At 44.1% G+C, this 277,618-nt stretch overlaps 21 protein-coding genes, 4 long non-coding RNA genes and 3 pseudogenes across 42 annotated transcripts in view; 5 read left to right on the top strand and 23 right to left on the bottom strand.

Moving 5' to 3' along the window:
- The window catches only part of slc5a11 (solute carrier family 5 member 11), a 6,349-nt gene extending 3,294 nt beyond the window's left edge, over window positions 1–3,055 (top strand). For both annotated transcript variants that reach the window (XM_084036184.1, XM_084036185.1), the window contains 6 exons: window positions 132–239; window positions 318–468; window positions 839–1,007; window positions 1,179–1,394; window positions 1,847–1,991; window positions 2,089–3,055. In XM_084036184.1, the coding sequence (XP_083892310.1) occupies window positions 132–239; window positions 318–468; window positions 839–1,007; window positions 1,179–1,394; window positions 1,847–1,991; window positions 2,089–2,312 (1,013 nt within the window). In that variant the 3' untranslated portion in view covers window positions 2,313–3,055. The remainder of the gene's footprint in view (window positions 1–131; window positions 240–317; window positions 469–838; window positions 1,008–1,178; window positions 1,395–1,846; window positions 1,992–2,088) is intronic.
- Window positions 2,701–28,268, bottom strand: arhgap17b (Rho GTPase activating protein 17b). 4 transcript variants are annotated; one of them, XM_084036180.1, is made up of 21 exons: window positions 27,918–28,267; window positions 24,539–24,578; window positions 12,314–12,418; window positions 11,846–11,922; window positions 11,213–11,324; window positions 10,837–10,913; window positions 10,607–10,709; window positions 10,207–10,275; window positions 9,988–10,069; window positions 9,332–9,459; window positions 8,785–8,896; window positions 8,623–8,704; window positions 8,451–8,531; window positions 7,978–8,091; window positions 7,784–7,875; window positions 7,528–7,666; window positions 6,526–6,810; window positions 5,843–5,964; window positions 5,350–5,763; window positions 4,545–4,590; window positions 3,841–4,019 (listed from the first exon to the last, which is right to left on the bottom strand). In XM_084036180.1, the coding sequence occupies exons 1-20, from the start codon at window positions 27,968–27,970 to the stop codon at window positions 4,583–4,585; spliced, it is 2,295 nt and encodes a 764-aa protein (XP_083892306.1). In that variant the 5' UTR covers window positions 27,971–28,267; the 3' UTR covers window positions 3,841–4,019; window positions 4,545–4,582. The 4 variants fall into 4 exon arrangements, with proteins under 4 accessions (XP_083892304.1, XP_083892307.1, XP_083892306.1 ...); XM_084036179.1 differs by having other exon boundaries at window positions 4,539–4,590; window positions 27,918–28,266; XM_084036178.1 differs by lacking the exon at window positions 4,545–4,590 and having other exon boundaries at window positions 2,701–4,019; window positions 27,918–28,268.
- Window positions 28,269–30,625: 2,357 nt separating this feature from the next.
- Window positions 30,626–32,101, top strand: aqp8b (aquaporin 8b). Its single transcript, XM_084037597.1, has 5 exons — window positions 30,626–30,935; window positions 31,147–31,273; window positions 31,430–31,644; window positions 31,763–31,897; window positions 31,999–32,101. The coding sequence occupies exons 1-5, from the start codon at window positions 30,676–30,678 to the stop codon at window positions 32,039–32,041; spliced, it is 780 nt and encodes a 259-aa protein (XP_083893723.1). The 5' UTR covers window positions 30,626–30,675; the 3' UTR covers window positions 32,042–32,101.
- Window positions 32,102–33,694: 1,593 nt separating this feature from the next.
- LOC311031120 (meteorin-like protein) lies at window positions 33,695–38,962 on the bottom strand. The gene is made up of 4 exons (XM_084037239.1): window positions 38,824–38,962; window positions 38,198–38,604; window positions 37,275–37,334; window positions 33,695–35,724 (listed from the first exon to the last, which is right to left on the bottom strand). Exons 1-4 carry the CDS (start codon window positions 38,904–38,906, stop codon window positions 35,393–35,395), a joined length of 882 nt encoding a protein of 293 aa, XP_083893365.1. The 5' UTR covers window positions 38,907–38,962; the 3' UTR covers window positions 33,695–35,392.
- Window positions 38,963–40,837: 1,875 nt separating this feature from the next.
- Window positions 40,838–43,595, bottom strand: cbx8a (chromobox homolog 8a (Pc class homolog, Drosophila)). Its single transcript, XM_084036738.1, has 5 exons — window positions 43,319–43,595; window positions 43,123–43,166; window positions 42,667–42,732; window positions 42,257–42,323; window positions 40,838–41,842 (listed from the first exon to the last, which is right to left on the bottom strand). Exons 1-5 carry the CDS (start codon window positions 43,385–43,387, stop codon window positions 41,003–41,005), a joined length of 1,086 nt encoding a protein of 361 aa, XP_083892864.1. The 5' UTR covers window positions 43,388–43,595; the 3' UTR covers window positions 40,838–41,002.
- Window positions 43,596–48,318: 4,723 nt separating this feature from the next.
- Window positions 48,319–55,357, bottom strand: cbx4 (chromobox homolog 4 (Pc class homolog, Drosophila)). The gene is made up of 5 exons (XM_084036500.1): window positions 55,019–55,357; window positions 54,874–54,917; window positions 54,168–54,233; window positions 52,131–52,197; window positions 48,319–51,072 (listed from the first exon to the last, which is right to left on the bottom strand). Exons 1-5 carry the CDS (start codon window positions 55,085–55,087, stop codon window positions 49,672–49,674), a joined length of 1,647 nt encoding a protein of 548 aa, XP_083892626.1. The 5' UTR covers window positions 55,088–55,357; the 3' UTR covers window positions 48,319–49,671.
- Window positions 55,358–82,159: 26,802 nt separating this feature from the next.
- On the bottom strand, window positions 82,160–103,243 carry tbc1d16 (TBC1 domain family, member 16). The gene is made up of 13 exons (XM_084037880.1): window positions 103,022–103,243; window positions 99,280–99,492; window positions 98,299–98,461; window positions 97,664–97,963; window positions 91,959–92,153; window positions 91,588–91,735; window positions 91,298–91,462; window positions 90,565–90,713; window positions 88,418–88,552; window positions 87,333–87,519; window positions 86,672–86,851; window positions 85,552–85,698; window positions 82,160–84,953 (listed from the first exon to the last, which is right to left on the bottom strand). The coding sequence occupies exons 2-13, from the start codon at window positions 99,458–99,460 to the stop codon at window positions 84,660–84,662; spliced, it is 2,244 nt and encodes a 747-aa protein (XP_083894006.1). The 5' UTR covers window positions 99,461–99,492; window positions 103,022–103,243; the 3' UTR covers window positions 82,160–84,659.
- A 263-nt stretch (window positions 103,244–103,506) lies between these two features.
- On the bottom strand, window positions 103,507–110,713 carry gaa (alpha glucosidase). The gene is made up of 19 exons (XM_084037879.1): window positions 109,888–110,713; window positions 109,449–109,600; window positions 108,653–108,818; window positions 108,465–108,561; window positions 108,255–108,374; window positions 108,036–108,154; window positions 107,761–107,892; window positions 107,471–107,581; window positions 107,272–107,385; window positions 107,047–107,131; window positions 106,776–106,893; window positions 106,503–106,636; window positions 106,198–106,349; window positions 105,809–105,957; window positions 105,557–105,698; window positions 105,356–105,454; window positions 104,821–104,985; window positions 104,509–104,661; window positions 103,507–104,377 (listed from the first exon to the last, which is right to left on the bottom strand). The coding sequence occupies exons 1-19, from the start codon at window positions 110,332–110,334 to the stop codon at window positions 104,312–104,314; spliced, it is 2,721 nt and encodes a 906-aa protein (XP_083894005.1). The 5' UTR covers window positions 110,335–110,713; the 3' UTR covers window positions 103,507–104,311.
- Window positions 110,714–111,403: 690 nt separating this feature from the next.
- On the bottom strand, window positions 111,404–122,119 carry LOC311031637 (sterile alpha motif domain-containing protein 9-like). Its single transcript, XM_084038032.1, has 3 exons — window positions 122,013–122,119; window positions 121,200–121,266; window positions 111,404–117,300 (listed from the first exon to the last, which is right to left on the bottom strand). The coding sequence occupies exons 2-3, from the start codon at window positions 121,201–121,203 to the stop codon at window positions 112,694–112,696; spliced, it is 4,611 nt and encodes a 1,536-aa protein (XP_083894158.1). The 5' UTR covers window positions 121,204–121,266; window positions 122,013–122,119; the 3' UTR covers window positions 111,404–112,693.
- A 608-nt stretch (window positions 122,120–122,727) lies between these two features.
- On the bottom strand, window positions 122,728–124,984 carry LOC311031440 (serine/threonine-protein kinase/endoribonuclease IRE2-like; the record flags this gene model as incomplete). The annotated part of the gene is made up of 4 exons (XM_084037752.1): window positions 122,728–124,137; window positions 124,223–124,290; window positions 124,580–124,703; window positions 124,907–124,984. 4 exons carry the CDS (start codon window positions 124,982–124,984, stop codon window positions 123,580–123,582), a joined length of 828 nt encoding a protein of 275 aa, XP_083893878.1. The 3' UTR covers window positions 122,728–123,579.
- Window positions 124,985–133,492: 8,508 nt separating this feature from the next.
- Window positions 133,493–134,576, top strand: LOC311031084. The gene is made up of 3 exons (XR_014599040.1): window positions 133,493–133,894; window positions 134,029–134,098; window positions 134,191–134,576. It is a non-coding gene; the product is annotated as an uncharacterized lncRNA (long non-coding RNA).
- Window positions 134,577–134,578: 2 nt separating this feature from the next.
- Window positions 134,579–139,304, bottom strand: LOC311031083 (uncharacterized protein). 2 transcript variants are annotated; one of them, XM_084037194.1, is made up of 11 exons: window positions 139,022–139,304; window positions 137,756–137,879; window positions 137,409–137,633; window positions 137,020–137,296; window positions 136,736–136,913; window positions 136,536–136,612; window positions 136,253–136,430; window positions 135,852–136,100; window positions 135,589–135,760; window positions 135,358–135,506; window positions 134,579–135,098 (listed from the first exon to the last, which is right to left on the bottom strand). In XM_084037194.1, exons 3-11 carry the CDS (start codon window positions 137,429–137,431, stop codon window positions 134,920–134,922), a joined length of 1,482 nt encoding a protein of 493 aa, XP_083893320.1. In that variant the 5' UTR covers window positions 137,432–137,633; window positions 137,756–137,879; window positions 139,022–139,304; the 3' UTR covers window positions 134,579–134,919. The 2 variants fall into 2 exon arrangements, with proteins under 2 accessions (XP_083893320.1, XP_083893321.1); XM_084037195.1 differs by lacking the exon at window positions 139,022–139,304 and having other exon boundaries at window positions 137,756–138,294.
- A 1,270-nt stretch (window positions 139,305–140,574) lies between these two features.
- On the bottom strand, window positions 140,575–161,385 carry LOC311031373 (sterile alpha motif domain-containing protein 9-like). Of its 4 annotated transcripts, none has more exons than XM_084037657.1 (7): window positions 161,258–161,385; window positions 160,306–160,488; window positions 159,336–159,518; window positions 158,407–158,589; window positions 154,942–155,124; window positions 149,148–149,214; window positions 140,575–145,807 (listed from the first exon to the last, which is right to left on the bottom strand). In XM_084037657.1, exons 6-7 carry the CDS (start codon window positions 149,152–149,154, stop codon window positions 141,198–141,200), a joined length of 4,617 nt encoding a protein of 1,538 aa, XP_083893783.1. In that variant the 5' UTR covers window positions 149,155–149,214; window positions 154,942–155,124; window positions 158,407–158,589; window positions 159,336–159,518; window positions 160,306–160,488; window positions 161,258–161,385; the 3' UTR covers window positions 140,575–141,197. The 4 variants fall into 4 exon arrangements, with proteins under 4 accessions (XP_083893783.1, XP_083893782.1, XP_083893785.1 ...); XM_084037656.1 differs by having other exon boundaries at window positions 160,306–160,560; window positions 161,258–161,315; XM_084037659.1 differs by having other exon boundaries at window positions 158,407–158,661; window positions 160,306–160,560; window positions 161,258–161,315.
- Window positions 161,386–162,270: 885 nt separating this feature from the next.
- LOC311030876 (serine/threonine-protein kinase/endoribonuclease IRE2-like) lies at window positions 162,271–164,289 on the bottom strand. Its single transcript, XM_084036908.1, has 4 exons — window positions 164,180–164,289; window positions 163,859–163,982; window positions 163,501–163,568; window positions 162,271–163,415 (listed from the first exon to the last, which is right to left on the bottom strand). Exons 1-4 carry the CDS (start codon window positions 164,255–164,257, stop codon window positions 162,858–162,860), a joined length of 828 nt encoding a protein of 275 aa, XP_083893034.1. The 5' UTR covers window positions 164,258–164,289; the 3' UTR covers window positions 162,271–162,857.
- A 2,159-nt stretch (window positions 164,290–166,448) lies between these two features.
- LOC311031407 (lysosomal alpha-glucosidase pseudogene) lies at window positions 166,449–168,842 on the bottom strand (annotated as a pseudogene). Its single transcript, XR_014599359.1, has 3 exons — window positions 167,761–168,842; window positions 167,321–167,472; window positions 166,449–166,695 (listed from the first exon to the last, which is right to left on the bottom strand). The product of XR_014599359.1 is annotated as a lysosomal alpha-glucosidase pseudogene (transcript).
- Window positions 168,843–173,688: 4,846 nt separating this feature from the next.
- Window positions 173,689–204,504, bottom strand: LOC311031242 (sterile alpha motif domain-containing protein 9-like). 2 transcript variants are annotated; one of them, XM_084037427.1, is made up of 3 exons: window positions 204,441–204,504; window positions 185,447–185,513; window positions 173,689–175,206 (listed from the first exon to the last, which is right to left on the bottom strand). In XM_084037427.1, exons 2-3 carry the CDS (start codon window positions 185,448–185,450, stop codon window positions 174,050–174,052), a joined length of 1,161 nt encoding a protein of 386 aa, XP_083893553.1. In that variant the 5' UTR covers window positions 185,451–185,513; window positions 204,441–204,504; the 3' UTR covers window positions 173,689–174,049. The 2 variants fall into 2 exon arrangements, with proteins under 2 accessions (XP_083893553.1, XP_083893552.1); XM_084037426.1 differs by lacking the exons at window positions 173,689–175,206; window positions 185,447–185,513 and adding exons at window positions 195,696–201,209; window positions 203,783–203,823 and having other exon boundaries at window positions 204,441–204,483.
- LOC311031408 (uncharacterized protein) lies at window positions 187,119–191,089 on the bottom strand (the record flags this gene model as incomplete). The annotated part of the gene is made up of 8 exons (XM_084037722.1): window positions 187,119–188,190; window positions 188,276–188,343; window positions 188,624–188,747; window positions 188,939–189,017; window positions 190,578–190,589; window positions 190,672–190,750; window positions 190,851–190,970; window positions 191,086–191,089. The coding sequence occupies 8 exons, from the start codon at window positions 191,087–191,089 to the stop codon at window positions 187,624–187,626; spliced, it is 1,053 nt and encodes a 350-aa protein (XP_083893848.1). The 3' UTR covers window positions 187,119–187,623.
- Window positions 193,404–195,223, bottom strand: LOC311031245 (sterile alpha motif domain-containing protein 9-like; annotated as a pseudogene). Its single transcript has one exon. The product of its transcript is annotated as a sterile alpha motif domain-containing protein 9-like (transcript).
- Window positions 204,505–205,577: 1,073 nt separating the features above from the next.
- On the bottom strand, window positions 205,578–207,522 carry LOC311030746 (serine/threonine-protein kinase/endoribonuclease IRE2-like). The gene is made up of 4 exons (XM_084036709.1): window positions 207,418–207,522; window positions 207,092–207,215; window positions 206,727–206,794; window positions 205,578–206,641 (listed from the first exon to the last, which is right to left on the bottom strand). The coding sequence occupies exons 1-4, from the start codon at window positions 207,493–207,495 to the stop codon at window positions 206,084–206,086; spliced, it is 828 nt and encodes a 275-aa protein (XP_083892835.1). The 5' UTR covers window positions 207,496–207,522; the 3' UTR covers window positions 205,578–206,083.
- Window positions 207,523–208,827: 1,305 nt separating this feature from the next.
- Window positions 208,828–211,144, bottom strand: LOC311031441 (lysosomal alpha-glucosidase-like; the record flags this gene model as incomplete). Its single annotated transcript, XM_084037753.1, has 6 exons — window positions 208,828–209,227; window positions 209,328–209,447; window positions 209,535–209,631; window positions 209,770–209,935; window positions 210,561–210,712; window positions 211,010–211,144. 6 exons carry the CDS (start codon window positions 211,142–211,144, stop codon window positions 209,115–209,117), a joined length of 783 nt encoding a protein of 260 aa, XP_083893879.1. The 3' UTR covers window positions 208,828–209,114.
- A 4,757-nt stretch (window positions 211,145–215,901) lies between these two features.
- On the bottom strand, window positions 215,902–223,093 carry LOC311031244 (sterile alpha motif domain-containing protein 9-like). Its single transcript, XM_084037430.1, has 3 exons — window positions 223,029–223,093; window positions 222,331–222,397; window positions 215,902–219,179 (listed from the first exon to the last, which is right to left on the bottom strand). The coding sequence occupies exons 2-3, from the start codon at window positions 222,332–222,334 to the stop codon at window positions 215,932–215,934; spliced, it is 3,252 nt and encodes a 1,083-aa protein (XP_083893556.1). The 5' UTR covers window positions 222,335–222,397; window positions 223,029–223,093; the 3' UTR covers window positions 215,902–215,931.
- Window positions 223,094–228,545: 5,452 nt separating this feature from the next.
- On the top strand, window positions 228,546–229,775 carry LOC311030669. Its single transcript, XR_014599007.1, has 2 exons — window positions 228,546–228,740; window positions 229,373–229,775. It is a non-coding gene; the product is annotated as an uncharacterized lncRNA (long non-coding RNA).
- Window positions 229,776–229,863: 88 nt separating this feature from the next.
- Window positions 229,864–230,363, bottom strand: LOC311030668. Its single transcript, XR_014599006.1, has 3 exons — window positions 230,263–230,363; window positions 230,056–230,175; window positions 229,864–229,955 (listed from the first exon to the last, which is right to left on the bottom strand). It is a non-coding gene; the product is annotated as an uncharacterized lncRNA (long non-coding RNA).
- An 85-nt stretch (window positions 230,364–230,448) lies between these two features.
- On the bottom strand, window positions 230,449–232,533 carry LOC311031442 (lysosomal alpha-glucosidase pseudogene; annotated as a pseudogene). Its single transcript, XR_014599360.1, has 3 exons — window positions 231,608–232,533; window positions 231,322–231,473; window positions 230,449–230,695 (listed from the first exon to the last, which is right to left on the bottom strand). The product of XR_014599360.1 is annotated as a lysosomal alpha-glucosidase pseudogene (transcript).
- A 553-nt stretch (window positions 232,534–233,086) lies between these two features.
- On the bottom strand, window positions 233,087–243,056 carry LOC311031240 (sterile alpha motif domain-containing protein 9-like). The gene is made up of 3 exons (XM_084037424.1): window positions 242,975–243,056; window positions 242,187–242,253; window positions 233,087–238,973 (listed from the first exon to the last, which is right to left on the bottom strand). Exons 2-3 carry the CDS (start codon window positions 242,188–242,190, stop codon window positions 234,364–234,366), a joined length of 4,614 nt encoding a protein of 1,537 aa, XP_083893550.1. The 5' UTR covers window positions 242,191–242,253; window positions 242,975–243,056; the 3' UTR covers window positions 233,087–234,363.
- Window positions 243,057–244,035: 979 nt separating this feature from the next.
- ern1 (endoplasmic reticulum to nucleus signaling 1) lies at window positions 244,036–259,984 on the bottom strand. Of its 2 annotated transcripts, none has more exons than XM_084037429.1 (22): window positions 259,752–259,984; window positions 254,556–254,676; window positions 252,316–252,349; window positions 252,064–252,136; window positions 251,779–251,851; window positions 250,731–250,853; window positions 250,090–250,191; window positions 249,739–250,000; window positions 249,168–249,246; window positions 248,889–249,048; window positions 248,214–248,329; window positions 247,915–248,106; window positions 247,523–247,787; window positions 247,334–247,424; window positions 247,051–247,240; window positions 246,687–246,786; window positions 246,366–246,565; window positions 246,089–246,236; window positions 245,768–245,895; window positions 245,478–245,601; window positions 245,174–245,241; window positions 244,036–245,088 (listed from the first exon to the last, which is right to left on the bottom strand). In XM_084037429.1, the coding sequence occupies exons 1-22, from the start codon at window positions 259,827–259,829 to the stop codon at window positions 244,531–244,533; spliced, it is 3,285 nt and encodes a 1,094-aa protein (XP_083893555.1). In that variant the 5' UTR covers window positions 259,830–259,984; the 3' UTR covers window positions 244,036–244,530. The 2 variants fall into 2 exon arrangements, with proteins under 2 accessions (XP_083893555.1, XP_083893554.1); XM_084037428.1 differs by having other exon boundaries at window positions 247,915–248,109.
- Window positions 259,985–260,155: 171 nt separating this feature from the next.
- On the top strand, window positions 260,156–261,047 carry LOC311030638. The gene is made up of 3 exons (XR_014599003.1): window positions 260,156–260,554; window positions 260,751–260,798; window positions 260,903–261,047. It is a non-coding gene; the product is annotated as an uncharacterized lncRNA (long non-coding RNA).
- A 397-nt stretch (window positions 261,048–261,444) lies between these two features.
- tex2 (testis expressed 2) overlaps window positions 261,445–277,618 on the bottom strand; it is a 22,002-nt gene continuing 5,828 nt past the window's right edge. For 3 of the 5 annotated variants that reach the window (XM_084037884.1, XM_084037881.1, XM_084037882.1), the window contains 11 exons: window positions 271,245–273,039; window positions 269,829–270,029; window positions 269,019–269,382; window positions 268,177–268,469; window positions 267,897–268,040; window positions 267,700–267,799; window positions 265,710–265,830; window positions 265,121–265,243; window positions 264,629–264,838; window positions 263,783–263,903; window positions 261,445–263,180 (listed from right to left, as the gene is read on the bottom strand). In XM_084037884.1, coding sequence (XP_083894010.1) covers window positions 263,031–263,180; window positions 263,783–263,903; window positions 264,629–264,838; window positions 265,121–265,243; window positions 265,710–265,830; window positions 267,700–267,799; window positions 267,897–268,040; window positions 268,177–268,469; window positions 269,019–269,382; window positions 269,829–270,029; window positions 271,245–273,014 — 3,597 coding nt within the window. In that variant the 5' untranslated portion in view covers window positions 273,015–273,039 and the 3' untranslated portion in view covers window positions 261,445–263,030. Of the gene's footprint in view, window positions 263,181–263,782; window positions 263,904–264,628; window positions 264,839–265,120; window positions 265,244–265,709; window positions 265,831–267,699; window positions 267,800–267,896; window positions 268,041–268,176; window positions 268,470–269,018; window positions 269,383–269,828; window positions 270,030–271,244; window positions 273,040–273,381; window positions 273,443–277,618 lie in introns of those variants that run through there. The other 2 variants (XM_084037883.1, XM_084037885.1) reach the window with 2 other exon arrangements.

Genomic DNA, 277,618 nt, shown 5'->3' on the forward strand with positions numbered 1-277,618 from the left:
TGATACCATTTAAGACACAAATGAACCATGATTGACCGCTCCAGAAGTCATGATCAAAAATTCCTTGCTACCTTAGGTTTTCCTCCGACAGGTTAAAATGGATTGTTTCCTGTTTTAACGATATCCTGTAGATGATGTGGCCTGCGTAGACCCCGAGCTGTGTGAGCAGATTTGTGGCAACCCAGTGGGCTGTTCAGACACGGCCTACGCCAGACTGGTCATGGGGCTGCTGCCTGCAGGTGAGATACCCCCCCTCCTGTGTTGCCTTTTTGCTTTCTATATACAGAGTTATATGCTAATGTGTGTGTTTGTTCCAGGGCTTCGAGGTCTGATGATGGCGGTGATGATCGCGGCCCTCATGTCCTCTCTCACCTCCATCTTCAACAGCGCCAGCACCATCTTCACCATGGATCTATGGACGACTTTCCGATCCCGTGCCTCAGAGTGGGAACTTATGATCGTGGGCCGGTATGTGACCTCCCAAACGTGGACGCATCTATACTGCAACACTGTTTACAACAATGACATATTTGTTTTCAACTGAGGTGTTTTTCGTTTTTAATTCCCACTTGGACCAGCTGAAATCAGTATAGTATAAATCATCCACCAAATATTAAATCTTCTTTTTACTTTCCACATATTCTTAATAATGACTTCACCAGATTTTCCTTCCCATCACACACCCTCACATCCGAAAGTACAGTGCTGTTCAGATACAGTTTTCCATCCCTCACAAGCCGTCCTATGATCAAAACCCTTAAGCAAGACATGTCTGTGCAGAACTGAATTATTTGGCGTTAAACAATCCCAGATCTTCTCTTTCACACGTGTGCTGCAGAGTGTTTGTGCTCGTGCTGGTGGTGGTGTCTGTGCTGTGGCTCCCTGTCATCCAGGCCAGTCAGGCTGGGCAGCTTTTCATCTACATCCAGTCCATCAGCACCTACCTGCAGCCCCCAGTCTCCATCATCTTCCTCGCCGGCTGCTTCTGGAAGAGGACCAATGAGAAGGTGAGCTTGTGTCCGTTTGATTGATCAAATAATTTATATCAAGAAGTAGCAATGTTTTGGCATATTCTCCACAGAAATAATGAGTTTATATTAATGTGGCAAAAATGAGAAACTGAGTGCTGATGTGATTGATTTGCCTTCGCATTTCCTCTCCCTCTCTCCTCACGACAGGGTGCATTCTGGGGCCTGGCCTTCGGACTGTTGCTGGGCTGCATCCGCATGCTGCTGGACTTCATTTACCCTGCACCTCTGTGCTATGAAGAGGACGACCGGCCCGGGGTGTTGAAACACGTCCATTACCTGTACTTCTCCACGTTGCTGTCCTTCATCACGCTGGTGGTGGTGGTTGTAGTCAGTCTGGCGACAGAAGAGCCCAAACCGGAGCAGGTGAAGCCCCTCGTTGTTGTTTTGCTCTCTTATTACTCTTGAGGAGGAAAGGAACAGCCTCTCCTTGTGCCATGGATTCACATGTAAAAATCATCTTTTTGGAGATTTAATTGGAAACAAATCAATTTGTCTTCTTCTCGTTTGCTGATCTATTGCTCTGGTCCATCAATGTCACTACACAAGATACAAATAATGCAAGGTTCTGCTCATTACATTGCTCTATAGCACCACTAGGGGTCAATAACACGGCAGGGTACCTTTTTAAGGAAAACTGATCACAGCAGCTGGGTCCTTCAGAAAAGCAGGTCTGCGTATTTTTGCTGTAAATCTCACCTGTTAAGAGTACAAACAGCTTTATGTGCCACAGCTTTAGGTGATACCCTCTGAAATGACTGCAGGAGAATACATCTGGACTCTGTAGGTTTACATCTTGTATGTCCTTCTTTGAGCAGATTAGTCGCCTCACCTGGTTCACCAGGTTCGACCCAGTGGAGCCCAAAGAGCAGGTCTTCTCGGTGGAGCGGAGCTCAGAGGTCATCGCTCCTCAGACGAATAAGACGGAGGTCACAGGAAGTGAGGAAAGCAGCAACAGGGAAGGTGGGTTTCACTAGTTTGACCATTCATCCAGTCTCGCCGGCGAACACGCCCTCTCAGCTATTCATCGTGTTCTCTTGTCCCCCCCTCAACTCTCCAGACTCCGGGTCCAGCATCCAGACCCAGTCCAGGCTAACATCTGCCCTCTACTGGCTGTGTGGGATGGAGAGAAGGAAGGTGGGGGATGATCATCCCGGGACGCTTCCTGCACCTGAACAGGCGATCTGTTCTCTGGAGGAAAAGCCGCGTCTGAGACTCATTGTTAACGTCAACCTCTTCATCTGCCTCTCTGTATCCGCCTTCATCATCGGCTACTGGGCTTGACAGGCAGGTTCTGAGGACACTCAATGGACACTGTGTGTGGGGGATGGGTAGTTTTTTTTTATTACAGACTGAGAAGAAATTCCACTTCCTTATTTTGATCCTAAAACGTACAATAAAATCTCCATAAAGTGATGCTATATTGAAAAATCACAGTTGCCTCCCTGTTTTTAATCATTTCATCTGTATAATTTTACATTGACGCTGAAAGAATCCATAAGTCACATATTTTGATAAAGCTCCTCTTGTACTTTTTTTGTAAATTAATTACAGCTGACTAATACAACTACAATGACTGATGTGGGTGTTTCTGTCAGGCTTTGCGTCCCCCTTTGGTTGAGGAACAAGTACATTTTGACAAATAACTGATGAGAAGAAGCTGACAACACTGTAAAATGTTGAATAACCTTTAATTATCAAGAGTAATTATGTACTGCATGACGCATTATGTGCAGAAAAGCCAACATAAAAATGCTGCGAAGAAATCAAATATATAAAAAAAAAAAAAACATAATCAAAGAGCTGAAAACACCCCAACAAGGTAAAGATTGTCAGCCGGAGTAAAAAATATACACAAAGATGAATTTGGCTGTATTTGGTCATAGCTTTGAGTTTACAGTTACAAGCTATGTGTAGAAAATACATTTATCACTATTAATTTGCTAGAAAAATCCCTTTTAATGATAAAGGCTGAGCTGTAAAGCTATTTGAAAATCAGGTAATTTAGAATCAAATAAAATTAAAAACTCTGGATTACTAGAAGGAAAACTGAAATACCAGAACTTACAGCATGTGTACTATGAAGAGGAAACCACTGGAAGACAACTGCATTTTATATTGCACAAAATATTTGGTCATTAACAACCATAATAGTATCATTTTAATTAAATTTCCTTTGGCCCATATATCTGTTTCTTTGGTCCTTTTACACTTGTGTGTTCAGTGTGCGATCATTGAAAGGCCCTTTAAGCTGAACATCGCATTTTGCCAGTTGTAACTGAAAATGATAAATACATAATCCGTGGCTCACTCAAATATCTCCACACAACTGAATTAAAAAAAAATACTAGTTGCCAGGTCCACGCTGTGCTAAGAGCAGATTCACAGATTTCCGTCTCCAGAAACATAGCGTTTAGTATCGATAGTAAGATTAAAAAAAATAAAATAAAAACAGACAAGTGAAAGCTTTGGAAGCTTAGCACTCTTTGGGTTCAGCTGCTATGTGTTCAGGTTATATATATTATGTATATTTATATATATAACCTGAACATTTGAGTCCTGGTAGCCTCGAGTCTAGCAAGGCTCTGCAGTCCAATCTTAAAATACCCAGCAGTATATAGAACAAAGGAAGTCTGATAGCTTGACAGGAGGTTTGAGGTTTCTGGTTGGAGTCTCAGCAAAACAGAAGAAAAGGCAGCCGTTTCCCCCCAGAAAGCAGTCTGGCATCGTGTGCACGGAGAGGGAGGAGCTGGGTTTGAGTTACCCGTCTAATATTTCATTCTTAGCATTCAAATCTGTTACTTGGACCAGCTGAGGGGAAGGAGGATCCCTCTTTTCTTCACAGAGCGGTGAACTCGGTCTGGGTCTCAGGGTCTAGCTGCGGGTCGGGGGCGGGGGCGGGCTCTTGACCAGCAGAGCTCTCCCCTTGTTGGTCCTCAATCACCTCGGGGATGAGGGCTCGTCCAATCCCCTTCAGCACTAGACCGCCGTCTGTACAGGACAGTTAGGGGGACGGATCAGCAACAAAAACACATTTTTAGACACGTCTTGAAGTTGATGTCAAGCAGCGAAACAAACGTATCATAGCAACACACACGCATGGTCTCAAACTGGGGGACGCAAACGCCATCTTTGTAAGACACCAAAGATCCATCTTTCCATCAAGTCCGGTCAATATTGCAAATATCGTGTCACAGGGGACGTTTTTAGAGATGAGGGCGGTTGTTGGAGAGTATCCCTGGTGTGTTAGTAGTTGAATGCCACACATGTTCTACAGATAGAGATCTGCACATGCACACATTCAGTTTAAAGGGTTTAGTACGTTAGTCATCACAGAAAACTGGTAGCAGACAAAAAGCCATCAGCATCCGTTAGTCTTGTTGGTTAAAATGCGGGACAAATGCATACTAATATACATAAATATATGTATACAGTACGTGCACAACAACACCAACACACATGCAGTGGACACAGAAGCGAGGCTAACACGTCAGCCAATCAGATCCTTACCATTACCTGCCTTGCAAAGCTCATCTTACAGGCAGACCAGCAGCTCAGACATCTGTAATATTCACACACGTCCTGTCATGCATCAGATCACCACAGATACATTTAGTGCGTGAAGCACTACGAGGCTGTGAAACCGAAAGCCGGAAAGCTAAATACAGCGATGCCCTGAGAGGAAGTATGAGCAGACGACCAGCGAGTGATTTCAGTAGTCGTACGTCTACGCAGAAGAAGGAATCAGGATAAAACAGCACTAAAGAGTCTGTAAGTTTCATGAAAACACTGCAAGTGTTACTCACTTCATTACCAGTACACTTATTTGTTCTTTGGCCGACTGAACTAGTGGAATGAAACCATGTACATTTAGAGTAGGTCCATTTTATGTCATTTGATTGTTCTACCTCCTAAAACTCAAGTAACATTAATGCATCAATAATTTATTATTATATAATCTATATATTACATTATTTACTTTTACTTCAGAAAAAATATAAATAAAGGACTTTTTTTCTTGCAAATATCGAACCTTTTTCTCCACTGAATGCATTTTAAAAATAAAGTAATTGGTTACATAGCAGATTATGTTTGTGCACCTTAAACATTCTAGAATAAAATCAATGGTATATAAATTAATTAATCAGCTGCACCGGGACCAGTTACAACATGAAAATGGCGCTTGCATAGTAAACGAATAAAAAACTTAAAGTAGCCTTTCACATAATGATTATTTTTACTTTTGAAGTGCATTTTATATTGGAACAGTTCCTTAAATGTATTAGCAGCTATCAAAATATTGAAAAACAAGACTGTTTACCTGTTATGATCTTGGAGGCGGAGCCACAGATGTCATTACCGTTGTCATTTGCTGCAGGTTGCGGGGGCGGCGGCATGCTGGGTCGGGGGCGTGGCTTGGGCGCCGGCCTGGAGGGGCGAGGGAGAGATCCGGAGTGGTAGAAAGACAGCGGGTGGGCGTGCGTGCCGTCATGGGGTGGAGTGTCAGGAGGGGTGGGAGTGCTGGGGGGAGAGGGCTCCGACTCCCCCTGGGCCGGGTGGGCTTGCGGGGGCTGTGGCGGGGGGTGGTTCGGGGCGTGGATCGGGCTCTCTTTGCTGGGGTGGCGTCGGGGGGTGATGGGTGGGTGATGAGGGGAGCCGGGTGTCTGGGTGGTACCGGGGTGGGAGGCGAAGGGGCTGAACACTTTGGGTGGGGCCGGGGCCTGCTTCTTGGTGCCTTCAGAGGAAAACATAGTTATTACACGATAATAACAATGTTGATAGTTTAAAATAATCAGAAATGTACGTCCTCTCACCTCTGCGAACCATGTGTGGACTCGGCCCTCTGGAGCCACCCTGAGAGTGGGGGGTTCCTACTGTGAGATGGACCGAACCATTCCTCTGAGGAGGGGGAGTGGACATGAGCTCCCGGGCAGGGCTGTGGGAATACAAGGAATCCAAATGTTAATCCATCGACACGTTGCCTGATCAGATTCTAACAAGGAAGTGCAGCAAGAACTCATGCAAGCGATGTAGGAGACAAATTACATTTGATTCAATTACATTAGATGACACAAAACAATATGCAGAGAAGATGATGCAAAATCAGTGTTCAGAAATGTGTTGCGTGCAAAATCAGACATAGAAGCCACAAAGAAGTCACTCAGACGGACTTGCAGGCAACGAGGAAGGGGAGTGGATCTTTGAAACATAGTCGGTCATTCGTCACAACAAGCAGGATGGAGAATAAAATAAAAAGAATGGTTTTGTAAAAAATGAAGTAAAACATGAAGTCAAATTAAAAGCTGAGGAACTGACAGACATTGTTATTCACGTGATTTTCTAATTTTAGGACGTCCGACATGGGAACTCAAAACGCGACGACCAATCAAACACATGACATGACAAGATAAAAGGGGCGAGTGAGCTCCGGATTGGCTGATTTGGCTGCGAGCAGGCGGCAGGAGTATTGTTGCTACCTCAGCTCGCTCCTCCTTACCTGCACTCCTCTGCGCTGAGCTGGGTTACAACCTGAGGTTGCACAGTGGCTACCTGGACCCCACCACCCAGACCACCACCACCCAGACCACCACCACTACTAGCACCACACAGGCCAGGCTGCTCAGCCTCCGTGGCCGGGGACGGGAGCGGAGGCTGGGGCTCGGGCTGGGCAGGACCCCAGGCTTCCAGCCGGGGCTGGAAGGTGGGTGAGGATAGCTGCGGATGCTTTCTATTTACAGCGCTGGCTCTACGTGGAGCGGGCTCCGGCTGTTTGTTAACAGTGCTAGGAGGGGGGGAGAGGGGAGAGAGTTCAGGAGGGCAAACCACACGCCATCAGACAGAAGGAAAAGAGCAAGAGACCGAGAGAGAGAGGGAGAGAGATGCCACTTCCTGTGTTAAATTAAACCAGTTCAGAGAGAAGAAACCAAAAGGAACAGGAAAAAACCCACATGACTGTGAGCTTTCTAAATAGAACTGCGACATCTCTGCGGGGACAGAAGGGACAAGATGCCACACCGTACGTACAAAATGCAACAGAGGAAGCCCACACAAAACATAAAACCAGCACCCTACAGTGTGACCTAAGCTTTAATTAGGAAACAAAAGAGACAACACAGGAGTACACAAGAGTAACACATGAGACATCATGGTATTCCAATGGAGGCTGAAAAAATGTTCAAAATGTGTTGACAACATAACTGATTGAGCTGAAATCACCTAAATAGAACAGAGCTGTGGTGCAATAATCACACAAAACATCACTGCCTTATTTTACTCATGGTTAACTGGATTCGGGGGAGCTACACTGGACTGCGGCGCAGCTTTGAAGTCTGGACAGGGCAGATCTTCAGTGGGCGTTTCTGTGACTGTGATGGACTCGCTGGCCACTACATAGAGGGCCGACACGACCGGGCCCCGAGACTCCTGCCTGCTCAGTGTCTTGGGACGGGACGGGAGGGCGAGGGGCAGGCTGAGGCTGAGGTTGGGGCGAGGCAGGTACCTGTCTTTACGGGGGGTGTGACTGTCCCCGTCCTGCCCCACCAGGCTGCCGGGGCGCCTCCTATCCAGGCCGGGGTCGGGGTCTGGCGTGACCGGGTGGGTGGGCATTGCGAACATGCCCGACACGTTGAAGTCCACCTCTGGGGGAAAAAAATAAGAGACGATGGACATTCAATAGTTGGTTATTTTATATTTGAGCCTCAATCTTATCGTTGTTTTCTGTGTGACAAGGAGAAGAAGTTCTGTCGATGTTCTACCTTCAGGGAAGAACCAGTCGGCGTGCTGGATGATGGGCTCAATGATGGCGACTACGTGGACAGATGTGGCGGCTGCCATCTCTGCCAGCGTCCTGAACACAAACGGAGACGAGGACAGGAGGAAGGAGCTTCGTCAGCCTCAGCTTCGCTTTGTGGTTGGACAGAGATATGAGGTAACAACACACCGTTCTTACCCTTCAGTCTTTGCCCAGAGCAGGTTGGGTCCAAGGACGATGGATATGTTGCTGGGCGTCATCTTATTCACATCACTGTCCTGAGCCAGTTTGGCCAGAAACTTCACCAGATACCTGAAAGAGAGACTCTAAATGCTTTAAAAGCCTCCAAGCTGCCGTCTTTTCTTCCAGGCTAGTTAGCAAACTGGTATTCTAAGTCAGCAAAGCATTCACTATTTTCTTCTTAAATTGTTCTTTGGCCTCGACAGAGACCTGTATTTGTAAAAGTGACACACATTTGACATTTGTGTGTGTGACAGGAATAAATGACCCTTTTCATTTCCTCTGTTTCTTTTGAGATGTCTCATCTACTAAGTTAAAATCTGCAGCATGGCTACATTCAGTTCTACTTTTAGAAAGGAAGCGTTCACCTCCGCTGTGCAAGAACGCGTTGCATCATGTGAACGGAATACGATCCAGCTCAAAATGCGTACCTGAGGTTTGCCTTGTGGTTTTTTGGTAAACGGTCACACGTCACCCACAAGGCCTGAAGCCTCTTGTCAGAGTCCGACACACTGAAACCACAAACCATTTGCTTGTTACACAATATCTAAAGCAAATTATTATTATTTTTTTTTAAAAAGCCACATTTGTGCATCTTCTTACTTGGAGGCCTGCGTCCACTCGTCGTACAGGCCAAACGTCATTAGAGGCTCCGGAAGTTCCCTGAGGTAGGACTTCAGGGCTCCTGTGTATGAAGAGAAGCAATGAGAAAATGATCCGGACCACATGGATTCACTTTTTGGGGATTTGTAGGAGAGGTTGTACCGGCGACGGCGTGGGGATCCGAGTAGAACTCCTCCAGCTGCGACGTGGAGCAGTCCAGCGCCGCTTTTAGCTTCTTCAGTTTCGACGCTCCGGCAGCGATTCTGAAGAGACCCTGCAAGCAGAAAAACACAAGAGTACCATCCAGTCAACGACGGAGGAAGTCGAATTGTTTTCCACACCAATAGAGATGTGGCTCTTTCGGGGCTGTGAGTTTAGTTTCCGTTCATAAAAACGTCCTCCTTGGGGAGTCTGTTGATATGGTTACACTTTAGGAGTGCACTGGTGAACATGCTAATGCGTAACAGATGTGTTCCCGTAGCCTTGATGCTAACTGACCACAACTTGGCTCCAGATGTTTCCAGACTGTTCGTGCCATCGTTTCTAGAAAGCAGTCCCCACAAGCCACATCTCCTTCCAGCTCCGACGGACCGGAGCAGAGAAGTTGTGTGTTTTTTACCCAAAATCTGGTTAAGTAACCCTCAATTTTCCCCTCCTTTACTGGACTTTCAGCCTTTCCCCACTGGTCTGCCGTCCCCGCAGCCGTTACCTCCTCCTTCATGCCGGTCTCCAGCAGCATCATGACGCAGGCCTCTATGGGCAGAGCGATCTCACGGTTGCTCCTCTTCAGGTGCTCTTCCAGAGCCGTGCCGAACGCCGGCTTCTCCATCCAGGAGTCTGGGAGACAGGTCAGTGTCTTTAGGATTAAAAGTGTGCTTAAACAAATGTCTGCTCTGCGTCCGTCAACTATTCTCCTGCAGTTCTTCTCTGCATATATGTTAAGAAGGAGAGAAACTGATTTTTGTTAAGTGCTCCACTTCATTATTAAGAGTCTGCTGTATGTCCACTTCTAAGCAGTTAGTAATGATTGTAGCATTAAACAATGTGAGACGGGCTAATTTCATCCCATCTTAGACACAATTAAGGTACAAATTACTGACTTGAAATTATAAAAAAAAATTAAAACAGAGAACAATGCTTTGCTTCCATTGAGCTGGCTCTGTTTTGATTTACTTTATTTGTCGCCTGGCAACCAGACAAGCCAAGACAAGCCGGTCTACATTTCTCAGCAGCAGCTTACGTCCTGCAAACTACATCAACTATGCTGCCAGCTCTAAAGCTAATATTGGGGGTTTCATGACGGATCCGTGCAGAGGTTATGTTGTTATGTCGTTAGCAGATGTAATTCATGTTCATGTTCATCACCTTGCTGGATTTGGATCGTCGGTATAGCTGCCTCCAGAGCTGCCAGAGACCTCCTGTGGTAGTCTGCCTGGGCCTCTAATAACTGATATGCAAACACAATCACAGGTTATATAAACAAACCTTTGGCGTAGAGCTTTCACATTGCATACTCAAATAACAGTTATAGTGAAGTGGACCACATTTGCATGATATTTCCATTCCGGTTTTTCGTGCACCCACCATGACATAGTAGCGTGCATAATCTCCCTCTTTGGAAGCAAAGTTGTACAAGTCTGCAGAGAGCTGGTCCTGTAGGATGAAAACAAATACATATATACATTCATGTGTTTTTATATTTTCCATGCATGGCAACCTTCTGCTTTACTTTTCACAGAAACTTTTCATTAAGATGCAGATTAACTCCAGATGACAAAGCAATGACCTTTAATTACGTGGACTTAATAATGCGCTTTGTTCCAGCGACAAGGCTTTCCTTTGTTCATAAGATGTGATGAAGAGGCCCTGACTGGAATGTACAGCCATTAGGTTCATAGTATCTTGATTAAATACTGTATACACGGCATACCTAACATTGTAATAAATCAGGAAACTGCTGATTGCAACTTAAAAGGAGACCTACCTTGCATATTTCTACTTTGTTGAGAGCCTCGTCCATCTCGTCTTTGAGGGAATCGGCCTTAGCCGCCATAGCCTGGTTGTTGGACTTTGTTGCCTGGTAACACCTGCAGGCCAAGACATCGTGTAGACATGTAGGGAGGGATTTGATTGAAAAAGTTTCCTTTCTTCTTCATATTTGCAATTGAAGTTAACATTTAGATCAAGTAATAGGGCCAAATGGAGCCGGCGTACCTCGTCTTGGCTGAGTCAAAGTCCAGAACCAGCTTGGCCAGTTGCTTCCTCTGTTTCAGTATGTTGGGAATCTCGATCTGTGAGAGAAACGGCGCGGAGCGTGAGTGCACATACACCTCATCGTCACCGCCGAGGATGCCACCTTTCTCGTGAGAACATTTTGTCAATATCAGTCAGAATGCCAAAGGCCATGTTGAATTTGGCAAAATCCAAGTTCAAACACACACACGGTGTTTGCAGATCCTGTACCGGCTTATCGAGTGTTTCAGTTCAGTCAACACTAATTTGTCTAAACATGCAAATGTAGAACTTTAATCCGGATACATGCAGATCATAAGTGATCGCTCCGCTATGAGAAGAGCAGGGGCGTTTTTACCTCAGCCAGTTGGTTGAGAGGATCCAGGATATCTCTCTCGATCTGGACTTCGTGCTGCATCAGCTCAGTCGCTAACCTGCTCTCAGCCTCCCCACACACATCCATCATCTTGCTACACACACACACACACACACACACACACACACACACACACACACACACACACACACACACACACACACACACACACACACACACACACACACACACACACACACACACACACACACACACACACACACAGGGCTGTTATCACTTATGTTCTCATAGGGGGAAAAAATTTAATTTCAAAGAAAACAGACACACAAAGAGGCCCCTTGTTAGACCCGTCATGTTCCCTTCCACTCAAATAATCACTTTTAATGTTGTATTTGAGTCAATTAGGATCAATTTGAGACAGACAGCCTTCAATTATGACATCATGCTACTTTTCCAGACACATGCTTGTGTTTTGGGTTTCTATGAGAACAAGTTTACATGTTTTTATGTTAAAAAAACAATTTTTTTTCTCATATTGTCCATTTGAATATACCTGAAACGCTACTTTTTACGTGCTTTATAACTCACTTTCTACAAAAAGTCAACTTTAAAAAGTGCTGAAACTGGTCTTGCGTCTTGCAGTTTGCATCTCACCCAATCAAGCTCTCGTCTCCCAGCTGACATCCTCCCTCCTGCATGGCCTGAGACAGCGTCGTCAAGGGAAGCTTTTTCTGCAAGCAGACCGGCAAACAGAGGTCAAATACACAAAAGGTAATCCAAGAGAAACAACACACACTAGTGATTCCCTGAGAGTTTTTTGTGTGCGACGAGGTCAGTCTGTTCATTAGTGATAGTGAAGCTGGCAGAAGGCCAGCACTGAATACTTTCCTCCTGAGTGTCTCAATGCGTTGCATAAGAGGAGATGCTATGTGTTGATAGCAACTCCTCTCCAAAACCGACAACGGCGTCACAGTGATTCACCCTGAGAGCAAAATGGAAACACTGACATACGGACCCTGACTATGTAGCATGTTGCTAACGAGCCGAGATGATAACCTGAGGTTATTTATGGCAGCCCTGTTTAAAACAAGGAAAGGTGAAGAGACACACAGTGCTTCTTACATGTCTCTTCTCCGTGTCTGTGCCCAGTTGACCCTGCAGACAGGACACCAGCCGCTTGTGTGTGTTGTGTGACACCAAACGCACCAACTCCAACCGCCTCTCGATCTGTGGGCACATAAGACATAAAAAAGTTAGAAGTACAGGATACGGACACCTTGGAAACCTTCCGTCCTGCTCTTGTTATTGGGAAAAATGACGCACGATGTCGTCGCCATTTGTTCAGCTCTGTTCTGTTAGGACAGGCAGCGCTGACGGACAGACGGGAGGAATCACAGACTGATGGATTTTGCAGCGAACAGAGAAAGTGTCTTTGTCCCGACATGTGAGGACTCCCTGCAGAGATGGCATCATTTCCTACTTTGCCAGTTCCTTTCACTTCCCTGGTCATTTCAAATACATGTCCCCACAAATCCACTCTCTGTGTAACGGCTACCCGACTACAGGAACTGGACGGAAAAAAAAACAAGACGATGCACACAATAGATTGCTGTGACCAAATGTAACTCATAGCAGAAGTCCTTTATACACAGAAACTGTATTCAATGTGAAGTGGTCACATCCTGGATGATTTGGATACAGCAGCTTCCTTCACAGAACTAATTCATTCATTGCATTGTCGTCACATGATAGCTGAAAACGTAACTTAATTAACTGTATAAAAAAATGCGTGCCAACCGTTTCAAAAGTTCATAAAAGTACATTTCTTGACTGATATAGTGGCTTTCCTATAAGTCATCATAGGAATGCAATGCAGGGGAATCAGCTGTGTGACACCTGCAGGCGCTCACTTCAGGTTCTATTTGCTGTTCCACAACGACTTTCTTGCATCCGGTTGCATCGTGAGAACGTGCTGGTGAACTATGGTGAACCACAGTTAGCGCTACCTGCAGACGCCATTATCACGGTGGGAAACCCGTTCACGCTCCTGGCATGCCTCACACCTCCTCACATCGTCGCGATGCAGGTGACTGCCATCCAGCGGACAAATAAATTGATAAAAACACAAAAAGGCAAACAAAGGGAGAAGTGGCTCTTCCAAATGTTAAATCTAAAAATCCAATATTGCTTTAGACAAGCTGTTAAAAGTTGCTTCATATAAAAAGAAATATGACCGCTGAAACACACTGTATCCAAGAGCTCAAAATAGGAACACATCTAAATGAAATGAACCAAGATTTACATGGTTTAATAACTGCGGTGTGTTTTGGACAGCAGTAATGTTAAGTTTATCGCTCAACACTAGTATGGTCTTTAAGTATCCACTTCCTCTTCCTGTTTCAGTGTAAACATTTGCCGTCGGATCTCCATCTACGTCCCGTTCTTCTTCCTTTACTTTCATCCTTGCTGATTCGCTGCTCTCTCTGCGGCTGAGCTCTCTGACGTCAGACACAATCGTCAAACTCACACACGCTTTTCCTCCTCCCTCTCCCTTCAGCCTCCTCTCTCTCTCTCTTTCCTGCAGCTGCCGCTCCGCGTCGTCCACAGCTGGACTTGGCTTCCTCGCCTGGAGCCGACTGATTCGCTAACCATTCAGCTGATCCCAGCTCTGATTAATGCGTGGACGTCTCGCTCTATCTGGTTACAGATGGATTGGATGCAGACCTCCGACACTCGGTGCCAAGAAGCGAAAGAGAAGCAGGCCTGGATGACTCCAGTGCGGGCGCAGGCTGGGTGATCGCATCGTCTCTGCTGAGTTTTCCGTCAGCGTAAAACAAAAGACCCTCCCAGACACCCAAAGAACAGAAAAAACATGTCTCTGATATTGAATTGCAGTCTCTTTTGCACCATTTTAAAGCTGAATGAATCTCGTCTTTGTTACTTTGACAAAGCGTTATGTTACTCCAATAACCTATTTCAACATCTTGACAACAAATCCGATGATCTTAACTTTCAACGCAGCTTCTCTGTGCGTAAAGGAGCGATCAGGCCTCAAGGGGAAACTCAATAATGGAAACACCATTCCACACACAGAAACACCCTGACGAACTGAAGTCATAGAGTGGAGGAGGAGGAGGGAGGGAAAAAAGCAGGAAAACTCCCTGATCATACGCAAAGACAAGCACACGCTCCCTTCCGCCCGCGTCTCCAGTTATGACGCTGTCCAAAGGTTTACGGGAGTCACCGCCAGATTTTTTTTTTCCAGCCTGCGATGAAAAAACATTGAGCGAGCTGGCGACCTCTGACCTGCCACAGCCAAAAAAGAAAAAGCAACAAAAAAAAAAAAAAAAAAGTGGAATGTGGAGTGAGTCACAGAGGAACCCGGGGAGGGTGGATCCAGTTTTGTTTTCCTGGCTTGGAGCTGCTTTGGTAGACTGGAGAGCTGGTGAACCGATTGGGCTGGCCGACCTATTTGGCAGGACGGCTAACCGTCTGGTTAGCTGATGACAGAGCAGAAACAGGATCTCTAAATAGTCCTGCTCGCTTCAAGGAATATAGTTCTGACATTTTAGGAAATACTAGTTGAGAGTTGGATGAGATGAAACTCAGGTTGTATATATATGACGCTACAGAGGGCAGCCAGTTAGCTTAGCTTAGCATAAAGACTGGAAACAGCAATTAGCACCCTATATCTCATTTGCTTTATCTGTTTAAAAAAGTGTAAAAACAAGATGTTAGACCGGCCTAACGAGTTATTGGGCCAAGAAATAGTCCAGCACATAACCTCCCTGTAAATCCGCAATGTGGCGTTTTTAATTCTTGTTTTTGTGCTGATTAAACAAGCAAGAACAGGCCTTTTTTTCCAAAAAAGACAAACTCTCACTTTAACAGAAAGAAAAGAATATAAAACTAACACAAGCCGATCAGCAGATACCTGCTTACACACACATCAGATGTGAATCTGAGTTGTTGTGATCGAACGCTGAGCTGGGACCAGTTGGAGCCTGACTCTCTACTGTATGAGAGCTTCACCGAGGCGGGACGTGTCCAAACAAGACAAAATGCCTCAACCAATGCAAAGGACTGTGGGAAAAATTGGAAAGACGACTACGACACCGTGGAAATCATAGTGTCACATTTCAAGTCGGACGGGTTGGAGAAGGGGGGTGAAACGACAAGTCCTTTTCCTACCGTTGTTTCCTTTTAGACACAGATTGTCCGACACACATTTCGTTTGAAGCACGCACAGAGAGTGTTGTCTTGATTTCTCATATTTATTTAAAACAATAATCTCCGGTTGACTTTCCAGGAAAAATAAGAAATAACAAAAGAAAAATGTCGCTATTTATGCGACCAAGATCACTTCTAACGTTACAAACGATGACTTAGTACCAGTTAAACAAAGCAGTCGATCTAGATGTGATAAATGTACTAAAATGCGGTCAGAAAACTGTTTGCTCTGTATCTCTCCTCACCTGAACAAAGGAACTATGCCTCCCTTATAAGGACATTAACTGGATCAGAGCAGGACCTGGACCGACACATAATTGGCTGGTGAAACACAGGTAACAATCACCACACAATAAATAATAGTCCAGAATCTAACTTAGGTACGTATTTCATTAATTTTATAATTCATAATTTTAGCCATAACTCGAAACAAAGTTACTTTAAAAGTAATATAAACCAAAATGCTCTAAATGGCTCCAACATACCGGCCCCTAATTGTGATGCTACAGCTAAACAATTACCTTCATTAAATTATATGGAGCCAGATTACAAGTTCAAATATAAACCAACAAAATATTCCGAAGTATATCGGATCAAAAATTGCTAACACATCATTTCCAATTATTCAATATGCAAATACATTCGTCCCACTTGAATCCCCCCCAGAGTTCATGCTGCAGAAGTCCTTTTTGTGGTACAATCACCACCTGCAGCCCTTAGGCAAGAACGATAGTCCAGTCAGTGTAGGGCTCATGTATGCAAAGGGGCAAAGGGCAAGGGGAAAAAGGGATAGTGTGTGCAGGGGCATGGCAAGATGGGCAAAAGGGATGGTGTGTGCAGGGGCATCACATTAAGCTCAGTTTTCCGCTTCAGAAAGCAAGCAGAGCTTATCGATGGGCCTTTGCAGGGTATTCGTCTTTGTTTTGACTAAAACACTCCGGACGAGACCTTTGGGCCCAGGCAGGGTCTTTACTACACGGCCAAGGGGCCATGAGTTCCTTGGTGCAGTTTCATCTACGATGACCACCACGTCATTGATGTTCAGGTTTCTTCTCGTGTTGGTCCACTTTTGCCGTTGCTGCATGAGTGGCAGATATTCTTCAATCCATCTTTGCCAGAACAGATCTGCAATGTACTGGACTTGTTTCCATCTCTTTCTACTGTAGATGTCGTCTTTGCAGAAGAGTGCAGTTGGCATGAGGGGTTTAGCTTTCAGTTGTAGTAGATGGTTCGGTGTAAGGGGTTCTAGATCGTTTGGATCAGTCGATACAGTCGTGATAGGCCTGTCATTGAGAATCGACTCGACTTCACATAAAGCCGTCTGGAGCATGTCGTCGTCCACTGATTGCTGTTTTAACACTGATGAAAGAACCTTTTTCACCAGTCTGATCAATCGTTCCCACACTCCTCCAAAGTGGGCTCCTGATGGAGGATTGAACAGCCACTTCACTCTACTGGTCAGCAGGGAATCTTGGATTTTTTGATGGTCCAGCTGTTTCAAAGCAGACTCCAGTTCCTTCTGAGCACCCACAAAGTTGGTGCCACAGTCTGTTCTGATGGTGAGTACTGTTCCTCTCCGACATAGAAACCGCCGAATGGCATTGATGCAGGAGGCGGTATCCAAGGTACTCGCCACTTCCAGGTGAACAGCTCGACTCACCAGACACGTAAATATGACTCCCCATCGTTTGACCTGTGATCGACCTCTTTTCACTTCAATAGGTCCGAAGTAATCAATGCCCACATGAGAGAATGGTGGAAGGTCTGGCTGAACACGATCCTCAGGTAAGTCCGCCATTTTCTGCTCACCAACTCTTGCTTGCATGCGTCTACAGAAAATACAAGACTTTATGATTTTCCTGGCAAGAGAGTTAGAAGAGGGTAACCAGAACTTCTGGCCTAGCCTGGAGAGCATGTGGTTCCTTCCTGCGTGTCCAACCTGCTGATGGATGTGACGCAGGATCAACTCAGAGATGTGTGAGTCTTTGGGAAGTATAATCGGGTTCTTTAAGCTTGTTGGTAAAGCTGATTTACTTATCCTTCCTCCAATCCTTATTATTCTGTCATCGAGAATCGGATCCAATTTCCGAATGGAACTATCAGTTTTGACAGGTTTGCCTTTCCTCAGGAGTGTGAGTTCTGAGGCGAAGTAGTGCTGCTGTTCGTAGCATATTATTGACTTCTCTGCTTCGTCCAAGTCATCAACAGATAGGCCCTTTTGTTCATCTGAAGGTTTGGTGTAAGTCACACACTCCTTTGCCCTTTGGCCTTGAAGTAGCAGGAGTCTTTTAAGTTTTAGCATCCAGCCAACAGCCCTCTGTAGTTTTGTCCAGGAGGAGAAATGTTCAATGAAGTTGCTGGTTGCACTTTTGCTTATACTTAAGCAACTCACGGAAATGTCCCCTTTTATTTCTGGATCGTCTGATGGAATGTGGCGAATATCCTCTGGCAATTTAGGCCATTCAGTTTCCCTTTGTGACAGGAAGTCAGGGCCCTTCAGCCATGTTGCTGAACTCAAAAACGGTTCTATCTTCAATCCCCGTGAAGCATAGTCTGCCGGATTGTCCTTTGAACTCACGTGCCTCCATTGACTTTCTTTGGACAAGTTGTGGATCGTGGCAACTCTGTTGGCAACGTAAGTATGAAAACGTTTTGTCTTGTTGTGAATGTATTTCAGGACAGATGTACTGTCTGTCCAAAAGGTAGAATCTTGTAATTCCATGTGGAGTTCCTTTTGTAGCATCCTGTCTACTTTCACAGCCAGTGAAGCAGCAGCCAGCTCCAGCCTAGGGATGGTGATCTGCTTCAGTGGAATAACCCTGGATTTTCCTAGTACAAATGTCACTTGAACATTTGCCTTGTCGTTTGTGAGACGAAGGTAGCTTGCTGTTCCATATCCTATCTCACTAGCATCGCAGAAGTGATGCAGCTCAGCAGTCCTTGTGAGTCCAAAACTTTCAGGCTTCATGCACCTGTCCACTTCAAATCTGCTCAACTGGTCAAGTTCCTTAATCCATTGTTTCCATGGTTTAGCAAGATGTTCTGGGATCACTTCGTCCCATCCGCAGTTGTCCATACACAGCTTCTGTAAAATTTGCTTGGCTTTGAGGATGAAGGGTGAGAGGAATCCAAGTGGGTCATATATAGAACTGACAATAGAGAGGATAGTTCTTCGTGTAGGAACTCTGTCTTGGATGTCAACCATGAAGCTAAATGTGTCTCTCTGGATGTTCCACTGGATACCTAGAACCCTTTCAAGAGGTGGCTTCTCTTTGTCTAGGTCAAGCTGCACAACCGCCTTGGCTCTATGACCTTCAGGGACAGTTGTAAGTACCTCGTAGTCGTTGCTTACCCATTTAGTAAGAGTAAACCCTCCTTTGGCACATGCTTCTGTAAGGTCCTTTATTAGCTTGATTGCATGATTAGCTGAGGCCACAGACTTAAGACAGTCATCGACATAGAAGCTGTTCTTGATGGTATCGAGAACCTCCTGGCTGTCTTGATTCGAGTGGTCTTTTCCAGTTTGCTTCAAGGCAAAGTTAGCAATACTTGGTGAAGATACAGCGCCGAAGAGATGCACCTTCATTCGGTATACTTCTAGTGATTTCCTGATGTCTCCCTCGGGCCACCACAGGAACCTGAGGAAGTCACGGTGATCTTCTTGTACTTTCACTTGGTAGTACATCGCCTCAATGTCAGCCATTATTGCGATCCTTTCCTGACGGAACCGAAGTAGGACGCCCAGAAGTGAGTTTGTAAGATCTGGACCCTGGAGCAGTTCTGTGTTTAGAGATTTCCCTTTGTAGGTTGAGGAGCAATCAAATACTACCCTGAGCTTCTTCTTCCTTTTATGGTAAACCCCATGGTGAGGTATATACCAAACTTTGCCGTCATTTCTTTGGACTTGTTCTTGTGGTACCTTTTCTGCGTAGCCTTTCAGCAGCACATTTTCCATGAAGACCTTGTATTCTTCGGCGTAGGTAGGATTTCTCTTAAATTTCCCAGCCAGGTTTAATATCCGCTGCAGTGCCATGTTATGATTGTTTGGCATGACTAACTCCTTGTCTCGGAAAGGCAGGGGCAAGATGTAATGTCCACTTTCAACCACCTTTGAACTTTGGGCCAGCTCCATAAATCTCCTATCCTCACATGACATCTCTTTCTTCTCCTCAGATTCCTTTTCTGGGAAGTCCTGGTTGTATTGCCTGAGTAGCAGGTCTTTCAGATTTTCCATTGAAATACGATTGACTGTTATTGATGTTCCACATTCATCCATTGCAGATGGAGACTTGAGGGGCCCATTCACCACCCATCCGAAAAGTGTCTTCACAGCATATGGTCCATTACTCTGGCTGTTGATTATCTGCCAGGGTTCCAGCGCTTTAGGAACATTCATTCCTATCAACATCCCAATATCAGCATCAATCTCTTCCACTTGGATTCCACAAAGGTAAGGCCATTTTCTCAGTTCTGATTGGGTAAGTAAGTTCTCCTTTGAAACAGGGATTTTAGCTTGTGTGTAAACTTCAGGTAAGTTAATAAATTTATCTCCATTTAGATTGCCGACTTCCAGTCCTGTGATCTCATAGCTCCTCACACGGTTTACCTGTCCCATTGTCTGCAGCATAATGTCAGTTTTGCGTCCTTTCACATTTAGTTGGTTCATGAGCTTTTCGGTACAAAATGTGGCCGAGCTCCCCGGATCAAGAAAAGCGTAAGTTTGAATATACTTGCTTCCTTTTGCAGCTTTAACTTGAACCGGGACAATAGCGAGAGCACATTCTTTTCCGGCCCCTGTTACAACATCAGCTGACACTTGAACACTGTTGATCGATGTTTGCTTTGGTGCTGCAGAATTGCGGTTTTGCAGGGGTTCCTTATTTGAGGTTCTTGCATCGATATGTAGCAGGGTTGGATGTTTCCTTTGACATGTCTGGCAGTCTAGTTTCTTATTACAGTCTTTGCTCATGTGACCCTTTTTTAAGCAACCAAAACAATATCCATTGATCTTCAAGAATTCAACCTTTTCATTGTGTAACTGTGATTTGAATTTGAAGCAGTCCTGTAATGCATGATTGCCTTCGCAGAAACAGCAGACAGCTGAAGCAGCAGTATTAAAGTTGTTGTGTTGTTGCCCTTTAAATGCATGCTGTTTAGTGTCTTGTTCTACAGGTGCTGCCACTGCTGTCACAAATGTACTTCTGCCTTTAGGTGCCCTTATTTCAGTGCTCTTGTTTTTGGGGAATATCCTTTGAGCAGGAGTTGGGTCTTTAATATCTCCAAACGCTGGGTGCAGTAAGATGTTGGACTGATTTTCAATGAATTCAACCAGATGTCTGAATTTGGCTCGAATGTTTCTTTTTTGAAATTCTTCATATGCCTTTGACCGCCATCTCTCTCTGAGCTTGTAAGGAAGCTTGGATACAATCAGTTTTAAGGTCGATGTAACATCCAGTTCATCCATGTACTCCAGGTCCTGCATGGCATTGTGGCATTCCCTCAAGTATAAAGCATATGCCTGAAGAGCTTTGCCATCATCTGATTTGATAGCTGTCCAGCTTAGTGCTTTTTCCAGGTAAGCATTTGCAATCTTCATCTCATCACCAAAATGTTTTTCCAATAGTTGCATTGCTTCGGGATATCCTCTTTGTGCATCCATGTACATACAGCTACGCACAAGGTCTTTGGCCTGACCTGAAGTAAACTGCTCAAGAAAGTAGAGCCTGTCCTGGGAACTGCTTGTCTTGTCTTCTATTAAGTATTTGAATGCATGCATGAAAGGTTGGTATGATAGTGGATCACCTTTAAACACTGGCACTTCTCTTTTAGGCAGTAGCGATAGATTTTGTTGCATTATCATGAGTTCTGTAATATCCTTTTGACTCTTTACCATTGTGCTGATGTTTGTCTGAGTGATATCACTGGTTGCAGTATTTTCTAGGTGCGGACTTTGAGCCCTTGTTGCCACTTTAGTGCTATTCTGAATGTCACCAACCGTCCTCTGTAATGGAGTTTTAGGCAGAGCACCTAACTGAATGAATTCCAGAGCAGATGTGTCATATGTTTCTTCCACATGTTCCTGTTTGCTTGTTTCCTCAAAATATTCATTCATAGCATCACCATAAGAATCTGTCACATTTGGACCTTGGAGTACTTTCATTTTTGCATCCGCTGCCGCAATTTGTGCATCCAGTTCAACTTTTTCCATTTTTGATTTAATGATGGTTTCCTGCAACTGCAAGGTGTGCTTCTCCTTTAATGCAGCTGATTTTGCCTCCAGGGCTGCCTTTTCTGCTGAAGCCATCCGAGCAGCAGAAGAAGTACTTGATGTAGTTGTCCTTTTTGAGACATTTGAAATACTGTCCAGTGGGTCAACCTTTAATTGTGCACTCTGTTCCTTTTTCCATGCCTTAACCTCCTTTGAAAAGTAACTGAAGTTCATCCCTCTTGGCTCATACCAGTCCACCAAGTCAATTTGTTTTTCCTCTTGTGTTAAGAGCTCTTGAACAGAATCGTGCACATTATTAAATTCATCCACAGCTTGTTTGAGCAGGTACATACATTTATCAACATCATCAACATTTCCACCTTCAGTCATCAGGGCTTTTGTTTCATTTATTCTCCTTGTGCACACTCCAAGTTTTCCTCTGCGTGTTGCAATTAGAGATTTTAAACGATCCTCCGCTTCCGCGGCCGTTTTAGGCTCAGTCATTGTCCCGTTTAGGTTGACGTTTTATTTATTGATTTGCTTTTATTAGATCGCGTCTCCTGTGTTCCTTTATTTTGCTCCGTTCGCCTTCACCGCGTCCGCGGGATGCGCGTAATTGTTTTGGCACAGAAGGCCTGTTACACCTTTCTTCAGTTATCACATCAGAACATCTTAACCAGACATTTCACAGAACGAAGCTTCAGACGCGGATCTCATCCGCACATCCATATCCACAAGCACGGCGGCTTATCCACTGTTTGGTTTACTCACTCAGGTATCCGAACGAGCCGAGCGCGCCCGTCCTCATTTCCTTTGTCCTCTCCAAAAGTTTGTCAGACTTGCGTAGTTTTCTGACGATGAAACGACAAGTCCTTTTCCTACCGTTGTTTCCTTTTAGACACAGATTGTCCGACACACATTTCGTTTGAAGCACGCACAGAGAGTGTTGTCTTGATTTCTCATATTTATTTAAAACAATAATCTCCGGTTGACTTTCCAGGAAAAATAAGAAATAACAAAAGAAAAATGTCGCTATTTATGCGACCAAGATCACTTCTAACGTTACAAACGATGACTTAGTACCAGTTAAACAAAGCAGTCGATCTAGATGTGATAAATGTACTAAAATGCGGTCAGAAAACTGTTTGCTCTGTATCTCTCCTCACCTGAACAAAGGAACTATGCCTCCCTTATAAGGACATTAACTGGATCAGAGCAGGACCTGGACCGACACATAATTGGCTGGTGAAACACAGGTAACAATCACCACACAATAAATAATAGTCCAGAATCTAACTTAGGTACGTATTTCATTAATTTTATAATTCATAATTTTAGCCATAACTCGAAACAAAGTTACTTTAAAAGTAATATAAACCAAAATGCTCTAAATGGCTCCAACAGGGGGAAACATTTCCCCGACCAGCAGGATTTCATTTAAAAGTCCGCGCTGAGTCGCTGGTCTGCAAACCCTCACATTTGTATCTACATGTCTTGCAGATCGGGGGTTGCAGTCTGCGACTCGGAGCTCAAGTCGTTCCAAGCCACTTCCACAAAACGCTGACCGCTTGACGGTCACATTCCTCCACCGAGAGCTGGAGCGACAGGAATGTCTAACGCAGCACAAAGCTGCCGTGGCTCGGGCCGAGGACCAAAGACGGGAGAAAGCATTCTCTGGAAGGGTTGGGTCGGCCTGCGCTCCTCGCTTCTGGGACAATGGTGTGTTTATGTGGCTGGATTTAGCTTTTAAATGCTAAACGCATGTGTGTTTCTGCTCCTTCAAAAAAAAATCACTCTGTCAAGTATTCGTGTCGTTATGCAAACCGCGTGGGACTCAAAGGTCACCGGCGCGTGTCGTAAAACTTCAGACTTCACCTTCACTTTTCCTCCAACAAAAGCTCCTTTCTACTGTAAGAGCTCCGTCTTTTTCAGCCTCTCTTGTTTCTCCACACACTTCCTAGCAGTGATCTCACAGTTTCACGAGCCAGAGTACTCCCATCCCCCAACACACACACACACACAAGATAACAGAACATTGCCAGGGTTCGCCTTGAGTGGAAAACCACACGGCACTTTTTTCCGGCGGTGCCAAACCCCCCGAGCCTGACGAGGCGTCGCCGAATGAAAGACTCCCCACTAACGCTTCGATGCCGGCAGTTGTACTCCGAGACTGCGGAGAGACTTGGCATCGGCACGGCTGCTCGGCCGTGATGGCTTTAACAGACAACCTCTAAGGTTTTTGTTCTTCCAGAAAACGACGTCTCCCAGAGGCGTTTTCACACAGATACAGTGGCTGAGGGGGGTCGGGGCGGTCGGCGGGGCCTAAAATCCTTCAGGTGACCAGATAGATACTGAATCACAGTTAGGTTGACCTGTAAACAAATACCTGCAGCTGCTGGTGCAACAATACAGTCAGCTCATGGTTCGGTTTCATACAGGTTTGATGCCCCTTTTCTTGCCAAGTGTACAAAACTTTTATTACATTTTTTTTTGTTTGTTTTACAAGCAGGTCCTTATTGGTGGGAAAATTTAACTGAAAAATGTCAGAAAATGGCTAAAAATTGCCGTTTTTCCCCACAGCTCGAGATGATGCGTTCAAATACATTCAGTTTACTATCAGACACGGTAAGGAAAGTTAAATCGTCATATCGGAGCACCGGCAAATGTTTGTCACTTTGCAACAAAATCAATTGTGAAAACTAGTTGCTGATTAATATTCTGTTGGTTGATTAATCAACAAATCTAATGGAGAATGTCATCAACATTTGTCTGCGCTTGTTAAATCAAAAAAGCACTTTTTCATTTCCAAAGTGCTGTTCATTCTCATGACGTTTAGACTCAATGATGCATCATCATGTTGTTACAGCGTCTGAAGCCCCCTGACAAAACATGAACACTTTCATATTCACCTGCAGGAGGTCATCACTCAGCACCTCGGTCTTCTCGGCCCTGTGGAGGCAAAATGTGAAGGTCAAAAGTCAAACGCTGACAACAAAAAGACAAGACAGGAAAAAGCAAGCATAAGACGGCAACACCTGAACAATATAATGCTATGTAGAAGATGTGTGTGTTTATGGAAATTAGTGTTTGAACCCGCTTTCTATCTCAACAAAACAGCTGACTGTGAAACCTCAGATGAACTTCAGCGAAAGAGACTAAAGTGGAAGAGTCCTTCCAGCCCAACCTGTCTGCACTTTGCGCCCGCAGCCCAGAATAAGATTAAATCCACAATAAAACGTCACATGATCGACCTCAGCCTGCACACATGTGAGCTACTGTGCAGCATCATGTTGGACATGCAGGCACACATACACGAGCCCATCGCCGGCCGCTTTTTCCGTGATTTGGATTCATCCACCCTGTCCGAACACACACACACGCTTCCTCATGTGTCATCCGCACCTTGTTTGTTATGGCAACAGGGGAAGGTGTGTGTGTGTGTGTGTGCATTGGCGTGGAGGAGGGTGTTGTCAAGGGGCTTGTTGACGTCTGAACACAGTGCACATTGTGGAGGAGTCTGCAGAAAACAGTGACATCACCTCAAAACATCTCAGAAAATGGAGAGAAAAATGCCCCAAATCGGCCCTGAAATCACATTTTGCTTCTTTACGTGGCCTCGAACTCTCGGAGCGGAGACGCGCTTCAGAATCTTGCTGAACTTGCGAGACCAGAGGACGAGCCCATCGCTCATCCTGTCGATACCCAACAAATACGCCGATGACACACACACACACACACACACACACACACACACACACACACACACACACACACACACACACACACACACACACACACACACACACACACACACACACACACACACACACACACACACACACACAGATCCCTGAAGACCTCTCCCCTTCCTCTACCGGAGCACGTTATGGATCTCACAGGGATCAATTAACCCTCTCTCCACACGAGAGTTATTACCTAATACTGCTGTAAGCTACACCCTGCAGATACAGGCTTACCTCACTTATTCCCAAAATACCCTCACCGTTATTTCCAAAACGCCGGCTGTCTCAGCTCGTATGATGAGACATTTTATTATTTCTCCGGTCAAAGATTCTGTTTTTTTATGGTTACTTTTTTTTTCATTATATGCGATCAACGATTTGCTGGCAATCGTTTTTTAGTGAGGATATATTGGGGTAAAGATGTTCTGGTTTAAGTCTACCAAATGTGAATATTGGCTGGTTTTCTTGCTTGTCTATGATAGTTAATAGAACGGATTTTGGTCCAAGACATTTTTAAGATTTCACATTGGATCCTGGGATCTTTTGATGGGCTTTTTTTTCCAGATCAAACCATTGAACATGAAAATCTATAAATGAATCTATAATGAAAATAATTGCTGGTTGCTGCCCTCGTTGGGATCAAATGTCAGCTCCGTTTGTTTTTTGTTTTACCAACGACGGCCTTCTATACATATATGATCTGCAGCCAGAATACCTGCACACGTGATCGCATTACACGCGGGCTTTAGTGGCTCCTTAATCTCTAGATGCCTATCAATATCAGCATCGATTTGACTGAAGTGCAGCTTGACTCAGAGTCTAAAAATAGACTCCCAGCATGCTCAGGCCCTCAAAGAAAACTTGGAGCAAAACAACACAGAAGGGCAGATGGAGTAGAAACAGTCAGTGTGTGTGATACACTAAACCAGAGAGGATATAACATACATGAATACAAACCAGAAGTATTTATCGTATGAGTTTTGGTCAAAGTGCTCCAGAGGTATGCAAGGATTCATAAACACCGCTACCCCCGTGAGCTCCGCATAAATCAAGCCGCTTCCTCTTTTAGAAAACACCCCCCCGCCCGGCTTTGTAACGTCCCCTTCACTGTGTCCCCGTCAACAACCGTGGAAATGCTTACTCCACAAAAACCCTCTGAGCCGAGCCCTTCCTGTGCCAAACAGAGAACCACATCATCACAAACTGTCATGGGGGACACAAATACACAAATAAATCCTACTGCGTCGAGGAGTTAAAGACGGTTTCCCAAGTGGTGGCGAGAATATAGATCCCTGTGTTGAGGCTTAATAATCAATCACAATAATATGATGATGTCGCTTTATACTTTTTCTTCAAGCGAGTATCAAACTGATGTGGAGCTGCAACTTTTACTTAGGTGATGAATGGGAAAATTTTATTTGATATTTAATTAATAAAAACATTTGCTGCTTCTCTTTGTCACATATAGTAAAGTGAATACCTTTGGGTTTGTGACTTTTGATCAGACATAAATAGAGGTTTGAAGACGTCAAATGGGCTTCTGGGAAGTCGTGATTGGCATTTTTTGTTCTACTTGAATGAAGAAAAGCGGAAGTTTTGGTCATTTGACTCACTGATTTGACCGAAGCCACTGCTCGTTGTAACCCCCGACTCTACAGTTTCACTTTAGCCACCGTTTTTATTAAACATGATGCCATAACGCCGTATTTCCCACTTTGCTGAAGTCGTGTGGAGACGATGGCACCCAAAGGATTTTCTGGTATTTCGGCAGTAATGCACGGTGGGCGTGTGCGTTTGCAAACTCTCGCTGAGCAAGCTGTCATCTGCTCAGTGGAGTTTTTACTGCTCTTATGCAACATATGGGGGGAAACGTATGTGAGGAATCTGAGGCCAGCGTCCAGGGCTTCATCTGCAGACACCACTGATACATTGAGGACTGGAGATGTGTCTCAGCTATTGTATTTGTGTGTGTGTGTTTGTGTACTAACTACCACAGAATATATGTGATTGTGTGCCTAAAACCAACTAAGAATAACTCTGAAGTGAAAGCTGGGGGCGTTACAGGGGCCCCAAAGTGGACGGGGCCACTGCTTTTCTCCTGCCAGCCCAGGTACACAACCAGGGAATTAAATTAATCTAATTAGAACTCAAACAATGAGTCATGTGACGACAAACTGCTCTGATAAACAATTCAGCGTTTTGTTATTCAACAAAAACTGTCCCCTTTTTGCTCCCATCCAAACTGAGAGCTGCTTTTCTCAGTCATGTGTCATTTTTTAAATTGATATTTGCTTTGAAAATGACATCTGGCTGACATGTTTCTACTTTCCATTCCTTGTATTGTTCCAAAGAAAATCAAAGTTTTTTTGTTGCTTTTTTTTTTTTACATTAACAACTGTAAACGGATGCTTTTCTTTCCTCAAACTTTAAACAACAAAAACATAACCAGGTATTTATAACGCCCAGCCCTTCCGATAAGACAACAATGGAAGAACAACAACGAATATTGACCAACCGTGATCACGTTGTTTAAAGTAACACTCACCTCCCGACAGTCTGGTTGGCAAGTTGCCTCATCCGATTAATATGTTTCTTCATGTTGGGGTTTTTTTTGTCTCTCGCGAGTTAAAAAAAAAAAAAAGTTAGCGGCACCTTGGAGCGCTGTGGATCATCCGAAAGTTGCGCTACGCCGCAGCCATCGCGGCAGAAAGGCGGCTGCGCTCCGACCACTTTAGCGTGTTTACTGGCGGCTCAACGCGGCGACGTTAAACAGAAACGTCGGTAAAACGGCCCCGACGAGCTGCTGGATCCCCCATCGCCACGAGAATCCGACTTCCTATTCAACCGCCTGGTTCGAGCGCAACCAGTGTGCTGGGAAGGAGGAAGTGCCTTTAACTTCCCTACTGTACGCTGCACGGCCCAATGGTGACATGTGATACCTATGCAAGAAAAAAAAAAAAAAAAAAAACTTGACTCAGCCATTGGTTTGTCATAGTGGATGCAAAGTCTCAGCCATTTACGTTTGACTTGACTATGGAAAGTCGTTTTCAATAGAAAATCACATCATAGTGTTGAATCTGGTTATTAAAATAATAAACCAGATGAAAAAGCTGACAGAAAGGCGTTTTTTTATTGGAAGTTGAAAGCACATTCAAATTCATATAAACAATACAATTAATGCTGGTGTAATCTTGAGAACATAGAAATAGAACAGAAAGGCGTCTAATCGACTGATCCAGGGTCATTCGGTGACGTCAGGGGGGCCATGTGACGCGTATCTCCGGATCGACTGAAGATGGTTAGTCAATAAACGCCGGATCGGAACTCTGCTGCCACCTTGCGGCTGCTGCTGTGTATATATATATATAAAATTATATATATTGTTAATTATATATATATATATAGAGAGAGAGAGAGAGAGAGAGAGAATTAACAATATATATTATACAATATATATATTATAATATAATATAATATAATACTATATATATATATATATATATATATATATATATATATATATATATATATATATATATATATATATAAATTGTTATTATATATATTGTTAATTATATATATATATATATATATATATATATATATATATATATATATATATATAATTAACAATATATATATATACAATATATATATTATAATATATATATTATAATATATATATATATATATATATATATAGATAGATAAAATTAACAATATATATTACAAAAGATAGTGGTGATTGTTCATCAGCTCAGTCTCGCTGCAGTATTGGTAGTTTGGATCTCATTGTAGAGTTTATGATATTGAGGTTATACAGTAGCTCAATATCCCGCCTTGTTTCAGACAAAGTGCACACCTCTTACTCCTACCTCATATTACAAGAGTCACTATTGTATTTGTTGTAACGCAATTCCTATCTGATCATTCCTAGTGGCAATGACACAGGACCTATGAACTGATTGTCGTGGGACTGATAATGTCTATATGATCCCAATAAATGGAGGTCAAATATGCACCATCTGTCCACGTGCATCGAGTGGAGAGATCACACAGCCGAAGGCACTTCAACCCTGATCTGTTGACGTTAAAGAATGACTAGCGACATAAATTCATTTGTCAACTCACCTGAGACCTCAGAGACAAAACAGCTGTAGGGGAGAATATACTCGCTTCTGTGGCGATACAATGAAACTTGATTTACTTCACTAAACGTCACTAAAAGTAGGTTTAGAATTAGAATTTTTAATTCGAATTTTGAAAGTTTGTGCTCTTGATTCCAGGCTTTAAAATAAAAGTGTATCAGGTGCGTTTTTTCCAAAGTCAACATCCCTTTTATAGAGTCAGAGAGAAAGTAGGTCAGCCCTTTGAAATGCAAAGAAAATCAATTTATTCCACTTGCACAAGTGATGCTGACGTCGGGACATTTTTTCACATTGTGACACTTCTATTTGCGTCTTAAGAGCCTCTCTTTCACTATCATTGTCAATGCACAGGTCACATAGTATTACACAAGTTTGTGTTCTGAGTTCATGTTACTAATCCAGTGGATGTTCACTGATCCTGAGAGCTTCATTGTCTAATATCTCCACCTACTGGAGGATCTCAACCACTATGGACAATTATACGTCTACATCCTGATCATATGTGCATTTAAATGAACTGTTTGCTTGTGTGTTTCCTGCAAGTGACCCACATATCCATGTGTATTACCAGAGCCTCTGTGCCTCCACCTCCAGGACTTTCATTTAATGTGTGATCATCTCTTGGACAATGATTCATTGGCGAGTGGAATTAATGATACAATTTAAGCTAATACCAGGTGACAGACTTTGCTCTGAGGAAAACCTTTATCACGTGTTCTGGCTCGCATCCTTTTCCAGGAGAATGTTTTTGTCCCACTTTTATCATTGTTAGGATTATAAGGATCTCTGCATCCACATGCCAGGGAAACACAAACATACATGCACTAGGAAGTCTTTGCATTTGTCTCCATGTCCCTGCTGTGTCCTGCTTTGACTCTGCAATGGAAAAGCATGCTTGTGTAACTTTGCGGTGGATTATTAGGTTCCAATCATTGACAAAAACTGGCTGATTTTTAAACAGTTTATGGCACAGTTCACCAACCGGTCAGCGAATGCATGAAATATTTACCTTCTTGCAGGACAGCGGAGGAGCTAGACTCTAACCTTCCAAGTCAAAGTCCGTGTGATTAGACATGGGGATATTTGTAGGCCCACCTCGGGTCAGCGCTCAGTCTTACATCCTCAGCTCTGGCGACCGGACCTCCCTGAAGAACCATGGCTGATGAGAAGATGGAGATGGGTGAAGTCGGGGCGTCTCTCGTGTCCTCAGAGTGTAAGACACCTCCGGCCAGACCTCCCAACAAGTTTGAGAGGCTGTTTCAGCCGTGTCTGGCGGAGCTGGTGGGGACTACTTTCTTCGTGTTTATCGGGTGTGTGTCGGTCATAGAGAATGTGGAGTCTGCAGGGAGGCTGCAGCCGGCCCTGGTGCACGGTCTGGCTGTAGCCGTCATGGTGGCTTGCATGGCTGAGATCAGGTGAGGACCGTCTTCATGATGCTGTTATGCCCCAGATAACGATTGCTTTCTTAGTTATTAGAAGCATTTCCTCTATGATGGATGGACAATATTTAATTACACATAAAATGTTTTTTTTTTTTCATCAGAATCATGATTACATAACATTTTAACATGGTGGATTTGAGTGTTGTCTTAATAACTGAATTTTCTTTTGTCCTGACTTTTGCAGCGGAGCCCATTTCAACCCGCCGTTCACGCTGGCCATCTATCTGTGTGGAGGGATGGAGCTGAACATGGTGGCCCCGTATCTCGCGTCTCAGTTGGTCGGAGGTGTCCTCGGAGCCGCCATGGCAAAGGTGAACTCTCTTGTTTTTGCGTGTGTGTGTTATTAAAACATCCATCTTAGCATAAGATCTCTTTTAGGGGTGCTTTATATTTTATAGATAAATGCAATATAAAAATCTTAGCCTCTCTTGTACGTGCATGGCCTGATTTTTCGCTGACGCCAACAGGTGATGACCTCGAGGGAGAACTTCGCCAAAGCCCACGGCGCCGCGTTCGCTCTGCTGCAGTCAGACAGTGAAATCGGAGGAGCTGTGTTCGGAGAGGTCGCCATGACCTGCCTGGTCACCATGGTGGTGCTGCTGGGGGCCGTCAACGCCAAGACCAGAAGCCCCCTGGTGCCGTTTATGGTGGGATGCACTGTTATCATCAACGTCTTGGCTGGGTGAGGAAAAGCTTGATTCGTTTCGTTGGCGAGTATGAAATATATATATATATATATATATATATATATATATATATATATAGACAGATATATAACTCAAACCTGTCTGCTTTATCAGCGGAGATGTATCTGGAACCTGTCTGAACCCAGCAAGAGCCTTTGGTCCAGCCATAGTGAGCAACTACTGGGTTTACCACTGGGTCTACTGGGTGGGACCCATCACAGGAGGCCTGGTAGCTGCCGTACTGGTTCGGTAGGTTCAACTCAACATGTGCACGTCGTACTTTAAAGCAGAAGTGTCAAAATAATTCTACTTTGAACAAACGTTTGAATTGTTTTCTGTTTTTTTTGCAGACTCCTCCTTGGAGACAGGAAGATTCGACTCTTTCTGAAATGAGCTCCTGTATGAACTTAAGTGGGATAAATCCTGATATGGCTTTGTCATCCACAGTTACTATATAACCTATTATTTTTGCTCCGCTGAGCTCTTTGTATATGATTATTCTCTCTTTGTGAAACAATAACATTTGACTTTTTCATTTTGTTGGGCCGTTTTATGTGTGCAACTCTTACATATTTTATAATATTATACTTTTTATGAAATATGAATATGAATGACTTTTTGTGCCTTTTTATGACATGCTATACATACTATAGTACACTACTACTACACTATTAGTACTTTTAATGACAGTGTATTATGACTTTTATGGCCTTTTCAATTAATTATTTATGATTTACTTACTTTTTTCTTTACTGGTATTTTTTTGAAGTACAAAACTATGAATTTTTCAACACGCTATGCTATGACTTTTCTTTCACATTCTATAAAATAACTTCTTAGTGACGTATTTGTCATACTATACTATGTATATTTTGTGATCTATTTTATGACATTCTATATGATAACTTTTTTCAATGAAAACTAAAAATTCTATGAAATACTATGCTATGTTGATTTTCTGACCTTTTTCAACATATTATACTCTGGTTTTATCGATCGACATTTTTTTGTCATATGACCTATTTACTTTTTTTATGTTGAAAAAAGACTTGACATGAGTTTTTTCAATATATTTTACTTTAGCGTTTTCAACAAACTATGATTTTTTTAAAATATACTCTATTATTAGTTTTTAACATTTTCTCATACTATACTATGACTTTTAAATTAATTTGTAACACACTACAACGTCGGTTTGAATTCCTTATTACTTTTTACATAACATACTATTTTTTATGGCATAATTTATTATGACTTTTTAATGAAATATAAAATAACTTTTTTGGTGATATACTAACAGACAGGGACATATAGCTTTAATCAGGCACATGACGGATGACATTCATATTAAGAGATAAAAAAAAAAGATTTACTACCATTTGAATTGAGAAGAACATTTACAAAAAGCTTGAACTTAAATTCGATTGCTTCAGATTTTCAACCACAAACGCTGCCCACCGTTAAAAGGAGACCAAGTGGCAACATTTGAAAGCCAAGAGACAAATCTGCTCCAGCTTTGTGTCCCCGGCTCCCTGACCCTGCTATAGCCAGAGCAGTGAATGCCTGTTCGGTACTGGAGGGCATCATGCTGTTTCCATATTGTACCCCTGGGCCTCCCCACAGCAGTGGCCCACATGGGAACGCAGGCCAGGCGGCAGGATAAACCAATTACCCCCCAAAGTCTGGGTGGACTCCTGCCGGTACACCACGCAGCAGGTCTGGGCCGAGCCCTCCTGGGCTCAAACCCCATGAGAGCCTGCTGGAATTCCCAGAGATGAGAATAGTAGGGTCTCAAAAGCCTGCAGAGAGCCTATATTTTGCTTGGAAATTTGACATGGGGGGCCCCCCTGGGACAATACTGAGACTTAAAACGGTCTCCTGCAGGATGAAAGAGGTTTATGGAAAGTTTCAGTTTTGGGCAGCATTTATCAAAATCTTGAACCAAGACTTATACATAGATCTGGGTGCACATATATTAAATGTTGTTTTCATATCATGTCATTATTTAAGCAAACTCAAAGACATGAGCGGCTTAGAAAGAGGAGCAGAAATGTATGAGAAATACAAAAATACTGAGTAGAAACACACACGATGGACAAATGTGGGCATAGAGGTATTAAAAGGGAGGGCTCACTCCTCAGGCTTCTCGGCTTCATGAGCCCTGATGTTTCTCGATGGCGGCAGCTGTGACAATGGTCATTATGTCTGCCAGAGGGCTTGTCACTGCAGGGCCATTGTGTGGTCACCATTCAGCACACAGTCATTTACACTTTCATTGGCAGCCATTTAGTCCTCATAAAAAGTTCAACACACCAATTTGTGAGCCCTGCTCGGCCAAGGAGAAGTGTGGAATAGGCAAAGAAAGCAGTTGCTTTAAAAGTCAATTAATTGTTCCCGTCTTGTGGGAGGGGCCGAGGGGGAGGGTCCCCAGGCTTCGGGGCCTCACATCTGTCCATTCTTCTTGGTCGTGCAGGGGCCACACAACTTAAAAAAAACACACCCAATTCAGTCGGCTCAGACTTTTCTCCATCTAAAAGAGATTTTGTATTTCAATCCTATTATCATAGGAATCTGATTACAGAGGGAAAGATGGGATGTAGATGAAAAGGGACAAAATAAGCTTGTAGGATACTTCAGCTCTGAATCCCGTTCTCCTCCAAAAGCAGAAATTATGCAGCATGTGATGGGAAATGGGGGTGTAAGTTCATTTCAGCCTTTAGCCAGTCTCTTAAGGGACCAGAGTATTCTTAGGCCTCATGAAATTTAGATTTGTATGCACTGTTCATGAGCTCTGTTCACTTCTAAACACATCGCACACACAGCTATATGAACTGACCAGACACTCTGTTCAAATTAAAAAGAAATCTGGAGTTTTCTTTATTGTGTTGCAAAATACAATACAAAATGTAGATTTGTATGTGATGATAAAAAAATAAAACACTGATCACCATGTTGTTAGGCAGATATCCACAGATGAAATGTTCATTTTTACATTGTTGCACAAGATAAATGGCTAAATCGAAATAGGGAGATGATGGATTTGATGAGTTTTCTTGTGAGAATTATAATTTTAATTCTACTTTTTCTTACTTGAATAAAGATGCATTTGTTACGTGAATTGAACAATGTATCAAATACAAATTTGATAACTAACAGTGTTTGCATTATAAACACAATAATCCTGAATTAGATGCAAAAACATTCACTTTAATTCAAAGTTAATGCATATAGTACACATAAATACACAAAACAAACAAACAAAAAGGTTTGAGACTTAAACATGAATGAATAAGTATAAAATTGACTCCACAATTATATATATATGTGCAAGCCTATTCACATGGGACAAAATGGCAATTTTGAATGACTGCTTCACTCTTCCCTCCCACCTCAATTGAGGGGGCAATTGTCACACAGAGCCGGCAAAGTGAACAACGGTTGATGTGGAGAGAAGCACAAAGAGAGAGAGCAACCCAACCCCTTCTCAGTCTCCCAGGACTGAGGGCAGCGATGGGAGGGAGACAAAGGCCTGCCCTCCCCGAGCCTGAGTGCGGGAGGCCCTGCTGTTTGCCCCTGCTCTGCTCCATCAAATGTGTTTTTTTTTTCCAGCAATTAAATTGCTTCATCCCTGCTGGTGATGTCATATGCCTCCTTGCTGGCGTATGACAACATTACAGGTATCCCACAGTGCCAAGGGTGAGGATAAAAACTGGCCAGGCTCAGTTGAGTACAGAAGCAACACCCTCAGTCTAAAGGGAAGTCACAGGAATTACGCCGCGCTGCCCAGGCCGCCTGGTAGACAGACAGGAAGTCTTTGTATCGCGGGGCACACCCTAACCAAGCTTCCCCAAAGTGTTCTGACCCTGTGAAGAGAAACTCTCCGTCCCCGGGCTTCACGTGACACTGCAGGAGTGTGTGGACGTGTCCACGCCAAGGCGCGCTGAGCGGATGAGAGCCAGAGGCTTGTTGCTCAAACACTCCACCACGCTGCCAGTACAGCCTCGCTGCCAACACCTCCACCAACGACGTCTGACGTTCAGGGTCATGGGAGACGTTCTCGATGTGGCCTCGGACCACTGCAGGAGAGAACAGACGTGTTTCTATACATTTCATGCTTTAGATGAGAAATCTGTGAAAAATAAATGGGATTTGGATGTAGAAATGTAAGGTGTTTTTTCCTTTTTCTCTCAATACAGGTATCACCAGGAATCACAGTACAGTATGTCAGAAAACGTTTTTTAAAGAGTTATATTATAGTATGTTTTTAAAAGTGATTAAAAAAAAGTCATAGTATATAGTATGTTGAAAAATGTTGTGAAAAAGGAAATATAAAATAAATATTTCGACATACATTAACATGACTTTTTTAAACGTACTATAATATTACTTTTTTCTTGACTTTCTTCGACGTACTATAATATTACTTTTTTTCTTGAATTTTTTTCAACATACTATAATATTGCTTTTTTTCTTGACTTTTTTCAACATACTATAATATTACTTTTTTTCTTGACTTTTTTCGACATACTATAATATTGCTTTTTTTCTTGACTTTTTTCAACATACTATAATATTGCTTTTTTTCTTGACTTTTTTCGACAAACTATATTACTTTTTTTCTTGACTTTTTCAACATACTATATTACTTTTTTCTTGACTTTTTTTGACATACTATATTACTTTTTTTCTTGACTTTTTTCAACATACTATGATATTGCTTTTTTTCTTGACTTTTTCGACGTACTATATTACTTTTTTTCTTGACTTTTTTCGACATACTATAATATTGCTTTTTTTCTTGACTTTTTTCAACATACTATAATATTACTTTTTTTCTTGACTTTTTTCGACATACTATAATATTGCTTTTTTTCTTGACTTTTTCGACATACTATATTACTTTTTTCTTGACTTTTTTCAACATACTATAATATTGCTTTTTTTCTTGACTTTTTTCAACATACTATAATATTACTTTTTTTCTTGACTTTTTTCGACATACTATAATATTGCTTTTTTTCTTGACTTTTTTCGACAAACTATATTACTTTTTTTCTTGACTTTTTCAACATACTATATTACTTTTTTCTTGACTTTTTTTGACATACTATATTACTTTTTTTCTTGACTTTTTTCAACATACTATGATATTGCTTTTTTTCTTGACTTTTTCGACGTACTATATTACTTTTTTTCTTGACTTTTTTCGACATACTATAGTATTACTTTTTTTCGACATACTATAATATTGCTTTTTTTCTTGACTTTTTCGACATACTATATTACTTTTTTCTTGACTTTTTTCAACATACTATAATATTACTTTTTTTCTTGACTTTTTCGACATACTATATTACTTTTTTTCTTGACTTTTTTCAACATACTATATTACTTTTTTTCTTGACTTTTTTCGACATGCTATACTCTGACTTTTTGTACTATACTAAGCCTTTTTTCATATTTTTTTTTAAACATGCTCTACTCATTCACTCAAATCTATTTCATTCTTTCTTTTTTTACATGCTTGCATTGCTCCATTAGTGTGAATGTAAAGGTCTTGTGTCAGTGTATTCATGTAGTAAAGTAACAGATTAGGGTGGGAGGATTAGGATCATTATGTACCCACCAAAGTCACTGTTGCAGACGGCCATAAGGAGTTGTGTATCATTGCAGGGTTGGCAGGAAGCTGTGAATACAGAAACTCCGTTGAGAAAATTACATTAAAATGATGAAAACATGCATCAAATATGTCAATTGCTCATTCATGACCCACAGCTCTGTGACTGAATTGAGTGCTGGGTGTCACTTCTCCTCCCTTCCACACCACTCAACTTAATTCCAGCCTACATGGCGACTTTATTCCTCTCTGTCCTCACATCAAAGACAGACGAAACCAGGGGTTAGACGAAGGAATGCCGCCTCCTGATCAAACACCCTCAAAAGTCTTGACCTCCCGTTTAACTCCACCTAATTGAATGACCCCGTTCCAATGCAGCAGACCGCAGGAGTCAAACGCTTCTGCCGGCCTGGCAATGCAGAAAAGATGAACCAGCAGCTGTCTATTATGGACATGGGATGACATCACCACATTGGGACCGGCCCGCACACATGGATAAATGCTAATTAAGAGGCACATACAATGAAGAGGCATTTGTGGAATCTGCAAAGTATTTGCAGTCTCGATTCAGGCCCCTTGGCCTGGTGCCCTTCAGCCGTCCTGTGGTCGGCTCTGTCCTCTCTGCTTTGTCCCCCCCAGATAGAAACCAGACAGCCAGACAAAACACACCACTGACCAGCAGCTGCTATGCTCCAGTCAGCAATTAAATGATCACTATTTCTCCTAGGAAACAAGACTGGTAGGTCCCTCACACTCCACGGCAGTTAATGCAATACATTACTGGCTTAATCCAATTCATAAATGATAAAGGATCTCAGCAGAAAAAGGGAATTTTCACAACCTGGCAACCCAAAACTTGGCCTCATCAAGACTTTAGTTAATTATTTATGAAGCATTTTGGGTGTGATCCTCATGAAAGAGGGTCGACTCACTCTGAACCCCGGTCTGGCCCACAGCGGGTGCAGCACTCCTGTTGGCCAGCAGCTCATATCTGAAGCCCATCGTGCGTCTGCTCCAGGCTCCAGCCCTCTGCGGGCTGGACTGGAGGTAGATGGCGGGTCTGTGCGGCCCATCTGCCCGGAAACAGAACACCCGGTGGTGGGGCCGCCCGCCCTCCGTCACCAGCAGCTCCAGCTCCCCGGCCCGTTCGATGAACACGCTGGCTCCGCGCAAGGAGGGCGACGCTTTGATGCAGACGGTGGAGCGCCTGGCTGAGGACAGGTTGGGCTCCAGGACCACACGGAGAGCCTGGCCCGGGTAGATCCACTTCACCGAGCCCTCTGTACAGCGCAGCTGCACCTGGAGGACAATCCTGGAGTCCACGCCAGCTGCAAAACCGCTGGATCAGCAGGGGGGGAACCGCGTAATGAATGAATCATCCAAATGACTGCTATGGATAACATCACTCCTAAAGTCTTCATCAGTGGCTAATAAATCATTTAGGAATGCTTTTTAGATTCTACTTATAAGCCACTAATAACAGGTTGTCACGTTGAAGAACATCCCAACTGTGATGTAAATGTTATTAAAACATGCAGTCACGGCACAAGTTGCTCACCTTCCAGTCCAGTTGCACAGATCAGCTCCACAGTTGCGCGACTGGAGACCCAGGACGAACATCAGCACGAGATTCGGCCACATCTCAGCCACACAGAGGGGGCGATCACGACGGGAGCGGACGGTGCAGCATGCTGGAGGGTCTGTCCGCGCGTTATGGGGAGTGCAAGCGCTCTGCTGCGATACTGTGACTCAGCCTCACTCTATGCCCCCCCCCCCCCCCCCTCCTCACTCTCTCTCTCTCTCTCTCTCTCTCTCTCTCTCTCCCTCTCTCTAATGAGGGCTGAGTGAGTGATACAACAATTAAGTAAAAATGGTAAAATTGAGTTATTATTGATTGTGCTATAAGAACATAATCTCTATTTTTTTATGCATATCATATAGGCCAGATGGAATAAGTCAAAATAAGGAAGGGGGGGATGCATTTCAGTGCTGGGGCCTCCCCTAGTGGCGGGATGATGTAGCGCACAGCGCCCTCACATCTGGAGAACAAACGTGCGCTGCAGGCTCTCAGCAGGAGGAGGCTGCAGCTCAACAACCGCTAATATCGTAGATGAGTACAAACGTTGCCAGCTTTCAGCAGAGATGCATCCACTCCGGATGAGCGCGTCCACGTCGTTTGTTCTCGCATGCGAACTTTAGTGCGGATATCATTTGGCCCCGTTTCAAGGTCTCGCTGGTGGCGACACCTTGTGGAGGTGGAGTCTGCGGCCCGTCACCGGGATATAGGCCGCTCCGAGTGCTGATGGCCTGAAGCCTTTTGCGTCGAGCTTAGGCTTCTCGGTGCCGATGACTTTGGGAAAATTACACTCGCATGGAGAATTTGACCAGATGTTGTCACAGCTGCAGGAGAAGCCTTCGCTGAGTCTCTAAACCTTAGAAGTTTGGGTCACAACTTTGAAAATACACGCTAATGAATGTGGTTGGACTATATGACACATAGACGTAGATGTATTTTGCATGATTTTGCGTCCAAATTAATTTCTATAAATTTACCACAACACCAAATTCAGATATGGGCCTATATAAGCAACATTTTAAAATGACCTCTGGTGAGACAGAGTCCAGACGGGCGGTTCTCACAGGAGTACCGGATGGTCAGATTGGGTCATGTGTCTCAGAGACACAAAGCAAACGCAGATGAATGGAGGCTTTGTGCGTGAAAGAAGTGGCCCTTTCCTGGTGTAAAAGCCTGGAGCATCAAGGTGATGCAAACCGTCAGAAAAAACACCCGTCATTGATTGGAAACGTGACCCTTTAAAAATGAACATGAAGAAAATGGAAAATCAAAAGCATCCGTTTGCTCGGGAGGGCACGTGGTTTGTTTGGGGAACTTCCTGCATGTGATCCAGTCTCAGATATCAGCTGGCTCTCTGACGTCAACGAGATCTATTAAAATCACCCAGGCCTTACAGTGGAAACCGTGTTTAAATGCTGCTCACATAAAAAGGAATGGAATTAAAATAAACAGAAATGAGAATTAATTCCAGGATGTATTCAAGTTGAGTTCAGGCCTCGGTGGATTGAACCTGTGGGGTCACAGACGCAACGGGATGATTTGATGTGACAAAAAGCTCATCATACAATAGAGGATTTTTGTTTAATAATCGTTTTTTATTTTCAATAAATCCAAATGAGGATTTTTTTTTTTGTGCTTTTGCGTGTTTTCAACTCTGTTCATTAGATTATTTCGGACAAACCAAAACTTGCACCAACAGTGAAACCTTCAGAAAAAAACTCTCATTTATTTACCTCTTATAAATAGATTTAATTCCCCCGCAATAAAATATAACTAAGCGAGTTCTATTATTTCGATTATTGGACGTCTCAGTGACACGTTTATAAATAAAAGACCCAAGGTTGACGTTTAAAAAAAAAAACAGGAAATTATCTTCAAAATCCAGACTCACTTTAGCAAAGTTAATATTGTGGCATTATCCTAAAATATGTTTATGATGACACAGTAAAAATAAATTAATAAATATACTGAGTGCAAAAACCATGAACTCACAATCACTTTCATTTATGTTTTTATTTTCTCAGCAGCGTATTAAATATTTGTATGTACACGTTTGAAAGTTACATAGAAAAAAATATAGTACTGCAGTAGGCGTGTTAGTTAGTAGCTTGTTAAACAATTATGTATTAGTCTCCTCTGACCTACATCCGACGGGGCCTGCTCAGCTTTTCTCCCGGAAAAACCCTTCCTCCGTGCTGCTCTCTCTCACGGTGACTGTCAGCAAGTTCATGGTGACGTCAGTCACGGTCACCGTGTCCAGGCTGGTGAAGCTGGGGGTCCAGCACGAGGCCGGGGGCGTGGACTGGTCGCGGGTGGCCTCGGGCTGCGCGTGCGTGACGGCCGGTTGGTCCCGGGGCAGACAGCGCTCCTTCCCGAGGTGTCTCCGGTGTTCCGCGGAGCCGCTGGGCCGAGGGACGGACGTCCCGCTCAAACATTTAGTCCTGTGTTCCCGCTGCTCGTGTTTACGCGCGTCCGGGTCGAACCTGCGGGACAAGCCCGCGTGTCTCTGCTCGCCGCCGTGCTTGGGCGTGATCGTGGTCTCCTCCTGAAACCTCCTGGTCAGCTGCATGAGGGTGCGATCGGACGTCTCCCCGCATTGGAGCAGGCGTCGGGGCACGTTGGACAAACCGTGTGACCCCGGGCCCTCCAGCGACCTGCTCCGTTTGGGGTCCGGCTCCACCGAGCCGCCTTCGTCGTCTTCATCGTAATGCAAATGCACCTTCGGTTTGCGCCCTCTCTTTTTGGGGAAGCGGAGGGCGTCTTGGGAGGTCAGATGAGTCGGCGGGCTCGGTCTGGGCCTCCGCTCTGCTTCCGGCGCTCGGACGTGCACGCTCTCCCCTCTGTTGACGGTGCTCGGGGGGAAGATGGTGGGGACCACGGTGCGTAAACCCTCCCGCGCCCTCGGCGTTATGACGGGCTCCGGGACTGGGTAGGAAACCTGGATCCCCCTGGGAACCTCTCTCCTAAATTCATACGTCCTTTCTTTGGCTTTAGCTTTGGCCTGAGGACAGAGAGGAGCGTGTGTGAGAGGAAGTTTCCCGGAAATTAACAGTTGAAGAGGAAATTTAAAGGTTTAAGAGAAGCAGCCATGGTTACATTGAGCGTCCAAGGCCTCTTAAAGCTGGGTTCCCTTTTTTAGTTTTTAAAGATTACATGTCAGATACAAACAACCCTCATATACTATATTAAGGATATAAAATGTAAGCAGCTTTACCTCCTGAGAAACACTGGCTAAATCAAGGCAGGGGGTTTCTGTTGGGTTGCAATTGCCAGTCTGCTAGTTTAGGAATCACAATCCAACAGTTTCAGAATGAATAAGGAGCCGTCATATCGTGGAAATGACTCATCGCACTGTAACTGAAACTGAAATGGACGAAAAGAAAATCGAGACATTCGCATGAAAAGATTCACCCACCTTCAGGAGAAACGTCTCAGGTTTGGGACCCCTCTTCTTCGGCCCGAACAGCTCCCTCTCTCGCTCCCTGACGAATGAAAAACATACACAAATAAATATTAATCACACATTTAAACATCGTGTCTTATAATTAAACCGGACAATTTAATTATCCAAGTAAGGAAACTCCATATACAGCCAATAAAGGTGTAAAAAAGGTGTATTTTTTAAATTAGAAATATTAAAATAAACAGAATAAAGTTGTGATAGGAAAATGGCACCACACATCACAACCATTCGATCACTCTATATCACTTCTTTAACGGGGGGTGACATTGACGGATTGTGGACTTGGATGTGTGATTTAGGCCAATAAAAGGAGACGTTGTGGCGCTGAATGCGGCCTACGTGCTGCGCTGTCACACACTCACCTCTCCTCGAAGGCGGCGAAGAGACGCGCGTCCAGGATGTTTTCCTCCGGCTCCCACGTGCTGTACCTGCGTCCCAACCACACAAACAGGGGGGGGGGGGCAGGTGTGTTACCGTGCACGCGCACACATGCGGAGGATGTTCTTTTTTAATCAAAGCGATCTGCGCTGTAATTACAGGCTACGTAAGCGGACAGTGACGCATGGTGAACCCAGCCATTGCTAAAGCTAGTGTGGACAAACAGTCCCGGTAGGGGCCGAGGCTCACGTGTACAACCGCCTAACTGGCACGCGCGCCACACAGCAGACACGCGCTTCATCAAACACAACAAGATGATACGACAAACGTCCAAAAAAATAATACTAATCATCCACACGCTGAATAAGGCGGTCGAGGTGGTTGCAGTTGCCCGAGCAGGCCAGGATGGAGCGCTGTCCTTCGCGGCTTACAATACTCACTTCTGAGACCAGCCCTTCCATTTCACGAGATATTCCCAGCGACCCTGCAAAACAGATCCGCAAACACATTGAGGTTAGCGGCAGGGTTTGGTCCCCAGCGGGCGGCGCGCACAAACAATACGGTTGCGTAATAGCATGTTGGAGACATAGCCTGTGGTGGTGAAAAAACAAGGAGAGGAAAAAGACCAGCGAATACCCGTCTGATCCGCCGTTTAATGATGGACTCGGCTGCGAAGACGCTCTCACCGACAGCCGAGAGCTCCATGATTCACCATGCGCCTCGTTTATTCCGGTCCCTTTTTATTATTTTGGCTTCCCCGCGTCCTCGTCGGGTTGTTTAATTCCGCACATCCCATAATACGCGATCTGGATGGGACGTCATCACGTCTTTTTTTTTTTCTTTTTTTTTTTTTTTTGCTGTTGCCAGGCACCGCGGTCGGTAGGACGGATCGCGGCGGAGCACATTGGCTCAGTTGTTGCTACGTGCTCCGGGTCTGTGAGCGGAGGGGGAGGAGTCCCGCTGCTCTGGCTGCTGTACAGGAATGTCTGGCACGGTGCGGGACAAGCGGAGTCAGAGGCTCCCGGAGCGGATCCACGGACCCCCCCTGAGGTCCCCGAGAGAGGGAGGTCCGTAGAGTCCAGAACCAGAAGAAAAAAATGTTTAATTTCACTTGCATTTAAAACAAATAGAGAGTCAGTGAGAGACAGGTTTCACCCTGACGCACATTTACATTTATCTGGAAATGTAAGTCAATATGTAAGGGCGTGGAAAATAGATCTAACAAAATAAATGACATTAATATCTTCACAAATACAAATCCCATATTTTTTTAATGTACCAAAGGGAAATAAACGGTCAGATATCTGCCCCATGTAATCCTCAGACACACTTTAATGTTGATGAGTCTAAAGGTTCCTGTTCCTGGTTATTTAAAATAATTTCTTCACTGCAATTTGAGACGATGTCGTTTCATTTGCAATTCCAGCTGTTCAGGTGCTGAATTTCTAAAGAAGAATGCAGCAACGTGCGTTATTGGACCCTTTTCGCTTTCAGATTTTACGCAAGCTGTGGGGTGAAAAATAAAAAAAATGACGCTCTGTTTTTAATGATCATCCCAGAGGCTAAATATGGTTGTTTAATGTTGCATTTAACAATAAGAGCCGTCGGTTTATTTAGATTTTCATTTGATTTCACGAGAAGAACCAAATAGGACATGGAAATAAAAATATGGTCCAAAACGACCCTATAAATGTTGATTCCTTCAAGCAAGTAATATTCACAGCCTTTATAATCATAACCGTTTTTATTCTGAGGGGGTTAATGACATCATTATAAATCCTACATGTTTGGAGAATGGAAAAGCTTTGAGTTAAAGTCTAACTTTATTTGGTTGACTGGATTCCATCCAACAGGACAGTGTGTGATTTACATACAAATGTTTAAATTATAATAAACCAGCTGAACCGTCGACAGTATATTGAGAGCCAATCGATCACAATATGCAATCAAAGGAATTACGTTTTGCACAGACGATACAGATGTCTTAGAAAATATAAAATTTAATCTTTTTTATAGGTTATATGGTCATGAGGGCCTGCTGTTTTTTAAGGTTTATTTTATTCCTCAGTGACGCCAGTGGTAATATTATTAACAAAACATTTTTTCATTATTATTTTATTATTATTATTATAGTGTTTTGTATTTTCTGGGATTATCTTAAAAATAAAACGAAGCCCTTATACTTGTTCAAACTAAATGTTTATATTTCTGTAGTGAGAAGCAAATTATTATTAATAATAATATTTTATTTTATTTAGCCAAGCAGCCAGTTTTTCTGGAAAACATTGAACGACTGATATAATGATGATGCATTCACGCGGAATCTCACAAATCTCAAACAAAAATGTGTGAAGTGCGAGCGTTCCTCTGTTTCCTGGAGGCCTTTTTCTGTGCTCTGCATTCATCAGACATCCACGTGGAATCAAACTAAATGAAGAAGATGGAGAATACATGTGGCCTATATCTTACATTTCGCCCAGAGAAACGTCAGAAATGCTCCAGCTCATCTACAGCACCCGTTCAGCTGAACTAAACGGAAGGTCAAATAGATTACACCTGGAAATGGAATGAAATTAACAGGCGCAATACTGGATCATATGCATTTTCACATTTTAACTTCGATTTCCTCCCTCTTTTCCAGCATGTCTATTAGAATAGTAATAGAATACGCAGCCTGCGCGGGCCTGTGAGGCTTTATTCATTAAATGAATAAAACAGGAATAGAGTCCTCGTCAGGTTTCTCGCACTGAAGCCGTTTTGTCGATGCTCTGGGTCGGATAATTATATTTTAAAAGCTCTCGCAGGAGGACGCGGCACGATTTATCTCCAATTATTAGCATTATTGAAATAACGTTGCACGCGAATGCCCTTTCTCTCTATTTCGTCAAAACCACGACATCCTGACGCTAATATTCACCGTAAACGACGCGCGCGGACGCAAACGCGCAGGCTTTTTCTTCTTTATGCGTCATCATTTGCGAGGTTAATTAGACGTGGGGTCGTTTACCGCAGATGTGTGAAATGAAATCGCAGCATGTGCACGAGGGGGTGGGGGGCGGGGGGTGTCCTCGCGCCTTCTCGTCCACGTCCACGATGCCGAATGATAGATTATTATATTTAAGAGATATCCGCCGCCGTCTGCGCCTTTTCTCCCCGCGGTGGAGCAGACAAAAGGCGGGCGCGCCGCAGACAAAAGATGCGTTTGTGGGCCGCCGTCGAAATATGAACCACCATTTTGATAGTCATAGCCTGTGTAGACCGACATTTCCTGTCGGTAGTATAATGGCTCGAGTCGTGCACGGGGTTTGTGTTGAAGGGGTAGAAAAAGGCGGCGAGCGCGTGCAGAGAGCGCGCGGGGCTGCTGCTGCTGCTGCTGCTGCGGTGATCTCCATATTTGGCTGCGAGTCGATGAGAAAGTGAGTCTGCGGGAGCCGCAATGGCGACACAGCCGCACATGAATAAACAGTGGCGGGCTGTGTGAGAACATTATTGGCTCTCTGGTTTCTGGGCAACTGCTGCGCACAGCTCGCTGTCGACTGTCCTACTTCACCGGGCGACATTTTTTTTTCCTGCTGTGAAGGTGGCTCGCACATGAAAAAAAAAAAAAAGCCAGAAACTGTGAAGCCGTATTTCAGCGCGTGCTTTGAATTAGAAAGCAGTCGGATAGAAAACAGCACCGCTTCTCATTTGTCGACACTTTTTTTGGGGGGGGGTTACATTAGCTTTTTCTAGATAAAAAATGAAATAAATAAAATATCCCATTGTTTTACGCTGAAAAAAACCCCCAGGAAGTCATCAGTAATTCCATAAATAATACACCCCTCTGTCATTTTCTCATTTTAAAATGTGATCAATTCATGATCAATTAAATCTGCTGAGCAACAGGTCACACGCGGGGAATTAAATGACCCAAACGAGCCTGCTGCTGACAGGATCCACCGGATCAAACCGACACTGTGCAGGCTGCTGCTGCTGCTGCTGCTGCTGGGTAGACGATGATAAAGGGGGAATGTGAAACATCACACTTGGTCTATAAATATGTCCCCCATGCTCAACGATGTTTCAGTTTCGGTCGGATGTATGACTGACTCATATAGCTGGTGGTACAAAGCCGTGGACGGCCTGTAGAGATCAGCCTTCAGGGAGAGATGCGAGCTGGGCGTTGAAATTCCCCTCATATCGACCGATATCGACTGAGAAAATGTGCTGTCATGCGTGTCTCTGGGTTGCCATAGATAGTCCCCCTGTGGGCCTGGTATGGATTGGTTGTCATTTTTATTGTGCCCTTGTTAGACTTCGGTATCACACAGGCCAAATAACAACGTTCTGATTTTAAAGTGACCCATGGCAGTCATTTATTGTTACTCTTATGTTATTATAATACTAATTCCTCCCAGGGAGGGAGAAGATGCATGCTTTTGTGAGTGAAAATGAGTTTATAGACTAACACAAGAGTCTTATACATATTACAGATCTTTAAAGCCTGGCTACTTTTAAGGGTTTATGCACTCGGGACCATAAAATAAAGGCTTTTCTGTGACGAATGATTACGTTCAGAGAGAAAGTTTCTGCTTTAAAAAAAGAAAATGGGTGGAAATGCTGGGAATCTATGGCATTCTTGGTCCAATCCATCTGATTGAAGTAGAATGGACATGTCTTAAACACACACACACACACACACACATACACACACATTCCTGGGCCTTTCTATCACTCACAACATTCAAGACTTAATCTCGTCACAGGCTTGAGATTCCAGCATGATACCAACATTTTCTGCTTACATGTTCAGATCAGAGTCATGGCTTCAGGCCTTTCAATGACCCCCCTTTAAGTCAGGTCATTTTTAATTACACAATCAACAAATATAATACTTAACAGGCCTTACCTTCGGCACAGCATACGACGCCCTCTGACCTCCACTTCGGAGGAGATAATCGATGAACAATCAACATAATAAAATGACAGTAGCCTATAAAACAGACATGAGGGTGTTATGAAAGGTCAGCTGTGCATAGATGCGTATACCTGAAACTTTGCGTGTGCATCCTTGTGTGTCTGAACTTGCCTTTTTTACTGTGAGATAATAATGCAGGGAGAATTGCTGTCATGGCGACGCAACCCTTTTTACGAGACAACACAGCACTTTATTGCAAAGTTACACAACGATCTGGAAATGCCTATTGCAGACGTGGTACAGGTGACTGGCACATGGCAGCGATGGCCAAATACTTGCCCTGCGGGACGCCCTTTCTCCTCGATAGAAGGGTTACATAAGAGCCCTCCCTCCGGTTGTGTTGCGTGTTTACATTCCTGCGTGGGGGGGTCAAGCCGCGGTAGAAAAATAATGCACGGCTAAAGTTTTAATAATACAAGTGGTCGTTGCAGTTACGCAATATAGAGGGCCCTTTGTGCAGAATGGTTTGTGATTATGCAATGGGATCTGTTTTTCTATTCATGGTTCACAACCGAGTTAGTGTGTCTAGTGTTTATTGTTCCATTCTTTCTCTGCATCAGCAGGAAAAGGTCCATAACAACCACATGGACACGAACAGTGACACGTCAATATCTCGCCCAACGCGAGACCCAGGGAAACGGCATGCCAACAAAGCACCAAACATCACCGCCACAACATGTGAGAGGTTCTTTCTCTTTCTTTATTGTGAAACAGACCATCAAGTAAGCTGTGCCGACGAAGTCCACCGTCTCCTGCAGTGGAACATGCTTTCTATCAATCATTTTGATTTTTTTGAAGCAAGTGCGAGAATGAACAAAACAAAGCAAACGGCAGAGATAAAAAAAAAAAGAAGAAGTAACAAACAGGCTCAAAATATCTTTTCAGCTGTTCAATGGAATCACTCGTCGCTTCCGATGCGGAGAGCATCTCCGTGACAACAAATCAAACATCAATAAATATGCTTTCTTTCTTTCTTTTTTTTATTATTATTATAGCATTTTTAGCATTCTTACTGGTTTGCATTAAATGTGCGTAGAAGGCAATTTCGACTCAAATGTAGGTTACATCCAACAGCTTTGACATTTGAATTTTTTTCAGCAGCATAATCAGAACAGCTCGCACTCATGGGGCTCGCGTGTAACAGTGTACAAAGGCAGCCTCCGCAACTCACATTTAAATCTGCGTAACACACTCGACCCTGGTAGCTTTTTCTTCTTCTTCTAAAGCAATAAGCAGATTTGTCAGATCATACAATGAGCTTCAGAAGCAAAATGAGATGAACGTCACTAATCTCTGTGACACGGGAGACTCCGACATGAGACTAGCGTTTATGTGTTTTTCTTAAAGTAAGTCTAGCAGTATGTGAGGTCAACAATAAGGTCATGATAGCGACATTTGAATCGATTGACGTCATCTTAACGGGACGCGTTTGATAAATGACACCGTTTTCTTAACGGGGAAACAAAAAATGTGTGACAAAAATATGCCAATTCAGTCTGTGGGTTAAAAACAGAGTAAAATGAAATAAGACATCAAGAGAACGGCCGCTTCTCTCTCTCGTAATGACACGAACCGACATGTGAAAATGCAATTAAGTGCTTTCAATTTGATCTTTGATCATCATGTACTCAACCACATCCTCTCTACTGTCTATCAGGACCAAAATAAGTGATATTATTCATACAAAATATGTATAAACCTTCATACATCGCAGGTTATAGGTTTGGTACAGGTATGAAACAACAGCAAAAGTATCCCATTACGCTCCATATGACAAAGAAAACAGGGTTTTTTTTAAAGTGGAACACATCCACCTGAATGCATTCGCTCAAATCTTTCGAGGGCACTTTCTTGGCTACGATGTCACAGAGGAAGTTACAGTATAAAACATTATAAGAAACATATTGATTTTTTTTGAATGATAAATTATAAATTTCCACAATATACAAAATTCTGACGTTTTTACACATGTACATATCGACAGGGTTCATCCAAAATCGCTGCTAGTCCCCGTTTTTCCCAAAGCGGCTCCTCAGAAAGAAACGTACTCCTTGAAGGTGACGGTGAGACTGTTCGTCGTGATGTCCGTGATTATGATATTCCCCATAAACGGTGAGATCTTTTTAAGAGGCGCTTCCTCCGATTGCTCGGGGGATTCCGGCGTGCCTTCAGTCGCGGGCGGTGCGTTTGCGACGGCAGGTTCGGCCTCCGGCTGCGTTTCCGGCTCCGCCTGCTTCCGAGTCTTTGGGCAGCTGAGATCCATCGGCTCCTCTTGGCTTCCGGAGTCCGCCACCTCGTATGCACACGTGCTGCTGCCGCGGCGGGGGCCGCTACAGTGGAGGTCCATGGGTTTGTCCTGAGGGGGCGTGACCACGGTGCTGGGGACGCTGAAGCTTCTGGAAGTCAGGTAGGCTTTGGAGACGCTTCTGTCCTCTGCGGGGTCTGATAGCTTTCGCTTGCGGTCGTTGGGGAAAGAGGGGATCCTGATCTGGTCCATGGACGTCGGGACGTTGGCGTCTACAGCCCACGACGTCAGCGGCGAGTTGGCGGTCAGCTGAAGGGGTAAGTCGTCTGGTAAATCGGCCTGACCGCGAGCCACCTCCGTGTTGTATTCCTCCGCCGTGCTCGGCGACGGTTTGGAGAAATGCCTGTCCTTCGGGGAACACTTTATCGGATGCTCCGCGGCGGGGAGGGAGCTGCCATCGCAGAGCTCCTTGGGGATACCGTTCTCCGGGTGCTCCGCCATTTTGGTTGTGCGTGCTGGATTGTTCTCCGACGGTTTGGTGCTTTGGGGCTTGGCCTCGCTCGACGGCTCCCCGTGTTTCCCCTTCGCCCCGTGCACCTTGTTGCCGTCCATGTATTTGCTCATGACGATGACGATACGTCCGTTCTTGTTTTTGTTCTTGATTATCTTCATTTTGCTACTGACGGCGCTAGGCAGCGTCGCGTCTTTAGGGTTGGCTTTCAGGGCGTGTTCGCTCTCAGCGTCTTTAACGGCCGGTTTCCTCGCCTCCACCGCCAGCTCTTTGACTTTGCTCAAGCAGCCCGTGTCTTTGTCTCGAACCCATTTCTGCTGCAGGGCCAGCGGTAAGTTCCATCCAGGGTTCGCCAGTTTGCTGGCCGGCTCCTGAACTTTGACCACCTCTTTGAGCCGGGAAGCCTGCGCGTCGTACATACTGGGGTCGGGCTCATAATGGTGGTGCTTCTTGCTGTTGAGCTGGTAGATGAACTTCTTCTTGCCGCTGGTCGGCTGGTCAGCGGGGACCTCCTCGCCGCCGGGCTGGTACTGATGGTGCTTCTTGCTGTTGAGCTGGTACTGCTGGGGCTGGGGCCGCTGGACCGGGACGGGGTCGGACTTGAGGCCGGCCTCCGCATCCCGAGGTGATTCTTCGAAGCCTGCGGGGATACAGGACCTCCTGGCGAACGAGGGCACCTGGAAGAAAGAGACAAGACAGCAGGTTTAACATTTCACCTGCCAAATAATGATAATGAGGATTGGAATTCTACGATATCTTTCAGAAGTACATTAAAATTAGGCCAATTTAGTATTGCACTTCAAAGACCATGGCCCCATTTTGTGAATCAGATCACCCTGACGACATCACTTTGACGTCATCAGGGTTATTTTATCCTCCTGGAGAGAAACAACTCTTAGCTGAGCATAACAAGGAAGCTGACTTGTCTGAGTAAAGTTGCTGCATCGGCCCTTTAAAAGGAGCTCTGACAGCAGCGACAATAAATCGGAAGGAAACTGAAATAAACCAATCAGGGCTGAGCCTTCAACCTCCTTCCCACCCTCTCACCCCCCTCCCCCTGTACAGGCTGACCCCTCCGGGCCGTCAAAGGGGCACTGCAGCGGAACGCTCAAGACGCTTTGGCTCTGACCTCAGGTCAGAGAAGTGCCACCAGACATGTCACGCTTTATCCCTGATTGCTGGCTACGTGTGACTCTGGCTGAGTGCTACGCCTCTTAAGGAGTGACACTGCATAGCAAACAGCTCTGAGGTCTCTCAAAACACATATAATCACGTTTGGCTCGAATACTGAGCCGAGGTAAGATAGCCAGAGCACGGCACAAGTGTTACTCTCCGCCGTCTATTCTTGCCTTTCGCAAAAATGAAAGGAAACATTCTCCTGATACAGATTCAACTTGGTCCAAAAAGAGCCGGCAGCTCTCTGTGAAACTGCGTTTTGCATTTAAAGCCATTTAGCATGAAAGCAATAATGAATAATGATTAAAAAAAAGGAGTGCACTCATGCGACGTAACCCGGGGCAGCTTACTCTGTTTCATGATGAGTGTGCAAATCCAGCTGTAGAAAGCCCTCCTCAATGTGCCGCTCACTCCCACTCTCTCAAAGAAATCTATTAATAACCCGCGACCGTGATGACTGTAGCCCCACAACACCTGACAGGCCCCGCCCACCATTTAATAAGAATAGCAGGACGTTTCCACAGAACTGTGATGACTCATGGACGGTGAAGATTATTACCTGGAGTAGAAGATGTTTTGGTTTCGGTCCCCGTTTGCGATACCCCATCAGCTGCTCCTGCCTCTCCCTGCGAAAAAACAACAAGATAATTAGATTTTCGTGCACTGTTTACCTTCCGTACAAAACATCTCATTTGACTGAAAGTGTTTCACCTTCACGCATGTCAAAATCTATTCATGGCCACACAGAAAAATACATTTGGAGTACGTTCATTTTCTTCTACCTACTCAAGGTCAAAAGCAGGAGTTTAAGATTTGGAGGACTAATGAATGCTCACGTGTGACCCGCTGCAATGCATTGTGGTCCGTATTTGCATAGCTCTCCATGGTAATCGGCCCATTCCATATTCTCATTATCCGGGAGAAATTCAATTAAGTGCTAAAGCAGGGGAAAATCTCTGCTTGTCTTTCAAACATCCTCCCTCCTGCAGCACGCCCTTCCTTCTACATTCAACCTCTAATTAGGGTCACCAGGGATGAAATGGGGATAAACGAAAGAAAAAAAAGCACTTCTGGGACGCACGCTGCTGTTGAGAACGCCTACACCCCATAAAAATGCAGGGTGATGAATATCTGACAAGTAGCAAACATCTCTGGGAGCTGTTTTTACAGAGGGAGGAGAGCGGGGAAACGTGTTGTTGTTGTACTGACGAGACCGAGCGCTCGGCTTGCGCGTGAAATATTGCTCCCCGATATAAACCTTGACTCATCATTGGCTCGTAAATAACCGGCGGTGGGTGAAGGCCGGGCCGCCGGGCTTCGTGGGTAAATCCAGCCTATTGTCGGGGCCTCTTCGCTGCAGATGTTCAAACTCCTCGGAGCTGCCAGGAAGAAATCGCCACAATAAACAGTCTACGTTTTTTTTTAACGCCATAATGTGTGCGATTTTCCAAACAGCGTCCAACGGGGTGACCCCTATTCACAGAAGATTTGGCAATTACAGCCTCCCTTGTCGGATCCCCATCCCCCATCCTCTGGGAGCAGAGAGGAATCCACACACACACACACACACACACACACACACACGGCGCAGAGGCAGCCCTCCATGACCATCAGCAAAGAGCCAGACACACACACACACACACACACACACACACACAGCCAGGCAGGCAGGCAGGCTGCGGGGGAATATGAGAGTGGTATACTGGAAACGCTGGAGAGCACTGTGTGTCAATTAGCCTTTTCAGAAACGCAAATTCCTTTCCCCAGCCATCGCGTCTTTAACCCCGTCCCACGAGCCGCCCGGCGGCCGACAGAGAGAGTATATCTGACCGGCCTTGTGGGTCCAGCTGTGCAGGCGAGCCAAAAAAAGAAGAAAAAAAGACAGGGCCATTTGTATTCATTAACAGCCTCTGATTGACGTTGATGCGTTTCTGATTATCTGTATTAAGCGCACTCTGGACCCGAGATTGAAAAGCAGGTTTGGTTGGTTTAAAGGTGAGATATCCTGTTTTCCAGAACATTCAAATAAAGCAAAAAAAAATAAAGGCAGCACTCGCAATGTGATTCATCACGTGAGCGTCTCAGGCTGGTATAGTGACGTGAATTCCCATCAGGCAGCAACTTGGCCTCCTCACATGAAACCACAACAAACTGCTCTCATGTCCTGCAGCTGCCGCTCCAGCACCTGTCCCCACTCAAGACGCGCAGTTGCACACTAGTGAAAATGTGATTATAAACACATATTTTGTAGGTTGCTTCATTATTTACCGGTCCATCGTGCACCTTCTGGCAAAATAAGGGGGCAGACCCACTTCCTGTGTGAAACTGGGTCACGGCGTGCGTTCAGCCACCCTGATTCCTGACACTAAATCGCATAATAACATGATCATGTGTTACCAGCATGCCTATTTCCGCATGTCCGATCTTCCCATTAGTGTGATTTAGGAATTCTCACTACCACATCCCCAGGCTTTCCCCCAGGAGACTGGAGGAGGAGGAGGAGGAGGGGGATCAGCGCCCCTCCTCCCATGCCCATATAAGGCCATGGCTGAAGTGGAGGCTGCGCAGGCCTCGTCCTAAGTCCACCACCTCTCACCTGTGCTGGAAGGCGACGAGGAGACGCGGGTCCAGGATGTTCTCCTCGGGCTCCCATGTGTTGTACCTGCGGAGAGGAGAGAGAGCGACTGTCAGCGAGCTGTCACGTGCCAACTTCATTTATGCAACTGTCACACACACGCCCCCCCCCCACCCCCTATCCTCCCCGTTATAACGTGCAGCCGGTGAGCAGGTAACCCCCCCCCCCCCCCAGCTCCACGTCAGAAGATGCTTTCGTGCATTATTCCAAACATCCTTCCATTTTGAACGTGCAACGACCGTAAAGTCGACCGCGAGGACGCGCGCCTGCAGAGCCGACATGCCGAGAGACGAACCGCGTATATGTGCTCTCCAAAGCTGGTCCTCCGGCACCGACGTACAGTCCGCCATTTTAGCACCACTGTCTCGTAAATTCGCTGGCAGAGCAGAAATAATTAAAACGGGATTACATGGCTGTGCCCCCCCCCACCTCCCCTCCCTCCTCCTTCCCTCGCATAAATTAGTGAAGGCATCCGCGGATACACTGAAACGCATACCGACCCCTAACACACGCGCGCGCGCGCTCGGTCACAAACTCCGCGCGCGCACGCCCTTGATGCAATTTAAAAAAAAAAAAAAAAGAAACATTTGATTTTGTTGCAAAATTGCGCATTTCCTTCCCTCCCTCCCTCCCTCCCGTTGCAGCGGGGATACCGTGAGACACTTACTTGGGAGACCAGCCTCGCCACTTGACCAGGTACTCGATCTTGCCCTGTGATGGTTGGGGAGAAGAGGGGAAATCTGGTGAGGTTCTCGCGGCAAAACGCAGCGTTCCGCCGCCCACGACGTGTGCAAAAAGCGCTTCTTCCTTACCTTGCGGATGCGCTTCTTCTCGATGCCCTCCACCGCAAAGACGTGCTCTCCGGCGGCCGGGAGCTCCATTCTCGGATTCTGAATCCGATCGCGAGGGGGACGTCGGTGGGAGGAGGGGAGGGGGGGATGTACGGGCTACGCACCGTCGATGTGCCTTCCGCTCGGTGCGTGCTGTGCGCGCTTGGTAGTTTTCCAGTTGTATCCAAATTCAACTGTGTTCCCTCCACCTCTCCTCCTCGCTCTCTCTCTCTCGCTCCCTCCCTCTCTTGCACAGTCCTCGCTATGAGCATACAGATATCCACAGTGCGGCTGCGAGCAGCTCTTTTCGTGCAATAGCCTCGGCTCGGTGCATGACGTCAGAGGGGAGGAGGGGGGGGGCTTGCACAGAGGTTGGGGTTGATCCTGCGCGTACTGGACTGCGGGAGGGAGATCTGGAAACTCGAACCTTACTGTTACAGCACTTGTGCGTAAAATCTACTTCTTTCGATGGCGAGTCTCGCGGGAAGCCCCCCTCCCAACAGCTGATAGACCATTCACGAGAGGAAAACATACTTTTGATGGATTTAGCACATATATGATGTGGGTGTTAATAAATACATGACTTTATAGCATAAATACATATATTTCATAAAAATGCACAAAACGGATCATGTGCAGATCAGTCAAATATGTTTTATCAGGAGAATTCATGAAGGTGAAAGTCACCAGAGCTCATTTTCTACTCGAAACTGATGAAAGACAAGTTCCCTTTTTTTGTTTTAACATTTCCAATCCCCTTAAAGCAGCACAGTATTAGATGTGCAGCTTCCAGTTGACAGCGCCCTGTAAATATAGGTCACACACACTCTCTGATCGTCAAACCAGTGCGATGTCCTCTGGGCTCAACTGCCATAAATGTGACACACAGCAGAGGGCTTGCCGTGGAGCCTCCAGCCTACCTGTGGCAACTTTCTAATGGTGCCAAGAGCTCTCAAATCAGCTTTTACAGCTTGTTACACTGGTTATCTATCCGCGCCTCGACAACTTAAATCCAAAACCATAAACCACATCACCGTGCGCTGTAAATGTCATCCGCGTTTAGTCACCAAATTTATGGGGGGACTTAATTGGAAACATTGGGGGAATCAAACGCGCGTCCACTTCGCCAAAAACGCGTGTTTTTGTGCGCGAATTGTGATCTGCGAGCGTGATTTCTGCCCCACCCCCCCTCAAAAAAAGCGCGATTCGTTTAAGAGTGTGGATCCTGTCGAAAGAGAATCAAATAAATAAAAAAAAACCCGATGCTTTTCTCGCTCCAAAAATAATTCAGCAACACAAGGGTTAAAACGAAGCCTCCAAGCAGAGCGGCAGCGGCCAGCCTATTAAATACAGGCACGCTATATCTCTGCCCTGCCATATAAGGCAATGGAGAAAAAGCGGCCAAATGTGGCGTTTTACACTCTTTAATTCCCGAGTTTCACTCGTGAAATGGATACAGGAGGGGGGTCAAGACTCGATCGTCGCAAACGCGCTCGATCAAAAGTCCCTCTTTTCGTCTTATTCGCGTTTTTTCCCTCCGTGCCCTTCAGCCGCGGCCAGGGAGCGCATACGCCCTGCTTCCCTAGCAACAGCATGAAAGGGGAGAGAGAGACGCCGAGAAACAGTGAGAGAGAGAGAGAGTGAGTGAGTGAGAGAGTGAGGGAGAATTTAAGTTAGTCACAAACAAACGAGCTCTTGATAAAATGGACACCAAGGACGTTTCCTCAAACATTAGTTTGTCTTTGAATCGATCTCATCGAATCGAAATGCATATTTAAAAAAAGAGGGAAAAAAAACTCCCAGCGCATTAAAAACACATTTTGGGGAGTCGCGAGCCCTATTTATCCACCAGGTACCCAAAATACTAATTATGTATCATTTTGTGTTTGCACTGGTTGGGGATGACGCCTCGAGTCTGCGTCAATGCAGATCATCATTTAGAAAAGATCCTCTGACTCAGGCTGTGGGATCTGATCACAGCTATGATAAATATATTTATTTAGTTTTACTTTAAAAAGAAAAATGAGATCACCTGGCAGGAGGAGAAGGTGAACCAGCGTCACCAACGAGCAGAACGACGTCTTCAACTCACAGCCCTCAGGTTGTCACGTCAGTGTGAAGGTGTGAGGAATTAGAAAGCGATTCGTTCTTAAAATATATTTTTTTTCGAAGATTTTGAAATGAGGTTTGCCGAGGAGTTGCGCGTGAGATCCTCAGTGATCGTCGGGGGAAGTTATGACAACTCAACCTCTGAAGGAGCTCGTCTTCTTTATTTATGACGCTATCATACTGCGTTGTCGACCCTCTCGGGGAGAATGCGCTCAGGTGAGCTCGTGTCCCCTGTCGCGCGCGTTCACCTGTGACATTTCCGACACAACGTGACGTTGATTTCTCTGAGAGGCTCGACGCTTAAAGAAAACAATGCATGCGGGGGAAATAAAGAGACGCATTTCCCCCATAAATCGCAGATCAGGTGGTTTGGGTTGATAAATACTCAATGCCAAATACAACGACCCCCAGCCCCCCCAAAAAAGAACAGCAAACAGGGATATTCAGACTATGTGGCTGCCCTTGTCTTCTCCTTTGTGGAATGCGTTTGTTTTTTTTAGATGCTCCATGAGGGAAGAAGAAGAAAAAGAAAGAAAAAAACTGTCCACGTTTATTTTGTCCTTGCTGCCCCGTCGAGGTCAAATGAGCTGTTATCTAAAACACGAAGATAAGTCAGGGTCAGCCCGTCTGTTGTTTTATTTTTATCTCCTGTTTGAAGGGACTTTGGTGTCCTTTTATTCCAGTTTGTGTCCGTGCTTCATACCGTTACACATTAGACAGAATGGATCTCCTTGAGGACAGACTTTTTTTTCTGGGAGTTTAAAGAAGAGTGTGACTTCTGCAGAGGAAAGGAGTGTGCATGTAAGAATGCTTGTGGAGTGTATTTATGTGGGTGTAGACGTGCCTGCAGGAGGGCCAAGGTCAGGTTAAGTCCTGATCTCTGGTCTGGTTCTCAGCAGGAACCACAGAAGAGCTCAGCCTTTTGACCTTTTCTTTCTTTCTCTTTTTTTTTTTGGTCATTGCGACGCCAATTTATTTCGTCACTCTCCCTCTTTCTGTCTTCCGTGCACAACACTCTGCAAACACACAGCTGGCTCGCATGAGAAGCAATCCACAAAATGGTGGAAGGAAGGGGAAAAGCCAGGAGGCCGCCCCTCCTTGGCACCCAACCACCCACAGTGCCAGGAGTGCCAACTGAGGGAATGGAGAGATGAGGAGGCGGAGGGAAGGGGGGGTCCCCTCTGCATCCAGGGTGATTGATGCAGAGGGAAAGGAGAAGGGAAAAAAAAGGTGTGGTGGGAAGGGGAAGAGAAGGACCAAAAAAAAAAAGGACACAGAAGAGAGGAAAGAAAGAAATACCTCTGTGTCGGCAATAGCCAAACATCCGATTCATTCCTCCACAGCGACGAGGAAAGAAAGGAGTTGATTGGTTTAAGGGAGTGCAAGGACAGGGTTTAGAGGAGGCGAGGAAGAGAAGGGGGGGGTATCACAAAAATGTTAAGAGGGCCCTACAGCCATTCTCACGGCGCTCAGCGGGCGGTCATTAAGCTCCACTATCAAACAGTCTGAAGTAGCGAGGACATCCAGATGAAACACGCAAACAAATGGCACAAAAACAGAGGAATCGAGGTTTCGCCCCGGAAAAAAAACAAGATGGAAACTCCCGCCGATCGAATTAGTGACACAGAAGCTCTTTAACGTAAATACGATCACAATATGCATTCAGGCTAATTACGCCGTAACAATGGCTAGCCCTCTCTCTGGCGGGCCGCATCCCATTCTGCTTCAGGTGCTAACACAGAAATCTCCCGTTCCCTTTGTCTGCCCCTGACATATGTTTAATTATGATAATTGTAACAAATGAAAGCTATTAGGAGGCCATTCATCTTGGCACTGCAGATTTTAATGCACTATGAAGATGAGGTGGGGAAGTGTGTGTGTGTGTGTGTGTGTGTGTGTGTGGGGGGGGGGGGGGGGGGGGGGGGGGGCAGCGGAAATTCCTCCTCCAGTGTCATTGTCACGGCCATTGTTGCACCGAGGCGACAGGTCTGCAGAGAGGGGTGCTCTTCTGCCGGGTGGGCTCTCCCCCCTCCGCCCCCCCTTCCCCTCTGCGCCCCACCGCCTGCTTGCCTGCAAGGCTGCCGTCGTGTGGGGTTCACCCCCACCACCACCTCCTCCACCACCACCGACATAAGCTTCCCCCATTGATCCCCCCTCTACCCAGGAGCCTGAGCAGGAGGTGGGGGGGTGCAGGGAGCCTGGGAGAGAGAGAGAGCAGAGGAAGAGGAGGGGGGGTTACACAGAACACCAGACTTCCAGGGTGGTGGTATAGGGGTGAGGGCCGAGATCACGGGCAGAGGAAGGAGGCGGTGCAGTGGAACTCTGGCAGAATGCGGCTGAATGCACGACTCGTCGATACGGTATCGAGCCGTTTGACTGGCGGGGAGAACCGTACCGCTGCCGTCTCCCTTTTCACGCAGTGTTGAAATTATTCATTCCCCATCATCAATGATAGATACTCGCTGGGTTTGGTGCAGAATTCACAGCAGCGAGCTCGTACGTGGAAAAACAATGGTATAGGCAAACAATGGGACGCCTCGGAGAACAATAGCCCAATAATCCACTGAATAATGGTGTGGATGTTTTGGTCTGATGTGAGGCAGGAGTGATTCCCTCTGCGTGGCGTGCGGGCGGCTATTTCCATCGACACGGAGACCTCGCAGTCCTCTAAATGTGCCCGTGACCCAGTGTTCAGATTTAGCTCCTTCAGTCTAATGCCATGCTAATGATGAGTGACGCAGGCCCTTATCCTGAGAGCCCTTTCTTCGCTTTTCCACCTCCCCCCCCACCTCCCCCATCTCCCGGGAACAGCTTATTTGCCTGTTTTTAATTGCGTTTTAATTTACATGTAAGCCTGGAAGCACCATGATGAGAAGCTGCTTTTCTGTTTCCCCTCCTTCTTCCTTTTCTTCCCCCGTTTCCTCACCACTGAGTAATGATGGACTGTAGCTTTCACAGGAGGGAGAAGAGGTTAGATTGAGCAATAAGAGCCTCATATGAACAAACCGGGGCAGGAAAAACCAGGCACAGGTTCCTCTTTACGGGGTCAACACGGGTTCAGAAACAATCAAGTGTCCGGGGGCAGATAGGAACACAGCGAGAGGGTTGGCAGGGGGGAGAGGGAGTTTTTGCAAGATGACGATGTCGATGAAGCAGCCATCTCTCCATCAAAATGTAATAAGAGGAAGGATTGGACAGCGAGCTCCCAGATAGACAACTTTAATGTGCTCGTCTATCTATATGGAAATTTGGCCACGCAGGCGTTCCCCCCCCACCCGCTGCTTCATAATTCACTTTTGGGTTTTTGATTGGCTGCATATGAGAGCCAAGAGAAGGCGCTTTCGGAGGAGGAGCCGAGAGATAAAGAGAGCTTTCTTAACTTGAGCAAAGAGCACAACAGGGATTTGAGATTTGTATTAAAATTTAGAGAGATAATCGCGGCCGCCTCCGAGCGCCCGCCATTTTTCCTGCGAGAAGGTGACAATCGCTCGGGAAAACCGCCGTCCTCAGCAGTTTGACATCACAATATAAACAAAGGCGTCGCAGCTCAATATTATCTATTGTTTTCTAGCTCCCGTCCTTAGTCCTTCTTTGAAGTTTCTCTCCTCTCCCGGGCTGTTTGCCCATCTTCTGTGCCTTCAGAGATACGCTGGAGGAAACTTTTCACTCAATAAGCCGTAATACCCACGCAGCTTTATAATCACCTCTGACTCCCACACGGATGATGGCCTGGGGCGAGCCCCGTCAGGACGCATACAGGCAGCCTGGAAGTGTGTGTGTGTGTGTCACTCATCAGCCTGCCACGTGCACCAGACATCACACACTCAACACAGGAAGTCGTCGTGCGTCGCAGGTACTGCAGCTCGCCTGACGGACGAGAACAGAGCCCTTCCTGAACACGACGGCACAGACGGCCCTTTGTCTACGGCATGTATCCTGGATCGTCCCCCTCCCGCCGCTGTCACCCAACGGAGTGCCATGCATGAGATAATGTGCTTACACTAATGCCACAAATACTTAAACGCGTAGATTTAGTGTGGAGGCAAGGCTCGGACACACGCATTTCTGCCAAAGTTAGTTTCAGTATATCTGAGAAGAGATTTCATTCTCAACATTTGACGAATTCTGACATTTTGGGAGGGTTGTTTGTATGGTTGTTTTCCAGCGTCAATCGAATCTGATTAAACCGTTTTTAGTTTTTATGTTAGACAAAGTTTAACATATATTGTGGCTTATTTAGTCATTAATATTTAATGTTAGAGAGACATACAATATGAAAGTTTTCAGGGTCTCTAATGTTCATCTGAGGGCTGAAAAAATGGGCCAAACGGTTGTCTGACTAAAGCCAAGGTTGTTTCTGTCTTTGCTATTGAAAAAGATTTAAATTAGGATATACAATATTTTACCCATCAACCCCTAGTGAGCATTGCCTCTGTGATTTGCATTCAAAAACATGTCTACGCTTGTTTTTAAGATGTCAACATCACATTTAACATTTCGTTAAATTAAAGGTTCACAGCTTTTAGAACAATACTCACACACACTTCCATACATTAAGAGAGCAATTAGTGGCTGTAATTGTTCCTCCTCTCCATAATGGCTCCTAAGAGATCGCTAACAAAACCGAAAAAATGGCACATTTTCTGGCATTTAGCCAGATCTAATGTGAAGCTTCAGCAGACTTTAACAATGAAGTGGGCATCTTCTTTTTAAAAAGAGAAGTGCACTTTCTGTTGAGAATATTTTGGTCAAACTACGATTTCCAAGGACAAGAAGAAACTTTAATGCCCAGTTGAATTAGACCCGATGTCTCCATACTTACTGAGCGATATGAATACATACAGATTTATTCGTGTGAGGAGGAATCCCTCCCAATAACAACAATACAAGATCAGAGTCTCCAAAAAAATCCAGATTCAGCAGAGCTTCACATAATTCACCAGCTTCGTCTTTGTCAGACACGAGGCACGCGGAGAAGATCGTCTCGCTTACACAGGGCGTCCCGTGCGCTCCGATTCGATATGGTTTCTCCGTGATATATCTCTCTTGTCTTGGTGTGATGGTTATTTAAAGGGAGAGCCATGGATTTTCTCCCACATGCAACATAATGGCAAATCAATAAGGCAGGCCATGCGGAGGGAGAGCGGGGCATTTTGTACCACGGCCTAAACGATGGGAGGCCAAATTGAAGCCGAGTTCTGGCAACAACAAAAAAAAAAGGAATGGATGGATTTTACAACTGCATTAAAGAAATAAACGTTTAATCATTCTTGCCATTGAGGGACTTTAGATGCAACATGTCTCAGCATCGTTATGTCACGCGACGTGAGATTTGCCTCCTGGAAGGATATTCGTTTAAAGGGGTTTTCCATCTTTGGTGCATGTGTTTAATAAAGCCGTGTATTTAGCGTGTGCTCACACACATGTGGAGCATGAGGACGGGTAATGCCGATGTGCCTGGAGGCCCCCGTGGTGTGAGCTCACACACTTAAACACACTTATGCGTGTTTTTCCCATGGCAAGACCTGTCAGCGAGCAGACGTCTGACATCATGCTCTAAGCGAGGAGGAGGTTTTCCACCGCCGTGTGTGTGTGTGTGTGTGTGTGTGTGTGTGTGTGTGTGTGTGTGTGTGTGTGGGAGGAGGAGGAAGATGGTTGTTATCATGACTTATGGATTGGACAGCAGTTTCCTACTGGGCAGAGGAGACAGGAATGGTTACGCTGAGGAATGCTGAGGGTTTTCTTTTTTTTTTTTCAGTGCAGAGGGGTTTGCACGAAAGAATGAGAGGATGACAAGAAAAAAAAAACCCACCAGCAAAGACAAAAAAAAGAAAGAAAACCCAGGGAGAGAAGAGACAGATGTCAAAAGACAAGCCGCCTGGAGGTCCTCTGTGTTTACACTTTCCATTCTGTCAGTCAGTGCCTCCTCCGTCGTCTTTATCTCTGACACGGCTGGCAATCCCTCAATGACTCACCACTCTCTGAAGTGCTGCGAACCTGGCTTCGCCGGAGGAGGAGGGGGAGGAGGATCGACAGGCAGATCCCGCTTAATCATTCCCGCCACTACCAGCGCCGCCGGCCTTTGGGTATAAAAGGATGTGGATGCTGCGGGTGGGAAATAAGGGGGTAGCGCTTCACATCCAGATATGGTGACAGCTGAAGTAACAGTTTGTGACCGTTCGGCTTTCCCCGTGCTCCCACACTGACAAAGGGGAGGTTGTCCTCCCTTGTGTCCCAAGTTGGAGAGCCGTCATCGGGGGCGAAGCTCTCGCCAAACTCCTTGGGTCAAGGCTAGTTTTCGAAAAAAAAAAAAAAAAAAGCCTCCTTTGTGTCGGTGCGGCTTGAGGAGAACGAATCACGGACGAGCTGTCAGTGGGATCCAGTTTCTTCTCAGCGTGAAACTCAGTCAGATCAAACCGGATGAGCCTCTTCATTCATGTCTTCATTGATCTGCGTGACTGGAAATGGCTTGAAACAAAAACATATCTGCACGAGGACAATGAGCTGGAAGTGGGACCTCGCCCTCCTCCAGGCACACACACACACGACACACACACACACACACATGGAAACTACACACACACACCACAGTGGCTGATGAAGAGCTGAAGTGTTATTTTGTTTGTGTCACTTTTCACACCCCGGCACAAACCGCACACATGTTCCCTGTATGTGTGTGTGTGTGCGTGTGTGTGTTATAACACAAAGCCAGACACACATACTTGCCGGTGCTTTGGCTGAATTAGGGAAGAGATCACAGTTTCATTGGCTTTTCCCTGGCACGCACACACACACACACCCACACACACACACACACACACACACACACACACACACACAGACAGACACACACACACAGTTTCTCTGCAGACGCCGTAGAGCCTGGGTTGAGTCTATCAGAGGCCTGGAGGAGGGCTGGGATGTGTGATGTTAATATAACACTTTGGAGATCGAGCGTGAGCGCGGTAGCTGAGCTCACACCTTTATATCTTTCCCAGCATGCACAAGGTCACGGGGATGTGGGGTGGGGGGGGGGGCGTTCTCAAACGTTTTAGTTGCTCTGGATGTCGTTAATTACAGAGATAGCAACATTTAAATGATGTCATGGAGGTAAAACATTACATACGGGGGAGACAAAAAAAGATAAGCTTCTTGAAGCAGCTCACTGATTGGATAGAGAGGGGTCTTGTGGGTAATGAGGAAAAAACTCTCCAGGGTCCAGAAAATCAAACTGAACTGCTCACACAACCAAGCAGGCTACAGAAAGACCATGTATTCCCCTGCAAACACAGCACAGACTCCTAAGCCTATCTTTCTGGTTAGCATGCATACAAGTGCAAACACAGACACACTCACTAAACACAGACACACACACACACACACACAACATCCTCTTCTGTCATTTTGTCATCTGCTCGCTCATATTTCTGCAGAACTGCCAGATCGTGTTGTTTATACACCACCATGAGTTATGAGCACATGTTCGAAGAGGAACAAGGCTGTTTTCCTGCCACATACACACACACGTCTGCTCATTTTTCTGCAGAAGTCAAACGTCAAAAGGCTTCCGATCACAAAAAACAATGGATGCTACACTTGAACGCGTTTTAAATATTTCCACTCTCAAGCCAAGTGTCAATATCGAAACGGAGCAGCCTCCTCGAGGCAATGCCAGCTCTGTAGACGTCTCCCTGAAGTCCCTTAACGTGGCTGCTTCAGAAGATGATACCGCTAAACAACACAAGATGGAAGGTGCACCTCTGGGAAAGAGATTAGAAAAAAAACTAGGGGAAATAGCAGCTGGGACAGAGGGATGCAAAAAAAATACAGGCTTCTTGGAAACAACATTTCTATGTGGAATATTTGACTAAAACTTAAGGCATATGCTGAACACATGAGATTCGAAAACAACTGGCTGCTGTTGCAATAGTCTGTATATTTGCATCATCTTTAACTTAAATAAAAGCTTTCAAGATGCTGTTTTGTCCGTTTATAGAATAAAATCTGTTCCCGCTTATCCTGCTAACACATGTTTGTTTTTTTGCCATTCTTTCACTAAAAATAAAATAAAGCACTGAATGAGTTTCCCTGCTTCCAAAGCTGCCAATGTTTGCAAATCAGCCCACAACAGAAAGTGCAGTCGCTACATAAAAACAGCTAATGAATGACCCATTTAACCAACAGATTGCTAATAAATTGCCGGATAGTAAAATGAGTGTAACGACGCATCCAGAGGTTCACTGCCATCGATTGAAACGGCCACATGAACGATAGCATCAGCCGGATTATTGATGGACACGTGGAGAAAGAGGGTGTAATTAAACAGTCCCCCGTGGGTGCTCCGGTCGCCCCGATGGCTATCAGCAATAAACACAAGACGGGCGGAGAGTTGGCTGAGATCAATGTCCGCGTCTCCGGTTTCAAAACGGGGGAACACGCGGCGCGTAGCATGAAATCATGGAGAGTTAAGGTCCACTGTGGCATTCCCCCCCCCCCCCCCCCCCTTCTTGGATGTTAATCTTAAAAGCCAACAAACGTACAACTTCATCAAACCAATCCGTCTTCATATGAGCTAATTCTCCGTCATGTTTTCATGTCACACATATGTCCAGACCCCCCCTCCCCCCCCCCCCCCAGGGCCCCTTTATGCAGTGACCTCTTCAATCATCCGCGGCGGAGAATGACTTTGATTCCCGTTTCGGCGCCTCATCCCATCCATCTCTCGTGGCTCTCCATTGTCTGAGGTTGCATTTGGATGACAGTGATGCATACGGCGCTTTGCAAAGACAAAAAAACGGTCGACGAGGCCCAGTTTTTACACGCATTAAAAACTGTGAAAAAGAAGAAGGAAAAAAAAAAAACGCCACAGCCATGTGTAAAAAAAAAATCATCACGGGATCTGGGGAATTTATGCCCCCCCCCTCTTTTAACGTGCAGCATCCGGAGACTTAGCCTGGCTGAGGTGTGCACGAGGATCCCATTAAAATGCACTACAGAAAATGAGATTTGGGGGAGCCCTGTGAAAAACCATGCATGTAATCATCTCTCTTCCCCTCTCAGTTTATCTGCGGAGGATTTGGAGGAGGCTTTGGTTCCCCGCCCTCTCTGCCCCCCCGTACCAAACATTAATATTCATAGAGAAGATTCTCTCCTTGCTCTCTGTTGCTTGTAGCCCACAGACTTGGCTTATTGGGAATCTAAAGTGTAGCCAGCAGTCTGCTGGGGAAGGCTATTGTGATTTGTATGGACAAGAGTATTTTCATGGAGAATATGAAGGCTAACGTGTTATGAATCCACCCAGCTGTGTTTGTCAATCTTTTAGTCGTGTAAAAGCATCAGACTTTATTTGGCTTAATTGGTCCGTTGTGAATTCGTTGCCCCCCCGACGCTGAGCGACGGCAGATTCACGGATCAGTGCTGCGACTCCACAGACTTGACCGGTCGATCCCGGCTTGTTTCGGTCGCGGCGGACTGAGTCAGGGCGAAAAAAAAAAGCTCCACCAAAAGGCGGTGACTCATGCCTCCCATGAACACCCTCGGTAATTACATGCACAGTCATTATGTCCACCTTTGCAGTTCGCACACACACAGTGACGAGGCCTACATGACAGCATTTCCTTCCCCTCTCAATTCGGTGGATTCTTTTCCTCAGAATTGGTCAAAAAACCCAACTCATTTCCAAGTTCTGGCTCCTTTTCGTTTCTCTCTTCCTCTCTGAGAGGATCAGGTGTGACAGGATGCCAGATGTTGGCCTACATGCAGTATGCAAAGCATCCACCTGTCTGACACCGACACACATGCAGCGCACACACAAAATGTATATTCATATTAGGAAGATCTGTATTAGGAAGATCTTTAACTTTAAGGATAAAGAAATGGTTCTTTTTATCATTGAATATTCCCATAATGCAAAGGAGTAAGATGTAAGAAACCTGTTGTTTATATGGCCACAAGGACACCCAGTCGTACCTGTTTTTTATGTATTTAACTGCATTAAAAGTCCATTTAAAAGTAAGTAAATCAGTAACTAGTGGACCACAAAACTGCAAGAAAGTCAATAACACACAGATTTACGTAAATGGCCAAAATGTTGGTCAAATCTTATGCAAACATTTGCCTGCGCCCCATCTGACCCTCTTCTCCAGAATACACTAAAGTGAGTAGAGTGCAGTAGAGTGTAGTCTCTCCCTCACTCTCTCTCTAACCACTCTCCTCTTTCACATGTAAATCAGTCTTTAATCTCTGCTGCTCTAATAGACAACCATGGCAACGGAGGCAGGCCTAATGAGGCGGAGGCGCAGGTTAAAATCCGCCTGTATGCCGCCACCACTCGCACGATCAACAGTTTAAATATGCACACGCAGACATGTACACACACACACACACACCCATGCATACATGAGACCTGCGTACATCCTCCTGCACACAGGATCAGTGCTGTGTAACTTAACACCTAGATGTTATAACTTATGCATTGAGAAATAAAAAAGGGCAATGCAGACAAACTGCAGTTCCAGGCCGCGTGTTTGTGACGCAAGTGTCTGAATAATTAGACGATCCGTCCAAACGAGGCGTGAAATCGTAGACTGAAGATAGAAGAAGAAGTCCATGCAATCTGGTTAAAACAAAGCATGAAATGTATGACGGAGAGGAAATCATAAGAGGGACTTGCCAAAGACGTAACTGAGCATAAGGTCAACGCGTAGATGCCGCACGCACGCACACACACACACACACACACACACACACACTGCTGATGAAGCTTTGAACACAGCGGTAAAAGGCACTCAAGTTGTCCTCGTTTCCATGTGAGTGGTCCTGATGCTCCGGCACTCAAGTCGACTGTAATTTACAACCATATTAAATCCATTACACCAACATGTGTTTTCAGAACAGTTCTACCCACAGACAAGCTTTGCAGCGAGTTGCAGTCGCAAACCTCAAACACACACAGACACACGCTCGACTATAGTCTGCGAGTAAAGAATGTGTGTGTGTGTGTGTGTGTGTGTGTGTGGGGTTTGATGTAGGAGACAGACAATACAACAGCCGTTGCAATTATTTCATAAGATCTGTTTGGTTCTTATCCTTTAAATCCTGTTTTACTGGTTACTTGTGGGGCATTGAGCTTTTCAAAATTCCTGACTGTCATAAACTGCCTCCCTCACACACACACACACACACACACACACACACACACACACACACACACACACACACACACACACACACACACACACACACACACACACACACACACACACACTTGAAGAACATTGAGAGTAAACAACGTCTGCAGCACAATGATCCATTTGTGCTGCAGGAGCATGAGATACACTGATAGCACAGCAAACACACTTTGGCCTTTATATCCGTTTCTATTTGTCCTTTTTTTTTTTAACTAATAAAATGCAGCGCTCACATGCCGGGGATGAGCGTTTACACAGATCTGCTCATGGGATTCCTCACGTTTCATGGGTTAAGCATGACCTTTAAAGCCCGACAAGTTAATACAAACAAAACCGTGAAGTCTAGATGTGTACAGGAATAATAAGAATAAAAAAAAGTCTATTCAGGTGTTTGTGTGCAAACGTCAGTGGAAAGGAAAGGAACCAAAGTTTCACGGAATGAAAATCTCCGTATCAGCTGCGCCGGAGCCGATGACCCGTGGAAATATTTGCACAAATACCGCCGCGCTGATAAGTACAACCTGTCACGTATGTGGGAGCTCCTCTCGGTTTTCACTTCCTACAGCCACGCGGGGAGCAGATGTTGACACGCTCCCACACCTTTCCGTTGTAATTATTCCGTGTACACCGACACAGTGCTATCACCTCACACAGGGGTCTGTTGCTACGCCGGCCTAATTAGCAATTAACAGTCATATAGTCATGAAAACACTGTCTGTTGGGGTTCACAGGGGGATATATGGCTGTAAATGAGAAAAGAAGGATACTTAAAACAAAAGGCTGGTATAAATACTTTTGACATAATGGTTGTAATATATAATGAGCAACGGCTTTTAACATTATAAAAGGAAATGCACTGTTATATTTGTAAAAGAATTTAGTCCTTTTGTTTTGGAAGAAAGGCGCAGGCTGCTGACAGACAACACTGTCTCTTCATCTTTGGTGCAATGTTATTTTTGCCCTGAGGCCCAACACAATTAACACCCACTGCCAACTGGTAGCGCGTGTGTGTGTGTTGTGCACAAATGCATGTGTGTGTTAGTGTATTAATTTGTCTGCTACAGATACATAAATCGGTTTAATTTGTTTTTTCATTCAGGCAAAAATCACAGTTATTTCCAGCAAAAATGTTTGCTTTGCCGTAATTACAAATGCACGTGTGCGTCCACGGACGTGTCGCGATGGGAAATTTCAGTTTGATTGATTTACATTTTCATCATATCCGGCTCATAAATTAATTGCTCTTCAGAAGTTAATTTCTCGGCAAATGTAAAATAAACACAATAAAGCGGTGTTTAATTTGAACATACAGCAACACACACACACACACACACACACACACACACACACACACACACACACACACACACACACACACACACACACACACACACACACACACACACACACACACACACACGCTTGCCATACAGCATCTGTTGGAAAAAGAACACAAATCTGCCCAGATTGATCACTCAAAAGCAAATCAATGGCATTTGGACACTTTGGAATGTAACAGTAAATTATCTCAACCCCCTGCAACAAGAAACAATAAACCTTTCTTCAGAGGTAATAAAAGGGTACACCCCATTCCATTAATTTATTGCGTCTTCCGTGTGTGTGTGTGTGTGTGTGTAAATGAAATATGAGTGGATAATCACAGGCCAGGAATTCTTCCAGGCGTCCAGCAGCCAGGTCAGTATGCCGCGCGGAGGAATGCGGAACTCGAAAAAGTCAAAACAATGTTCGGTAATGGAATGAGGGGAAAAGTGACGAAGGGGCGTGAGCAGCGTCCAGGAGGACAGGAGCGAGGGAGAGGAAAAAAGGAGTGGCCAAGAAGCAGAGGAGGAGGAAAGAGGAGGAATGAAGTGGGAAGGGTAAATCAGGCTGGAATGAAAATATTCCCAACCTTTTTGTGGCATCCAAATCTGTCAAAGCAGTGGGAGAGCCTTGAATGTAACCACACATTAAAAAGAAATCCACCTTGCCTCCAGTGAACATGCTTTTCAGGAACCAATATATGCATAAGCACTCTGTTTAGGTGTTCTGTTTATTATGAAGCTCCAAAAATCCCTCCATAAAGGGGGGGTTTACCACAATAATCACTCTTATTCTCCACCTTCTCCCTGCTTCAAACCTCATTTATAGCCTCCCATGCCCCCATCCAGAATCACTCCAAATCTGTGCAAACAAGGAAATGCTCCCATTTCGAAGAAAAGATGCATGAAAAGATGCGTGAGCCTCTGTGACACAATGCAATTCAGGAGGTGTGGAAATCTCCACTCCTTAATCCAGAAATCAGTGCTGTGGAAAGAGGGATTTGGGGCTGTCACTGCTAAGCTCCTTGTCCCTGATGTATTATTGGAGCCGTGGCATAGAGGGGGGGAACACTGGGAAGGAGGATGCGGCCGCTCGCTGCATTGTAAACACGTTTCAGCGTTGGAGAAAATAACGGGAGTATCCAGGAGCGGCGTAGGAAGAATGATGGCATCGACGGCGGCGGGACGCTTATCTCTGCGCCGCATCTGCAGCTCCGACTGCAAACGGAGGCGCGAATATACGGTGTACGCTGGTGTCTTGGTTCAGGGAAAGTGGGGAATGCAAATTTACAATAAAATGTAATAGTTTTGCATGTTTTATCATCTTTTCTACAGCACTAGAGGAGCAGAAACACCTCGACGTCTGCTGCTAATGAACTGAGAGGTTCACATTATTTGTGATACAGTGCCTTTAAACTGCAATCAGATGTTGAATACATTATATGAGATGTAAATCTGTAAAAATATTCTGGTATTCTTTTTGGAAAACTAGGTGTCACAGATGAGCTGCAGCCGGGTAACGGTTCGAAATAGGGCTTGAGGGATTCTGCACGCGGGAGCAATGCATAAGACATGAGCTATGTTAGGGGGGTGAGTGGGTCGCAGCTCCAACCCCGTTGCTATTCATAGACCCTGCCGATAACAGGTTGACTTCTCTGGGAAAAGCAGCAGGCAGGGGCGAGGCGGGAGGGAGGGAGGGGGGGGGAGGGTGTTAGACGAGAGACAAAGGAGGGAGGGCGCAGGAGAATTCACCTGTGGAAAGAAACCGAGATAGAAAGGAGGATGTTTTGGGGCTGAAACGTGAAGGAAAAGGAAGGATCTTCTTCGCTGCTCCTCCAGGAACCAAAATACACTTGAGATGAGGCGGACTCGAGGCCTCTTCTGCCGAGGCGGCCGCCATGTGGCCCGGCGTGACGAACTACAATCCGCGTCGTCCCTGCGACTGCACCCGTCCGTCTGCAAGCAGCAATTTCACACACGTTCTCACGCTCCGATCTCAGAGCTGAAGAAGTGATGGAGAAAAAAAAAAGAGAAAACAGGAAGTCTTTCCGTCTGTCCAGCATCGACAAGCCGAGCTGTCATTCCTCCTGTTGGTCGGTTTCTGATCAAATTTATGTCACTTTTGAATGCAATGCTGTTACTATATTTATATATATATATATATATATATATATTTAATGTGGTTGTCCTGGTAAATGATCCGAGTGCTTCTTCCACCTCCAGTGTGCCTCCATTACCAAACATGTAATCAGGAAGTGCTGGAGATTGGGACTTTGGCAATGCCAAGAACCTATTATCATTCTAACCAAACGACTGCTGATTTTGCCCAATGTTTTTTTTTTTTTTGGAGAGGGGGGGCTCCCCCAACTGCTTTACTTCAAAATCACAGTGTCCGCGTTCTCCCCAAACCGAGGAGCTCTGCCAACCTAGCCGAGCTCTCATGCCAAAGGAAATGGCTGCCTCTAATTTAGCTGAACCGGCCGCATTCCTCGCCTAAAACAAAGCCGTTGCTGTTCACCATATTAAGGCGATCTTGCAACAGATACCAGCTCCATGTTGAAATGGACTCTAATCCCTCTTTTCACGCTGGCCTCTTGGTCCTCATCCAGTCGCACCAGAAACTGACGACTTGAACTCCCCCGGGCGTACACGCTCTCAATTCTTTCCCCGGCCTTTCATAATAATAGCGATAATGCAATTTTATAAATAACACATGTTTCATTAAATACAAATCTCAAAAGGGGGACATTTGTGGAGAGAGCCACGCTGTAATTAAAAGCAGGTAAAAACAACAGGGGAAGGGGGCAACGATGTAAAGCAGCGGGATGAGAATTAGCGGTTAGCGACTTGGAAACACGGCGATAATTTATAAAGGAACGCTGAGGGATTTCTTTAAAGGAGTCCAGTGCCTGACGTGCCTTCAGGTGGTAGGGAAGTGCGTTCAATAGGAACAAAGCAGCTCTTCCGAAGGTCCGACCCCCCCTCCCCTGTGGTGCATGTGAGATCTAGAGGTCTGGAGGATTAGACCGGACGCTCAACCTGATGGTTTTAAGTTATTTTCCTCATGTTCACCTTCTCATTCGCACTCCTCATTTCCCTTCCCCTCTCCTCGCTCACCCTCTCCCTCTCTCTGCCTGAGCCTGCCCTGACCCAGACGTCTGTTCCCTGTCTGAGCTGCTGCCAGATTCCTGCAAGGGGAGGAATGCACAAGAGGGCCACGCCGAGCCACAATTAACATTTCGCCCGGTGCTGCGCCCACACCTATGCCGGGGCGCTTAACGATGGCATATTCATGAAAAGCAAATATTTGCACGGGGAAGCTGTCTCCCAGCGACCAGCGAGGAAGAAAAGGGAAGATAATTGAAAGGCGCTCGCGGCAAAAAAAAAAAAAAAAAAAAAAAGAGCGAGAATGAGAGATTAAAAAAAGAAAAAAAAAAGAAAAGGGAGCTGAGATAAATTGAGGGCCAGGCTTTAAAGAGACGTTAGTAGTGAGAGGATTCCCTGTGAGGAGTGTGTAGTGACAAGAGAAAACCCTCTCAGTGGGGGACGGCGGCGCATGCAGAGAGGGCACCAGCAACAGTCCTGGCAAATCAGAGTCGGAGAGGGGAGGGGAAGGAAGATGGTGTGTGTGTGTGTGTGTGTGTGTGTGTGTGTGTGTGTGTGTGGGTGACAGGTAGCGTGGAAAGAAAATTTGAGCAAAAAAAATAAGATACAATAAAACAGAGATAACTAAAAAAAGAGAATTTCACAGTTGACAAAGGATAGAGAGGAGGAGAGATGATACACTGACGGTTTTCCAATAGGAGCAGACTGCATACGTCCTCTATTTCCCCAAAGAACATCCCTCCCTACTGCTGCCCCCAGCTGGGAACGCACACACACATGCATGCATGCACACACACACACACACACACACACACACACACACACACACACACACACACACAGAGCAGGGCTGTTTGGTTGGGGGAGGGGAACGCCGAGATGCAGGGGAAACGGCGAGGGATGGTGATGGAGAGGGGAAAGAGAAGAGCAACATGAAGAGGAGGAAGGGGAAGAAACGACGGGATTGGAGGACGTGGAAGAGGAACAGAATGAGCGAAGGACAGAGGAGGTGGAATGAAAGAAGCAGGAAAATCCCCTAAAAAAAAAAGAATGAAGGAAAAAAAAAATATACGTGGCATGTCCGTGTGCACCTCCACCTGCACTGCATCGCTTACACTGTAAATCACCCACCTGACTCAGCATCTGTCAGCACACACACACACACACACACACACACACGCACACACACACACACACACACAATTCCAGCAAAATCCCCCAGCAGAGAAGTAATTCAGGAGTCAATAACGTGGTACACATGCACCCCCCCACACACACCATCCCCCTTCAAGTACTCTCTCTCACACACACACACACACACACACACACACACACACACACACACACACACACACACACAGTCCTAAACGAGACAGCTGGAGCTATCAAACCAAAGCCTGTGAGAGCCAGCTTTCTTCAGATGGATTTGAGATGTGGGCTTTACCGTATCATCTGCCAGCACGCTGCTGGGAATGAGACGTCACGTTCATAACAGCCTCCTGCCTGGCAATTATCTCTCTCTCTCTCTCTCTCTCTCTCTCTCTCTCTCTCTCTCTCTCTCTCTCTCTCTCTCTCTCTCTCTCCCTCGCTCTGTCTCCCCTTCAGTGGGGGGGGATGAGTGGTTTCAATTACGTGCAACAAAGACCAAATTAGGCACCTGGCAATTTCAATATGGCCTCTTTCTCCGTATTAAGTTGACAGGATGTGGTTTTGATGGGTAGGAAACGTGGTCGCTTGCACCTCGGTCTCATGGATGCTAACATGCATTTGGTTGCAGGTAATAAAAACATTGTTTTCGATTTGACGGACAAGCAAAAAAAAAATATATATATATATTAAAAAAAAGATCACATTTCTTAACCGTGCAGGAAAAATGGCCAACAATGAGCACAGGTTCAAAAAGAGTTGTTTTTTGGGTTCTTATCAAAGAAAAGCAAACACTGCACATTCCATTATGCCGGTCACACAAAGGCTCAGCAGCAGGCCGCGATCGATCCTCCCTCCGCAGCTTCGAGGGCACATTGAGACTCTACTCTCATTGACTACTTTGCAATCAATAGTAGCTGATTACCGGCTGCAGAATCTAGCTGGGGTATCTGACGCTGCCCTGCTTGGTTTCACACCACAGTGAACATGCAAATGCAACCAGTTGCTCTCGACCCCCCTGCAGAAATAGCTACAAATGTGTGAATGCAGGGTTTTTTTTTTTTTATGTCCTTTTTTCCTTCAAATTTAGTTGAGCACCGTCCACCCGTAGAGCTCGCCATTATCCCCCGACACCCTATTTGAACACAGCGAGTCAAGAATGGAAAAATCAACTCTTCATCGTGTATGAGTGTGCACTCAACCGTCCCCTTTTTTCCATCTCCATGTATGGTGCTGCAAGCGTAGCTGCGGAGGGGACCTTCCTCTCGGTCTCTGCACCTCGCAGGCAGCTCGCCGTCTGCACGCCTCTAATCCACTGAGCTGCTGAGGCAAGAGTGCTGACGGTGCCCTTTCCCAGCGACTATCTCCTAATCCAGCTGGCTGCGGGTCTGGGAGTATAATCCCGGATTAGGAACTCCTCCCCACGGAGCGACCATAGGGTCCCTCGTGGGGTGGGGGGCCCTCCCGTCACAGTCAGCTGTGCCTGAGGCGCAGCTGACTGTGCCTTTCACACCGCGAGAGAACAGAACGGCCGATCCCCTCCAAAAAACAGGCAAACAGTGTCTGATTAGGTTTGAATTGCATCAAACCTCGCCTTGTCGCCCTGAGGGGAGCCGTAGCGCTTATTGGAGATGAATAATGGCAAAGAGGGATAATAGTGGATGGGCCCTTGTGATGTTACAAGTGCTTTTCATTTGAGGTGACAAGGATTTTGGATTCAATAACGGGGGAAGAACTGAGCCCCCAATGAAGCACTTTGTCAGCACAGGATACACTCTAATTGGCGCATTGTTGGAGATGACAGCTATTGTCTTAATGAGGACCTGACACGTGTGTGTGTGTGTTCCCATTTTAACCTTCCTCAACACAAGTGTTCTCAACAGAAAAGAAGCCACGTACACAGCCACACAAACAAGGGTGAACGTGAGAAGATAGAAAGGTTGAACCGGCGCTCAATGGATCCACAGAGCCAGGAAGAACTCATCACTCAGGCGTGGTTATGAGACATTTCAGACATCGACATACTTCTGCCATGAGTTCAATAACAAACAACGTTGATGTTCCACAAATACATGAGGTTTGGAGACGCAGGGCGACTACAAACGCGACCAAACCGTCTACTGGGAAGCCACAAAGATTCTCCAGACAATAATAAGGGAATAAACAAGGGAGGCATCGTGATGTTCTGACCGAGGTGAGATGCGTCAGAGCCACAGACTCAAAGTAGAAAGAATAAGTCATCCACACCACGAGCAGCTGAGTTGAGATACATATTAAATAACAGCAGAGTTCCAATAGCCGTTTCCATCATCTCCCATGTTGAAATCGATGACCGGCTGCCAAGCAAGCACGTGGATGCAATTAAATACAAACAGACGATGCCGGTCAGGGGAAGAATTATCCGGCGGGTCAATAGAGAATTTGTATTTCAGTCGGCGTATTAAAAGATTGATCCGGAGGCCCGGGAGTCAGGATATGGAGCGTTATTATAAGCGCGGCCAGATGATCAGTAATCAACAGGCCACTTTCATCTGCACACGTGATGTCCTCCCTCGGCACACAATCACCGGCGTATTTACCTGCACGGACGCCCAGGAGACACTGGAGCTTGCGTCAGTGCACACGTCCCTCAATCCCAGCGAAGCACAACAGGGGACAGCAGGCTTAATGCACCGAGGGTGTGTGGCAACATCACTAATGGTTGTCATGGCGACTTTTACCTCCAGGCATTTGTCCACTTTTGTCTCAATACAAACTTCAATTCTCTTGTTCAGTTATCTTATTGTTATCTTATTGTCTCTTATTGTCATGAAGTTGAGTGAAAAGATGAAACCCAGAAACTTTGTCCACCTCACATTTCTTTCCTGATAGCCAATGTTCCTACTGAAGACACAAATGTCCCATAAATATATGGTTTTATTCTTTAAAGGGCATTTCCCAGTCTTAGTAAATGCTGCTGGAAAATTGTGCATTAGTTGGAGATGATTAGATGATGACGCTGACATTTTCTACATATTTGTTATTAACAAAGCTCATGAAAAGACCAAGTTTTCAGGGAACTACTTTCAGGAGTGGATTAATACATGCAGGACGGTGTGTGTGTGGGACTACACGTTAATCATGCCCAACATTGAGCTCTATAGCACAGAGGAACAAGATTGGATGAACAGAAAGTACTTGTTAGTGGATCGGTCCATTGTTTGTTTTAGTCTTTTGATAATCAGGAAAATATAGAACATCCCAGACACAAAAAAGCATCAAAAGTAAAGCTCCAGTAGAAATGAGGAGCACGGGGCGTTCCTGCAGTGTGTGATGGAAGCACTGTGTCGACAGCCTTTGCCTTCACACTGCTCAATTCCGTTAAATAAGGTAAGTCATTGTTGGGGATAATGGCTTTTTTGGCAGCAATATAAAAGGCCATGTAAAGAGAAATGAAATATCTTTCCCGAGAGGAGTTCAGAACGCAAAAAAGCACACTTTCAAATCTATGAATCATAGAGCTTTTATATTAGGAGAATAAATGCAAAGCTGTTCTTAGTCATTCACTTCCTCCCTTGTTCTGCCTCCAACAAAATATGCAAACACACACACACACACACACACACACACACACACACACACACACACACACACACACACACACACACACACACTACTCACACACACACATACACACGTTTCTCACACACACACACACACACACACACACACACACACACACACACACACACGTTACTCACACACACACACACACACACACAATGTTTCTCACACACACACACACACAATGTTTCTCTCTCACACACACACACAATGTTTCTCTCAAACACACACACACACACACACACACACACACACACACACACACACACACGCCCACAATGTTTCTCTCTCTAACACACACAAAATGTTTCTCACACACACACACACACAAAATGTTTCTCACACACACACACACACACACATTTCACACACACACGCCCACAATGTTTCTCTCTCTCACACACACACACAAACACACACACACGGTGTAAACCAATTGCAGAGTTAACAAGGTGCATACCGCGCTCCCCAATCCATCACAACACCTGTGACACATCTCAGAAGCATTCCGCGTGGCGACGACTCAAAACGAGCCGTGAGCGCTAAAAATACACAGAGAGTCAGAACATATATCTTCACCCCCGTCACCCTCAATCCTCCGACTACCAGCCCCCCCCCCCCCCCCCCAATCACCACCCTCCGGTGGCCTGCAGCTATTCTGAAAAAATGCAATGCTTCATTTTCATTTCAATCTTCCACATGATATAGAGCACGGCTGACTCCTTCACCTAAACGCCGCCGACAGTTGAATAGAGCGCACACGAGAGAGAGTGACTATTGTCATGGTAAGAGGCCGAGTCAATCTATTTGCATTCGAGGGTGAAAAGACAGATCTATTTCTGCGTCTCCTTACATGAATAGAAAGAGGGGAGGTGGAGGATAGAGACGTTGAGCACGGGAGCAGCGATCTGTGCGCGTCACACTTGATCACTTAGTACGTGTAAAGGTATCAGTACCTGCAAGCAGATTTACATTCTACATTCTTTCAGCATTTGTGAAGATGAAGATAAGCAAAGCAGCGTGGCAACAAGTCAGACAGCAGATTCATTCTCGTGGCCTCGAAGCGGTATCTCAGTACAGAAGAAGGCACGGCATTAAAGTGTTCTTCTATAAAGGCGGTGGACTTGCAAGAGGCAGATTCTCTTCATAATAGGGTCACGATCAGTGCGGTGCAGGTTGAGACTTCCTGACAAACCCATGTCGCCAAATGACAACATGGGTTTGTGGGTTTTTAATTTCCTCCTCTATTTTTTTTTTTTTACTTTACCTTGTTGTTGTTTGCCTCCACCAACCAGTCATGTTGCAGCACTATATCATTTCTGTGAAATTGTCATAATTAGCATATGAACATTGTGTTTTTTTAAAAAAGGTCCCAGTGATGTATAACCACTAAAGTTTGAGCTGAATTAGATGAAGTTACTTATTATTGCATTCGCCAGAATGGACCAGATAGGACAGTATATGTACCCATGGGTGTCTAATAGAACAAATTATTTATTGACATATTATTTATTAGAATTAGAATTCAACTGTTGAATGCTTTTAATTACGTTTTCAATGTGTGTTTTTTCTACATTTTTGTTTCATATGATGTCGCCGACACTATTTCCTATCAGCTGCAATGAAATGGCAATAAAGCATCACAAAATGTTCTGGTCAAGCTCAGGATGTCCAGTACCTTTTATGACTATTAAATTGACTTTAATGTGTAAAATTGGCCGAGTCCCCCTCTTAATGCATCTCTCCCTGATCTATACGTAACGCAATATACCGGAGCCCTTTTATTGGAATCTGATTCAATAAACTCTGAATCTCTAGAAATGAACGTCAAGAGGTAAAAAGGGTTTGCAGCTTTGAAACGGAACATAAAAGAAGTCAATTCTGGATATATAATGACAAATGATGACACGCATCCAAACTGGAAATAAGCATTAAAAATCAGACACTATCTGTACCCCAAAGAAAGCCCATTAACACCTCCAGAGGGTAGAGCCCAGCCCCCTCTATAAACAGCCCAGCCGGAGGTCCATCCTAATGGGCTAAGCTCATTCCCAGCCTGGCCTGCTCCAGGTGTAGAAGCAGAGCCCTGTAATTGATAATTAGGGGGCAATAACCCAGTGTTCAATGCAGGCCTCGCGACAGGAGAGTGGCCAGGCCCCACAGAATGGAGGTGGAGGGCTGCAATCCAAACAGGGGGAGGGTTGGTAGGGGGTTAGACTATAGAAAGAGCTGGTGTGTTGTAATAGGATGTGTGTGATGCACATGTAACTGATAGTGCTCATGCAGTATGCGGTTGCAACACGCCGAGGACAACAGGTCGGGCATTTCATTTCCATGCATTCATTTCTAAGTAACTGTTGGACCGCAGATCCAATCAATCATAAAGGATGACTCAAAATTATCTAATCTAACGGCGTGTAGAAATAAGCAAAGCGCCTTCAACGAGCCGTAGACTTTACAACAGGGCGATGTCGTTTTTTTTATGGCGTTCACTGAATCCACGTGTCCGTCGTCCACATGTTCCAGCCGTTTAGCTCCTCGTGTGGAAAAAAAAAAAAAACCCTCAGTCACTCACGACGTAAAGAGGCCAAAGATTTGAGCGATGAGAAGTGGCAATTTCATTCATTTATGCATTTATCGCCATTTCCACCCTTTATCTCGTTTTCTGCTATAGCGAGGCATTAGCCCTCAGCGAAGCCATCAATCAGGGGGCTAATGGGTCGTAATTGGAGGCAGGCAGACCTCAACATCAGAGGCAGCGGGGTCTCTGGATAGCAGCACCAGCACACGTACAGGAGAGAATTGCTTACAGTGGATTAGGTCCATTGTAAGCACATCTCTCTGGGCGATCTTAGGGGGTTCAGGTTAACATAATCCCCAACTCATTTTCCCACTGAAACCCATGATACTCATTCCGGCAAAGTCTTGCACTAATTAACAAGGTTAATATAGAGAGTATTAAACCGAGAGAAGAAAGAAATTAGTCTCACACACACACATCTGTTCAGTCTGGATTCCCAACAGATGCATGTTTTGGTCTTCCAGAGAAAAAAGGGTTCTATCTGTGTTTTTCTTGGAACCGGTCTGGTTCTGAGTGACTTAACCAGAATACCTGCGCTGCCAGACCCATTCCCCGAAGACGACTGTCAGCCCCGGGTCCTCCTTTCGCTTCCAAGGAGCCAGCCGCCCGACGACGGCGTCTGATGCTATCTTCACAGCTGTCTGTGACAGTCAGTTGATCGCTGTCAAAGGCCTCAGCCATCACACACACACACACACACACACACACACACACACACACACACACACACACACACACACACACAAACAGCCACAACAAGCAGCAGAGACTGATAAGACCGTGGGTTAAACTCTGGGAAACACACACGTCTGCTTTGGTGCATTTTCTCATGGGAAGACCTTATTGTTTGTCAGAAAACTGGAAATCTCCTGCGAGGCAGAATTCAAACCTCGTATTTGTCATAAATACATAAAGGAAGGCACGGTACAAACAACAGTTTCTTGTTTTATACTCGCTGCTTAGGAGACTTTAGATTGGAAGTAGCATGTTAAATGAAGGGTTCACCCGAGAATTGAATTTCCGACTCTCCTCATATGACGTCAGCAGCACGGGACAAATCCTGTGGCAGCTTCATTATTTACAACTTCCTGATCTGAGATGTTTGAGATATTAAAGGCAAAGTGTTTCAAACTGACATTCTGGGTGGACTGAAACCCGGCATACCCGGAGAAAACTTCTTTAGAAAGCTTTCTAAAGCTCCTAGCATCACACAGCGCCCGCTATTAGCAATGAAACACGGTCAAACTTTAAATAAAATAAATTACAACGGCGCAAAACTGTGTTCTCTAAAATTTCCACAAGGCTTGGAGACTTTATCGGTGGATTTTCGTTACTTACAGTTATGCAGCGAAGCTTGGGCCAACGTCAACGTGAAGCTAGCAGCCATCTTAGTCAAGTTTGACTGACCTGCAGCGCGGGAGCTCTTGCTGCTCATTGCCCCCTGGTGGATGTACAGAAGAACTGACACCAACAAGCATTATATCATTCGATTCAGTTTGCGAAATCTGTTGATGTCCCATAAACCACTGGGGGTCCTTCCATCCTCCGTGTATCTATCTGCCTTTATAACATGGAGCTTTTCAGTCATATATGAATATTGAGCAGTATGTGTTTATTATATTATTCATATTTGGGGTGATTTATGATATTTGTAACATGGCTAGTTGGAAATAGTGGTTTGAAGCAGAACTCCCAGTAAACACCATATAAACAGTGAAGATGGCCAAAACATGGAAACCGTTTGAGTATGTGTTCATGAACTGCATCATAAATTATGTATTTTAGTGTATTTTGTTAGTTGTAGTACAGAGAAGGAGAAGGCATTCAGTTGCATGGGATTTTGGTTATAATGGTGATATTACCTTATAAAAATTTAATAGGATAAAAAGCTTCTTATCTTTCAAAAGAGACTAGAAATATGAATATAAATCTTGCAGCTATTCCTGAATCCTTATATATTTTGATATTCCTTTGTTTTAATTGAGTTAGCTGGTTTCTCAAATAAAAAAGGTTTGGTAACTGTAGAAACAAATAGACAGTAAAACAGTAGAAAATATCTTTATGTCTGCAAAGTAGGGTGAATGTCCATGAATTATGGCATATATCATTGCATTTCATTTTTATTTCATAAATGATTGTGGTTATCTTCCAATATTCATCCTGATCTCCGTACGTTAACTTCATAAATTACAAAACAATACACAGAGAGTTCCCGCTATCACTTGAGCCATGTTTAATGATGAAAAATATTGGTGGCGCTTCTGTAAATGCAGCATCGTTTGACTTGTTATCAGATCACAATCAGAAGTCGTTTATTGTCAGAAAAGGCCTTTAGAAATCGCATGCTTGCTACATTTTGTTGTTCGGTCAAACATGTTCTAGAACCGTTTCCTGAAAGTACGCCGGTGTTTTTTAGTAATACCAAGAATAAGAAGAATAGGCTCTTTTTTTTCTCTGAGATGTGTACATTAATACATAAACATATCATAGAGATCAACAGCAACATCGTACATTCGGTGGTGACGGATCAAATCCCCTACAGGAGTAGTCATTGATTAGGCTCGTGACTTACGGTGCCTGTGTAGACAAAGTGATTTCAATGAGGATTTGAATAAAATTCATGAGCACGCACGCACACGCACACTTCGATTACATTCCCCATCATGCATCTGTGACTTTGCTCATTTCAACGCAGCCACCCAATCTTCCAAACTCTGCGGGCATTTCCAGCAAGCAGCTGCACATGATAACTAATAGGGAAAAGGAGCAGTTATGAATGTCATTTGCAGAGACTGCTCGCTGAGTGAGAGAGCAAGAGACCACAAGAGAGATGGAGCGAGGATGGGGGGGGGGGGGGGGGGGATGATTGAAGGTCTTAATGTTACATTTTAGCAGCAATTTGAAGATGTTTTCAGCCCCAAGAGTGTCACTCAGAAGCTCTCAAGGAAAAGCCTCAGAGTGGAGACCATCTTTACATCTGGGACGTTGCAAATCACAGAGGCGAGATCACTGCATATCCCTGTGGGAAGCTTAAATCCTCCCGTTCTCTTCATCTCTCCCGTATTTTCTTTTCTCTTAAGAGTTACTTTTCTTCCCTTTTTCTCCCCATGATGACTGCTATAATTAAAGAGACTGGACAGGGGAGGGGAGGGGAGGGGGGGGGGGGGGGGGTCTATGGCTGTTCTCCAACTCATTACCAGATGTTTAGAGGTCACTCCAGTTTACACACACACACACACACGCACACACACACACACACACACACACAACTGAGTGAGAATAAGCACACACACACAAAAAAACCCCAAAAAAACTGATACATTCATGTGGACTGATTCTTAGTGTTGATAGCGTGTCATTCATTTTTGGGTGAAAGTGGAGAGAACGCTGGACTGTGCAGACTATTTTTCACAACTCTGTCTAAACATGGTGCAACACAGGAGAAAAAAAACTTCAAGGAAAACAAGAAGCTGTCCATTTTTCTGTCAGGATAAAATAAAAAAAACACGATGGATGCTTGCTAATCTTTGGCAGACAGCGTATCTTACCAACGGTGAAGTGTAAATGGTTCTATTGCCCATCAGGTAATATGAACGTTTGTGTTTGACTTTTATCAGAAGGAAACATAAGCCTGGCTTCCTCCTGCCTGTCGGGAAACACCATTATAACGGAGGGAAATTAGGAAAATGTTCCTTTCCACAATCTGATGAGAAAATAAGCCGAGCCCTATCGTGAGGTGAGGGTTTGTCATGTAAACACATTCTCACTTCTGTTCCGGGCTTGAGTGTTTTTCCAACAAACAAGTCGTGCCCTCTATATGTCAAGAATCGCTCATGCAAGGTTATAGTATTGCTAAATATTTGTAACTGCTGATATAAACACAAACATTCACTTGTTTTTGAAAATTAAATTAAACAAAAAAGAAATGCATTATAATCACATTTGCAGCCTTCTTTGTTAGCACAGAGGGTTTCGGATGTCAAAAAAAAAAAGAAAAAAGTCCTGCTCAGACTTGAGATATGCACGCCATTTGATATTCACACAAATATTCCAATCGTGAGAACACAGCAACATTTTTTAAAAGTTCAAGTCTTTGTGAATGAATCTCCAGTTTCATTTGACCCCCGGTCAGAGTCTGCACGATTTCGGGCCGGTTGCCTCAGACCCTGATGTGACCCCTGTCCACAAAGCCCCTGGAAGCATGCCAAGCCAGCAGCAGACTCGACCTGAAGTAGCTCCAGACCAACAGAGCGCCTGGTGATTGCCCGCTCTGCCCCACGAGGAAAGCAGCCTCTTGACTTCTGGCCCGTCCAACAGCAAACCGTCCTCGCTGCGGCTTCATGTGATGCTGAATGTTGCAAAGAACATTCTTGTAAGGCAGTGTTCCACGTTGCACAGTTGTGGAAGGATCAAGTGACCAACATCCTCGTTAAGATAGGGAAGCAAGAAGCAGGGACTCTGGGGAGAGGAGTCAGAGGGCGGCAAATAGTTCAGGAATCCCAGCAGATGGATCCAGACCTTTACCGTACCAACGTGAGCCAAGACCAGCAAAGCTCCCCACAGCCTTCGCCTCAGGACTGTTTCCGGAAGGTGAAAATATCCCGGGCTTTGGAGCCTTTCTTGCCCTCCGGTGGAGGCGTGGGGGCGGGGTTTGGTGATGGTGTGGAGGACAGGGAGGGCGAGGAGGGCTGGGGGGTGGAGGTGCCGCCATAGGGGCAGCTCTGTGAGTCTGGGTGTTCACCCGAACACTCCACCGTGGGGATGTAGCGGCTGTCCCACATCCCCGGGCCACACAGTTTACAAAGGTCATGCAGGCTGCATGGGATTCTGGGTAGCAGGCGGAACTGGTAAAGAAGGCTCCGGGCCTGTAAGAGCAGGGCGAGAGTGGTAAGATGAACTATGTGAAAGATTGAAAGGGAATTCGGATTAACAATAAAACGGAAAAAGTCAGGAAAAGCAGTTGGTTGCAGATAGCAAACATAGCGCATTAAAAACATTTAAATTAATGAACACCCTTGACTTTGGTAGCAAAACAATGTCAAGGTCGGCATTGCGGCGTGAAAGCTCCACAGTCGGATGCAAAAATCTCAGGCAACAACAAAAAGGAGTTCATGCCAGCTGCATGCTAACGTGAACTCACTGCCTGTGGTTGCAGCAGTACGAACACAGCATCCATAAACATGAGGACGCAGTAGCAGGGATGCAGATCATAAATCGTCTGCATGGCACGGCATCCCGTTTAGCACCTCAAGGCCTCCGGGGGCAAAGCTACAGTCTGTCAGAGCCGTTTGCTGCAGCATCAGACAACAAGCCGACTTGAATTATATGCAACGCAGGAATTATTACGAGCGTGATGATAAACCACCGATTATTAAAATATTTAAAGATGAACGACAGCACTTTACTTTGGTGCGTGCGCAGGTGACGTAAAAAAGGCAAGGAAACCCTGAGAATTGACGGTACCTTGCGTAGCACCAGCTCTCCGTTCATGTGCATGGAGAGGTTGCTGAAGTGGAGCAACATTTGGTCCGTGGCGAGCTGCTGTTCCGTCACATCCTCCCCGTAGAGAACGATGATGGCCACACACAGGAACAGATGGAAGTAGTCGGTCTATGAAGAGAGGGAAACGGGTCAATATGGGAAAACAAATGCAAGAATATTCTTTTTTTTTTATTTTTATTTATGACAGCATGCAGTTAGATCTGCGTATTTAGTTGTGCCCTTGCTGCGGGGTACAGTGTGAAGGTTGCAACAGAACGAGGAGAGACAAAGAACAGACATGCACAAAATGCAAATTCACCGTGAAACCTGAATAGATGCAAATCATGAGGGTATATTATCTGGTGAGCTTAAAGCTAGGAGGGGAATTAAGCGCTTGTTCAAAAAAAGAAAGCATCGGTTGTCTTTCCGATGCAGTGGAGAATCTATTGCGACACAATACAACGTAACCTCTGCTTTTCGGAAAAATCAAATACTAATCAGGGATCGTTGCTTTTGACCCAGCTGGTGTGTGACATTCAACCGTCAAAACTGTGGTTTCATTCTGCTGCTATCTCCTCCATCGGCACCTGTAGCTGAAGATCAGATCATCTAGCAGGAGTCTGAACACATGACACGATGCAGGAAGACGTGCCTTTTTTGTTTTGTTTGATGGCTGCACTATCTTTGAAGCAGTGCACAAGAAAGGCCACATTACTGTTAACAGTTGTCTTCCTTTTTGCAACGTACATTTGTAAAGTTGTGATACATTAAAGAAGCATATAAAACATGTTTTTTTTTTGATGTGTTGAATCTCAGCTGAAAGGATCACTAATCACTGTTGACTTCAACCATGAAAACCTTCAAAACCAAGACGTAATGGGACATTTAGGAGGATTGCGACAGACTTTAAAGGGATAACACAGACTCTTTATTGCAGAATGTTAACGGAGCATTTCTGCACGCCTCCTGGAAAAATCTACAATGTGGTGCAGTGAAACAGAATACAACCAGGCGCGTCCGTGCACTCACTTATTCAAAGTTTTTCTAACAAAAAAAAAAAACCTTGTGTATGCAAAAGGAGGCGTTTGGACTTTGCCCTGACCTGGTAGTGTGCCCAGCAGGCCTCCCACATGCGCAGAGCCTCGGTGTCGGGGAACTCTCGCTTGAAGCAGAGCAAGATCCAGCGGTGGCAGAAGAGCAGCTGGAGGCCGTCCTCCCCCAGCCTGGTCAGGTGCTGGTGGAAGCGAGGCAGCATGAGACGCAGCAGCTCCCGCAGATACATCTGGGAGGCGGGTCAGAGAGGGCACACGCCGGCTCACAAATACAATCCAACAGTTTCCACTGAGATTTTTGGATTCTTAGGCGGGGATTGTGCTTCTCCAGGCTGCATGCAAATCAACGGGCTGGGCAGGTTATTGATATGGTGGCATGGGATAGATTTTGGATATTGTAATATATGTTTTTGCCCAGCCCTACGTACACAGGTGACATTTGGACATGTACGTATTTGGGGTGTAACATTTGTGTCCACTATGAAGCAGCATCTGGTTTAGGAAACCACATTGTTGAGAAAACAGAAGTCAGGAAATCAACTCTTCCCCCCGATGACGGTGTAAAATCTGTGTAACACACTTGATTTACACCAAAACTCTGAAGAGAAGACTTCCCACCAGGATGTTGGATCAACCACACTATGAGTTGTTGAGATTTGGACAGTGTGTGCATTGGATCATATCCCCCTGATATTTGCCTGCACATCTTACCAGCTGCCTCTCCATGTCTTCATCACGCGGTGAGCTGATGAAGATGGTGTTCTCCATGAGGCCGACGAAGCACCAGAAGGTGTCGCTTTCGTCCTGGATTTCGGTGAGCAGGGGGGCCACCAGGTCAGACATGCCCTGGCAGTAACCCATGTCGGGATTAAACACTGCATAGTTGAGCAGAATCCGCCTGGGTCAAGAACAGCCACGAAACACAAAACAGAACATCTAATACAATATAGCAACAGAGTGTCATGAACAGCCTTCTTTATTTATTTTTTTTGTTGGCGTTTCTTATATATAAATGTTCACGACCCTGCAGCCCAGCCAAACCACTAAAAAGTAGGGTCCCGCCCAAACACTGAATGATCCAACATGTGTTTCAGCATTGCCGGTAATGCCCAGAAAAACATGAGAAGCCCTGCTTAAGCGGTTGCTATGCCAACTCCTCTGGTAACCAGGGAGCTAATTAATGATCTTTCTTGTCTCCCCCCCCCCCCCCCTTTTTTTTTTTGCATATGGGTACCACTTTGAAGTAAACTTCCCTGGCACTCCTCATGCATTAGTAAGGACTGTAAAACAAAGGCAAAACCCTGAGGACCCCTTTTTTTTTATTGTTATCAGTGGAATAGCAACAGTAAAAATAGATGTCATTGGGGAAACTGTGAGGTTTTCGGGAAGCAGACATGCAGCACAATAGATGTGAGATGACCGAAGGAGCATGAGGATCGCATGTGGACCGCCCTGGTCCAGGTCATATAATACGTAGACAAACACCAGGAGCTTCGGTGAGAGTCACTAAACTAATATGCTATTTAAATCCTCCTGCTCCTCGTTTAGAAAGCCATTAGCTCTGAGTATGCATCAAAAGTGCTCGACGGCTTAGTCAGAGTCAATAAAGCATGAAACTCATTTGCGGCTCCCTCAGGGTTCAGAATATGAAATGAGTAGGTATGCCTCGGCCTGAGGATTGGGAATGATGAGCATGGATTGAGAGAAGGTGAGGGCGAACGAGACCGAGATAGAGATCTGGAGTGTGTGGGCGGGACAAAAAAATAAAAAAAAATAAAAGAAGAGAGTGGTCTGACCTCATGATCTCCACATTTGGGTTATTCTCTCCTCTGAAGAAGTGGTTGCTGCGGTCTGTTCTCACCACGTCTTTATCCACTGTGAATTGGACCTTTCTCCAGAACTCGCTGTGCTCCTCGGGGCTCATGGACAATCTGAAAAATACACACAGGTGACGAGAGGAAAGGGAAAATTGAGATACATGCAGAAAAAAAAAAAAGTTTTAGGATTCAATCACAACAGATTAAAAATGAAGAAAGTTAAGAAAGTTTCTTCTCCACAATCTCTAAGGAAATTAAGGGAAAATGTATCGTTATCAAATAATCTTTACCTCAAATGTTACTCTGGTGTAAAGCGCTAATGGTTAGCTGCAAATGAGTAAAAAAAAAAAAAGAGAAAAAAACGTGGGGGTGGGCAAGCAGTGGACTGAAAGGGTATTTCACCATCAAGTGCTCCACCGGGGATAATACCACGACCATAAACCCCCCCGTCTATGCCTCTAAATGGTAGGGACTATATTAGCAGTGTACTCTGTGCATGGCACTAATGTACCCAAGTCCTAACAAGCAGCGGGGATTTAATTAACACTGTTTGTTTTCGACGCGGGCCCACCAGGAATAGTGAGCGCACACCTGATGCAACGCCACGCAACTGTTTAGTTTCAGTGCGACTGTGTGTTTGGAGCCGGTCTCATCTCAACTCTCTCAACCACGCTACTCAGGGCTTCTACGTGTTTATGTGGCTGAAGCAAGAATATAGCTTAAATATTTAGAAGGAACATAAAGGTTTTAGACTTTACCACTACCCTGGGTTTATTTCTACTCATTTTATTTCATATAGCATATAGAGTTAGTTGAAATGTATTCCTCACTGAAAGATGTTTAAACCTGAGACAATTAAGCAATTAATCCACTCAAAACACTTCCTTTTTCGAGCTTCGCCGCCGTTTTGTACACAGAATATCCTAAGATTTGGCTAATTGGTCAGATGACATTTTGCAGATATCTCGTTTCTGCAAAAGTGGATTAATGAACAAAGAGAATGTTACTGCCAAGAGAGAAGTGATTGTTCTCTTCTCTGAATAAAAAAAATAAAAAAATAGGGTTCGTTAGAATTTTAGTCACTGGTGCACCAAAAAGGAAATATAAGCACTTCCTCTTCAAAGCAGCCAGAAAGGACACTTTCCTGCATTGAGCATGTAGTCACATGATAATTAAAAATGTATTACCAACAAAAAAAACTTGACTTGCACACTTGCAAGAAAGATTATCTAAGGGCCGAAAAATATGGATATTCTTCATGCATTACATGAAATAGAGCCCAACCAACTGCATACTTTGTGATTAAGAAAGCCAGCTTATGCACAACCGTATGAACTATATAGGGTTGTTTTTTATGTTCTCTGTGTGTGTATTTGTAGGTTTTATTTATCTTTTTCTGTTCTTAATTACAGTGGAACACTATGAATATTATATGAACTAAAGAATAAAAAGGTTCTCATCTAAAGGCAGCCATTCAGCAGCAGTTTTCCCACAATGACAATAAAATAAATAGCCTTCACTGTCACTTTTCCCCATGATGTCTGCAGTTGTTACAGCTGCGCTGCTTCCCCTCTGCAGCTGCTTCGTTATCACAGCCGAGGGAAGGAGGCGAGGGTAGGAGGCGAGGAACAAAACCACAGACATGTATCCTTGCTCCTAATGATCAACCGGTGGCCCCGGGGTGGGGGGTGGGGGCGCTCTAGTCAAAATGGTCTTTAAAGGAATCCATATCAGAACCAGAACAAGGGCTCTAATTACCTGACTTGGAAAAGACCTTCTGACGTACTCGAAATGTTAATAGGCCAAACCTGTCCAATTATCATATTCATTACACTCAGAGACGTAGAAGGTGTGGAGACAAATAAAGACTCAGGGATGGGTTTTTTGATCTGATAACCGCTGACATGTTTTCTCTCCAGAGACCTTTTATTTCACACCCGGCACCTCCCTTTAACACTTCCCTGATTGTGCCTATTGATTGCTCAGCGCCTGCGACGAGCAGAGACAACAGACTCGCGTATGCTTTAATGTTTGACCGGCTGCCGCACACGTGACAGTTTAAACCTTGAAATAACTTTTTCACCTTGCGGCCATGAAATCAAACACACATCTACGTCGTTCCCCACCTCCTCTGCTGGATGTCGTGATAGTGGGTGCGTTTCTGCAGCCTCCAGGCCTCCCTCTCCTGAGAGGCGGAGTCATAGCTGTAGTAGTGCAGCAGGAAGGGCCACACCTCGCCACGGATGGATGGGTCGATGCCGCCGAAGAAGATGGCCTGGCGGAGAGTGGGAGGTGAACACAAAACGGCAAAACGGGGGTTGGAAGGCGTGCAGTGAGGGATCGCTTTTATGGTGAGAACACATCAAACTGTGCAGCCAACGGTGCAGATGACACCATCTGCTTGCTGAACTACAGATGTGTTATTTCACGAGGGCTGCAAAACCGAAACTCCTAAAAAAAACAAAACCCACACAAACACTGTATACTCTGCACTTCCAGCAAAAACAGTGCTCTTCTGTTCCTGCATCTGTGTGTTTACAGAGGAAATGTTCTTGCACACATTCTAACTGCCACTGAGTCATTTCAGCAGGATGGTAAAACCCACAAGTGAGTCAATCTCAGAGAGCTCAGATGACTCTCAGGGGGGGGGGCAGTGGCCAAGACCTCCCCTCTCATTAGTTACAGTCTGTAGGTGCTGATTCACACTGAAAGTTATACACCGAGGACTTCACTTTCAAAATGATTGTCAGTATGTGTGACTGAGAGCCAAGAAAATGTGAGGCCTGACTGTGTAACAGCGGGTGGGACTTTTTTCAAAAGGATCCCACAGGGATCGTAAAAACATGCACATGCACATACCTTGCGCAGCTTGTACTCCTCCTCCACCTGCCCACTGTGGTTGAGGTGACGTAGCCAGGTGGTGACATCCAGCCGCCTATAGAGCTTCTCCTCTGGGTGGGACTCCGACGACGGCAGGGTGGGCCTCTGAATGGAAAACTGCATGCAGGATTTCTCATCTGACACCTGAAAGAAATGTGGGCACAGAATGAACATTTGATTAGAAAACTAGGAAAAGAAAAGCTGAAAAAATTCCTTCGTTTCTCAAATAAAAACAAGCTGCCAAACAGGATTCTGGATTGCAACCCGACCTGGTCTTTAAGCTGAGTTTCCCTGCAGCATTTCCACTGTTGGAAGACCTCGGACAGCTTATCCAGACCAGCATGATGGAAGTGGAGGATCTTATATTGGCTCTCTCGGCTGGCAATCACCAGCTGGCCACTGGTGCAAGCCTCATCGCTGCAACGGCGTAATAAAAGATGATGACGAGCATTAAGATTTGCGAAGGAAATTTGAAGGAATGTGTTTATTAAAGCAGGCGTAAACAATTTTCACTCACTTAACTTATTCCTAATCGTATCCACAACTCATTTCCCATTAATTACCATAAAACAAAAAGCTAAAGCACATGGTGAGGCACAGTACCACGACATGGTGACCTCCCAGTGACCTTTACGCTGACCTGAAGAAGAGTCTCAGCGACCTCATGTGACCCAGGTCCACCCTGAAAACGCCACACAGCTGCTCCAGAGCCAGCACCTTCTGTTGCTCCTCCCACCGCGCGCCGTGCGACTGGCCGCCACTCTCTGAGGGGGCGTGGCTGTCCAGGCTAGAGGCGGAGCTCGCAGAGTGGGTCATGGACTCCTCGCACAGCTCCCTGACAAAAAGAAGAAACGGAAGAAAAAAAGATTACGTTTTTTGTGAATGAATTTTTTTAGCTTGACTGTTCTAAAGGGCACTGAGTCATGTTTTCCATTGAATCAAAAGGAATGAGACTGATCCCTTCCACAGGAAGAAAAAACCTCTCCTTTCCTGCTCCTCTCATTCAGAAACGGAGCCATTCTTCTACGTGGAACATTAATAATAAATACCATGTACACAGCGGCCAGCAATGTTTAGCCCGGTGATAATTGTACAGCCTTATAGGTCAGTTCTGCCCTGTTGTTTTGTGTCTCAGTATGGTTCCACCAAGAGGCTGAGAATGGCAGGAATGCATGGAGGCTTCTGAGGACACACACACACACACACACTCAAACACAAGGAAATCTGTACACACACAAATCACACTGTCTGCCGTCCAATTTCCCCTGTCATTCCCCCATGGCCAGCATGTTGTTCCCGGCACTGAAACCTGAGCTGAGGGTTCCTCTGCTGCAGCAGGAGACACACAATCACACACTACACACTTATGTACAGAGAAACACACGCAGACGACAAAACAAAGAACTGACCAAGTTGTGTATGTGGCCAACACAAACGCACCTCACACACACACACAAGTTTTTCCAATCAAAAGAATCAGTGGCTGGCATGTTCAATGTCTTCCTCTCTCCCTCTTTAACACACACACACACACACACACACACACACCGACACACACCGACACACCGACACACACACACACACACACACACACACACACACACACACACACACACACACACACACACACACACACACACACACACACACACACACACACACACACACACACACACACACACACACACACCGACAGCCACACACACACCGTAGCTAATGACCATAATGCAGTCTCAAACACGTCCCGAGACATGTTAATGCTGAGAAACAGGCCAACACAGAAATGTGTTAAACCCAATGACATTTGAGAAGGAGACGTCTACATGAAGTTATTTCCTTACTACCAAAGACACTTATCTAAATCATTTGTAAAAATGTGTTCATATATATTTAAAAAAAATGATACAAGAGCTGTTTTTTTTGCGTATGAATTAATGTGTCAATATAAAAATATCCTTTTTGTAATTTAACACAGGGAACAATTTTACAGGTGAACACAAAAGCGGCGTGTTGGTGTTCCTTTGAAAAGCCGAGGCAGGCCCAAGTCTAATCTCTTACACCCTGAATCAATCAGGTCTGGCTAATCATTTCCCCGTAAGCAGATGGGGAAATAACAAGGCTGATCAATCCAAGCTGCACAGCTTCCTCTGCTATCTGCTGATTTATTGCTCTCGGGTCTCGTGTATCACACCACCAAACCAGACCGTGGACTACGAGACACTGTACTCGCCGTTTTATAACTCCAATGGCTGTCAAGCTCCGCCGTGTTAACAAGGCCTGTGAGCCCGTTTCCTTCATTCCTATTACATGTATTTCTCTGCATATGAATAAAAGTGTACATATGTGGGGAGGAAGCATGTGATTCGTGGCATTAAAACGCGGATCCAGCCATAAACTGTACACGTGTACGTTATGTAAACAAGGTGTTTTGCCACAAGCAGCATGTCCCACCAGGGCCAGGTGGAGATAAAACTGCCCCGAGGCCCTTCATAACACCTCTCCTCCCTTTGCCCTGGGGGAAGGCGCTGCCAGGTCACCCTGAGAACCAGGACCAATGCTACGGGCCTCCAGGGACTCCCAGGCCCTTCAACTAATCCTTGGAGGGACGAGGGGAGGGCTACGGGTGAAGTGGGTTCTCGCCCACACAGGAAAGTGAACAGTTTGGAGTTCGGAGAAAAACATCTGACGTTATTTTTTTTGTTTTTGTCTTATTTATGAATCTTGAGATCAGATCACAGCATACATTTAAATCAGGGGCTGCAAGATAAATGTGAGGAGTCCTGCGGTTACCCCACTTTTTATTTTCTTTTATTGATTCTGTTTAACTCATTTTGTATTATTATTTGTAAAGCATTTAGATCTCCTGTTCGGATCGTTTTTTTTATAAGGGTGTTTTCCTGTCAATCAGTGGCTACTAAAGATAACCAGCAGGCCTTGGGAGCAGATTTTCTAGATGATAAATTAGGTTAAAAGGGAAAACGTGTATTTCTGATTTTGGGATGAACAGTCCCTTTAATGCTGTAAAACAATACATTCCAAGGGAGGGAGTCCAATAAAAGGTATTTCTCATACTTCTAAATATTTGTATTTCTTTCTTTAACATCTTGAAATGTGATTCTATTTCCTCTAAAAACGATTACATGTGAATTAAATGATAATCCCGACTGGTGGACATACAGAAGGTAACCGGCGATAAATGATTGCTCAGCTGAAAACACTGGAAACCGCTTATCTAAGACATTATCATGTGTTTAAATTCTGCAAGCAAAGCCTCAAGGCGGCACATCGACAGACAACGGCGGTTTCATAAACTACTGTTAAACTTGAAAGGAACTTGTTAAGACGCTTGACGGAGATTGCTGTGGATTTCTCTCTTTTTCACCCTCTCTCCCACCACTCTCCTCTCTCTCCCCCCCACCTTTTCATCCTCTCTCGCACTCCCATACGTGGTGCTTTCTCTTTGAATGATTCCAAGTGACATGTTTCCAGTTCCTGGCCCCTTAACAGTGTCAATTAAAGCAAGAGTGAGAGAAAGAGAGATTGAGTGGGTTCCAGGGTTTTGGCTGCAACTCCGCTCTCTTCAGTCCTCTAATCCGGAGAGCTGACATTCAGCCCAGCACAACAACCCCGGGAGCACTGGGATTCAAAGGGCTTCACACAGACTTTGGTAAGGGAAAGGGGAGGAAGAGGGGGAGAAGATATTTGAGAGGTGGGCAACACAGAAAGAAACAATATTGAGAAAAGCTGATAAAGAATGAGCAAGAGGAAAGGATGCAACCAAAAAAACAAGGGTGGGAGGAAGGGACGGACGGGGGGGTAAAAACATAGGAAAGGATAGATAGGAGAGCCAGAGAGACACACTAACGGCACAGAGTAATGGAGGACGAGAAGGACAGAGTAAAGGTTAGAAGCTGTGAAACAGTGAGCGCTGCCAAGTCACACACTGACTGCACTTACAGCGAGCTGGGGTCTGAGAGTGGTTAAAAAGGCCTAAACACACACACTGACTCACTCTCTCTGTGCAATGACACACAGACACCAGCTCACGCGGTCTGGGCGACATGTCGGGCCAAATAGCTGCGTGAGGAGAGACAACCACGGAGGGAATCATAAAGTCAAACGGCCGCGAGGTCCAAGCGGCGACACGATCACTGTCCAGATGGCTTGCTTGATTAAGGGAACCCTCTCTGGGAGCACTGAGGGTCTGGGTTTGGTGGGATTTAAGGCCATCTGTAACATTATAAAACATTCAGCTTGAGAGCGGCTTTCAGTGACCGAGTCTGGAGCTTCGATATATCGTTTCATGCCTCCTACTTGAAAGCATCTACCTGCTTCCACTCCCCGAGGCACATTCACAGGCAGTGCAGGAAGCCACCATGTGGCCTCAGTGAAAATTGTTCCTTGTGAAAGCAATTCTTTTATTTTTGGCTCCACCTTGTGGTAGATTAGGGTAACTGAATGAAAACAACCCTTACATTATTTTACAGCACACTTTGGAGGATTTATATTTCTGCTATAATCCCTACATCAGTTTGCTAAGAATAACCCAACATAACCCTTTCTCTCACTAGAGACCACTACTGTATATATTTGCACTGAAGTCATGTCCGCTATGTAATTAATTGGCTTTTGAAAGCAACCTGGGGGTGCTTTACTAGGGCGGTAACAACTTGCATGCACTATGTATTTTGCAGGCATATTCCATGTTTTTCTCCCAATATATTTAAAGTTGATTGCTTTCATGCCAAACAAAAGTAACTATGCATTAAAAAAAACTAAACAAGAGGGTGTTTTATGTCTGATCAAATCATACTGTCAACTTAAATGTTTCCTTTCAAGTAGAAAATGCATAAAATGTCATAATACTAGTCAGGCCTCAAATAATTTTTGTGTCCTTATTATGTCCATTTGGATTTTCTGAGGTGGAGGTGCATTGAGAGGGCTCGGACCTTAAAGGAATACTTCACCAGAGGAAATCTGTATTGAAAGTGGGTCATATATGTAGTCAAAATGTAAAATAATTTGGTGCCTTCTTGACCGAGAAAAGGCAGACTGACTTTTTGGGCGTGTGGATGGAAGACAACAACTCCCACAATGCACAGCTCATCTTATCCACATCTTGGGCAGCAGCCGGTGCACCCTTTTCCTCTGCCCCTTGGTCCCTACAGACGCGCTTTGCCTGGATATCGATCCCTGGCCTCCGGGGTCAGGGAGCAGAGCTTAACCAACCACACCACAAAATTGTTGCTGTATACCCCTCTGACACTGGGTAGTTGCGCCCCTGGTCCCGCCCCCTATAAGCAGGTGGGAAACATGAGGTACTAGTCTTGTAGTCTTACCCCCTCTAACCAAAGCAGCCTCCGATGACGTAAAATATTTGCGTCATCGGAGGCTGTTTTTCAGAATAGAAATACGGAGATCTCCCATCTCTGGGGAAAATGAGGAAATGATGCACGACGATTCAAAACTACTACCAGGTTTCTAACCATACACAGCTTAATGAAAATGGGTGAAGTATTCCTTTAATATTCCAAAAATTCTGTCTATGGGCCTGGTTGTGGATTCACTTTGCCCAGCATCATCTTTGAAAAGGCCCGACAATGACTGTTATTATTTAATTCAGAAACAATTAGCAATTAACCGTGCTCTTGAACCTCTTGAACATCGAAAACAATTAAACCCTAAAATGCTCCAGACCAGAACCCGACGGAGAGATAGCTGGGATATTAAATACACATCGTGCTCAAAGCACTAAATGCTGGACTGGAACAGCTGGCTGCATACCGTTCAAAGCTAATGTGGTACTTGAATTAATTTCCAAGGCAACTTAAAGAGGTACGCAGACACCAGGTAGGTGCTGCATAAATTGCTGGTAGTTAAAAAAATGAAAAAAAGGGTGGGAAAATCACACTGGATAAGAGGAGTACCGATCACAAAAGCAAACTCAACACCAACACCACAAATTACAAAAACACCGGAATGGAAAATGAACCAATGCAAAGACAGCCTTATTAAAAAGGTATTCTCACCTACAAATGACATTTTTGTGACCATTTCAGAGCAATTAAAAGGCTTCTTTTTTTTTTTTAAATAAGAGCTTTTTCTCCACTGAAAAGCTATAGAGGCATCCATCAAATGTCCAAGGTGACACTGGTAATATAGTGGCACGTTAACTATTCAGCTACCAGGGTGCCCAAAACATCCTCACTTTTGATAGTATGTGGAAAAAAATATCTTAACTTTAATAAAGTTATTTCCCTCCAATAAATGACAAAAGAGAATAATCCCAGTGTGTAAAAATCACAATACAGATGAACGAAGCCCATTTCAACCGACTCGACTGACCTGCTCTCACTGTCCAGGAAGACGGAGCCGCTGCTTTCACAGAGCGCCTCGCTGACGGGCGACAGGCAGAACGGCGAGGAGAACGTGTCCGAGTCCGAACCCATGGTGCTGTCCCGACTCACTTCGTCCGACAGCTCGCAGGAGCCCTCGTCGCCCTCCTCGCCTGCCGCCGGCAGCTGCTGCTGCTGCTGATGTGAGGAGGGATCCGCCCCACCCTCCACCACCAGGCTGTTGTTGCTGGTCATGTTCCTCTCCTCATCCTCATCTTCCTCCTGAGCTGCTGGGTGACGGGAGTGAGGTCTGGAGGGGACGGTTGGTTTAAAACACCATCAGTGACGTATTCAGGAGAGTTCTTAAGATAAATTATATATTTATTATAGCTAAGAAATCATTGATTATCATTACAATACAGGCGGCAAATGCGCAAGTGCCTTAAACTTGCCTTCTTTCTAATGGCCAGCAGGGGGCGACTCTAGCCTTGCAGTTGTCTGTGTTTTCCCTCTTAGAGTTTTAAACTTTTCACAGTGTGCTTTCAGTTCATTTTACCATTTATAACAAAACAAAAATGTCTTATTCTGCCTTTAACTGTACTGTAGTTTGACCCTCTCGTGTCACTTAAGAAGTGGCTTTCCTACCGTCGACCTCGCCGCCGCGCATTCCTGCGCACAGGGGAGCTCTCCGGCGTGATGAAGCGCAGCGCCTCCTCATCCTGCTTCTGGATGCGCGAGTTGGGCACCCAGGTCAGAATCAGAGTGGTGCCGAGGCTGTCGTCCTTCTCCGTGTGCACGCACAAGTAGCCTGCAGGGGGCGACATGACACAATGGCTAGTCCTTTTTTTCTTGTGTTTTTTTTTTAAAGTAGCAAGCAGCTGCAACACAAAGACAAACATGAAACCTGAGAGGAGATTAACGCACAAAGAGATGACGACACACCCTGAGAGGTGAATAAGGAGGATGACAGGAGATAAGAGATGGAGAAATTAAGGAAATGCGGTTAGTATTCATACCAGGACAAACCGGCCACACAGGCAACTAATGCTCACATTTTTAAAAGGCCAGACTCACACATCCTTCACATGCAGACATAAGGTTGGTTCACCGAGGTAAACATATTTGAGTCTGTGTTACAGCAGACTCGGCAGGAGGAATATCGTGCGTTTACAGAGATTTAGAAGTAAAAGGTGAATCGCTCTATAAAAGCCAGTAAAATGCCGACAGCAGGACATCTGGCCAACAGCTGTACAATGTGTTTCAGATCTTAGCTTTAAGAAAACTTATACTTTACTATTGTTTCATTAATGTCTTTACACTTTATGTCTTAATACCTTTTTATGTCTTACACATTTGAAACACCTTGTTGTTGAAAGGAGCTATACATTTAGACTCAACAAAGCAAGGAGAAGACACAACAACACACACAGAGGGAGAGCATCCACATTCTCAGTTCAGGAAGACGCTCCATATCTTTCTATAGCAAACTGTTGTTTGCTGCCGTATTAATGATCTACATGTCACATATTGCTCCTTGAAGGAAGCCGGCATTAATGAGCAGAAAGGGAAGCTGGCCTCATTGGTTCTCCCCACATCTCCATTCACACGCCCTCGGTCCAGCCTCACCTGGGTGGTGCTCTGCCAGGCCGGGCAGCGGCTCTGCGGGGTGCACGCAGACATTGTTTTTGGAGAAGATGATCTCGCCATCCAAGCCCGAGCGCAGTGACGAGCCCCCCGCCCCGGGGTTAAAGGTCAGGAGGTCGGAGGCCTTGGAGGAGGCGCGCCGCAGGAGCCGACCCAGAGACATCTCCTCAGGCACCGGGACACTGAGCCCATCGTCTGCACATTTGGGAGGAGAAAAGGGAATTTTAGGCGGAGGAGGGAGGTCGAGCGGCAGACATAGGTGACAAAAAAAGGAAAAATGAAAGTCAGGTACATTTTTTTTTCGGTGTGACACAGCTTGGCACTACAGGATAAGACTGCACACACCCTCCTCACCTACACTTCACCTCCTCCGTCACCTGCATTTACTGCAGTGTCCTCAGTGCAGCGCTCAACCCCACGATCCCCCCCCCCTCTACTTGTTCAGCATTTCCCTCTGCTACACTTTCTTTGCAGGCGCCTGCACCCTCTAACACAAACACCTCCGCCAGATCTGTGGCTATAGTGTGTAGCAGAACGGGTCCCACCTTCTGTAAACAACACACACAGTTCTGTACACACACACACAAAGACATGTGCAAACACACTCCGCTCCATCCGTGTGAAATTTCAAGCCGGGATCATCAACCCAACAGATGTCGTCGACAGCACTGGATTGGGATCAGCGTGTCACATCAACAGTTTTCACTTCAGAGAGAGAAAGTCTTTCTGATGTTGAGGCACGGTGCGCCGCTTCGTGAGAGCTTTCTTCTTCTGAAAAAGGCTTGAATGAATCTTACTTTTCAAGGCTCAAAGAAGAGTAAAAGCTCATTTTTCTTCCCGTTTGATCAACTCACATAGAATTGACAATCTCATTGATTCCCTTTCTTTCTCTTTGCGTTGTGTATCGGTATCCTTGGACCCACTTCGTTTTGCGTAACCACTGACATGCGTTCCCCCTCCACTCCATCTGAGGAATGTTCCCTCCTTTTTCCTCACCGGGCATGTTTACCTCCGTCTGATTACGCAGGCACCCCCACTTCCTGCCATGCCAGGCCCCAGACAGGAAGCCCGCTGGCACAGAATCCAGGCATGACCTCGTAGAGGATGCTTACTGTATCCTCTACAGGGGGGGTTACCATTAACGCAGGACATCTTGTTAAAAAAATAAAAGGGTTGGAAGGTTGAATTACCTTCTCTGTTCTTGCAGGTGTCAATAATATTGCAACTAAATCATTTTCATCATCTTTTTTTGATGAACAGATTCATAAAGTCAAATGTAATGAAAAAAACGATTCAAATTTTAAATCTTTTACTTGAAACAATTAATTGAAACCAGATAGTCTGTCAACTAATTATTTCATGCAAACAACAAGTGTAAGTGAGTCATGTGTTGTGTCCGTCTGTCCACGGCATGCTCGGTGACTACGGTCACTTAGTATGAAGTATGATGGTATGGGATTTTGAACACCGCCCCAGTGGGGAAAAACACTTTGCTCACTGTGATTGTTGCTTTGGACAGTGTGTTCAGCTACTGGTTAACTGCTAACGGAACAGCCAGTACACACAGTTTGCTGAGTAAACACGTGAACGCCTAACTAAACAGGAGTTTGTGGAAAACGCTGCATAGGTTTGCATTCACTCAAACATGACAGCGCTGGTCGTTGACTAAGATCTGAGTGACTCTAATGAGTGAACTTCCAGTTTTATGTGTTTAACGGTTAAAAAAAAAGCATAAGTTTATTTATACACTAGGATCAAATGTGCTGGATATTACTCTAAAAACAGGAGGTCAGAGTATTTGCTTGCAAAGTCACCATTCCTCTGAAAATCAGCTGTCAATCGGTTATTTGCATGATAACCGTTCAAACAGGAGTACACTAGTCCACTTGTAGATAAGCCGGAATGGACCAAAGCAGTTTCTACATCATCTCGCTGCGCCGTCACACACACACACACACCGTCACACACACACACACCGTCACACACACCGTCACACACACCGTCACACACACACACACACACACACACACACACACACACACACACACACACACACACACACACACACACACACACACACACACACACACACACACACACACACACACACACACACACACTCTTGAAATGCTCGCTACCTGAACATAATGACCGGGTGGGATGTTAAACATGACACACAGCTGTTAGTAGCCTCACAACAGCAGCAATAAAAGGTGCAGCTCTCCGGTGGCTATTTTGGTCTGTGTGTGATTACGGGGCCACTCGGGTCAGATTGATAGTGCTGGTTCAGTCTAGTCCCCTCACTGCTCTCTTCTCACTTCATCTTTTATGCTGTCAACAACTCGGTGTGCTCACATGCCGCCTGTCCTATCTGACCTTTCACCATTTTATCAAATTAATCACGTCCTCGGGACACCCTAAGCCTAGTTTAGTCTCACAGTGACCTGCAGAATACTTCACTTTTTTTGACAGATCGCCTGCGAAAAAAGCAGAACTTTTAATGAAAACCTGAAACCTACACCATGGAAATGTAGTTGCAATAGAAGATGCCTTGGTCTGAGCTTCTCACCTCTGGGCTGAATTAATTAAGCTGTCATGTTGACATTTGAATAGCGGGACCGATACTGAAAAGCCCTTTACATCTGCACTGTATACTAACATGCCCGCAGCTGAAAGGGGACCACAAAGTAGCCTGAAAAACAAGCTTCTTTGCCATCTCTGAAAAGGCGTGACTTAGTGGGAGTGTGGAAAGCATAAAAACATATATTTATCTTTCAGGAGAAGACTTTTAACGAGTTTCATGTGGTAAAATGATACACCGCGGGCCTTTCGGTTGATTACATACTTCTGTTCTAAGAAAAGTGTTAAATTGTGCTTGAACTTATTGCCATAAATTATTCTACACAATATACCTGATGAATAATTTGTGTGTATAGATATAAACTCACCTTAGTTACATCGATATTGGCATGGCAAAAATGCCATATATAACACCATAACATTAATATACGTTTATTTTTCAAAAATTAAATCATTGACAAAATAGTTTGCTTATGGTACATATTAATTAATAAACATGTATATCAGCCAATAGATCTTTTAAAACTCAAATATTATTATTCATAATATTAATATATGGAGAGTTAAGACACCTTTTCGTAATAATGCAATCCTTCACATGGGCAGTCATGATGTATTGCACTGGATTGCAGTGTGCAGGAGAGTGAAGGGTGTTTGTGGGAGACCCGTGCAGTGAACAGGCCGGTTGAAGGTGGCCTCTGGCCGTCCTGGCGGTGCCTGTGGCCGGACCGACGCCCCAGCATGTTACCCTGCCTGAGGCGTGCCGTGATGTCGGGGGCTCCATCAGCTATCATTACACTGACAGGCAGCATCCGCATGACAGGGGGAGCAAGAGGATTACGGGACGAGGATTCGACCGCCACACCACCGTTTTCACACAGGCCCACACTAATATTGTTTTTTGTTGAGTTTAATCACCATTAATATTGTATTTTAGCTTCCCGGACCGTGGCCGAAATGCCGGCCAGTTACATTTCACGGTGTCCGCTATTAAAAGGCAACTTTAAAGTTTGTCCAACGGCGGTGAAAGACGACGTTATTCGTGTCTTCCTCGGTGGTTTGGCTCACATATGCACCTGTTTCAGCAGGAGAAATGAATGAGCAGCAGGAAAAGGGGGGGGGGAGCAAGCGGTTGAGGTCTTACCTTCGGTCCCGCCGAAGAAGTCTACACCCCACGCCGCCGGACGTCCATCTCACCGGGCGGCCGCCGACCCGAGCAGCATGTACCGGCGGCGTTTCACCACCTTTCTCCCCCGGATTTAGCTCGCCTACTGCGGAGTGTAGTCTTGTTTGTATCCCCGTGTTTTCCAACAGTGACACCACACGTTCGGCTGCTGATCTTGCCACAGGGAAAAAAATACACTTCCGGTGGGAACTTTCAAAGTAAACCCGCTACCTCTTGACGAACACGGTGCTGGTGCTTTAAGGGCCTTTATTTTGTAACTTTTCTTGTTTCCTATAAATACTTGCTCCTGTGTTTAACTTGACTTAACAGCGTCAGAGCAAGCCCCCAAATTCCGCTGCTTCCGGAATGTGATTTTTTTTTTTTAATTTAAAAATTATTATTATTATTAGTTAGTTTACACACTAGATTGAAAACACACAGGGAGATCGTGGCATCACTGCGATTTAAAATAAATAAAATAATTGTATTTTACATGAACCAAAGCCCTCATCTAACCCAGCCCACCTTAAAAATCTGATTCTCTCTCATCACATGTGACGTTGTAAAGGTCACCGGCGAACGCTTGAATGCTGTTGGTCCATCATCAGGACCAGAGATGGAGAGACGGTCCATTATCAGGACCAGAGATGGAGAGACGGTCCATCATCTGGACCAGAAATGGAACGATGGTCCATCATCAGGTTCAGTAATTAATATTTTCTCTCTTTGCTAAATAACGATACACAATTTACTGCATCCAAACTGTAAGTTATTTTAAAGTGACTGTAAATTCAGCTTGAAAATGGAAAAGAAAGAAGACATTCTGCTATAATACTAATACAGCAACAGTATCGGTCATAAAAAAAACAGTAAATGCAACATTTTAGGAGAATCCTAGTAAACAATGAGCAAATGAAACTGATGAGCGTTCAAATGCAGTGCTGCGTACAAATGTATATTCTATTCTTCATAATGTACTTGAGTTACAAATGTATTCAAAAGTGTATTTTTTTAAGCACAAAGTATAAAAATAATCTACATTTACAAGACATTACATTCTTTTGTTTCAGTGTAGCAGTAAGCAACAAAAATTACCTCGCAAGAAACTACCTTTGTTTGATATTTTCACCTTTTTAAAAACTGGCTCCTTACACACTGCTTAATTTCTAATATGGCATCTGGAGCTCCAGGGTGGTTGGGACGCCTCGAGCAGCAGCAGTTAAATATGCAAAGGCTTCCTAAGGTACCTGGGTAATAAAATTCAGTGCATCAGAGAGCCCATTGGACTGTAAACACCTTTGACATGGGCAAGGCAAGACCAGTCACTGTCAAAACCTGCAGAAAAGACACACAAACAGAGTTTTACTTAATGTTTTAATTATTTGACACAAAGACAGTAGACGGGATGAGCAAATAGAAGAAGAAAACACACAAAAGAAAGTTGTGCAGAGTCACACAGAACTTACCTTGGTGTCACTGCGGTACGTGAAATCCCTGACTTTGTCCCCATTGGCTAATACATATAAGGGTGGTGAGGGCACCCCGAACACCCGGAGGCCTCCCAGCACCAGACCATCCAGAGCCCCATTCAGCCTGAGAGGATCACTCACTACCTGAGCCTGAAAAAGACATTTGGGGACCATTTACCTATTTTCTTTTTCTAAATATAGGACAAGGTGATGGTTCTTAGACATTTAATTGTATCATTCAGTAAAGAGACTTTTAAATCTTTTAAAAAACCTGCAGTTAAATGTAAATATCACTCGTCTCTTCCCTACCTGCCCAGCAATGAAGATAACGTAACAATAATTCCCCGTTTCGAAGGTGTGAAGCGCGTCCCCGTCGTCCCAGAACAAGTCGCCCCTGGCCCAACCGCCTGCCGACAGCGCCACCGTCAGGAAGAAAGGGTTTGTGCGCGAGGCTGTGGTCGTCAGAGCAGGCTCCTTCACAAGAAAACGTGATAAAATGATAGATATCTTCAAAGTGTTTTCAGCTTCCAGGCGTCAGGAGGGTGTCATGATAGTTGTAGTTAATAACAACCTGATGTGACATTTGATTGACACCTGTCAATATCACATCCATTTTACTGAAAAGTAAGGTTACTGTGTAAATAATGGGGAAACAATTGTGTTTTGAAAAATGTCATTTTACACAGCCTTTAAATAGGAATTCAATGTACTTGTTAACCAGTTTCAATAGTTTTTTCCTCCTCAAATACATTATACTTTATTCAGAATGAATCTACCACATATCGTCTCCTACTGAACCAAAAGTTAGACAGCAATGAGCTGCATGTTAGCAGCAGACACCCACCTGCTGGGGGATAATATGTCCTTCCCTCACATGGGTGTTGATGGTGTCCAGAGGGGCTGGCAGGAGCAGGTACTGACCCTTACTGTAGAAAGGCTGACCCTAGAGGGCACAACAGAGACGGATGACCACACTCCAAAGGGAAACGGTTAAACTCTTGAGAATCTGTAACTGCAGAAAGCCTCAAACAAAACTGTATCTCACATTGTGCAGGCTGTACCAAGTGCCAGGTGGCAGGTAAGCAGCCAGCTCCACTGCCCCTTGCTCTACCACTGGGCTAATGAGAAGTGAACTCCCCCACAGGAACTGTCGGTCTATGGTCTGACAGTTAGGGTCATTGGGAAACCTAAGAGGGGTGGATGGACAAGGAGCAGAAAAAAGTACTATGTTATAGAAAGTGAAGCATGTGGTCTTAATGATTTAATTTACATAGATGACATAAAGGCGACGACATACTCTATGAAGAGAGGCCTGGCCACGGTGTCGGCAGAAGTGTGTGCGTGATGGAAAAGAGTGTAGAGGAAAGGGAGAAGGGAGTACCGAAGGTTCAATGCACTCCGCATGGCTGCCTGGGCCTTCTGCCCAAATACATAGGGCTCCTGAGGCTGAGGGACAGATAGAAACACAAAGACGAGCTATCTGGTTACCTCGATTCATAATACATGAAACAGATGGACGGCTCAAGACCCGCTTGAAAAACACACACAGGGCAGAAGCTGACGTCGGAAAGACTACGATAACTTTTTGAAAATGCACTTGGATTAACTCAGTGATTCACACAAGTTAGTAGATACAGACATAAAGTACACACACAGGCAGACGCACAAACAGTGTCTCTGTCTCACAGCGTTCAGCTTGTCGTTGTGGTTTCTCATAAAAGGGTAGAAGGCCCCGAGCTGCATCCATCGCACACATAGTTCCTCAGTGGTGTTCCCTTCAAAGCCACAGATGTCGGCCCCCACAAGAGGCACCCCGAACAGGCTGAACTTCAGCACCGCTGGTGGGGGGGGAGAGAAAGGGGGAGTGGTGAGTCTAAAACCCTCAAACGATCTGTGGCCACTTCAAAGAAAGATTTGAAAAAATTATGCCATACAGATCTGTGAAAAACACGAGGAACATAATATAGCAGTGTGACCTTTCACCTCCTCACCAGGGACGGAGTATCGAAGCTGCTCCCAGTCACTGGTGACGTCTCCCGTCCACACTCCAGAGAAGCGTCCGATGCCAGGGAAGGAGGAGCGAGACAGGACGAAGGGTCTCTTCCCTCGTACCTTCGTGAGAGCACTGAAGATGGGAACAAGAACAAATAACAGAAGCCAAATAACAACTTGGCCCCGGTACTCTGGTGTTGTTTCATGTGTTATTACTGCCTGATGTATTCTGCTGCTCACAGTGAAAGACCTAATTCTTACTGCATCAGTACCTGTGCGTGGCATAGGCTTCCGTCAGTCCGTACATATTGTGCAGGTTGTAGTGAGTGGACAACTTCTGCTGGGCCGACATACAAAGAGTTCCAGAGTTCAACCGGCCTTCAACCACCCCTGTGTGTATGATAGTGAGAGACACAAACTGTTATGCACCTATAGTCATTTACATGGCGTCTTCTACAATATCTGTATACGTACTTTTAAGGATAAATTGACTATAAATGCCCGTATGTCTTCAAATGCCAGGAACCGTTCTGAATAACTCACTGGGTGTGTAGGGCGGGTTCTCCAGATCACTGTCAGGACAGCCATCCACTGAGCCCTGCACAAAACTGGCTGGTTCATTCATATCCTGAGGGGGTGCACGGGACAAAAGTAACATTATCTTCATGTGGCTTTGAGGTGCACACAAACTAAACACAACCAGCCATTTACATGTCTGAGAACAGAAAACTTGGCACGTCTTGTAACCTGTGCTGTTTAAATACGTACGATCCATAGACCATCCACAGGAACTTTGGAATGAAATTCTCTAATGCAGTCCTCCCACCAGCGTCCGGTCTCTGGGTTGGTGAAGTCGGGGAAGGCCGTCCAGCCCGGCCAAACCTGGATACACAATATGGCATGACATGCGACACACATCACAATAGGACAGAAGAGTGTACATCCCCAGGAAAAAAAGGAGTCTCACCTTCCCTATCAGGATGTGTCCTGTTGCATTTTTAATGAAGACGTCTCGTTTCAGTCCATCATCAAAGGGCGAGTACGTTCCAGGGGGGCTGGTGCTGCTGATCCCCGGGTCCTGAGACAGAAACCGGGAGAGCATGACTCTGACACAAATTAACAAAGGTTTGCTGCCATCTACTGGAGAAACATCATCATAGTCAACAATTACTTGTGCTCACTCGGAGAATTACACTTAAACTAATTGAAACAACTGACACTTGTGATCGTTACTGATTAAAGTTAAAGATGTCGCACCAGGATGAGGATGTACTTCATGCCTCTCTTATGGAACTCCTCCACCATCTCCGGCAGGTCCCCAAATCGCCAAGGGTCAAAGGTGAATACCCTGCGCTTCTTTGCATAGTCCAGATCATTCCACTGCACATCCTGTAGATGAAACAAAAAAACATCTCAGGATGTCGCAACGCATTTTCACGTTTTTTCACACATTCAAAAAACAAATGTGCACATAACAAACGTGCATATATAGGAAAGAAATGAGCTGTAATCATCGCTTCCATTCCAATCACCATGGGAAAGTTTGCATCGTGCATGCGTTGTGCCACATGCCGGGTTGTAATAGAGGTCGTGTAACCCCAGCGACACAGATGAAAGCCCAATGACCAATAAGGAGGCATCATAGGATAGCCTGGGGATAGATACAAGAAAACAGGGAAACACATAAACACCTCCACTCTTTATCAGGTCGCCTTAGGGCTTCTTCAAATATATAGCAGAAAAAGACATACCAATGACCTGAAGGTACTGTCGTATCACACTTTGAGGGTCAGGACCCAAGAACACGTACAGGTCCAGGATTCCACCGATAGCCACCCAGGTGAGAGCGGGGGTCGGCTGCAACGTCACCTCTGCAGAGAGATTTGGAAAGGTATTCAGCAAGAATAGTTTGCTCACATGCAGGAAATGTGTGTGTGTTATTGGCAAAGATAGCTCTGTACCGATTGCATTGCTGTTGAGAAGAAAAACTCCATGTGCCAAGCCGTCCTCCTCCTGCACTATGTAGAACGGGTGGGAGCCATAGAGGTTAGCATCAGCCTGTAGAGAGAGAGAGAGAAACAAGTGCCAACATTTACAAAGCCTGCATGTTGCTGTGTTCAGGACTCTTCTGGGCGTGCATAAGACTCACATGAGGTGCCATGTCTCTGTTCCAGAGAGTCAGAGATGTCCAGTTAAGGTGCAGGAGGAGCGAGGTGTAATGCTCCCCAAGGCCAGACACAAGGGAGGAGGCCAGTGCAGTGGACAGCTGCAGGTACTGGTCAGCAAACAGCAGCGGAGCAACCGTTGTATTCATGCTGGACAGGCAGGACACATGACAATGAACTAACAGGCACTTCATGATGATAATAATTAAGAAACGTATCACATCACTCATGTCACACAGTTGTTTTATCCATGGCTCATAAAATGAGCTTGGAAATGAAGACACTCCCTAGTCACTTTATTAGCTCCCGTTTGCTGTATTATTGATATCTGTATTATCTATACAATAATGCAAACACATTTTTAATATAATGCAGTCTAGTGCAACACAAAATGCAAACCACGACCTCAGTGATAAACATAATAGTTCAATTAATACCTCTCTGAGGTTGTCAATGAAATAAATAGCAAAATAGAATACACTAATATACTAAAACGATATGGGAAAATGAAATATAGAGAGCTAAGTACAATAGAGAGTTAAAACGCATTGAAGTGCATGGTACATCAGAGGTGCAGCTGCTTTACTTACTTAATTACTTACTAACTGACTGTATAGCCATCTATGTTACAAATGTTAGAAATGACAAGCATATAGATATGCATTATGAATGCAAAATTAAATGTTCAATTAAGACTTCTACTTATGGCTATACAGACCATCACTGTGATGTCTTCTATAGAAACCTTCCTAGAGGATGCAAGTGAACAGAAGTACTCACATCACCCTTCCATTGGATTTGCGCCGCACTATGAAGCCAAATGGGTCGGACTGGTATTCAGTGGTAAAGAGGGCGTCTTGGCTATCAGCTTTGCTCTGAGGAACGTCAGCTGGGAGCTTAACTTCATATCGCTGAGACGATGGGTCCTTTAACTTGAGAGAAAACGTATATTATGATTGATCTCATACATTTGAATGAAGAAAGGAGTTTTTTTTTCCCCATAATTTAGTTATTCACTATACCCAACCCATATTGAGAATAAGTTTTCAATTATAAATCACATATGACTAAACATGGATGTCTTCTTTTCCAGGCTTTTGAGATGCTTTCCTCCTGAATGTGTTTAAATCTGCCACCTCAAAGGCCACACATTTTATATCTTGCAACATATTTGCCACTCAAACTACATCTTTTGACACTTGTACTATTGGGTACTCACAGTGAGGTGCAGGCAGCCTGAAGTCTCCTCCAGGACCTCGAGGTGCAGAGTGGAGATGTCTCTGGGGAGATATGAGGGTGTGTCGCGGGTCAGCGTGGCCGCTTCGCCTCGCATGGTGGGGGTGAGGGGACTCATTCTGTACCCGGGGTACACACGGGGGTAGAAGCACCATGGTGGTCCTGCAGAGGTAGGCAGAGGGGCATAGCAGCACCCCCTCTCCTCACACTGCCTCTGGCTCAGGAGCCTGTCCCGGGCGCAGTCGAACCGGCTGTCCGGGTCCACGCTGCATTCAATGTCTCTGGAAATATTAGCCTCTCGGGAGATGCCAGGGTGGACTCCCACTGAACGTTTTTCGTGTGCGTTTTCTGGCCTAACCAGTGTGGTCTCGTGGACAGAAACAAAGTTGATATACAAACATGCGGACAGTGCAAACGCGAGAGGGAGCATATTAGCTACCGTAGAGGTTGTTAGCCGTTAGCTAGGAATTAGCTATCCAGCGCTTCAGGGGCTATAGTTTTAGCATTTCTGCCTAACCAGATACCGTGCAGGAAGTGGTATAAAATAATTAGCATTGCAAGGCCGCAGAGTAAGTAGTATTTGACTGAAATAAGTTGTCTGCAACAAAAAAACCGCAGTGGACGGAGCTAAGTGGACACAAACATCAAACTAGGGCAAGCATACTAGGACAAAACTAAGTCGGGAAAAAACTACCACTGCTGCTACTTCCCTTCCTTTCTCTTCCTGTATTCTTTGTGATTTAAAGAAAACAACCTGTGAAATTTCAGTCGAAAAACAAAAAGGTTTCACTCAGGGAAAGCAAATATACATACATACAACAAATGCTATCTAAGTTATTTAAATTATTTAGGCGAACACCTGTAAATCTGATGACCACAGAGAATTCCGTGTGTGTGTTCATCAGCGTTATCATCTGTGAAACAAGCTTGTTTATCTCGCCACTTCCTGGTTACAATGTCCAATCAGAGCCAGCCAGAGAACTTTTGGCCAATGGGATGCAGCCAAGGGGACACGTGTTCCTCCTGCCAAGACTTTGCTTGTTATTGAGGTGGGCTTATGCCGAAATGAGACTCTCTTGAACTTGATATTACCGATATCGCATACCGATAATGGCCGAATTTGAATAGCTTTTATTAGAGTGATACAGTAATGTTAGATAAAACAACAACGCTGTTATTTTCACATGGTTGTATTCTGTAAAAACTCACTTTAAGTTATGAAATATCTTTAAATGAGGTTGTTTTACCAATCTGCGTAACAATCATGTATTGTCAGTCACAAAACCAGGTCAACTAGTCCAGAATGCTTCAAATTGCAACTAAAATCAGACCCTCATTTTGGGTTCAGAGCTATAATTTCTAAAACCCTGCGCTCCATGTTCCACTAAAGTCTGTTAGTTGCTGCACTATAAATTAATATCTTCTGAAAGGTGATCACTATCAGTAGAATTTTAACGATCAATGCAGTTTTTTCAAGGAATGCCGACATAAAATTGAAGAAAACAAGTTTATTGTATTCGGTGACATGCACCACAGTTTGCAATCAAACATTTGTTCATGTTACTATAAAAAATAAATCATTCAATGTAAGTATATAAAATAAAAAGTATAGCAATAAATGAAGAGGAACTGTTTCATTTTTGTGTGTTTTCATAATTTGTATAAAGCACATAAAACCACTAAATTCCACACTTTACTACATGTTTTTTGTTGCACATCAATATATTTACACATTCTTCTCCAAATGTTCATCATGTTGCAGTTTATCTGTTTTTTAACATTTATTGTTAAAACACACAATTTCCATGAAATGGTTCCATTTAATTCCATTGCTTTCCCTGTTGTATCCTGGAAAACAGAAGATTGAGTACGGTTTCCACTATGAACCAAAATTAATCTGCATTTTTTTCTTTCTAGTTCAGTTTCAAAATGATAACACCGATTGGGAAACACACAAATACTCAATTGCATTAGGAATGCATTTAGTTGCTAGTTGTGAACTGTAGTCCATCTGAACTGGATCTACATACAATCTGAAAATAATAAAAAGCAAATCATATCATTGCCCATGTTGATATATACACAAAAATGATGTTATTTTTACAACACTAGCTGTATTTTTCAGCGAATTTACATGCATATCTATTTCTAAATAATAATAATACATTTAATTTAGAGGCACCTTTCATGTCACCCAAGGTCACCTTACAAAGTATAAAATCTTAAAAAATGTAAAAACAAACATGATAAAAACAAGACAGTGTGATAAAAACAAGTGAAGTGCATAGTGTCCAGTTATAGAGTGTAAGCCAATTTGAACAGGTGAGTTTTGAGTTGTGACTTGAAGGTTGTGATGGTGTCCGACCGTCTTATGTGTGGGGGGAGGGAGTTCCAGAACCTGGGTGCTGAGCAGCTGAAGGATCGGGCACCCATGGTAGGAGGAGGAGGTTTTTGTAGTGGATGCGGTATTGTACCGGGAGCCAGTGAAGTTGGATGAGAACAGGGGTGATGTGGTCAGCTGATTTGGTGCGGGTGATGATCCGGGCGGCTGAGTTCTGAATGATTTGCAGTCTATTGATGAGTTTGGTGGGGAGTCCAGTGAGGAGGGCATTGCAGTAATCGATGCGTGATGTGACAAATGAGTGAACCAAGAGGGTAAAATGCATATATAAATACCAAACTTAGCTTTGTGTTTTGACCAGATCTTTTTCTTTTTCAATTGTTCTTGCTCTTAATGAGGTGGATTCTAAACCCATGCTTCAGGAAGATAGCCATTGTTCAAACACAAACTACTGTTTCACAATGATGTTGCAGGCGACAGGGCCTCTGAATGTGAATCCCAGGTAGAACGTGACGTTTTCATTGCTATGAGGCACTGATGGTACATGGAGAGGCGCTACACTGAACTTCCTTTTCTTGGGGCCTTCAAGGTACACCACTCCATCTTCAGTCCATCCAGACACACATTTCAGCATTGTGGCAAGCTCAGGCTTTTTCCAGGCCTCACCCCTAAACCACTTCAAGCGTTTCTCAGAGACTGAGAACACCTTTGTGACATTTTCAAACTTTTTCTTGTGGACAAATCTATCCAGTCCATTGCCATTGCCCAGAAAAAAATGGGTGTACAGCCTTCTTTTCCGCTGAGGAACATCCTTCATCTTGGTCCAGTAGTCTTTATCCAGGTTTTCAATGGCCTCTTGCACGATTTCATATTTGGTTTCTTTTTCATGATGGGTGTCTTCATCCTGTGGCCAGAATAGCAAGGTAAGCAAGAACAGGGCACTTGGTAAACATTTCCTTTTATCAGTTGGGAACTGATGGCAAAGTGCCTGCAGATCTTTCAGAGAAGCTACCTGTTGAGTGCGTGGTGACAGGCAGTTCAGAGTAAGGTGGGCCATTATGTAATTGATGATATCCCTTTGACCAAATTTGGCCTTTTTTGGATTGCTGGGGTAGAGAGAAAGGATGGTCTCGAGAAGACGTACCGCCTCCCTCTGGTCACTTAGCTTTGACAGAATGGATGTTATGTTACCCCCACCAAGATGATAGATGATCATGCGTTTTTGGAAAGGAGTTAGATTGGCTGGGTCGAATTGCCCCTGATGTGCAGTAGAATAAGATTCACTGAAGTACTTCCCGTACTCTGAAGATTTCTTTGCCAACCATTTAAGTGGATGGCTCTTCTCTTCAGGACTTTGAGGGGTCTCTTCTCCATCTAAACCAATGTCTGTCTGGAAGTAACTGAGGTCCTCCGATATCCATTCCAAGGCATCTTGCATCGTCTTGTTGAGTTCTTTCAAACGACCATGAAATGGTTCCCAGGCATCTTTAACTTCCTCAGGAATGTACTCTGTTAACAGGTACTTCATGCACTCTGAATGGCCATTGGTTCGGTTTGCAAAAACTTGCAATGAAGAGATCAGTTTGAGCAGGCTGCATCCCACTTCAACTTCAGAGAAAAACCCTGAGCTGTTGATGTGTTCCATGTCTGCATCAGCTGCTTTCTCACATTCGTGAAAACACTCAATGGCTTTCAGCGCAGTCTCCACGGCATCTGCTGTATTTTGGGCTGTCTTTTGGACACTGTCCATCGCTTTGCATTTAGCTTGGAACCATTTCCTGTACACCTGCCCCTTTGTGTCAAGTATGTATGAGTTGTTGGGCCGCTGATTGGCGGCTGTGTCTGCCCAGTATTTCGCCTCTTCAAACTTTTCATAAGTGTAATGAAGACGAGCAAGTTGTTGTGCAAAGAATGCACATTTAAGGAAACGCTCAAAAGCTTTCTCGAGTAACTCCATTGCTTTTTTTGGGCTTTTCTCAATTTCACACACATGCTCAATGAAAGGAGAGAAACGGCTATCATATTCGTCACCTTTGCTTATCCTGGATCGCCTAATAAAAAGTGCTCTCAAAAATGACTGATATTCGTCCCTTCCAAATCTGTGCTCAAAAAGCATGTCGTTACGGAGCAACTCCATTGCCAAACTGCTTTGAGTCTGCTGGTTCCCCAACAGCTGTTGGAGAATTTCCTTTGCAACGAGTGGGTGGATGATTCGGATTGATTCAATGTGTGTATTTTCATCCCTAAGGTGCAAGAACACTAGTTTAGCCTGATCGCTGAGGGATTTCTCAAACCCATCCTGGCGAAACCTTTCCAGGTGAATGGTGAATGCAAGCAAGGCTTGACAATGGGACTGAGAGATGAAAGAGTTTTGAACATAGGTGTTCAGCAGAGCCACATAGAGAATGAGGCGAGTGACAACAGATTGATGGTTAATGCCTTGGAGCAAATGTTCCACAAACTCTTGAACGTACTCCACATTGAATCCTTCACTCATCAAAACAAACGTCAGGATGAATTCCGGTGCATATTGTTCCTTAAGCGCCTCTCGTTTTCTGGCAAACTTTCTCCTCTCCTGATCAGACAGTGCGTGAGTGACAGACACATTCTGTAATGAAGACTCCTTGCATCTCTTCTCTGGGTCATGGGATCGTCTGCAGCTCAACAAGATGAAACACAGAGTTCCATACTGGATTCTTTTGGTGTTAACAGCAACCTCAAGTTCGTTCCTGAGATCATCCAGATATTCTTTGTCCAAGTCTTCAATGAGGAGAAGCACAGGAAGACACGTCTGTGGATCTTTTTCCTCATATTCTCTTAGTTCAACTGAATGTTGCGCCACAACAGCAGCTGAGTATGTCGGCTTCACAAGTGCACACCTAAGATCTTTCCTGTTGTTCCACAGCACCTGTCTTGCCACAGTGCTCCCACCACTTCCTGGATGGTGGTAGATGTTTATACTGCTTACCGGAGTTTGATCTGCATTCCACTTCAAAGCTTTGTTGAGAAGTTTGGAAACATCTTTATATGCATCTCTTTCAATTATCTCTCCAACATACCCGTGCTCAGCAAGCCAGAAATTCAACCAGTTTATTCTCCCGCCACGGTAGAACTGATGGTCAATGTTTTCCTTCTCCTCCTCGATGAATTCTTTTCTTGTTTCATCGCAATGATCGACTGTCAGAATTTCCAGAGGATACATCTGTTCCTCTTTGTGCGTTTCAAGAAGACATGTCCCTTTCACAAAGACCGGCAAGTGTTTGCTGGCACATGCTTTTACAGGTTGTATTTTCTGCAGCGTTGCATTAATGTGACTCATTTTCATCCCGACAATACTGGAATTGTCCAGAGTTTCTTTTCCACATGACCCCTCTGCAAAGCTTTGCCACTTCTGGAAGTTTTTCTCTGATTCACAGATGCAGATGATGTCTTCATGGCCTTCCATGTCAGTGAAAAACTCATTAAAGGTGTGCAAGAGTGGTTTCTCAACTGGTGATGTGAGAAGAAAGATGACCTGGAATGTCCCTTTTGGCAAGATCTGTTTACAGATCAAAGACACAGATTCCCGCAGTAAAGTCATTTTTGTCTTGATCCAAGTCATTTCGTCGCACGAAGCTTCATTTCCTTTGAAGTCGCAACGGCCATTACAAAAGATCCAGCTTGTTTGCTCAAACAGATGCAAGTGGCTCGTGAATTCTTTGATGCTCATGTCACCGGGCATCCTGTAACTTTGCAGAGAATGCATGTTTGCAACGCGATGCTGAAGGTATTTACTGCAAAGACCTTTGATCTTTGAGTCTGGGTCGAAGTCAAACACACAGAACACGGCCATGTTAAGCAGCCAATCAATGTTGCAAAGGTCATCAGGGTTGAATTTGTTTGTGACGAATATGAACCATTTGTCTTTCTCGATGAATTTCTTCCCACTCGTCATTAGCATGTTGAGTTTCCTTCCGAGGTCTTGGGAGGAGTCTGGAGCACACCGGAATTGATTCTTCTCTGCTTCCTCTCTTAGGGCATCCCGATCTTTGACTCGCTCGTAGAAATCACTTATGTCTTTGTCTCTCACTGGCTCCGTTTTTGATCCCACCCTCCGCAGGATCGTTTCTTTCTCAAATTCTACTTTGTTCGACGTCTCTTTGAAGTTTGGCAGACGAACTTCATACACCTTGCCCTTAACGATACTTATTAAAGGCATGATGTCAACCTCGACCACATACCTCTTTTCTGTAGTATTTTGATCTATAACCTCAATGAACCTTGGCGGGCGTACACACTGGCGTACGTGCTCCGCGCCAGAGGAGAAACTCCTTTCAATGTAGTCCAAAGCATCTACATAAATGTCTTTGTCTCGCACAGGGATGCCAATTATCTCACCGTGCACGTATCCCGCGTCCTCCTTGCTGTCCATAACACCAAAGTGTATTGTACCGTTCGTTCTGATATTCATACAGCCAGTCGCAAATTTAAGGACCTCTTTGGCAAACTTAGCTTGGAGTCTTGTGCGTTCCAACTCAGCTGCCACAGAAAGAGACTTGAATTCATGGCACGGAGATGTCAAATTAAAAGCCCCCGATTCCGGTTGCAGGACTCTGTGCTTCACATATACGAAATCAATCCCTTCTTGATCAAATGGCCGCGGACTGCAGTCTTCCTTTGACATCACCACACATTTTTCCTGAGCTGTTTGTCTGTCCTTTAAGGTCACTTGATCTCCCTCAGGAATCTGTGCTGGAGGACCTTCGCTTGTTGTGGGAAGTGATGTTGGATTACTGTTTTTCTGTTCCAAAACCTTTTTGGTGTTTTTTTTCTTCTCTTGAGACTTTTGCTTGGAATTGATGAGTTCATCTCTCTTTTGAATAATCAAATGAGCAGGCCCTGATTTCATGCAAATCTTTGACTTCAAAAAGTCCTCATCCAGTGCAAGAAGGATTTTTCCATCTACTTCTTCCTCATAGAGCTTTTCTATGTACTGCTCCTTAATTCCAATGGACCTTAGCCAGTTGCTTACTTGAGATTCAGTCCATCCCTTGGGGGACTGCTCAAGTTCATCAGCTGTATGGTGAGAAAGGACAGAAAAACGCAAAAGGTTTGATTAGAAATCAGAGAAGCACTATGGTTGTCTTCCACACTTCAGGCACAGTCTTCAAATTTAGAGATGTTTAATAAAACTCATCATAATAATTCAATATGATAATTTATTGTCTTTCAATGTAATTTTATTGTGATTAAATCATAAATCGAGATATCGTGATAGACAATTATGTTCTCTAAATTAATAATTATCAAATTACCCAGAAAAGCTGATCATTTTACACTAAAGTTCTTAATTTAATGAGAAAATACTCATCTAATCTCTTTATTCCTGTTTACAATAATTTACATAATGTGTTAAGAAATGACCAATGTGTATGGGAACTTACAGCCAATTCCTTAGTTTATATTTACTTTATTTCGTAATTTATATTTTTGCCATTCTGTAATGGTTTAGAGAGAGAGAGAGAGAGAGAGAGAGAGAGAGAGAGAGAGAGAGAGAGAGAGAGAGAGAGAGAGAGAGGGTGCAGTCGATGGTCTTTTTTGCTTAGGAAGGTTCCTAACTGAAGAAGTGACCCGGAGGTAAACAAGTGGCCACCATGATAAGAGCCATTCGGATTCTCTAAATGCAAAAGAAAGGAGCTCCAATGCTTCCTTTCAGAGCTCCTTTAGCATAGGAAGCAACGGACCTTCCTATGCGAAAGGAAAGGAGATTACGCCGACCCACAATTCTTTTGGAGAGTAACATTTAAAGTGCCGCACACGTCGGCCGTTCATGAAAACAAACGATATGTGCATTTACATATTTCACAGTTACTTTAATGCAGACATATAGTAATTGGAATAGTGTTGATAAATGTGTGTGGACAGTGGTAATAATTTAATGATATTTTTATTTATTTCAATCATGTTACAAACTTGACAAAAACTAAACTAAAACCACAAATGAAATGTAAATACAGCAAACGGTCAAACACGGAGGAGGAGCTGCTGGACCTGAAGCCGGTCAGTGAACCAGCTGTTTATAAAACCAACAACATGTGGAGAAGTGGACGACGCGTTTTTTGTAGTCCATTATTGTAGTTTCTCCAGCGCAGACGCACGTCAATCGCCGGTGCCGATCATCAGCTGTCAATCATCAGCGGCCGCGATATAATGACGTAGCTTAGTGTAAGTCCGGTCGGATTCTCTGAGCACCGCGGTAGACTTTTCCTAAATCCTTTTGAGTTCTCCTATCGCCTTTCCTTAACCCCGTGACGTTTTCCCCAGAGGTCAAGGAATAGGAGTTACAGTGCCTTGAAAAAGTATTCATACCCCTTGAACTTTTTCACATTTTGTCACTCTACAACCACAAACTTAAATGTATTTTATTGAGATTTTATGTGATAGACCAACACAAAGTAACACATAATTGTGAAGTGGAACTAAAATGATACATGGTTTACAAAAATTTAAGCAAATAAAAATCTGAAAAGTGTGGTGTGCATTTGTATTCAGCCCCCCTGTGTCAATACTTTGTAGAGCCACCTTTCGCTGCAATTACAGCTGCAAGTCTTTTGGGGTATGTCTCTACCAGCTTTGCACATCTAGAGACTGACATTTTTGCCCATTCTTCTTTGCAAAATAGCTCAAGCTCAGCCAGATTGGATGGAGAGCGTCTGTGAACAGAAAATTTCAATAAGGGCCACAGTTGCTCAATGGGATTTAGGTCTGGACTTTGACTGGGCCATTCTAACACATGAATATTCTTTGTTTTAAACCATTCCATTGTAGCTCTGGCTGTATGTTTAGGGTCATTGTCTTGCTGGAAGGTGAATCTCCTTCCCAGTCTCAAGTCTTTTGCAGCCTCCAACAGGTTTCCTTCCAGGATTGCCCTGTATTTAGCTCCATCCATCCTCCCATCAACTCTGACCAGCTTCCCTGTCCCTGCTGAAGAAAAGCATCCCCACAGCATGAGGCTGCCACCACCATGTTTCACAGTGGGGATGGTGTGTTCAGGGTGATGAGCAGTGTTACTTTTCCGCCACACATAGCGCTTTGCATTCAGGCCAAAAAGTTCTACTTTGGTCTCATCTGACCAGAGCACCTTCTTCCACATGTTTGCTGTGTCCCCAACATGGCTTGTGGCAAATTGCAAAAGGGACTTCTTATGTCTGATTTTCAACAATGGCTTTCTTCTTGCTACTCTTCCATAAAGGCCAGATTTGTGCAGTACACAACTTATAGTTGTCCTGTGGACAGATTCTCCCACCTGAGCTGTGGATTTCTGCAACTCCTCCAGAGTGACCATGGGCCTCTTGGCAGCTTCTCTCACCAGTGCTCTCCTCGCTCAGTCTGTCAGTTTAGGTGGACGGCCATGTCTTGGTAGGTTAGCAGTTGTGGCATACTTCTTCCATTTTTGGATGATGGATTGAACAGTGCTCCTTGAGATGTTCAAAGCTTTGGATATTTTTTTATAACCTAACCCTGCTTTAAACTTCTCCACAACTTTTTCCCTGACCTGTCTGGTGAGTTCCTTGGTCTTCATGAAGCTCTTTGGTGACTAGTGTTCTCTAACAAAGCACTGAGGCCTTCACAGAACAGTTGTATTCATACTGATACTAAATTACACACAGGTGGACTCTATTAACTAATTAGGTGACTTCTGAAGGCAACTGATTGCACTGTATTTTATTTAGGGGTATCAGAGTAGAGGGGGCTGAATACAAATGCACACCACACTTTTCAGATTTTTATTTGCTTAAATTTTTGTAAACCATGTATCATTTTCGTTCCACTTCACAATTATGTGTTACTTTGTGTTGGTCTATCACATAAAATCTCAATAAAATACATTTAAGTTTGTGGTTGTAGAGTGACAAAATGTGAAAAAGTTCAAGGGGTATGAATACTTTTTCAAGGCACTGTAGGAATAGGAGTTAGGACCTTATTTTTTGACTATTCGACTGCCATGAACACACACCAGTGTGTGTTCATGGCTTTCGAGTGTGACCCCTGCAGGTCAGTGCATAAAGGCGAGGTGCTGCCACCTAGTGGTGTGGCTGACTGAAACAACACACAGTTTTTAGGCCCTCTGCAGCTTGCTTGCCTGATTATTTTGCATCGTTGTTTACCATAATATTTCAGAAGTAATATAATTTAGCTTATATATGAACCAATAATCAGACATATATTTTTGAATCACATCAGGATATTCCATTTTTTCACAAGCAAACAATTATCTATTATCTCTCTCAGCGCAAGAGAGACTAACACACATGGACATCAACAAATGGATACCGTCTCTACAACGTGTACGATCTATGCAGTGGGTGCAACCAAATTATGCTCCAGTGCACATGAACTAAAAAGTGAGACACACCAGTGCAACCGATGTAAAATGTTACTCTGGTACTATCAAAGTGCTTTTGCTGAAAACAAGCAGTTAAATTGAACCAAAACAGTAATTTGGTGGTAAGAAGAACCAAAACAATGTGCTGAAAGACTCTAAAATGTCCTGTATAGTTGAGGGGGACTGCAGAGTTGAGTGATAAAATAAACACGGTTGTTGATGAAGCGAAGGAAGCACTCGCCATATCCTTCCTGTTTTGTTATTGTGGCGTTAGTACCGCTGCACGCCATACTGTGATATTTCCCTGTTAATAGTCTACAATTCATGAATACTGGTTTCATACTAAGGTGTCGCACATACTTATACATGTCACACAGTGTTGTGGTGCCTAAATATAATGTTGGTGAGGAGCTTCGACTGGTGCAACCTGATCAGCCAGTTACTTACTTACTTAGCCACAGAGCCATTTATAGGTGTGGCCCTCTCGATGCAGCCAAAAGTGTACATATCACAGGACACATATCAAAGTCTGCGGCCCCTTGTACTGAAAAGAAGGACGGACGTCTCATAAAACACTTCACTCACTCACCCATGATTTTTGCTCTCCTTTCTTCGTCACATAATCAACATTGGTTTTTACGATCATCACATTCCATCTGCAAGATATAAGATCATTCTTCATTACTGCCAGGGCAGCGGAGAAAGACATTTTGACATGTGTGGAAGAGACGGGTCCAATCTGAATCAATTCATATTATAATAGCAGGAAGGACAATACACCAAGTACAATGTCTCTGATCTGTATCTTGAGGGCAGGGACTTAAACAAATGTGGTGTCTGTATAACGAAATGAGTAGCCGGGATGATACATTTTACATTTCAATGTTACGCTCTTATCTGACCGGTTTCCTCAGAGAATATATATAGAGAGAGACACACAGAGAGAGAGAGAGACAGAGACAGAGACAGAGACAGAGAGAGAGAGAGAGAGAGAGAGAGAGAGAGAGAGCTATTTCACATACAATTAATCATGAGTCATTGTTAATATACAAATATTTGCCTTAAAAACGTAGGGAGTGTAGAGTCCTGAAACGAACCCCCCCCCCCAAAAAAATACGTTTATTTTCCCAGATATGCTGTGATTGTCTTCTGGAACGACGTTATTAATTAGTTAATATCCCCTAAAGACCAATGTAAGAAACATAAAGTGGTGGGAGCGAAAGTAAAATGCATGCACTTTAGAAAAACACTTTCTAGAGATTGTGGTCGCCATTTCCTGACATGAAACAAATCAGTCCCAACTCCCAAAATGTTCTGTTCCCGCCTATTTTCCACCATGTCCCCGCTCCGCCCGTCTACATTAATTATAATACATAAATACATAGCCGAACATTGTCCTTACCTTAGATTAACAGCGACAGAGTAACGTCAAACACAGACTGCTGCTTCTTCTTCACTGGACCTCACGATAACATTCTGCTTGGCTGCACCTACTGCGCATGCGCAGCTCGAACTCGCACAGGTTTCGTTTTATGGAGAAATGCATTGAAGGTCCAGCACAAGTTATAACAGCGGTTCCGCATACCACACTAAAACTGCGTCATCAAAATCAAATGTGTTCAAATGTTCTTATGTAAAAGTAGCAGTAGGACCATAATAATAATAATAATAATAATAATAATAATCCCATGTTTAAAAGTCCTGCACCGATAAAGAGGAAGAGCCCAAATTGTACTTAAGTAATATCGTTTAGGAGAGTAATGTGGCAACCACAGAGATTTTAAAGTGACAAAAGAAAAAGAAAAAAAAAAAAAGGAACCTGTTTTCAAATAATTACAATAATATTTCTGTCTTGGTTTAAGACAAGACAGCGTTTATTCCATTAGAGCACAACTTTGGTTCCAAAAGCAGGGTTGTGAAGGTGGTTTGGGTCACCATTTCTTCCACAATTATGTGTAGAATAGTGGCAGATATATAAATATATCCAATTTAATAGTCGGGAACGCAAATATGGGAAGACACCATTTCAATTTTCTTTTAGGCACGACTTGTAGTTAAATATTCCATATTCCTCAATTCCCATTGTCAGATACAGCAAGATCAATCAACAAGCAAAATGTTAGTATAAAAAAAAAATATAGAATTTAATGTGCAAGTCATCAACTTCACTTTGACACCATTGAAAAGTTATTAAATGAGAGTTCTGCAGCCTGACCTCTAAGACTCATATTTTGTCCACATAATCACATGAGATTAAAAGTACCTACTGTTTTCAGGTGGCGCCCTGAACAACCTTTGGAACAGTCTGCTATTACCGTGTCAGCGCAATAGTCTTGATTGACAAAAGAGAAGCAGTCTAGCAGCATTAACTGGAATCAAGCACATTTAGCATAGTCAATTTTAAAGATCTGTAACAATACCGTACAGCAATATCTTTAAAAAAAAAAAGAAAAAGAAAAAAAAAGGCACATCGGCCACATCAAGTGATTTATAATCAAGGATTCAAATTCTGAATCAGTTTATACAAAAATATACATACAGTATCTGTGCGGTGAACGGGCTCACTCCGAAATACAACATTGCACTATAAAACTACCCAACAACAACATCCAGACATGATTCCCACAACAGAGGCCAGATGTTTTTGGGACAAACACTATTTTTTGGACATGCCGTTATAAAATAAAATATTCTCTCTGCTCAGTCCTGCTACAAGATAAACTCCCAACAACGGACTTCCTCAAGACAGAGACAGACTTGTGGACGGTTGTCTTGGGGGGACATTTCAACCCGGCTGAGCAGAAGGCACTTAATTGAGGGTGCAGCTGCTGCACCTAGCGGTGGATCCCAGGCACTGCAGGCCTGGTCCTCACCAGCTGACGGTGCTGCAACCGAATCCCACTTTGTGTCCACTCTTGAAGGCAATTGCCCCTCCCGTCTGTGCTGGGTCCACCCGACTCTGGTTCAGTTCACACTGGTTCATTGTCAAGTGTAGAAGGATGTGGTGGTGGGAGCGTCTCCGACTCACTGGGTTCTCTTTGCCTGAGAGGATCTGTGGGTGATTCGGAGGCAAACGTGGGGTTCGATGTTTGGCTCGGCATGTCAGTCTGTGTGGACTGTGCTGGCTGCACGGTCTGAACTGGCAAATGTGGAGACGCGGGCTCATCCGGTGACATCGAGGGCACCGATTCGGCAGGCGTAGCGTGAGGGACCTGCGGCGGCTGTGAAGACTGTACAGCTTCCTGTGGTTGTGAGGAGGGTGATGGTGTGTGTGCTGCCAGGTGCTGAGTGCATGGCTCATTCTGTCTGTGTGGCCCCAGGTGTGCGTGCTGGGCCTGTGTGTTCGCAAGCTGCTCTGCAGCAGAGTAGTAAGGCAGGAACGGCCTCTCGGATGCACAGGTCCGCATGGCCAGGTATGTGTGCATTAGCAGGTGCGGGAAGCGGGAGGTGAAGTAGGACACAAAGTCATCAGGGATGGAGCCCAGGGTCTCCTGTACCTCAGCGGGCAACTCTCTGTAATGATGTTTCTGTCGGGAAGAAGGTCAAGCATTGAGTCTGGCAGTAGAGACCGGTTTCTTTTAAAACACAAAGAGCGTGAGAATACATCCCTACCTTGTTTCTCATCGCACGCAGCAGGTCTCTAACCGACCCACCCTTATAGGAGCGGATTTTCCGCAGATCTGCCAAAGAAGAGAAAAACATACACATTTTTATATACATTTGAGTCTCTATCAATATTTTCAAAGTCCGAAGAGAACCGGTTGACGCTGAAATACTCAAAGGGTGACAATGCTTCACCACCCACTATAGTATTTTGTATATGTATGTTTCATGCATGTCAAAGTCAGTTTGTGCAGTGCTTTACTATAACCCAATGTCTGAAGGCATACAAGCAAAAGAAGACTATTTAACATCAGCAGACAGCAGGACCTTATATGGGACGTGTGTGAGTTTGAGCCAGTTTCATACCCGTCTGCAGTGGCACTGTGATGTGCTCCCTCCAATCAGCCTTGACAACAGCCCTCCCTCCTCTCTCCAGCTGTCTCACAATAGGTCCGTCCAGCGGTTCCTTTTCTATTCTGTCGCTCACGTCCTGCAAGCAACCAAAAATATTATAGCGGGCGGTTCTGCAGGTTGTGATTTGGTTGTAAGGACTTAAACTGAAAATTATGTTTTTCTTACATCCTACAAGCATTTGGAGTAGATATTATGAAGAATCAGCTCTTTATACAGACAGTTTATAAGAGCACAGTAAACAGCCTAATACATGTGATGTGTCCAGAGTAAACAGCTGACCTGAAAGAACTGCAGCTCCTTCTCCAGGCTCCAGAAAAACGGGTGTTTGAGAACAGTCCAGATCATTCCACTGCACATCCTGTTGATGAAACAAAAAACTCTCAGTTTGAATCAGCATTGTGCAGTGTTAATGATAACCACAACTATCTCAGGATGTCACAACATTCAAAAAACAAATGTGCACATAACAAACGTGCATATATAGGAAAGAAATGAGCTGTAATCATCGCTACCATTCACCATGGGAAAGTTTGCATCGTGCATGTGTAACCCCTATAAAAATACAGGCTTACTAAATGTATTTGTTATGGAATAATGTTCAACAGTTCATTTTTTTGTCGTTTCATGAAGAGAGTTGTAGTTGCCTGATGTGACCACATGAGGGTGCTTTATGCATGCTAGGAAACAGACAGGCTAGAATTTCTCCGACACGGATGCTGCCGTGAAAAATTGCAGAGCAAGATTGTGGATGTGTTGTGAAAGAGTACGTTTTTATTTTCACAGTACGACTGTACGTTTTTTTATGTTTTCCCCAGGGAGTGCCCGCACGACTGTAGCCGGAGCAGATGCTTTGTTTTGTATTCTAACCGAGGACTCCGGTGAGTTGTTGTACTATGTTATGGCGATACCCTACTATGCTAAGTTGCTAACGGCTAATGAGACGTGAATTTTCCGTTGTTTATTAATGCGGGATGTTAAACACTTATGTCATAAAACCAATCGGAGTTGATTGTAAATGTTCTAAAGATGTTGTAATGAGTCAATATGCTAAGTTTTGAGTTGGGAAAAGTGCATTTATTTTACGAGTGCCATGGTAATTTTCGCTGCGTCATTCCGACGCCATGTTCAATGTTAGTGAGTGAAAAGGGGCTCAGTGTGTGCTAAAGCGACATGATATGTGCTCACACACAGGTTTTCGCTGATTTTTTTGCAATATGGTGTATTCAAATTCATTTTTGAATTGATGAGAGATGTATTTTGTGAATATAAATGAGAAACATGATTGAATGAAGATTATAATTGATTTGTGTAACATGATTCATACAGTACTGTTACATAGACACATTAAAGGAGAAATCCGGTCATTTTTTACCCCATTTCCGTTGTCCTCAGGGTCATCCCGACTTATTAGAAGCAAAAAACCCGACAAAAATTGACGTTGCCTAGCCCGAGATCTGTACCTGCCTGGCAGCCTTCCAGACTCCAATGCTAACCCATTGGGGCACGTTATATCTGCTTTCCTGGGCCTCAGAAAACAATTCCAAGACCTATGCAACACAGGTTGGGTCCGTACGAGACACCACGGCGCTCGCTTAGCTCAAATAGTGTTGCAAAACGACATAAATATGTGTGTTTTAGCATGAAGTTACTCACCTCAAATCATCCCGTAGACATTAGCAGTAGATAGCTGAGCGCCTGTCGTCCCTCCCAGTCACCGCAGAAACGAAAACGTTTTCCTCGTAGTTTTGATTTTGTATCCATAAAGAAACGACCGAGCAGTGCAGTCGTCCTGTCCGTAATAAATCCAGGAAGCTGTTATGTCCCAGTGTTTCCCCTACCATTGTACAGGCCTGGCGGGTCGCCAGGCCAAGGAGACCTGCCGCCAGGCCAAAAAAAAAAATCAATATACCAAAAATAAGCCACCTATCAATTCATTCATAAATCAATAATCATTTACATTAGGAGCGCCTCCGCGCAGCACAGTAGACTTGCTCCGCAAGTCGCGCGGCCGCAACAATCCACGCCGCGCTCCCGCTACGTTCTTCTTCGTGTACTTTACGCGCTTGATGTTGTTCTGATGCCGTTTCGCCTCGTTAAACCACCACGATGTCGCTTTCTACTTTGGAAACACGGAAAGTTTACATTGTATTTTGATAAGCTGTTGCACTCTTCAGACTCGTGGTGTGAGCGGAACCGGACCGGTACCGGACCCGGACCGGTACCAGACCCGGAACCGGACCGGTGCATTTATAAGAAAAATGCCGCTGTGTGTCGCCGTCCAAAATCCGCTTTCCTCACGCTGCCTGCTCGCACAGATCCGCTCGTGCGCACATTCGCTGATGCAGGTCGAGTGTTTTCGAGAAATAAATGCAGAGACGGCGCTCCTTAAAAACAACATCAAGCCTTGCGTGTGAAGTATTAGGACGTGATGACGTATGTACAACCGGCTAACGGGCCAAAGCCTGTTTGTGCTGGAGCCGAGGCACGCTACTGATTGCGCCCTTAGGCAGCCTATGTTAATAAAATAAGGATTGTTTTTGATAAGCTGTGGAACTCTGAGTTAACCTATTTCTACCTGAATTTCTATGAACTATTAGGCTGTTGAGTAAACCTATAACTTATATTTTACTTGATAAAATAAGACTATATATGCACTCATATGTCGTTGTAGTGTTTTACAGTATCTGTAGCTATTAATGTGATGCTCCTCATTTTCCAGACGTATTTTTCCGGCCCATAATTTTGCATCATTTCCATCAACCGGCACCTTAATAAGTCACTCTCTCCTTGTGATCTTGAATACACTCTGGTTGAACAAAAATGTTGAATGCAAATATAATAATTGCAGAATTGCAGACTGCTTGCTGTGCCACCTGACTTAATCCAACTGCACCAATACACCATCCCACACGTCTCGTCTGTTTAGGGTTTTTTCGGTGGGTACCACCGGGCCTGAAAAAAATTCTAGGGGAAACAATGTGTCCATATGTATGACTATGTTACAACATAGCAACGATAGCTTACAGCTAGTAACGTGCCGGGCGTGAAGGTGTGTCGCGGGTCAGCGTGGCCGCTTCGCCTCTCATGGTGGGGGTGAGGGGACTCATTCTGTACCCGGGGTACACACTGGGGTAGAAGCACCATGGTGGTCCTGCAGAGGTAGGCAGAGGGGCATAGCAGCATCCCCTCTCCTCGCACTGCCTCTGGCTCAGGAGCCTGTCCCGGGCGCAGTCGAACCGGCTGTCCGGGTCCACGCTGCATTCAATGTCTCTGGAAATATTAGCCTCTCGGGAGATGCCAGGGTGGACTCCCACTGAACGTTTTTCGTGTGCGTTTTCTGGCCTAACCAGTGTGGTCTCGTGGACAGAAACAAAGTTGATATACAAACATGCGGACAGTGCAAACGCGAGAGGGAGCATATTAGCTACCGTGAAGGTTGTTAGCCGTTAGCTAGGAATTAGCTATCCAGCGCTTCAGGGGCTATAGTTTTAGCATTTCTGTCCAACCAGATAACGTGCAGGAAGTGGTATAAAATAATTAGCATTGCAAGTGTTGGGACCTCACTAGAAGGACTACACAATGCGGCCTACAAAAGCCTACACATGCGGCCAGGACAACAGGACAAAGGGGATTAAAAACTACACCGCCATTTTAGTTTCACATCTCACACAGGTGAGAGATGCGACGCCACACAACTGGTGCCCTATTGGCTGACAATCTTCAGGGAACCCCGGGGGGTCCCCTGGAGCGGCCTGAGCTTTATAAACCGAAGCCGCCTGGAGAACGCTCTCTTACTCTGACTCCTACTCTGGCGTCTCTTCCTACAACCGGCGCAACACCACGTTGCAACGGGAGGCGACCCCTCCTGCAGCGCACCGCTGCAACAAGAGGAACCAAGCCGGTTCCTGCCTTCCAGCTACCAGACGCTGTCTGAAGTAAGCTGACTAAATCGCCAAGCCGCGATTATATCGCCGCTCGTGGAAGGAGGAAACACCAACTGTTTTCTTTATTTGAGTTTGATCAACGAGAGGAAACCCGCTCCGCTCTCGTCTGGACGAAGCCGACTCATCACGTCCCCCGCTGACGCCGGGGCCCACGAACTACCGCCGTTACGGAACGCCGTCATCGCCAGGACGGACTCGCAGCTTATGCAACGATACTAGTAAGAGGCTATCAGTCTGGGCAGAGACATAAGTGATAGTGTAGGATATGCTTGTAATTCTTGCTAACGTGTTTTAAGTTCTGATCGCGGACCGCCGGGTCCGTTTGTTCATGTGCTGCTGTATTTGAATACTGATCGTGTACCCACGCAGCTGGGTTGATTTCTGTAACAGTGTTTTCGACTAACCTCCGCCATATTCGCGAGCTCAGAAAGCCTCTACTATCAGTTAAAAGACCGGTCTCGCGGAATAAACGCCAGTTCATTCACGCGAGCCCGTGTGATAGCGGCACGGCTTCTGAGCCTCAGAATATCGCTCGCGCATTCTCTCTCTCTTTGTTTGTGTCCCGCTAACACACACACACACATACACGCCGCACACACGTGTCCTAAGCCAGCTGTTCCCGGCGGACGCTAGGGACATAGCTCCATCTGGTGGCTACATACGGCAATCTCTTTCTCTCTCTCTCTCTCTCTCTCTCTCTCTCTCGCTACTCCATCGGACGTCAGTGGCTCCGCCCCTGAACGCTGCGAGGAATAGCTCCACCTCTCTCTCTCTCTCGCTACCCCATCGGACGTCAGTGGCTCCGCCCCTGAACGCTGCCAGGAATAGCTCCATCTGGTGGCCGCACATAGCCATCTCTCCCTCTCTCTCTCTCGCTCTCTCTCTCTCGACACGCACGCAGCACACACACGCACATGCACACGCACACACATACGCACACACACACACCACGTGTGTCTCTCCCTTTTGTTTAGCTTAGCTTTGTGTGTTAGGTAGTTAGGTAATAAGGCTTTGTTAATTGCAGTGTTATTGATTGTGATCATTATTACTGATTTTAATAAATCTTATTATATTATAACTAGCGGTCTCTTGTGCTTGTTGTGTATATGTCACTGGATAACAGCAGGTTGTGAAGGCTAGTGCTTGAATTTCACGCCCTTCTTAATTGTTAGATTGTTTTTATGCTTCCATGCCAATGATCACGATGATTGGCATGTGAGTATAAAACCTTTATATTGAGACTGAATACAGTTTTAGGTTATCTTTTCCCTGATCCCAGGGTGGTGCCCCGTTTATTCATGATTATATCATGATAATATATTAAATATAATTATTAATACCAATAATCATATTGATATTGATAGTTAACTGTTGATAACCAAATCTGCTCCTGCTACAACCCCAACACAAGGCTGCAGAGTATTTGACTGAAATAAGTTGTCTGCAACGAAATAACAGTAGTGGACGGAGCTAAGTGGACACAAACATCAAACTAGGGCAAGCATACTAGGACAAAACTAAGTCGGCAAAAACTACCACTGCTGCTACTTCCCTTCCTTTCTCTTCCTGTATTCTTTGTGATTTAAAGAAAACAACCACGGCTGTGAAATTTCAGTCGTAAAACATAAAGGTTTTTTCTCAGGGAAAGCAAATATACATACAACAAATGCTATCGAAGTTATTTAAATTATTTAGGCGAACACCTGTAAATCTGATGACCACAGAGAATTCCGTGTGTGTGTTCATCAGCGTTATCATCTGTGAAACAAGCTTGTTTATCTCGCCACTTCCTGGTTACAATGTCCAATCAGAACCAGCCAGAGAACTTCTGGCCAATGGGATGCAGCCAAGGGGACACGTGTTCCTCGTGCCAAGACTGTGCTTGTTATTGAGGTCGGCTTACGCTGAAATGAGACTCTCTTGAACTTGATATCCGGCTAGCTCCTCCCGGGCCACTTACACTCAACAAAAATATAAACGCAACACTTTTGTTTTTGCTCCCATTTTTCATGAGATGGACTTAAAGATCTAAAATTCATTCCAGATACACAATATTACCATTTCTCTCAAACATTGTTCACAAATCAGTCTAAATGTGTGATAGTGAGCACTTCTGCTTTGCTGAGATAATCCATCCCACCTCACAGGTGTGCCACATCAAGATGCTGATCTGACATCATGATTAGTGCACAGGTGTGCCTTAGACTGTCCACAATAAAAGGCCACCCTGAAATGTGCATTTTTTTGCTTTATTGGGGGTCTGGGGACTCAGAACCAGTCAGTATCTGGTGTGACCACCATTTGCCTCATGCAGTGCAACACATCTTCTTCGCATAGAGTTTATCAGATTGTCAATTGTGGCCTGTGGAATGTTGGTCCACTCCTCTCCAATGGCTGTGCGAAGTTGCTGGATATTAGTGGGAACTGGTACACGCTGTCGTATACGCCGGTCAAGCACATCCCAAACATGCTCAATGGGTGACATGTCCGGTGAGTATGCTGGCCATGCAAGAACTGGGACATTTTCAGCTTCCAAGAATTGTGTACAGATCCTTGCAACATGGGGCCGTGCATTATCTTGCTGAAACATGAGGTGATGTTCATGGATGTATCGCACAACAATGGGCCTCAGGATCTCATCACGGTATCTCTGTGCATTCAAAATGCCATCAATAAAATGCACCTGTGTTCTTCGTCCATAACAGATGCCTGCCCAAACCATAACCCCACCACCACCATGGGCCACTCGATCCACAACATTGACATCAGCAAAGCGCTCACCCACACGACGCCACACACGCTGTCTGCCATATGCCCTGAACAATGTAAACCGAGATTCATCCGTGAAGAGAACACCTCTCCAACGTGCCAGACGCCATCGAATGTGAGCATTTGCCCACTCAAGTCTGTTACGGCGACGAGCTGGAGTCAGGTCAAGACCCAGATGAGGACGACGAGCATGCAGTTGAGCTTCCCTGAGATGGTTTCTGACAGTTTGTGCAGAAATTGTTTGGTTATGCAAACCAATTGTTTCAGCAGCTGTCTGAGTGGCTGGTCTCAGACGATCTTGGAGGTGAACCTGCTGGATGTGGAGGTCCTGGGCTGGTGTGGTTACAAGTGGTATGCGGTTGTGAGGCCGGTTGGACGTACTGCCATATTCTCTGAAACGCCTTTGGAGACGGCTTATGGTGGAGAAATGAACATTCAATGCACGAGCAACAGATCTGGTTGACATTCCTGCTGTCAGCATGCCAATTGCACGCTCCCTCAATGCTTGTGGCATCTGTGGCATTTTGCTGTGAGACAAAACTGCACATTTCAGAGTGGCCTTTTATTGTGGGCAGTATAAGGTACACCTGTGCACTAATCATGATGTCAGATCAGCATCTTGATGTGGCACACCTGTGAGGTGGGATGGATTATCTCAGCAAAGCAGAAGTGCTCACTATCACACATTTAGACAGATTTGTGAACAATGTTTGAGAGAAATGGTAATATTGTGTATCTGGAATGAATTTTAGATCTTTAAGTCCATCTCATGAAAAATGGGAGCAAAAACAAAAGTGTTGCGTTTATATTTTTGTTGAGTGTACTTAAACTGGACGTAAGTAATAAGTGCACCTAGAACCGGCTTCTAGCTCCGGAGGCAGACGTGATTTGATATCAATGCCCGAATTTGAATAGCTTTTATTAGAGTAATACAGTAATGTTAGATAAAACAAACAACGCTGTTATTTTCACATGGTTGTCAGGGTTTTTCCTGCGTTCAAAATTGCGAGGCGGCCGCCTCCAGCTAATTTCGTGCCGCCCCCAGCTTTTTTCTTAATTTTGTGCCGCCATATCGCTCTGCCCCCAGCTATGGATGTCATTTTAACTGCAGTTCCTGCATTGCGCCACTATGGGGGCGCTGTATCAACAGCGCGTCGAACGAGTGACAGACGAGCCCGAGACGGCCCCATCATGGGTTTGGCAAAGTAGCGGGTTTGGACCGCATAATTTTCGAGGGAGACTTACAGACTCTAGCAGGAGGGACCGCAGCGAGACCCGCCGCCACCCGCCGACGCTGCCCTCGTTTCCCCCACGAGAGCGGTCCCGTCGGGGTTACGCACGCGTAACGCGGTCAGCCGGAGACTGAAAGTCCACCGACTGCCGCGCCCGCACATGCGGTCCCGACGGGGGCCCATCCCCGGCCCGAAGGTCGGGGAAGGAGGGAAGGAGGGGGGAGCGCGCCGAACGAAGTGACAGACGAGCCCGAGACGGCCCCATTATAGGTTTAACAAAGTAGCGGGTTTGGACCGCATGGTCATCCGATTTTTGGGGAGATTACAGGTCACGTTAGCCATCTTTACTAGACTCTGTATCCACGTGTTCCCCTGTGACTCCGGTTTCCATTTATAAGAGAGTCATAGTTACTCCCGCCGTTTACCTGCGCTTCATTGAATTTCTTCACTTTGACATTCAGAGCACTGGGCAGAAATCACATCGCGTCAACACCCCCCATGGGCCTTCGCGATGCTTTGTTTTAATTAAACAGTCGGATTCCCCTGGTCCGCACCAGTTCTAAGTCAGCTGCTAGGCGCCAGCCGAGGCGACCCGCCGGGACCACCGCGTGAACGGGGCCCGACGGGCACCGTAGCTGGGGGAGATCCGCGAGAAGGGCCCGGCGCGCGTCCAGAGTCGCCGCCGCCGACCGCCGTACCATCACAAGCAGGAGTGAATGGCAAAATCGTGTGCTTTCTTGCTGTTTTCCCCCTCGGGTATCACGTGAATTGGGCGTTCCCGGGGGCGTTCCCAGGTTGCCGACTGGATCTATGGTCAGGATGGTACCACCTCTGCCTCAATTTGAGCCAGGAAAAACCCTGGTTGTATTCCGTAAAAACTCACTTTAAGTTATGAAATATCTTTAAAGGAGACATATTATGCTCATTTCTGCTTGTTGACATGGGTCTTTGATGTCTAAATGGAATGATAGTAACATGCTTTGGTCGAAAAAACCCAAGGATTGAGCACAGCAGGGTTCTCAACATACCAGTTTCACAGCCCTGCTTTCAGCGGCCGGATTCAGTGACTTTCCCTTTAAATGCTAATGAGCTACTGCGTGCGCCGCCCAAACGGTCTTGGCACCGCCCACCTCTTCCTGCCGGGCGTAAGACGTGAGGACGCCATTTTGTAACCATAACAACGGTTGATTCGGGGGAGAAATGGCTGCCGGTCAACAAACTGCGGTGCAACCTTACCTGTTCGAGCCGGAGTCCGACCCAGAACAAGAAGAGGCTCCAGAAGAAAGTCAGCAGCCAAGATTGAACATGGATGTTTCTCAGTGGTTAGTAGTTACGTTTTTTACCTCGAAATATACCGGTTTATAAACTTTAAATAAATATTACAAAAGAAACAACACGACGTGATTGCTTAGCTATCGTAGTTTCCAATCAATAATACAATTCTGCTAAAAAATAGGTGTTCCTGTGGCAATTGTGAACAAATGCCTACAGAACCTGAGAATATATGCTGTATGGAAATATCACAAGTAAGTGTGAACACTGTGCAAACATGGTTGTAATTTTGCAGTCGCTCTTTTCTATCATCCATTGTCACTCACTTATCTTTCATAATTTATAGGTTACACGAAGACTACAGCAGCTTCCTGAGCCACCAACATGCATGGTGGACCATCCTGGCCTCGAACCTGTCTGCCTGAATGTATTTTCACTGCAGAATGCACTAAACATTTATCGGGCAGACTATGGACCTTTACGTCTCAGGGGAATTGTGCAGTAAGCTTTCAGTCACATAAATACTATTAATTTATCGCAAAAATGTTATGCTCAAAAGTACGTAGGTGCTTCCTCTATCTTACATTGCTTATAGTTTATGGTTATAGTTTATCCTTATTATTTTTTACTGAGATCCCAGCTTGTGATCAACAAATGTATATCTAATTAGCTATCTATCTATCCATCTAGTTAACATGAAAATTACATATCAAACAATGAAAACACACAGAACAGTAAGTAAAGATTGTTTATTGTACATTTGTAAACATGTGTAGACATATGAAATAATAAAAACAATAGGAAGATAAATTACTGAAGTGGAACAGTTGAACTTTGTACTTCAATATCAATATAAAAATAATAACAATGAAAGTATCTTATTGCCATGGACGTGAACATTCAGTGCTGACTTTATATTACATTGTGTCCAGCCAATATAGATACCTAGCCTACAGAAGCTTTGTAAGCTGGTGCTGGGGCTTTCTGGGCCGGGGAGTGAGAGTTGTGCTGCCCGCCTGCGTGGTGCTGAGGATTCGTGCAGAGTTCCCTGATGCAGAAGGACAGTATGTTGGGTTCAGACCTGTCCTTGGTTGAACCTCGACACATAACCTGCTATAACGGTCAGCTTGTCAGGTCGGTCAAACTGAGCCGAGAGGTCTTCAGGGATTTTAAGCTTCAGGACCTCGTTCACATATGGGGCAGGGTCCTGGAAAACCTTATCAAAGATGAGGTCCAACAGTGCATCAACGTAATCTGTAGTGCAATAAACAAAGATGTATGTTTACAGGAAAGTTGCACTAGAACCAAAAAGCCTTGTGTAAAGTTTCTCTTGTTATTTCACCTAATTACTTCATATTTATACATTCTCCTTATTTATTATTTCTTTTGAAAACCATGTAAAAAGAATTCAGATTTTATTTGTTTGTGTTTATTTTCAACATTCTGTGATATGCCTGTATGTTCATGTTTACTTTTTATTTGTGGAGTTTAAATAAAAGACTGTAAAACTTACGGAATGTTGGCTCTGCTTTCACAGGCTTTGCAGTGCATTCTCCGCGTTTTGACTTTGGGAAGTTGACTCTGTAGAGCAGCTCTCCTCTTGTCGATGTTGCCTGAGGTCGGCCAGCATTTTCATTATAATGCAGGGCAGCCAGGTAGAGTCTTGGGTGGAAAAATAGTAGTTAGAAAGATAGCAAACAAACTAAATTATAATGAAATAAACAGATACTGGTAGTTTTATTACCTGCATAACATTCCAAGGTATGGGAAGACAACATTCTTCGGTGCAAACCGCAAAATGACACTGTGGAATGCCTCCAGCGATGAGGTCTGATAGTGAGGGCTGAGCTTTTCAACATCTCTCAGGATTCTCTTGTTAATCAGTGCCTTTTCTAACCTGCAGAAAGCTGGTGTCCCTGGAAAAAAGAAATCACATGAATTCAAACTGTTAAACATCTTTTAGATATTAAAAAAAAACATTTTATTCACAATTTTGTTTTTATCTACCTGCTTTCAACCATTTGCTCTTGTCCCTTGAGGTGCGCTGTGGATGCAAGCACTGGGGGAAAGCAGGATCTGGATGTGTGTGGATGTCTTGGACATGGTTGAGAATGGAGGTCCACTTAGCCACTCTCTCTGGCCCTGAAGTAGAGGAGGCTGCTGTCCAGTACACATGGTTCTTTATGCTTCGAAGCCACTTCTTCAGCTTTTCGCATTCTTTGTTCTGGGCTATCTTGACCAGTTTCTTGGACAGTCCTAATAAAACAATATTTGTCACATTCAGATAAACAGTATAAGTTGATTACAAAATAACTCTAACCCATGTAACATATTAGTGATTATGATAATAGGATAATATAATGTGTGGACCTGTGAGCAAGGGCATTTTATCTTGATTGTACCCCTACCTTTTTCCATGTGCCAGACATCGTAGTACTGTGTCACATTGGCCTCCCTCAGGAACTTCTGGATCTGAGGGTGACGGTCTGTGACAATGCTGTCCAATGTAACACCACATGCCTCCAGGAGAGCAAGGCTCCTCTTCAGACCTTTTTCCATGTGGTAGCTTCCCCCGACTTCGTTGCTCTGATCAGAAAAACAGGACAAAAGTCTATTAAATATATGATTCTTAAAAGCAGTCATTAAACACAGATTAGTTATCTTGAATAAAGATCACACCATTTCACTCACCTGAACCAGCTGTATGTCGACAATAGTGTTGCTCCTCAGGTCCATCATTGAGTAACTGCCAAACTTGGCAGAGTGGCCTTCAAAAGTAAATGTAGAATATCACAGAAATTTAATCTTACCTATCAATTTGTTGTACTTCATCGTAAACACTTCTCTAAACAAAAACATTAGAGTAAAATTTATCAGAGAGTCTTGTATACCTGGTGAGTCAGCCCTTAGGTCGCCACCCAGGATAACACTCTCCTGTTGACTAAGCTGCTCCATCATCCCGTTCTGCACAGTCTTCCACGTGTGTATGATTGCAGGCTCTATGAACGTCCGTGCATGACGCCTAAATGTGTCATACTGAAACATCTTCAGCTGCATTGCCCGGAAGATCTGAGGACAGACAGACAAGATGTGTCATAAGTACTGCTCTATACAACATTTAGCAATATGATATGCAAAAATAATACATTTACATAGTGATGACTAAATCTATTACCTTTTCAAGTTTGAAGAAAGATGCACCTGTGGTGTATATTGCAGCTGAGAGCTGGAGGTTTCCTGCAGGTGTGCTTCCCAGAATTGGCTGGCTGTTCCATTTTCTGAAGAACTGACAATGTGGGCATGTTTGTTCTACAGAGATGAATGTGCCGACCCTTCTTGTCTGCACGTCTGACACACGCTGACAGACAGGGCACACCTCAAACAGCTCCATCAGACACTTTTCATAGACAATATACGTTGGTGTCTTATGAACAGGGCAGGAAGGCTCCAGTCTAGTAGAAAAACAAAATAATCAAAAGAGAAATTAGTAACTCCCACACAGCTTGAGACAAATTATGTAAAAACATGTAGGGAATAAAAGGAATTCTGAGGTTATTAACTCACGTCACATCTGCTGACTCTGACATAACTGTGAATCCTTGGGGTCGGGAATTTCCATGGATGAACTACCCTCCAATGGATTCTCCTCTTCCTCCTCCTCCAGTTCCAAGCGAGCCCTTTTACTTGGTCTTTTTATTGGGGTTGATGTTAAAAATGGTTGACGAGTTGAGAAGGCAATGGTTGAGGTGCCAACACCAACATCAGCACAGGACACTGATTTCTGTGTGCCTTTGATAGATGAAAATATATTTTTCATTAGCCACTCCATATTCATAACAGAGTAAAACTAAAATTACACTATATAGAAACATAGTGACTAACATGACATGATATGCTTTTGGGCAACAAACCTGTGCTTCTGAAGTGAGGCTGGAGAGTTCTCATGGAAAGCTGTGTGCCAACGTTGCATGTCACTGGTTGGTCTGTCTGGCAGGCAACATGATGCACCACAGGCTGCTGTACAGTTGTACTTGTCTAAACACAAAAAGAAGCAATAGGTTATGTGTCTGCTTTCTCATGTTACATGAAAAATAAAAATATGTAGACAGAAATGATGATTAGCAATAGACATTTGTGAAGCAAACTTTTCTGTGTCCATGCCTGCATATAACTGATAGTAGCACAGCAGATATCTAGCAGGTAGCCCCTGTCTCCGGAAACAAAACAAAGTAGTGACTGCTTTATTGCAGATAACGCTTTGGTGCTCTCATGTCTGGTCTCTCATGCCAATAGGTTACGCTAGAGCTGTAGTTACATGTATACAAACGCACAGGAACTATTTCGACTGCCAACACAGTCCTTTAGCACAACATGCTAAGTAATGAACATAGCTAACTGGTCGGGAATAAAAGACCATTTTATACCGTGTCCTCTGCGTGTTCACGGCGGAACAGTAGCTCACCGTCCGTGAACTCCTGACAACGCTACAGCTGTAGTTGCATGTAAACAAACACACAGCCATTTAGCACAACATGCTAAGTAATGAACATAGCTAACTGGTCGGGAATAAAAGACCATTTTATACCGTGTCCTCTCCGTGTTCACGGCGGAACAGTAGCTCACCGTCCGTGAACTCCTGACAACGCTACAGCTGTAGTTGCATGTAAACAAACACACAGCCATTTAGCACAACATGCTAAGTAATGAACATAGCTAGCTTGTCGGGAATAAAAGACCATTTTATACCGTGTCCTCTGCGTGTTCACGGCGAAACAGTAGCTCACCGTCCGCGAATTACTAAGACCAATTAAAACAATCTTCCCTGCGTGTTCACAGCGGAACAATAGCTCACCGTCCGCGAACAACAGAGACATTTCACCCGTCTCCTCGCCATGTTCATGGCCGAGCAGGGGTTCAAGGCCGGTTCAAAGCGATACAATCTCAATGTCCTTATTCATTTTCTCAAATCACCGTCATGTTTTAAAAGAGTGCTCATATGACAAATTAACGTTTGGTAACATTAACACTATAGTGAATCCGACTGCCAGTAAGCACAACGTTGAACACTTCACATGTAATGTTAGCTCAGCCTCATTCGGCTAACACGACGGTTAGCATTAGCTCATGTGCTAAATGACCAAAGTAACACAAACTATACTGTTTTTGTAAATACTTACAGTTGCAACATCGGTGGCGTCGGCACGGACAGTGGGTATGGATCCATCTTTTAGGAGCAGTCTTGTTGCCAATCCAGCGGTATACTGTCCGTGGTTGGAGAAACAGTCCGATGTGAAGTGATTCGCACAGACCAGGACATTTTTGCTCAATGACGCTGGGACGTTTCCCTGGTAAACAAAATTTAGCCACTTCGCTTTTAAATCCTCTTTGTTTGGGAGGCGATGTAGCGACATATGAGGACCCGTGCATCCGATGACAGAGCAGCAGTGCTTGGCTTTCGGCTTGTACATGGTGGCGGTGAGGCTGTCGAGTACAAGTGAAGCGAGTAAGAAAAAATGGCGGATCCTTGTTCAGGTAGCCGGCGTAATGTGGGCGGGGATATGCCATGAATATGCAATGACTATGCAAGAATATGCAAAAGACCGGATTGTGACGTCACAATACGGTAAAAATCCAAACGGCTCGTTTAGAGACTAAATTCCTGACTCTGCCAGTTACTAAATATTGACTTAGTTGTCAAAACTCATGTTAAAGGGGTCGGGAGACACCCCGGATACGCAAATATACAAACTAAAGCAAGGAAAAAGTCAGTTTTGCATAATATGTCCCCTTTAAATTAGGTTGTTTTACCAATCTGCGTAACAATCATGTATTGTCAGTAACAAAACCAGGTCTACTAGTCCAGAACGTTTCAAATTGCAACTAAAATCAGACCCGCATTTTGGGTTCAGAGCTATAATTTCTAAAACCCTGCGCTCCATGTTCCACTAAAGTCTGTCAGTTGCTGCACTATAAATTAATATCTTCTGAAAAGGTGATCAGTAGAATTTTAATGATCAATGCAGTTTTTCAAGGAATGCCGACATAAAACTGAAGAAAAAAAGTTTATTGTATTCGGTGACATGCACCACAGTTTGCAGTCAAACATTTATTCATGTTACTATAAAAAATAAACCATTCAATGTAAGTATATAAAATAAAAAAGTATAGCAATAAATGAAGAGGAACTGTTTCATTTTTAAGGACAAGTGTGTTTTCATAATGTGTAAAGCACATAAAACCACTAAATTCCATACTTTACTACATGTGTTTTGTTGCACATCAATATATTTACACATTCTTCTCCAAATGTTCATCATGTTGCAGTTTATCTGTTTTGAACATTTATTGTTAAAACACACAATTTCCATGAAATTATTCCATTTAATTCCATTGCTTTCTCTGTTATATCCTGGAAAACATAGAAGATTGAGTACGGTTTCCACTATGAACCAAAATTAATCTGCATTTTTTTCTGTCTAGTTCAGTTTCCAAATGATAACACCGATTGGGAAACACACACAAATACTCAATTGCATTAGGATGCATTTAGTTGCTAGTTGTGACCTGTAGTCCATCTGAACTGGATCTACATACAATCTGAAAATAATAAAAAGTAAATCATATCATTGCCCATGTTGATATATACACAAAAATGATGTTATTTTTACAACACTAGCTATATTTTTCAGCGAATTTACATGCATATCTATTTCTAAATAATAATAATACATTTAATTTAGAGGCGCCTTTCATGTCACCCAAGGTCACCTTAAAAAGTATAAAATCTTACAAAATTTAAAAACAAACATGATAAAAACAAGACAATGTGATAAAAACAAGTGAAGTGCATAGTGTCCAGTTATAGAGTGTAAGCTAATTTGAACAGGTGAGTTTTGAGTTGTGACTTGAAGGTTGTGATGGTGTCCGACTGTCTTATGTGTGGGGGGAGGGAGTTCCAGAACCTGGGTGCTGAGCAGCTGAAGGATCGGGCACCCATGGTAGGAGGAGGAGGTTTTTGTAGTGGATGCGGTATTGTACCGGGAGCCAGTGAAGTTGAATGAGAACAGGGGTGATGTGGTCAGCTGATTTGGTGCGGGTGATGATCCGGGCGGCTGAGTTCTGAATGATTTGCAGTCTGTTGATGAGTTTGGTGGGGAGTCCAGTGAGGAGGGCATTGCAGTAATCGATGCGTGATGTGACAAATGAGTGAACCAGGAGGGTAAAATGCATATATAAATACCAAACTTAGCTTTGTGTTTTGACCAGATCTTTTTCTTTTTCAATTGTTCTTTCTCTTAATGAGGTGGATTCTAGGCCCATGCTTCAGGAACATGATCATTGTTAAAAAACAAACTACTGTTTCACAATGATGTTGCAGGCGACAGGGCCTCTGAACGTGAATCCAAGGTAGAACGTGACGTTTTCATTGCTATGAGGCACTGATGGTACATGGAGAGGCGCTACACTGAACTTCTTTTTCTTGGGGCCTTCAAGGTACACCACTCCATCTTCAGTCCATCCAGAAACACATTTCAGCATTGTGGCAATCTCAGGCTTTTTCCAGGCCTCACCCCTAAACCATTTCAAGCGTTTCTCAGAGACCGAGAACACCTTTGTGACTTTTTCAAACTTTTTCTTGTGGACAAATCTATCCAGTCCATTGCCACTGCCCAGAAAAAAATGGGTGTACAGCCTTCTTTTCCGCTGAGGAATGTCCTTCATCTTGGTCCAGTAGTCTTTTTCCAGGTTTTCAATGGCTTCTTGCACAATTTCATATTTGGTTTCTTTTTCATGATGGGTGTCTTCATCCTGTGGCCAGAATAGCAAGGTAAGCAAGAACAGGGCACTTGGTAAACATTTCCTTTTATCAGTTGGGAACTGATGGCAAAGTGCCTGCAGATCTTTCAGAGAAGCTACCTGTTGAGTGTGTGGTGACAGGCAGTTTAGAGTAAGGTGGGCCATTATGTAATTGATGATATCCCTTTGACCAAATTTGGCCTTTTTTGGATTGCTGGGGTAGAGAGAAAGGATTGTCTCGAGAAGACATACCGCCTCCCTCTGGTCAGTTAGCTTTGACAGAATGGATGTTATGTTACCCCCACCAAGATGATAGATGATCATGCGTTTTTGGAAAGGAGTTAGATTGGCTGGGACTGATTGCCCCTGATGTGCAGTAGAATAAGATTTACTGAAATACTTCCCATACTCTGAAGATTTCTTTGCCAACCATTTAAGTGGATGATTTATCTTCTCTCCAGGACTTTCTGGGGGCTCTTCTCCATCTATACCAATGTCTGTCTGGAAGTAACCGAGGTCCTCAGATATCCATTCCAAGGCATCTTGCATCGTCTTGTTGAGTTTTTTCAAACGGCCATGAAATGGTTCCCAGGCATCTATAACTTCCTCAGGAATGTACTCTGTTAACAGGTACTTCATGCACTCTGAATGGCCATTGGTTCCGTTTGCAAAAACTTGTAATGAAGAGATCAGTTTGAGCAGGCTGCATCCCACTTCAACTTCAGAGAAAAACCATGAGCTGCTGACAAATTCCATGTCTGCATCAGCTGCTTTCTCACATTCTTGAAAACACTCAATGGCTTTCAGTGCAGTCTCCACAGCATCTGCTGTATTTTGGGCTGTCTTTTGGACACCGTCCATCGCTTTGCATTTTGCTTGGAACCATTTCCTGTACACCTGCGCCTTTGTGTCAAGTATGTATGAGTTGTTGGGCAGCTGTTTGGCCGCTGTGTCTGCCCAGTATTTTGCCTCTTCGAACTTTTCATAAGTGTAATGAAGACGAGCAAGTTGTTGTGCAAAGAATGGACATTTAAGAAAACGCTCAAAAGCTTTCTTGAGTAACTCCATTGCTTTGTCTGGGCTTTTCTCAATTTCACACACATGCTCAATGAAAGGAGAGAAAAGGCTATCATATTTGTCACCTTTGCTTTTCCTGGATCGCCTCATAAAAAGTGCTCTCAAAAGTGACCGATATTCGTCCCTTCCAAATCTGTGCTCAAAAAGCATGTCGTCACAGAGCAAATCCATTGCCAAACTGCTTTGGGTCTGCTGGTTCCCCAAAAGCTGTTGGAGAATTTCCTTTGCAACGAGCGGGTGGATGATTCGGATTGATTTAATGTGCGTATTTTCATCTCTAAGGTGCAAGAACACTAGTTTAGCCTGATCACTGAGGGATTTCTCAAACCCATGCTGGCGAAACCTTTCCAGGTGAATGGTGATGGCAAGCAAGGCTTGACAATGGGACTGAGAGATGAAAGAGTTTTGAACATAGGTGTTCAGCAGTGCCACATAGAGAATGAGGCGAGTGACAACAGATTGATGGTTAATGCCTTGGAGCAAATGTTCCACAAACTCTTGAACATACTTCTCATTGAATCCTTCACTCATCAAAACAAACGTCAGGATGAATTTCGGTGCATATCGTTCCTCAAGCGCCTCTCGTTTTCCGGCAAACTTTCTCCTCTCCTGATCAGACAGTGCGTGAGTGACAGACACGTTCTGTAATGGAGACTCCTTGCATCTCTTCTCTGGGTTATGGGATCGTCTGCAGCTCAACAAGATGAAACACAGAGTTCCATACTGGATTCTTTTGGTGTTAACGGCAACCTCCAGTTCGTTCCTGAGATCATCCAGATATTCTTTGTCCGAGTCTTCAATGAGGAGAAGCACAGGAAGACACGTCTGTGGATCTTTTTCCTCATATTCTCTTAGTTCAACTGAATGTTGCGCCACAACAGCAGCTGAGTATGTCGGCTTCACAAGTGCACACCTAAGATCTTTCCTGTTGTTCCACAGCACCTGTCTTGCCACAGTGCTCCCACCACTTCCTGGATGGTGGTAGATGTTTATACTGTTCACCGGAGTTTGATCTGCATTCCACTTCAAAGCCTCGTTGAGAAGTTTGGAAACCTCTTTATACGCATCTCTTTCAATTATCTCTCCAACATGCCCGTGCTCAGCAAGCCAGAAATTCAACCAGTTTATTCTCCCGCCACGGTAGAACTGATGGTCAATGTTTTCCTTCTCCTCCTCGATGAATTCTTTGCTTGTTTCATCGCAATGATCGACTGTCAGAATTTCCAGAGGATACATCTGTTCCTCTTTGTGCGTTTCAAGAAGACATGTCCCTTTCACAAAGACCGGCAAGTGTTTGCTGGCACATGCTTTTACAGGTTGTATTTTCTGCAGCGTTGCATTAATGTGACTCATTTTCATCCCGACAATACTGGAATTGTCCAGAGTTTCTTTTCCACATGACCCCTCTGCAAAGCTTTGCCACTTCTGGAAGTTTTTCTCTGATTCACAGATGCAGATGATGTCTTCATGGCCTTCCATGTCAGTGAAAAACTCATTAAAGGTGTGCAAGAGTGGTTTCTCAACTGGTGATGTGAGAAGAAAGATGACCTGGAATGTCCCTTTTGGCAAGATCTGTTTACAGATCAAAGACACAGATTCCCGCAGTAAAGTCATTTTTGTCTTGATCCAAGTCATTTCGTCGCACGAAGCTTCATTCCCTTTGAAGTCGCAACGGCCATTACAAAAGATCCAGCTAGTTTGCTCAAACAGATGCAAGTAGCTCGTGAATTCTTTGACGCTCATGTCACCGGGCATCCTGTAGCTTTGCAGAGAATGCATGTTTGCAACGTGATGCTGAAGGTATTTACTGCAAAGACCTTGGATCTTTGAGTCTGGATCGAAGTCAAACACACAGAACACCGCCATGTTAAGCAGCCAATCAATGTTGCAAAGGTCATCAGGGTTGAATTTGTTTGTGACGAATATGAACCATTTATCTTTCTCGATGAATTTCTTCCCACTCGTCATTAGCATGTTGAGTTTCCTTCCGAGGTCTTGGGAGGAGTCTGGAGCACACCGGAACTGATTCTTCTCTGCTTCCTCTCTTAGGGCATCCCGATCTTTGACTCGCTCGTAGAAATCACTTAGTTCTTTGTCTCTCACTGGCTCCGTTTTTGATCCCACCCTCCGCAGGATCGTTTCTTTCTCAAATTCTACTTTGTTTGACGTCTCTTTGAAGTTTGGCAGACGAACTTCATACACCTTGCCCTTAACGATATTTATTAAAGGCATGATGTCAACCTCGACCACATACCTCTTTTCTGTAGTATTTTGATCTATAACCTCAATGAACCTTGGCGGGCGTACACACTGGCGTACGTGCTCCGCGCCAGAGGAGAAACTCCTTTCAATGTAGTCCAAAGCATCTACATAAATGTCTTTGTCTTGCACAGGGATGCCGATTATCTCACCGTGCACATATCCTGCGTCCTCCTTGCTGTCCATAACACCAAAGTGTATTGTACCGTTCGTTCTGATATTCATACAGCCAGTCGCAAATTTAAGGACCTCTTTGGCAAACTTAGCTTGGAGTCTTGTGCGCTCCAACTCAGCTGCCACAGAAAGAGACTTGAATTCATGGCACGGAGATGTCAAATTAAAAGCCCCCGATTCCGGTTGCAGGACTCTGTGCTTTACATATACGAAATCAATCCCTTCTTGATCAAATGGCCGCGGTCTGCAGTCTTCCTTTGACATCAACACACATTCTTCCTGAGCTGTTTGTCTGTCCTTTAAGGTCACTTGATCTCCCGCAGGAATCTGTGCTGGAGGACCTTCACTTGTTGTGGGAAGAGATGTTGGATTACTGTTTTTCTGTTCCAAAACCTTTTTGGTGTTTTTTTTCTTCTCTTGAGACTTTTGCTTGTAATTGATGAGCTCATCTCTCTTTTGAATAATCAAATGAGCAGGCCCTGATTTCATGCAAATCTTCGACTTCAAAAAGTCCTCATCCAGTGCAAGAAGAATTTTTCCATCTACTTCTTCCTCATAGAGCTTTTCTATGTACTGCTCTTTAATTCCAATGGACCTTAGCCAGTTGCTTACTTGAGATTCAGTCCATCCCTTGGGGGACTGCTCAAGTTCATCAGCTGTATGGTGAGAAAGGACAGAAAAAACAAAAGGTTTGATTAGAAATAAATAAATAATCAGAGAAGCACTATGGTTGTCTTCCACATTCAGGAACAGTTTTCAAATTTAGAGATGATTAGTAAAACAGTCGTAATAATTCAATATGATAATAAATTGTCTTTCAATGTAATTTTAACGTGATTACTTTAAATCCTCTAATATAGGCCCGGGCCTTTATTTACTCAAGTGTATCGCGGCCCAGAATTAGAGACAGGCCCCTATTTCTATTTTAGCAAAACGGACTACCAGTATAATGAATAAAAACAAGATTTTGTGTCTATTTGAACCTATAGAATACTAGGTGCTCCGCAGCTGCCATATTACGGTAACAACTTTCTCCCTCCCCATGAAGCCCACCACATCCCTCCCCTCTACGCCTCGAACTGTCACCAGCCGCCGCAACCTGAAATCTCTCACTCCCTCCGCTCTCTCCTCAACTGTTATTTCCTCACTACCATCCACAGAACAGTTCTCCTTAATGCATACTGAGGAAGCCTCCTCCATCCTGATGTCCTCACTCTCCTCTTCTTTGGACACTCTCTGTCCCCCAATCTCACGACCTGCGTGATCATCTCCCTCCCCTCCCTGGCTGTCCGAACCTCTGCGAACCAACAGATCATTGTTGCGAGCGTCAGAGAGAAAATGGAAGAAATCGGGCCAGCACAAGGACCTTGCTCACTACCACCACCTCCTCTCTGACTTCACCTCAACTGTTTCGGCAGCTAAATCTGCCTTCTACCTGGCAAAGATCAACTCTTCCGCCTCCAACCCCAGGAAACTCTTCTCCGTGTTCTCCTCCCTCCTCACCCCTCCTACCCCTCCCCCCCTTCCTCCCATACTGCCGATGATTTTGCAACTAACTTTACCAAGAAAGTAAATGACATCAGCTCCTCATTCACGCCTATTCCCTCCCAGAAGACATCTCCCCCAACTCTCAACTCTGATGGTCTTACCAGCTTTAGCCCCCTCACCTCTGAAGACGTTCACGCACTTGTTACATCTAACCGTGCCACCACCTGCTCCCTTGACCCGATTCCCTCCCCTCTTCTCCAGGACATCTCACACGACATCTTGCCATTCCTCACCACCCTGATCAACTCCTCCCTCACCTCAGGTGTCATTCCAGCAGCTTTTAAGAAAGCCTGTCCTTAAAAAACCCACCCTAGACGCTACTGACATCCAAAGCTACAGACCTGTATCTCTTCTTTCATTCCTCTCTAAAACCTTGGAACGTGCCGCCTACAACCAACTGTCATCCTATCTCTTGCAGAACAACCTCCTTGACCCTAATCAATCAGGATTCAGGACTGCTCACTCCACTGAGACGGCCCTCCTCACAGTGACCGAGTCCCTGCGAGACGCCAGAGCCTCATCCCACTCCTCCGTTCTCATTCTCCTCGACCTATCTGCTGCATTCGACACAGTCAACCACCAAATCCTCCTCTCCACTCTGGCAGAAGTTGGCATAACTGACTCTGCTCTAACCTGGTTCACATCATACCTGACAAATCGCTCCTTTCAGGTCACATGGAATGGCTCTATGTCCAAACCCTGTTCTCTGGACACGGGTGTCCCTCAAGGCTCAGTATTAGGACCGCTTCTGTTCTCACTATACACCAGATCACTAGGTTCTGTTATCACATCGCATGGATTCTCCTACCATTGCTACGCAGATGACACCCAGCTGTTCCTCTCTTTTCCCCCAATCTCTGACACTCACATTGCAACTCGCATCTCGGACTGTCTAGCTGACATCTCTGTCTGGACACCTCAAGCTTAACCTGAATAAAACCGAACTCCTCTTCATCCCAGGGAAAGACTGCCCTCACATGGACCTGTCGGTCACTGTCGAGGGCATCACAGTATTGCCGTCGTCAACTGCGAGGAACTTGGGTGTAATCCTCGATGACCAACTATCCTGCACCGCCAACATCACTGCTGTGGCCCGATCCTGCAGATTTGCCCTCTACAATATCCGCAGGATTCGGACCTTCCTCACAAAGGATGCAACGCAACTCCTCGTCCAAGCACTGGTCATCTCCAGCCTTGACTACTGCAACTCTCTCCTGGCCGGACTCCCGGCCTCTGCGATTAAACCATTGCAGCGTATCCAGAACGCTGCAGCACGCCTTATCTTCAATCTACCCAAATTCTCCCATGTGACCCCCCTCCTCCGTGACCTCCACTGGCTCCCTGTTGCAGCACGCATCCAATTCAAGACGATGGCACTGGCCTTCAGGGCCATCAATGGAACGGCACCCATCTACCTTCAAACACTGGTCAAACCTCAGTGCAGCACTTCGCTCCTCTACTTCAGCTGGCCGGCTGGTACCACCATCGCTGAAATCAAACAAATGTCGCTCAGCAAAGTCCAGACTCTTCTCTGTTCTGGCGCCTCAGTGGTGGAACGAACTCCCGACTAATGTCAGGACAGCAGAGTCATTTGCCATCTTCCGAAAAGACTCACCTGTTCAGACTTCACCTCGACTCTACATAGCATGACCCACTAACTGCTCCCGGATTTCAAACTGACCAACATGGCGGCTCGTTTGGAAACTTTCTCTTATTTTACGACAATAGTTCACCAAAATGTGTTTCTGAAAACATTTTATGCGAGAAATAAGCTACGCAGTTGCTGAATCTGTCTTTATTTTAGATCAACGGTCAGTCTAAAAGATTTTCGAGAGCTTGCGGGAGGCGGCGGCGCCCCATCTCTCAACACTCGCCGCAACTCGAAGGCATTGCACGGCTTCTAACATAGCGTAAATCCTCTAATATAGACAATGGGAAGCGTGGAAATAACGCTGCCTGTGGACAAAAAAAATTGTTTATTTCAATTATTTTGGTAAACACCAAACGGAAATTAAATCCATCTCTCAACTCAAACAGTCTCTACAACCTGCAGTCTGTCAGTCAGTCACCAGGGCAACACTGTTGTTGATGAAGCGAAGGAAGCACTCAACATATCCTTCCTGTTTTGTTATTGTAGCGTTAGTACCGCTGTATGCCATACTGTGATAGTTCCCTGTTAATAGTCTGCAATTTACGAATACTGGTTCCATACTAAGGTGTTGCACATATTAATAGTGTCACAGTGTTGTGGTGACTAAATATAATGCTGGTGAGGAGTTTCGACTGGTGCAATCTGATCAGCCAGTTACTTACTTACTTAGCCACAAGGCCATTTATAGGTGTGGCCCTCTCGATCCAGCCAAAAAGGTATCACTGCACACATATCAAAGTCTGGCGGCCCCTTGTACTGAAAAGAAGGACGGACGTCTCAACACTTCACTCACTCACCCATCATTTTTGCTCTCCTTTCTTCGTCACATAATCAACATTGGTTTTTACGATCATCACATTCCATCTGCAAGATATAAGATCATTCTTCATTACTGCCAGGGCGGCGGAAAAGACATTTTGACATGTGTGGAAGAGACGGGTCGAATCTGAAGGAAGGATCTTGACTAGATGGATGATTATGGGTCACATTCATATTATAATGGCAGGAAGGACAATACACTAGGTACAATGTCTCTAATCTGTATCTTGAGGGCAGGGACTTTAAACAAATGTGGTGTCTGTATAACCAAATGTAGTCTGGGAGTAGCCGGGATGATACATTTGACATATTATGCTCAGTTATCAGTTACAGTTATGCTCTCAACTGACCGCTACAGAGAATATATGAATATATATATGAATATATATATATACACATACATACATATATACAATGCCTTGAAAAAGTATTCATACCCCTTGAACTTTTTCACATTTTGTCACTCTACAACCACAAACTTAAATGTATTTTATTGAGATTTTATGTGATAGACCAACACAAAGTAACACATAATTGTGAAGTGGAACGAAAATGATACATGGTTTACAAAAATTTAAGCAAATAAAAATCTGAAAAGTGTGGTGTGCATTTGTATTCAGCCCCCCTGTGTCAATTTGCGCTTATAGGACTAGATATTACAATCCCTTAGATAATCAGAACTTGTGTAACATTGTTGAGTGGGGTAGGAGTAAAAGCATCCCTGGGGTCTTCAGGTGGGCACCCTGTTTCACTAGCGTTTCGTTGATGAGCCCACGACACTTCCACAGGGCTCAACGGCGACACCTGGCGTCCCAGGTGCGCCCCCCTCAGCTTTTACCCCTCAATGGTCACTTTGCAGCCCAATTGGGGTCCTTTCTCTTGATCTATAGCCATCTGCTGCTTCGTTCGGCAGCCTCTGACAGTGATTTGACGGCTTTTCGGAAGGCCTGTCCTCGCACTCCCATTCCCTTAAGAAGCTTGGTTGTGGACGTGGCAACGAATCCTCTAGAACCGACCTCAACCGGAAGCACCTGGGCACGCCAGCCGCGTTGTTCTGCTTCGGCTGCTATGTCAGTGTACTTTAGTCGTTTGCGTTCATATGCTTCACCAACTGCAGCTTCCCATGGTACAGTTAGTTCTACAATGAACACAGACTTCTGGGAGGTTGACCACAAGACCAAGTCCGGCCTGAGGTTAGTTGTAATGATCTCAGGCGGAAAGATGAGTTTCTGGTCTAAGTCAACCTGCATTCTCCAGTCCCGGGCAGTGTCTAGGAGGGTTGCTTCCGCTCTTGCAGGTGTCTTTGCTGGGAGTTGTCCTGCTCTTACAAAAGGGGTGGTGTTTGAATGTCTAGGCATTGGGGGAGGGAGGGCATTGTGGGTAGTTCTCCTTCCTTCCAGGGTGATTGCCAGTTGTCTTAGGACCTGGTTGTGTCTCCAGGTATAGCGACCTTGGGACAAACTGGTTTTACAGCCGGTGAGGATGTGCCTCAGTGTTGCAGGGTTTTGGCAAAGCGCACAAGCAGGATCTTCTCCAAACCATTGGTTTAGGTTCTTGGGCGTAGGAAGAACATCATAGGTGGCTCTGATGATGAAGCTGATTTGGCTTCCTTCCATTTCCCAAAGATCCTTCCATGTTAGCCTTCGATGCTCCAGGTTTTCCCATCTAGGAGCATTGAATACTTTGTAGAGCCACCTTTCGCTGCAATTACAGCTGCAAGTCTTTTGGGGTATGTCTCTACCAGCTTTGCACATCTAGAGACTGAATTTTTTGCCCATTCTTCTTTGCAAAATAGCTCAAGCTCAACCAGATTGGATGGAGAGCATCTGTGAACAGAAACTTTCAAGTCTTGCAGAGATTCTCAATTGGATTTAGGTCTGGACTTTGACTGGGCCATTCTAACACATGAATATTCTTTGATCTAAACCATTCCATTGTAGCTCTGGCTGTATGTTTAGGGTCATTGTCTTGCTGGAAGGTGAATCTCCTTCCCAGTCTCGAGTCTTTTGCAGCCTCCAACAGGTTTTCTTCCAGGATTGCCCTGTATTTAGCTCCATCCATCCTCCCATCAACTCTGACCAGCTTCCCTGTCCCTGCTGAAGAAAAGCATCCCCACAGCATGAGGCTGCCACCACCATGTTTCACAGTGGGGATGGTGTGTTCAGGGTGATGAGCAGTGTTACTTTTCCGCCACACATAGCGCTTTGCATTCAGGCCAAAAAGTTCAACTTTGGTCTCGTCTGACCAGAGCACCTTCTTCCACATGTTTGCTGTGTCCCCAACATGGCTTGTGGCGGGACTTCTTATGTCTGTTTTTTAACAATGGCTTTCTTCTTGCTACTCTTCCATAAAGGCCAGATTTGTGGAGTACACAACTTATAGTTGTCCTGTGGACAGATTCTCCCACCTGAGCTGTGGATTTCTGCAACTCCTCCAGAGTGACCATGGGCCTCTTGGCAGCTTCTCTCACCAGTGCTCTCCTCGCTCGGTCTGTCAGTTTAGGTGGACGGCCATGTCTTGGTAGGTTAGCAGTTGTGGCATACTTCTTCCATTTTTGGATGATGGATTGAACAGTGCTCCTTGAGATGTTCAAAGCTTTGGATATTTTTTTATAACCTAACCCTGCTTTAAACTTCTCCACAACTTCTCCACAACATTCATATATACATTCATATATATATATATGAATATATATATACATTCATATATATATATATATATTCATATATATATATATATACATATATATATATATGAGAGAGAGAATATTTTGCTATATATATTCATATATATATATTCATATATGTATATATATTTATATGAATATATATATGTATATGAATATATACATATATATATATACACTCAACAAAAATATAAACGCAACACTTGTTTTTGCTCCCATTTTTCATGAGATGGACTTAAAGATCTAAAATTCATTGCAGATACACAATATTACCATTTCTCTCAAACATTGTTCACTAGGGGTGTAACGGTACATGTATTTGTATTGAACCGTTTCGGTACGGGGTGCTTGGTTCGGAACGGAGGCGTACCGAACGAGTTTCCATTCGGACATATTAAGTAGAGGACCGCATTTGTGGAGCATGCTGCAGCCGCACATGCGCAGTTGCGCACACCGCGACACAATAAACAGCAGTAGTAGCGGACGTCATGGCTAATGCCGCTAGCGTTGGCAACAAGCCAGAGTTGGAGGACCCTCCCGCGACATTAAGGTCTCCCGTTTGGGAACACTTCGGCAAAGCAGTTTGCCGACATTGTTCATGTGAGGTCGGGTATATTTCTGGCAACACGTCAAACCTGTTGACGCATTTGAAACGGCACCACCCCCACGTGAACATCGCTACAATGAGGAGAAAGACGAGCGTAACGAGCGTTAGTGCAAACACAGCTCCCCACCGCGTTTAAACAGCCTCTCCCTGCCCTGTTCAATTTTGCACATCAGATGGAGAAAAGATTTGTTTTTAAAAAAACAGTCTGAGCCTTATTCATGTTATTTAATCCGAGCAACAACTTGAAACTATTTAGTGTTGCAACTGTTCAATTTTGCACATCAGATGGAGAAAATATATTTTTTAAAGAAACAGTCTGTTATTTTTTAAATAAATATTTTAAATACTTGTATTTATATTTTTGAGCAGCATTCTAGCTCCAGTGCATGTTCCTACTGTTAAAAGCACAAAAGTAATAAACAACTAGCACATTTATAGTTTGCATTTTGTTTTCTTACTGTACCGAAAATGAACCGAACCGTGACCTCAAAACCGAGGTACGTACCGAACCGAGATTTTTGTGTACCGTTACACCCCTATTGTTCACAAATCAGTCTAAATGTGTGATAGTGAGCACTTCTGCTTTGCTGAGATAATCCATCCCACCTCACAGGTGTGCCACATCAAGATGCTGATCTGACATCATGATTAGTGCACAGGTGTGCCTTAGACTGTCCACAATAAAAGGCCACCCTGAAATGTGCATTTTTTGCTTCATTGGGGGTCTGGGGACTCAGAACCAGTCAGTATCTGGTGTGACCACCATTTGCCTCATGCAGTGCAACACATCTTCTTCGCATAGAGTTTATCAGATTGTCAATTGTGGCCTGTGGAATGTTGGTCCACTCCTCTTCAATGGCTGTGCGAAGTTGCTGGATATTAGTGGGAACTGGTACACGCTGTCGTAAACGCCGGTCAAGCACATCCCAAACATGCTCAATGGGTGACATGTCCGGTGAGTATGCTGGCCATGCAAGAACTGGGACATTTTCAGCTTCCAAGAATTGTGTACAGATCCTTGCAACATGGGGCCGTGCATTATCTTGCTGAAACATGAGGTGATGTTCATGGATGTATGGCACAACAATGGGCCTCAGGATCTCATCACGGTATCTCTGTGCATTCAAAATGCCATCAATAAAATGCACCTGTGTTCTTCGTCCATAACAGATGCCTGCCCATACCATAACCCCACCACCACCATGGGCCACTCGATCCACAACATTGACATCAGCAAAGCGCTCACCCACACGACGCCACACACGCTGTCTGCCATCTGCCCTGAACAATGTAAACCGAGATTCATCCGTGAAGAGAACACCTCTCCAACATGCCAGACGCCATCGAATGTGAGCATTTGCCCACTCAAGTCTGTTACGGCGACGAGCTGGAGTCAGGTCAAGACCCCGATGAGGACGACGAGCATGCAGTTGAGCTTCCCTGAGACGGTTTCTGACAGTTTGTGCAGAAATTGTTTGGTTATGCAAACCAATTGTTTCAGCAGCTGTCTGAGTGGCTGGTCTCAGACGATCTTGGAGGTGAACCTGCTGGATGTGGAGGTCCTGGGCTGGTGTGGTTACACGTGGTCTGCGGTTGTGAGGCCGGTTGGATGTACTGCCATATTCTCTGAAACGCCTTTGGAGACGGCTTATGGTGGAGAAATGAACATTCAATGCACGAGCAACAGATCTGGTTGACATTCCTGCTGTCAGCATGCCAATTGCACGCTCCCTCAATGCTTGTGGCATCTGTGGCATTTTGCTGTGAGACAAAACTGCACATTTCAGAGTGGCCTTTTATTGTGGGCAGTATAAGGTACACCTGTGCACTAATCATGATGTCAGATCAGCATCTTGATGTGGCACACCTGTGAGGTGGGATGGATTATCTCAGCAAAGCAGAAGTGCTCACTATCACACATTTAGACAGATTTGTGAACAATGTTTGAGAGAAATGGTAATATTGTGTATCTGGAATGAATTTTAGATCTTTAAGTCCATCTCATGAAAAATGGCAGCAAAAACAAAAGTGTTGCGTTTATATTTTTGTTGAGTGTATATATATATGAATATATGAGAGAGAGAGAGAGAGAGAGAGAGAGAGAGAATATTTAGCTAATTCTGAGTCTGAGTCTGAGAAAGCCCATTCACATACAATTTTTCATGAGTCATTGTTAACATACAAATATTTGCTTTAAAAACGTAGGGAGTGTAGAGTCCTTAAACGAAAAAAGATATGCTGTGATTGTCCTCTGGAACGACGTTATTAATTAGTTAATATCCCCTAAAGACCAATGTAAGAAACATAAACTAGTGGGAGCGAAAGTAAAATGCATGCACTTTAGAAAAACACTTTCTAGAGATTGTGGTCGCCATTTCCTGAGATGAAACAAATCAGTATCCTATTTTCCAACATGTCCCCGCTCCGCCCGTCTACATTACATATAATACTTAAATACATAGCCGAACATTGTCCTTACCTTGGATTAACAGCGATACAGTAACGTCAAGACTGCTGCTTCTTCTTCACTGGACCTCACGATAACTGTCTGCTTGGCTGCACCTACTGCGCCTGCGCAGCTCGAACTCGCACAGGTTTCGTTTTATGGAGAAATGCAGGTCCAGCACAAGTTGAAACAGCGGCTCCGCATACCACACTGCCACTGCGTCATCAAAATCAAAACATAGCGTAAATCCTCTAATATAGACAATGGGAAGCGTGGAAATAACGCTGCCTGTGGACAAAAAAAAATGGTTTATTTCAATTATTTTGGTAAACACCAAACGGAAATCAAATCCATCTCTCAACTCAAACAGTCTCTACAACCTGCAGCCTGTCAGTCAGTCACCAGGGCAACACTGTTGTTGATTCATATATATATATATACATTCATATATATATATATATATACATTCATATATGGGTCAAAGACGCGGCATGTCAATTCTGGTGTCCGAAGCATATTTATAATGTTAAAAATATATAAAAATTTTAAAACACTACATTTTGTTACTCAACTCTCCCCACTTTACTTATTCACAGGAGTATTTACTATAAGAAATGAAAATTCAAGGAGCTATTTAGCTCAAAAGTACAAAACTGTCCCTCCTGGATAACGTCCGGGCTTAAAATCTATGTACAAAAATATGCTAAAAATGTCAAAAATCTTAATAAAAACATTAATTATGCACTGGGGCATAATTGTGTTGATGTTTGTAATGACACCTACAAATATAGTAACAACACTAAGCTTATTTACATTTTTATTCAAGAAATACTTTTGTCCCTACTTTTGGATTCCCAAATGTCCCTCCTGGGTAACACACTTAAAGCGGCAATATATGACCATATTTGGATGTGGATAGTCATATTGCAGGGTGTTGCATCAGCCAACAGACCCCGAAGGACCCCCAAGACAGAGCACAAGGTCAGTAAGTCTCTCTTAAAATGTTGATATTTTACCTTTTCGGTCGGTCGTACCTGACGTCCTCAAATCATTTGTCTTTCTGGATAACGCTAATAAAATATTTATAATTTTTTTTATTTTTTAAATGACCTATTTCATGTGAAATATGACATTGATGTGTTGAAGATTAAGCTAATATTTTATATAGTAGACCCAGTTAGTGCCTGATTATAAAGGAAATTTTGTTTTTTTGTCCCCCCTGGATAACGATATGTCCTCCCTGGATAACAAAGATATTCTGTTACCCAGGACATGTCCTCTGTTATCCAGGATGGACATGTAAATCAATTCAGATTTTTATCAGTATCTGTAGCTTTTTAGGCATTGATTGATGTTGTAATGTTATATTTTTATTATTATTAATGATTAATTAAACGATTAATGAGGCAATATTATGTATTTTTGAACTTTTATGACATTTTTTGTTATCTTTTTCAATGATAGCACCACAGGACATTACCCGTTTCCTGTCTCTCTCAACTGTGCTATCTAATAAATATCTTTTACATATATATATATACTGAACTAATCTTTATGTTTTTTAATAAAGTTTTAGTATAGCTTACGATGTTTAAGGGTCAGTTTTGTCCTTGCAGATGCCACTGTCTAATAAAGAAAGGCAGAGACTTTTCAGGGCCAGGAAGAATGCTGAGCCACAAGCTAGGGCTGAGTATCTCGAGAAAAAGAGAGAAAGGTATTGTGATTTAGTAAAGTGATTATGCAGATCAGTTAAAAAAGGATTAAAAAATAGGTTTACACTTGTTCGCAAAATATGTTAGTTAAGCAATGTGATGTGATGTTTATGGTAGGGCACATTTCTTCTGGAGCATCGGCATCTTGGTAATTTATCAAACCTGTATACCATGTCATTTGTTTTATTTCTAGGTACTACAAAGATAAATCCAAATCAAAGCCCCAGACACCTATACAGCTGATGACTCCTTCTTACTGTATTAGACTAAAAATGTAGTTGTTATAAATAACTCAGTTACTTAACTGAAACTTTGAAAGATTTGTTGTTTTTAGGTGAGTTTATTGTGAAATCAAATCCATGGCATTTTAAGTGATTATCTATTGTTACATTCAGAAAAATCAACTCTAGTTTTTTAACATTTTAATATTTTAACATTGCAAATGACTTGGTCACTTGGTGACTTTAACACTGACATTGTTGAACAAAAAGCTTGTTTGAATGTTTTGATGCTATGCTGTTACAAACAACCGAACGTGTTTTCGTATAGTTACGTCGCTGTTACATTGTTGCATGAAATTAAAGATTTAAAAAAAAAAAAAAGAAGAAATCACTTTTTCAGATCTTTTAACAGTTGTCAGTTTCTTTGTATTATGTTGGTTACAAATGTCCTGAAACAGCCTTTAATGAAATATTTGACACTGAAATCGTGCAGTGGTCATTCCTGGCTAACAGCATGTCATTCTGGGTAACAATGACACAGTCAAATAATTCAACCCAAATTTCATATTATATTACAGTATTGTGTTTTTTTAGGTGAGGATACAATAACAACCCTTTTACTTACACTGTGAAAAATCTTTAAGACATTTTCCATCTTTTTTCTCTTTTCGGCACTAAATATTGTGTGACAAACAGGAACGAATGAAGCCATTTCACTATAAATGTCCAAATATATTACATTAATTCTGATAAAAATGTTGTTTTCTGAGAAGTAATTATTTGTTGAGCTCTAACTATAATTATCTAAAAACATTTAAATGCCAACAATGATAGAAATTTTAATTAATTTTGAAAACCATATACGTTACCCAGGGGGGACATTTCCCACGGGAGAAATCATATAATTCACTGAAAAATGTTTATTGCATTCTTAAAACAAATTCCTGTTGTTGAGTGATATACAAAACACTCTAATAAAGATAGAAAGTGACTTAATGGGTATTTTTAGCCAATTTCATTTTTTTCCATTTTTAAAATCCTTATTCGTCTTTGACCCATATATATATATTCATATATATCATATCATATATGTGTATATATATGAATATATATATATATATGAATATATATATATATATATATATATATATATATATATATATATATATATATATATATGAATATATGAGAGAGAGAGAGAATATTTTGCTAATTCTGTCTGAGAAAGCCCATTCACATACAATTTTTCATGAGTCATTGTTAACATACAAATATTTGCTTTAAAAACGTAGGGAGTGTAGAGTCCTTAAACGAAAAAAGATATGCTGTGATTGTCCTCTGGAACGACGTTATTAATTAGTTAATATCCCCTAAAGACCAATGTAAGAAACATAAACTAGTGGGAGCGAAAGTAAAATGCATGCACTTTAGAAAAACACTTTCTAGAGATTGTGGTCGCCATTTCCTGAGATGATCAAATCAGTATCCTATTTTCCAACATGTCCCCGCTCCGCCCGTCTACATTACATATAATACTTAAATACATAGCCGAACATTGTCCTTACCTTGGATTAACAGCGACACAGTAACGTCAAGACTGCTGCTTCTTCTTCACTGGACCTCACGATAACTGTCTGCTTGGCTGCACCTACTGCGCCTGCGCAGCTCGAACTCGCACAGGTTTCGTTTTATGGAGAAATGCAGGTCCAGCACAAGTTGAAACAGCGGCTCCGCATACCACACTGCCACTGCGTCATCAAAATCAAAACATAGCGTAAATCCTCTAATATAGACAATGGGAAGCGTGGAAATAACGCTGCCTGTGGACAAAAAAAAATGGTTTATTTCAATTATTTTGGTAAACACCAAACGGAAATCAAATCCATCTCTCAACTCAAACAGTCTCTACAACCTGCAGCCTGTCAGTCAGTCACCAGGGCAACACTGTTGTTGATTCATATATATATATATACATTCATATATATATATATATATACATTCATATATATATATATTCATATATATTCATATATATCATATCATATATGTGTATATATATGAATATATATATATATATATGAATATATATATATATATATATATATATGAATATATGAGAGAGAGAGAGAATATTTTGCTAATTCTGTCTGAGAAAGCCCATTCACATACAATTTTTCACGAGTCATTGTTAACATACAAATATTTGCTTTAAAAACGTAGGGAGTGTAGAGTCCTTAAACGAAAAAAGATATGCTGTGATTGTCCTCTGGAACGACGTTATTAATTAGTTAATATCCCCTAAAGACCAATGTAAGAAACATAAACTAGTGGGAGCGAAAGTAAAATGCATGCACTTTAGAAAAACACTTTCTAGAGATTGTGGTCGCCATTTCCTGAGATGAAACAAATCAGTATCCTATTTTCCAACATGTCCCCGCTCCGCCCGTCTACATTACATATAATACTTAAATACATAGCCGAACATTGTCCTTACCTTGGATTAACAGCGACACAGTAACGTCAAGACTGCTGCTTCTTCTTCACTGGACCTCACGATAACTGTCTGCTTGGCTGCACCTACTGCGCCTGCGCAGCTCGAACTCGCACAGGTTTCGTTTTATGGAGAAATGCAGGTCCAGCACAAGTTGAAACAGCGGCTCCGCATACCACACTGCCACTGCGTCATCAAAATCAAAACATAGCGTAAATCCTCTAATATAGACAATGGGAAGCGTGGAAATAACGCTGCCTGTGGACAAAAAAAAATGGTTTATTTCAATTATTTTGGTAAACACCAAACGGAAATCAAATCCATCTCTCAACTCAAACAGTCTCTACAACCTGCAGCCTGTCAGTCAGTCACCAGGGCAACACTGTTGTTGATTCATATATATATATATACATTCATATATATATATATATATATATACATTCATATATATATATATTCATATATATTCATATATATCATATCATATATGTGTATATATATGAATATATATATATATATGAATATATATATATATATATATATATATATATATATATATATATATATATTCATATATATATATATATGAATATATGAGAGAGAGAGAGAATATTTTGCTAATTCTGTCTGAGAAAGCCCATTCACATACAATTTTTCATGAGTCATTGTTAACATACAAATATTTGCTTTAAAAACGTAGGGAGTGTAGAGTCCTTAAACGAAAAAAGATATGCTGTGATTGTCCTCTGGAACGACGTTATTAATTAGTTAATATCCCCTAAAGACCAATGTAAGAAACATAAACTAGTGGGAGCGAAAGTAAAATGCATGCACTTTAGAAAAACACTTTCTAGAGATTGTGGTCGCCATTTCCTGAGATGATCAAATCAGTATCCTATTTTCCAACATGTCCCCGCTCCGCCCGTCTACATTACATATAATACTTAAATACATAGCCGAACATTGTCCTTACCTTGGATTAACAGCGACGCAGTAACGTCAAGACTGCTGCTTCTTCTTCACTGGACCTCACGATAACTGTCTGCTTGGCTGCACCTACTGCGCCTGCGCAGCTCGAACTCGCACAGGTTTCGTTTTATGGAGAAATGCAGGTCCAGCACAAGTTGAAACAGCGGCTCCGCATACCACACTGCCACTGCGTCATCAAAATCAAAACATAGCGTAAATCCTCTAATATAGACAATGGGAAGCGTGGAAATAACGCTGCCTGTGGACAAAAAAAAATGGTTTATTTCAATTATTTTGGTAAACACCAAACGGAAATCAAATCCATCTCTCAACTCAAACAGTCTCTACAACCTGCAGCCTGTCAGTCAGTCACCAGGGCAACACTGTTGTTGATTCATATATATATATATATACATTCATATATATATATATATATACATTCATATATATATATATTCATATATATTCATATATATCATATCATATATGTGTATATATATGAATATATATATATATATGAATATATATATATATATATATATATATATATATATATGAATATATGAGAGAGAGAGAGAATATTTTGCTAATTCTGTCTGAGAAAGCCCATTCACATACAATTTTTCATGAGTCATTGTTAACATACAAATATTTGCTTTAAAAACGTAGGGAGTGTAGAGTCCTTAAACGAAAAAAGATATGCTGTGATTGTCCTCTGGAACGACGTTATTAATGAGTTAATATCCCCTAAAGACCAATGTAAGAAACATAAACTAGTGGGAGCGAAAGTAAAATGCATGCACTTTAGAAAAACACTTTCTAGAGATTGTGGTCGCCATTTCCTGAGATGAAACAAATCAGTCCCAACTCAAATGTTCTGTTCCCGCCTATTTTCCAACATGTCCCCGCTCCGCCCGTCTACATTACATAAATACATAGCCGAACATTGTCCTTACCTTGGATTAACAGCGACACAGTAACGTCAAGACTGCTGCTTCTTCTTCACTGGACCTCACGATAACTGTCTGCTTGGCTGCACCTACTGCGCCTGCGCAGCTCGAACTCGCACAGGTTTCGTTTTATGGAGAAATGCATTGAAGGTCCAGGACAAGTTGAAACAGCGGCTCCGCATACCACACTGCGTCATCAAAATCAAATGTTCAAATGTAGCAGTAGGACCATAATAATAACAATAATAATAATGATAATAATAATAATAATCCCATGTTTAAAAGTCCTGCATTGATAAAGAGAAAGAGCCCAAATTGTACTTAAGTAATATCGTTTAGGAGAGTATTGCAACCACAGAGCTTTTAAAGTGACAAAAGAAGAAGAAAAAAAAAAAAGGAACCGGTTTTCAAATAATTACAATAATATTTCTGTCTTGGTTTAAGACAAGACAGCGTTTATTCCATTAGAGCACAACTTTGGTTCCAAAAGCAGGGTTATGAAGGTGGTTTGGGTCATCATTTCTTCCACAATTATGTGTAGAATAGTGGCAGATATATAAATATATCCAATTTAATAGTCGGGAACGCAAATATGGGAAGACACCATTTCAATTTAGGATGAATTAAGTTCAACAGCTTATAGCACCTGTAAATAAACGTGCATGAATGTAACTGACTTCTTTTAGGCACAACTTGTAGTTAAATATTCCATATTCCTCAATTCCCATCGTCAGATACAGCAAGGTCAATCAACAAGCAAAATGTTAGTATAAAAAAAAAAATATAGAATTTAATGTGCAAGTCATCAACTTCACTTTGACACCATTGAAAAGTTATTAAATGAGAGTTCTGCAGCCTGACCTCTAAGACTCATATTTTGTCCACATAATCACATGAGATTAAAAGTACATACCGTTTTCAGGTGGCGCCCTGAACAACCTTTGGAACAGTCTGCTATTACCGTGTCAGCGCAATAGTCTTGATTGACAAAAGAGAAGCAGTCTAGCAGCATTAACTGGAATCAAGCACATTTAGCATAGTCAATTTTAAAGATCTGTAACAATACCGTACAGCGATATCTTTAAAAAAAAAAAAAAAAAAGGCACATCGGCCACATCAAGTGATTTATAATCAAGGATTCAAATTCTGAATCAGTTTATACAAAAATATACATACAGTATCTGTGCGGTGAACGGGCTCACTCCGAAATACAACATTGCACTATAAAACTACCCAACAACAACATCCAGACATGTTTCCCACAACAGAGGCCAGATGTTTTTGGGACAAACACTATTTTTTGGACATGCCGTTATAAAATAAAATATTCTCTCTGCTCAGTCCTGCTACAAGATAAACTCCCAACAACGGACTTCCTCAAGACAGAGACAGACTTGTGGACGGTTGTCTTGGGGGGACATTTCAACCCGGCTGAGCAGAAGGCACTTAATTGAGGGTGCAGCTGCTGCACCTAGTGGTGGATCCCAGGCACTGCAGGCCTGGTCCTCACCAGCTGACGGTGCTGCAACCGAATCCCACTTTGTGTCCACTCTTGAAGGCAATTGCCCCTCCCGTCTGTGCTGGGTCCACCCGACTCTGGTTCAGTTCACACTGGTTCATTGTCAAGTGTAGAAGGATGTGGTGGTGGGAGCGTCTCCGACTCACTGGGTTCTCTTTGCCTGAGAGGATCTGCGGGTGATTCGGAGGCAAACGTGGGGTTCGATGTTTGGCTCGGCACGTCAGTCTGTGTGGACTGTGCTGGCTGCACGGTCTGAACTGGCAAATGTGGAGACGCGGGCTCATCCGGTGACGTCGAGGGCACCGATTCGGCAGGCGTAGCGTGAGGGACCTGCGGCGGCTGTGAAGACTGTACAGCTTCCTGTGGTTGTGAGGAGGGTGATGGCGTGTGTGCTGCCAGGTGCTGAGTGCATGGCTCATTCTGTCTGTGTGGCCCCAGGTGTGCGTGCTGGGCCTGTGTGTTCGCAAGCTGCTCTGCAGCAGAGTAGTAAGGCAGGAACGGCCTCTCGGATGCACAGGTCCGCATGGCCAGGTATGTGTGCATTAGCAGGTGCGGGAAGCGGGAGGTGAAGTAGGACACAAAGTCATCAGGGATGGAGCCCAGGGTCTCCTGTACCTCAGCAGGCAACTCTCTGTAATGATGTTTCTGTCGGGAAGAAGGTCAAGCATTGAGTCCGGCAGTAGAGACCGGTTTCTTTTAAAACACAAAGAGCGTGAGAATACATCCCTACCTTGTTTCTCATCGCACGCAGCAGGTCTCTAACCGACCCACCCTTATAGGAGCGGATTTTCCGCAGATCTGCCAAAGAAGAGAAAAACATACACATTTTTATATACATTTGAGTCTCTATCAATATTTTCAAAGTCCGAAGAGAACCGGTTGACACTGAGATACTCAAAGGGTGACAATGCTTCACCACCCACTATAGTATTTTGTATATGTATGTATCATGCATGTCAAAGTCAGTTTGTGCAGTGCTTTACTATAACCCAATGTCTGAAGGCATACAAGCAACAAGAAGACTATTTAACATCAGCAGGCAGCAGGACCTTATATGGGACGTGTGTGAGTTTGAGCCAGTTTCATACCCGTCTGCAGTGGCACTGTGATGTGCTCCCTCCAATCAGCCTTGACCACAGCCCTCCCTCCTCTCTCCAGCTGTCTCACAATAGGTCCGTCCAGCGGTTCCTTTTCTATTCTGTCGCTCACATCCTGCAGCAACCAAAAACATTATAGCAGGCGGTTCTGCAGGTTGTGATTTGGTTGTAAGGACTTAAACTGAAAATTATGTTTTTCTTACATCCTACAAGCATTTGGAGTAGATATTATGAAGAATTTATATACAGACAGTCTATAAGAGCACAGTAAACAGCCTAATACATGTGATGTGTACAGAGTAAACAGCTGACCTGAAAGAACTGCAGCTCCTTCTCCAGGCTCCAGAAAAACGGGTGTTTGAGAACAGTCCAGATCATTCCACTGCACATCCTGTTGATGAAACAAAAAACTCTCAATTTGAATCAGCATTGTGCAGTGTTAATGATAACCACAACTATCTCAGGATGTCACAACATTCAAAAAACAAATGTGCACATAACAAACGTGCATATATAGGAAAGAAATGAGCTGTAATCATCGCTACCATTCACCATGGGAAAGTTTGCATCGTGCATGTGTAACCCCTATAAAAATACAGGCTTACTAAATGTATTTATTATGGAATAATGTTCAACAGTTCATTTTTTTGTCGTTTCATGAAGAGAGTTGTAGTTGCCTGATGTGACCACAGGAGGGTGCTTTATGCATGCTAGGAAACAGACAGGCTAGAATTTCTCCGATGCTGCCCTGAAAAATTGCAGAGCAAGATTGTGGATGTGTTGTGAAAGAGTACGGTTTTATTTTCACAGTACGACTGTACGTTTTTTTATGTTTTCCCGAGGGAGTGCCCGCACGACTGTTGCCGGAGCAGATGCTTTGTTTTGTATTCTAACCGAGGACTCCGGTGAGTTGTTGTACTATGTTATGGCGATACGCTACTATGCTAAGTTGCTAACGGCTAATAAGACGTGAATTTTCCGTTGTTTATTAATGCGGGATGTTACACACTTATGTCATAAAACCAATCGGAGTTGATTGTAAATGTTCTTAAGATGTTGTAATGAGTCAATATGCTAAGTTTTGAGTTGGGAAAAGTGCATTTATTTTACGAGTGCCACTGTAATTTTCGCTGCGTCATTCCGACGCCATGTTCAATGTTAGTGAGTGAAAAGGGGCTCAGTGTGTGCTAAAGCGACATGATATGTGCTCACACACAGGTTTTCGCTGTTTTTTTTGCAATATGGTGTATTCAAATTCATTTTTGAATTGATGAGAGATGTATTTTGTGAATGTAAATGAGAAACATGATTGAATGAAGATTAGAATTGATTTGTGTAACATGATTCATACAGTACTGTTACATAGACACATTAATGGTGACTCGAGGTTTTAATATCTCATCCTACCTATTATTTTGTTGGCAGTATTGTTGGTTACATTCGAGTAATAGAAGAAGATAGATATAATTCTCTACAGAAATTCATGACTGCTGGTGACTTTGTGTCTATGCAGATTGTTTTTTTTGTTGGTTGCCAGTGCTGGATCTGCGTCGTTATCAACGGTGATTTCAACCAGGGTTTTCAACCGAGGCCTGCCGGGGTCGAAGGGGATACCACATCCTTCACCTTCATCGCTGCATGAAGAGTCGCATGTACTTGGAGCCTGAGCAGCGCAGCAACCATCCATTACACACATACTACCCGGGTAGAACACACACACATACACTGAAAAGACTTGGAGTGACACGAATACGGATTCGCCTTAACTTTTGACTGGACACATTGAACTTTACCATCAGAACAGCTACAAGCTGAGAGGACAATTTATTTTATTTTTGTTTATTATTTTTTTATTTTTGATTCCATTGGGGATTTTGAATCTCAACTGTTCTCAACTTGATTTTGATGTTTCGAGAATAAATATACTTGTGTTTACTACATACTTACCTTCCCTCGCTCCTTGAGACGAATTAGAACACAGTGTTCATCTTAAGTGATCTTAGTGAATCACAGAGGGTTAGACATGCGTTGTGCCACATGCCGGGTTGTAATAGAGGTTGTGTAACCCCAGCGACACAGATGAAAGCCCAATGACCAATAAGGAGGCATCATAGGATAGCCTGGGGATAGATACAAGGAAACAGGGAAACACATAAACACCTCCACTCTTTATCAGATCGCCTTAGGGCTTCTTGAAATATACAACAGAAAAAGACATACCAATGACCTGAAGGTACCGTCGTATCACACTTTGAGGGTCAGGACCCAAGAACACGTAGAGGTCCGGGATTCCACCGATAGCCACCCAGGTGAGAGCGGGGGTCGGCTGCAACATCACCTCTGCAGAGAGATTTGGAAAGGGATTCAGCAATAGTTTGCTCACATGCAGGAAATGTGTGTGTGTTATTGGCAAAGATAGCTCTGTACCGATTGCATTGCTGTTGAGAAGAAAAACCCCATGTGCCAAGCCGTCCTCTTCCTGTACTATGTAGAACGGGTGGGAGCCATAGAGGTTAGCATCAGCCTGTAGAGAGAGAAACAAGTACCAACATTTACAAAGCCTGTGTTTTCTCTTTTCTTATTATTTTGCTGTGTTCAGGTCTCTTCTGGGTGTCAGCAAAGAGCTTTTGGACCCCACGTGGGGGCTGTTCATAAGACTCATGTGAGGCGCCATGTCTCTGTTCCAGAGAGTCAGAGATGTCCAGTTAAGGTGCAGGAGGAGCGAGGTGTAATGCTCCCCAAGGCCAGACACAAGGGAGGAGGCCAATGCAGTGGACAGCTGCAGGTACTGGTCAGCAAACAGCAGCAGAGCAACCGTTGTATTCATGCTGGACAGGCAGGACACATGACAATGAACTAACAGGCACTTCATGATGATAATAATTAAGAAACGTATCACATCACTCATGTCACACAGTTGTTTTATCCATGGCTCATAAAATCAGCTTGGAAATGAAGACACTCCCTAGTCACTTTATTAGCTCCTGTTTGCTGTATTATTGATATCTGTATTATCTATACAACACATTTTTAATATAATGCAGTCTAGTGCAACACAAAGTGCAAACCAAGACCTCAGTGATAAACATATAGTTCAATTAATACCTCTCTGAGGTTGTCAATGAAATAAATAGCAAATAGAATACACTCATATACTAAAACGATATGGGAAAATGAAATATAGAGAGCTGCAAAATACAAAAGAGAGTGAAACGCATTGAAGTACATGGTACATCAGAGGTGCAGCTGCTTTACTTACATAATTACTTGCTTACTAACCGACTGTATAGCCATCTATGTTACAAATGTTAGAAATGACAAGCATATAAATATGCATTATGAATGCACAATTAAAAGTTCAATTAAGACTTCTACTTATGGCTATACAGACCATCACTGTGATGTCTTCTATAGAAACCATCCTAGAGGATGCAAGTGAACAGAAGTACTCACATCACCCTTCCATTGGATTTGCGCCGCACTATGAAGCCAAATGGGTCGGACTGGTATTCAGTGGTAAAGAGGGCGTCTTGGCTATCAGCTTTGCTCTGAGGAACGTCAGCTGGGAGCTTAACTTCATATCGCTGAGACGATGGGTCCTTTAACTTGAGAGAAAACGTATATTATGATTGATCTCATACATTTGAATGAAGAAAGGAGTTTTTTTTTTTCCCATAATTTAGTTATTCACTATACCCAACCCATATTGAGAATAAGTTTTCAATTATAAATCACATATGACTAAACATGGATGTCTTCTTTTCCAGGCTTTTGAGATGTTTTCCTCCTGAATGTGTTTAAATCTGCCACCTCAAAGGCCACACATTTTATATCTTGCAACATATTTGCCACTCAAACTACATCTTTTGACACTTGTACTATTGGGTACTCACAGTGAGGTGCAGGCAGCCTGAAGTCTCCTCCAGGACCTCGAGGTGCAGAGTGGAGATGTCTCTGGGGAGATATGAGGGTGTGTCGCGGGTCAGCGTGGCCGCTTCGCCTCGCATGGTGGGGGTGAGGGGACTCATTCTGTACCCGGGGTACACACGGGGGTAGAAGCACCATGGTGGTCCTGCAGAGGTAGGCAGAGGGGCATAGCAGCACCCCCTCTCCTCACACTGCCTCTGGCTCAGGAGCCTGTCCCGGGCGCAGTCGAACCGGCTGTCCGGGTCCACGCTGCATTCAGCGTCTCTGGAAATATTAGCCTCTCGGGAGATGCCAGGGTGGACTCCCACTGAACGTTTTTCGTGTGCGTTTCCTTGCCTTACCAGTGTGGTCTCGTGGACAGAAACAAAGTTGACATACAAACATGCGGACAGTGCAAACGCGAGAGGGAGCATATTAGCTACCGTGGAGGTTGTTAGCCGTTAGCTAGGAATTAGCTATCCAGCGCTTCAGGGGCTATAGTTTTAGCATTTCTGCCCAACCAGATAACGTGCAGGAAGTGGTATAAAATAATTAGCATTGCAAGGCCGCAGAGTAAGTAGTATTTGACTGAAATAAGTTGTCTGCAACAAAAAAACCGCAGTGGACGGAGCTAAGTGGACACAAACATCAAACTAGGGCAAGCATACTAGGACAAAACTAAGTCGGGAAAAAACTACCACTGCTGCTACTTCCCTTCCTTTCTCTTCCTGTATTCTTTGTGATTTAAAGAAAACAACCACGGATGTGAAATTTCAGTCGTAAAACATAAAGGTTTTTTTCTCAGGGAAAGCAAATATACATACATACAACAAATGCTATCGAAGTTATTTAAATTATTGTGGCGAACACCTGTAAATCTGATGACCACAGAGAATTCCGTGTGTGTGATCATCAGCGTTATCATCTGTGAAACAAGCTTGTTTATCTCGCCACTTCCTGGTTACAATGTCCAATCAGAGCCAGCCAGAGAACTTTTGGCCAATGGGATGCAGCCAAGGGGACAAGTGTTCCTCCTGCCAAGACTGTGCTTGTTATTGAGGTCGGCTTACGCCGAAATGAGACTCTCTTGAACTTGATATTACCGATATCGCATACCGACAACGCTGTTATTTTCACATGGTTGTATTCCGTAAAAACTCACTTTGAGTTATGAAATATCTTTAAATGAGGTTGTTTTACCAATCTGCGTAACAATCATGTATTGTCAGTCCCAAAACCAGGTCTACTAGTCCAGAACGTTTCAAATTGCAACTAAAATCAGACCCTCATTTTGGGTTCAGGGCTATAATGTCTAAAGCCCCACGCTCCATGTTCCACTAAAGTCTGTCAGTTGCTGCACTATAAATTAATATCTTCTGAAAGGTGATCACTATCAGTAGAATTTTAACGATCAATGCAGTTTTTTCAAGGAATGCCGACATAAAATTGAAGAAAACAAGTTTATTGTATTCGGTGACATGCACCACAGTTTGCAGTCAAACATTTGTTCATGTTACTATCAAAAATAAATCATTCAATGTAAGTATATAAAATAAAAAGTATAGCAATAAATGAAGAGGAACTGTTTCATTTTTAAGTACAAGTGTGTTTTCATAATTTGTATAAAGCACATAAAACCACTAAATTCCATACTTTACTACATGTTTTTTGTTGCACATCAATATATTTACACATTCTTCTCCAAATGTTCATCATGTTGCAGTTTATCTGTTTTTGAACATTTATTGTTAAAACACACAATTTCCATGAAAGGTTTCCATTTAATTCCATTGCTTTCCCTGTTGTATCCTGGAAAACAGAAGATTGAGTACGGTTTCCACTATGAACCAAAATTAATCTGCATTTTTTTCTTTCTAGTTCAGTTTCAAAATGATAACACCGATTGGGAAACACACACAAATACTCAATTGCATTAGGAATGCATTTAGTTGCTAGTTGTGAACTGTAGTCCATCTGAACTGGATCTACATACAATCTGAAAATAATAAAAAGTAAATCATATCATTGCCCATGTTGATATATACACAAAAATGATGTTATTTTTACAACACTAGCTGTATTTTTCAGCGAATTTACATGCATATCTATTTCTAAATAATAATAATACATTTAATTTAGAAGCACCTTTCATGTCACCCAAGGTCACCTTACAAAGTATAAAATCTTAAAAAAATGTAAAAACAAACATGATAAAAACAAGACAGTGTGATAAAAACAAGTGAAGTGCATAGTGTCCAGTTATAGAGTGTAAGCCAATTTGAACAGGTGAGTTTTGAGTTGTGACTTGAAGGTTGTGATGGTGTCCGACTATCTTATGTGTGGGGGGAGGGAGTTCCAGAGCCAGGGTGCTGACCAGCTGAAGGATGGTACTGAGGCGCGATGTGGGGATGGTTAATAGCCCAGCAGAGGTTGAGCGGAGGGAGCAGGAGGGAGTGTATTCGTGAAGGAGGTCGCAGAGGTAAGTGGGGGCTAGGTTGTTGAGAGCTATTGTACCGGGAGCCAGTGAAGTTGGATAAGAACAGGGGTAATGTGGTCAGCTGATTTGGTGCGGGTGATGATCTGGGCGGCTGAGTTCTGAATGACTTGCAGTCTGTCGATGAGTTTGGTGGGGAGTCCAGTGAGGAGGGCATTGCAGTAATCGATGCGTGATGTGACAAATGAGTGAACCAAGAGGGTAAAATGCATATACCAAACTTAACTTTGTGTTTTGACCAGATTTTTTTCTTTTTCAATTGTTCTTGCTCTTAATGAGGTGGATTCTAAGCCCATGCTTCAGGAACATGACCATTGTTAAAAAACAAACTACTGTTTCACAGTGATGTTGTAGGCGACGGGGCCTCTGAACGTGAATCCCAGGTAGAACGTGATGTTTTCATTGCTATGAGGCACTGATGGTACATGGAGAGGCAGTATACTGAACTTCTTTTTCTTGGGGCCTTCAAGGTACACCACTCCATCTTCAGTCCATCCAGACACACATTTCAGCATTGTGGCAATCTCAGGCTTTTTCCAGGCCTCACCCCTTAACCATTTCATGCGTTTCTCAGAGACTGAGATCCCCTGTGTGACTTTTTCAATTATTTTCTTGTGGACAAATCTATCCAGTCCATTGCCATTGCCCAGAAAAAAATGAGTGTACAGCCTTCTTTTCCGCTGAGGAATGTCCTTCTTCTTGGTCCAGTAGTCTTTTTCCAGGTTTTCAACAGCCTCTTGCACAATTTCATATTTGGTTTCTTTCTCGTGATGGGTGTCTTCATCCTGTGGCCAGAATAGCAAGGTAAGCAAGAACAGGGAACTTGGAAAACATTTCCTTTTATCAGTTGGGAACTGATGGCAAAGTGCCTGCAGATCTTTCAGAGAAGCTACCTGTTGAGTGCGTGGTGACAGGCAGTTCAGAGTAAGGTGGGCCATTATGTAATTGATGATATCCCTTTGACCAAATTTGGCCTTTTTTGGATTGCTGGGGTAAAGAGAAAGGATGGTCTTGAGAAGATGTACCGCCTCCCTCTGGTCAGTTAGCTTTGACAGAATAGATGTTATGTTACCCCCACCAAGATGATAGATCATCATGCATTTTTGGAAAGGAGTTAGATTGTCTGGGTCGAATTGCCCCTGAAGTGCAGTAGAATAAGATTCACTGAAGTACTTCCCGTACTCTGAAGATTTCTTTGCCAACCATTTAAGTGGATGACTTATCTTCTCTTCAGGACTTTCAGGAGGCTCTTCTCCATCTAAACCAATGTCTGTCTGGAAGTAACTGAGGTCCTCAGATATCCATTCCAAGGCATCTTGCATCGTCTTGTTGAGTTCTTTCAAACGGCCATGAAATGGTTCCCAGGCATCTTTAACTTCCTCAGGAATGTACTCTGTTAACAGGTACTTCATGCACTCTGAATGGCCATTGGTTCGGTTTGCAAAAACTTGCAATGAAGAGATCAGTTTGAGCAGGCTGCATCCCACTTCAACTTCAGAGAAAAACCCTGAGCTGTTGACGTTTTCCATGTCTGCATCAGCTGCTTTCTCACATTCGTGAAAACACTCAATGGCTTTCAGCGCAGTCTCCACGGCATCTGCTGTATTTTGGGCTGTCTTTTGGACACCGTCCATCGCATGGCATTTTGCTTGGAACCATTTCCTGTACACCTGCCCCTTTGTGTCAAGTATGTATGAGTTGTTGGGCCACAGATTGGCTGCTGTGTCTGCCCAGTATTTTGCCTCTTCAAACTTTTCATAAGTGTAATGAAGACGAGCAAGTTGTTGTGCAAATAATGGACATTTAAGGAAACGCTCAAAAGCTTTCTCGAGTAACTCCATTGCTTTTTTTGGGCTTTTCTCAATTTCACACACATGCTCAATGAAAGGAGAGAAACGGCTATCATATTCGTCACCTTTGCTTTTCCTGTATCGCCTCATAAAAAGTGCTCTCAAAAATGACCGATATTCGTCCCTTCCAAATCCGTGCTCAAAAAGCATGTCGTCACAGAGCAACTCCATTGCCAAACTGCTTTGGGTCTGTTGGTTCCCCAACAGCTGTTGGAGAATTTCCTTTGCAACGAGCGGGTGGATGATTCGGATTGATTCAATGTGTGTATTTTCATCCCTAAGGTGCAAGAACACTAGTTTAGCCTGATCACTGAGGGATTTCTCAAACCCATCCTGGCGAAACCTTTCCAGGTGAATGGTGATGGCAAGCAAGGCTTGACAATGGGACTGAGAGATGAAAGAGTTTTGAACATAGGTGTTCAGCAGAGCCACATAGAGAATGAGGCGAGTGACAACAGATTGATGGTTAATGCCTTGGAGCAAATGTTCCACAAACTCTTGAACGTACTTCTCATTGAATCCTTCACTCATCAAAACAAACGTCAGGATGAATTTCGGTGCATATCGTTCCTTAAGCGCCTCTCGTTTTCTGGCAAACTTTCTCGTCTCCTGATCAGACAGTGCGTGAGTGACAGACACATTCTGTAATGGAGACTCCCTGCATCTCTTCTCTGGGACATGGGATCGTCTGCAGCTCAACAAGATGAAACACAGAGTTCCATACTGGATTCTTTTGGTGTTAACAGCAACCTCAAGTTCGTTCCTGAGATCATCCAGATATTCTTTGTCCAAGTCTTCAATGAGGAGAAGCACAGGAAGACACGTCTGTGGATCTTTTTCCTCATATTCTCTTAGTTCAACTGAATGTTGCGCCACAACAGCAGCTGAGTATGACGGCTTCACAAGTGCACACCTAAGATCTTTCCTGTTGTTCCACAGCACCTGTCTTGCCACAGTGCTCCCACCACTTCCTGGATGGTGGTAGATGTTTATACTGTTCACCGGAGTTTGATCTGCATTCCACTTCAAAGTCTCGTTGAGAAGTTTGGAAACCTCTTTATATGCATCTCTTTCAATTATCTCTCCAACATGCCCATGCTCAGCAAGCCAGAAATTCAACCAGTTTATTCTCCTGCCACGGTAGAACTAATGGTCAATGTTTTCCTTCTCCTCATCGATGAATTCTTTGGTTGTTTCATCGCAATGATCGACTGTCAGAATTTCCAGAGGATACATCTGTTCCTCTTTGTGCGTTTCAAGAAGACATGTCCCTTTCACAAAGACCGGCAAGTGTTTGCTGGCACATGCTTTTACAGGTTGTATTTTCTGCAGCGTTGCATTAATGTGACTCATTTTCATCCCGACAATACTGGAATTGTCCAGAGTTTTTTTCCCACATGACCCCTCTGCAAAGCTTTGCCACTTCTGGAAGTTTTTCTCTGATTCACAAATGCAGATGATGTCTTCATGGCCTTCCATGTTGGCGAAAAACACATTAAAGGTGTGCAAGAGTGGTTTCTCAACTGGTGATGTGAGAAGAAAGATGACCTGGAATGTCCCTTTTGGCAAGATCTGTTTACAGATCAAAGACACAGATTCCCGCAGTAAAGTCATTTTTGTCTTGATCCAAGTCAATTCGTCGCACGAAGCTTCATTTCCTTTGAAGTCGGAATGGCCATTACAAAAGATCCAGCTTGTTTGCTCAAACAGATGCAAGTGGCTCGTGAATTCTTTGACGCTTATGTCACCGGGCATCCTGTAGCTTTGCAGAGAATGCATGTTTGCAACGTGATGTTGAAGGTATTTACTGCAAAGACCTTTGATCTTTGAGTCTGGGTCGAAGTCAAACACACAGAACACCGCCATGTTAAGCAGCCAATCAATGTTGCAAAGGTCATCAGGGTTGAATTTGTTTGTGACGAATATGAACCATTATTCTTTCTCGATGAATTTCTTCCCACTCGTCATTAGCATGTTGAGTTTCCTTCCGAGGTCTTGGGAGGAGTCTGGAGCACACAGGAATTGATTCTTCTCTGCTTCCTCTCTTAGGGCATCCCGATCTTTGACTTGCTCATAGAAATCACTTATGTCTTTGTCTCTTACTGGCTCCGTTTTTGATCCCACCCTCTGCAGGATCGTTTCTTTCTCAAATTCTACTTTGTTCGACGTCTCTTTGAAGTTTGGCAGACGAACTTTATACACCTTGCCCTTAATGATACTTATTGAAGGCATGATGTCAACCTCGACCACATACCTCTTTTCTGTAGTATTTTGATCTATAACCTCAATGAACCTTGGCGGGCGTACACACTGGCGTACGTGCTCCGCGCCAGAGGGGAAACTCCTTTCAATGTAGTCCAAAGCATCTACATAAATGTCTTTGTCTCGCACAGGGATGCCAATTATCTCACCGTGCACGTATCCCGCGTCCTCCTTGCTGTCCATAACACCAAAGTGTATTGTACCGTTCGTTCTGATATTCATACAGCCAGTCGCAAATTTAAGGACCTCTTTGGCAAACTTAGCTTGGAGTCTTGTGCGCTCCAACTCAGCTGCCACAGAAAGAGACTTGAATTCATGGCACGGAGATGTCAAATTAAAAGCCCCCGATTCCGGTTGCAGGACTCTGTGCTTCACATATATGAAATCAATCCCTTCTTGATCAAATGGCCGTGGTCTGCAGTCTTCCTTTGACATCAACACACATTTTTCCTGAGCTGTTTGTCTGTCCTTTAAGGTCACTTGATCTCCCTCAGGAATCTGTGCTATAGGACCTTCGCTTGTTGTGGGAAGAGATGTTGGATTACTGTTTTTCTGTTCCAAAACTTCTTTGGTGCTTTTTTTCTTCTCTTGAGACTTTTGCTTGGAGTTGATGAGTTCATCTCTCTTTTGAATAATCAAATGAGCAGGCCCTGATTTCATGCAAATCTTCGACGTCAAATAGGCCTCATCCAGTGCTAGAAGGATTTTTCCATCTACTTCTTCCTCATAGAGCTTTTCTATGTACTGCTCCTTAATTCCAATGGACCTTAGCCAGTTGCTTACTTGAGATTCAGTCCATCCCTTGGGGGACTGCTCAAGTTCATCAGCTGTATGGTGAGAAAGGACAGAAAAACACAAAAGGTTTGATTAGAAATAAATAAATAAATAAATAAATAATCAGAGAAGCACTATGGTTGTCTTCCACACTTCAGGCAGTCTTCAAGTGTGTGTGTGTGTGTGTGTGTGTGTGTGTGTGTGTGTGTGTGTGTGTGTGTGTGTGTGTGTGTGTCTGTGTGTGTGTGTGTTGGTGTGTGTGTTGGTGTGTGTGTGTGTGCACGCTCATGGCTTTTGAGCGTAACCCCTGCAGGTCAGCGCATAAAGGAGAGGTGCTGCCGCCTAGTGGTGTGGCTGACTGAAACAACATACAGTTTTGAGGCCCTCTGCAGCTTGCTTGCCTGATTATATTGCATCGTTGTTTTCCATAATATTTCAGAAGTAATATAATTAGGGCCCGAGCGCCGACAACGTCGGGCTGCGAAGCCCTATTGTTATTGTACGGTTCATTATTCTTTCACCAGTTCAACGTGCCTTTTGGGGGCCCCAGCATTAAAAAAAATGAACCAAATTTGGTGTGTCCATGCGGCCTGGTGAAAAATTTGAGAATTTGGTGGTTTCGCATTCGGCCACGAAAAAGTTGCTCGCTAGCGCAACCTAACGTGTCTATTCACCAGCCCCGCCGCACCGTAACTCCGATTGACATAAAATTTTGCACACATGTGCGGTGTCTCTTGGAACACCAAAGTCCGCCTAGCGAAATTTTTGGCCATCTTGGATTTTATGAAAAACACGTCGTTGCGCATTTCTCCGACACCGTTCATCCGATTTGGACGAAATTTGGTGTGCATACTCCTTTGACCTACCTGGGGTCAGGGTCCAAAAGGTTTTGAAAATATGGTTTTAATTCAGAAGATATCAGCCAATGAACATAAGAGGGTTGTGCCACCAAAACGCAATTAGAATTAAAACTGCGAGCAGTATCGTGACGGGCCCTCGCTCATATGCAGTCGTGGAGTGCCTGTGGTCACAGGGCAGTGTCGTGGATGCTACCTGTGCTGCGGCCGTCTGGTTGTGGAGCAAGTTGAGACACAAGCAATTGACATTCAAAGCCATCCATCTGTCACATGCGGTCGTGATGTGCCTGCGGTCACACGGCAGCGTCGCGGCCGCCTACCTGTGCTGCGGCCGCCTCCTTGTGTTGCAAGTTTAGACACAAGTGATTGACATTTAAAGCCATCTAGCTGTCACATGCAGTCGTGGAGTGCCTGCGGTCACAAGTGAAACTACATTTCAGTAAAAGAGCTCACACACATGTCCATGCCTTCCTGACATCTCTCCTCCTCCCCCTGTGTCCTCCTTGCAGGCTGAAATGAGAGGAATTAGTCAAAAAATAACCAGGTTGGGCTGTTACTTGGAAAAAGTCACGAAATCAATGGCATTTCCTGTTGCCAGTAGGTGGCGCTCTGACTGTGAGGCAATATAACAGTGCAGATGTGTTCAGGAAGGAAGTCTCATTAAGTGTGGAAAGTTTGGAGCAGATCAGAGAAGAAACACTTAAGTGATAATAGTTTTGATGTTTATGGCGAAGGTTCAACTGACAGCTGTGTGAGGTGCATGTGAAGTTTGACATCTCTCCTCCTCCCCCTGTGTCCTCATTGCAGGCTGAAATGAGAGGAATTTAAAAAAAGGAATTAAAACTTTCATGACTGTTTGATCTGGTGTAAAGCAGACTGGAACTACATGTCAGATTCACAGCTTCTCCATGTGTCCACTGATAGATCTGACTCCCCCTGGTGGTTGCTGTTCCCCTGTGTCTCTCCCCCCTCTGTGTTCTGAGTGAGGATTGAGTGAGGGACTGAATTACACAAGTGGCTAAAAACTATTTTGTTTGCCCACTTCATGTTAACTTTAGGCGGTGGGTCCAGGAGGCTTTTTTGTACATCTCCACATGGGCTATCTAGGAAAAAATATTTCATGTGTGTACGCCTAACCTTAAGGGGGGGCTGTTGCTCAGAAAAAGGGCATAAAATCAGTCACATTTCATGTCGCCATTAGGTGGCGCTCTGACTGACTGCCTTTGGCGAAGGTTGAAAATAGTAGCGCAGTCATGGCGTCGCCCTGGCCACGCCCCTAAATATTCTGGACATCTTTGAGTAACTTTTTGTCCTTAAGGCCTTTCCAACCATATAACCAATTTTGGTATCAATCAGATCAATGGTATAGTCGGTTATAGATCAAGTACGACCCCTGTGAATGGCCAAAAACGGCCATCTTTGGAAATTTTTGGAAGCGCCCCACATTACTGGATTTTGATGAAAATTGACATGTATGTTCGTAGAAGCTATGGCAACATAGGTTATGAGTTTCGTAATTTTGGGGCTAAAGGTTATAGAGTTTTGCTAATTGCGTTTTGGTGGCACAACCCTCTAATGTTCATTGGCCGATATCGTCGATTAAAAGCATATTTTCAAAACATTTTTTGGCCATCACCCCAACTAGGTCTATTGGGTATGCACACCAAATTTCGTCCAAATCGGATCAACAGTGTCGAGGAAAGAGCAATGGCGTGTTTTTCATAAAATCCAAGATGGCGGAGAAATTTTCCTAGGCAGACTTTTGTACTCCAAGAGGATTTTTTGTAGAGGACATTTGTCCGCACATGTGTGCAAAATTTCATGTCAATTGGAGTTACGGTGTGGTGGGGCTGGCGAATTTCCACGCTAGGTGGCGCTAGCGAGCAACTTTTTCGTAGCACATTACGAATCCGCCAAATTCTCACCAGGCCGCATGGACACACCAAATTTGGTTAGTAATGCTGAGGCCCCCAAAAAGGCATGTCGATTTGGTTAAAGAATAATAAGAGTTACAATACAGTTACAAACAATAGGGCTTCGCAGCCCAACGTTGTCGGCGCTCGGGCCCTAATAACTCCATAACCTTTGGCCCAATAATTACGAAACTCTAAACCTATGTTGCCATAGATACAAGGAACAATTTTCATCAAAATCGAGTAATGTGGGGTGCTTCCAAAAAATTCAAAAAATTGCCATTTTTGGCCATTCTCAGGGGTTGTACCAAATCTAACTTGGACTATATCGTTGATGCGATTGGTACCAAAATTGGATATATGGTTGGAAAGGCCTGAAGGACAAAAAGTTACCCAAAGATGTTGCAAAAGTTTAGGGGTGGGTGTGGCCAGGGCAACGCCATGACTGCTACTATTTTGAACCTTCGCCAAAGGCATTAAAGCTGTTCTAACTTCAGCGTTCTTTCTCCGATCTGCTCCAAAATATTCATACTTGAAAACAGTGTTGTCCTCAACACATCTGCACTGCAATTTTGAGTCACAGTCAGAGCCCCGCCTAATGGCGACATGAAATGTGACTGATTTTATGCCCTTTTTATGAGTAACAGTCCCCCCTCTAGGTTGGGCTTACGTGCACAAAATATTTTTTCCTAGATAGCCCATGTGGAGCTGTACAAAAAAGCCTCTTGGACCCACCGCCTAAAGTCAACAAGAAGTGGGCAAAAAAAATGTTTTTAACCACCTGTGTAATTCACTCAAGTTCCTCACTCAATCTCACTCAGAACACAGGGGGGGGACACAGGGGCACAGCAACCACTAGGGGGTGTCAGAGATCTATAAGTGAGACATGGAGAAGATGTGAATCTGACATGCAGTTCCAGTCTGCTTTACACCAGATCAACAGTCATGACACTTTTAATTCCTTTTTTTTAATTCCTCTCATTTCAGCCTGTAGAGAGGATACGGGGAGGAGAGATGTCAAACTTCACATGCACCTCACACAGCTGTCAGTTGAACCTTCGCCATAAACATCAAAACTATTATAACTTCTATAAGTCTTTCTTCTCTGATCTGGTCCAGACTTTCCATACTTGATTAGAGTTCCTTCCTGAACACGTCTGCACTGTTATATTGTCTCACAGTCAGAGCACCACCTACTGGCGACAGGAAATGTAATTGATTTTGTGACTTTTTTCAAGTAACAGTTTTCCTCTTTTCTAATTCCTCTCATTTCAGCCTGCAAGGAGGACACAGGGGGAGGAAGAGAGATGTCAGGAAGGCATGGACATGTGTGTGAGCTTTTTGACTGAAATGTAGTTTCATTTGTGACCGCAGGCACTCCACAACTGCACCTGACAGATAGATGGCTTTGAATGTCAATCCCTTGTGTCTAAACTTGCACCATGAGGAGGCGTTCGCAGCACAGGTAGGCGGCTGCGACACTGCCTTGTGACCGCAGGCACTCAACGACCGCATATGAGTGAGGGCCCGTCACGATACTGCTTGCAGTTTTAATTTAGCTTATGAACCAATAATCAGACATATATTTTTGAATCGCATCGGGATATTCCATTTTTTTCACAAGCAAACAATTGTCTATTATCTCTCTCTCAGCGCAAGAGAGACTAACACATATGGACATCAACAAATGGATACCGTGGTCTCTGCAACGTGTACGATCTATGCGGTGGGTGCAACCAAATCATGCTCCGGTGCACATAAATTAAAAAGTTAGACGCACCAGTGCAACCGATGTAAAATGTTATTCTGGTACTATCAAAGTGCTTTTGCTGAAATGAGGTTAACAAAAACAAGCAGTTAAAGTAATTTTGGTGGTCGGAAGAACCGAAACAATGTGCTGAAAGACTCTAAAATGTCCTGTATAGTTGAGGGGGACTGCAGAGTTGAGTGATAAATGTAGACTATGTTGACATTGCTGGGGCACGTTGGTTGTGGTGGTCGTGGTTGTTGAACTGGGCTAATAAAGCTAGTGGGTGTAACACCGTTCGCTGTCTACACTCTTCCTCATTCATGCACATCTACATGGTGTCAGAAGTGAGCCGAATCTAATCTAAGATGGCGCAAGGACTCCGCCGGATCGACCCGCTCGTCTTTAACGAGGATATCGCTCACAACTGGGAGAAGTTCAAGCGGGAATGGCATGTCTATAGCAACGCCGGGCTAGCGACGGCTAGTACGAAAGTGCAAGCCTACACGTATCTCAACCTCGCCGGTCCGGAGGCGTTGGATAAACTCGACACGTTTGATTTTGCGGCCGCCGAGGATCGTGAGGACCCTGCCGTGCTGGTAAAGAAATTTGAGGAATTATGCCTGCCGGTAAAGAACGTAATTATGGACAGACATGCATTCAACACGACTGACCAGAAACGGCACGAGTCAATCCAGTCATATGTTTCGACATTGAAGGTCATGGCCAAGAAATGTGACTTCGGGACACTGCATGATGAGCTGATTAGAGATCGTTTGGTCTGTGGTATTCACAGTGACGCTGTCCGTGCACAGCTTTTAAAGGAGAAGAAACTGACGCTAAATTCGGCCGTTGAGATCTGCATGCTACACGAACGATCTGAGAAGGGCAACAGGGAACTAAAAAAGGAAGCAGAGGTGTGCACAGTGCAATTCGACCCATGCACAAACTGTGGTGGCCAACACGCACCAGACCGGAACAAATGTCCAGCGCTCAACAAGCGCTGCAACACGTGTGGAAGAATGAACCACTTCTCTAGATGCTGCAGATCAGGCAAACCGTTTGCCCCCAACAGGCCAGGGCAAAGGTTTGCTGAGTTGTCTGCATGCAACACTGGCAGACAACTGACTGTGAAGATTGACACTGGGGCCAAATGCAACGTCATATCCAGGGCTCTTCTATAGTACATTGATCCGACTGCGCACGTCAATCTCAACAAAAGAGCAAATCTTGTAGCGTACGGAGGTCATATAATCCAGACTCTTGGTGCGGCAGACATGGTTTTTAGTTGCGGTTTGTTACGTTTCCAAGTTGTGGACAGAAACGTCAAACCACTGCTGGGTCTCAGAGACAGTGTCAGGCTCGGCTATGTGACTTTTGGACCAGAGGTGCATACCGTCGTCCAGCAGGAAGCGCCAGGGCTGACGGAGTACAAGGACCTATTCGACACCAGCGCCATTGGCAAGCTGCCAGTAGTGTATCACATGCGCCTGGATGACACCGTGCGCCCCACTGTATGCGCTCCAAGACGGGTGCCACTGGCCACGAAGGACAAGATTGTGGCGGAACTGCATAGAATGACCCGACTCGGAGTCATCACACCGGTTCAGGAGCCCACTGAATGGGTTTCAGCCATGGTGGCTGCGAGCAAACGAGATGGGAGCATTAGACTGTGCATCGACCCCGTCAACCTCAACAAAGCCCTCCTCAGACCCCACCACCCACTGAAAACTGTGGAAGAGGTGATCGCTGACAAGCCTGATGCCAAACTGTTCAGCATTCTGGATGCTAAGTGTGGTTTCTGGCAGGTGCCGCTCAGCAAAGAATCCTCAAAACTCACCACCTTCATGAGTCCTGTGGGCCGCTATGCCTTCCTACGGATGCCCTATGGCATCACCACGGGGAGTGAGGTTTTCCAGAGGTGCATGGAGCAGTTTTTCGAAGGACTGCCGTGTGCAATTGTGATTGATGACATTTTGGTGTGGGGCCGCTCGAGAGAGGAACATGATCTCCGTCTCCGCCAAGTCATGGACAGGATACGGGCTGTCAATCTCAGACTGAACCCTGTGACTGAGGTGCCGTTTCAGGGTCACTGAGGTTGCTTATGTCGGTCACCTGCTCACCGACCAGGGTGTGAAACCCGACCCTGCCAAGACCGCTGCCGTCCGCCTGATTCCCCCGCCGGAGGACAAGAACAGTCTGCAAAGGTTCCTAGGCATGACCAACTACTTGGCCAAATTTGTACCAGACTACAGCGAGGCCACGGCACCCCTGTGCGAGCTGTTGCGCCAGGATGTAGACTGGTGCTGGCTGGAGCTCCCCACAGCGGCGTTCACAAAACTCAAGGAACTTATCGCAGGTCCCCCGGTGCTGCGGTACTTTGATGTGCACCAACCTGTTGTGCTGTCAGCTGATGCCTCACAGCACGGACTGGGTGCTGTCTGCCTCCAAAACGACAGACCGGTGGCTTTTGCTTCAAGGGCCCTCACAGAGACTGAGTCGCGCTACGCTCAGATTGAGAAAGAGCTCCTGGCCCTTGTCTATGCTTGCACAAAATTCCATCACTACATATATGGACGGCTGTGACTGTCGAGACTGACCATCAGCCGCTCATTACCATACCACTTCACACAGCCTCTGCGCGCCTCCAAAGGATGATGCTCCGCCTGCAGCGTTACAACCTTGACGTCATCTACAAGAGGGGCAGGGAGCACGAGGTTATGATGTTGGACGTCCTCTCCTCACACAGGGTTGAGGAACTGAAGCGTGAGACATTGGCTGATCCTCTGTGCCAGCGTCTCGCTGAGGTCGTTTCTGCAGGCTGGCCCGATGCATTTAGGGAGGTGCCACGTGACCTGAGACCGTTCTACGCCATGAGAGAGGAACTCACGAGTGACGGTGGTTTGCTCCTCCGTGGACGGCGGTTCGTCATTCCACACTCCCTCCAGCATTACTACATTCAACAGCTGCACCAGGGCCACCCTGGTCTCGAGGCCACGAAGCGCAGGGCCAGGGAGACAATGTTCTGGCCGACCATCTACACTGACATTGAAAGAGAATTTTCCAGGTGTGCCCCCTGCAATGCTCTCAAGCCACACCAGCCTAAGGAGCCCCTTCAACTGCATTACATCCCTGACCTACCGTGGTCCCTCACCGCAGCAGATGTTTTTGAGTGGGAGGGGAAGGAGCATCTGGTGCTTGTTGACTCCTACTCTGGCTGGTTCGAGATAGACCGGCCAAGTTTAAACGCCACTTTGCTACTCACGGAGTACCACAGCAACTCATGACAGACAAAGCTGCTTACTTCACACGTAGGGAGTTCCAGGAATTTGCTCGCAAGTGGGACTTCTGTCATGTCACCAGCAGTCCACTGTACCCTCAGTCCAATGGGCTTGCTGAGAGGGCTGTGCGCTCGGCAAAGCACCTGCTGGAGAAATGTGCACGAGATGGAACGGACATAGATGCAGCTCTCCTCAGCCTACGCAACATGCCCAGGGACGGGTTGCCGTCGCCAGCTCAATGCCTGCTTTCTCGGCGCACCAGGGCTTTCATTCCCATGACCAAAGCCATGTACTCACCCGAAGTGGAGACCCAGGTCTAGATGGCCCTGATACAGGCGAGACAGAGTGGAAAGGCCTACTACGACAGATCAGCTAGGCCACTGGCTCCACTGCGAGCTGGGCAGACAGTGAGAATGCAGACAAAGAGAGGACATGACAGGTTGGCAACAGTGCTAGGAACAGCACCACAACCAAATAGTTACCAGGTCAAGGCTGGAGATGCAACATATGTCAGGAACAGACGCCACCTACTCCAGACACCTGAGACCTATGTTCCTGACTCCACAGCAGGGGACCCACCTGCTGTTGCTGCAATCGCACATCCACGAAGCCCACAACATGACAGTGTGGGACCAGAATTGTCACAGGGACAACGGCCTGTGATTTTGACTCGCTCAGGGAGAGCGTCGAGGCCCAACCCTCTCTACAAGGACTTTGTCACAGACCAGCTCTGTGATGTGCAGGCACACTGACATTTGACCCCCCCCCCCCCCCCTCCCCTCATGTTGCAGCCTGTTCTGGCTGTGTGGACTATTGGACACTCTTTCTAAAAATAAATAAATAAATAAAAAAAAACGGGGAGGACAACATGAGATACATTATATGTTACATGTTCTGTATTAGATGCTTGGGGTTTCACTAAATCTGCTATGTTCTATTATGTGCTATGTTCTGTTAGGTGCTATGTTCTATTAGGTGCTGTTTTCTATTATCTGTTATTTCATATTATGTGCTTCGTTAGCATATAACTTAAGAAGGGGGATGTAGACTATGTTGACAGTCTCTATGGTTACTGCTACGGCGTGCTGACGTCACGGGGACGCACGGCATACTGGGGCACGTTGGTTGTGGTGGTCGTGGTTGTTGAACTGGGCTAATAAAGCTAGTGGGTGTAACACCGTTCGCTGTCTACACTCTTCCTCATTCATGCACATCTACAATAAAATAAACACGGTTGTTGATGAAGCGAAGGAAGCACTCGACATATCCTTCCTGTTTTGTTATTGTGGCGTTAGTACCACTGTACACCATACTGTGATAGTTCCGGGTAAATAGTCGGTTTTATGAATACTGGTTTCATACTAATACATAGAGACAATAGAGTTTTGACTGGTGCAACCTGATCAGCCAGTTACTTACTTACTTAGCCACAGAGCCATTTATAGGGATGGCCCTCTCGATCCAGCCAAAAATGTACATATCACAGGACACATATCCAGTGTTGGGAGTAACGCATTACAAAAGTAATGCATTACTGTAATGCATTACGTTTTGCTGTAACGCGGTAATGTAAGGCATTACCAAAAAAAAAATTGGAAATATTTTACTCGGTACAAATCTCAGTAACGCGCGTTACAATGCATTTTAAACCCGAAATCAATTGGTGTGTTGTTTTTATACAAATTTGCCAAAAGTGTGAAAGCCGGTCGGTGTAACTCTACACTATGTTAATTAATCGCTGTTAGCAGGCTCCATGAGCTGGACACCGACTCACGGAGCGGCTCCCGGTCGGTCAGAGCGTAGCCGACCCGACACCGAGGATCAACAGCTGAGGGGCGGCAGCGAAGAAGAGGAGGCTCCGATTCTCCTAGTCGGTTATGAACCGCTTTTATGTCCACGTCATAAAGCTTTTGGTGCGTGTTTAAAACAGTAGGTATACTTCAAAACGCGAGCGTCAGACGCTGTCAGAGCGTTTATGAACAGTGTTTTAGAGCTCCCCTAAATGTCTCAGGTAGGCTTTCAGGTAATTTCACGGCATAACACAGTGCCTTCCGGGTCATTAAAAAAGACGTACGGCAAATCTGGAATGAAAAATTGCACTGTTATTTCATTCCCGAATCCCATTCATGAACGCAATATCTAATATCAGTTAACGAGTCGTTTTCCGTTTCTCGTTTTCCGTTTTCCGTTCTTATATTTTGAAGAGAAAAACATCACATCCTGCTGTGTAATGAGCTGCATTGAACACAAGTAGATCTATTGAGAACACAGAATCCATATTTCCTTTTATTTTCTGAAAAGTAATGCAAAAGTAATGTAAAAGTAGTGTAATGCCTTACAATTCAAAGACAGTAATATTGTAATGTAAGTAATTACTTTGAAATGACAGTAACAAGTAATAAATAATGCATTACACTTTTGAAGTAACTTGCCCAACACTGCCACTTGTACTGAAAAGAAGGACAGACGTCTCATAAAACACTTCACTCACTCACCCATGATTTTTGCTCTCCTTTCTTCGTCACATAATCAACATTGGTTTTTACGATCATCACATTCCATCTGCAAGATATAAGATCATTCTTCATTACTGCCAGGGCGGCGGAGAAAGACATTTTGACATGTTGACTAGCTCGATGATTATCGGTCACATTTAAATTATAATGGCAGGAAGGACAATACACTAGGTACAATGACTCTGATCTGTATCTTGAGGGCAGGGAAAAAGTGGTGTCTGTATAACCAAATGTAGTCTGGGAGTAGCCGGAATGATACATTTTACATTTCAATGTTATGCTCTTAACTGAACGGTTTCCTCTACTGAGAATAACAAAATGCAGATAAATATATTATCTATGAGAGAGAGAAAGCCCTTTCACATACTATTAATCATGAGTCATTGTTAATATACAAATATTTGCTTTAAAAACGTAGGGAGTGTAGAGTCCTTAAAAAAAAAAAAAAAAAAAAAAAAGTGTATTTTCCCAGATATGCTGTGATTGTCCTCTGGAATTACATTATTAATTAGTTAATATCCCCTAAAGACCAATGTAAGAAACATAAACTGGTGAGAGCGAAAGTAAAATGTATGCACTTTAGAAAAACACTTTCTAGAGATTGTCATCGCCATTTCCTGTCATGTAGCAAATCAGTCCCTACTCCAAAATGTTCTGTTCCCACCTATTTTCCAACATGTCCCCGCTCCGCCCGTCTACATTACATATAATACATAAATACATAGCCGAACCTTGTCCTTACCTTGGATTAACAGCGACACAGTAACGTCAAGACTGCTGCTTCTTCTTCACTGGACCTCACGATAACATTCTGCTTGGCTGCGCCTGCTGCACAGCTCGAACTCTCACAGGTTTCTTTTTATGGGGAAATGCAACGCCTCTGGATACCACACTGCCACTGCGTCATCAAAATCAAGTGTTGGAATGTACTTATGTAAAAGTAGCAGTAGGACCATCATAATAATAATAATCCCATGTTTAAAAGTCCTGCATTGATAAAGAGGAAGAGCCCAAAATGTACATTAGTCATATAATTTAGGAGAGTATTGCAACCACAGAGCTTTTAAAGTGACAAAAGAAAAATTACAAAAATAATAATTACAATACTGTTTCTGTGTAAAACACCATTTCAATTTAAGATGAATTAACTTCAACAGAGGGCCGAGTGAGTCTTAAAGCTGCTTACAGCATCTGTAAATAAACGTGCGTTGAATGTAACTGGCTTCTTTTAGGCGCAATTTGTAGTTAAATATTCCATATTCCTCAGTTCTCATCGTCAGATACAGCAAGATCAATCAACAAGCAAAATGTTAGTATAAAAAAAAAATAGAATTTAATGTGCAAGTCATCAACTTCACTTTGACACCATTGAAAAGTTATTAAATGAGAGATCTGCCTGACCTCTAAGACTCATAATTGTCCACATAATTACATGAGATTAAAAGTACATACCGTTTTCAGGTGGCGCCCTGAACAACCTTTGGAACAGTCTGTTACTTCCGTGTCAGCGCAATAGTCTTGAGTGACAAAAGAGAAGCAGTCTAGCAGCATTAACTGGAATTAAGCACATTTAGCATAGTAAATTTTAAAGATCTGTAACAATACCGTACAGCGATATCTTTAAAAAAAAAAAGAAAAAAAGGCACATCGGCCACATCAAGTGATTTATAATCAAGGATTCAAATTCTGAATCAGTTTATACAAAAATATACATACAGTATCTGTGCGGTGAACGGGCTCACTCCGAAATACAACATTGCACTATAAAACTACCCAACAACAACATCCAGACATGATTCCCACAACAGAGGCCAGATGTTTTTGGGACAAACACTATTTTTTGGACATGCCGTTATAAAATAAAATATTCTCTCTGCTCAGTCCTGCTACAACATAAACTCCCAACAACACCCTGTTGGTTATCGGACTTCCTCAAGACAGAGACAGACTTGTGGACGGTTGTCTTGGGGGGACATTTCAACCCGGCTGAGCAGAAGGCACTTAATTGAGGGTGCAGCTGCTGCACCTAGCGGTGGATCCCAGGCACTGCAGGCCTGGTCCTCACCAGCTGACGGTGCTGCAACCGAATCCCACTCTGTGTCCACTCTTGAAGGCAATTGCCCCTCCCGTCTGTGCTGGGTCCACCCGACTCTGGTTCAGTTCACACTGGTTGGTTCATTGTCAAGTGTAGAAGGATGTGGTGGTGGGAGCGTCTCCGACTCACTGGGTTCTCTTTGCCTGAGAGGATCCGCGGGTGATTCGGAGGCAAACGTGGGGTTCCATGTTTGGCTCGGCACGTCAGTCTGTGTGGACTGTGCTGGCTGCACGGTCTGAACTGGCAAATGTGGAGACGCGGGCTCATCCGGTGACGTTGAGGGCACCGATTCAGCAGGCGTAGCGTGAGGGACCTGCGGCGGCTGTGAAGACTGTACAGCTTCCTGTGGTTGTGAGGAGGGTGATGGCGTGTGTGCTGCCAGGTGCTGAGTGCATGGCTCATTCTGTCTGTGTGGCCCCAGGTGTGCGTGCTGGGCCTGTGTGTTCGCAAGCTGCTCTGCAGCAGAGTAGTAAGGCAGGAACGGCCTCTCGGATGCACAGGTCCGCATGGCCAGGTATGTGTGCATTAGCAGGTGCGGGAAGCGGGAGGTGAAGTAGGACACAAAGTCATCAGGGATGGAGCCGAGGGTCTCCTGTACCTCAGCGGGCAACTCTCGGTAATGATGTTTCTGTCGGGAAGAAGGTCAAGCATTGAGTCTGGCAGTAGAGACCGGTTTCTTTTAAAAGACAAAGAGCGTGAGAATACATCCCTACCTTGTTTCTCATCGCACGCAGCAGGTCTCTGACCGACCCACCCTTATAGGAGCGGAATTTCCGCAGATCTGCCAAAGAAGAGAAAAACACACATTTTTATATTCATTTGAGTCTCTATCAATATTTTCAAAGTCCGAAGAGAACCGGTTGACGCTGAGATACTCAAAGGGTGACAATGCTTCACCACCCACTACAGTATTTTGTATATCATGCATGTCAAAGTCAGTTTGTGCAGTGCTTTACTATAACCCTAAGTTTGAAGGCATACAAGCAACAAGAAGACTATTTAACATCAGCGGACAGCAGGACCTTATATGTGACGTGTGTGAGTTTGAGCCAGTTTCATACCCGTCTGCAGTGGCACTGTGATGTGCTCCCTCCAATCAGCCTTGACAACAGCCCTCCCTCCTCTCTCCAGCTGTCTCACAATAGGTCCGTCCAGTGGTTCCTTTTCTATTCTGTCGCTCACGTCCTGCAAGCAACCAAAAATATTATAGCAGGCGGTTCTTCAGGTTGGGATTTGGTTGTAAGGACTTAAACTGAAAATTATGTTTTTCTTACAAGCATTTGGAGTAGATATTATGAAGAATTTATATACAGACAGTCTATAAGAGCACAGTAAACAGCCTAATACATGTGATGTGTACAGAGTAAACAGCTGACCTGAAAGAACTGCAGCTCCTTCTCCAGGCTCCAGAAAAACGGGTGTTTGAGAACAGTCCAGATCATTCCACTGCACATCCTGTTGATGAAAGAAAAAACTCTCAATTTGAATCAGCATTGTGCAGTGTTAATGATAACCACAACTATCTCAGGATGTCACAACATTCAAAAAACAAATGTGCACATAACAAACGTGCATATATAGGAAAGAAATGAGCTGTAATCATCGCTACCATTCACCATGGGAAAGTTTGCATCGTGCATGTGTAACCCCTATAAAAATACAGGCTTACTAAATGTATTTGTTATGGATTAATGTTCAACAGTTCATTTTTTTGTCGTTTCATGAAGAGAGTTGTAGTTGCCTGATGTGACCACAGGAGGGTGCTTTATGCATGCTAGGAAACAGACAGGCTAGAATTTCTCCGACACGGATGCTGCCCTGAAAAATTGCAGAGCAAGATTGTGGATGTGTTGTGAAAGAGTACGGTTTTATTTTCACAGTACGACTGTACGTTTTTTTATGTTTTCCCCAGGGAGTGCCCGCACGACTGTAGCCGGAGCAGATGCTTTGTTTTGTATTCTAACCGAGGACTCCGGTGAGTTGTTGTACTATGTTATGGCGATACGCTACTATGCTAAGTTGCTAACGGCTAATGAGACGTGAATTTTCCGTTGTTTATTAATGCGGGATGTTAAACACTTATGTCATAAAACCAATCGGAGTTGATTGTAAATGTTCTTAAGATGTTGTAATGAGTCAATATGCTAAGTTTTGAGTTGGGAAAAGTGAATTTATTTTACGAGTGCCACGGTAATTTTCGCTGCGTCATTCCGACGCCATGTTCAATGTTAGTGAGTGAAAAGGGGCTCAGTGTGTGCTAAAGCGACATGATATGTGCTCACACACAGGTTTTCGCTGATTTTTTTGCAATATGGTGTATTCAAATTCATTTTTGAATTGATGAGAGATGTATTTTGTGAATGTAAATGAGAAACATGATTGAATGAAGATTAGAATTGATTTGTGTAACGTGATTCATACAGTACTGTTACATAGACACATTAATGGTGACTCGAGGTTTTAATATCTCATCCTACCTATTATTTTGTTGGCAGTATTGTTGGTTACATTCGAGTAATAGAAGAAGATAGATATAATTCTCTACAGAAATTCATGACTGCTGGTGACTTTGTGTCTATGCAGATTGTTTTTTTTGTTGGTTGCCAGTGCTGGATCTGCGTCGTTATCAACGGTGATTTCAACCGGGATTTCCAACCGAGGCCTGCCGGGGTCGAAGGGGATACCACATCCTTCACCTTCATCGCTACATGAAGAGTCGCATGTACTTGGAGCCTGAGCAGCGCAGCAACCATCCATTACACACATACTACCCGGGTAGAACACACACATACACTGAAAAGACTTGGAGTGACACGAATACGGATTCGCCTTAACTTTTGACTGGACACATTGAACTTTACCATCAGAACAGCTACAAGCTGAGAGGACAATTTATTTTATTTTTGTTTATTATTTTTTTATTTTTGATTCCATTGGGGATTTTGAATCTCAACTGTTCTCAACTTGATTTTGATGTTTCGAGAATAAATATACTTGTGTTTACTACATACTGACCTTCCCTCACTCCTTGAGACGAATTAGAACACAGTGTTCATCTTAAGTGATCTTAGTGAATCACAGAGGGTTAGACATGCGTCGTGCCACATGCCGGGTTGTAATAGAGGTCGTGTAACCCCAGCGACACAGATGAAAGCCCAATGACCAATAAGGAGGCATCATAGGATAGCCTGGGGATAGATACAAGGAAACAGGGAAACACATAAACACCTCCACTCTTTACCAGATCGCCTTAGGGCTTCTTCAAATATACAACAGAAAAAGACATACCAATGACCTGAAGGTACTGTCGTATCACACTTTGAGGGTCAGGACCCAAGAACACGTACAGGTCCAGGATTCCACCGATAGCCACCCAGGTGAGAGCGGGGGTCGGCTGCAACGTCACCTCTGCAGAGAGATTTGGAAAGGTATTCAGCAATAGTTTGCTCACATGCAGGAAATGTGTGTGTGTTATTGGCAAAGATAGCTTTCTACCGATTGCATTGCTGTTGAGAAGAAAAACCCATGTGCCAAGCCGTCCTCCTCCTGTACCATGTAGAACGGGTGGGAGCCATAGAGGTTAGCATCAGCCTGTAGAGAGAGAGAGAGAAACAAGTGCCAACATTTACAAAGCCTGTGTTTTCTCTTTTCTTATTATTTTGCTGTGTTCAGGACTCTTCTGGGCGTGCATAAGACTCACGTGAGGCGCCATGTCTCTGTTCCAGAGAGTCAGAGATGTCCAGTTAAGGTCCAGGAGGAGCGAGGTGTAATGCTCCCCAAGGCCAGACACAAGGGAGGAGGCCAGTCCAGTGGACAGCTGCAGGTACTGGTCAGCAAACAACAGCGGAGCAACCGTTGTATTCACGCTGGACAGGCAGGACACATGACAATGAACTAACAGGTACTTCATGATGATAATAATTAAGAAACGTATCACATCACTCATGTCACACAGTTGTGTTATCCACGGCTCATAAAATCAGCTTGGAAATGAAGACACTCCCTAGTCACTTTATTAGCTCCTGTTTGCTGTATTATTGATATCTGTATTATCTATACAACACATTTTTAATATAATGCAGTCTAGTGCAACACAAAGTGCAAACCAAGACCTCAGTGATAAACATATAGTTCAATTAATACCTCTCTGAGGTTGTCAATGAAATAAATAGCAAATAGAATACACTCATATACTAAAACGATATGGGAAAATGAAATATAGAGAGCTGCAAAATACAAAAGAGAGTGAAACGTATTGAAGTGCATGGTACATCAGAGGTGCAGCTGCTTTACTTACATAATTACTTACTTACTAACCGACTGTATAGCCATCTATGTTACAAATGTTAGAAATGACAAGCATATAAATATGCATTATGAATGCACAATTAAAAGTTCAATTAAGACTTCTAATTATGGCTATACAGACCATCACTGTGATGTCTTCTATAGAAACCATCCTAGAGGATGCAAGTGAACAGAAGTACTCACATCACCCTTCCATTGGATTTGCGCCGCACTATGAAGCCAAATGGGTCGGACTGGTATTCAGTGGTAAAGAGGGCGTCTTGGCTATCAGCTTTGCTCTGAGGAACGTCAGCTGGGAGCTTAACTTCATATCGCTGAGACGATGGGTCCTTTAACTTGAGAGAAACATATATTATGATTGATCTAATACATATGAATGAAGAAAGGAGTTTTTTTCCCCATAACTGAGTTATTCACTATACCCAACCCATATTGAAAATTAATTTTTTTACTGAATAGACCTTCAGACCCTCATTATCAACAACACAATTATAAATCACATACAATGACCTAATGACTAAACATGGATGTCTTCTTTTCCAGGCTTTTGAGATGTTTTCCTCCTGAATGTGTTTAAATATGCCACTTCAAAGGCCACACATTTTATATCTTGCAACATATTTGCCACACAAACTACATCTTTTGACACTTGTACTATTGGGTACTCACAGTGAGGTGCAGGCAGCCCGAAGTCTCCTCCAGGACCTCGAGGTGCAGAGTGGAGATGTCTCTGGGGAGATATGAGGGTGTGTCGCGGGTCAGCGTGGCCGTATCGCCTCGCATAGTGGGGGTGAGGGGACTCATTCTGTACCCGGGGTACACACGGGGGTAGAAGCACCATGGTGGTCCTGCAGAGGTAGGCAGAGGGGCATAGCAGCATCCCCTCTCCTCACACTGCCTCTGGCTCAGGAGCCCGTCCCGGGCGCAGTCGAACCGGCTGTCCGGGTCCACGCTGCATTCAATGTCTCTGGAAATATTAGCCTCTCGGGAGATGCCAGGGTGAACTCCCACTGAACTTTTGGCCAATGGGATGCAGCCAAGGGGACACGTGTTCCTCCTGCCAAGACTGTGCTTGTTATTGAGGTGGGCTTACGCCGAAATGAGACACTCTTGAACTTGATATTACCGATATCGCATACCGATAATGGCCGAATTTGAATAGCTTTTATTAGAGTGATACAGTAATGTTAGATAAAACAAACAACGCTGTTATTTTGACATGGTTGTATTCCGTAAAAACTCACTTTAAGTTATGAAATATCTTTAAATTAGGTTGTTTTACCAATCTGCGTAACAATCATGTATCGTCAGTCCCAAAACCAGGTCTACTAGTCCAGAATGTTTCAAATTGCAACTAAAATCAGACCCTCATTTTGGGTTCAGGGCTATAATTTCTAAAGCCCCACGCTCCATGTTCCACTAAAGTCAGTCAGTTGCTGCACTATAAATTAATATCTTCTGAAAGGTGATCACTATCAGTAGAATTTTAACGATCAATGTAGTTTTTCAAGGAACGCCGACATAAAACAAAAATTGAAGAAAACAAGTTTATTGTATTCGGTGACATGCACCACAGTTTGCAGTCAAACATTTGTTCATGTTACTATAAAAAATAAATCATTCAATGTAAGTATATAAAATAAAAAGTATAGCAATAAATGAAGAGGAACTGTTTCATTTTTAAGGACAAGTGTGTTTTCATAATTTGTATAAAGCACATAAAACCACTAAATTCCACACTTTACTACATGTTTTTTGTTGCACATCAATATATTTACACATTCTTCTCCAAATGTTCATCATGTTGCAGTTAATCTGTTTTTTAAAATTTATTGTTAAAACACACAATTTCCATGAAATGGTTCCATTTAATTCCATTGCTTTCCCTGTTGTATCCTGGAAAACATAGAAGATTGAGTACGGTTTCCACTATGAACCAAAATTAATCTGCATTTTTTTCTGTCTAGTTAAGTTTCCAAATGATAACACCGATTGGGAAACACACACACAAATACTCAATTGCATTAGGAATGCATTTAGTTGCTAGTTGTGAACTGTAATCCATCTGAACTGGATCTACATACAATCTGAAAATAATAAAAAGTAAATCATATCATTGCCCATGTTGATATATACACAAAAATGATGTTATTTTTACAACACTAGCTGTATTTTTCAGCGAATTTACATGCATATCTATTTCTAAATAAGAAGGTTAAAATGCATGTATAAATACCAAACTAAGCTTTGTGTTTTGACCAGATCTTTTTTTCTTTTTCAATTGTTCTTGCTCTTAATGAGGTGGATTCTAGGCCCATGCTTCAGGAACATGATTATTGTTAAAAAAAACAACAACTACTGTTTCACAGTGATGTTGTAGGCGACAGGGCCTCTGAATGTGAATCCCAGGTAGAACGTGATGTTTTCATTGCTATGAGGCACTGATGGTACATGGAGAGGCACTATACTTATACTTACCTTCAAGGTACACCACTCCATCTTCAGTCCATCCAGACACACATTTCAGCATTGTGGCAAGCTCAGGCTTTTTCCAGGCCTCACCCCTTAACCATTTCATGCGTTTCTCAGAAACTCACCCCTTAACCATTTCATGCGTTTCTCAGAAACTGAGAACCCCTGTGTGACTTGTTCAATTCTTTTCTTGTAGACAAATCTATCCAGTCCATTGCCATTGCCCAGAAAAAAATGGGTGTAAATTCTTCTTCTACGGTGAGGAATGTCCTTCATCTTGGTCCGGTAGTCTTTTTCCATGTTTTCAATGGCCTCTTGCACAATTTCATAATTGGTTTCTTTTTCATGCCGGGTGTCTTCATCCTGTGGCCAGAATAGCAAGGTAAGCAAGAACAGGGCACTTGGTAAACATTTCCTTCTATCAGTTGGGAACTGATGGCAAAATGCCTGCAGATCTTTCAGAGAAGCTACCTGTTTGTGTACCTGAGTTTGTGGTGACAGGCAGTTTAGAGTAAGGTGGGCCAGTAGTTTCAGGGGTTCAGGGGACTCTTCTCCATCTAAACCAATGTCTGTCTGGAAGTAACTGAGGTCCTCTGATATCCATTCCAAGGCATCTTGCATCGTCTTGTTGAGTTCTTTCAAACGGCCATGAAATGGTTCCCAGGCATCTTTAACTTCCTCAGGAATGTACTCTGTTAACAGGTACTTCATGCACTCTGAATGGCCATTGGTTCGGTTTGCAAAAACTTGTAAAGAAGAGATCAGTTTGAGCAGGCTGCATCCCACTTCAACCCTGAGCTGTTGACTTTTTCCATGTCTGCATCAGCTGCTTTCTCACATTCGTGAAAACACTCAATGGCTTTCAGCGCAGTCTCCACGGCATCTGCTGTATTTTGGGCTGTCTTTTGGACACTCTCCATCGCTTTGCATTTTGCTTGGAACCATTTCCTGTACACTTGCCCCTTTGTGTCAAGTATCAGGGCTCCAGACTAACTTTTTGCATTGGTAGCACTGGTGCGCCTAACTTTTTTTTTTAGGTGCACCAGCACAAAATTTAGGTGCACCCACCTTTTTCATCGCGTCGCCTTTAACGCCAAAAAGTCACCTTTTCATCGCTCTCCTTTTACATAATGACAGCCCCCTTATGGCCTAGGTTAACTGCAGCACCATCAGCACCCAGAGCACCCGTTTTCTCCAGCCAATCTGTACACTGATGCCCAAGCGCAGAAAATGCTTGCTTTGTGGCACAATAAAAAGATCATATAGGTCACTAGCCTATAAATTGCAAATGGAAAACTGTTTATGTGATCTTAGCCTAGCCTACTTATATTGTTACTTAGGCTATTCATTTTTAATAATATTAGGAATAGGCTATACAATTTCCTATTCATGATCTCTCAGGCTGTAATGTGGGCCTTCAAACACTGTGTGTGTCCATGCTCCACCTCGACATGTCCAGTTAACATGTTGACCGGCCTCCCTTTATGCAAAATGCGGCAGTAGAAAATAACGCACTCCTTCGTAGAGACGTCTGTGTCGCCGTCAATCATGAATGACGTGTAGGCCTACGTGGCGTTTCCAACCTCCGCAGCTGTCTTGTTCTTAAGTGTGTCGGCATTTTTTTCATCAGAGTAATTTCGGATTTAAATTTAGTGAACGGGAACTCCTCCTTTGCAATATTATATGCGACGTTGACTTTTATAATCATTTCAGATTCCTCAGCGGACCTGATTGATACAGCCTGACGCTGAAATGCAGCTGGATGAGGGGCCACTTTATTAACACACTTATCACGGCATGTAGTATGCTTTTTGGACATATTGCGCTTTTTCAACGTCTCGATGCGAAATGTTGTTGACTCTTCCACAAACGCACTATTACCGGCCAAATGCTGACCGCACTCCCGACCAGGGCCGGCCGCTGGCATAAACACTCTATGCGGTTGTTTAGGGCCACAACCACTAGAGGGGGCCACACGATCAATGTGTTTTGCATTTTGTCCCTCTCTTTATTCCAATACAACAAATCACGGTAACATATCAATTTAAACTGACGTATTATTAGCAAACTATACAGGGAAAATACACAGGAGTGAAAAAATAAACCAATAAAGTCAGTTTGTGACTTGCTGCTTCGTGCGTAACCATGGTGACACGGCACCGCAGCCGGGGCATTATGGGTAATGTAACGTTCCGATCTTTATTAAGCCCTTGGCTTTGTATACTTGCTGGTCTGACTGGGAAAACAGCATTATGGCTCCTAAAAGAAAATTTAAGAGTGGTGCTGAAGGACGGAAGAAAAAAAAGATGGAGATGGAGAGAAGAGCACAAGATAAAGGTATGTTATAATGTGACTGTTTAATCTCAGTGAATTAACTTGAGCAATCTGCCGTTTTGCTTGCTAGCACGCTGCATTGCAGCTATTGTAAAAAAAAAATAGCATTGTGAGAGCACTTTAGTGTTGTGTCCGATATGTCGGCAACACTTATAAGCAGGGGGTTATTAAACGTAATAATACATAAGCAAGCTAGCCTGTAAGCTAGCCGGGCAGTCAATCTCAACACTGCAGCTGGGGGCGGGGATGACGAGGGCTCTCTGCTGGCTGCGTGTCAAGAGATGTGAAAAGTAGACGGTGAAAACACAGCTTTTAATCAAGAATGGACTATGAACAGACTCTTGCAGGCAGTTCAATGTGTCAAATAAGCAAAACTCTTTTGTGATATTATATAGTCAATCCATTTTATTTTAGGATGCACATTTTTGTCAAAAGCTCACTAGCCCCCTCACTATACTTGAAAAGAGAAAAAAATAAACTATAACAATAATTAACATCTGTCTATAATGTGAATGATAGTTTCTTGGGGTATACACTCATTCACACATCACATCAATAGTATGTGTTGTAGCTACAGGCCAAGCAATAACATGAATAGGAGTCTGGCTTTAATGTTTTAATTCAATTACGAGCAGTGCGTGTGATTTGGTGGTTGCCCTGTGCTCGTTTTGGGGCCACAAACAAAATCTTGCTTAGGGCCTCAAAAGTCCTAGGGCCGGCCCTGCTCCCGACAATAAATGCAGTGCATTGAGTCCCTTTCTTTATCGTACATCAGACAGGGAAATTGCTTCAACCAGTCCTGTCTGAAGGCATATTTTTGGGCTTTTTAATTAGTCTCGGGCGAGGCTTTCTGCCTCTCTTCATTTTCAAAGAAAATCGAAGCGCTCAGAGTACCTGCTCTGCTCGCTCGCATTTTACGAACTGACACAATTTACAGCAGTGAAAAGGACCACAGCCAATCAGAGGCAAGGACCCGCCCGAGCTCTGTCTCTTATTGGTTTAGACCACGCTGCCATCAGGAGAACACAAAGAGATGCTGCGCTTATGATTTTTTTTTTCACCCGAGCAGCGTTAGGTGCAAGAGTGCGACCTACAATTTTTTTCAGTCGCACACATAAAAATTTTGGTCGCATTTGCGACCAAAATGGTCGCATATGCGACCAAAATGGTCGCACTCTGGAGCCCTGAGTATGTATAAGTTGTCGGGCAGCTGATTGGCTGCTGTGTCTGCCCAGCATTTTGCCTCTTCAAACTTTTTATAAGTGTAATGAAGATCAGCAAATTGTTGTGCCTCTTCAAACTTTTTATAAGTGTAATGAAGACGAGCAAATTGTTGTGCAAAGAATGGACGTTTAACAAAACGCTCAAAAGCTTTCTTGAATAACTCTGTTGCTTTTTTTGGGCTTTTCTCAATTTCACACACATGCTCAAGGAAAGGAGAGAAACGGCTATCATATTCGTCACACACATGCTCAATGAAAGGAGAGAAACGGCTATCATATTCGTCACCTTTGCTTATCCTGGATCGCCTAATAAAAAGTGCTCTCAAAAATGACCGATATTTGTCCCTTCCAAATCTGTGCTGAAAAAGCATGTCGTTACGGAGCAACTCCATTGCCAAATTGCTTTGGGTCTGCTGGTTCCCCAAAAGCTGTTGGAGAATTTCCTTTGCAACGAGTGGGTGGATGATTCGGATTGATTCAATGTGTGTATTTTCATCCCTAAGGTGCAAGAACACTAGTTTAGCCTGATCACTGAGGGATTTCTCAAACTCATGCTGGCGAAACCTTTCCAGGTGAACGGTGAATGCAAGCAAGGCTTGACAATGGGACTGAGAGATGAAAGAGTTTTGAACATAGGTGTTCAGCAGTGCCACATAGAGAATGAGGCGAGTGACAACAGATTGATGGTTAATGCCTTGGAGCAAATGTTCCACAAACTCTTGAACGTACTTCTCATTGAATCCTTCACTCATCAAAACAAACGTCAGGATGAATTTCGGTGCATATCGTTCCTCAAGCGCATCTGGTTTTCCGGCAAACTTTCTCCTCTCCTGAGCAGACAGTGCGTGAGTGACAGACACGTTCTGTAATGGAGACTCCTTGCATCTCTTCTCTGGGTCATGGGATCGTCTGCAGCTCAACAAGATGAAACACAGAGTTCCATAATGGATTCTTTTGGTGTTAACGGCAAACTCTAGTTCGTTCCTGAGATCATCCAGATATTCTTTGTCCGAGTCTTCAATGAGGAGAAGCACAGGAAGACACGTCTGTGGATCTTTTTCCTCATATTCTCTTAGTTCAACTGAATGTTGCGCCACAACAGCAGCCGAGTATGACGGCTTCACAAGTGCACACCTAAGATCTTTCCTGTTGTTCCACAGCACCTGTCTTGCCACAGTGCTTCCACCACTTCCTGGATGGTGGTAGATGTTTATACTGTTTACCGGAGTTTGATCTGCATTCCGCTTCAAAGCCTCGTTGAGAAGTTTGGAAACCTCTTTATACGCATCTCTTTCAATTATCTCTCCAACATGCCCATGCTCAGCAAGCCAGAAATTCAACCAGTTTATTCTCCCGCCACGGTAGAACTGATGGTCAATGTTTTTCTTCTCCTCATCGATGAATTCTTTGCTTGTTTCATCGCAATGATCGACTGTCAGAATTTCCAGAGGATACATCTGTTCCTCTTTGTGCGTTTCAAGAAGACATGTCCCTTTCACAAAGACCGGCAAGTGTTTGCTGGCACATGCTTTTACAGGTTGTATTTTCTGCAGCGTTGCATTAATGTGACTCATTTTCATCCCGACAATACTGGAATTGTCCAGAGTTTCTTTTCCACATGACCCCTCTGCAAAGCTTTGCCACTTCTGGAAGTTTTTCTCTGATTCACAGATGCAGATGATGTCTTCATGGCCTTCCATGTTGGCGAAAAACACATTAAAGGTGTGCAAGAGTGGTTTCTCAACTGGCGATGTGAGAAGAAAGATGACCTGGAATGTCCCTTTTGGCAAGATCTGTTTACAGATCAAAGACACAGATTCCCACAGTGAAGTCATTTTTGTCTTGATCCAAGTCATTTCGTCGCACGAAGCTTCATTCCCTTTGAAGTCGCAACGGCCATTACAAAAGATCCAGCTAGTTTGCTCAAACAGATGCAAGTGGCTCGTGAATTCTTTGACGCTCATGTCACCGGGCATCCTGTAGCTTTGTAGAGAATGCATGTTTGCCACGTGATGCTGAAGGTATTTACTGCAAAGACCTTTGATCTTTGAGTCTGGGTCGAAGTCAAACACACAGAACACCGCCATGTTAAGCAGCCAATCAATGTTGCTAAGGTCATCAGGGTTGAATTTGTTTGTGACGAATATGAACCATTTATCTTTCTCGATGAATTTCTTCCCACTCGTCATTAGAATGTTGAGTTTCCTTCCGAGGTCTTGGGAGGAGTCTGGAGCACACCGGAACTGATTCTTCTCTGCTTCCTCTCTTAGGGCATCCCGATCTTTGACTCGCTCGTAGAAATCACTTATGTCTTTGTCTCTCACTGGCTCCGTTTTTGATCCCACCCTCCGCAGGATCGTTTCTTTCTCAAATTCTACTTTGTTCGACGTCTCTTTGAAGTTTGGCAGACGAACTTCATACACCTTGCCCTTAACAATACTTATTAAAGGCATGATGTCAACCTCGACCACATACCTCTTTTCTGTAGTATTTTGATCTATAACCTCAATGAACCTTGGCGGGCGTACACACTGGCGTACGTGCTCCGCGCCAGAGGAGAAACTCCTTTCAATGTAGTCCAAAGCATCTACATAAATGTCTTTGTCTCGCACAGAGATGCCAATTATCTCACCGTGCACATATCCTGCGTCCTCCTTGCTGTCCATAACACCAAAGTGTATTGTACCGTTCGTTCTGATATTCATACAGCCAGTTGCAAATTTAAGGACCTCTTTGGCAAACTTAGCTTGGAGTCTTGTGCGTTCCAACTCAGCTGCCACAGAAAGAGACTTGAATTCATGGCATGGAGATGTCAAATTAAAAGCCCCTGATTCCGGTTGCAGGACTCTGTGCTTCACATATACAAAATCAATCCCTTCTTGATCAAATGGCCGCGGTCTGCAGTCTTCCTTTGACATCAACACACATTCTTCCTGAGCTGTTTGTCTGTCCTTTAAGGTCACTTGATCTCCCTCAGGAATCTGTGCTGGAGGACCTTCGCTTGTTGTGGGAAGTGATGTTGGATTACTGTTTTTCTGTTCATAAACTTTTTTGGTGTTTTTTTTCTTCTCTTGAGACTTTTGCTTGGAATTGATGAGCTCATCTCTCTTTTGAATAATCAAATGAGCAGGCCCCGATTTCATGCAAATCTTTGACTTCAAAAAGTCCTCATCCAGTGCAAGAAGGATTTTTCCATCTACTTCTTCCTCATAGAGCTTTTCTATGTACTGCTCCTTAATTCCAATGGACCTTAGCCAGTGGCTTACTTGGGATTCAGTCCATCCCTTGGGGGACTGCTCAAGTTCATCAGCTGTATGGTGAGAAAGGACAGAAAAATGCAAAAGGTTTGATTAGAAAGCAGCGAAGCACTATGGTTGTCTTCCACACTTCAGGCTTAGTCTTCAAATTTAGAGATGTTTAATAAAACTCATCATAATAATTCAATATGATAATTTATTGTCTTTCAATGTAATTTTATTGTGATTAAATCATAAATTGAGATATCGTGATACACAATTATGTTCTCCAAATTAATAATGATCAAATTACCCAGAAAAGCTGATCATTTTACACTAAAGTTCTGTAATGGGAATTTTGGATGTTTGTACTTTATAATCAGAATATTTGTCAGGCTGACTCGATCCGCATCTCCTCATCTGACTGTTATGCTATGACGAAAATGAGTGCCTGTTTGTAGATGATATGAACATGAGTGCCACATTGACATAAGATAATTTCAGGACTATGACGCCTGTGTTCTGTAAATCTTGACCTTGCCTGTACATCTTGTCTTTGTAAGATAGGACATGATCCGTCCTTTGGTTCCTCCTCCTTAAAAAGGAGATTGTTGTTGGACTCTTACAACTCTTGCACTCTTGGGAACTTACAGCCAATTCCTTAGTTTATATTTACTTTATTTCTTAATTTATATTTTTGCCATTCTGTAATGGTTTAGAGAGAGAGAGAGAGAGTGGCTGCAGTCGAATAGTCTTTTTTGCTTAGGAAGGTTCCTAACTGAAGAAGTGACCCAGAAGTAAACAAGTGGCCGCCATGATAAGAGCCGTTCGGATTCTCTAAATGCAAAGGAAAGGAGCTCCAATGCTTCCTTTCAGAACTCCTTTAGCATAGGATGCAACGGACCTTCCTATACGAAAGGAAAGGAGATCACGCCGACCCACAATTCTTTGCGAGAGTAACATTAGGCGAATTCGACTTGATGTAGCCGCCTGCAGCGCGCTACCTAACGTGATGTATTGTGGGTTGAAAGCGATGCATGATGGCTAGAATTGTGTCTGACTTAGCAGCCGACTGCAAAGACGTCACAGGGTCGCGACCATGTCACGTGACCCAAAACATCGCAGGAACAAGTTTTTAAGAGCCGCTCCTTGCAGCGCTTGGCAGCGCGGTCTACGGCGGCTGCAACCGGCTTGTCCACACCTCCGCTACAGCGGAATGGTTTTCTATTGGTTAAAAGTTCAATGACGTGTATTCAGGATCGCACTCGGCGGCCACCTTGTGGTGAAATGATTTGCCTTCTTATTTTGGTCGCTTTGATCTCATGGCTTGATCTAAAGTTCTGTGCATGTGCTGTGAGTAGGCCTATTTATATGAGGGCTGGTTAATACAAACATAGAATGATAATACAAATATACTGAAAAAAAGAATGTCTTCCACATGTTGCCTTGCGTGTGTGTGTGTGTGTGTATTTTATTTATATATATATATATTTGGCTACAGTCTCTTTTAGAGCCCGCCCCCTCAAACACCTGCAGCTCTTGTCGGCGTGATAAGTCAAGCCAAGTCAAGCCAAGACCATCCTGAACATGCCTATTTAAAGTGCCGCACACGTCGGCGTTCATGAAAACAAACGATATGTGCATTTACATATTTAACAATTACTTTCATGCAGACATATAGTAATTGGAATTGTGTTGATAAATGTGTGTGGACAGTGATAATAATTTAATATTTTTATTTATTTCAATCATGTTACAAATGTTTGACAGTGTAGGCCCTTTGCAGCTTGCTTGCCTGATTATTTTGCATCGTTGTTTACCATAATATTTCAATATAAGTAATATAATTTAGCTTATATATGAACCAATAATCAGACATATATTTTTGAATCAAATCAGGATATTCCATTTTTTCACAAGCAAACAATTGTCTATTATCTCTCTCAGCACAAGAGAGACTAACACATATGGACATCAACAAATGGATACCGTTGTCTCTACAACGTGTACGATCTATGCAGTGGGTGCACCCAAATTATGCTCCAGTGCACATGAATTTAAAAGTGAGACACACCAGTGCAACCGATGTAAAATGTTACTCTGGTACTATCAAAGTGCTTTTGCTGAAATTAGATAAACAAAAACAAGCAGTTAAATTGAACCAAAACAGTAATTTGGTGGTAAGAAGAACTAAAACAATGTGCTGAAAGACTCTAAAATGTCCTGTATAGTTGACGGGGACTGCAGAGTTGGGTGTTAAAATAAACACGGTTGTTGATGAAGTGAAGGAAGCACTCGACATATCCTTCCCGTTTTGTTATTGTGGCGTTAGTACCGCTGTACGCCATACTGTGATATTTCCCTGTTAATAGTCTACAATTTATGAATACTGGTTTCATACTAAGGTGTCGCTCATACTAATACATGTCACACAGTGTTGTGGTGACTAAATATAATGTTGGTGAGGAGTTTTGACTGGTGCAACCTGATCAGCTAGTTACTTACTTACTCAGCCACAGAGCCATTTATAGGGGTGGCCCTCTCGATCCAGCCAAAAATGTATATATCACAGGACACATATCAAAGTCTGCGGCCACTTGTACTGAAAAGAAGGACGGACGTCGCATAAAACACTTCACTCACTCACCCATGACTTTTGCTCTCCTTTCTTCGTCACATAAATTCCATCTGCAAGACATAAGATCATTCTTGATTACTGCCAGGGCGGCGGAGAAAGACATTTTGTGTGGAAGAGACGGGTCCAATCTGAATCAATTCATATTATAATAGCAGAAGTACAATGTCTCTGATCTGTATCTTGAGGGCAGGGACATAAACAAATGTGGTGTCTGTATAACCAAATGAGTAGCAATGTTACGCTCTTATCTGACCGGTTTCCTCTACAGAGAAAATATATATATATACAGATATAGATATAGATATAGAGAGAGAGAGTGAGAGAGAGAGAGAGAGAGAGAGAGAGAGAGAGAGAAAATAGAAAAAGTGTAGTAAATACAAAATACAAAAGTGTATTTTCTCAGATATGCTGTAATTGTCTTCTGGAACGACGTTGTTAATTAATTAATATCCCCTAAAGACTAATGTAAGAAACATAAACTGGTGGGAGCGAAAGTAAAATGCATGCACTTTCGAAAAACACTTTCTAGAGATTGTGGTCGCCATTTCCTGACATGAAACATATCAGTCCCAACTCAAAAATGTTCTGTTTCCGCCTATTTTCCAACATGTCCCCGCTCCGCCCGTCTACATTATATATAATACATAAATACATACATTATCCTTACCTTGGATTAACAGCGACAGAGTAACGTCAAGACTGCTGCTTCTTCTTCACTGGATCTCACGATAACGGTCTGCTTGGCTGCATCTACTACGGCTGCGCAGCTCGAACTCACACAGGTTTCGTTTTCTGGAGAAATGCACTGAAGGTTCAACACAAGTTGAGACACCGGTTCCGCATACCACACTGCCACTGCGTCATCAAAATCAAATGTGTTCAAATGTTCTTATGTAAATGTAGCAGTAGGACCATAATAATAATGATAATAATGATGATGATAATAATAATAATAATAATAATAATAATCCCATGTTTAAAAGTCCTGCATTGATAAAGAGGAAGAGCCCAAATTGTACTTAAGTAATATCGTTTAGGAGAGTATTGCAATCACAGAGCTTTTAAAGTGAAAAAAAAAAAAAAGGAACCCGTTTTCAAATAATTACAATAATATTTCTGTCTTGGTTTAAGATAAGACAGCGTTTATTCCATTTGAGCACAACTTTGGTTCCAAAAGCAGGGTTGTGAAGGTGGTTCGGGTCATCATTTCTTCCACAATTATGTGTAGAATAGTGGCAGATATATAAATATATCCAATTTAATAGACTGTAACAAATATGGGAAGACACCATTTCAATTTAGGATGAATTAAGTTCAACAGCTTATAGCACCTGTAAATAAACGTGCATTGAACGTAACTGACTTCTTTTAGGCACGACTTGTAGTTAAATATTCCATATTCCTCAATTCCCATCGTCATATACAGCAAGATCAGTCAACAAGCAAAATGTTAGTATAAAAAAAAATATATAGAATTTAATGTGCAAGTCATCAACTTCACTTTGACACCATTGAAAAGTTATTAAATGAGAGTTCTGCAGCCTGACCTCTAAGACTCATATTTGTCCACATAATCACATGAGATTAAAAGTACATACCGTTTTCAGGTGGCGCCCTGAACAACCTTTGGAACAGTCTGCTATTACCGTGTCAGCGCAATAGTCTTGATTGACAAAAGAGAAGCAGTCTAGCAGCATTAACTGGAATCAAGCACATTTAGCATAGTCAATTTTAAAGATCTGTAACAATACCGTACAGCAATATCTTTAAAAAAAAAAAAGAAAAAGAAAAAAAGGCACATCGGCCACATCAAGTGATTTATAATCAAGGATTCAAATTCTGAATCAGTTTATACAAAAATATACATACAGTATCTGTGCGGTGAACGGGCTCACTCTGAAATACAACATTGCACTATAAAACTACCCAACAACAACATCCAGACATGATTCCCACAACAGAGGCCAGATGTTTTTGGGACAAACACTATTTTTTGGACATGCCGTTATAAAATAAAATATTCTCTCTGCTCAGTCCTGCTACAAGATAAACTCCAAACAACAACCTGTTGGTTATCGGACTTCCTCAAGACAGAGACTTGTGGACGGTTGTCTTGGGGGGACATTTCAACCCGGCTGAGCAGAAGGCACTTAATTGAGGGTGCAGCTGCTGCACCTAGCGGTGGATCCCAGGCACTGCAGGCCTGGTCCTCACCAGCTGACGGTGCTGCAACCGAATCCCACTTTGTGTCCACTCTTGAAGGCAATTGCCCCTCCCGTCTGTGCTGGGTCCACCCGACTCTGGTTCAGTTCACACTGGTTCATTGTCAAGTGTAGAAGGATGTGGTGGTGGGAGCGTCTCCGACTCACTGGGTTCTCTTTGCCTGAGAGGATCTGCGGGTGATTCGGAGGCAAACGTGGGGTTCGATGTTTGGCTCGGCACGTCAGTCTGTGTGGACTGTGCTGGCTGCACGGTCTGAACTGGCAAATGTGAAGACGCGGGCTCATCCGGTGACGTCGAGGGCACCGATTCGGCAGGCGTAGCGTGAGGGACCTGCGGCGGCTGTGAAGACTGTACAGCTTCCTGTGGTTGTGAGGAGGGTGATGGCGTGTGTGCTGCCAGGTGCTGAGTGCATGGCTCATTCTGTCTGTGTGGCCCCAGGTGTGCGTGCTGGGCCTGTGTGTTCGCAAGCTGCTCTGCAGCAGAGTAGTAAGGCAGGAACGGCCTCTCAGATGCACAGGTCCGCATGGCCAGGTATGTGTGCATTAGCAGGTGCGGGAAGCGGGAGGTGAAGTAGGACACAAAGTCATCAGGGATGGAGCCCAGGGTCTCCTGTACCTCAGCGGGCAACTCTCGGTAATGATGTTTCTGTCGGGAAGAAGGTCAAGCATTGAGTCCGGCAGTAGAGACCGGTTTCTTTTAAAAGACAAAGAGCGTGAGAATACATCCCTACCTTGTTTCTCATCGCACGCAGCAGGTCTCTAACCGACCCACCCTTATAGGAGTGGAATTTTTGCAGATCTGCCAAAGAAGAGAAAAACATACACATTTTTATATACATTTGAGTCTCTATCAATATTTTCAAAGTCTGAAGAGAACTGGTTGACGCTGAGATACTCAAAGGGTGACAATGCTTCACCACCCATAAACAGTATTTTGTATATGTATGTATGTATATCATGCATGTCAAAGTCAGTTTGTGCAGTGCTTTACTATAACCTTAAGTTTGAAGGCATACAAGCAACAAGAATACTATTTAACATCAGCAGGCAGCAGGACCTTATATGTGACGTGTGTGAGTTTGAGCCAGTTTCATACCCGTCTGCAGTGGCACTGTGATGTGCTCCCTCCAATCAGCCTTGACCACAGCCCTCCGTCCTCTCTCCAGCTGTCTCACAATAGGTCCGTCCAGCGGTTCCTTTTCTATTCTGTCGCTCACATCCTGCAGCAACCAAAAACATTATAGCAGGCGGTTCTGCAGGTTGTGATTTGGTTGTAAGGACTTAAACTGAAAATTATGTTTTTCTTACATCCTACAAGCATTTGGAGTAGATATTATGAAGAATCAGCTCTTTATACAGACAGTCTATAAGAGCACAGTAAACAGCCTAATACATGTGATGTGTACAGAGTAAACAGCTGACCTGAAAGAACTGCAGCTCCTTCTCCAGGCTCCAGAAAAACGGGTGTTTGAGAACAGTCCAGATCATTCCACTGCACATCCTGTTGATGAAACAAAAAACTCTCAATTTGAATCAGCATTGTGCAGTGTTAATGATAACCACAACTATCTCAGGATGTCACAACATTCAAAAAACAAATGTGCACATAACAAACGTGCATATATAGGAAAGAAATGAGCTGTAATCATCGCTACCATTCACCATGGGAAAGTTTGCATCGTGCATGTGTAACCCCTATAAAAATACAGGCTTACTAAATGTATTTGTTATGGATTAATGTTCAACAGTTCATTTTTTTGTCGTTTCATGAAGAGAGTTGTAGTTGCCTGATGTGACCACAGGAGGGTGCTTTATGCATGCTAGGAAACAGACAGGCTAGAATTTCTCCGACACGGATGCTGCCGTGAAAAATTGCAGAGCAAGATTGTGGATGTGTTGTGAAAGAGTACGGTTTTATTTTCACAGTACGACTGTACGTTTTTTTATGTTTTCCCCAGGGAGTGCCCGCACGACTGTAGCCGGAGCAGATGCTTTGTTTTGTATTCTAACCGAGGACTCCGGTGAGTTGTTGTACTATGTTATGGCGATACGCTACTATGCTAAGTTGCTAACGGCTAATGAGACGTGAATTTTCCGTTGTTTATTAATGCGGGATGTTAAACACTTATGTCATAAAACCAATCGGAGTTGATTGTAAATGTTCTTAAGATGTTGTAATGAGTCAATATGCTAAGTTTTGAGTTGGGAAAAGTGCATTTATTTTACGAGTGCCACGGTAATTTTCGCTGCGTCATTCCGACGCCATGTTCAATGTTAGTGAGTGAAAAGGGGCTCAGTGTGTGCTAAAGCGACATGATATGTGCTAACACACAGGTTTTCGCTGATTTTTTTGCAATATGGTGTATTCAAATTCATTTTTGAATTGATGAGAGATGTATTTTGTGAATGTAAATGAGAAACATGATTGAATGAAGATTAGAATTGATTTGTGTAACGTGATTCATACAGTACTGTTACATAGACACATTAATGGTGACTCAAGGTTTTAATATCTCATCCTACCTATTATTTTGTTGGCAGTATTGTTGGTTACATTCGAGTAATAGAAGAAGATAGATATAATTCTCTACAGAAATTCATGACTGCTGGTGACTTTGTGTCTATGCAGATTGTTTTTTTTGTTGGTTGCCAGTGCTGGATCTGCGTCGTTATCAACGGTGATTTCAACCAGGGTTTTCAACCGAGGCCTGCCGGGGTCGAAGGGGATACCACATCCTTCACCTTCATCGCTGCATGAAGAGTCGCATGTACTTGGAGCCTGAGCAGCGCAGCAACCATCCATTACACACATACTACCCGGGTAGAACACACACACACTGAAAAGACTTGGAGTGACACGAATACGGATTCGCCTTAACTTTTGACTGGACACATTGAACTTTACCATCAGAACAGCTACAAGCTGAGAGGACAATTTATTTTATTTTTGTTTATTATTATTATTATTTTTTTTTCATTGGGGATTTTGAATCTCAACTGTTCTCAACTTGATTTTGATGTTTCGAGAATAAATATACTTGTGTTTACTACATACTTACCTTCCCTCGCTCCTTGAGACGAATTAGAACACAGTGTTCATCTTAAGTGATCTTAGTGAATCACAGAGGGTTAGACATGCGTTGTGCCACATGCCGGGTTGTAATAGAGGTTGTGTAACCCCAGCGACACAGATGAAAGGCCAATGACCAATAAGGAGGCATCATAGGATAGCCTGGGGATAGATACAAGGAAACAGGGAAACACATAAACACCTCCACTCTTTATCAGATCGCCTTAGGGCTTCTTCAAATATACAACAGAAAAAGACATACCAATGACCTGAAGGTACCGTCGTATCACACTTTGAGGGTCAGGACCCAAGAACACGTACAGGTCCAGGATTCCACCGATAGCCACCCAGGTGAGAGCGGGGGTCGGCTGCAACATCACCTCTGCAGAGAGATTTGGAAAGGGATTCAGCAATAGTTTGCTCACATGCAGGAAATGTGTGTGTGTTATTGGCAAAGATAGCTCTGTACCGATTGCATTGCTGTTGAGAAGAAAAACCCCATGTGCCAAGCCGTCCTCTTCCTGTACTATGTAGAACGGGTGGGAGCCATAGAGGTTAGCATCAGCCTGTAGAGAGAGAAACAAGTACCAACATTTACAAAGCCTGTGTTTTCTCTTTTCTTATTATTTTGCTGTGTTCAGGTCTCTTCTGGGTGTCAGCAAAGAGCTTTTGGACCCCACGTGGGGGCTGTTCATAAGACTCATGTGAGGCGCCATGTCTCTGTTCCAGAGAGTCAGAGATGTCCAGTTAAGGTGCAGGAGGAGCGAGGTGTAATGCTCCCCAAGGCCAGACACAAGGGAGGAGGCCAATGCAGTGGACAGCTGCAGGTACTGGTCAGCAAACAGCAGCGGAGCAACCGTTGTATTCATGCTGGACAGGCAGGACACATGACAATGAACTAACAGGCACTTCATGATGATAATAATGAAGAAACGTATGACATCACTCATATCACACAGTTGTTTTATCCATGGCTCATAAAATCAGCTTGGAAATGAAGACACTCCCTAGTCACTTTATTAGCTCCTGTTTGCTGTATTATTGATATCTGTATTATCTATACAACACATTTTTAATATAATGCAGTCTAGTGCAACACAAAGTGCAAACCAAGACCTCAGTGATAAACATATAGTTCAATTAATACCTCTCTGAGGTTGTCAATGAAATAAATAGCAAATAGAATACACTCATATACTAAAACGATATGGGAAAATGAAATATAGAGAGCTGCAAAATACAAAAGAGAGTGAAACGCATTGAAGTACATGGTACATCAGAGGTGCAGCTGCTTTACTTACATAATTACTTGCTTACTAACCGACTGTATAGCCATCTATGTTACAAATGTTAGAAATGACAAGCATATAAATATGCATTATGAATGCACAATTAAAAGTTCAATTAAGACTTCTACTTATGGCTATACAGACCATCACTGTGATGTCTTCTATAGAAACCATCCTAGAGGATGCAAGTGAACAGAAGTACTCACATCACCCTTCCATTGGATTTGCGCCGCACTATGAAGCCAAATGGGTCAGACTGGTATTCAGTGGTAAAGAGGGCGTCTTGGCTATCAGCTTTGCTCTGAGGAACGTCAGCTGGGAGCTTAACTTCATATCGCTGAGACGATGGGTCCTTTAACTTGAGAGAAAACATACATTATGATTGATGTCATACATTAGAATGAAGAAAGGAGTTCTTCCTTTCTTTCTTTTTCCCATAATTTAGTTATTCACTATACCCAACCCATATTGAGAATTAGTTTTCAATTATAAATCACATATGACTAAACATGGATGTCTTCTTTTCCAGGCTTTTGAGATGTTTTCCTCCTGAATGTGTTTAAATCTGCCACCTCAAAGGCCACACATTTTATATCTTGCAACATATTTGCCACTCAAACTACATCTTTTGACACTTGTACTATTGGGTACTCACAGTGAGGTGCAGGCAGCCTGAAGTCTCCTCCAGGACCTCTAGGTGCAGACTGGAGATGTCTCTGGGGAGATATGAAGGTGTGTCGCGGGTCAGCGTGGCCGCTTCGCCTCTCATGGTGGGGGTGAGGGGACTCATTCTGTACCCGGGGTACACACTGGGGTAGAAGCACCATGGTGGTCCTGCAGAGGTAGGCAGAGGGGCATAGCAGCATCCCCTCTCCTCACACTGCCTCTGGCTCAGGAGCCTGTCCCGGGCGCAGTCGAACCGGTGAGACACCCGATTTGGTTCCCCCTTGGAATTCCTGTTCCCCCTCGAAATGCAATGTTATCTGACTCCGCCCACAGGACCAACCCAAAACAACTGGATCTACGGAAAGCCAAGTGGTACAAAAAGTTTGACGAGTTGCGTAAGAGATTGCGTGCGAAAACGCGATTTTTATTGTTTCTATTATTGTTTATTCTGTTCTTTAAATATACTATTACTTATGTTATGAGTCATTGTATTTAATGTAATATAGTTAATTGCTTTTGTAATATGTCAGATCTGAGTACACGCCTGGGATCTGTTGACTTGTAAATAATAAAAAAAATAATTAAAAAAATAAAAATAAATACCATGCTTTGTTGTTGAATTGGTATCGTGTCAATGCAACAGTTGAAGAGGTCAATCATCACAATGACAATCATGTAGGCCTATAGCTTATTTTATGGGCATGTCGTTCAATAGATATAGATAATGGGTAGGCCTACATTGGCTTTCAGAAAACAATATTTTGTTCGGTGAATTGATCATTGATTTGTGTGAATTCATGAATGAATAGGCATTCTAAGCTACCTAGTTCTTTAAAATCTTATAAATCATGCATTTCTTGTGTGAGGTTTGTCCCATTTCGCTTTCCGTACATCCGGCTGTTTTCACGTTGCGGTTTTTTCCGTATATACGTACGGTAACACAGCAACTACGCACGGATCGTCAGTAAATCGGCGTAAAGGGGAACAGGAACTGGGGGGGAACCAAATCGGGTGTCTCACCGGCTGTCCGGGTCCACGCTGCATTCATTGTCTCTGGAAATATTAGCCTCTCGGGAGATGCCAGGGTGGACTCCCACTGAACGTTTTTCGTGTGCGTTTTCTGGCCTAACCAGTGTGGTCTCGTGGACAGAAACAAAGTTGATATACAAACATGCGGACAGTGCAAACGCGAGAGGGAGCATATTAGCTACCGTGGAGGTTGTTAGCCGTTAGCTAGGAATTAGCTATCCAGCGCTTCAGGGGCTATAGTTTTAGCATTTCTGTCCAACCAGATAACGTGCAGGAAGTGGTATTAAATCATTAGCATTGCAAGGCCACAGAGTAAGTAGTATTTGACTGAAATAAGTTGTCTGCAACAAAAAAAACGCAGTGGACGGAGCTAAGTGGACACAAACATCAAACTAGGGCAAGCATACTAGGACAAAACTAATTCGGCAAAAACTACCACTGCTGCTACTTCCCTTCCTTTCTTTTCCTGTATTCTTTGTGATTTAAAGAAAACAACCTGTGAAATTTCAGTCGTAAAACAAAAAGGTTTCACTCAGGGAAAGCAAATATACATACATACAACAAATGCTATCGAAGTTATTTAAATTATTTAGGCGAACACCTGTAAATCTGATGACCACAGAGAATTCCGTGTGTGTGATCATCAGCGTTATCATCTGTGAAACAAGCTCGTTTATCTCGCCACTTCCTGGTTACAATGTCCAATCAGAGCCAGCCAGAGAACTTTTGGCCAATGGGATACAGCCAAGGGGACATGTGTTCCTCCCAAGACTGTGCTTGTTATTGAGGTGGGCTTACACCGAAATGAGACTCTCTTGAACTTGATATCACCGGCTAGCTCCTCCCGGGCCACTTACTTAAACTGGACGTAAGTAACAAGTGCACCTAGAACCGGCTTCTAGCTTCGGAGGCAGACGTGATTTGATATCAATGCCCGAATTTGAATAGCTTTTATTAGAGTAATACAGAGTATAATGTTAGATAAAACAAACAACGCTGTTATTTTCACATGGTTGTATTCCGTAAAAACTCACTTTAAGTTATGAAATATCTTTAAATTAGGTTGTTTTACCAATCTGCGTAACAATCATGTATTGTCAGTCACAAAACCAGGTGAACTAGTCCAGAACGTTTCAAATTGCAACTAAAATCAGACCCTCATTTTGGGTTCAGAGCTATAATTTCTAAAAGCCTGCGCTCCATGTTCCACTAAAGTCTGTCAGTTGCTGCACTATAAATTAATATCTTCTGAAAGGTGATCACTATCAGTAGAATTTTAACGATCAATGCAGTTTTTTCAAGGAATGCCGACATAAAATTGAAGAAAACAAGTTTATTGTATTTGGTGACATGCACCACAGTTTGCAATCAAACATTTGTTCATGTTACTATCAAAAATAGATCATTCAATGTAAGTATATCAAATAAAAAGTATAGCAATAAATGAAGAGGAATTGTTTCATTTTTAAGGACAAGTGTGTTTTCATAATTTGTATAAAGCACATAAAACCACTAAATTCCACACTTTACTACATGTTTTGTGTTGCACATCAATATATTTACACATTCTTCTCCAAATGTTCATCATGTTGCAGTTTATCTGTTTTTTAAAATGTATTGTTAAAACACACAATTTCCATGAAATGGTTCCATTTAATTCCATTGCTTTCCCTGTTGTATCCTGGAAAACAGAAGATTGAGTACGGTTTCCACTATGAACCAAAATTAATCTGCATTTTTTTCTGTCTAGTTCAGTTTCCAAATGACAACACTGATTGGGAAACACACACAAATACTCAATTGCATTAGGAATGCATTTAGTTGCTAGTTGTGAACTGTAGTCCATCTGAACTGGATCTACATACAATCTGAAAATAATAAAAAAGTAAATCATATCATTGCCCATGTTCATATATACACAAAAATGATGTTATTTTTACAACACTAGCTATATTTTTCAGCGAATTTACATGCATATCTATTTCTAAATAATAATAATACATTTAATTTAGAGGCGCCTTTCATGTCACCCAAGGTCACCTTAAAAAGTATAAAATCTTAAATTTTTTAAAAACAAACATGATAAAAACAAGACAGTGTGATAAAAACAAGTGAAGTGCATAGTGTCCAGTTATAGAGTGTAAGCCAATTTGTCTTTGTGTGGGGGGAGGGAGTTCCAGAGCCTGGGTTCTGAGCAGCTGAAGGATTGGGCACCCATGGTACTGAGGCGCGATGTGGGGATGGTTAATAGTCCAGCAGAGGTTGAGCGGAGGGAGCAGGAGGGAGTGTATTCGTGAAGGAGGTCGCAGAGGTAAGTGGGGGCTAGGTTGTTGAGAGCTTTGTAGGTGAGGAGGAGGTTTTTGTAGTGGATGCGGTATTGTACCGGGAGCAAGTGAAGTTGGGTGAGAACAGGGGTGATGTGGTCAGCTGATTTGGTGCGGGTGATGATCTGGGCGGCTGAATTCTGAATGACTTGCAGTCTGTTGATGAGTTTGGTGGGGATTCCAGTGAGGAGGGCATTGCAGTAATCGATGTGTGATGTGACAAATAAGTGAACCAAGAGGGTAAAATGCATATATAAATACCAAACTTAGCTTTGTGTTTTGACCAGAATTTTTTTTTTCCCAATTGTTCTTGCTCTTGAGGTGGATGAGGTGGATTCTAGGCCCATGCTTCAGGAACATGATCATTGTTAAAAAACAAACTACTGTTTCACAATGATGTTGTAGGCAACAGGGCCTCTGAATGTGAATCCCAGGTAGAACGTGATGTTTTCATTGCTATGAGGCACTGATGGTACATGGAGAGGCACTATACTGAACTTCCTTTTCTTGGGGCCTTCAAGGTACACCACTCCATCTTCAGTCCATCCAGACACACATTTCAGCATTGTGGCAATCTCAGGCTTTTTCCAGGCCTCACCCCTAAACCACTTCATGCGTTTCTCAGAGACTGAGATCCCCTGTGTGACTTTTTCAATTCTTTTCTTGTGGACAAATCTATCCAGTCCATTGCCATTGCCCAGAAAAAAATGGGTGTAAATTCTTCTTCTCCGCTGAGGAATGTCCTTCTTCTTGGTCCAGTAGTCTTTTTCGAGGTTTTCAACAGGTTCTTGCACGATTTCATATTTGGTTTCTTCCTCGTGATCGGTGTCTTCATCCTGTGGCCAGAATAGCAAGGTAAGCATGAACAGGGCACTTGGAAAACATTTCCTTTTATCAGTTGGGAACTGATGGCAAAGTGCCTGCAGATCTTTCAGAGAAACTACCTGTTGAGTTTGTGGTGACAGGCAGTTCAGAGTAAGGTGGGCCATTATGTAATTGATGATATCCCTTTGACCAAATTTAGCTGTTTTTGGATTGCTGGGGTAGAGAGAAAGGATGGTCTCGAGAAGACGTGCCGCCTCCCTATGGTCAGTTAGCTTTGACAGAATGGATGTTATGTTACCCCCACCAAGATGATAGATGATCATGCGTTTTTGGAAAGGAGTTAGATTGGCTGGGTCGAATTGCCCCTGATGTGCAGTAGAATAAGATTCACTGAAGTACTTCCCGTACTCTGAAGATTTCTTTGCCAACCATTTAAGTGGATGGCTTATCTTCTCTTCAGGACTTTCAGGGGTCTCTTCTCCATCTAAACCAATGTCTGTCTGGAAGTAACTGAGGTCCTCTGATATCCATTCCAAGGCATCTTGCATCGTCTTGTTGAGTTCTTTCAACCGGCCATGAAATGGTTCCCAGGCATCTTTAACTTCCTCAGGAATGTACTCTGTTAACAGGTACTTCATGCACTCTGAATGGCCATTGGTTCGGTTTGCAGAAACTTGCAATGAAGAGATCAGTTTGAGCAGGCTGCATCCCACTTCAACTTCAGAGAAAAACCCTAGGCTGAGTTGTTGGGCAGCTGATTGGCTGCTGTGTCTGCCCAGTATTTTGCCTCTTCGAACTTTTCATAAGTGTAATGAAGACGAGCAAGTTGTTGTGCAAAGAATCGACATTTAAGGAAACGCTCAAAAGCTTTCTTGAGTAACTCCATTGCTTTGTCTGGGCTTTTCTCAATTTCACACACGTGCTCAATGAAAGGAGAGCAAAAGCTATCATATTCGTCACCTTTCCTTTTCCTCGATCGCCTCATAAAAAGTGCTCTCAAAAATGACCGATATTCGTCCCTTCCAAATCTGTGCTCAAAAAGCATGTCATCACAGAGCAAATCCATTGCCAAATTGCTTTGGGTCTGCTGGTTCCCCAACAGCTGTTGGAGAATTTCCTTTGCAACGAGTGGGTGGATGATTCGGATTGATTCAATGTGCTTATTTTCATCTCTAAGGTGCAAGAACACTAGTTTAGCCTGATCACTGAGGGATTTCTCAAACCCATCCTGGCGAAACCTTTCCAGGTGAATTGTGAATGCAAGCAAGTCTTGACAATGGGACTGAGAGATGAAAGAGTTTTGAACATAGGTGTTCAGCAGTGCCACATAGAGAATGAGGCGAGTGACAACAGATTGACGGTTAATGCCTTGGAGCAAATGTTCCACAAACTCTTGAACGTACTTCTCATTGAATCCTTCACTCATCAAAACAAACGTCAGGATGAATTTCGGTGCATATCGTTCCTCAAGCGCCTCTCGTTTTCTGGCAAACTTTCTCGTCTCCTGATCAGACAGTGCGTGAGTGACAGACACATTCTGTAATGGAGACTCCTTGCATCTCTTCTCTGGGTCATGGGATCGTCTGCAGCTCAACAAGATGAAACACAGAGTTCCATACTGGATTCTTTTGGTGTTAACAGCAACCTCAAGTTCGTTCCTGAGATCATCCAGATATTCTTTGTCCAAGTGTTCAATGAGGAGAAGCACAGGAAGACACGTCTGTGGATCTTTTTCCTCATATTCTCTTAGTTCAACTGAATGTTGCGCCACAACAGCAGCTGAGTATGAAGGCTTCACAAGAGCACACCTAAGATCTTTCCTGTTGTTCCACAGCACCTGTCTTGCCACAGTGCTCCCACCACTTCCTGGATGGTGGTAGATGTTTATACTGTTTACCGGAGTTTGATCTGCATTCCACTTCAAAGCTTTGTTGAGAAGTTTGGAAACCTCTTTATATGCATCTCTTTCAATTATCTCTCCAACATACCCGTGCTCAGCAAGCCAGAAATTCAACCAGTTTATTCTCCCGCCACGGTAGAACTGATGGTCAATGTTTTCCTTCTCCTCCTCGATGAATTCTTTTCTTGTTTCATCGCAATGATCGACTGTCAGAATTTCCAGAGGATACATCTGTTCCTCTTTGTGCGTTTCAAGAAGACATGTCCCTTTCACAAAGACCGGCAAGTGTTTGCTGGCACATGCTTTTACAGGTTGTATTTTCTGCAGCGTTGCATTAATGTGACTCATTTTCATCCCGACAATACTGGAATTGTCCAGAGTTTCTTTTCCACATGACCCCTCTGCAAAGCTTTGCCACTTCTGGAAGTTTTTCTCTGATTCACAGATGCAGATGATGTCTTCATGGCCTTCCATGTCAGTGAAAAACTCATTAAAGGTGTGCAAGAGTGGTTTCTCAACTGGTGATGTGAGAAGAAAGATGACCTGGAATGTCCCTTTTGGCAAGATCTGTTTACAGATCAAAGACACAGATTCCCGCAGTAAAGTCATTTTTGTCTTGATCCAAGTCATTTCGTCGCACGAAGCTTCATTTCCTTTGAAGTCGCAACGGCCATTACAAAAGATCCAACTTGTTTGCTCAAACAGATGCAAGTGGCTCGTGAATTCTTTGATGCTCATGTCACCGGGCATCCTGTAACTTTGCAGAGAATGCATGTTTGCAACGCGATGCTGAAGGTATTTACTGCAAAGACCTTTGATCTTTGAGTCTGGGTCGAAGTCAAACACACAGAACACGGCCATGTTAAGCAGCCAATCAATGTTGCAAAGGTCATCAGGGTTGAATTTGTTTGTGACGAATATGAACCATTTATCTTTCTCGATGAATTTCTTCCCACACGTCATTAGCATGTTGAGTTTCCTTCCGAGGTCTTGGGAGGAGTCTGGAGCACACCGGAATTGATTCTTCTCTGCTTCCTCTCTTAGGGCATCCCGATCTTTGACTCGCTCGTAGAAATCACTTATGTCTTTGTGTATCACTGGCTCCGTTTTTGATCCCACCCTCCGCAGGATCGTTTCTGTCTCAAATTCTACTTTGTTCGACGTCTCTTTGAAGTTTGGCAGACGAACTTCATACACCTTGCCCTTAACGATACTTATTAAAGGCATGATGTCAACCTCGACCACATACCTCTTTTCTGTAGTATTTTGATCTGTAACCTCAATGAACCTTGGCGGGCGTACACACTGGCGTACGTGCTCCGCGCCAGAGGAGAAACTCCTTTCAATGTAGTCCAAAGCATCTACATAAATGTCTTTGTCTCGCACAGGGATGCCAATTATCTCACCGTGCACATATCCTGCGTCCTCCTCGCGGTCCATAACACCAAAGTGTATTGTACCGTTCGTTCTGATATTCATACAGCCAGTCGCAAATTTAAGGACCTCTTTGGCAAACTTAGCTTGGAGTCTTGTGCGTTCCAACTCAGCTGCCACAGAAAGAGACTTGAATTCATGGCACGGAGATATCAAATTATAAGCCCCCGATTCCGGTTGCAGGAGTCTGTGCTTCACATATAAGGAATCAATCCCTTCTTGATCAAATGGCCGCAGTCTGCAGTCTTCCTTTGACATCAACACTTCTTCCTGAGCTGTTTGTCTGTCCTTTAAGATCACTTGATCTCCCTCAGGAATCTGTGCTGGAGGACCTTCGCTTGTTGTGGGAAGAGATGTTGGATTACTGTTTTTCTGTTCCAAAACTTTTTTGGTGTTTTTCTTCTTCTCTTGGGACTTTTGCTTGGAATTGATGAGTTCATCTCTCTTTTGAATAATGAAATGAGCAGGCCCTGATTTCATGGAAATCTTTGACTTCAAAAAGTCCTCATCCAGTACAAGAAGGATTTTTCCATCTACTTCTTCCTCATAGAGCTTTTCTATGTACTGCTCCTTAATTCCAATGGACCTTAGCCAGTCGCTTACTTGAGATTCAGTCCATCCCTTGGGGGACTGCTCAAGTTCATCAGCTGTATGGTGAGAAAGGACAGAAAAGTGCAAAAGGTTTGATTAGAAATAAATAAATAATCAGAGAAGCACTATGGTTGTCTTCCACACTTCAGGCACAGTATTCAAATTCATTGTGATGCACCTGTGTTGCATAATGGTGAGCACAGGTGGCAAAAGTCAAACACAAGTAAAGCACAGGTGTCACTGGTTGAACACAACAACTCAAAATTGATCACACTTGTGGCTAACGATGTGAGGGAACATATATTCAGAGAGCACTGGTTTGTGAGGCACTACAATGGATAGAAATCTGAGAGGAGGAGTTCGTGTGAGAGGTGGTCGAGGTGGTCAGGGAAGACAGAGAACAGTTATATCTGATGAAATCAGAGCTACTGTGATTGACCATGTTCTTGTCCATGGTATCAGCATGAGGGAGGCCGGACAAAGGGTACAACCAAACATCAGTAGATTCACTGTGTCCACCATAATCCGAAGATTTAGAGAAGAGAACAGGTGATTACCTTTTTTGACATTATAGTATGTAAATGTTGACAGCAATTACTGTATGACTATACTATATACTGTACCACAGTATACTGTAAGTAAATATGTGTTTCAGTACATCACTGTGCCAATGTACTGTAGTATTGTAATGGAGGGTTAGTCTAACTGTTTGTAGGCCTAGTATTCCATGTATATTTTTGTACTTTGTTTACGTAGACTTACTGTATACAAGTGCTAAATGCACAAAATTTCTGTTAGTTTTTGTACTGTACAAGTGTGACACGGCACATTAAATTGAGGTCATAGAGAAAGCATAGCGGGAAATAGGCATGAAAGTGGGGAAACGTAAATGCAATGCATACGTGGATTGTGTGTAGAAAGGCATGTATATATTTCCTGTTATGTGTGTTAATTTTCCTCTGTGAAAAGGTGGTATGATGGTGGTTATTTCAAGTTAGGCTCCTGTTTTCCCGTGCGTCGGTGAAGGTGTACCAAAAACTTTTTATTATGGAGGGGTGCGCTGGAGCCGGGGCGACCAAAAAAACGGAATCTGGGGAGTAGCAGGAGTGTGTGAGCGTGGCACCAGCATTGTCTGCAGCTACTGATAAATAAATAAAAACATTCCTTCGATTGGCGTAAACGGCCGAAATCGCGTCTGGGGAGTGATGACATGAACTTTATTTTTCTTTCATTTAATTTTGGTTCTCCTGTTTCGGTGCGCCACCAAGAAACGGGCGCATCACGCTGGGATTCCCGGATTACACGTCGGCTCCAAACATTTTGTGGATTATATTTTTTTGTTTCCTGGACAGTGGATTATTCCGAGGCAGCGGTCCCCTGAAAGCTCCGGGATTGGGACTCTGTTGTGCCAGGTTTGGTTGCGTCAACGTGGACTCAGTTTATTTCTGGACTGCACGAGTGGGGAACTGGGGGTTATATGTATGCAATACCTTGTTTTGGGGGAGTGTTTAATACAGGCACCGAGCGCGCGTAATGGTCGGGATGTGGCGACGTGTCATTATTGTTCTTACGTGGTCTCCTGAGTTCCATTATTAGGAAGGCAGGCTTCGTCTAGTAGGGACGAACGAATATTATTTCTTCAGGCATTGGACGTTTTTTTATTTGTTTATTTACATTGTAGAGGGTACCACCTGTCTAATAGTATCGCTTTCATCCCAAAAGAATCTTTTGTGCATATTAACGTCTCAACTAAATATATATGGTTGAATTGTTATACAAGTGCTACGTGTAAATGCAAAGGATTTCTGTTTGTTTTTGTACTGTACAAGTGCTACGTGTAAATGCACAGGATTTTTTACTATGTACAAGTGCTAAATAAACAGTTTTTTTGTTTTGCAACATGCATTTAGGCTACAGTGAACAATTAACATTTATTTATACAGCTTCATGTCCTGAGCATTGTGTTTTCTATTTTTCTATGTAGTGTTTAGTGACTGCTCTGTAGTGTTTTTAATTTTGATTGACTCGGGGCACGATTTGACAACATAGTTCAGTTTTGAGCACTGATTGAACTGTTTTGAGGTGAGAGTTCAGTTTTGGGCACAGATTAAACTGTTTTGAGTTGAAAGTTTGGTTTTGCAAGAAGAGTTTGAGGTTTTGTGAATGTAGCTTGAAAATTGGGTTTTGTGTTCACAGTTTAGAGAAAAGGAGAGCAGCTTTCGAGAAATGTGTCTTAGCAATCGAGAAAAACTGTAAATGAGAAAATACTCATTTAATCTCTTTATTCCTGTTTACAATCATTTACATGATGTGTTAAGAAATGACCAATGTGTATGGGAACTGACAAAAATGGTAACACTTGAAATGTATTGGAGCCAATTCCTTAGTTTGCAATTACTTTATTTCTTATATAGTTTTACCATTCTGTAATGGTTTAAAGAGAGAGAGAGAGAGAGAGAGAGAGAGAGAGAGAGAGAGAGAGAGAGTGTGTGTGTGTGTGAGAGAGTGTGTGTGTGAGAGAGAGCGAGAGAGAGAGAGTGTGTGTGTGTGTGTATTCATGGCTTTTGAGTGTAACCTCTGCAGGTCAGTGCATAAAGGAGAGGTGCTGCCACCTAGTGGTGTGGCTGACTGAAGCAACACACAGTTTTTAAGCCCTCTGCAGTTTGCTTGCCTGGTTATTTTGCATCGTTGTTTACCATAATATTATAAGTAATATAATTTAGCTTATATATGAACCAATAATCAGATGTTTTTGAATCGCATCGGGATATTCCATTTTTTCACAAGCAAACAATTGTCTATTATCTCTCTCAGCGCAAGAGAGACTAACACATATGGACATCAAGTGATGAAGTGAAGGAAGCACTCGACATATCCTTCCTGTTTTGTTATTGTGGCGTTAGTAACGCTGTACGCAATACTGCGATACTTCCCTGTTAATAGTCTGCAATTTATGAATACTAAGGTGTTGCACATACTAATACATGTCACACAGTGTTGTGGTGCCTAAATATAATGTTGGTGAGGAGCTTCGACTGGTGCAACCTGATCAGCTAGTTACTTACTTACCTAGCCACAGAGCCATTTATAGGTGTGGCCCTCTCGATGCAGCCAAAAATGTTCATATCACAGGACACATATCACAGTCTCCGGCCACTTGTACTGAAAAGAAGGACGGACGTCTCATAAAACACTTCACTCACTCACCCATGATTTTTGCTCTCCTTTCTTCGTCACATAATCAACATTGGTTTTTAGGATCATCACATTCCATCTGCAAGATATAAGATCATTCTTCATTACTGCCAGGGCAGCGGAGAAAGACATTTTGACATGTGTGGAAGAGACGGGTCCAATCTGAATCAATTCATATTATAATAGCAAGAAGAACAATACACCAAGTACAATGTCTCTGATCTGTATCTTGAGGTTTACATGACTTTAAAGAAATGTGGTGTCTGTATAACCAAATGAGTAGCGGGGATGATACATTTTACATTTCAATGTTACGCTCTTATCTGACCGGTTTCCTCTACAGACAATATAGAGAGAGACACAGAGAGAGAGAGAGAGAGAGAGAGAGAGAGAGAGCCCTTTCACATACAATTAATCATGAGTCATTGTTAATATACAAATATTTGCTTTAAAAACATAGGGAGTGTAGAGTCCTGAAACGAAAAAAAAAAAATACAAACGTTTATTTTCCCAGATATGCTGTGATTGTCTTCTGGAACGACGTTATTAATTAGTTAATATCCCCTAAAGACCAATGTTAGAAACATAAACTGGTGGGAGCACAAATCAGTCCCAACTCAAAAATCTTCTGTTCCCGCCTACTTTCCAACATGTCCCCGCTCCGCCCGTCTACATTATATATAATACATAAATACATACATTATCCTTACCTTGGATTAACAGCGACAGAGTAACGTCAAACACAGACTGCTGCTTCTTCTTCACTGGACCTCACGATAACAGTCTGCTTGGCTGCACCTACTGCACCTGCGCAGCTCGAACTCGCACAGGTTTCATTTTATGGAGAAATGCATTGAAGGTCCAGGACAAGTTGAAACAGCGGTTCCGCATACCACACTGCCACTGCGTCATCAAAATCAAATGTGTTCAAATGTTCTTATGTAAATGTGACAGTAGGACCATAATAATAATGATAATAATGATGATGATAATAATAATAATAATAATAATAATAATAATAATAATAATAATAATAATAATAATAATAATCCCATGTTTAAAAGTCCTGCATTGATAAAGAGGAAGAGCCCAAATTGTACTTAAGTAATATCGTTTAGGAGAGTATTGCAACCACAGAGATTTTAAAGTGACAAAAGAAAAAGAAAAAAAAAAGGAACCTGTTTTCAAATAATTACAATAATATTTCTGTCTTGGTTTAAGATAAGACAGCGTTTATTCCATTAGAGCACAACTTTGGTTCCAAAAGCAGGGTTGTGAAGGTGGTTTGGGTCACCATTTCTTCCACAATTATGTGTAGAATAGTGGCATATACAGTGGTATATCCAATTTATTAGTCTGTAACGCAACTAAATGTGGGAAGACACCATTTCAATTTAAGATGAATTAACTTCAACAGAGGGCCGAGTGAGTCTTAAAGCTGCTTACAGCATCTGTAAATAAACGTGCGCTGAATGTAACTGACTTCTTTTAGGCACGACTTGTAGTTAAATATTCCATATTCCTCAATTCCCATCGTCAGATACAGCAAGATCAATCAACAAGCAAAATGTTAGTATAAAAAAAATATAGAATTTAATGTGCAAGTCATCAACTTCACTTTGACACCATTGACAAGTTATTAAATGAGAGTTCTGCAGCCTGACCTCTAAGACTCATATTTGTCCACATAATCACATGAGATTGAAAGTACATACCGTTTTCAGGTGGCGCCCTGAACAACCTTTGGAACAGTCTGCTATTACCGTGTCAGCGCAATAGTCTTGATTGACAAAAGAGAAGCAGTCTAGCAGCATTAACTGGAATCAAGCACATTTAGCATAGTCAATTTTAAAGATCTGTAACAATACCGTACAGCAATATCTTTAAAAAAAAAAAGAAAAAGAAAAAAAGGCACATCGGCCACATCAAGTGATTTATAATCAAGGATTCAAATTCTGAATCAGTTTATACAAAAAAATACATACAGTATCTAGCGGTGGATCCCAGGCACTGCAGGCCTGGTCCTCACCAGCTGACGGTGCTGCAACCAAATCCCACTTTGTGTCCACTCTTGAAGGCAATTGCCCCTCCCGTCTGTGCTGGGTCTACCTGACTCTGGTTCAGTTCACACTGGTTCATTGTCAAGTGTAGAAGGATGTGGTGGTGGGAGCGTCTCCGACTCACTGGGTTCTCTTTGCCTGAGAGGATCTGAGAATACATCCCTACCTTGTTTCTCATCGCACACAGCAGGTCTCTAACCGACCCACCCTTATAGGAGCGGAATTTCCGCAGATCTGCCAAAGAAGAGAAAAACATACACATTTTTATATACATTTGAGTCTCTATCAATATTTTCAAAGTCCGAAGAGAACCGGTTGACGCTGAAATACTCAAAGGGTGACAATGCTTCACCACCCACTACAGTATTTTGTATATGTATGTATGTATATCATGCATGTCAAAGTCAGTTTGTGCATTGCTTTACTATAACCCTAAGTCTGAAGGCATACAAGCAACAAGAAGACTATTTAACATCAGCAGACAGCAGGACCTTATATGGGACGTGTGTGAGTTTGAGCCAGTTTCATACCCGTCTGCAGTGTTAATGATAACCACAACTATCTCAGGATGTCACAACATTCAAAAAACAAATGTGCACATAACAAACGTGCATATATAGGAAAGAAATTAGCTGTAATCATCGCTACCATTCACCATGGGAAAGTTTGCATCGTGCATGTGTAACCCCTATAAAAATACAGGCAACCGACACCTTACCGTGGTGGAGGGGTTTGAGCACCTGAATGATCCTAGGAGCTATGTTGTCCGGGGCTTAATGCCCCTGGTAGGGTCTCCCAAGGCAAACAGGTCCTAGGTGACAGGTCACACTAAGAGCAGTTCCAAAGCCCTTAATGAAAGATACAAGATCGAGGAAGTTTACGTCGCCCGGATTGGCGTCGCCGGGGCCCCACCCTGGAGCCAGGCCCGGGGTTGGGGCTCGCAGGCGAGCGCCTGGTGGCCGGGTCTGTGCCCACGGGACCCGGCCGGGCGCAGCCCGAAATAGCGACGTGGGCCCGCCCTCCTGTAGGCCCACCACCCGCAGGAGGGTTCAGAAGGGGCCGGTGCGGTGCGATTTGGGTGGCTGTCCTGGGCGGGTGCCCCGGCGACCCAATCCCCGGATGGTGACTCTAGCCATGGGGACATGGAATGTCACCTCACTGGGGGGGAAAGAGCCTGAGCTAGTGCGGGAGGTAGAGCGCTACCGGCTACAGGTAGTCGGGCTCACCTCCACGCACAGTCTGGGCTCTGGAACCCAACTCCTTGAGAGAGGCTGGACTCTCTTCTACTCTGGAGTTGCCCGCGGTGAAAGGCGCCGAGCTGGTGTGGGCTTGCTTATAGCCCCCCAGCTCAGCCGCCATGTGTTGGAGTTTTCCCCGGTGAACGAGAGGGTCGTTTCCCTGCGCCTTCTGGTCGGGGATAGGTCTCTCACTGTTGTTTCGGCCTATGGGCCAAACGGCAGTGCAGAGTACCCGGCCTTCTTGGAGTCCTTGGGAGGGGTACTTGAGAGTGCTCCAACCGGGGACTCCATTGTTTTACTGGGGGACTTCAACGCTCACGTGGGCAACGACAGTGTTACCTGGAGGGGCGTGATTGGGAGGAACGGCCTCCCCGATCAGAACCCGATTGGGGTTCTGTTATTGGACTTCTGTGCTAGTCACGGTTTGTCCATAACGAACACCATGTTCAAGCATAAGGGTGTCCATCAGTGCACATGGCACCAGGACACCCTAGGCCGGAGGTCAATGATCGACTTCGTGGTTGTGTCATCTGACCTCCAGCCGTATGTCTTGGACACTCGGGTGAAGAGAGGGGCTGAGCTGTCAACTGATCACCACCTGGTGGTGAGTTGGATCCGCTGGCAGGGGAGGAAGCTGGACAGACTTGGCAGACCTAAACGTGTTGTGAGGGTCTGCTGGGAACGTCTGGTGGAACCCTCTGTCAGGGAGGTCTTCAACTCCCACCTCCAGGAGAGCTTTGACCAGATCCCGAGGGAGGCTGGGGACATTGAGTCCGAATGGACCTTGTTCTCTGCTTCCATTGTTGACGCGGCTGTTCGAAGCTGTGGCCGTAAGGTCTCCGGTGCCTGTCGTGGTGGCAATCCCCGAACCCGGTGGTGGACACCGGAAGTAAGGGATGCTGTCAAGCTGAAGAAGGAGTCCTACCGAACCTGGTTGGCTCGGGGGACTCCCGATGCAGCTGACGGGTACCGGCAGGCCAAGCGTGCTGCAGCGCGGGCGGTCGCTGAAGCAAAGGTTCGGGTCTGGGAAGAGTTCGGGGAGGCCATGGAGGAGGACTATCGGTCGGCCTCGAGGAAATTCTGGCAAACCATCCGGCGCCTTAGGAAGGGGAAGCAGCCCTCCACCAACACTGTTTACGGTGGAGGTGGGGAGCTGCTGACTTCGGCTGGGGATATCGTCGGGCGGTGGAAGGAATACTTCGAGGATCTCCTCAATCCCACTGACACGTCTTCCATTGAGGAAGCAGAGGCTGGAGACTCGGAGGTTCATCCACCCATTACCCGGGCTGAAGTCACCGAGGTAGTTAAGAAGCTCCCCGGTGGCAAGGCACCGGGGGTGGATGAGATCCGCCCTGAGTACCTCAAGTCTCTGGATGTTGTGGGGCTGTCTTGGTTGACACGTCTCTGCAACATCGCGTGGCAGTCGGGGACAGTGCCTCTGGACTGGCAGACCGGGGTGGTGGTCCCTCTATTCAAAAAGGGGGACCGGAGGGTGTGTTCCAACTATCGGGGGATCACACTTCTCAGCCTCCCCGGGAAAGTCTATTCCAGGGTACTGGAGAGGAGAATTCGGCCGTTAGTCAAACCTCGGATTCAGGAGGAACAATGCGGTTTTCGTCCTGGCCGTGGAACACTGGACCAGCTCTATACCCTCCGCAGGGTGCTCGAGGGTTCATGGGAGTTTGCCCAACCAGTCCACATGTGTTTTGTGGACTTGGAGAAGGCATTCGACCGTGTCCCTCGTGGCATTCTGTGGGAGGTACTTCGGGAGTACGGGGTCGGGGGCCCTCTGCTAAGGGCTGTTCGGTCCCTGTATGACCGGGGCAGGAGCTTGGTTCGCATTGCCGGCAGTAAGTCAGACCTGTTCCAGGTGCATGTTGGACTCCGGCAGGGCTGCCCTTTGTCACCGGTTCTGTTCATTATTTTTATGGACAGGATTTCTAGGCGCAGCCGTGGGCCGGAGGGGATCTGGTTCGGGAGCCACTGGATTTCATCCCTGCTTTTTGCGGACGATGTGGTCTTGTTGGCTCCTTCGAGCCAGGACCTCCAGCATGTCCTGGGGCGGTTTGCAGCCGAGTGTGAAGCAGCCGGGAGGAGGATTAGCACCTCCAAATCTGAGGCCATGGTTCTCGACCGGAAAAAGGTGGCTTGCTCCCTCCAGGCCGGGGGGGAGTTCCTGCCTCAAGTGGAGGAGTTTAAGTATCTTGGGGTCTTGTTCACGAGTGAGGGAAGGATGGAACGTGAGATTGACAGGCGGATCGGTGCAGCGGCTGCAGTAATGCGGTCGTTGTATCGGTCCGTCGTGGTGAAGAGAGAGCTGAGCCGAAAGGCGAAGCTCTCAATTTACTGGTCAATCTACGTTCCTACCCTCACCTATGGTTATGAACTTTGGGTCATGACCGAAAGAATAAGATCCCGGATACAAGCGGCCGAAATGAGCTTCCTCCGCAGGGTGGCGGGGCGCTCCCTTAGAGATAGGGTGAGGAGCTCCGTCACACGGGAGGAGCTCGGAGTAGAGGCGCTGCTCCTCCACATCGAGAGGAGCCAGTTGAGGTGGCTCGGGCATCTGTATCGGATGCCCCCTGGACGCCTCCCTCGGGAGGTGTTCCAGGCATGCCCCACCGGGAGGAGACCCAGAGGAAGACCCAGGACACGCTGGAGTGACTATGTCACCCGGCTGGCCTGGGAATGCCTTGGGGTCCTCCCGGAGGAGCTGGGGGAAGTGTCCGGGGAGAGGGAAGTCTGGGCGTCCCTGCTCAGGCAGCTGCCCCCGCGACCCGGTTCCGGATAAGTGGAAGAAAATGGATGGATGGATGGATAAATGTATTTGTTATGGAATAATGTTCAACAGTTAATTTTTTTGTCGTTTCATGAAGAGAGTTGTAGTTCCCTGATGTGACCACAGGAGGGTGCTTTATGCATGCTAGGAAACAGACAGGCTAGAATTTCTCTGACACGGATACTGCCGTGAAAAATTGCAGAGCAAGATTGTGGATGTGTTGTGAAAGAGTACGGTTTTATTTTCACAGTACGATTGTACGTTTTTTTATGTTTTCCCGAGGGAGTGCCCGCACGACTGTAGCCGGAGCAGATGCTTTGTTTTGTATTCTAACCGAGGACTCCGGTGAGTTGTTGTACTATGTTATGGCGATACGCTACTATGCTAAGTTGCTAACGGCTAATGAGATGTGAATTTTCCGTTGTTTATTAATGCGGGATGTTAAACACTTATGTCATAAAACCAATCGGAGTTGATTGTAAATGTTCTTAAGATGTTGTAATGAGTCAATATGCTAAGTTTTGAGTTGGGAAAAGTGCATTTATTTTACGAGTGCCACGGTTATTTTCGCTGCGTCATTCCGACGCCATGTCCAATGTTAGTGAGTGAAAAGGGGCTCAGTGTGTGCTAAAGCGACATGATATGTGCTCACACACAGGTTTTCGCTGATTTTTTTGCAATATGGTGTATTCAAATTCATTTTTGAATTGATGAGAGATGTATTTTGTGAATGTAAATGAGAAACATGATTGAATGAAGATTAGAATTGATTTGTGTAACATGATTCATACAGTACTGTTACATAGACACATTAATGGTGACTCGAGGTTTTAATATCTCATCCTACCTATTATTTTGTGGGCAGTATTGTTGGTTACATTCGAGTAATAGAAGAAGATAGATATCATTCTCTACAGAAATTCATGACTGCTGGTGACTTTGTGTCTATGCAGATTGGTTTTTTTGTTGGTTGCCAGTGCTGGATCTGCGTCGTTATCAACGGTGATTTCAACCGAGTTTTCCAACCGAGGCCTGCCGGGGTCGAAGGGGATACCACATCCTTCACCTTCATCGCTGCATGAAGAGTCGCATGTACTTGGAGCCTGAGCAGCGCAGAAACCATCCATTACACACATACTACCCGGGTAGAACACACACACATACACTGAAAAGACTTGGAGTGACACGAATACGGATTCGCCTTAACTTTTGACTGGACACATTGAACTTTACCATCAGAACAGCTACAAGCTGAGAGGACAATTTATTTTATTTTTGTTTATTATTTTTTTATTTTTGATTCCATTGGGGATTTTGAATCTCAACTGTTCTCAACTTGATTTTGATGTTTCGAGAATAAATATACTTGTGTTTACTACATACTTACCTTCCCTCGCTCCTTGAGACGAATTAGAACACAATGTTCATCTTAAGTGATCTTAGTGAATCACAGAGGGTTAGACATGCGTTGTGCCACATGCCGGGTTGTAATAGAGGTCGTGTAACCCCAGCGACACAGATGAAAGGCCAATGACCAATAAGGAGGCATCATAGGATAGCCTGGGGATAGATACAAGGAAACAGGGAAACATATAAACACCTCCACTCTTTATCAGATCGCCTTAGGGCTTCTTCAAATATACAACAGAAAAAGACATACCAATGACCTGAAGGTACTGTCGTATCACACTTTGAGGGTCAGGACCCAAGAACACGTACAGGTCCAGGATTCCACCGATAGCCACCCAGGTGAGAGCGGGGGTCGGCTGCAACGTCACCTCTGCAGAGAGATTTGGAAAGGTATTCAGCAATAGTTTGCTCACATGAAGGAAATGTGTGTGTGTTATTGGCAAAGATAGCTCTGTACCGATTGCATTGCTGTTGAGAAGAAAAACTCCATGTGCCAAGCCGTCCTCCTCCTGCACTATGTAGAACGGGTGGGAGCCATAGAGGTTAGCATCAGCCTGTAGAAAGATTTACATTTACATTTACACACAAAGAGAGAGATAAACAAGTGCCAACATTTACAAACCCTGTGTTTTCTCTTTTCTTATTATTTTGCTGTGTTCAGGTCTCTTCTGGGTGTCAGCAAAGAGCTTTTGGACCCCACGTGGGGGCTGTTCATAAGACTCATGTGAGGCGCCATGTCTCTGTTCCAGAGAGTCAGAGATGTCCAGTTAAGGTGCAGGAGGAGCGAGGTGTAATGCTCCCCAAGGCCAGACACAAGGGAGGAGGCCAGTGCAGTGGACAGCTGCAGGTACTGGTCAGCAAACAGCAGCGGAGCAACCGTTGTATTCATGCTGGACAGGCAGGAAACATGACAATGAACTAACAGGCACTTCATGATGATAATAATGAAGAAACGTATGACATCACTCATGTCACACAGTTGTGTTATCCAAGGCTCATAAAATCAGCTTGGAAATGAAGACACTCCCTAGTCACTTTATTAGCTCCTGTTTGCTGTATTATTGATATCTGTATTATCTATACAACACATTTTTAATATAATGCAGTCTAGTGCAACACAAAGTGCAAACCAAGACCTCAGTGATAAACATATAGTTCAATTAATACCTCTCTGAGGTTGTCAATGAAATAAATAGCAAAATAGAATACACTCATATACTAAAACGGTATGAGAAAATGAAATATAGAGAGCTGCAAAATACAAAAGAGAGTGAAACGCATTGAAGTGCATGATACATCAGAGGTGCAGCTGCTTTACTTACTTAATTACTTACTTACTAACTGACTGTATAGCCATCTATGTTACAAATGTTAGAAATGACAATCATATAGATATGCATTATGAATGCAAAATTAAAAGTCCAATTAAGACTACTACTTATGGCTATACAGACCATCACTGTGATGTCTTCTATAGAAACCTTCCTAGAGGATGCAAGTGAACAGAAGTACTCACATCACCCTTCCATTGGATTTGCGCCGCACTATGAAGCCAAATGGGTCAGACTGGTATTCAGTGGTAAAGAGGGCGTCTTGGCTATCAGCTTTGCTCTGAGGAACGTCAGCTGGGAGCTTAACTTCATATCGCTGAGACGATGGGTCCTTTAACTTGAGAGAAAACATATATTATGATTGATCTCATACAATTAAATCTGCCACCTCAAAGGCCACACATTTTATATCTTGCAACATATTTGCCACTCAAACTACATCTTTTGACACTTGTACTATTGGGTACTCACAGTGAGGTGCAGGCAGCCCGAAGTCTCCTCCAGGACCTCTAGGTGCAGCGTGGAGATGTCTCTGGGGAGATATGAGGGTGTGTCGCGGGTCAGCGTGGCCGCTTCGCCTCGCATGGTGGGGGTGAGGGGACTCATTCTGTACCCGGGGTACACACGGGGGTAGAAGCACCATGGTGGTCCTGCAGAGGTAGGCAGAGGGGCATAGCAGCACCCCCTCTCCTCACACTGCCTCTGGCTCAGGAGCCCGTCCCGGGCGCAGTCGAACCGGCCGTCCGGGTCCACGCTGCATTCAATGTCTCTGGAAATATTAGCATCTCGGGAGATGCCAGGGTGGACTCCCACTGAACGTTTTTCGTGTGCGTTTTCTGGCCTAACCGGTGTGGTCTCGTGGACAGAAACAAAGTTGACATACAAACATGCGGACAGTGCAAACGCGAGAGGGAGCATATTAGCTACCGTGAAGGTTGTTAGCCGTTAGCTAGGAATTAGCTATCCAGCGCTTCAGGGGCTATAGTTTTAGCATTTCTGCCCAACCAGATAACGTGCAGGAAGTGGTATAAAATAAGTAGCATTGCAAGGCCGCAGAGTAAGTAGTATTTGACTGAAATAAGTTGTCTGCAACAAAAAAACCGCAGTGGACGGAGCTAAGTGGACACAAACATCAAACTAGGGCAAGCATACTAGGACAAAACTAAGTCAGGAAAAAACTACCACTGCTGCTACTTCCCTTCCTTTCTCTTCCTGTATTCTTTGCGATTTAAAGAAAACAACCACGGCTGTGAAATTTCAGTCGTAAAACATAAAGGTTTTTTTCTCAGGGAAAGCAAATATACATACATACAACAAATGCTATCGAAGTTATTTAAATTATTGTGGCGAACACCTGTAAATCTGATGACCACAGAGAATTCCGTGTGTGTGATCATCAGCGTTATCATCTGTGAAACAAGCTTGTTTATCTCGCCACTTCCTGGTTACAATGTCCAATCAGAGCCAGCCAGAGAACTTTTGGCCAATGGGATACAGCCAAGGGGACACGTGTTCCTCCCAAGACTGTGCTTGTTATTGAGGTGGGTTTACGCCGAAATGAGACTCTCTTGAACTTGATATTACCGATATCGCATACCGATAATGCCCGAATTTGAATAGCTTTTATTAGAGTAATACAGTAATGTTAGATAAAACAAACGCTGTTATTTTCACATGGTTGTATTCCGTAAAAACTCACTTTAAGTTATGAAATATCTTTAAATTAGGTTGTTTTACCAATCTGCGTAACAATCATGTATTGTCAGTCCCAAAACCAGGTCAACTAGTCCAGAACGTTTCAAATTTCTAAAGCCCCACGCTCCACGTTCCCCTAAAGTCTGTCAGTTGCCGACTATAAATTAATATCTTCTGAAAGGTGATCACTATCAGTAGAATTTTAACGATCAATGTAGTTTTTCAAGGAACGCCGACATAAAACAAAAATTGAAGAAAACAAGTTTATTGTATTCGGTGACATGCACCACAGTTTGCAGTCAAACATTTGTTCATGTTACTATAAAAAATAAACCATTCAATGTAAGTATATAAAATAAAAAGTATAGCAATAAATGAAGAGGAACTGTTTCATTTTTAAGGACAAGTGTGTTTTCATAATTTGTATAAAGCACATAAAACCACTAAATTCCACACTCTACTACATGTTTTTTGTTGCACATCAATATATTTACACATTCTTCTGCAAATGTTCATCATGTTGCAGTTTATCCGTTTTGAACATTTATTGTTAAAACACACAATTTCCATGAAATGTTTCCATTTAATTCCATTGCTTTCCCTGTTGTATCCTGGAAAACAGAAGATTGAGTACAGTTTCCACTATGAACCAAAATTAATCTGCATTTTTTTCTGTCTAGTTCAGTTTCCAAATGATAACACCGATTGGGAAACACACACAAATACTCAATTGCATTAGGAATGCATTTAGTTGCTAGTTGTGAACTGTAGTCCATCTGAACTGGATCTACATACAATCTGAAAATACTAAAAAGCAAATCATATCATTGCCCATGTTCATATATACACAAAAATGATGTTATTTTTACAACACTAGCTGTATTTTTCAGCGAATTTACATGCATATCTATTTCTAAATAATAATAATAGATTTAATTTAGAAACGCCTTTCATGTCACCCAAGGTCACCTTACAATGTATAAAATCTTAAAAAATTTAAAAACAAACATGATAAAAACAAGACAGTGTGATAAAAACAAGTGAAGTGCATAGTGTCCAATTATAGAGTGTAAGCCAATTCGAACAGGTGAGTTTTGAGTTGTGACTTGAAGGTTGTGATGGTGTCCGACTGTCTTATGTGTGGGGGGAGGGGGTTCCAGAGCCTGGGTGCTGAGCAGCTGAAGGATCGGGCACCCATGGTAGGAGGAGGAGGTTTTTGTAGTGGATGCGGTATTGTACCGGGAGCCAGTGAAGTTGGATGAGAACAGGGGTGATGTGGTCAGCTGATTTGGTGCGGGTGAGTTCTGAATGATTTGCAGTCTGTTGATGAGTTTGGTGGGGAGTCCAGTGAGGAGGGCATTGCAGTAATCGATGCGTGATGTGACAAATGAGTGAACCAAGAGGGTAAAATGCATATACCAAACTTAGCTTTGTGTTTTGACCAGATCTTTTTCTTTTTCAATTGTTCTTGCTCTTAATGAGGCGGATTCTAGGCCCATGCTTCAGGAACATGACCATTGTTAAAAAACAAACTACTGTTTCACAATGATGTTGTAGGCAACAGGGCCTCTGAATGTGAATCCCAGGTAGAACGTGATGTTTTCATTGCTATGAGGCACTGATGGTACATGGAGAGGCAGTATACTGAACTTCTTTTTCTTGGGGCCTTCAAGGTACACCACTCCCTCTTCAGTCCATCCAGACACACATTTCAGCATTGTGGCAAGCTCAGGCTTTTTCCAGGCCTCACCCCTTAACCATTTCATGCGTTTCTCAGAGACTGAGATCCCCTGTGTGACTTTTTCAATTCTTTTCTTGTGGACAAATTTATCCAGTCCATTGCCATTGCCCAGAAAAAAATGGGTGTAAATTCTTCTTCTCCGCTGAGGAATGTCCTTCTTCTTGGTCCAGTAGTCTTTATCCAGGTTTTCAACAGCCTCTTGCACAATTTCATATTTGGTTTCTTTCTCGTGATGGGTGTCTTCATCCTGTGGCCAGAATAGCAATGTAAGCAAGAACAGGGCACTTGGAAAACATTTCCTTTTATCAGTTGGGAACTGATGGCAAAGTGCCTGCAGATCTTTCAGAGAAGCTACCTGTTGAGTGTGTGGTGACAGGCAGTTCAGAGTAAGGTGGGCCATTATGTAATTGATGATATCCCTTTGACCAAATTTGGCCTTTTTTGGATTGCTGGGGTAGAGAGAAAGGATGGTCTCGAGAAGACGTACCGCCTCCCTCTGGTCAGTTAGCTTTGACAGAATGGATGTTATGTTACCCCCACCAAGATGATAGATCATCATGCGTTTTTGGAAAGGAGTTAGATTGGCTGGGTCGAATTGCCCCTGATGTGCAGTAGAATAAGATTCACTGAAGTACTTCCCGTACTCTGAAGATTTCTTTGCCAACCATTTAAGTGGATGACTTATCTTCTCTTCAGGACTTTCAGGAGGCTCTTCTCCATCTATACCAATGTCTGTCTGGAAGTAACTGAGGTCCTCAGATATCCATTCCAAGGCATCTTGCATCGTCTTGTTGAGTTCTTTCAAACGGCCATGAAATGGTTCCCAAGCATCTTTAACTTCCTCAGGAATGTACTCTGTTAACAGGTACTTCATGCACTCTGAATGGCCATTGGTTCGGTTTGCAAAAACTTGTAATGAAGAGATCAGTTTGAGCAGGCTGCATCCCACTTCAACTTCAGAGAAAAACCATGAGCTGCTGACGTTTTCCATGTCTGCATCAGCTGCTTTCTCACATTCATGAAAACACTCAATGGCTTTCAGCGCAGTCTCCACAGCATCTGCTGTATTTTGGGCTGTCTTTTGGACACCGTCCATTGCTTTGCATTTTGCTTGGAACCATTTCCTGTACACCTGCCCCTTGGTGTCAAGTATGTATGAGTTGTTGGGCAGCTGATTGGCTGCTGTGTCTGCCCAGTATTTTGCCTCTTCAAACTTTTCATAAGTGTAATGAAGACGAGCAAGTTGTTGTGCAAAAAATGCACATTTAAGGAAACGCTCAAAAGCTTTCTTGAGTAACTCCATTGCTTTGCCTGGGCTTTTCTCAATTTCACACACGTGCTCAATGAAAGGAGAGAAAAAGCTATCATATTCGTCACCTTTGCTTATCCTGGATCGCCTCATAAAAAGTGCTCTCAAAAATGACCGATATTCGTCCCTTCCAAATCTGTGCTCAAAAAGCATGTCGTCACAGAGAAAATCCATTGCCAAACTGCTTCGGGTCTGCTGGTTCCCCAACAGCTGTTGGAGAATTTCCTTTGCAACGAGCGGGTGGATGATTCGGATTGATTCAATGTGCGTATTTTCATCTCTAAGGTGCAAGAACACAAGTTTAGCCTGATCACTGAGGGATTTCTCAAACTCATGCTGGCGAAACCTTTCCAGGTGGATGGTGATGGCAAGCAAGGCTTGACAATGGGACTGAGAGATGAAAGAGTTTTGAACATAGGTGTTCAGCAGAGCCACATAGAGAATGAGGCGAGTGACAACAGATTGATGGTTAATGCCCTGGAGCAAATGTTCCACAAACTCTTGAACGTACTTCTCATTGAATCCTTCACTCATCAAAACAAACGTCAGGATGAATTTCGGTGCATATCGTTCCTCAAGCGCCTCTCGTTTTCCGGCAAACTTTCTCCTCTCCTGATCAGACAGTGCATGAGTGACAGACACATTCTGTAATGGAGACTCCCTGCATCTCTTCTCTGGGACATGGGATCGTCTGCAGCTCAACAAGATGAAACACAGAGTTTCATACTGGATTCTTTTGGTGTTAACGGCAAACTCTAGTTCGTTCCTGAGATCATCCAGATATTCTTTGTCCGAGTCTTCAATGAGGAGAAGCACAGGAAGACACGTCTGTGGATCTTTTTCCTCATATTCTCTTAGTTCAACTGAATGTTGCGCCACAACAGCAGCTGAGTATGTCGGCTTCACAAGTGCACACCTAAGATCTTTCCTGTTGTTCCACAGCACCTGTCTTGCCACAGTGCTCCCACCACTTCCTGGATGGTGGTAGATGTTTATACTGTTCACCGGAGTTTGATCTGCATTCCACTTCAAAGCCTCATTGAGAAGTTTGGAAACCTCTTTATATGCATCTCTTTCAATTATCTCTCCAACATGCCCGTGCTCAGCAAGCCAGAAATTCAACCAGTTTATTCTCCCACCACGGTAGAACTGATGGTCAATGTTTTCCTTCTCCTCATCGATGAATTCTTTGCTTGTTTCATCGCAATGATCGACTGTCAGAATTTCCAGAGGATACATCTGTTCCTCTTTGTGCGTTTCAAGAAGACATGTCCCTTTCACAAAGACCGGCAAGTGTTTGCTGGCACATGCTTTTACAGGTTGTATTTTCTGCAGCGTTGCATTAATGTGACTCATTTTCATCCCGACAATACTGGAATTGTCCAGAGTTTTTTCCCCACATGACCCCTCTGCAAAGCTTTGCCACTTCTGGAAGTTTTTCTCTGATTCACAGATGCAGATGATGTCTTCATGGCCTTCCATGTTGGCGAAAAACACATTAAAGGTGTGCAAGAGTGGTTTCTCAACTGGTGATGTGAGAAGAAAGATGACCTGGAATGTCCCTTTTGGCAAGATCTGTTTACAGATCAAAGACACAGATTCCCACAGTAAAGTCATTTTTGTCTTGATCCAAGTCATTTTGTCACATGAAGCTTCATTTCCTTTGAAGTCGCAACGGCCATTACAAAAGATCCAACTGGTTTGCTCAAACAGATGCAAGTGGCTCGTGAATTCTTTGACGCTCATGTCATCGGGCATCCTGTAGCTTTGCAGAGAATGCATGTTTGCAACGTGATGCTGAAGGTATTTACTGCAAAGACCTTTGATCTTTGAGTCTGGGTCGAAGTCAAACACACAGAACACCGCCATGTTAAGCAGCCAATCAATGTTGCAAAGGTCATCAGGGTTGAATTTGTTTGTGACAAATATGAACCATTTATCTTTCTCGATGAATTTCTTCCCACTCGTCATTAGCATGTTGAGTTTCCTTCCGAGGTCTTGGGAGGAGTCTGGAGCACACCGGAATTGATTCTTCTCTGCTTCCTCTCTTAGGGCATCCCGATCTTTGACTCGCTCGTAGAAATCACTTATGTCTTTGTCTCTCACTGGCTCCGTTTTTGATCCCACCCTCCGCAGGATCGTTTCTTTCTCAAATTCTACTTTGTTCGACGTCTCTTTGAAGTTTGGCAGACGAACTTCATACACCTTGCCCTTAACAATACTTATTAAAGGCATGATGTCAACCTCAACCACATACCTTTTTTCTGTAGTATTTTGATCTATAACCTCAATGAACCTTGGCGGGCGTACACACTGGCGTACGTGCTCCGCGCCAGAGGAGAAACTCCTTTCAATGTAGTCCAAAGCATCTACATAAATGTCTTTGTCTTGCACAGGGATGCCAATTATCTCACCGTGCACATATCCTGCGTCCTCCTTGCTGTCCATAACACCAAAGTGTATTGTACCGTTCGTTCTGATATTCATACAGCCAGTTGCAAATTTAAGGACCTCTTTGGCAAACTTAGCTTGGAGTCTTGTGCGTTCCAACTCAGCTGCCACAGAAAGAGACTTGAATTCATGGCACGGAGATGTCAAATTAAAAGCCCCCGATTCCGGTTGCAGGACTCTGTGCTTCACATATACGAAATCAACCCCTTCTTGATCAAATGGCCGCGGTCTGCAGTCTTCCTTTGACATCACCACACATTTTTCCTGAGCTGTTTGTCTGTCCTTTAAGGTCACTTGATCTTCCTCAGGAATCTCTGCTGGAGGACCTTCGCTTGTTGTGGGAAGAGATGTTGGATTACTGTTTTTCTGTTCCAAAACCTTTTTGGTGTTTTTTTTCTTCTCTTGAGACTTTTGCTTGGAATTGATGAGTTCGTCTCTCTTTTGAATAATCAAATGAGCAGGCCCCGATTTCATGCAAATCTTCGACTTCAAAAAGTCCTCATCCAGTGCAAGAAGGATTTTTCCATCTACTTCTTCCTCATAGAGCTTTTCTATGTACTGCTCCTTAATTCCAATGGACCTTAGCCAGTTGCTTACTTGAGATTCAGTCCATCCCTTGGGGGACTGCTCAAGTTCATCAGCTGTATGGTGAGAAAGGACAGAAAAACACAAAAGGTTTGGTTAGAAATAAATAAATAATCAGAGAAGCACTACTGTTGTCTTCCACATTCAGGCACAGTATTCAAATGTAGAGATGTTTAATAAAACAGTCATAATTCAATATGATAAATTATTGTCTTTCAATGTAATTTCATTGTTATTAAATCATAAATCGAGATATCGTGATAGACAATTATGTTCTCTAAATTAATAATTATCAAATTACCCAGAAAAGCTGATCATTTTACACTAAAGTTCTTAATTAAATGAGTAAATACTCATTTAATCTCTTTATTCCTGTTTACAATCATTTACATGATTACATGATGAGAGAGCAGTGACGGCGCGGGGGGGGGGGCAAGCAGGGTCCTGTCAAAGGCTGCACCCCCCCCCTTTTGCCCCCCCTCCCCTTGAAATACTCTATATCTATTATAGTATTATTTGTTGGTGTCAGAATTCACTAGCACCTCCTATGAACAATCAGACCCCCTCATTGCCCCCCCCCAATAATCATTTTCTGGTGCCGCCGCTGAGAGAGAGAGAGAGAGAGTGTGTGTGTGTGTGACTGAGTGAGTGAGTGTGACGCCCGTTTCAGAGAGAGAGAGAGAGAGAGAGGGTGCAGTCGAATAGTCAAAAAATAAGGTCCTAACTCCTATTCCTATCTCCTATTCCTTGACCTCTGGGGAAGACGTCACGGGGTTAAGGAAAGGCGATAGGAGAACTCAAAAGGACTTAGGAATAGTCGGCCGCGGTGCTCAGACAATCCGACCGGACTTTCACTAAGCTACGTCATTATAACGCGGCCGCTGATGATTGACAGCTGATGATCGGCACCGGCGATTGACGTGCGTCTGCACTGGAGAAACTACAATAATGGACTACAAAAAGCACATCGTCCACTTCTCCACATGTTGGTTTTATAAACAGCTGGTTCACTGACCGGCTTCAGGTCCAGCAGCTCCTCCTTTCTGTTTGACCGTTGTTTTATTTACTTTTCATTTATGGTTTTAGTTTAGTTTTTGTCAAACATTTGTAACATGATTGAAATAAATAAATAAAAACCATTCAATTATTATCACTGTCCACACATTTATCATCACTATTCCAATTGCTATATGTCTGCATGAAAGTCATTGTTAAATATGTAAATGCACATATCCTTTGTTTTCAAAGCCGAGGTGTGCGGCACTTTAAATGTTGCTCTCGCAAAGAATTGTGGGTCGGCGTGATCTCCTTTCCTTTCGCATAGGAAGGTCCGTTGCATCCTATGCTAAAGGAGCTCTGAAAGGAAGCATTGGAGCTCCTTTCCTTTGCATTTAGAGAATCCGAACAGCTCTTATCATGGCGGCCACTTGTTTACTTCCGGGTCACTTCTTCAGTTAGGAACCTTCCTAAGCAAAAAAGACTATTCGACTGCACCCAGAGAGTAACCTCTGCAGGTCAGTGCATAAAGGAGAGGTGCTGCCACCTAGTGGTATGGCTGACTGAAACAACATACAGTTTTTAGGCGTCATTATGTTGCTTGCCTGATTATATTGCATCGTTGTCAGTGTTGGGCAAGTGACTTCAAAAGCGTAATGCATTATTTATTACTTGTTACTGTCATTTCAAAGTAATTAGTTACATTACAATATTACTGTCTTTGAATTGTAAGGCATTACACTACTTTTACATTACTTTTGCATTACTTTTTGCCAAAATAAAAGAAAATATGGATTTTTTTGTTCTCAATAGATCTTCTTGTGTTCAATGCAGCTCATTACACAGCAGGATGTGATGTTTTTCGCTTCAAAATAAAAGAACGAAAAACGGAAAATGACTCGTATCCCGTTATTCGTTTAAAAAACAGAAAACGAGAAACGGAAAACGACTCGTTAACTGATATTAGATATTGTGTTCATGAATGGGATTCGGGGATGAAATAACAGGGCCATTTTTCATTCCAGATTTGCCGTTCGTCTTTTTTAATCACCTTGAAGGCGCTGTATGCTGCGAAATTACCTGAAAGCCTACCTGAGACATTTAGGGGAGCTCTAAAACACTGTTCATAAACGCTCTGACAGCGTCTGACGCTCGCGTTTTGAAATAAACCTACTGTTTTAAACTCGCACCAAAAGCGTTATGACGCAGACATAAAAGCGGTTAAAAACCGACGGGGAGAATCGGAGCCTCCGCCTCCTCGCCGCCACCCCTCAGCTGTTGATCCTCGGTGTGACTGCCGGGGTCGGCTGCGCTCTGACCGCCATGGAGCCGCTCCGTGAGTCGGTGTCCAGCTCATGGAGCCTGCTAACAACAGCGCTTAATTAACATAGTGTTGAGTCACACGGAGCATTGTGCATTACAGTAATGCATTACTTTTGTAACGCGTTTCTCCCAACACTGATCGTTGTTTACCATAATATTTCAGAAGTAATATAATTGAGCTTATATATGAACCAATAATCAGACATATATATTTTTGGAATTGCATTGGGATATTCCATTTTTTCACAAGCAAACAATTGTCTATTATCTCTCTCTCAGCGCAAGAGAGACTAACACATATGGACATCAACAAATGGATACCGTTGTCTCTACAACATGTATGTTCTATGCGGTGGGTGCACCCAAATTATGCTCCAGTCCACATTAATTAAAAAGTGAGACACACCAGTGCAACCGATGTAAAATGTTACTCTGGTACTATCAAAGTGCTTTTGCTGAAATGAGGTTAACAAAAACAAGCAGTTAAATTAATTTTGGTGGTTGGAAGAACCAAAACAATGTGCTGAAAGACTCTAAAATGTCCTGTATAGTTGAGGGGGACTGCAGAGCTGAGTGATAGTACAAACACGGTTGTTGATGAAGCGAAGGAAGCACTCGACATATCCTTCCCGTTTTGTTATTGTGGCGTTAGTACCGCTGTACGCAATACTGCGATACTTCCCTGTTAATAGTCTACAATTTATGAATACTGGTTTCATACTAATATATGTCACACAGTGTTGTGTTGACTAAATATAATGTTGGTGAGGAGCTTCGACTGGTGCAACCTGATCAGCTAGTTACTTACTTACCTAGCCACAGAGCCATTTATAGGGGTGGCCCTCTTGATCCAGCCAAAAACATACATATCACAGGACACATATCAAAGTCTGCGGCCCCTTGTACTGAAAAGAAGGACGGACGTCTCATAAAACACTTCACTCACTCACCCATGATTTTTGCTCTCCTTTCTTCGTCACATGATCAACATTGGTTTTTACGATCATCACATTCCATCTGCAAGATATAAGATCATTCTTCATTACTGCCAGGGCGGCGGAGAAAGACATTTTGACATGTGTGGAAGAGACGGGTCCAATCTGAATCAATTCATATTATAATAGCAGGAAGTACAATACACCAAGTACAATGTCTCTGATCTGTATCTTGAGGGCAGGGACTTAAACAAATGTGGTGTCTGTATAACGAAATGAGTAGCCGGGATGATACATTTTACATTTCAATGTTACGCTCTTATCTGACCGGTTTCCTCAGAGAATATATATAGAGAGAGACACACAGAGAGAGAGAGAGACAGAGACAGAGAGAGAGAGAGAGAGAGAGCTCTTTCACATACAATTAATCATGAGTCATTGTTAATATACAAATATTTGCTTTAAAAACGTAGGGAGTGTAGAGTCCTGAAACGAAAACAAAAAACAAAACAAAAATACGTTTATTTTCCCAGATATGCTGTAATTGTCTTCTGGAACGACGTTATTAATTAGTTAATATCCCCTAAAGACCAATGTAAGAAACATAAAGTGGTGGGAGCGAAAGTAAAATGCATGCACTTTAGAAAAACACTTTCTAGAGATTGTGGTCGCCATTTCTTGACATGAAACAAATCAGTCCCTACTCCAAAATGTTCTGTTCCCGCCTATTTTCCACCATGTCCCCGCTCCGCCCGTCTACATTAATTATAATACATAAATACATAGCCGAACATTGTCCTTACCTTAGATTAACAGCGACAGAGTAACGTCAAGACTGCTGCTTCTTCTTCACTGGACCTCACGATAACAGTCTGCTTGGCTGCACCTACTGCGCCTGCGCAGCTCGAACTCGCACAGGTTTCGTTTTATGGAGAAATGCAGGTCCAGCACAAGTTGAAACACCGGTTCCGCATACCACACTGCCACTGCGTCATCAAAATCAAATGTGTTCAAATGTTCTTATGTAAATGTAGCAGTAGGACCATAATAATAATAATAATAATAATAATAATAATCCCATGTTTAAAAGTCCTGCATTGATAAAGAGGAAGAGCCCAAATTGTACTTAAGTAATATCGTTTAGGAGAGTAATGTGGCAACCACAGAGATTTTAAAGTGACAAAAGAAAAAAAAAAAAAAGAAAAAGGAACCTGTTTTCAAATAATTACAATAATATTTCTGTCTTGGTTTAAGATAAGACAGCGTTTATTCCATTAGAGCACAACTTTGGTTCCAAAAGCAGGGTTGTGAAGGTGGTTTGGGTCACCATTTTTTCCACAATTATGTGTAGAATAGTGGCAGATATATAAATATATCCAATTTAATAGTTGGGAAAGCAAATATGGGAAGACACCATTTCAATTTTCTTTTAGGCACGACTTGTAGTTAAATATTCCATATTCCTCAATTCCCATTGTCAGATACAGCAAGATCAATCAACAAGCAAAATGTTAGTATAAAAAAAAAATATAGAATTTAATGTGCAAGTCATCAACTTCACTTTGACACCATTGAAAAGTTATTAAATGAGAGTTCTGCAGCCTGACCTCTAAGACTCATATTTGTCCACATAATCACATGAGATTAAAAGTACCTACTGTTTTCAGGTGGCACCCTGAACAACCTTTGGAACAGTCTGCTATTACCGTGTCAGCGCAATAGTCTTGATTGACAAAAGAGAAGCAGTCTAGCAGCATTAACTGGAATCAAGCACATTTAGCATAGTCAATTTTAAAGATCTGTAACAATACCGTACAGCAATATCTTTAAAAAAAAAAAAGAAAAAGAAAAAAAGGCACATCGGCCACATCAAGTGATTTATAATCAAGGATTCAAATTCTGAATCAGTTTATACAAAAATATACATACAGTATCTGTGCGGTGAACGGGCTCACTCCGAAATACAACATTGCACTATAAAACTACCCAACAACAACATCCAGACATGATTCCCACAACAGAGGCCAGATGTTTTTGGGACAAACACTATTTTTTGGACATGCCGTTATAAAATAAAATATTCTCTCTGCTCAGTCCTGCTACAAGATAAAGTCCCAACAACGGACTTCCTCAAGACAGAGACAGACTTGTGGACGGTTGTCTTGGGGGGACATTTCAACCCGGCTGAGCAGAAGGCACTTAATTGAGGGTGCAGCTGCTGCACCTAGTGGTGGATCCCAGGCACTGCAGGCCTGGTCCTCACCAGCTGACGGTGCCGCAACCGAATCCCACTTTGTGTCCACTCTTGAAGGAAATTGCCCCTCCCGTCTGTGCTGGGTCCACCCGACTCTGGTTCAGTTCACACTGGTTCATTGTCAAGTGTAGAAGGATGTGGTGGTGGGAGCGTCTCCGACTCACTGGGTTCTCTTTGCCTGAGAGGATCTGCGGGTGATTCGGAGGCAAACGTGGGGTTCGATGTTTGGCTCGGCACGTCAGTCTGTGTGGACTGTGCTGGCTGCACGGTCTGAACTGGCAAATGTGGAGACGCGGGCTCATACGGTGACGTCGAGGGCACCGATTCGGCAGGCGTAGCGTGAGGGACCTGCGGCGGCTGTGAAGACTGTACAGCTTCCTGTGGTTGTGAGGAGGGTGATGGTGTGTGTGCTGCCAGGTGCTGAGTGCATGGCTCATTCTGTCTGTGTGGCCCCAGGTGTGCGTGCTGGACCTGTGTGTTCGCAAGCTGCTCTGCAGCAGAGTAGTAAGGCAGGAACGGCCTCTCGGATGCACAGGTCCGCATGGCCAGGTATGTGTGCATTAGCAGGTGCGGGAAGCGGGAGGTGAAGTAGGACACAAAGTCATCAGGGATGGAGCCCAGGGTCTCCTGTACCTCAGCGGGCAACTCTCGGTAATGATGTTTCTGTCGGGAAGAAGGTCAAGCATTGAGTCTGGCAGTAGAGACCGGTTTCTTTTAAAACACAAAGAGCGTGAGAATACATCCCTACCTTGTTCCTCATCGCACGCAGCAGGTCTCTAACCGACCCACCCTTATAGGAGCGGAATTTCCGCAGATCTGCCAAAGAAGAGAAAAACATACACATTTTTATATACATTTGAGTCTCTATCAATATTTTCAAAGTCCGAAGAGAACCGGTTTTGTATATGTATGTATGTATATCATGCATGTCAAAGTCAGTTTGTGCAGTGCTTTACTATAACCCTAAGTTTGAAGGCATACAAGCAACAAGAAGACTATTTAACATCAGAGGACAGCAGGACCTTATATGTGAGTTTGAGCCAGTTTCATACCCGTCTGCAGTGGCACTGTGATGTGCTCCCTCCAATCAGCCTTGACAACAGCCCTCCCTCCTCTCTCCAGCTGTCTCACAATAGGTCCGTCCAGCGGTTCCTTTTCTATTCTGTCGCTCACATCCTGCAAGCAACCAAAAATATTATAGCAGGCGGTTCTGAAAATTATGTTTTTCTTACATCCTACAAGCATTTGGAGTAGATATTATGAAGAATCAGCTCTTTAAGAAGTCTATAAGAGCACAGTAAACAGCCTAATACATGTGATGTGTACAGAGTAAACAGCTGACCTGAAAGAACTGCAGCTCCTTCTCCAGGCTCCAGAAAAACGGGCGTTTGAGAACACTCTCAGCTGAAGGCCTCCAGTGGGGCTCCATGCTCAACATCTGCTCTATTAGATCTCTGGCAACAATGTCCTCTGATAAAAGACACAAACATGCTGGTTTTGACTGTGTGGACGCTGGGTATGATCACATGGCATAAATGTTTATAAAATGACTCCAAAAGTCATACATGCCATCAAGTAACAATCCCCACAGCTGTACCACAAATCGTACTGATCTACATTAACCGGCAAACACATAAACAAAAGCAAAAGTTTTAGTCCTCACCATGTTTATCAGGTTGCAGATGGTCGAGGCTGTATGTGCCCAGTAGGATGTTTGCTTGCCTCTGCAGAGACTTGCCAAAAGGATGGCTTCCCTGAGATACCACGTAGTAGAACACACAGCCGGCGGAGAAGATATCAACAGCGCAGGTCTGTGAGAGCCAAGAGAAGGAAAGGTCATAGGAGGTCATTGGAGAAATGTCTCGGTGATTCATCAGGTTTTAACAGACTTCTAAATAAGGCGATTGCACACCATTTTCTTTGTGAACTCTTTGACTCACCGGGTTGTCTTTACAGTCCTCACTGAGAACCTCGGGGGCGATCCAGCCCTCAGTGCCCGGCACCCCAGACCTTCTACTGAAACTGTGACGCCCCACCGCCAGCTTCTTACACAAGCCAAAGTCTGAGATCATGGCCCGCACCCGACCGTGGGCGTTGGGCATGGACACCAGGATGTTGTGAGGTTTCAGGTCTCTGTGGACTGAAGGAAACGTAGGAAGGAAATGGGTGGAAAAACCAGCCGTCGGTTACTTTTGGTGGTGTGGATGATACAAAACGGACAATAATAAGGACAATGAGAAAGTGTATTCTATGATGGATACCTATGTTGAGAGAGTGCAGATGTGCGAGTCCAGACATGGTCTGCTGAAGAAGCATAACTGGCTCCAGTCCATGATGGTCGAAATCCTTCCTCTCCACATACTAGAGCAATGAAAGTCAGTCAGTATGATCCAATGATAATAACACAATGTCTCTTTTCCACACAGTATGAAGATGTGTAAAGCACTAAATTAATTTGAGCCCGGGAGGTCTATGAATAACGACACAAAGACAAGAATCCTGGCTATTTCCTCCACTTATTGCAGGACACTCACACTCGCAGTACAACTACATAGTAATGACACTAAAAAGGTAATGAATCACTAAGGAAACACGAGTTAAGTGATCTATTAAGCCATTCATTACCTCCTGGAGTGATGCAGCACACAGCTCAATGGCAATGTACTGGAACTGACGGTCCCTCTCAGTGCAAAAGTAGCGGATGACATTCGGGTGCTCGTCTGACTCCCTCAGCAACTGGACTTCCCGGTCTGCGAAGCTGAAGCACTCTGGGAGAATTCTCTTTACTGCCACTGCACGGTTGTCAAACTGACCCCTTGTGGAGAAACGATAGATATACGATGTTGGGATATATCTTTCTTAACAAAAGGTTATCATGAATAATTGCTGACTGATCGTTCAGACTTACTTGTATACAATAGTGCCCTCAGCACCATGACCCAAGACCTCTTTGGGGTGGAAGGTTATGTTGCCCACTCTCACAATATGAGAGTCCTCCTCTGTTAAGACAAATACATAATTCATGATGGTGAAAACTGGGTAAAAATTGTTAAAAAGAGTGCAAACAAACATGTAATCTTAATTTTTCAGTCCTTACCTCCATCTTCGTGCTCATTGGCTGAGCTTCCCAGCTCAGACACAGACAGGTTGGAGTGGTTGGAGGCGCGGGGGGTGACATTGGGGCTGCTGTGGTCTGAGCATTCAGAGCGAGTATGGGCCACCTCGAGAAAGTCGCTGTCCGGGGCCAAGCCCAGGCCCACGTCTGCAGGGGGGAACGGCTGCTGTCTCTGGAGCAGCTCCAACCTCTCCTCCATCTGTCTCTGGAACTCCTGGTGCTGCAGCTGCTGCTGCTTGTGGACACTCTGTGATGAGAGGGGAGGAAAAACAAAAAGTGTTGTCAACACTTGTGTCCACATATGAAAGACTTTCTGTCTCCACTAGGTAGTTGAGGGCACCCAACCCTCCACTAGGTGGTGTTGTTTGACTTACTTTGGGGTAGGTGATAACAAAGGCCACCCAGCCAGCCAGGAGGAAAGTGGAGAAGATGATAGTGGCCATGTCTTTGAGCATAGAGTCCACCGGGGCCTCTGGACGCACAGTGCGACCACTGGTCCCAGGTTCTTGGATAGATGTTTCAGGCAGAGGAGAAGGGGGCCCATCATCCATACCACTATCATTCACCTTCTAAGGGAGGGGAGGGGAGGACAAAGACATGAGGAAGAGAGTGAGATAATCTGCACAGACGTTTTGATATCAGAAAAATCTTCTCCGGACATAATAACACACACCTCCTCAACTTTCTTGTCAGTAGTAGGTGGGATGACATTGCCTTGATTTCGAGGGAAGCTGTCGGGGAATTTCTCCAGGATCTTGGTGTGAGCTTCAGGGGGCGTCTCATGATGACCTGAAACGCAAGAGTGGACTTCTTAAATGATCATCATTATCAGTCACACGGCCATTCCCCGAAACCAAACACTAGAGTTAGAGTTTCCCGTGTTAATGCTAAGGAATCACTATATAACGTTATTCGTTTTGTCATCCACCAGAGGGCAGTATCAGTGCAACACAATCACTCAAGGCCTTTGATCTTCAAAGGTGTTAAAGCTTCCTGAGAGGGAAAACCACTCAACATACAGCAAGGTCCATACACACTTTACTAAAATATTTCCACACCTTTCCCACCACTTAGGGAAAATGTTCTCTGCAACATCACTGTAGGCATTAAAAAATAAGAATATGAATCTAGATCTTAATTAAATGAAAAACATGACAAACAAAAGGGGAATTTGCATCAGAAGGAATGTAATCAGCAGCAACAAAAACATGTCATGTGAAGACATTTTACCGTCCAATAGAATCCCGCTACTAGTGCAGGAATTGTGAACCAGGCCTTCTTCCTTTTTTTACGTGGTGGCTGAAACCTCCACCCATATCTCTTTGTGATTTTAGAACTGATGTCGTACCTATGAGCAGCAGGTAGTTCCTCATGAAGTTGATGCGGTTTCGCTCCCGGAGCGCAGCGTTGAACTTGACGCTGGTGCTAGGTGTGATGACACACTCCTTGTCCTCTTCGGTCTCCTGGCTGTCGGGACCCTCCAGCATGGGGAAGGTGCTGCCACGAGGCTGTGAACATTTGAGTCATTCTGATCAGTTTCACATTGAAAAACTACTAAATTTACACTTGTATGTTCATGTCTTCATGGTAAGGATCGTATTATGCAGTACGTGCATCTGTAACTCACCACCACAGTGACTCCATCATGCACCAGGGAGGGAGAAGCATATAGACTGGTGGAGTATTTACCCACATACAAAGTTGCCCTGAAAAAAAGGGAAAAGCACAGTCATACAAATGCTTGCTCAAACACAGTGCCTATTTTATGCTAAATAAAAAAGGTGTGACAGAAAACAATCTTGGTGTATTTACAGATTCACGTCATCATTTCCTAATATTGGTGAAACTTTCACAGCAGCTCAACCACTGAAAGTTGTTTGTTCTTTCCAACAGAAGCAGGTGTGAACATAATATATAAAAATAAAAAAAGGGTACTGCAGTGTGAAAGCAGAGCTCAAATCAGTCCCACCATCACTTGACTTATTCACATTTGACATGTCTAGACAACCCAACATTAAGCAACCTCACTTCTTACGAAAGTAGATCTTGATTTCAGTAATGCGAGGCTCTCATTATTAAAAGACACTGAAGGTTGCAACATCTTTAAAACAATGTTTGCCAATGCTTCTTCCCTTGAATGGTAATCTAAGTCAAAGTGGAAACAATCCTCAAAACCTCATTTCACTGCATGTGCTTACATGAACTTGTTCTTGGGCTTATTCTCTTTGGGAAAGGGATATTTCCACTGTGTGATGCGGCCGACCTCTCCAGACATGAACGTGAGGTAACGCAGGGTTTCCACGGCGACGTTAGTATGGGGAACTTTGCGGAGGCCCTCGCGCTGCCAGATGTACATGGCCACCACTGGAGAGTTATAGTTCTGCACCCACTGAACGTCTCCCGAGTCGCTGTCCACGGTCACCACGAGGCCGTCACCGTTGGACACAAAATGAGCCACTTCTGTGAGGGAAACAAGCGGCGGACAAGTGATTAGTGCTGTCCGTCAGTAACGACACAAAGGAGTGTGAGAGAGCGTCAAAGAGCCTTACTGTATTTGGTTTCATCATCGGGAAGGGTGGAGGCGTAGTCAGAATAGGTGGCATTCCAGCGCAACTCTCTGCTCTTGGTGTCGTACATGGTGATGGTGTACTCTAACAGGGAGATGAACAGCAGGGAGTATAACACAAGAAACAAAAAAGACATTTGTATTGCTTTGTATGTAACATTCACAAAAGCTGGGCTGTTGGTATCAATTTCTGGGCGTAAATGCAAAGTGGTGTTGAATGTCCTTTGCTTAAAAAAACATAAAAAAAAAAAATGTGAAGACACCGTGAAACCAAATCCGGTTTGTATGTCATTTAGTGACAAAGTGAGCTTTGACTTGACACCAAGTTCAGGGTGGATGAATTTGCTGAGTTCTCCTGGTGCTCGTCTACAATTACCATCCCAGGGATAGAGTGGGGGTTGGTGTTGCCGAGGGCGGGGATAGCAGTGGAGATGAGCAGGCGGTAAATAAGGGTTTGCCAACTGTTTGTGGTTCGAGCCGGCAAAACAAATAGGCCTGTTGATTAGCCAGATTAAAATCAACAATTAAATGGGATGGGCCGCAACGATAATCTGACTAAGATGAGGCGGGCCGAGCTAAAAACTAATAGGTGAAGTCGTGTTGCTGGGCTGCTTTTGCTTGTACCTGTGCGTCCCAGATAGAGAAGAGATGAGGAGGGACACAGCATCTCAGCAAAGGAGGAAGTCAGGGTCTGCTGCTTCTCGCCAGTCAGCAGGTCCACCACATACCACAAGTCCTGCTTCTTACCTGTACGTGAGCACAAAAAGATCAATTTAATTACCTCTACCATAATTCTATCATTTAGATTGGCAACAACATATATTTTTGTATGATAATCAGATTCACTGATATTCTGTGTTCCTCATTCACTTATTGTTGTAATTCCATCTCTACATTGTAATTATATTACTCCTACTTTGCAAATGTCTGAAGAAAACTGATCTGATTATATACAGGAAATTGCCAAATAGACCAAAATGTGCAACAGTGCAAGTCTAGTCAAGAAAATAAATAACATGCAGCCAATTAATCTTCACAGTGATGGGTGTTAGCATTCTATCATTAAAAGACTAACCCATCAGGGACTCATTGTACCGGCATCTCACCTATTCTGTCAATGCAGGGAGTGGCACTAATACTGTAATCATGGATCATTATAGATGAACGCAAACATCATAAAATCAGGAAATGGCCGCTTCAGAAAGCCCACATGAAGGAGGACGATTTGGCCTCAAACTCAACTTGGCAAAAAAGGTCACGCATCTGTTCATGGATGAGATTCACAGAGGCAGAATTTGAGCCTGTAACACACCACTTGCAGACCTTTGCATCTCCAATACGCTTTGTTCCAGCTTCAGTTGAATGAAAACAAAAGCTTCCCTGATAGTGTCTGCGGGGAGGCAAATGTCACCCGCTTCCCTTTAAACAATGACACAGTCACTATGGTAGATTAGCAACGTTCCTCTGTTAACTGTTGTAAAATTCAAAAGAACACAGGCTACGACCGCAGGTGGAGTGGAGGTGAAAGGTACTGGAATAAAGCCAGATAAAACCGTCTCATTTAGGCGAGGAGACACACTGGGACACTGGCTGGGACAATTAAGGGTAAACTACAGAACAATGTGTTGAATGAGAAGGTGCGGCATTATTCCTACATGAGAACGAGCCTTACCCATGTAAAGGACGCCATCGGAGCTGCGACAAGGAGACGCTTGGACCAACTCCGGGATAGTAAACGGTAATTTCTGTTTGAGCAGAACAAATTCATGCACATTAGGGAACATCACACCGACACCACCACCACTCAAAATGAGGGAGCATTTATTTTCAACACGACTTGTATCCACATTTGTGTTGAGTGGGTATGTTTTTCTCTTGAATAAGGAACTGAGCAGTGGGTTTCTCACAGAAGAGGGGCGATTGTAGTTTGTGATAAAAAACAGAAATGTCCTCTTACTGTGAGGCCTTCTTTGTTCTTTCCTCCCAGTGAGTACAGGCTGCCATCGTTGGGGTCCGGCAGAAAGGCCGGTCTAGAGCACAGATTTAAGAAGATGCATCACATATCCAGACCAGTTAAGGGAGTGACAGACAACACAAGCTCAACAGGTTACCATAACCGTTTGCATTCACCACCTTTTGTTATAGACAGGTGCAGTAGACAAGGATGCTTTTACACCCACGTGGAAAAAAAACTTGCAAAGATACATACTCTGCCACATGTGTGGGGACCTGAAGAACTGGATCTGTCCGCAGAGAAAGGGAGACAAGGCACGAGTCAGGATTGACAGGAATATCAATTAATTAAAAACAGACAACAGTGGCGAGGAGCCGTTGAGTTAGAGAACGACTGGAACATCACTGACATGCAACACGGAACACAAAGTCCACATTAAAACGAATTACCCCCCCGGGGAAGTGTGAAAGGCAAACAGTCACGTCTGCCAACTACATTCTGCAAAGTCAAATATGTAAAAGCAAAAACATCTGGTATTCAATGACCTCATATAAGTTCACATCCTCTCCTAGAACACATTAACCTGTTGAGCCGCCACCAAATATCCATGAGTCATTAATTCTCATTATTATTTCAAACTGGCGGTTATTTCATGAATACACAGAATGCGGATGTAAAACAGTGACAAAGCACCGCGTTTGTTACTCGGAACAACGTCGATGTTTCTGAGCTTTCAAACAGCGGATAAAAAGGCAGCAACCAATCATGGTGTGTCGAACGGGTTGAGTTATATTTATATTTATGAAAAGACAACAAGCAACATTACTCCTATCAACCTCGACAAAGGCAGCTTACTAGATACACTTCCTGTCCGAACCTTTCACAATACAAGCATGTATGATATTTGCAGGCAAACAGTTTGCATCCATTAGTGACAGTTGGAAAAAAATATATATATATTTTTCAATTATATATAATTATTCAGTTTATTATATATTTATTATTATTATTATAGCATACCTTAATATCCATCTATTTGAAACATGGTCAAAAATAATGTAGAATGTTAAACAATTACAATAGTTCTTTAAACCAGGAGACAAAGCATGAGGCCCTAATCACCATTGCTACTAGGCAAACAGACACCTCCCTACAGTGTGAACATACAGGGCGTAGACCAGATGGTGCTGATCTCCGTGGAGGTGCCTGAAGGGGTCAACAATAGCAGGGGGGGGGGGGGGGGGGGGGCATAGGATTACCTGAAGGTGGTCGTTGACTCTGTGTGAAAGAGCCGTTATGTGTAATTACAGACGTTGGTGAGAAAAGAATTGTATGTAAACTAATAAACAAATGCGTGTTTGCAAAGTCGTCAGGGAGTGACAAGCAAACATTGAGAGGACATGCATGTGGGCTGAGGTGTACCGTCTTGGTCCAGGAAAACAACATTTCTGCTTCCCCCTCATTGTGTGGGCGTGTGGTTGACTGAGGCACAACAACAGGTGTGTGTGGAGCCTGGTACAGAACTGGTCGAATGTATATTCAAACGCTCTTCCAGAAAAACAGATGATGCGGAGGAAGCGGCCTCTGATTATTAATGACTTGGTTATTAGGTGGAACTAGCCAGGACTTGTGGGTTTGAACCAGAGAAGTTTTAAAATCTTGTCATCCTTGAAATCGAGAGGAAATGCATGTTCAGAACGGCGGTCTGGAATTCTCAGACCTAGCTGGAACATTAAATGTCCTATGTAGAGTTTTTCCAGCACAAGCTTTCCATTAACCTTTCAGTGTATCTTATCTAACGTAATTCCCGAGCGTATAGTGCCTACATTAACGTGGTAACCATAGTACTTGCTGTGTGTGCATGTGACATTACAGCAAAGTCGCTTACCCTTGCCCACTCTGACCTTGATAACAAGCTATTTTTGCCCCTCTCTGTTAATAATTACCCAGTTTCCATGCCTAACAGAACATGCAACTGTATTTCCTCTGCAAAAAAACATCTGATAAGTCAATAATACCAATAAAATAAGCTCCATCAGTATTTCTGACCAAAACAATAGTTGTAAATGGTGTGTAAATAATAGCCTTTACTCCAACGTTTATAAGCATTACTGGGGGAAACCAGACTTTAATTAGAAACATATTATTAATTAATTATAAGCATGAGAAAGTATCAATGCCTGTTGTTAAGAGTAATGCATGCAAATACAATGAAAAGACTCATTTGGATAACAATTAAACCAAGTGGCACAGCCTTGATATGGCATCACAGTCTCACACTTGGCCCCCCATTTAGCTAAATGCTTGAGTTAATTAAAGCCTTTTTGTTGTGTTCTACACAAAGACAAAAGCAACAATCACTTTATTGCAGGTATTAAAAAAAAGAGCAGTGGGATCTCATCGTTTTCCCTGTGGCAACACAACAAGCGCACATTGTTTTTGCAACTGTAACCTGAATAAGGGGGAGGGGGAGAGTTACTTGACTCTCTTCTTACCTTCTTTCAGAGTCCATTTGATAGAGCCTGATTTCTTGCTGACGGCGTGCAGGTTTCCATCCAGGGTGGACACAAAGAGCAGGCTTTCAGGAAGGGAAACTGTGCTGGCACTGCAAAACCCCTGGAGAAACCCGATACAAAATCCAAGGTGACAGGATTAAAACAAAAACAAAAAACACATCTCTACTTATTTATAATGCGCATGTGTCAAAGTGATAACATATCAAACTCAGACATTAGCAAGCAGCCATGTGTGAGCATGCATGTCCCCACTTAAGTCCACAGGTCAGGGTCAAAACGGGTGCTCCTGCATCGAGGTTGGGAATAATGAGTTCAGCCGCTAATTACTCGGATACTACTTATCATCACGCACACACCTGGACCAAACATTAGTGACAACTTACAGCATGCTAATGATATAATTCACACACTGATATAAAGAAATGTGAAGATGGTCCATTGTCTGACAGAATTACGGCATTGGGGCCTGCTTTCATCATCTCCCTGGTATAGTTAGCGTTTTGCTGGAAGGGGTTGAGGTGGCGGGTTGACCCAGGGAGGGTGCCACCACGGTCTGCTTTACAAACAAATGAGCTGCAGGTTGTAATGACAGTGGAAGAGCAAACTAGGTGGGGGGGCTGTCTAGCTGAGGGTTCAAAGTAACAGCCGGAGCCGAAGGTTGCAACGTGGAGGAAGGTAAACAAACTGGCCGTGAGCATGTGTGCATGTTCTAAACTTCAGCGTTACACTGGTGCTACCGCTCAGCATACCTCATAAATGAGGGTTTGGCTTTTTTTTTTTTTTTTTTTTTTAAATGGTTCTTACAATGACGAGCGTGCCTCCACTTCTTCAGAAGCTTTTACTCCCACTCAGAAATACAAGCAGACATTCTGACTGATTCATCACACGACAGACGTAGACACGGTGACAAAACAGTATGACAAAGAGAAAACCTAAAAAAAAAGAACCCAGCAAATCCAATGAAAACAAGTGATCCCATAACCGCAACAGCAGCGAAACGGCCCGACCCCATGACTCGACTTATGCCAGAATTAACAGCGCTGTGGGTGATGTGTGCGCTCCGCTCACCCACTATGGAATTCTAAAAACGCCGCTCATGATAACCATGCTGTGGGCTTCTTATGGTTTTTGGCACCAATGTGCAGGAAGCCGTCCCGTGGGGGTGGTGGAGAGCTCGGACTTTTCATTTGGCGTTTTACATGCATTTCTATTACAGCCAAAATAGTTTCACGCAATTTTTACACTCTTTAAAATTGATTTCTCACCGACTGTATTATTATCCGCAACCTTTTATCTGCACTTGGCCCACTATGAGGGTGGGACTGGGGAAGAAGAATATGTGAACTTCATAGTCAAGCTGAGCTGACAGAGGCCTCATTCTCCTACTGAACCACAGCGGTATTGATCAACATCCCTGACTAATCCCCTTGAACGGCCCCCACATACAGTTGATCATGTAGATTATCAATTAGATAAGATAGGTGGGGATAGAAGCAGTTTAAAGCCACAAACACAAACAAACCAACAGAGCCAACAAATCCGGTCTTAGCACGTGGAGTGGAGAGCAAATGCAACCACCAGGGTGTTCCCCTTGGTCACAGTTTGCATTTCCTCACAAAACCAATGTCATACAAATTACCAGTCTCATTTTAAACTCAAAATTAGAAAATATGAACCTGTTGTGACCGGCCAAAACAGAAACCCAGGCCAAAACAACCCCACAAACTGAAAGTCACTCAATCTCTCTACGGAAGGAAACTGCATCCTTCTACATTTGCCTAGTGATCTCCAGCTGTGGTCTCACATCCTACGCTTTAAGTGCTTGTGTCAATATTGTGCACCTGGGACTGTTCCCACTGGGCTGCTGCAAAGTCACGAGCATCACACAACTGTACTGGGAGAATCGTACGCAACTTGTTTTTTGGCCCCCTGTAATCTCTATCAGGGTTCTTGGTTTCGCAAGCAAATAACTCCTAACATCTGTTAGCCTCCTAGTTTTGGACGGACACCGATATTCAGCAACTGTTGTGTCTTCTACAGTGTCAAGCTTCGGGAACATCTGGTTTACAATGTCTGGCTGCTTAGAGTGACTGAAGAGGTGAGTTATAAAACTTAACTAAGACGTTGAATAAAAAGAATCGGGGCATTCCCTCTCATTTCCTTATTCTGTGTAACACAGAAACGTTGCGTAAGCGAGTTACATAATACGACAAAAACTGCCTGAAACTAACTTCCTGGCAGGTTCTGAGGTTTCAACTTACTCCTCTACAATGGACCAGGCATAGCTTAAAGGGACACTGACTACAATGCTCATGACATCACTGGCAGCGGACTGGGGTGTCACTGGGCTTCACAGCCTCCTGCATGGCAGATCCAGCTGAAGACAGGAGAGGCTGTTATTGGCAGCTTCCCAACAGAACGTACACATTCCATTCAGCACTACACCTGCATCGTGACCCCGTTGACTCATCTCTTCAAGATGGTGCAGTATTACATCACCAAGCAATAGTTAAGAGGTGTTCGGGTTTGAACCAGAGCACCCGGGCAAAAGCTGCAATCGTTTTGTGCCCTTTTTCACCTCGTTTGAGGAGAAAAATCTATTTTGGGGCAGAAAATACGACAGGTAAACAAATGTGCACCATCCAGTGTCACACTATCATGGCTGCCCTGCATCCTGAAAGCAAACAGTGTTACTTTTAGGGTGCATCAACAGCACATGACTGAAACTGACTTTGGGTGGCCGCCTACAGCACAGCCTCACAGACAGACAACATTAATGATGAGGCTCCACAAGCAACAAGCGTGTGGCTGAATCAAATCGAGCAAGATTAACTGGCAGTGCCATCTGAAACACTGTTCAGCCACTTTACAGTGTGTGTGAAACAGACTTCAGTGAAACAATCATTTGTTATCTGACATTTTAACGACAATAAAAAGGTTATCATATTGGCCCTAAAATGCTTCACTACAGTTTGTCTTTAAGAGACGAAAAGTCATATTTCTCGTGAGGCTTTTACTAAAAGATATATTCTAGTCTGAGCTCTCTAATGTTTTGATTAGGCATAAACCTAATGTTGCTGTTCCGGCACACTCCAACCACCAATGTCTCTGCAGCAACAAGCACTCTTTGCAGTTTGCAACAACACAGGAACCAAGAAATGCTTATCACACATCTACAACTTTATCTTGAGAGGTTTGGTGCAGCAACACATCCGAGTCATCAAAAATGAACGTTTTGAAAGTTCATTAACAAATCCCTTTGTGTGTGTAAGGATGTGAGAAATGTGGTATTAAGAAAACAGCCTGAGGATCCATCAGTATTTCAGTGCTAGATAAAAGTTATTAGAGGTTCAGGCTTCTCTTTGGGGCCGTATAAAGTTGACACAGGCTTGGGGATGTTTCATTTCCTTCACGGTCTCAGACCCCCAGTGAAAGAGTTGAATTAATAATGTTTCATATTTAAACATATAGGGGAGGGGGGGGGGGGTCTATCACAAGCTCTCCACTTGGTGTTGGTTCACTGGGGACGAACGTGTCACGTGTTGGCCCTCCTTCAGGCACGCTCAGTCAAAGCACAGCCAATCTACTGTTGTGATAAGACAGTGTGTGCGATCACAACTTTTTCTAGCAATCAGCCTGCCTTAGATAAACGGATTTACGCCCGCACAGTCAAAAAAGTAAATAAATAGAATATGGTCGCCGTTGCAGAGAGCAATGGGACAAACGGCAGCTACAGGTCAGTATGAGTGTTGTTGCAAAGGACCGGCATATGGGCGACGTGCGACATGAGGATAATGTGAGAGGAAGCATTTAAAAATAAACAGTAATCGCTGCTGAAACAGTGAGCTACATGTTAGTCACAAACACGCCTCCTTACAAAAGGAAATTATGCTGACCTTAAAACAGTGGAACTGGAAAAGCAGTTTGAGAGAAGAGAGATTCATTTGTCCATCTATAGCTCAAATCTCCTTCCCTTTCACTCACATACACAAATGTCACCATCTATAGATAGCCTTCATCATTTGTCACCCTCGCCACACAAGTAGACTGCCAAGTAGTCCACGAAGAACCTGAGACATGATAGGGGATTATAAAGCTACTTTAATCTGCTCCTTAGCTAAAGTGGTCTACGAGCTTGCTAGCTAACGTCTCTGCTCAGTCCCCTTAATCTAGCTCCCGTTTGTGCCAGCCACTAATACTATGGATCCCAGTCTCTGTTTACACATTCCTGTGATAAGAACTACATTTGGAAAAACAATACATGATCACCACATTTATCTCCCGGCCTTCACTTGCAAAGTTGCTTCTACTTTTCAGACACATTTTACGTATACCACATCACATGTTGATGGGTATTTTGTACTGACTTGGAGCAGGGTGTGCATGATTTAATCAACCCAACCACAAAGAATCATCATGCACGACAATGCCGTGCTTTGGCCAGGAATTTAGGGAATTAAGAGACTACAGATGAATCAAATTTGCAAACCCACTTTCAAAAGGGCAACATTTCCCCGAGACATATGCCTGGTTTGTCACTTTTGCACCAACAATACTACGTGGTGAGTATGACGATGTGTTGTGTTAACATGCAAGGAGAAGAAATATTAGCATATCAACAAGCCAACACATTATACAAGGCAAATTACACAATATAAGGCCTATTTTATCTAACAGTAAGTATAAATAAGTCACAAAAAAAATAAATCACTACTTTTAGGGGGTGGATGACATGGGAAATAATAAAGGTTGGGGAGAACTTTAAAACGATACAATAAAAATGCATATATATGCAAACTCTCTAAGTCACTTTAACACCCAACAAAGGTTCATAGAAAGATGGAGATCTAATTCTCGTTTCCTTGATCTGTGGCAGTGCATTAGCAGTATGTTGATAATCTAACGCTGGTTATGTTAATTACAGGGTTTGAGTTATTAAAGCACATATCACTTGAATACTAGTGCTTTTAGCCAGCGAGCTAGCGTTGATGTTAGCTTACTTCCACAGACAGAATTAAAAAATGGGTTAAGTTTGGACTTTTTTTATGTAAATATTTGCGGCACTAGGAGGTGGTAAACCAACCCAGTGTTCACTGGAAAGTGTAGTTCAGCGGTGAACTCCGAGCTAATATCATCTAACTTAAGCTAGCTTTATCCGGTTAGCCCCCCTCTTACCTTTTGTGGGAGACCAGCGCAGCAGAGCAACGCCAGAATGCACCACAACAGGGCCCGTCCGCTCACTGTCCAGTCCATGTTGTGTGGTCTCAAACCGGGGTAGACAGTTGGGTCCCGACGGCCGTCGACTACATAGAAAGTGCGTGTTTGTCTTACAACCGGACGATAAGAAAGTGCGGTTTTGAATCTGCGCACTAACGTGGGAGCCAGCGGCGGGCGGATGGATACAACGTTGGATCCGCTTCTTCCTGAACTGAGAAGCGTGGGGGGTTGGACTTTGGGATAGATGACCACGGGAGTGGAGGAGGGGACGTAGGAGACACGGCGCGAGCCAATCGGAAGAGACCCGCGCAGACGCGGATGTGCTATATAACACATCCGGGGCATCTCCTTTCCTCCTTTCGAGACAGCATGCTTTCTCCGGTCCGACCAGCCGGACTCGGAAAATGTGCATTTATAGTTTATAGGAAATGCTTTTTAGCGCGTCTGTTTTCTTGTTAATGTCTCGATACATTAAGTAAGTTTGAAAAAATATATATTTTTGAAAAAGCGTTATGGCGCTTTCTTTTTAGCGGTTATTAGGCCGCATCTGCGTGAGAATTTGGGCGTAAGTTAACTTTTTTAATAAGGTAGAAATGTGAAATAGAATAATGTATTTCCCTCGTTGCTTCAGTGTGTTGTTGTGTAGGGCCGATGATACACTTGGATGTTAGATGATTTTGTTTTTAGATGACTGCGCGTCCACACGTGGGCAGATGAAGGTGGCGCGCCTGGTATGGAAGGCCCCGCGTGACTTTATTACCGTGAGTATTTCTTCATAATTCCTTTTTTTTTTTTTTTTGCATTTCCCCCCCAATGAATGATGATTTACGTGCGTTAGACTTCTGATGAAAAATGAAGTCACTATACTTTATCTGACTTGACTCACAAAACACCGTGTGTTTGTGTGTTGCAATGATCACGTTCACTCAGACATTTTTTCATATTTCATATTTCCAGGTGATCACGCAGGTTTTCCTGTGGTTGGATCCCCGTAGTAGAAACACAGTAAGTATCTTTTTAAGTGATTGATTTGATATGACCCACATGCTTAGTATTTAAATGGACACTGTTTTAATAACTGGGCTTACTCAAACTGTTTTCTCCTGCAGGAGGCTGACTGGAGCTGATTGGACACGCTCCTGTAAAAGGTGACACCAGGATTCATGAATATAGCATATGTGCATTTTTGAAGCAGAACACTTGCATATATTTAACTGTAGGGATGGAACATCCTGTCTGAATAAAGAATATATCAAAGAGTACGTTTGTGTCTTGTATTTCATTCCACTTAACATATTTTGGGTTTTTTTTGGGGGGGTAAATGGATTTTGAGGCACCACTTTCAACCTGAATGGCCTTTTCCATGGCCATTCACACAGGTGAAGAGTTGTGCAAAAGCATAGGTCTTGTTATAACTGGGGTTTCTTGGCAATTTTACCAAGTCTCTCTTTTAACGCAAGATACAGAACCCAAATGCAGAGCAATAACTGCAAACTTATAAATGTATATAAAGGACTACTGGTTCTGTTTTATATTGTAGCAAAGGGTAGTTCTTTTACTTCTTTATGATCTGATATAAAGTTATACGCACGCACACAAATGCTTCCTGAGAATCTGCTGCTCTAGTTTTCAGACGCTACGACACAAACTCCCAAGCAAAAGGTTTTATTGATCCACAACGATCAGAACCATAACATTCTGTGACATCACCGAACACAACAGCAATGTTCCGATATTTTCATCACTGTGCAAATGAACAACACCGAAACTTGTGGAAACAAAGGGCATGTCTCGACGGACACGGTAATGGCACGAACGCTGTCTACCCCTCGACCGACTCAACAAATATGGTGGCTCACTACAGGGGAATGTTTATTTTAAAGGCACTTTCTGCCTCGTACACTTTTGCCAACACACATTTTAACGTAAAACACACAAAATAAGTTGCCTGTGAAGCAGCCGGCGTCTGATTACAAAGTTTGTAGCTGAATGTAATATGAATGTACAGTACAGAATTAAATATAATATAAAAAAACAAGGAAGGGCATACATTACTTGTCTTCTGGCAACATTAAATAATATGGCTAATATCCAGTATGTTTATTCCAATACAACGGGAAGAGTGGGTGTGTTTCCCCCTCTTATCACATTAAAAACGTTAAGTTTTATGAACTGTACTGTGAAAGGGTTTTCTGTACATCACTAGAATGGCCTCAATTGGAACACGCAAGATAATGAACCGATTGCTTATTTGTCACCGTTACATCATACAGTAGCCTTTCAGACAGGACTGAACGTTTGCTTTGGCAATAAAATAAAAAAAACAGAAAATTATTACTTTTTGTTCGGCTCTGAATGCAACATGAAAGTAAGTCTAGAAGCAAATGAGCTGCATTCCTATTTATACATTCATCAGGCAACGTTCAGCTGCATTTTGATTCGCCGCTCCAAAGTCAGTTTTAGCTCTAATCACTAAAACACAGTTAAACGCACATGGGCTGTATGTGACCGTGTCCATCGTGGGTTTGCACTGACCTAGTGTCTTCGATGGACACGGTGCCGTTGATCTGTTTGCATAAAAAAAGGGCCGGGGCAACTGGCACAGGCAGCAGTGTGGATGGTTAATACAATGAGTTGATATCCCTGTGAAATGTGTATCAATAGATGTAGCAAAATCATCTCTGATTTTTCGGATTATTCCCTCCTTTTCCTTGCTCAGATGGCCTAAAAAGTTCTCGTAGAGATACAGCCGCAATAAGCCACTCGATAAGAAAGGCGGCACAAAAAAAAAAAATGCACACTCCACGACTACCATGTTTGGCGCAGCTGTACATCACAGGTTTTATGGTTTCTTCTGGTCGAAGCTGGTCGCCACACACATTTGTTTGCAGAAGTCTCGACATGCCCCATGTATCGTTCATCGGAGAATGAATCACAATATTTGACCTCACACAAATAAAAGCTGTGTGTGATTGGATGACAATCTATGAGTCACAATTCTCTTCCGTCTTTTTTTTAATCCTCCTGCTTTTAGTTGCCCCGGAGATGATTACGAGCTCGCCAACGCTTCCCGGTTTGTTTTGTTTTTGGTGCAACAATGGGACCGGAGCACGGGTAAAAATCTTAAGAGAGCTGGTCCGGTTGTTGCACCCGTAGGTCTCCGGGAGGGAGGCGGGGCTTGTCGTATCGCCACGGTGATGGAGCGTCTGTCGTTGTGCATGTTAGGAGCAGCTCTCTTCACATTTCCGAGACCTCAGACTCCTCGGGTTCCGGGTCCTTCAAGGCATCGTTTGTCACAGTGGCCAAGTTGGCATTTGAACGTGCGTCCGTGGCAGAGTGCATTATGGGTAGCCATATATCATCCATGTTTGGCATCACAAATATTTTCTGTGGGAGGACAAAGAAAAGTCATCGTTGTTTCACCAATAAAACAGAAATATGACTATAAGTGAAGGGAAAGGAGCAGATCTACTGCTATAAATACATTTTGGTAACTAAACAATATAAACCAGAAAAACAAGACAATATATCCAGTGTATCCAACCCTGCACTGAGTCCGGCTTTTGCTGAAAGCCAGATGTAAACACTCACTCACAAATGATAACAGTGCAGCACCGTATTTTACTGGAGGCGTGCTTTAGGGAGATGGTGCATAATAATAACCCCCAGAGGAGTCTGGCAGGGATAAATGCAGATGTGAGGTGGACCTGACTGGGACAGCAGTTTGCAGGTGTGCCTCAGGGCGGTTGTCTACAGACAGGCGTATCATTACTTTGGATATATATGAGCGGTGGGGAAAGCCACAGGCACACTGCTTTGAAGTGCATGTAGGTGGGAAGCCATAAATTAATCCCAAAGTCCTCCTTTATTACCTAAATTCTCACCCTTTGAGCAAACTTTCAGCCTAACCATAGCTCTATCCAACTAGATTGACAATGTGAAGAATATTCACGACTAAGCATTGACGTCATCCTTCTCTCAGTGTATACCTGGAATTCCTGGTCCAGTTTCTTCTCAATCCAGTCCGTCACGTGAACTAAAGTGACTTCCCTCTCACCCAGTTTAGGCCGCGCTTTCAGCTCTAGGTGAGGCGGACTCCGAAAACCATACCTGATAGGCAAGAGGAGACAACATCACATACAAGCAGAATTGCAGTCTTGAGTGCAGACATTCTCCATGACATGCATCTTTAAAATTATTCTACTAAATATGAAACATGTTCTTATTTTACAACATAAAGTCACTTTGTGGAGGAAATGTGCGAAACAAAATTAATCATTATTAGTGGTTCCCAACCATTTTTTTGGCTTGTGACCCCTCATAATTAGGGAGTCGATTTCTGACCAATTCATCACAGATCATTGCAGTTCAGACAGATTTTTCCCATCTAGGATTGTTTCATTTGAAGGATTTGTAGAGGTTTTTAAGAAGTTAAATTATCCAGTGTTCACAAGAAAAACTAACGGAAAAATCTATATACAGTATATAACATTTTGTGTTTCTTTTAATCATCTGGTGACCCCTCAGATTGTCCTTGGTACCTGTTCAAGGGTAACAATATTTATTTTTTATATATTTTTTTTAAATTATGATAGTTTTTATAATGGAGTAATATTCCATATCTTTAATTAAAAAAATACACACCTTTGTGCCCTCATTACAGTTTGAAGTGTAATAGTTCACTGGTGATAAAACCTTTTATTCTTTCACTGTCTGCCTGTCTGTATTTGGCCAGCAGATGGCGCCAAGTTGTATTCTCGAACCAGGATTTTCCATACACTCACTGACTACATCCTACAGTCGTTCAACACACTCCTCCCTGGACGTGAACGTACCATATCCTATCCGTGGGGGGAGGCGGGATATTAACGGCCAGCGTCCCGCGGAACTCTTGCACCTCCACGGTGAGCAGCAGGGGCGTGTTGGACACCTCCTCCATCTTCTTCTTAATGAACTCCGTCTCTGTGGCTTTCTGGAAGTACTTGGACTTGGCTATCTTGTCCACGAAGCGCATGATCTTGCTGGGTCTGTGGCCTCCCACGTACCTACGTGAGCACAGGATGGAAACGGAGGAGGGGAGGGGAGGAGTGAGTCAGGTTCATTATTTATTCATAACAGCATCTCTCGCTCCTCGGCGCCCACGTTGGATGGGAGTGACCGGGGTGCTACATAAAATCATCAGCGAGCTTCTGAACGTGTGGAACGGAGAGGGTGTGTAGGCGGGCGGGAGGACTGAAAGGGCAGAACAGTTTTGCTTCAACACATCCGTGCAAAAATCTGTTTTATCCTCATTTTCGATTCAGATGTGAAAGAGACGGCTTGCTCACCCCTCGGCTCCAGGAAGGACCGCTTTGTCGCTGAGGAGCTCTGGTGGGTCCTCCTCATCCGATGAGCCGGCACTGGAGGACTCCTCGTCGCTGTCTGCCAGACAGAACGTCCGCGGCCTGGACCTGTCTCACACACACACATAGACAAACACACTCATTGTTGCAAAGAACCATTACCAATTCAAACAAATTCCCATTAAATGCTATAACTACTGCTATAGATCAGAGGAGCTTAATCACCACTGATTCACTGAAGAAAGGAAAGCTATAATCGTGATCTATGGGCATCTACTCCCAAACTCACCAGCCATTGGACAAATCCACAGCGGTATGCGTCCAGAGAGAGGATTTGTAGATTAAGAGAAGAAAATCCAAGTTGGAAATTATGCAAAAACAGATCTGATATGGTTCTGAATGCAAATCCACTCGATAAACATCCAGCTCAGAGCTGTTTGTTTAGCAAATGAAGCTAATCCTTCAAACATCCTATTTGGTCCTAGTCACTGAGAACGTATAATAAGACAATGACAAACAAATACAACATGACTAAATGTTTGGATTGGATTGGAAATGTGATGGAAAGCCTCACCACTCCTTCCCGTGCTCCCCGAGCCCCTCGCCCTCCTTCCCCAAACGAGCCAGGTTCATCTTGGTCTCCAGTGTCATGAGGAAGGAGCCCGTGTAGGAGACCTCCAGATCAAACCACAGACCTGGACAGACGGTGAGGGGAAACGGCTCATTGATTGAAAGCGTGCTTCTTCCCATCCTCAACAATGCCACAGCAGCAACTCTGAATTTGAGTTATTTCTGCGTGGAAGCAAGAACCTCCTGCTTGGTGTCTGATTGCTGTGAGGTTCCCCCCCCCCGTGGAGCTGCCAGGAGGAAGTCCTGTTATCTAGCAAACTCTGAAAAGGTCGGCTCTGGGGGAGCAGCGCCACCTGATTGGCTTACTGTATCAGGCTACTTCCTGTTTACACACACTGCACTTCTCAGGAGGCGACGGGGGAAGGGTTCCAAGAACGTCCGGTAACTGATAAGTGTTCTCTTCCTCGTTCTTCCTCTCCTCATTAGTCTGTATGTTAGCTGCAGCAGTGTCAAACAGAAACTGGATGGCAGAATTACATCAGATTACATATTCTGATTTAATTCTGCCCCAGATGATGAATCTTAATGACCCCCAAATGTTTCCTCTAGTGCCACCAGCAGGTTGGTATATGTAGTGCAGAGTGAAATCGGATGGATTACCATCATAGATATACATAAAGCTCTGTTTTCATTTTTATCATCACTTTCTGTAAGTTTGTATTTCCGGAGACTTTGCCTGAGGGAATTACCCACAAATCACGGTGTGAAGCCTGGGTGCATAAAAAACACATGGAACACATGAATCAACAACCCATAATTGTGTTGTTTTTTTTGTCATCGAGGCAATGTGACTTGTCAGGTGCAGCCCCATTCATATTTATGCCATTTCATGCATTACAGTCTCACAAAGCATATAGTCATATGGACACTTTATCAATATCTAGGTACAGAATAAAACATTATATCTAATTATATCAGGAACACTAAGCTCTACACAAGCTTGTGTGCATTCGGTCAGTCTTGGAGCGTAAACATTGTCCATCAAATCATGTCCTCCCAACATTAAGGAGTCAGGAAGCACTCATCCACTCTCCTCCTCACGATGACAAGAGAAAAGAAACCTCGACGAGATCTGAGATCAGGGACGGAACCATCCAGGCAAATGCACCCTGTCCTGCTCATGCAGGTTTACGGCACGGCACTTCGAGCGACGCCAGTCCCCCGGGACTAATTACTCGCTGGGATCACCTGATTATGCTTTGTGAGTGTACGTCTGTGGGTGTACGGGCTTCAGACATTACACATTAATGAGCGTTGCAGACTCGGCCGTGGAAAATGTGGCTGACGGGAGAATGACTCACGACCGGCTGCTTTCAGCGAATAGCAAAATGTATCACATTGTCAGTGATTTTATGCGTTTATACGCCAGATCAAAATGAGACTAAAGCCGGAAAATAAATACAGCAACCTACGTATTAGGGGAAAAGCAAGCTTAATTAAAAAAAATCTGCTTAAAAGCACCACTAATGACAACCTGTTCCCTTCTTATGCTTCTCTTTTTTCTATTCAGTAGGAATTAATATGCATCACATCTCTGTATCGTCCCTTTGCTGGGGTTCAAGGCAGGCGGTGGGCAGGGTGAGTCAGTGTCTTTGTAATGGACCCAAGACGGGAGTTTAATTACCGTGGTATTACCAGAGCGAGGTAACACAGAGGGGCTGGACTCCAGAGGAGAGAGGGGAAATGTCTCAATCCAGAGAGGAGAAGAGCGAAGCCGAGGGAAGATAAAGGGACGGCAGGAGATGGAGATGAAGGAGATAAGATGGATCGAGAGGAAAAGAGAAGTGAGAGTGCGTCTCACTATTCTGTCAGGAGGGAGAGATAACAGCCGGGGTCGAGATGAAGGACGGAGGATAGCTGGAGGAGAGGGACGGCTGATGGCAGGAAAATAAGAACGTGTGTTTTTGTAGCGGGGCCATCGCTTCTCTTCCTACCTTGGTGGTCCACAGAGGGTTTGGAGGCGAGGAGGATCTTAGGAATGGAGAAGCCCATGTCTAGCTCCGTCAAAGTCAGCTCGTTCATGACATACGGCAGCTGAAACACAGAATACAAAGACATGAAATACAGCCACAAAATCCTCTCTCTTTACTGATCACATTGGAGAAACACGTGTGCTTGTGCAAATACCCACCCTGATCTTACTGAGCTTCATCTGGATCTTTTTGGAGACGACATTGGCCCAGTATTTCTCTCCCAGGAAGTCCCAGAATACCCTTCCCACAAAGGCATTGACCCAGGCCTCAGGCTCCACGGGCTCCTCTGAACTCCTGTGGATCTGAAGGACATACAGGTATGAGCTGTAGCTTTAATCTCCTCGACATAGAATAAAGATAATAGGTTCTACATCTACATATACAGATGTATCTACTTCCATGGCTGGATCAGCCTGGTTGTGTCCCTCCGTCTCCTACCTTTTTTGCAGCTTTGGGGCTGCTCTCTGGGCTCGGCCCGGGGCTGTCAGTGGCGGTCGGGCTCCGCTGCGTTGCCTGGCCGTTGACATATTTGGCCATGTAGACGTTATAGTCCAACAGCATCTTCTGCCTCATCCCTCCAGTGGGGCCACAGGAGGGAGCGGAGGAGGCCTCCCTGGAGCGAGCCTGACACAGCTCCTCCAGGCTCCCCCGGCTGCTGCTCCTGCTGTCGCCCTCCGGCCCGCCGCCAGACTGGGTGCTGCTGCTGCTGCGGCTGAGGCCGGGCAAGAAGGCTGAATGCGGAGATGGGGGGGAGGTTAATGTGATACAATTACATTTTCAATCAATGCATCATATTACACATCGATAACGCATGCCCAAGGGCCTGGAATAGCAGGCATCTATTCATTTTCAAAATAATTGCTGCGTGCAGCCACATATTTAAATCGATATTCAAATTCCAGTAATCCTGTTTCACTCCCCGCTGCCTTCATCACCGGACCGACACCGTGCCAGTGTTTCCCTTTGAGTCGGGCCTTATCCTCGCAGGTTTATATCCCACAGTGGAGCCCGACGCCGTTATATGCTGCTCCTCTGTGCATGTAATCCCGCTGACCCATTCACACTCATCTGTTCGCTAGTTGAGGGGATTGGCAGTCCCTAAGCTGGGGCTTACGCACAGATCTGATGGCTGCGCGGTAACACACTCCAGACCGGCTATTCTGACTGTGGGAAGTGATGCGCGGCGTCTGTGCAAATCCAGCACGAGATAAATCCATCTGTACGTGATTATTTGTGTCTTGGTGTGTGTGTGACACCGTAACTACAGTCTCAAAACCCACCGCTCTTGCAGACGCCAGGCAGACTGCCACCTCGTCCCTCCGATTTAACTCGGGACGCCAGGAGGAATCTCCGGAACCACTCTTCCTTTTCCCGACCCGTCCTCCCAAACAAGTAGATCGTCAGATCCCCCCCTCCGGAGGTGGGTCTTTTGGGCTCCTCCGCCGGTCCTGACGCCTCCACCTTCTCGCACTTGTCCGCTCGTTCCGGCTTCTCGCCCGGCCCCGTGCATTTCTCCTCCCCGCCTTCAGGCTTCTCCCCCTGGGCCTTGGACATGAAGTCCTCCTGCTTGGCCAGCTCAATGCAAATGGGATACTTCTTGTTCCAAACTCTCTTCCGAGCCAGGCTTTGTGGCACCAGGTAGATCTACGGGGAGGGAGGGCATATAGATCAATCAAACGCATGAAAATGATGACGTTTTGTTGTTGTTTTGGGGGCAGCAGAATGCCCACATTTGAATGAGGACCAACAACAAAAAGTACTACAGAGAAGGGCAGCTGCAATGACTCGGCGATGTCTTCTTGCCGCCTCTGCCTTCGGATACACAAACTATCGAGTCAGCACACGAGACACAAAGCTGTGTGTACAGGGTCGGTGACCTGTGATATTCACTCCATGTTTACACACACTCTGTGACACTGAAAATGAGCAGCTTTGTCACTGAACTTGACCTATTAGCGAGCGTGCACTCAGGCAAAGGCAGATATGAGGGGACGTGTGCTCGATGTCACTATCGGTTAGGCTTATCGCCCCGTGACACAAATACAGCCGAGGAGCCAGCAGAGACTCACAACCCCACGAGAGCGCCGCACCTTGCTGTCCGTCAGGTCGTAGATCTTCTGGCTGACGTAGGTGACGTCGGGCTTGGGCTCGTTGTGCGTGGCGCGCCGGGAGATGTTGCGGTTGGGCTTGGACAGACGCAGGACGGAGCCCTCTAGGCGGACGTAGACGGAGTGGGTCAGCGTGGCGTGGTACATCTCCGGGTCGTAGCTGTGGATCTCATTCATCCAGCCCTGAGGGGTTTAAGTCGGGAGAGGGGAAGAGTTAGACACACATTAGACTCCCAGCTCCAACACCGAGGATTCTGGGTTGCACATCTTCTCACAAGTTGAGCTTCCATGTGGTAACGAGTTTATACTGGTGTTTATGATGAACAAAATCGTTTTTGTGTGCGGCATGCGTGTGTTCTCCGATGCTAAACACCGACGCCCTGTTGATGCTCGGAGGAAGAGGAAGAGGAAGATGCTGCTTCCCTGCACTCGTACGCTTCGGGGTCCGTCGTTCAAACGCTACGTATCATGTGCCGCACAACCGCAGAGCTCCACTTTTGGAACAGCTGAGCCCTCTAGTCCTATGCAACAGCTTGGCATCCACGAAGACACACACACACACGCTTACATAACTCCCTCAAACTACGAGACGTTTCTCTCGGAGCAGAGTCTCTACAGCACAGCAGAGTGAGGTGATCTGAGAAAAAGGGGGCGGATGTGGTGGACGCTCTCAGAAAGAAAAAGTGTAATAAAACCCCAATATGTCGCTGCTGGTCCCCATGAGGCTGTGTGTGGAGTTTAATTCTCATCCCAACGCCCACCTTATCAGTCCCAAGGGAGGCGCTATGAGCAGAGCCAATGCAATAAGAAACAACAGGGGAAATTTCAGGGCTCGGCTGGTGCGAAACGCGAAGAACGTGCAGTCTCAAAGATACAAAACAAAAGGCCCTTGGGAGAAGAATCCGACCAAAATACAATTTAGCTTAAGCTTGATGGTAAACAAACCGAAACCGACACGTTGCATTCTGTTCACTATATGGCATTCTCACTCGGGGTGGTTTTAGCGTGGGAAGATAAAATGCATTGCCCTAGCCATATATCACACAGATGCTATCAACTACAGGCAGGCAGGCAGACAGGAAAAACAAACAAACAGAACGGCAGGATGGCTATACGAGACACATGTTGCTATGGTGATGTTGTACTGTACAAATATCTGTATTCATTTAACACTATATGTTGTTTGCCGTCTCCCGTTCCATGTGACTCTAACATAGGTTATGTTGAATCTTGGCTATTTAGAACAAGGTTTTTTTGGGGGTAAATCTGCGACTATGCAAACAGAATTGTTTCAGCAGAGCCAGATCTGATTAGTAGCCATGGAGCCGGTGAAGTGAGGACACCTGCTATAAAAAGCCGAGACAAGTTTACACTTAACAGTCTCTGCCGTCGTCTCACCTTGAAGGTTCCTGGCTCTTTGATATCCAGCTGGGCCACGTTCCAGTGCTCTCCCCTTCGCCTCCCCCTTCTCGTCCCCGACGACGAGCGTCGAGGAGAGGACAGCCAGAGGACCAGCAGGGCCAACATGAACCCGGCTACTATCCCATGCACCACCGCACATACATATGGCGGCACTGGAAGGACTATATACCAGTACACCAACTGTGTGAGAAAGATGAGGCCAGTCACGGGGACAGCCTCTTCCTCCTCCTCCTCTTCCTCCTCCTCCTCTTCTTTCTCCTCCTCCTCCGTGTCCAGTTCACTACACAACCCGGTGCTACCAGTATGGGGCTGCCGGGACCCTGGGCGATCCCCGTCCGGTGTCTCGGTGTCGGTGCACAACTCAAAGTCTTCACTGTACAGTTCGCAGAAGTCCTCGTCTTCCTGTTTAGCGACCAGGGCCGACATAGAGCAGCGGCCCAGAGTGAGAGAAGGGGACTTGGGGAACGTGGATGAGGAGGCCTGGGTGAGGGCCGGGGCGGGCCCCAGTGACGGGAAGGAGAAAAAAACAGAGTCGGGGCCCTTCCCCGTGGGGGTTTCGTCCTCTTCTGCTCCCTCCTCCTCCTTGATGCTGTAGTTGTTGTTACCCTCCGTGTGTCCGTTTACCGCCGTCCCTCCGCTGAGCTCCGACGCGCTGGAGGACAGCAATTTGGCACGATGAGTGGCACTTCCGGCGGCCCCCGCGCCCGACTCGTCCCCCATGATCTTACTAAAAAGCTGCAGGGGGTCTGACATCACCTCTGACAGCCGTCGCTTGGTATCCTCTATCCTGGCCTCCACCTCTTGGACCTTGAAGAAAGACCTGCCGTCGGGGGACATGATGGGGGAGGAGGGAGCGGTTTTGGAGTCTCCGCCTGCTTTAGTGACCACGACGGGGCTGGAGCACAAGCGGGGCTGGGAGAACTGTTTAAAGAGCTGCATGTTGCGAGGCGGAGCCCGCTGGGACGGCTGCACCTGCTGTTGCTGATGGGGGGGCTGGTGGAGATAGTGATGGAGAAGCCCCTCCTGGTGTTCAGCCTTCGAAGTGTCCGTCGAGAGAGACTTCACAAAGGACTTCATTAAGTGACGGTGGCGTGCGTGCGACGACGGAGCGGTGGCGGGCGCGGGAGCCGTTTCACGGGACTCGACGTCATTGGACAAGGACCTGACGAGACTGAGGAAAGGCTTGGAGGAGGGCGTCGCTGTGGACTTGCAAGGGGAGGAGGAGCTGGAGCTCGTGGATTGGGGATTGGCTGACGGTCGGTCAGAGGGCCAGGAGGAGCTGGCAGGAGGGGTGGAGCTCAGGTGGGGGTACGTGGACCTGGGGGTAATAGTCATGGCTGGAGAGGGCGTGTGTGGTACGGGGTCTGAGGACTGCACGGACAGGCCGGATAAAACGGGGAGCGCGGCATCTCCAGAGGAGGTCTCCACGCCCGAGGATTCAAACAGCAGCTCCTCTTTTGCCTCCAAGCCCTCGGCAACGGGCCGCTCATCGGCCCCCGAACCTTCTACGCCCCCAAACCCCCCCACGCCGTCAAGCTCAGATTTAGCCCCGGCGGATCCCAGAGGTACGCCATAGAGCTCCTCTTCCTCGTCGTCTTCCTCCTTCCCCAGAGCAGAGAAGTGGATGGTGATAGTGTCGCGAGAGAGGGAGCGCTGCACCTGCAGCTTGGGTCCGGGGGCGTGACGAGGGGGAGGCGTGTCAGCATGCTGGCCACTTCCCCTGCCGCCGCTGCCCTGACTGCTCATCGCCACCCGGCGCAGGGCTCACAGCCTGGGGGACACGGAGACAGAAGCAGGACACGGTTAACAACCTCAGATACACTGGTGAGAGACATCGGCGTGAGGAAGGAAGTTGAGAAATTGCATTGCAAAGCAGCGATTTCATTCAATAACATCCCCACATGCACACACACACACACACACACACAAAGTGCATAGGACAGAAGAGAACAGCCCCGCAGCGCTCTATTCATCCTAATGCGAGTAGACTGGACAGGTATGTCCACGCTCCCCAATCCATTAGCCCTCATTATGCGAGGCTTTAGCTGACAGACGGAGTTGCTCTCAGGCCTGGCCTCTCTCCGTCTTACCAGCATCCTCCTCACTCACTCACCCTCACTATGGCACCGTGATTAATGGGTTATTTCAGAACACATGAGCCTTGAGGAGAGGGTCCTTCAGCAGCTCAGCCGTATTTGATTGGACTGCAAAAAAAAAAAAAAAAGTGGGTGGGCTTAAATGTCACGCGATACAGAGCTACAGAAGCTGGTTGAAATGGGTTGGCATTAACTTATGTAAGCACACATCATATTTAGTTTAAGAAGACGACTGGACTTTGATATAGAAATACGAAGAGATTTATTTTTTGCATATATTGTTAAGTAGGTGCACGATATGACGGGGATGTGATCTAAAAGGGTTTGGAAAATTGAATATTGACTTTAAGTCAACATTCACTTTCATTTCACCTCCGTTTTGGTCTCCACCACTCTGTCCTGCCATTTGGGGCGCTATGAATAAAGCTGCTAGCATCCTATCAGGTTTATCAGGGACTTTTCATTGAGTGTAGCTACAGGAAATGGTGGGAGACTGAACCAAAACAGTAAAGGTGTGGTCCATGAAACGAAGAAAGAAAAAATAGCTGAAAGACAATAAAATTCTGGGGAACTGCCAGGTCATAATTCTTTGTACAGAAAGTAATTTAACCCATTGTTCGTATAAAAATATAAATTAATGCAGCTTTAAAGTGAAGAAAATAAAAGGTTGAGACCCAATATTTAAATTCATAACTCAAATATTGATACTGATCATTCCATCTGTTGTGTCCGTCATTTGGTCCTAAAATGTAATCTTTTAGCCCACAACGGTCATGGAATGCATTACTTCGATGCTTTATGGAACCATAAGAAAACATAAACATATACATAAATATATCAAACCCTCCTTCCCCCCGCCCACAGACAACAAAAACCACATAATCACACAACAAAGCAGCCGTTCAGCTCCAGCGATCACAGGAGCAAGCCGTCTATTGTGGAGCCTCAACGCGGCGGAACCGGAGTCATTCATCATGCAATGATTTCACCGAATGAGGGCCTTGAATTGTAATTGAGTTATTGTGCCTGTTTATTCCTCCACGTCGCATAGAGTCCATCAAACAGGTCGGGCAAAACAACCACACACACGGAGGGAAAGACACATACACACACAATCCGTCTGCATGGTTGATAGAAATGTCCTGTAACGGGAGGAGGAGAGACGGAGGGAAACTACAGAGCAGTTAGCCTGTGTGATTTCTGAGAAAGGCCCGACATCCCCTCGGGGCTCTCCGGTTGGCGCTGCATCTCCAGAGATTGTATTTGCTGGGATGGAATAACAGAGCATTTGACTTTCCCAGCCAGCCTTTCACTCGGGCTTTGTTATAGTGGGTTTCGTGTGTGTGTGTCGCTTATGCCATGGCTCCGGGCACAGCAGATCGAATAAAAAAGAAAACAAGCAAAGAGACAGAAAAGGGAGCAGCAAAAAGAGGAGAGACAAGTTTTCTGAAGTGGAATTCACTTAAAAAAGGCAGAGATGGGGAGAGAAAATGGGAAGGACGCCACAGACGAGTGTGTGATTGAGAGGAGGCGAATTGAAGAGGTGGAAGTGGCCATCGTCGTCACAAAAGCCTGAAGGACGGATTTGAGTATTGTGGAGGTCAACAGGGTGAGCAGAGAAGGACTATTCAGGTTTGAGGAGGGTGCAGCCAAAACCATATACCGATAATGAATAAACCTCATATCCTAAATCCAGCGAGGCGCAGCTATGTTCGTGGCCAGAGGGGGAGCTGCTGCTGCCGGGTGAAGAGCTCCAACTCCCACCACGAGTTACGTAGGGCAGCAATATTACATTAAGGTTGTTTCACAACCATTTAAAAGTGACTTGCAGTAACTTTTGTCACAACGTTGAAACATAAAACAGCTCATATTGCTATGAATTTTTATACAGAGCCGACTGGAAACATGTCCAGTGCTTTTTGGGTTGAATAAAGTGCAACCAATGTTTGCCGACACACCCACAGCTTTAGTTATTTCCTCTCAGAGCACCGCTGCTATTAAAAACCCTGTTTATTTTAGCTACTTCAGGATGAGGGCGAGGATGAGGAGTCTGGCGCCGAGACAAGACTCATCCAATTAATCAAAGCAAGCAGGGCCACTCTAATCAGCTAAAACCAGCCCCCCGGGAGAAGAGAGGGGAGGGGAGGGAGGTTAAAAGCAGCAGGGTATGAGAATGATATAAGAGGGTGAACAGACAGTAGAAAGGGAATGGGGATGACTGTAGAGAAAGGCCAAAAACGGCACCGAAAAAAGCGCTACTTCTACATGAAAAAATTATCATTCTGCAATTCCTTTGTGATTCAATTGAAATTGACGGCGTCTTGCAAGGACAAAAAGATGAGAATGAGATGTAGAGAGTGCTGAGGGAGAGACGAGACGTATTTATGGTCAACAGTTTGTGCCGCCTTCAGCATAATGAGTCTCTCTCCTCTCAGCAGAGTGGACCTCTGAAAACCATTACTTTAGCCACTTTTCTGGAGAGCCAAGAAGCACTGTTAATTGATTTAACAACTACAGCTGGCCTCAAAAAAAGCCAGCATTCGCTGCAGTTTTCTTTCGCTTTCAGTCCCGCTAGCTGATGAACGGGCTTCGACAGATGCTGTAGATTCCATATGTTCCTACTTTTCAGTCTTGCTTTCTAGTGTTGAAGAGACTCACCTGGTCTCCTACTTTCCTCGCTCTGCATTTGATGGATGGGAAGACACTTCTGGACTGTCACACACCCTGACAAATATCAGGCCCCGGGGAGGCATGTGGAGTGGGAAGGGGGCAAACCCACTCTCTGCATTCACTTTTAATATGCTTCCCTTTCTCGGGAGGGTCGGGTGAGAAGTTGGATGCTTGATACGACACACAAATAAGCCGGAACACGATTAGCTTAGCACGGAGACCGGAAACAAGCAGAAACAGCTGGTTTTCCTCCCATCTTCCTACCATCCAACCAAATCTTATTAACCTGAATCGTGATGAGAAAATTTAATTTCACGCGAAAATTATTGCGATTCACGATAATCAAATTGTACCTAAAAATCGTACAATGGCACTAGTATCACGTTACCTTGTTTTCCCCTCTGGTGGGCGTGGTTTTCAGACGCTACGACCATGGGTGGTATTAAATATGTGCATAAGAAGTCACAATGCAGGAGAACCAGCAACATTATCTTTCTAATTCCACATATGATTCCTACTTGTAATGATCTGGTGGCTAGATTACCCATAATACAACAGAGATGAGGAGCGGGCTGCAGAGGTCTGGTAAACACTTCTTTTAATCAGACTCCCTCTGGAGCCATAAAAGGCTTTATACAGCTGTATTTCCTCAGATATGCAGAAGTACTCCCAAACACCCGTTAACAGACATTGATTTGCGCAAGAAGTCCCTTAACAGAAAACGGCCACAGTATATCTGTATCAGTGGGGGTTATTTTAAGTCCTGGATCAATACCAATGACTCAACAGTTACTTCAGCAGGTGCTGAGACATCGTGGCCTTTAAAAACACACTTTCAAGCCTCTGAGGGGAAAAAACACGACGAGGACCGTGTGAGCCGAGCAGACCCTTGTCAAAAAAATGATTTGCATTATAACAAAGTTTCTGTTGGATTTCTGCTCACTGTATTTGTTCATCTGACTTGATTTGTCTACTTCATCCGTGCACGAAATCCTGAATGTTTCTCTCCGAGTTACCGCCTGCTGATGTGATCGGATGTGTCAGCAGGTGTCGAGGACAGACCGGCATGACCTCTGCCGAAGGATGTTAAGCTAGCTTGACAAGCTTCCACCGAGGGAAGATGATAAGAAGAAGATGAAAAAAAAAAGAAGAAAGAAATGAAGGCTGGTGTCGGGAGTATAACGGAGCAGGTGAGGAAAGTGGAAGCAAGTCAAGTTAGAAGCAAGGCGGCGAGGGTGACAGCATGCAGGAAGATGAACACGGGATGAGTACACACATGCACGGTTGTCACTAACGGCCGAGAGACTCACAAACACACACACACAGAAATAAGCTCAACGGTCACATGATGTGTGCAGTTGCCTGGATGTGTATGAATGCAAACAGAAGTGACACAGAGGGAGGGTGGACTGAGGGAGTAGATGTATTATATACTTAGAGAAAGGAATGGAAATAAGAGTTTCACTGGTTGATTCTTCTAAAAACACAACACTGGGATTTGAAGAAGGATGGATGAGGAGGCAAACACAAGCAAGCGCTTCTTAAAATAGCTCGGTGAGCCCGTCGACGGGTTTGTCGAGTCCC

Source organism: Eutrigla gurnardus, assembly GCF_963514095.1.
Source record: "Eutrigla gurnardus genome assembly, chromosome: 20".
NCBI lineage: Eukaryota > Metazoa > Chordata > Actinopteri > Perciformes > Triglidae > Eutrigla > Eutrigla gurnardus.

Excerpts from the sequence above, each read along its gene's own strand:
- LOC311030876 (XM_084036908.1), bottom strand. The coding sequence starts at position 164,257 with ATGTGCAGTGGAATGATCTGGACTGTTCTCAAACACCCGTTTTTCTGG. Across the intron at positions 163,983-164,179 it reads AGGAGCTGCAGTTCTTTCAG|GATGTGAGCGACAGAATAGA; the intron begins GTCAGCTGTTTA and ends TGGTTGCTGCAG. Across the intron at positions 163,569-163,858 it reads CACAGTGCCACTGCAGACGG|ATCTGCGGAAAATCCGCTCC; the intron begins GTATGAAACTGG and ends CTTCTTTGGCAG.
- tbc1d16 (XM_084037880.1), bottom strand. The coding sequence starts at position 99,460 with ATGTCTCTGGGTCGGCTCCTGCGGCGCGCCTCCTCCAAGGCCTCCGAC. Across the intron at positions 92,154-97,663 it reads TTCCTGGACAGTGAGAGCAG|GGAGCTGTGCGAGGAGTCCA; the intron begins GTCAGTCGAGTC and ends TCTTTTTGTCAG. Across the intron at positions 87,520-88,417 it reads CCAAATGTGGAGATCATGAG|GCGGATTCTGCTCAACTATG; the intron begins GTCAGACCACTC and ends TTCTTGACCCAG.
- LOC311030746 (XM_084036709.1), bottom strand. The coding sequence starts at position 207,495 with ATGTGCAGTGGAATGATCTGGACTGTTCTCAAACACCCGTTTTTCTGG. Across the intron at positions 206,795-207,091 it reads CACAGTGCCACTGCAGACGG|ATCTGCAAAAATTCCACTCC; the intron begins GTATGAAACTGG and ends CTTCTTTGGCAG. Across the intron at positions 206,642-206,726 it reads TGCGTGCGATGAGAAACAAG|AAACATCATTACCGAGAGTT; the intron begins GTAGGGATGTAT and ends TCTTCCCGACAG.
- ern1 (XM_084037428.1), bottom strand. The coding sequence starts at position 259,829 with ATGGACTGGACAGTGAGCGGACGGGCCCTGTTGTGGTGCATTCTGGCG. Across the intron at positions 252,350-254,555 it reads CAAATGGACTCTGAAAGAAG|ATCCAGTTCTTCAGGTCCCC; the intron begins GTAAGAAGAGAG and ends CTCTGCGGACAG. Across the intron at positions 245,896-246,088 it reads TCTGCAACCTGATAAACATG|AGGACATTGTTGCCAGAGAT; the intron begins GTGAGGACTAAA and ends GTCTTTTATCAG.
- aqp8b (XM_084037597.1), top strand. The coding sequence starts at position 30,676 with ATGGCTGATGAGAAGATGGAGATGGGTGAAGTCGGGGCGTCTCTCGTG. Across the intron at positions 30,936-31,146 it reads GCTTGCATGGCTGAGATCAG|CGGAGCCCATTTCAACCCGC; the intron begins GTGAGGACCGTC and ends TGACTTTTGCAG. Across the intron at positions 31,898-31,998 it reads GTAGCTGCCGTACTGGTTCG|ACTCCTCCTTGGAGACAGGA; the intron begins GTAGGTTCAACT and ends TTTTTTTTGCAG.
- LOC311031083 (XM_084037194.1), bottom strand. The coding sequence starts at position 137,431 with ATGTCAGAGTCAGCAGATGTGAC. Across the intron at positions 137,297-137,408 it reads TCAGAGTCAGCAGATGTGAC|ACTGGAGCCTTCCTGCCCTG; the intron begins GTGAGTTAATAA and ends TTTTTCTACTAG. Across the intron at positions 136,431-136,535 it reads TCGACATACAGCTGGTTCAG|AGCAACGAAGTCGGGGGAAG; the intron begins GTGAGTGAAATG and ends TTTTCTGATCAG.
- cbx8a (XM_084036738.1), bottom strand. The coding sequence starts at position 43,387 with ATGGAGCTCTCGGCTGTCGGTGAGAGCGTCTTCGCAGCCGAGTCCATC. Across the intron at positions 42,324-42,666 it reads TTCGCCGCCTTCGAGGAGAG|GGAGCGAGAGAGGGAGCTGT; the intron begins GTGAGTGTGTGA and ends TTCATTCGTCAG. Across the intron at positions 41,843-42,256 it reads CTGAGACGTTTCTCCTGAAG|GCCAAAGCTAAAGCCAAAGA; the intron begins GTGGGTGAATCT and ends CTCTGTCCTCAG.
- LOC311031120 (XM_084037239.1), bottom strand. The coding sequence starts at position 38,906 with ATGTGGCCGAATCTCGTGCTGATGTTCGTCCTGGGTCTCCAGTCGCGC. Across the intron at positions 37,335-38,197 it reads GGGCCAGACCGGGGTTCAGA|CTTCCTGCCAACCCTGCAAT; the intron begins GTGAGTCGACCC and ends CTGTATTCACAG. Across the intron at positions 35,725-37,274 it reads CGTCTGCAACAGTGACTTTG|TGGTCCGAGGCCACATCGAG; the intron begins GTGGGTACATAA and ends TCTCTCCTGCAG.
- arhgap17b (XM_084036178.1), bottom strand. The coding sequence starts at position 27,970 with ATGAAGAAACATATTAATCGGATGAGGCAACTTGCCAACCAGACTGTC. Across the intron at positions 10,070-10,206 it reads ATGCACGCTACTATGTCATG|TTATTAGAGGCCCAGGCAGA; the intron begins GTGGGTGCACGA and ends TTTGCATATCAG. Across the intron at positions 6,811-7,527 it reads CACACCCCCCGTAAAGACAG|CACTGTTAACAAACAGCCGG; the intron begins GTACCTGCCTCG and ends CCCCCCTCCTAG.
- cbx4 (XM_084036500.1), bottom strand. The coding sequence starts at position 55,087 with ATGGAGCTCCCGGCCGCCGGAGAGCACGTCTTTGCGGTGGAGGGCATC. Across the intron at positions 52,198-54,167 it reads CTCGTCGCCTTCCAGCACAG|GGAGAGGCAGGAGCAGCTGA; the intron begins GTGAGAGGTGGT and ends GTTTTTTCGCAG. Across the intron at positions 51,073-52,130 it reads CAAAACATCTTCTACTCCAG|GTGCCCTCGTTCGCCAGGAG; the intron begins GTAATAATCTTC and ends TCTTTCTTCCAG.
- gaa (XM_084037879.1), bottom strand. The coding sequence starts at position 110,334 with ATGCTCCCTCTCGCGTTTGCACTGTCCGCATGTTTGTATATCAACTTT. Across the intron at positions 107,582-107,760 it reads TGAAGTACATCCTCATCCTG|GACCCGGGGATCAGCAGCAC; the intron begins GTGCGACATCTT and ends TTTCTGTCTCAG. Across the intron at positions 105,958-106,197 it reads ACAACGACAAGCTGAACGCT|CCTCAGGAGCCCTATGTATT; the intron begins GTGAGACAGAGA and ends TCTGTCCCTCAG.